This window comes from Bubalus kerabau, chromosome 4 (assembly GCF_029407905.1).
Source record: "Bubalus kerabau isolate K-KA32 ecotype Philippines breed swamp buffalo chromosome 4, PCC_UOA_SB_1v2, whole genome shotgun sequence".
NCBI classification, from domain to species: domain Eukaryota; kingdom Metazoa; phylum Chordata; class Mammalia; order Artiodactyla; family Bovidae; genus Bubalus; species Bubalus kerabau.
The window spans coordinates 164,244,802-164,533,159 of record NC_073627.1 but is presented as its reverse complement, the minus strand read 5'-3'; the positions used below and the strand labels follow the sequence as shown (position 1 = coordinate 164,533,159).

The 288,358-nt window shown below is 41.1% G+C and overlaps 3 protein-coding genes, 1 long non-coding RNA gene and 1 other non-coding gene across 8 annotated transcripts; 2 read left to right on the top strand and 3 right to left on the bottom strand.

The window, feature by feature from the left end:
- The first annotated feature begins 68,667 nt into the window (after positions 1–68,667).
- On the top strand, positions 68,668–225,699 carry ABCA1 (ATP binding cassette subfamily A member 1). Of its 3 annotated transcripts, XM_055579203.1 has the most exons (50): positions 68,668–73,718; positions 84,204–84,366; positions 98,177–98,270; positions 104,495–104,636; positions 106,271–106,389; positions 125,356–125,477; positions 128,083–128,259; positions 138,242–138,334; positions 142,944–143,184; positions 145,064–145,203; positions 145,539–145,655; positions 149,597–149,794; positions 150,557–150,762; positions 151,556–151,732; positions 153,319–153,541; positions 156,016–156,237; positions 157,275–157,479; positions 158,614–158,727; positions 159,424–159,595; positions 160,618–160,749; positions 161,618–161,760; positions 162,002–162,139; positions 163,388–163,608; positions 164,969–165,041; positions 165,893–166,095; positions 167,180–167,228; positions 167,418–167,531; positions 168,608–168,756; positions 170,621–170,745; positions 172,296–172,394; positions 174,770–174,959; positions 175,814–175,908; positions 177,334–177,366; positions 178,537–178,642; positions 179,613–179,687; positions 180,150–180,319; positions 181,598–181,775; positions 183,793–183,908; positions 183,995–184,139; positions 185,742–185,865; positions 187,540–187,669; positions 187,935–188,055; positions 188,840–188,902; positions 189,880–189,986; positions 192,207–192,348; positions 192,703–192,837; positions 194,514–194,617; positions 195,216–195,308; positions 196,011–196,254; positions 196,885–200,028. In XM_055579203.1, the coding sequence occupies exons 2-50, from the start codon at positions 84,301–84,303 to the stop codon at positions 197,023–197,025; spliced, it is 6,786 nt and encodes a 2,261-aa protein (XP_055435178.1). In that variant the 5' UTR covers positions 68,668–73,718; positions 84,204–84,300; the 3' UTR covers positions 197,026–200,028. The 3 variants fall into 3 exon arrangements, 1 of the variants encoding a protein (XP_055435178.1); XR_008713840.1 differs by lacking the exons at positions 68,668–73,718; positions 84,204–84,366; positions 98,177–98,270; ... (5 more) ...; positions 142,944–143,184; positions 145,064–145,203 and adding exons at positions 218,058–218,170; positions 224,402–224,463; positions 224,654–225,699 and having other exon boundaries at positions 145,406–145,655; positions 196,885–197,608; XR_008713839.1 differs by lacking the exons at positions 68,668–73,718; positions 84,204–84,366; positions 98,177–98,270; ... (5 more) ...; positions 142,944–143,184; positions 145,064–145,203 and adding exons at positions 217,993–218,170; positions 224,402–224,463; positions 224,654–225,699 and having other exon boundaries at positions 145,406–145,655; positions 196,885–197,608.
- On the bottom strand, positions 120,979–124,178 carry LOC129650583 (uncharacterized). 2 transcript variants are annotated; one of them, XR_008713842.1, is made up of 3 exons: positions 124,052–124,136; positions 121,977–122,029; positions 120,979–121,113 (listed from the first exon to the last, which is right to left on the bottom strand). It is a non-coding gene; the product is annotated as an uncharacterized LOC129650583 (long non-coding RNA). The 2 variants fall into 2 exon arrangements; XR_008713841.1 differs by lacking the exons at positions 120,979–121,113; positions 121,977–122,029 and adding an exon at positions 123,152–123,395 and having other exon boundaries at positions 124,052–124,178.
- On the top strand, positions 178,840–178,912 carry TRNAG-UCC (transfer RNA glycine (anticodon UCC)). Its single transcript has one exon. It is a non-coding gene; the product is annotated as a tRNA-Gly (tRNA).
- NIPSNAP3A (nipsnap homolog 3A) lies at positions 218,947–231,006 on the bottom strand. The gene is made up of 6 exons (XM_055579205.1): positions 230,868–231,006; positions 228,105–228,315; positions 225,694–225,852; positions 224,062–224,211; positions 219,873–219,959; positions 218,947–219,783 (listed from the first exon to the last, which is right to left on the bottom strand). The coding sequence occupies exons 1-6, from the start codon at positions 230,925–230,927 to the stop codon at positions 219,707–219,709; spliced, it is 744 nt and encodes a 247-aa protein (XP_055435180.1). The 5' UTR covers positions 230,928–231,006; the 3' UTR covers positions 218,947–219,706.
- A 17,766-nt stretch (positions 231,007–248,772) lies between these two features.
- LOC129650581 (olfactory receptor 13D1) lies at positions 248,773–249,710 on the bottom strand. The gene is given in 5 exon segments (XM_055579204.1): positions 248,773–248,807; positions 248,810–248,902; positions 248,905–249,387; positions 249,390–249,596; positions 249,599–249,710. Coding segments are annotated over 5 exon segments (930 nt in total).
- Between the last annotated feature and the right edge of the window lie 38,648 nt (positions 249,711–288,358).

Here is a 288,358-nt window from a genome sequence, read left to right as displayed (position 1 = left end):
AGCTGAAACTCCAATACTTTGGCACCTCATGTGAAGAGTTGACTCATTGGAAAAGACTCTGATGCTGGGAGGGATTGGGGGCAGGAGGAGAAGGGGCCAACAGAGGATGAGATGGCTGGATGGGATCACCGACTCGATGGATGTGAGTTTGAGTGAACTCTGGGAGTTGGTGATGGACAGGGAGGCCTGGCGTGCTGCAATTCACGGGGTCGCAAAGAGTCAGACATGACTGAGCAACTGAACTGAACTGAAATTTTAAATAGCAACATAAATCCTAACACTTAGAAAAAGATCTACTATAATAATCACTTATTTCCTTCAAAATTAGGATTCACTTTTCAGGTTGGAAATTCAAATGTTATGGAAAGAGGTTTTGATAGTTCTGCTGAAACATATCTATATCTAGACAGACTGTGCCATTTTGAATGGTGTGCATAGTGTCCATTGACATTTCATTTGGGTCCTATCAGCATCTTCCCAATAAGTGCACACTCACTTTTCTGCTTGGCTTCAGTAATGCCAAGCTACCTCACAGGAAGGCTTTGCAGAAATAGTAAGGAATATGATTGTCATGCACTTTAAAAATATAAAAGTGCTACCACAATGCACAAAGCAATGATATGGCACCATTTGTCTGAAACATATCGTTCAATGCAGCTCTAGAAAAGGTACTAAAGTCATAAAATAGTCATCTAGCTATGTTCAATGGACAATCAAAGCTAAAACAATCTGGATTGTTTTGGAAAACTTTAATTTTTCATTTTTAATTGTTACTTTTAAAAATGTATCTTTATTTATTTGGTTGCACAGGGTCTTAGTTGCGGCATGTGGGATCTAGTTCCCTGACCAAGGATCAAACCCTAGCCCCCTGCGTTGGGAGTGTGAGTCTTAGTCACTGGACCACCAGGGAAGCCCTAACTTTTCCTTTTAATGATGTTTTGGCATCATCTTACCTCTGATTTAAACAATAATTCATGTGAGAATATAAGGTTCATACTTACAGTAAGTCATTTGAATGAATTATACTCATAAATGAATTAATAGTTTAAAATTGGTAATAGGTTACAGATGAGCTGTTACTTATGCAAATTTAAAAAAACATTGCAATTCATCTTAAAAAACAGAATCTCCCTCCAAATAAGGCATTCTTTGTTTTTCTAGTAACACAGTTCATTCATTAGTTCTACAAAGAGTTAGACGACTACTTTCATCCAGGCTTGGGGACAGGAACTAGGGAGAAGTGTTGTGGGGATAAATGGGGCACAACATCTGTGAAAACACCTGGTACTCTCTTGGTTGCTACTCAAGAGAACCAATAACAAAGGGGCCTCAGGGTAATAGAGGAGGCGTCTAGAATAAGGAGAAGATGGGAAAGATGCCATGGTCTGTTCTGATAAGGGCTTTGAAATGGAAAATGGGAATGTGAGGATTGCTCCTTATAACAGTGGGCAAATCACTGCAGTGCCTGAGGCCAGGGAGGGCTACCACTCAATGGATTGAGGAATTGTTGTAATGAATCAAACATGAACTTCTACCATGTATGGGTTGCAAACATGTTTGCCAGTGAACACCTACCCTGATCAAGAAGGCTTTAAACTGACCCTCGTGGGGGAGGGGGAAATGCCCAGATCAACCTGTTAATGCAGTAATACACAGTCCTGAGAGAAGAAAATAGGTGTGGGAGTTGCCTAATGAGTCACATGAAAAAATAATAGGGGAGGGAGTTGGAAACAATACTTAGAGCTTCAGATGTCCATATACCAATAGAATGTGCATAGGTAATAAATAACATGCAATTGACATGATAACAGGACAGTAAATCAAGTGTCTCAAGGTGCATTGCATTGAGCTGTGGTAGTATGGGAATCAACCCACTTGCTGTCAGTCCCTATTGCATCAGATATAAGAACTTCTCTGATACTAAATGTGAGTCATTTATTAATAGCATGGTGCCTAACACAGAGTTGGTTATATAGAAAAATTAGCTTGATATAGAACCCTTTTAAATTCTTGATCTTCTCTTCACCCCTACTTCCATCTCAGTAAATACATCATAATCCATCCAGTTTTGCAAGCCCAGAAATCCAGCACCCTTCTAACTTTTAAAAGCATACACCACATCTTGTTGACTTTACCTGATACATATGCCATCAGGTCATTTCTGTCTCTCTACTTTAGTACATCACCACCATCTCTGGGTCTATTCCAATAATTTCTCTGCGAGTCTCCCCAGGTATACTCTTAACCCCATTCCCATCTATTCCTTACTATCCAGTCAGGGCCTTTGTTTTAACGCAAAATCCATTCATGCCTTCTCTTATGTTTCCACTGTTTTTCCATCCACAGTTTCCCATCACTCAGGGTAAAAAAGACAAAAGGCTACACTTTAATATAGCTGACAGTGTCTGTGAGTTCTAGCTTCTGCTCGCCTCTTCAGTCACATCTCTCTGTTCTTGCCTACCAACTTTTAGCTCTTAAAATATGCCAGGCTCCTTCTTTTCTTAAGATCTGTGAAGACATTACTTTGCCTAAAATGTTTTCCTCTGTCATCTTTGCCTCATTCACTCTTATATCAGTTTACCTACTGATTTTCTCTTAGAAAGTCTTCCCTTACTACCGGGTAAGGGAGTTTTCCTAGAACACATACTTGTAGCATTTTCATCACAGTTTGGAACTAGTTTTTGTAAAATTATTTCTTTAATGGCTGTTTCTCCAACAAGACTTATAAAAACGTGAAGAACAGGGACTATGTCTGCTTTGCACACTGTTGTAGCCCTGCTGCTGCTGCTGCTGCTAAGTTGCGTCAGTGGTGTCTGACTCTGTGCGACCCCATAGACGGCAGCCCACCAGCCCCTCTGTCCCTGGGATTCTTCAGGCAAGAATATTGGAGTGGGCTGCCATTTCCTTCTCCAGTTGTAGCCCTAAGAGCTAGCAAAATGCCAAGCAAATGGTGAATACTCTGTATTTGATAAATAAACAAAGCATCTATACATCAGTGTCTCTTTTGCTGTCTCGTATACAGGGTTATTGTTACCATCTTTCTAAATTCCATATATATGTGTTAATATACTGTATTGGTGTTTTTCTTTCTGGCTTACTTCACTCTGTATAATAGGCTCCAGTTTCATCCACCTCACTAGAACTGATTCAAATGTATTCTTTTTAATGGCTGAGTAATACTCCATTGTGTATATGTACCGTAGATGCTTGGGGCTGGTGCACTGGGATGACCCAGAGGGATGGTATGGGGAGGGAGGAGGGAGGAGGGTTCAGGATGGGAACACATGTATACCTGTGGCGGATTCATTTCGATATATGGCAAAACCAATACAATATTGTAAAGTTAAAAATAAAATAAAATTAAAAAAAAAAATAAATAAAAGTGATAATACATAAAAAAAGTAAAAAACAAACAAAAAACAAAGCATCTATGATATACCTCAGATTTAAATATTAAATTAAAAGTTATTGTACAGGATGTTGATAGAGTGAATACTATGAGGTGATAAATAAAGCATCTATGATATACATCAGATTTAAATATTAAATTAAAAGTTATTGTACAGGATGTTGATAGAGTGAATACTATGTAGTTGATAAATAAAGCATCTATGATATACATCAGATTTAAATATTAGATTAAAAATTATGGAACAGGACTGTGTGTTTTGGGGCAGGTAAGCAAGGAGTAGATGAGAACTCCCTACTTTGAACTCAATTTTGCTATGAATCTAAAACTACTCTTTAAAAAGTCTATTAAAATTTTTTAGGCTACTATGCAAAATTTCAAATGTATACAAAATTAGAGAGAATGAATGGATCCCCATGGACCAGCCAACTTAAAGGTGACAAGTGAAATAATTTATTTTTAAATTGGCTTCAGTTTTACAACTGACATAAAAATCGAATGATTTACATTTATATATTCTGTGGAAATGATAAATCATAATTTTTAAAAAACATAATATAGGCCTTCACATTCGGGACTTTTCAGTCCTGAGAGGGTCCTAGTGCACTCTCACAGCTCCCTGATTTCACAGGGCACATGGCACTGGCTACTTCACTCTGTCATTTGGACATCAGAACGCACCGGTCCCCACAAGAGCATTTGAAACCAACACGAAAACACTAATTCATTTCAATGACCACTCAACCTCACACTTCAGCAGTTTTAGACAAAAGTAAGACAATTAATAATCACTGTGAGTTACACACACACACACACACACACACAGCTTTGAAAACACAATGACTAAGATGTTTACCCAAAGAAATACTTACAGTTCCTTGAATGTGTTGGGCTGCTTCCCATCCCCAGGTCTTTGTACTTGCTGTACCTCTGCCTAGGTGATGCCCCTTGCTTCATCAGTAGACTTCCACTTATCCTTCAGTTCTCAATTTGTGACTCCTCCCCTGAGGAGCCATTGCTAATCTTCATACTTCCCCTCTGACATCAATGGCCTTCTCTGTGTTCCATGTTGTCTCTTGCTAATCTCTGATCCTGCACTTGATTAAATTTGCTATCTTTCCAGTTGTCTGTAAGCTATGTGAGAACAGAACCAATGAACTGTATAGAGAAGCATTACAATGTAGGAATTAAGCAACAACATGTAAGTTTCAGAGTTTATGAAATATGGCTTCAAGTTATGATCCCAGCAACTATTGGCTTTGAAACCTTAGGCAACTAAGCTGAGCCCCAGCTTCTGTCCCATTTTAAGTGATGATCCTAATAACTATATCACAGAATTGGAACAGGGTTATGAGAGATTATAAATATAAAGCACTTAGAAGAATGAGTACCACAGACATAGTTAATGCTCAGTGAAAATATGTTGAAAGAAAGAAAGAAAAAGAAGAGGAAAAAGAAAAGGAAAGAGAGGAAGGAAGAGAAATGAAAGCCCATGCGAAAAAGCAAATGGATGAAAAATCCCCACAATTGATAATGGTTTCTAATATTGAGGATTGCTCTTCTCTATTTAGTTATGGTGAAATTATAGGGACTTTAATGTTTTGAAGTTGAATTTCTTCCAGTCCCTCTGCCTTTTTGTGAAGAAAAGCATTCCCTTTAATTCTTTTTAAGCCATTGCCCTGAGGGGGAGTGCACGGATCTGCCTTTCCATGTGTTCTTATCGGCTGATATGATTTTCATCCTTCAGCTGTTCTTTTGTGTCCTTTGAAAAGTGAAAGTGAAAGTGAAGTCACTCAGTCGTGTCCGACTCTTTGCAACCCCATGGACACCAGGCTCCTCTGTCCATGGGATTTTCTAGGCAAGAGTACTGGAGTGGGTTGCCATTTCCTTCTTCAGGGAACTGGGAACTGGGATCGAACCCAGGTCTCCCATATTGTAGACAGATGCTTTACCATCTGAGCCACCAGGGAAGTCTTTTTGATGGGCTTCATATGCTTTATTGGGCTTCCCTGATAGCTCGGTTGGTAAAGAATCCACCTGCAATGCAGGAGACACCGGTTTGATTCCTGGGTTGGGAAGATGTGCCAGAGAAGGGATAGGCCACCCACTCCAGTCTTCTTGGGCTTCCTATGTGGCTCAGCTGGTAAAGAATCCGCCTGCAATGCAGGAGACTTGGGTTCTATCCCTGGATTGGGAAGATCCCCTGGAGAAGGGAAAGGCTACCCACTCCAGGATTCTGGCCAGGAGAATTCCTTGGACTGTATATCCATGGGGTTTAAAGAGTCGAACACGACTGCGTGACTTTCACTTTCATTTTCATATACTTTATTAACCTGAAAATTACATTTACTGAGCATCTACTAGTAAAGAGAATTACAGCTAACATAATATTGAAACAACATGTTCTTTTCAACTCTGCTTTCCCATCACCCAGGAGTTGGCAACATTAAGTATGTGTGAGGTGAAGTGGTGAGTTAGGTGACCCAATGTGTGTAGGTCATATACTTAGTCATCTTGTGGCTGGAACAGAGCCTCTGAATGACAGGTACTTTTATCTTTCTCAGAAAAGCTCAATTTTGAGCTCCTGCTATATGTCCAGCATTGCAGTAGATACCGCAGTGGATAATAAGGGAAGTAAGACTCAACTCTTGCCTTCAAGGAGTTGACTCTTGAGTAGACATGGAGATAAGTGCAAGCTAAAGAAAATACCACAGGAGAAAACAAGAAAGTGCTCGAGGTTTCAAAGAAGGAAAAGGGTATATCAGATTGGAGATATTACAAAAAACTTTATTTGCTCACCTATCCACCCATTCAATGGAAAATACTTACTAGGTGCCTATTATAAGCCAGGGACTAAGGTTTTTCCAGTAGTCATGTATGGATGTGAGAGTTGGACTGTGAAGAAAGCTGAGCGCTGAAGAATTGATGCTTTTGAACTGTGGTGTTGGAGAAGACTCTTGAGAGACCCTTGGACAGCAAGGAGATCTAACCAGTCCATTCTGAAAGAGATCAGTCCTGGGTGTTCATTGGAAGGCCTGATGCTGAAGCTGAAGCTCCAATACTTTGGCCACCTCATGCGAAGAGTTGACTCATTGGAAAAGACTCTGATGCTGGGAGGGAATGGGGGCAGGAGGAGAAGGGGACGACAGAGGATGAGATGGCTGGATGGCATCACTGACTCGATGGACGTGAGTTTGAGTGAACTCAGGAGTTGGTGATGGACAGGGAGGCCTGGCGTGCTGTGATTCATGGGGTCACAAAGAGTCAGACACGACTGAGTGACTGAACTGAATTGAACTGAAGGTAGCTATTAAGAATAAATGATAAATGACCCAATATTCCTAACCTCAAAGACCTTATATTAAAGTGGGAGGGATACATATGTAAGTAAACTAAACCATTAGTCCATTCATTCATTTATTCAACATTTATTGAAGTGTCTGTTAAGTTCTAGGCTCAAGGATGAAATAAACATGATTCCTCTGGTAAAAAGAACCCATAATATAGTTCAGGTGATAGGTGTAGTAAAAAAAAATTCAGTAGAGTGTGTTAGGTGCCATGTTAATCATGAAGTCACATAAGGGTGAAGGTACAGTTAATTCTTTCTGGGGTCAGGGAAGTCTGAGGGGAACAGAGTGGAGTGGATATTAGAGGATGAAGGACTTTGCCAGGTAGTTGTAAAGAGAGAGAAGGGCATGTGAGACAGGTTGTACGACACAGCTGGAGTAAGAAGCAAGAGTCGAGATGTGTTGGAGATGGAGACCAGACTGTGGAGGACTTTGCAGTCCTGGAGCTAGAGGAATGGAATGTCAAGGAACTTGTTAGGAGACCAAAAGGATAAAAGTATTCAATTAGGAAGAAACAGCATTACTCAGGAAGAAGTTGCTTCTTCTTGGATTTTGATTGGTGCAAATAATGGAGAGAAGGAATTCCAAGAAGAGAAAACCACTTAAGCCAAAGGTAGAAGGCTCACACGTACATACAACTGAAGAGAGTAGAGAAACCTGTGGAAGCAGCTTTTCCTGTGTGTCTAACCTCAGTTCACGCCATGTGTCTGGTCCTGACTCTGACCATTGTACAAAAGAACACAGCAGGGATATCCCCCATTCACTCCTCTCTCTTCTTCAAGGTTCAGTCTTGTGGATTCAGAGGGGTTTTTTGAAGTTAAGAGACTAAATTTGTTTTCAAGGTAGCCAGATCACATGGCTTGAGAGCCCTGTGACAAAAAGGTCCCTGAGGCTCCAATGCAGAGTGACCACTGGGCCTGACTCCTCCTTCCAGACTGACCTAAACCAAGGCCTCTGCCCTGCGTTGGGGGCTGGGAAGGTTGAAAAGGAACATGCCTGTTTTCTCCTTCTGAGTTTGGAAGTGACTGAGAAATAAGACCAGGAGGCAGACCACTGGATATCAAAATATCATTTTTGTTTATTAATATAGCTGACCTGAACAATGTGGCCTGACCTGCAGCCAGATGGGTTCCTGAAATGCCCCTCCTGATCTGTGCTTACCCTGCAAAGCCGGTTTAGCCACGCTCGCATGGCAGACATGAATGCAGGTGTTCTGTGTACAGGCTAGCTCTAAAAGAACACACAGAGAGGGAAAAGGCAGGGCAGATTCACCAGTTGCTAAGTCATCCCTTCCCTTGGGAGTAGGGAGAAACCAGAGAGTTCCTCCATACTTTTCCATTTTGGGGAAGTGACTTTGAAATTCTCTTCTTTCTGTGGAAAAGCAGAGAATAACTATGGACCCCACCCCCCATCCCACCACACACACACTCACACTAACTTTTTTTACTCTTCATTGCCTCCTAGGATTTTTATTTTTTAGTGCCCAACTAAGCACTTAATTATTTACTTCTAAGTGGGAAAGATGTCTCTCAAATCTGCAAACTCCTTAAAGTCAGAAAGCATCATTTGGTGTTTTTTTGTTTTGTTTTGTTTTGTTTTAATCTCTTCCCTCTCACAGAGACTAGGAAGAAAGAGGGAAGAAAGAGGGAAGTGAGGGAGAAAAGGAGGGAGAGAGGAGAGAGTGAAGGTGGGAGAGAAGAGTAGCCCTAGGCTGTGGTGACTGAAGTGACTGGCTCCTCAGCTTTTCCTAGCTCCAGCTGGCCCCCAGGCTTTCTGCCCCCACAGCTGGAGGCATAGTCTTCTGCTGCAGGCTTTGGGACCAATCCTGAGGATTGTGGCTCCTGACCTAGTCACAGGTCACCTTGTACCTAGAATGGGTCCCCTGCTGCCTTCAATTCAGTCCCTGTCAAATAAATGTCTTGCTTAAATTCTGATTATTCCAATTGGCCCTTCAGGAGGTTGAGTTTTCGAACAGAACTTTCAGTCATATGGCAGAACCTTGTTTCTGGACTCCTGTGCTGCCTCTCTGGTCTGATTCCTGCCCCTGGAAGGGTGATGCCCTAGCACCCCCTTCCCTCTTTCCAAGCTCCCCCTTCTTGATGAGCCCTTCCCTGTCCATTTGTACTAATTTCAGCAAGTCTTGCTAGTTTTTGAGCTCCCACCTTTCCTCTCTGATTTGGCCTCTTTGTTGGCCCTAGAGTCTGATCTCATTGAACAAGCACAGTAGCACTAACACACATCCAAATTAGGGCTATCACTTGAAGGAGTCACCTGGGAAGACTGCATCACATGTCTAGTCCAGGGATGCTGCTATTTGTTCTACTTTGTATGTGGGGACACTGAGGCTCTGGGAGCTTTGAAACCCATCAAGGTCACACATCAGATTAGAGGAGCAGCTGAAACCTGCCCTCTGCTCTCCTTCCACGTGATTTTCCTTCAGAGGAGCTTACAGGTCCCAGAAGAAGTGATCTCATAACTCTACAGCAGTAGTTGTTAATCTTTTTTAAATCATGAAGTCCTTGAGGAATCTGATAGAACCTAAAACATGATCTCTCAGGAAAATACACATCCACTCAAAACATCCACTCTCCAGGATGAGACCCTATAAACAAAAAAACACCTTCTCCCAAATTTCAACAACTATTATGCAGCATGACTCTCTTTCTCATCTTCTAGACTTCCATTCAAAGTGACTTCTGGCTGTTCCCAAATATCAAATCCCTGAAGGAACGAGATGTTCCAGTGCTGAGGAGGTGCAAAAGAATGTGCTGTAAACTCAAAAGGCATTTCCACAAAGAGCATTCCAAAGATGTTTGAAGAAAGCCAGGGTCCCTGGAAAGCATGGTTTCTCCAGATGACCACCTGGAAGAGGGTAGCCTCTGTGTTTCGGTCCTGTTTGGCTCTTAAACATTATCAGCTTTCCCTGTTAGGCAAAGCTCATAGAGAGGCTTTGGTGTGAAAACTTCCTATCTGCTAAGTCAGTGAGGGGCATTTCCAAAGCTTAGCAGATACTGCCTCCTCCATGCAGGCTTCAGGGGCCTCTCCAGGCAGTTTCATGCTGCTTCTTTCCAAATGTTGTATAAATCTGCATCTCTACTCGCATCTGCACTTTTGTTAACAGACTTGGAGCACAGACCTAAAAGGCTTGTGCTTTCACCGGATTCACACATGTCATCACTGGACCTTTTCTAAGAGACCACCACCATGTTAGCACTGCAGACACCATGGTGAACAAAACAGTGTTGCAGACTCTCAAGAAAAGCAGGCAAACAAGACATAGTGTGATTAATACTATCCTAAGGGAAATACAGGGTGCTTTATGGTCCAACCTGTCCCTGGGGAGGGGCACATTTTAAGCTATAATGTGATGCATATCTTTTCAGAGCCCAGCACAAAGTATGTGTTCAATCTTAAACATTTCCCTCAGCAAACTTCCCTCCTCTGTGTTTGCTGGAGGGCTTACTCCTTGAGGGCAACTGCTCACGAATTTAAGAGTGATTTTTGTCAACCAGAGCTTGATCATTCTGAAAGGCAACTTGCATCAAGTTTAGCTGGTTACCTCCTCTAACTGTTTGTAAGACAACTGTGAAGTGGTGGGAAAAGCAGTGGATTTAGAACTCCTGGAGGCTGTACTCCTGAGGCTTTGTCATTAGTTACATTCGTGAGTTCGTGAGTTCCTGGGTCACTCAGTGTCTATCCGTATACAGTACTGATGTCCCTTTCCAGAACAAAGAAAGCTCTGGAAGCCCTTTTCAGACTTAAGCGCTTAATCTATCTATCCATCTATCTAATCTATCACCTAGCTGGTTCCAGCCTTGCAGGAGGATTGGCGTGACGGTAAGTTTCAGAGAACTGCCGAGGGTATTGCTTTGTGGGGCCTGTGGCTCAAGCCTTTTGCTGCCTCACATGACCTGGATTTGGCAAGAAAGGGGCACTTTGAATTCCAGGCGGGCTAAAAGGCCTTGGCTGAGAAGCTCGAACAGATTTCACAACATAGCGGGAAAGGTTTCCCAAGGAGAGAGAGGAGAGGGCGGGGATGTGTGTGCGGTTGCAATTCTACAAACTGTATAAGGGTAGTGGGAGAGTCCTGAAAGGCAGGATGAGGTAAGGGAAGAAAATCGGACAGCTTTCATCATCTCCTGGTTAACAAATGCGGCCCACAAGCCACACCATCTCAAACTGGTCTTGGGCTAGTGTCCTACCAATGTCCCCCACCCTGCAACGCGCCGGGAGAGGTGAAGGGGAGCAAGGCCAGCTTGCGCATGCGCGCCGCTGCCGCCAGCACTCGACAGAACCTATAGCCTCTCCTTTTATCTCCGGTTGTGTCTCAGAGCACAAAATCCACAGCACCTTCAGAGTCTGTAGGCGGCGGGACGCGGTGGAGGTAGGAAAAAGCCTGTCAAGAAGGGCTAGGGCCTGGAACTACAGCTCCCAGCAGACACCGGACCGGCCATGCCTTCTTGTGGGCGGGCCAGAGCCCCGCCCCCCTCTCCTCCCACCCCCCGACTCGGCTTAAAGCGGCAAAACCACGTCGCCGCAACTGCTGCGAGACGGCCCTGCGCTCTTTATCCCAAACTGGGCAGCGTGGGAAGCGGTAGTGTCTTTTCATTTTGCATCTAAACAAACAACGCAAAACAAAATAACTGTAGTTCTAGCATATTTAGAGACTCCTCTCAGATTCAGCATCTTGTTCCTACTTCACAAATCCTGAATTGTCGATTTAGCAAATGAGAATCTAAAAGATAGCTCGTGTGTTAAATTTCTGTAAGATAAATTATTTTCCCAATTATGTGGGAGCAACTTTATTTTCTTTTCTAGTTTGAAAGTGGCAGTGGCTGATGTCTAGTCTCACTTTCTTTTTTTATTTTATTTTATTTTATTTTTTTTGGTAAAGACTCAGCACAATCAGTAATACAGGAATCTGTTAAATCCTGCAGTAAATCATCTTGAAAAAGTGAAAGCTTATTTGTTGATTTGATAAATGTTCTACTTGATTTTCTAAGTTTTAACTTTTGTAATGAAATGTTTTTAAAATGCAGCATACTTGAAATTATGTTTTAAGGTGTAGATTTTAAAATCTATTTTTAATTGTAACCTGATTTTTTAATAGGATGTGGAGTGAGGTTTAAAACTGCTACTCTTTGCTTCCTGCTATAGGGAAGCGAAAAGTGATGACTGTTAGATGGCATGAATAGTTACCAGAATAGTGTTACTGGGGTCCAAGGTCCTCATGGCTATACTGGGTTTCTTGAACAAAAGTTTCTTGTATTGAGAACTGACTTAATTTTACTGTGTTACAGCAATAAAATTTAAGAACTTTCCTTTTGTCTTCCTACCTCAAGTTCTAACCCTGATTTCTCACAGTCACTAATAAGCCACCTCCAAATGCCAACAATGAACTTTTGTTTTTTGCAAACAAAAACTTTTTAAAGGCCTCAAAGGGAATCAATTCAGAACTTGAATGCGGAAGAGTGTTCTGGGGGTTGGGGGGTGTCTCAACTTGAGCCCGCTGAGGTTTATGACTACGTATGCTGCCAGTCTGTGTAGTGTGGCATTTGAGGACAACGTGAAATTGGCCAACTTGGCCAAAAATTAATAATTTGTATAATTTTTGTTTGTTCTTTGTGTGTGGGGGACCTCAGTAATAGGCATACTGAAAACTGGAAATAATAGTTGGTGTATAGTGATTTTTTAAAAGATTAGAGATTAGCTATTGCGCTCTAAACAAACCCTCCATACATTCTGAAACATTAAATAGGGGAGAAAGCAATACTCATGATATTTAGTAATATTTAAAATTTTCCCAAACCTCAAATGTTCTCTTTATAGTCATGAACAGAACATGTTTTATGGCTATCAGCTCTTCAATTAAACATTCAGTTTATCAAGTCTTAGCCAACACAGTAAGACAAAAAAGAATAAGATCTAAAACAATGTTTTTGTGAACAAGAAAATTTCAAGAGAACCTGCAAAGTATTAACACTTTTTAGAAAAAGCAGCTGGAAATAAGGGCAATATACAGTAATCAAATTTATTCCCATCACTGTCAACAAAGGACAAGCTTCAGTTTGACAAAAATGCCACTAACAAGAGCAACAAACCTAGAATAAATCTGAAAAATGATGTGCAGTATTTTAATGAAAGGAAATATAATGTTTTATTGAAAAACATTAAGAAAATATTTAAATAAATGGATGGATACATTGTATTCATGGATGAAAGGACTCTATTTTATAAAGCTATTAATTCTTCACAAATCTATACATTGAATGTAATCCAAATCAAATTCTTATTCCATTTTTAGTGTATGCATCTTTACATACACAAATATTTAGTGAATTTGGAATTATGTGTGTGACTTAACAAGATTATTCTAAAATGTGTGTGGAAGATCAATGGTTCATGAATTAGCAAATTTTTTAAGAATAAGGTGGGGTGCCTTAATACATATTAAGACTATAGTCATTAGATAATGTGGTATTGTTGCTGGAATAGGCAAATAGAGAACAGATCAGGGCCTGGGCATATAGAAGAACTTAAGTGATAGGTCACTGGGAGAAGAAGTTCTATTCAATAAATGAACATATGTCTCTCAACATATTAATTAATAAATAAATACATTCTGATGAATTGAAATCTTAAATGTAAAAAGGAAAACTAAAAATTTAGATGTTCTCCTATATATCTTTATTAACTTGGTCTTCGAAAGGATTCCTTAAACAAGCTACATACAGTTAAAACCATGAAGGAAAACATAGGTAAATCTGACTATATTTAAAATAAGTAAGAGGGAATTCCCTGGAGGTACAGTGGTTAAAACAGGCTTTCACTGCTGTGGATCTGGTTTTGATCCCTGGTCAGGGAACTAAGATCCCATAAGTCACATGGTGCAGCCAAAAATAAAAATAAAAGCAAATAAAGAAACAAATGAAACTTTGTACATTAGAAAACACAAGTGAAAAGGCAAGGTGCACACTTGGAAGGCATTTACAACTCAGAGGTGTAAGATTAGTATTCAGAACATTTAACTACTAGAAATCACTTAAAGACAAATGATACAATGTAATGATACAATATAATAGTGAATGAAGATATGGCAATTTCTAGAAAAGGAAAACAGAATGGCTAATAGTGAGAAGATGCTCAGCTTTCCTGGTAATCAAGGAAATTATAATTAAAACAAGAAGACATCATTTCATGTTTATCTGATTGGAAAAATTAATAAGACCAATAATATCCAATGTTGTCAAAAATGTTGGGCAACAGGTACTCTCGTCTACTGCTGATGTTAGTATAAATTAGTTGAGTTTGACAGTATCATGAAAAGTCAAGGTTACAAAGCAATTCCATGTTGGATATATATTCTAGAGAAACACTTGTACATATGCATAAAATAACATGTTGGAAAATATTCATTCATGATGATGATAGCCCAAAATAGGATACAATGAAAATGTCCCTCAAGAGAGGAATGGATAAGTAAACCAAATTCAATGGACTACTATAAGTCAGTGAAAATGAATGACTTACAACTGCATTGTCAACATGTATGGAAAACATAATTAGTGCAAGAACAAGTTATAGAATGATGTATATGATGTGAATCTGTTACCACTTAACATAAAGTTTGGAACATATGATGCAATACTAGTTATTGATTATGGATACTTTCATATGTAGAGAAAGTATAAAAAGCATACATGGGATTAAGAAACACTAAATTCAAGAAGAAGGAAGTAAAATTGGAAGGAACTTCAAATGTGTCTATAACATATTTCCTTATTTCTTGAAATTTTCCACCAAAGTAAGAAATGGAAAAGATGGACTGGCCTATTTGCTGAACTGAAGTTACGTTTTCAGATAACTTTCTGAGTTTCCTTATAATTCACAGTGAGCCATCAGTCTCTGTAGGACCCCTTGGCACTGAGGACTAAGGCATGTTGGAGTCTTGCTGACAGCCATCTGCCCAGCTTTCTATCTCCACATTTCTACAATGCAATGGAACTAGTGGAGATAACATGCTTAGCTGGCATTGAGGAATTTAAATCTGGCTGCGAATTCTTATTCTAGGAGTAGGACGGGTGCAGGCTGAGAGCATGGCTCTCTACTGCTGATCTCTGGTGGATGCCGATAAAAGCTGCAGTTTTAAGCACTTAAACACCTCATCTCTCTGTAGGCATCTTCCAATCAAAATGGGTAAATTAATCCATTGGAATCCCAGATGCTAGTGGGATTGCAGCTGAGCCAAATTCTTAAATGAGGGTCTCTTCATGCCCCTGCTTTTCTTCCACTGGTTTTAAGTTTTAGAAAAGGTGCTTTTGGGGGTAGGCAAAATGAGTTCAGTTCAGTTGCTCAGTTGTGTCCTACTCTTTGTGACCCCATGGACTGCACCATGCCAGGCTTCTCTGTCCAATACCAACTCCCGGAGCTTGCTCAAACTCATGCCCATGAAGTCTGTGATGCCATCCAACCATCTCATCCTCTGTTGTCCCCTCTCCTGCCTTCAGTCTTTCCCAGCATCAGGGTCTTTTCCAATGAGGCAAAATGAGTGAAGGTGGTCAAAAGGTACAAACTTTCAGTTATAACATGAATAAGTCCTAGGGGTGTAATCTACAGCACAGTGATTATAGCTAATTATATTGTGTTGTTTATTTTAAGGTTGCTAAGAGAGTAGATCTTTAAACTTCTCATCACATAGTTACAGAAAAAATTCTGTAACTATGTATGATGATGAACTTATTTGTGGTGATCATTTTGCCACATATACATATCAAGTCATCATGGTGTACACCTGAATTAGTATAATGTTATATGGCAACTATATCTAATTTAAGAAAAAAAGAAAAGGTGCTTTTAGAATCATTTTAAAAGGTTTGAAATGGTAAGAAATCCATGTTCACAGAGCATAATATACCTTGCTTTACTGAAGATACTTAATTGTGAAAATTTAATTTGGCTGAAAATTCTTAATTCTTGCTTTCTTATTATTTGGGCAGCACAAGTCACAATCATTGGCTACTGAAAAGTGTATCCAGTCTTTTTCTCCCTAAAACAAGAGCATTTGGAATGAACACTTAGTAGGACATATTGGCTCTTTACCACCTTTACCTTTATGCCTTGACTCACAGGTCCTCCTGGATTCTCAAGTGATGTGAATGACCTTGGAATGCTTTTATATTTATCAGCATAGACATCTTATTAATTAGACACCCACATTGGCACCCACACTGATACAATGCTCTATTGAGCACCTGACAGATAAGTTTTTAAAGGACAGCCTTTGCCTCAAAGGCTTAAACTCAAGTAGTGCCAGTTGTATAGGCAGTTGGGTCTTCATCTTTGGCTACACTGTTCACCCCTTTCCTAACCTCCAGATTGTTGGAGCTGTTTGAGTCCAGGACTATAGGGTCTCCACCACCTTCATGAGCCATGCAGTGGGTATTCACTACAGGCTTTGGCTGAAGGTGGTAGCAAAGAGTTTCTCTGTCTTTAGGAAAAGTCTAATAAGCCTTTGCCACGGGCAGTTGGCTTTTTAACTTCTCAGCTGTTTGTTTTTCTTTTAAATTTTTTTGTACTTAATTTTTTCTAATTAATTTTTAAAGATGACAGACAATATTATGTTAGTGATTTGACATTTATACATTACAAATTGACTATCGCAAGTCTAGTAACCATCTGTCACCATACAAAGTTAGTGTTAATACAATATTATTGACTACATCCCTATGCTGTACATGACATCCCCATGACTTATTTATTTCCTAACTGAAAGTTTGTACCTCCTTCACCTGTTTTGCCCTCTCCCACCTTCTCAGCTAGTTTTAATCACATGGTTTTCTATGGGCAAAAAGCTAGCTATAATTTGTTTCAATAGACTTTCACCCCAGAAAGGGGAAGTGTGTATGTATACATATGTGCGTGCTCAGTTGTGTCCCAACTATTTGAGACTCCATGGACTGAGCCTGCCAGGCTCCTCTGTCTATGGGATTTTCCAAGCAAGAATATTGGAGCAGTTTGCCATGTCCTGCTTCATCGTATCTTACTGACCCAGGGATCAAACCTGTGTCTCTTTGGTCTCCTGAATTGGCAGGCGGATTCTTTACCAACTGCGACCACCTGGGAAGCTTGTTTCGTTAGAGTTGCATGTAGGAAAGGGAAAGTAGTTCATTTTAGCCCACAGTATAGAGCTCTACCAATCAAAAATCCCAAAGGCAGTACCGGGAGCTGATAACACCCACTCACATACATACTTGAATTCATTTTTTATGGTTTTTTTTTCCTGTAAGGGCTTCCCTTGTGGCTCAGCTGGTAAACAATCTGCCTGCAATGTGGGAGACCTGGGTTCTATCACTGGGTTGGGAAGATCCCCTGGAGAAGGGGCAAGCTACCTACTCCAGTATTCTGACCTGGAGAATTCCATGGACTGTATAGTCCATGGGGCTGCAAAAAGTTGGACACGACTCTTTTTCCTGTAAGGAGTGAAGCCAAAAGCATTCACCTGTGTAAATATGATAAAGTTCTAGTATCATACAACTGAAATAAATAGCAGCAGTTTAGAGAAAGAAGTTCCTGGTTAATAGAGATGTGATCAACAGAGTTTAATGTGAGGATTCAATTTCCACCAAGACAGGAGAGTGATGGTCTTAAGAGTGGGTTTCTATCTTCTAGCTTATTACATTAGTTAATCAATTTACAGCCCAGGTTGCCTCTTTCCTGATGAGGATAGCTTCACAGTTTCAGACTCTCAGGAGATTTAGGAGAAGGACTTAGCCCTCTCAAAGAGGTGATGTGGGGGGACTTTCTAATTTGAAAGGACAGGAAGTCAGGCAACTGATACTGAGGATCATGGTGACTTGTGCAGCCATGTGTGTGGATAGAGGGGGCCTGTCAGCAAACTGCACCAGATGCCTCATCATCTTCCCAGGGAGATGTCAGAAGGTGGTGGTTTCTCTATTTTCTTTTTTTTTTTGCTGGTGGAATGTAAAGTATTATTAATCATCAGATGTGAACTATTCACATGCATAGTGGAATCCTAGGTGAATGGGGTGGGGAGAACATATGTCTTTGGTTTCATTCTCCCATTTAGAGAGCTAGGAAATTAAATGTGCTTCACAACATGACCATTTCTGGTTTGCAAGCAATCCATCCACATGATATAAGAAAGAACTCTTTCCTTCTTTCTTTCCATTTTTTTCTTTCCCCTACTTCCCTCCCATTTTCCTTCTCATTCACCTAATCATCATCCATCACCCATCTATCCATCCACCCAATATTTACTGAGTACTTTCTATGTGCCAAGCTCCTTAGAGTAGTAGCTCTGATCCGGGAATAGAGAGAGTGGAGGCCTGTTCAAGGGCAGGGCAGTCGGGATAGAGAGTAGAGCAGAAAAGTGAGGGAGTTGACAAGACATGAGACCCAGCAGGAGGTGAAGGAGGATGATGATGGAGAAGTCAAAGACAGCTCCTCATTGGAGGTTCTTTCTCCTCCCATTTTGCAGAGTTCTACAGTCTCTGCCAGGAACCCTGGAACTTGCGTACCACCTGAAACAAACAAAATATGGTAAGTACTGCAGTCTTTCTACGTATAATTTATAGTGCTTAGACTTGCTGCCTCAAGGTTCTGCTGGGCAAGGTTTCACTTGATATGCTACCAAATAGTGACTGTGTATCAGCTTACATTATTAAGACTTATAAGAAGCTTACATGGCTGAAAAGTATAAATTTTAAATAAAATTTTGAATCCCCAAACTCATATAAGAAAAACTAGTGAAATATTACAGAACAATTGGATAGTTCAGGAGACCAACTAAAGACTGAGAACATTGATGGCAGAGAAAAGGTATTGGAAATGAGACGTAAAAATTTGCTGGGACTAGTCAGGTAGAAATCCTGAGGGCAAATCATTAATGATGATGGAAAAGCAATAAATATTCTTGTTACAAAGAGCTCTTTGATGCAGGAGTTAAAAATACACTCTAAAGATGATCGTGGTAGGGAGGATTTCTCTGGCCTCTCTGTTTGAGACATCGATTCTATCACAAGAGCCTTTACAGGAGACACAGGCAGAGCTCAGAGAGCATGCGCAGGAGGACAGCTCTGTACCGACATCTCTGTGTGGCTGGCCCTAATCACAAACAACCATATGTTGCTCTCTCAAGAGCCTGATTACTGAACTCATTAAGTGCATCTAAGAACATAATTGTTAATTTTGCTTATAATGAAATGTATGAGTAAATAAGTGCATTAATACTATAGTAAAATCCATTAAAATATGTTGGCTGTTGGAGGCGCAAAGCACCAGAGGAGGACAGGAAAGGGAGAATATTCACCTGGGAAGGGTTGTGCCCTGGGATGTGGCACAGACATTGATGCTTGCCAAAGAGAGTTGACATTCTCCCCCTGCATGTTCTACTTCCTAAGGCAGACATGTCTTCTAGAGTAGTTTTAGAATGATTTCTAGTAAATAAAAACAAAAATACCTAGAAAGGGGAATGCAGCTAACAGAAGTGGATGGTAAATCACTAGAATTCCAACCCAGCAGTCTTCTTTCTGCTTCATACAGCAACTTAAACTTCTACGTCATCTGTTTTTATACTCATCTAAATTCACTCATTTTAGTGTTCATTTCTATAGGTTCTGAAAAATGGCCTGAGCCATGCAACCTCACCAAAGTTAAGACACAGAACTGTTCTGTTACCCCTCAGAGTAGCCTGTGCTTCCCCCTTGTAGTCAACTGTTCCTCCCATCTTTAACCCTGGAAACCAGTGATCTTGTCTCTGTCTCTTCAGTCTTTTCCAGAATGACATGCAAGTGGAATTATAAAGCAGCATAGCAACTTTTAAATTAAGGGTTTTAAAGCGAAGTGAGTGAGTAAGAACAAAACCAGAGCCTATTCCATGAATATTCTAGTCAAGTAAAATTTACTATGCCAGACTCCCCACACCTTTCTAATATCCCTCAAAATATTTTTCCTGATTAAAGCAACTTTTGTTTTTCTTTCTCTGGGTCCTAACCCTCAGTTGCTTAAGAATTTTGGGGGTAGCTTTGCAAGTGTTTTCTGTTTGGTGATGATCATGAGTCTGACTCTACAGAGGAGACTTGCTTGGCAATAATTTTTCTGGGAGAGATGCATTGTTTTTCTAGAAATTTTATAAAATCTGAACTAAAGAGAAGAACTTATTTTAAGGAGATCAATTAGGATTTCCCTGAAAGAGAACAGACAGCTAGAGTGTGGGAAGTACAGTGAAGCACATAAAAATGAGAAAAACTCTAAGCATCCTCTTTTATAAAGGTCAACCTCATACATAAAGGAACATAAAATTCCTGAAACATAAAACAGGGAGGCATACGAAGGAAAGCAACACCTGTGGGTTTGTTGGGATGCACGCAAATGCCGTGAGGCAGACAAGCCAGCTCTAGGTGCAGCAGGAATTCATTGCCTAACTCTCTATCACCCTTTCTACTCTTGCTCTTCGTGACCCAGAACATATTAACTATAAAAACAGATAGTAGGAGAGCTGGATTTTACCTTTAATTTCCCTTGGCTATCATTGGTTTTTTAACAATGGGTTTGGGGATATGGATTTGTTTTGTTCCATTCCATGAAGTATGGGATTGATAATGCTGCCTGTCAGGGATAAGGATGGGGTGAAATACAGGCTGCTTCCTGCCTCCTTCTCCTTCATTGGTAGTATTTATTGTGCATCCACTCTGGACTAGGATAGTTGCTATTTGGCTGGTGCTATCTTAGTATAGTTAACTTCTTCGTATTATGTCACCTTGCTTTCCCATCCAGTTGTTAAATCATTGTATCAAATCACTGTGTATGCCTGCTGGTTTGGGGTCCGCCACTGTGCTTGTCACCAGTATTAGAGGACTAGTCAAGGGGGGCTGACAGTAACATTATATAAACAGAGGGATGGAGACAGTGGCATGATAAGCTATGGGGACAGCATATGCATGAGATCCTGTATTGTTCTCAACTCTCAATTTGTGATAAAATCAAGGTCCTGGAAAGACATTAATATTTTTGTTTGCAAATACATTATATCCAAAGTCTTACCCAAATATGTTATGATTTGTTAATAAAAATAAAATTCAATTCTGCATGCAATGAATCTAACTTTTATATAGGAAAAAGTAAATTCATGAAAATGATGGGTTTGATATACAATCTCTGGCATCAGATGGTGAAACAGATGGTTTGTAAGCACATAGCAAGGAAAACAGCATGGGTTTACTAAGAGCAAGTCATGCTAAACTAACCTTGTTTCCCATTATGATTGTGATAGGATTGACACTGATAGAAAAAAGAAATTCCTTAAAATCAGTGTATCTTGATTTCAGTAAGGTTAAAATAGTCCTTGAGGATAAGATGGAGAAAACGCACCGAAACGGTAATGCAGTTGATTTGTTGCTATTTAAACAAGTGGTTTATGGACCAGGACAGCCTTGAGGGAGGTATACAGTGGTACGTCAGAGGACTCTAATTGTTCCTTCATTTTATCAATAACCTGAATGAAATCTGCACATTTTTGAGAGATACTGAATACAATGAATATCAAAATCAAGTTTTTTTAAGAAGAAAAAAAGCAGATTGGAACAATACCCCAAACTAATAAAAGGTTTTTAATAAAGACAGATGTAAAGTCCTAAATCTGTGCCTTAAAAAAATGTACACATAAAGCAGGGGGTAATCGACTTCTTGTTAGTTCATGAAGAGAAGACATGGATATTTAAATCAATTTCAAAAGTCAGTCAGTCAGTCAGTTCAGTTGCTCAGTCGTGTCCGACTCTTTGTGACCCCATGAACCGCAGCATGCCAGGCCTCCCTGTCTATCACCAACTCCCAGAATCCACCCAAACCCATGTCCATCGAGTTGGTGATACCATCCAACCATCTCATTCTCTGTCGTCCCCTTCTCCTCCTGCCCTCAATCTTTCCCAGCATCAGGGTCTTTTCAAATGAGTCAGCTCTTCACATCAGATGGCCAAAGGATTGGAGTTTCAGCTTCAACATCAGTCCTTCCAATGAACACCCAAGACTGATCTCCTTTAGGATGGACTGGTGTGCGACGCAAGAGTGGCGGCTGCGTGGCACAGGAGTGGCGGAAAGGAGCTACCCAGCATCCAAGGTCAGGAGCAGCATCCAAGGTCAGGGGTGACTGCCCTGAGGAAATACCCCATGTCCAAGGTAAGAGAAACCCAAGTAAGACGGTAGGTGCTGAGAGAGGGCATCAGAGGGCAGACAGACTGAAACCACAATCACAGACAACTAGCTAATCTAATCACATGGACCACAGCCTTGTCTAACTCAATGAAACTAAGCCATGCCACGTGGGGCCACCCAAGACGGACGGGTCATGGTGGAGAGGTCTGACAGAATGTGGTCCACTGGAGAAGGGAATGGCAAACCACTTCAGTATTCTTGCCTTGAGAACCCCATGAACAGTATGAAAAGGCAAAAACTAGGACACTGAAAGATGAACTCCCCAGGTTGGTAGGTGCCCAATATGCTACTGGAGATCAGTGGAGAAATAACTCCAGAAAGAATTAAAGGATTTCGAAAATAATGTGAGTCAACTGTATAAAATGGGTGCTGAATAATAGAATAGTATCTGTATCAGATGAAAATGGTCATCCCACTGTAGTTTCTATTGATCACATCCATCAGTAGAATTGTTTCTAGAACCACATGTCTGATTTTAGGAAAGACATTAACAAAGTGAAGCCATTTCTGAAGATCTGACTGTGTTGATTTGAGTCTGAAGATCCCATCATGGGACAAATAGGGGGGAAGGAACAGCATGTACTGAATGTCTAGTTAGAGCATAAGAGAGAAGATGAAAAGGTTGGAGGTAAACAGGAGGATGAAATAAGAATAGGTTAGCTTCCTAGGGGTTTAAACAATTAGTAAAAGTATAGGAAATGGCCCCAGAACACAAGTTATCTGTGATAGGGAAAGAGTCAAGTAGGGCATTCTACTCCTTTCTTGTTCTGAATAAGAGTGAGGAGTGTGTGAGTGTGTACTTATGTGTGTGTCTGTGTATGTTCAGATAAGTAGGTAGCTAGGTGGTGATCAAAGAGTATGTCCTGGATCATGGAAAAAGCAAGAGAGTTCCAGAAAAACATCTATTTCTGCTTTATTGACTATGCCAATGCCTTTGACTGTGTGGATCACAATAAACTGTGGAAAATTCTGAAAGAGATGGGAATACCAGACCACCTGATCTGCCTCTTGAGAAATTTGTATGCAGGTCAGGAAGCAACAGTTAGAACTGGACACGGAACAACAGACTGGTTCCAAATAGGAAAAGAAGTACGTCAAGGCTGTATATTGTCACCCTGTTTATTTAACTTCTATGCAGAGTACATCATGAGAAACGCTGGACTGGAAGAAACACAAGCTGGAATCAAGATTGCTGGGAGAAATATCAATAACCTCAGATATGCAGATGACACCACCCTTATGGCAGAAAGTGAAGAGGAACTAAAAAGCCTCTTGATGAAGGTTAAAGTGGAGAGTGAAAAAGTTGGCTTAAAACTCAACATTCAGAAAACGTAGATCATGGCATCCGGTCCCATCACTTCATGGGAAATAGATGGAGAAACAGTGGAAACAGTGTCAGACTTTATTTTTCTGGGCTCCAAATCACTGCAGATGGTGACTGCAGCCAGGAAATTAAAAGACGCTTACTCCTTGGAAGGAAAGTTATGACCAACCTAGATAGTATATTCAAAAGCAGAGACATTACTTTGCTAACAAAGGTCTGTCTAGTCAAGGCTATGGTTTTTCCTGTGGTCATGTATGGATGTGAGAGTTGGACTGTGAAGAAGGCTGAGCGCCAAAGAATTGATGCTTTTGAACTGTGGTGTTGGAGAAGACTCTTGAGAGTCCCTTGGACTGCAAGGAGATCCAACCAGTCCCTTCTAAAGGAGATCAGCCCTGGGATTTCTTTGGAAGGAATGATGCTAAAGCTGAAACTTCAGCACTTTGGCCACCTCATGCGAAGAGTTGACTCATTGGAAAAGACTCTGATGCTGGGAGGGATTGGGGGCAAGAGGAGAAGGGGACAACAGAGGATGAGATGGCTGGATGGCATCACTAACTCGATGGACGTGAGTCTGAGTGAACTCTGGGAGTTGGTGATGGACAGGGAGGCCTGGCGTGCTGTGATTCATGGGGTCGCAAAGAGTTGGACACGACTGAGCGACTGATCTGATCTGATCTGATCTGAACAAAATAACACAGACTGGGTGGCTTATAAACAACAGAAATTTATTTCTCACAGTTTTGGAAGCTAAAAGTTTGCAGTCAGGGTGCCAGCATGGATAGGTTTTGGTGAGGGGCCTCAGCCAAATTGCAGACTGCTGTCTTTTAGTGTATTCTTCCAAGGCAGAGAGAGGATGAGAGAATTCTCTGGAATCCTTTTCATAAGTATGGTATAGAGAAGGCTGCACCGTCATGACTTAATTACCTCCCAGAGGTCCTACCTCCTAACACCACCACTTTTAGGGTTAGGATTTCAACATGTTTTGGGGTGGGGAGACATAGCAGCATGTGCTCCTTCTCCCCCTTACTCCCACCATGCCTTCTCCCAGGGCAATCCAGTTTGTCCTTATCATTCTATGTTCACTGTTGTCGCTAATTTAGTGCCAAGCCTCATTGTAGGAATTGGAGACACAAGGTTGAATAAATCCATTTTCTACATAAATTGAGCTCACAGTCTGGAGGGAACAAATGGGCATTGTGCCTACAAGTCGGCCCGCTGAGAACTGAGAAATGAAGTTAGGAATCTAGAGTCACTCAGTCATCAGTCCAGTGACTAAGTTGCATCTGCACAGACTTTCATAGCCGAAGGGGATTTTGGACATCTGCTTAGTGTATTGTTTTCAGACAGTGCCTTGTGGAATCTTTGGGCTCTTGTGAAGCTTTCTTAGGGGTTGCTATGAACAAGTGTGTGCTAAGTCACTTCAGTTGTGTCCGACTGTTTGCAACCCTATGGAATGTAGCCCACCAGGCTCCTCTGTCCACGGGATTCTCCAGACAAGAATGATAGAGTGGGTTGCCATGCCCTTTCCCCTACTTGTAAGGGGGAGATCAAATCAGAAGATGTCAGAGATCCTCCCTTACTCACATTTTAAGCAGAGCAGTTCTACTTCTGTTTTATTTGTTCATTATACACAGATATTAACTTGAAGAAAGGGTACTGGTACTGCTAAGCATTTAACCATACTCTAAGGCCATGCAGGGGAAGAGAGAACAGTGGCCAAAAGGTATTAGAATTTGTTTGATGCAATTAAAATGTTTTAGTTTTATACCTATTATGTGTTTATAAAGACTATTCATTCAGTGACTATTGAAATACCTGATAGGCTATGATCCCATGTGCTTCTAAAATCATCCTAAGATTTTCCTTTAGAAGTTTAGCTTTTTCATAGGACTTCAGACTCCCTGAGGGCAAGACTTTGCCCTATCCATTTATGTTTCTCAAATGAATAACATTGTGCCTGATACTTATGGGTGTTCCCAATGTTTCCTGAATGTATAAGGAAGGAATTAAATTAATGTATTAATTGGACCCAGAACAGATCTTCTAACTGGTTATGGAAAAATAAAATAAAACTCTGAAACCTCATTCAATTTTAAATAACCTAATAAGCTGAAAAAACATATATACATACACATTATACTGCATTAGTAATAACTATAGCAATCATCGGAGAAGGCAGTGGCACCCCACTCCAGTACTCTTGCCTGGATAATCCCATGGATGGAGAAGCCTGGTGGGCTGCAGTCCATGGGGTCACTAAGAGTCGAACACAACTGAGCGACTTCACTTTTCACTTTCATGCATTGGAGAAGGAAATGACAACCCACTCCAGTGTTCTTGCCTGGAGAATCCCAGGGACAGGGGAGCCTGGTGGGCTGCTGTCTCTGCGGTTGCACAGAGTTGGACACGACTGAAGCGACTTACCAGCAGCATAGCAATCAAACTACATATTGATTGGTGTCGGAGAAGACTGAACATTTGGTTCTGAAGCAGTGTCTTTTCTTTCATCTGTGAGCACCCAGTCTCCCATCTCTTCCTCGTGAATCCTGGAATCTAAGTTATAAATAATGACAGAATTCTGCCAAAGATATTTCTCACAGGAGGGATATGTAACTTCCTTTCCTGTGATGCACTGACTCGCTAAACAGCTACGCGTGTGAATTCCAATTAACAACAGCTTTTGTTCTTTCTGGTCAGACTTTCAGGCAAATATTAAAATCTTGAGGATTCCTGTAGCCATTTCTGAATGTAGGCTGGAAGCATTCAGACCCATTCAGAGGTACTTGGTAACCAGCTGATACATGACTATCTGACTTGGGTTTGGCCAGACCGAAGCCTGGACACTGGTTCGCCTCAGAGAAGGTGTATGCTGGGTGTGCAATGAACAAAACACTACTAGATAGTGTGTGGAGAGGGTGCTTTTCTCAGTTTTACCAAAAGTGTTAACCTGTAAAGCTGGCTAGTAGAGCATACCTGGCTCCCCCCCACACACACTGACGTATTCATTGAAAGAATCTTTAGTAAAGAATGGAAACCAAGGTTTTATGTAGACCAAGAAGGGGAGGATGATATTCTCAGCAGGGAGTTGACAAGCAGTAGCTATGAATTATCCCAGGAAAACCAGGGAAGTCTCCTGAAGATATGGGAGTGATTAAGGGCCCTGCTCTTGATTGACAATTCATAACTCTTAAATTTTCTATGGTCCTTTAAGGCACCCCTCTTATCTAGAGTAAATGAAGTAACTTTAGCAAATTGTTCCTTAGACCTACATTTGGTGACCATGACTTTATAGAGGAATGTAATTTTCCTCATTCTGGATAACTGAGACAAACCTTGTAGTCAAGTGTAGCTGGGGCATATTGCTTCTTCTCTTATGAATGTGAAATGGTGCGGGAAGCAGAAACCCACTTTTAGACATGAGATTTATGTCAGTGGTACTTGTTTTCCTCAAAATAATCCCATCTCAAAGATGGCCTCCATCTTGTCAATGAAGTCCATCCTCTGAAATTGCTTTTCAGAAGGTGGATCCATATCTTATTCTTCCATCCACATTCATTACATAGATAGCACGCATCATATGACAGGTTGTGCAGATACATTAGTTAACTGGCCACTGCCCTTATCTTCAAGAGTTACTGGGAAGAGGCACAAGTGTTTCTAGTATATATTACTGCCCAAGAAACTACCCAAACCTAATGCTGAAAACAAAACCAACGATTTATTTTGCTCACAAATCCCTAATTTTGGCAGAGAGCAGAGCATGAGCTCATCTCTGTTCCACATCTTTTGGGGAAATTTAAAGGGGCAGGGATCACATGAAGGCTTGCTTCACTAACCTGTCTGGAGGTTGATGCTGGCTGTAGGCTGACATCCTAGCTGCGGCTATGGCTATAACACTGCAATATGACCCATCAGTATAGTCCTCCCACTTCTTCACTGTGTGGTGATCAAGGTCCAAGAATGAGGAACCCAAGAGAAACCAGCAGAAATTGCATTTTCTGGCCTTGCTTCAGAAGTCACACAGCTTCACTTCCAGTGCATTCCGTTCCTCCGGGCAAAATCTCACTCTTGTTCAATAAGAGGAGAATTAGACTCCACCTCTGGATAGGACAATTGTCAATATGCCAACATGGTTTAAAACTACAATAAGAAAATAGAAAGTTACCATGAAACGGGAAAGTAGAAAGGGTAAGCACTGGGCTTGGGTAAAACCTAGGGTTAATTCAGTGGTGGGGAGCAGAAAAGACTTCCTAAAATAAATTATATAAACCTCATTCCTGGGGAGTTAGTTGAGATTAGTCAGGAGAATGGGACAGCATGATGGGAAGAGCGGTACATGTAGAGGAAAGTAATAATAATAGTAATAAAAACTGAGCAAGCTGGTATAGTTACAAGTAGTTTGGGAGAACCAGATGTAAAGTATGAGAAAGACTGACATGGTATGAAGCTGAAGAGGTGGTTACAAAAGCCCTTGTAAATAATTTTATGGGTTTGGACTTTATCCTGCAGTCAAAGGAAGGAGTCATTGAAGTGTTTTAAGTAGGGAATGATATGATCAGATTTGTAGTTTATTAAAAAAAACAAACCCACTCAGCTGTAGCATAGAGAGCTTATCATAGAGGAGAGCTTGGGGTAAGCAGGCAGTAGATAACTAGTTCAAAGGCTGCTGGAGTATCCAAATAAGAGATGATCATGGAGTAGGTTAAAGTCATGATGGGGGTGGGAAGAAAACGCAAAGCCAGGAGATCTGAAGAGTTAGAATTGAAGGGACTTGGTGATTAATGGTTAGTTGTTGGGAGAGAGAGAAAGGAGTCAAGGGTAAGAATAAAACTTTTGCCTTGCATAAGCAGGTGATATCATTCACTCTTTTATGGGACATGAGGAACAGTTTTGGGAGATAGGCTTATGGGATGCTGATGAATTTTCTTTTGAATTTGGTGTGATTGTGGGACATTCAAGTGGGACTGTTCATTGGGTTGTTGGATATGTGAATAGAACTTATACAGGAAGACTGGGCTTTGAAAAAAAGATTCAAGAGTCATCAGAATACTGAATTTGTAAATGGCAATTGCAGACTTGGGTGAACAGAATCAAAAGAAAGCAAAAAAGAAACCTGAATTGCACCAGTTTTTTGAAAGAATGGGGAAGAGGAAGAGAACCCCACAAAATGGATGATAAAATAAGTTAAGCAAGTTGCCAGATAGCCAGGAAGTGTGGCATCATGAAAACCAAGGGAAAAATGTTTCAAGAACAGTGAACAATAATAGAGGCTGTAGAGAAGTCAAGTAGCTTGAGAGTTAGAGAGGCCCCTGGGTAACTAAGACAACTGGGCCCCTGACATCCTCTTTTTCTCCTGTACCTTTTATGAGGTTAATCTCAGAGCAATGGGGTGTCCCATGTCACTGTGAAAATCAACTGATAAGTAATATGGAACGTAACTGAAGGTTTTGTGGGCAAGTGGGGATGTAGTTATATACTACCTACTGAAAAGATGAAAATCTTTACCCATCTCTGTTCTTTCTCCAAAATTTCTCTTCCTTTACCTCTTTTCTTTGTGCACAAGCCTCTTTCTCTAGCTTCTTCAGTACCACCATCCTCCAATATTTTATTTCTTTTCTTATCTTGTTCACTCTCCCCTTTGCACTTTGTAGGGCCATTAGTAATAAACAATTTTGGAAGTATAATGGTTATGTTTAGCAACCTGGAGTTTCAAAACTAACTAGGCCAAGAACAATCCTAGTGTAGTGGTGGGGGTGGAAGGCACATTATAGGTGTTAAAAATAAGTTAGACTTCTTGTTAAACATGTTAGACCAACCATATGCTTTTGTCTCCATTCCCTTTTCAAACCTCACTAAAATGACAGTTACGGCTTCCAGGAAAATGGGCTCTTCAGATCCCCTGCTCTTAGGAGCATAACTCACCAGTGGCCTTAGTTGCTACCCCTTAGTTGCTACCACTGCCTTGATGCCAAGGCCACACTTTCTGTGAGCTGTTCCTGATGGTACATGCTAGGATTATTAGGGTAAGTAGGATTGGAGAAGAACCTGATGCTGGGAAGGACTGAAGGCAGAAGGAGAAGAGGACATCAGAGGATGAGATGGCTGGATGGCATCACTGATGCAATGGACATCAACTTGGGCAAACTCCAGGAGATGGTAAGGGACAGGGGTGCCTGCTGTGCTGCAGTCCATGGGTGACTGAACAACAACAAAGGGTTACTAATACAACCTCATACTACAATGCTTTCCTGGTGGCTCAGATGGTAAAGAATCCACCTGCAATGCAGGAGACATGGGTTCGATCCCTGGGTTGGGGAGATCCCCTGGAGGAGGGCCTGGCAACCCACTTCAGTATTCTTGCCTGGAGAATCCATGGACAGAGGAGCCTGGTGGGCTACAATCCATCGGGCCGTAAAGAGTTGGACACAACTGAGTGACTAAGCACAACAGTGCAATCTCATTACTACGAGACTCCTCCAGTGGCAGGATACTGGTTTGACGGCTCCTCCCTGGCCTGATCAGATCTTTCTTAGAACCACAGTGTAGTTCTATATTCTTCCTACACAATCCTCAATTCTTTCCCTCCTTTTTCCTGCAGACATCCAAATTTCATGGCAGTTGGAAGCCTCTGCTGCCCCCCTTTCCTCTAAATAAACCTCTTGTATGTATAAGCCAATCTTTACATCTGCTTCTCAAAGGACCCAAACTAACACAATTGTAAATTTAGAAAGGTGGAAATTCACAAGGAAAAGGAGATAAGATGACAGCAGGAGAGAAAAATTTGCAAAATTCAGCAAAATCAGCAAAAATTTGCAAAAATCTGCAAAATTCTGAAAGATGGAAAGTTGGTAGATGAGAGGTAACAGTCTTACCAAGAAGAAACCTAAGTACCAACAGAGGGGCTGGCCAACCAGACGGGAGCTGACATGAGTGGCAGTCTTCAAAAGGCTGAAGAATTAGAGGCATAAAGCACTGGGGTAAGGCTGAAAATATGAAGAAATAGGTTGAAAAGTCTGCACAAAGAGCAGTTGGCCACCAGATTCCTTCTTTCATGACTAGAATGAACTACCTCTCCTGTAAGGAGACTGAAGATGCCAGTCTTGGGAACACCAGACACAGTGGAAGGGTGATTAATTGCAAGTCTATGAGCTGGTGTGAGCTCCCCCAGTCTCTTAACAACTGGGAGCCTTCTCCTTAAGAAAGGATCTTAGAACGTCTATAGCCATAGTAATTAATATACCTCCCAGATGGGAAATTAAAGAACTTCTCTCTGGTCTACCCCAAAGAAAATAACAAGTGATATCATCTTTTGGAGTACCCCCAACACAATCACCATCGACAGGTACAATCATCATATAGTGAAATCCACCAGTCCATATACTGACTCTCTAAAAGACATAGACAGACAAACAGAAAAGATAAAAGCAAGTCAAAGGAAAAAGAGAAACAAGACAGTGGCTGGAGAAACATTTATGGATAAACCTTTTAGTTACTACGTTCAGAGAAATGAGTTGTTTTGTAACCATGAAACAAAAATAAAACTCTATAACAAAGAAACGGTCAGAAAATACACAAAATATTAAAAATATGAAGGCAAAAAAAATTTAAGTAGACAGTTCAATGAATAAAATTGTGGAAATATCCATTAAAGTAACACAAAATGTCAATGAGATTAAAATGGGAAAAAAAAGGCAAAAATATGGGAAGATCAGTCCAAGAAGTTCAAATTTGAGTAAAAGCAGCTTCCAGAAAAAGAGCAAAAAAGAAAGAAAAGAAATAAGGAGGAGGAGGATATGGGCGTTATCAAATAGGAGATAATGTCCCAGAATTGCAGTCTATGTCTCCAGGATAAAAGGGCCACATGAATGGCCAACACAATGAATTAAAAAAGACCCGTACCAAGGAACATTTTTGTGAAATCTCAGAACATTGTCTCAAAGAGAAGCTCCTAAAATCTTCCAGTGGGAGAAGGAGAGGAGAAAGAAAAAGATACCAATCATACACAAAGCATTAGGAACCAGAATGCCATCTAACATCTCAATGGCAACCCCAGACTTTAGAAAACCATAAAAGCAATCTTTCCACATTTTTAGGAAAAATGTTTTCTAATCTTAAATGCTATACTCAATTAAACTACCAATAAAATTTGTCTGAAATAAAGTTATATAAGATCCTTAAAAATGTACTTTTGATGCAAGTTTTTTCAAGAAGCTCCTGAAGGATATACTCCACCAAAAAGTAAATAAACCAAGAAAGAGGTAACTAAGTGTAACCTAACCCAATACAGGAAAGATGTGAGTCTCTGTATTTAGAGACCTCTAGTTAACTCACACATAAGACACATCAGAAGACTCCCTCTGCTACCAACAACTTAGACTCCCCTTTGTCCAGTTACAGCACTGAAAATTTGAGACCCTACTTCTTACACAATTCTTTTTTTAATGTCTAAATCCCTTACTATCAATCCATTATTATAATGACCTGGTCCAATAATTTCCTTAGTTATCAATAATCTATTAACTCATTCATTTATTGAGTGCCCACTATAGTATAGTTGAATTTGAAGAGAAACAATGTGGAAAAAATAAGTGTGAACAATTATTTTCTTTTCTTTGTGTTTCTTTTTGTTAAGACTTCCTTTCCCTGAGGTCAAGGTCTAGTTTGAAAGAGGAACAAAAAAATGTAGATAAAGGGATTTCTCCCACTCTGAATTTTGTATAAGATAGGTATAAGTACACATATCCTTCGAGATAAATATGGAACCCACTACATGTGCCAAAGTCCTGAAGAATGGGATTTTATAAATGACCTTTCTTCTATGGAAACTATTAAGACCCAAGTGATGCTGCAAGTCGTGTTAATTTTCTAAAGGTCATATATTTGAAATCCTGTACCTCTAAGTGCAGAATATTTTTGCCTTCAACCTGCTTTGGGTTTGAGAGATTATCTGAGTTATAGGTGGCCCAAATATTTAACAATATTGGGGTCTGCACGTGAACTTCATAATTTTGATGTGTTTTTAAGAAGCTGCTGGTACTTGTAAGGCATGTTGCAGATGCAACTGATGCCATGCTTCTATCCCCTCTGTCCATCCATGCTCACCGATTCCTGCTGAAGATAATTTCCACAGCATAGACAGATTCCCACCCAAGCACCTGGTTCTTTTTTCTCTGTGTAGGGGCTTTCTTGGCACCATGAAGAGCTTACAGAGCCTCAAACTGGCTCAGCCCAGAAGTCCACGGGCATCAGTATCCATGGGGCACAGGGCAATTCTCAGGCAATGGGAGATGGAAATCAGTGGATAAAACCAGTCTTACCTTCCACTCATGGAATAATTCTGGGCAGGGCTATCTCTGCTTTCGCATGATAAGAGCAAAATTTGCCACCACAAAATGTGTCTCTTTGGCATGAGATTTATATTAGGTCGGTTGTTTTTAGGAAATACAGATGATATAGGAAATTTTGTTTTGTTTTTTGTTTACCTCCCCCTTAACTGACTAAAAGAATTTAGATAAAAGTCCTGGTTCCAGGAAGAGCACTAGCACCAGAGATATCTACAAAGAATATGGGCCACATTTGGTAGGGCTTTGAGAAACAAAATCCTCTACATTGTCCCATTGTCCCTGAGTGGCATAAAAGCATATGTTTACCAAACATTTGTTTTTCACATCTTCCTTTAAATTGTTTTTCTCCCCTTTGAAGTCCCAGCCTCCTACCCTCTTCTTCTGTCAGATGGCATGTTAATTCAGTTGCCTAACTTGTCCTTCGGAGAAGGCAATGGCACCCCACTCCAGTATTCTTGCCTGGAAAATCCCATGGACGGAGGAGCCTGGTAGGCTGCGGTCCATGGGGTCGCTAAGAGTCAGACATGACTGAGCGACTTCACTTTCTCTTTTCACTTTCATGCATTGGAGAAGGAAATGGCAACCCACTCCAGTGTTCTTGCCTGGAGAATCCCAGGGATGGGGGAGCCTGGTGGGCTGCCGTCTATGGGGTCGCACAGAGTCGGACACGACTGAAGTGACTTAGCATAGCATAGCAACTTGTCCTTGGATCTCAAATTCTCATGGAGTTCCCATATGTACATACATTTGGTTTTTCTCCTATTAATCCGTCTTATGTCAATTTAGTTGTTAGGCCAGCCAGAAGGACCCAGAAAGGTATAAGAAAAGTTTTTCTCCCCAACAGTTGGCATAGTTGGCAGGATTAACTTTGTTTACTGACACTACTTGCTCTGAGGCTATTACTGCTAAGAGATTCAGCCGACATATTGTAAGATTCTTACCACATCAGTCTCCCAAATCTCTGCCTGCAGGGTCTATTGAAAGCCGTAATGGTTAAGAGTCCTTTATTTTCTTTTTCTAAATTTAGATTAGCAGGAGAAAACATTTGTGGAACTAGTTCCTTAAGTCACAGCAACCCTGGTGAAAGTTTGGTTAATGACTACTCTTGATTTTTATTGATACTTTTCATCCCAAAGATGGTCACTGCTTTTCTTTGTGTGTTGTACTGTTTGTCTTGTTCTGTATGTTGAGATCTTAGCTTTAAGACCAGTGAGAGTACTCTGATCTCCATCAGCTGAAAGGTACATGTTCCAGCATGTATTTGGTGGTCATTGTAGTGGACTGAGATTCCAAACAGCTGTAGCCAGTTTGTCAGAAGCATAGTTAACAACCTGGGCTTGCAACTTGTGTCTCTTTGCTCCATGGTGCTAGCTCTCAGTGGGAATTTGTCATAAGTCCAATATGGGACCTTGTCTTGTCAACCTTTGTTGTCTTATTAGTGCTGGAAGAGTCAAATAGCACCTACCTGCTGCCACAGATTAGTGGGTTTGTGACTGGAGATGTCTTATATTCTTCTGGGAAACTAGAGATACCATCTGCACTGCACTGTTCTTAGTTCATGTGACAAGGTCTTTGCTTTCTTAGACTAATTCTGGGAGTGAACTTTCTGGATCTTTTAAGGGCTGCATCTTTTGCACTCTCCTGTGGGATGCCTCTTGCATCTTTGTTTAAACTATAAAAAGATTTATTAGTTTGAGTCACTATTTAAGAGGTCCTATAACTCATCAATAGCTGTTATATAAGATAATTATATAAGACAATTGCTTACAATGAGAGGTCTCTAATTTTTTTTCTTTCAAATATAGCCAAACCATTGGGCCCATCATCTGGCCATTGATGAGTTATGGACTTCCCTGGTGGCTCAGGCAGTAAAATGTCTGCTTACAATGCAGGAGACCCAGGTTCAATCCCTGGGTCAGGAAGATCTGCTGGAGAAGGAAATGGCAACCCACTCCAGTATTCTTGCCTGGAAAATCCCATGGAGGGTGGAACCTGGTAGGCTACACAGTCCATGGGGTCACAAAGAGTGGCCAGATGATGGATCCAATGGTTTGGCTATATTTGAAAGAAAAAAAATTAGAGACCTCTCACTGTGAACAATTGTCTTATATAATCATCTTATATAACAGCTAGCCTAAGGGACATCCTTAATAAGGTGGAAGGACAGAAATTAGAATTAAAGTAAAAGTTTACTTAGACCTGTTCCAATTTGCCTTCAGATATTTGCAGATACTATGAAAAATCAGAACATTGGAATTACAATTGTCCTGCACTTAAGAATAAGAAGGAAAAGGAACAAGAGGAACTATTTGGAAATTGGGCAAATAAAAATAATTTTAAATGTCTAAAAACTATGGTTTAGTTCTACCAAAAAAAAAAAAAAAAAAAGATGGCCAGACAAAAATGTGGGTTCCACCCTGTTTGTAGCTAGATATAGCTGAACTGAAAATGTGAGTTAAACCCCAGCTGCAACTAGGGCCTTACCAAACTGCAGCCAGCCCTCAAGGAAATTACAACCTAGAATTACAATGGCCATTTTGAGGAACATTCCAATTAGATAAGATCATTTAAAGAGTGCACTTAAAAGCAAGGGCTCCCAAATCAAACAAAGAGAAAAGGATACCTATTTTAATTGGTATGCAGGAAACTTCAAAAGGCTTCTAAATGCCAAAATAGCTTTGTTGAAAGATTCGTTATAAAAGGCAGAAAACAAAATAGATGGCCACTGGTCTGACTGAACTCATGACCACAGCTGATATTCAGAGCCTACTAAGAAAATCCTACACCTCATCCCCCTAAGTTCAGTTCAGCTCAGTTCAGTCACTCAGTCATGTCTGACTCCTTGCGACCTTATGGACTGCAGCACACCAGACTTCCCTGTCCATCACCAACTCCTGGAGCTTGCTCACACTCCTGTCCATTGGTTCAGTGATGCCATCCAACCATCTCATCCTCTGTCGTCCCCTTCTCCTCCTGCTTTCAATCTTTCCCCGCATCAGGGTCTTTTCTAATGAGTCAGTTCTTCCCATTAGGTGGCCAAAGTATTGGAGTTTCAGCTTCAGCATCAGTCCTTCCAATGAATATTCAGGACTGATTTCCTTTAGGATAGACTAGTTGGATCCCCTAAGTTAAATGCACCCAAAGAGAAAGAAAAGCATTACAACATAAGTGGATAGATAGTTTTGTCCTTTCGCAAGCAACTGAACTCGCAGCTTTATTGGAAAGTATTCTGGTTTTAGGAAACCAAAGCCTTTCTTGGAGAACCTACATTTCTTCCCTGTGCCTCTGAGATGTAAATGTTCTACAAATTTCAGGGAGGTGAATTCTCTTTTTTTCCTTCTTGGCCATGCTGCACAGTTTGCAGGATCTTAGTTCCCATACCGGAGTCTGAACTCATGCCCTTTGCAGATTCCTAACCACTGGACCACCAGGGAATGCCTAGGGAAGTGATTCTTTTTTAAAATTTATTTATTTTTAATTAGAAGATATTTGCTTTACAATATTGTGTTGGTTTCTACCATACATCAACATGAATCAAATGTTTTTCAAGTTATTGTGATCTAGGATTAATCTTTAGAAAATAAAAGCAAGTTTATTGATTTCATGAAAACAAGCATGTCTTTAGCATTACCAGTGCTTTGTTACTTTTATTCTACTTAGATTTACTAAAAGTCAAATAAATTCATGTTATCTCTATTACAAAATTTGTCAGCCAGAAAAAAAAGCTTGTGTTGATGGTTGACTTTGTTTAATGTCTCAGGAAGTGTTTTTTTCTGTAGGTAATCTAAATATAATCATCTAGAATAAATAAAATTAAATAGCTATAAATAGGATCAATGTTTTAAATAATAATTACATATCATTGCATATATACTTTAAAATAGCTTCCAAAATCTTTTTGGTTACTAGAAACTTTAGTGTTCTGCCAAGTTGAGTTAAATTAAGAAACTTAATGAGTTAAATTCCTTGAATATCTAAATCACTTCCAAATAAGATAAAATACTGAAACATTAATTGCTGAATAAGTCTAAGTTTACCTACTTTTGACCTCTTATTAGAGAGGAACTAAAGACGTTTATTTTCAAATTGGCCCTGTTTTGGGCCAATTTGAAAACATTGCTATGAGGAAACATATGTTTCTAGAAATTTGTAAATGTATTCATACATTTGTCAATAAAAAGAATGCTGGTATATTCGCAATTGCTTACGTCTTAGTTTTTTATTATAAATTAAGTTTTCTAAGGGTTAAGTATTCTAGTACATGATTAAAACGACTAGAAATGATGCGGTAAGCAATTCTGTATACATGGAAAGTAGAATATATTTTGGGGTAAGAAAAAGTATGAGATATGGAGATACTTTCTTTGTTGGGTGATATGAAAGTGATTTTGTCCTAAAACTGATTATTTCTAAATGGAAAAGAAAACAAGCGATGAACTAGACACAGAAAGTTGTAGAAGGTTTGTGGAAAAAGGAGTATTTGGAAAGAAATTGTATGTGTGGTCAGGACTAGATAAAATTGGAATGAATTTATTTAAGTAAATGAATGTTAATATCAGAGGTAATCGAGTGCAAAATTAGAATAGGGTTTTCTCTGTTAAAAGGATAGTGTTATTGAACTATTGGTCTGCTCTCGATAAGAAATGTAAAAGGTTTTTCTTTATTTTTAAAAACAGCCTGCCTAGAAAACAAGGATACTATCTTTTGTCAAAATAATTTCCTGTGTTTTCTGTCTTCATCAAGTCTTTGATTACTTAAGTAAACCAAGTCTTCTTGATATTAAGAGTAAGTTTGCTTACTTGATATTTGCTTGCTTGATATTAAGAGTAAGTTTGCTTATGTAACTTTCTGTATTTGCCTATAAAATCTTAGTATGATCAAGTGGATAACTAAATATTTTTCACAGTCATCTATAATTCCATTTGACCAACTGTTTTAAAACCTTTTAATGTTTTTGACAGACTTCCCAAAACCAAATTCTAAATGAAGTTCATTTTGATCTCAGATTAACTTTGAAATTTTCAAGAATTTTCCTGGAACATTGTGAAATATGTGTTCTCTCTCTTTATAAAAAGGGAGAAGTTAAGCTAATTAATCTTATTTGGTATGTTAAATTACATGGAAACCATTGTCAAATAAGAAGTAATACTAAGCCTTCTATATGTTGTATCTGTATTATAAATGTTTCAAAAATTATGGGAAATTACTAAAAATCCAGTGTGTCCTGGTGTAATGTTGTCATCTTAAGTTCAGTTATCTTAAAATGTTGTACATCACAAAGATAACTACACTTCCTTATCAAATGAACTCTAACAATAGGCATTTAAGGTCTTTAATAATCTATAGACGACTTCTCTGGTGGCTCAGACAGTAAAAGCGTCTGCCTACAATGCAGGAGACCTGGGTTCCATCCCTGGGTTGGGAAGATCCCCTGGAGAAGGAAATGGCAACCCACTCCAGTACTCTTGCCTGGAAAATCCCATGGACGGAGGAGCCGGGTAGGCTACAGTCCTTGGGGTCGGAAAGAGTCAGACACGACTGAGCGACTTCACTTTCATTTTCACAATAACCTATAGACAGGAGTCATTTTACTCTGATGTTTTGCAAATACGCTTCATCTTCAAACAGATTCATGGAGAGGACTTCTCACATATATTCCAGAATACAAGTTTCTGATAAACTTTCAGATTTTTAAAAATTAATTAATTAATTTTATTTTTGGTTTTGTTGCTATGGGGGGGTGCTTTCTCTAGTTGCAGAGAGTGGGGGCTGCTCCCTAGTTGTGGTGCATGGGCTTCTCGTTGTGGCGGCTTCTCGTGTTGCCGAGTATAGGCTCTGATTGAGCACACGGGCTTCGGTAGTTGCAGCATGCAGACTCAGGTGTCGTGGCACACAGGCTTAGTTGCTCCACAAAATGTGGAATCTTCCCTGACCAGGGATCAAATCTGAGTCCTTTGTGGATTCTATACCACCAGGGAAGTCTAAACTTTCAGACTGTACCACTGAACTGGGTAAGAATTCACAGAATCCTAATGGAGAAATTGATAACTTCATAAATCTGATAATAAAAGATCAAGATCAATAATAATTAATTACATGGGACTAAAGGAACTGATAAAGATGATTATAATTTTTTTGCAATTTCTTTTTATTTGAAACATTGCTGATTTTTTAAAATATTTTGTTTTCCAAATATAAAGAAGCCTTTCCTCTTAAGCTAACTATAAAGAAGCTAACTATGACCTAGAGTAATTTGGTAAACTGTATCTTTATAAGTAGAATGGAAACATCTATCTTTTTCTCCCTACCTGATTCCTCCAGAATTCAGGAACTCTCCATGAATATTCTTATTTTCATGGCAATGTAGTTATTTGCATAAGTTCAATAAGAGTCTGTTCTTCTTGAAATAGGACACAATAAGAAACATTGGTTGTATTGCCAGGGCTTTGACTGCAATGTCCTATTTGAGAGAGCATGCTTAGACTCAGATATTGCCAGACAGCCTTAAGGAACTAAAGATGACTTTATGAAGCCAATTAAAAGCCCTTTGGAAAAACAGCCTAGTACCTTGCTTAGGGTTCTCAGCAGTCTCACCAGGTGAGTAAAGAAGGTTACTTCCTGGGAGGTGCAGGAACTGCAAGCTGTTTTGAGCACCTCAAGAAGAGAGAAATTCATCCAAATCTATAGGTAGTGCAGGTAAGTCTAGTGGCAAATTCTTGACTTGGCTTCCTAGCATTGCTGTTGTTCCGTCACCAAGGCATGTGCAATGTGAAATTCCTTTGAAAAATTCCAGCAAAGTAAATGTAAAAGTCTATATGACCAATTACTATTCTTCCTTCACTTTTGTAAATGACTAGGCCATGTGCATTGAAGCTAGACCTGTTTTTGCAAACAAATTAGTCTTAATTTGGCTGTCATTTTAGAGAGAAAAATTATGTTTCAGTGATACATTTGTGGATATTAAATTCTAATATTGTCCATTGTCTTTGAGGTTTGTTTTCTACATGTGAACTGTTCTAGATCCTGAGGATTATTCTAGTTGTCTCATATGTGGCTATAAATTTCCAAGTTAATGTTCCCAATTTCTCCCATCCTTTTGACTTGAAATCACTGAGAACTAAAATTGCCCTTTTCCTGCAGTCCTACAAACTGAAGCTAGTCAAAGCTATAAACTTCAGAGAAATCATCACAATACTTCATGCTTATTGTTATTTTTATTATAATATAGTTGCTTTACAATGTGTTAGTTTCTGCCGTATAGCAAGGTGAATCAATTATATATGTGCATACATCCACTAGTTTTTAGATTTCCTTCCCGTTTAGGTCACCACGGATCATTGAGTAGAGTTTCCTGCGCTACACAGCAAGTTCTCATTACTTATCTATTTTATACATTATAGTGTATATATGTCAATCCCAATCTCGCAATTCATCCCATTACCCACCCCACCCTTGGGAACCATAAGTTAGTTCTCTACATCTGTGATTTTATTTCTGTTTTGTAAATAGGTTCATTTGTATCACTTTTCTATATCTAGATATTTTTCTCTTTCTGACTTCATGTATGACAATCTCTGGGTCCATCCATATCTCTGCAAATGACACTATTTCATTCATTTTTATTGCTGAGTAATATTTGTGTATATACGTACCACATCTTCTTTATCCATTCCTCTATTGATGGACATTTAGGTTGCTTCCCTGCCCTGGTTGTTGTAAATAACTCTTCATGTTTAGACAATTTTCTTTGTGCCTGTTGCTGTGTGAATCAGTCAGCATGTTTACCAGTATGCCTGATAATATCATTAGAGACATTCAATCAATCTACAAACCAGGGAAATCTGATTGTCACTGCCTGCCCTCATTTCATCTAAATGCTTTGAACTGGACATCTAGAAATCTTCTCAACTGGTTGCCTTCAGAAGTTTGAAAATAAGATTATGGTCTGCTCCAAACACTAACCATTGTTTTTCTTTTGTTTCCATAGAAATGCCCCTAATTAAATACCCGATTGCTTCTCCCATAGGCCTATCTTGGGGAACCTCACTGCATCACGGTCTCCTGAAATGAGTTTAACTGAACTAACTTATTTTCAGGACTAAGAGACTGATTCATTAAGATGAAACAGTCTACCAATTCAACTTTTGGACTGTGAAACTTCTTGGGGAACTTGCAGTGGTGGGACTATAGGGGAAGAAAATATCCTTCCCCACTCCTAAGATGTGTCTCTTTGACAGGAGAATTATTTTAGGATGATTGTTTTAAGAAACAGAATACTGGAAAAGTCATTGTTTTTGCCTCCCTCTTAACCACCTGAAAGAATTTAGATAAAGAAACCAATCCAGACAGGGCACTACCAATAGAGATATCTACAAATATGAGCTCAGGATTACAGGGGGAACTTGACAGGGCCTGGAGGACAAAGTCTTCTTTGTGTCCTATTGTCTGCGTGGCAGAGCAAACATTTATTTACCAAACATTTGTTTTCCCCATCTTCCTGTAAATCATCTTCCTTCTTTCTCAAGCCCCAAACCTCTACCCGCTTCTCTTCCTCTCAGATGGCATGTAAGTCTTGATTGCCTAACTTGTTCCTGGGCCTTATATTCTTAAGGAGTTCCTGTACATACATTCATTTGGGTTTTCTCCTGTTAATTTGTCTTATGTCAATTTACTTATAGGTCATCCAGAGGAACCTAGAAGAGTGGAGGGAAAATATTCCTCTTCAACAAGAGTGGTTGCTCTTCTTGAATTTTGCACCTTGACTGCCTCATTCATTCCTCCCAGGTCCTGGTTCTGATTCTGAGGCAAGTTACTCATAGTTTTTGAGAGGATTTTCAGCAGAACTGAGCCCTCATAGCTCACAGTTAACAACCTACTTATTAACATACCTTTTACTGTTTTTTCTCTTTTCTTTGTCATCATACTTTCTCACTGGTGCACTCTGGGATTGCCTTTCACCCATCTTCTCCTCAGCTTCTACTCCTGAGGGAATGTAAGGTAAGACAAGCATCTCTTAAAATGGCGTTTCCTCTCCCCACCCCCAATCCACCAGTGATTTATTTAAGCTTATGATCAGCTCGTGGTATCATTCCATTAGCTGTAGAGGTTTATCTTCCCTGAGACAGATCTGGGGCTCAGATGTTCTGGTGCTCAGGGTTAGGCAATTACATCCTTTCAAAGACCTCATTGTACAAGTTCAGACACATACGTGTGGGCACTTTTGTTTTGGGGTGATTGAGGAAGGAGATGTTGGATGTTGTTGCTCCTGTTTTGTTTCTGGTGGAGAGGTGTGAGGGAAGATAAAGGCCATGGAAGGATAAGAAAGCAAGAATTGGCTGGGTAATTGCTTCAGACTTTCCCTTCGCTTTGGCCTATGGCTGAGGGCCTGGCTGTGAGCCCCTGTGGGACTGATGCCAGAGCAAGTAACAGAGTCCTTGTTCAGACAGACTGGAAGCTTGGGGTACACACAGTTCCGCTTTAGGACAAAGGTGGCCAAAGGCAGCGCGCATTGAGCCACACATGCCCTGTGCCCTCCTTTCCCACTTCAGCCACACCCCAGTCCCCCCAGACCACAGTGTTCATTCTGGATCAGAGGTCAGTCTGCAGAAACAGAACCAGTGGAACATCAGGGAAGATCCAGGGCAGGGCAGCTGGACTAACAGAGAGCCTATATCTCCCATAAGGAGCTGGTGCACTGCAGTCTTTCTATGAGCAGGACAAAGCAAAGGACCTTTTGGGAGGGGGTTAAATTCCTGAATGAGCAGGTAGAGGAATGGGACTGACAAAGTTTAGGAGACTTTGTCCATATGACCTGGTTTGTACTCACAGGCAGGTGAAGCCTGGGCTATTTAGCTAAATGATGTTTGCTATAAGTTTGCTGGCATTCACATGACTTAATCAACCTGTCCAGCAAAAAGCCCTTGAGTCAATTATCCTGGGCTCTAGCCCTGTCACTGATAATAACCTTGGGCAAGTCACTTGACTTCTCTGTGCTTCAGTTTCCTTCATCTTATAATGACCTCATTGGGAAAGATGAATGCTGAGGTTCTTTTAAATATTAAGAAAACCAGAGTTCTTTCTCCAGAAATTACTAGTGATCACACAGAGTCCTAGAGAATGTCGCACCATGTGGCTCCTGTCTTGGAGTTCAGAAGTGGCCCGTGAACCTGGGATCCTCTTTCTCTTACAGTGCTCTTGGATAAAATGTCAGGTTATGGCCAGATATGGTGGAATTGAAAGGGAATGTCAGCTGCAGCTTTTGTGAATGTCTACTTTGGGACTTTATTTTAAATGTTTAAGAGACAACTCTTAAATTGATATTTTATTGTCTTTGGGACATCAAGCCTTTATTAAGTTCATTGTAAATCATATATTTGAGCATGAAATATAGGTTGCCAAGGTGGCAACTAACTGCACCCATTTGTGTTTAGCATCACTACAAACAAAGCTAGTGGAGGGGATGAAATTCCAGCTGAGCTATTTCAAATCCTAAAAGATGGTGCTGTGAAAGTGCTGCACTCAATATGCCAGCAAATTTGGAAAACTCATCAGTGGCCATAGGCCTGGAAAAGGTCAGTTTTCATTCAAATCCCAAAGAAAGGCAATTTCAACGAATGTTCAAACTACTGCACAATTGCACTTATCTCACACTCTAGCAAAGTAATGCTCAAAATTCTCCAAGGCAGGCTTCAATAGTACATGAACTGAGAACTTCCAGATATTCAAGCTGGATTTAAAAAAGGCAGAGGAACCAGAGATCAAATTGCCAACATCCATTGGATCATAGAAAAAGCAAGGAAGTTCCAGAAAAACATCTACTTCTGCTTTATTCACTACGCCAAAGCCTTTGACTGTGTGGATCACAACAAACTGGAAAATTCTTCAAGAGATGGGAACACCAGACCACCTGACCTGCCTCCTGAGAAATCTGTATGCAGGTCCAGATGCAACAGTTAAAACTGGACATGGAACAACAGACTGGTTCCAAATTGGGAAAGGAGTCTTTCAAGGCTGTATATTGTCACCCTGTTTATTTAACTAAATGCAAAGTACATTATGCAAAATGCCAGGCTAGATGAAGCACAAGCTGGAATCAAGATTGCCGGGAGAAATATCAATAACCTCAGATGTGCAGATGACACCACCCTTATGGCAGAAAGTGAAGAGTAACTAAAGAGTTTCTTGATGAAAGTGAAAGAGGAGAGTGAAAAAGCTGTTTTAAAACTCAACATTCAGAAAACTAAGATCATGGCATGCAGTCCCATCGCTTCATGGCAAATAGATGGGGAAACAATGGAAACGGTGACAGATTTTATTTTGGGGGGGCTCCAAAATCACTGCAGATGGTGAGTGCAGCCATGAAATTAAAAGATGCTTGCTCCTTCGAAGAAAAGCTATGACCAACCTAGACAGCATATTAAAAAGCAGAGATATTACTTTGCTGACAAAGGTCTGTCTAGTCAAAGCTTTTTTCCAGTAGTCGTTTATGGATGTGAGAGTTGGACCATAAAGAAAGCTGAGTGCCAAAGAACTGATGCCTTTGAACTGTGGTGTTGGAGAAGACTCTTGAGAGTCACTTGGACTGCAAGGAGATCCAACCAGTCCATCCTAAAGGAGATCAGTCCTGGGTGTTCATTGGAAGGACTTATGTTGAAGCTGAAACTCCAATACTTTGGCCACCTGATGTGAAGAGCTGACTCATATGAAAAGATTCTGGGAAAGATTGAAGGCAGGAGGAGAAGGGGTTGACAGAGGATGAGATGGTTGGATGGCATCACTGACTCAACAGACATGAGTGTGAACAAGCTCTGGGAGTTGGTGATGAACAGGGCAGTCTGGCGTCATTGGGGTCGCAAAGAGTTGGAAACGACTGAGCAACTGAAATGAACTGAACTGAACTGGAACAAACTCAAAAATGCCTCTTACAGCTATCTGCTTATTCCCTGATAGACTGATTTCTATCCCGTGCTTGTAACTGACACCGTTTTTATTATTTTTACTCCCCACAGAGTTGTCCAGCTGTTGTTTCAGAAAGTTAAATGTCTTGCCTCCAGTGTAGTTATTACGGCATGGTGTCACTGCTTTTGAAAGTAGAAAGTCCACCTCCCCCATGCCATAATCTGGGGGCCCTAGGCTGAGACTTCTCCAAGTGAGCAGCCTCTCCTGGCCCAGGTTTTGATCTGGGTGGTACAGCTGAACTGGCTGTGAACTGTCCATTCATTTCTTATTAGCAGCCAGGCTGGACAGTGATCAAACAAGACCAGTCTGATGATACAACAGACTGCTCTGTTTCAGAAGTATTTTTTAAGGAAGGATGTTGTCCTGAGGCTGCCCAGCATGGATGCTGAAAGCAAACAAAAATCACATGTGGTCTAATCAGAGGATCAGTGGGAAGGCACAAGATGAAAAAGAAACTTTTTAAAAGCATATTACTAGTTTCTGGATATGCCAATACAACCTAATAACCCAGTAATATCTAATACTTATTGAATGCTGACTATTTATCAGCTATGTTCCAAGTATCTCAATGTATGTTAACTCATTAATCCTTAGCACAAACCAGGGCAGGTACTATTGTTTTCCTCGCTTCATAAATGACAAAACCCAGACACAGAAATGGAAAATAACTTGACCATCCAGCTGCTGAAGGGTCAAAACTGGGATTTGAAAGCAGACCATTTAGTTTCAATGTTCACACTAATGGCTATACTTCTTTAAGAACAGGAATGTTTTTGTCTGTTTTGCAAATGTAGAAAAGGAATGTTGTTCATTTTAACTATTTCAGGCCAAATTAGAAGTGGAGGAGATATAAGGAAGAAAACCTGTTTTTTCTTTTTTATTTGTATTTATATGGGATGATGGCAGTGAACCAAGTGTGGTAATCACTCCACAGTATGTGTAAGTCAAGTCACTATGTTGTACACCTTGCGGTGTCACGTGTTAGTCACTCAGTTGTGTCCGACTCTTTGTGACCCCACGGACTATAGACTGCCCGGCTCCTCTGTCCATGGAATTTCCCAGGAAAGAATACTGGAGTAGGTTGCTATTCCCTTCTCCAGGGTATCTTCCCTACTCAGGGATCGAACCTGAGTCTCCTGCATTGCAGGCAGATTCTTTACCATCTGAGCCACCAGGGGTACACCTTAAACGTACACAGTGCTGCATGTCAGTTATATTTTAATAAAACCGAAAGAACGAAGGAAAATAGAGGAAGAGAGTTGAACCAAGCGAAGGCTCCAGTGAACCAAGCCTTGTGGCAGAGTGTCTCAGCCCTCCTGAGCTGGTCTTGTCCAGCCTCTGTGCCTTGTGTGCTGCCACCCGAGCTGCGTGACTTTCCTGAGCTCTGGCCATGATAGGAGACTGTCTGTACCCATCTTGATTTGTTCAACTCCCGGTAATTTTATGCCTTTATACACCCTCCCTGGAAAGCTTTTCTTCCATCTATGCTTGGTGAAATTGTCAGCTTTTTAGACTCAGCTCAAATGTTTTAACTCCTTTTTGACACTTTCTCAGACTTTTCATAGTAGCACCAAGTACCCAGGTGATACTAAAGAACCTGCCTGCCAATTCAGGAGACATGAGAGACGTGGGTTCAATCCTTGAGTTTGGAAGATTCCTTGGAAGAGGGCATGGCAAACCACTGTAGTGCACTTGCCTGGAGACGCCCAATGACAGAGGAGCCTGGTGAGCTACAGTCCATAGTGTTGCAAAGGGTTGCACATGATTGTTGACTTTGTATCCTGGGTTGTTGCTTGTTTGTGCTTCCTCATCACCTGGCTTATCCCTTTATCAAAGCTTGTTAAAAAACAAAAGTTCAACTGAGTAATTGTGAAGATCTAATTGATTTTATTGGGCATTTCATGAATGGGGCCGCATCCCATCTAGCAAGTAGATGGGCACTCTGAGGGGGTTATACAGAATAGAAGGCTTTTATAGGAAGAAGGGTGGGGCAAGGGAGCTATTAGCAAAAGGAAAGAAAGATTTATTTTTTTGGATAGGAAATCTTTTTTGTGGGATGTGGAAAGGGAACAGCAAATTTTATCATGCAGACTCACTCTTCTTGTCTTAGGTGTAGAGAGGGTGTAGATTACTTCATTGGTGCTGAATAGAAAACTTCAGATGGGTTGACTGAGTACATTTCTGGTGTAAGTTGAAACTGCAATTAGGTTAGATGTTAAATCTAGGTTTGGTATCATGGGTACAAGTAACACCATTTGGGCCTATGTTTTTTGTTGTTATTTGGTTTTGATTATTTATTAACAGTTTGTTTCAGGTAATGTTGAAATTGTTTTCTCTCTCCTTACTAAACTGCTTCAAAGAGCTTAGTGGGCTCCTTCAAATCATGGTAGCATCTAGCAAAAAGTGTGCTATAAATGTTTCTTGAAAAACAAGTCTAAAGGAAGTATTTCTATAAGCAAATAGGGTAGGGGATCCCCAGAGAAAGAGAATTAGGCATGACTTTCTTTACATAAGATAAGCCAATTTTGGCCTAAGCCATTTTGTGATCTAAACCTGGCCAAAGTGTTTGCCCTTGAGCTAGTCTCAATAAATCTTAAGGGAAGTGAAGGAATACAGGAACAAAGGAAAAACAGTCAAGAAACTAGAATTTAGCAATAAAACAAAACCCTAGATGGCTCAGATGGTAAAGAATCTGCCTGTAGTACAGGAGACCCAGGTTCAATCCCTGGGTCAGGAAGATCCCCTGGAGGAGGAAATGGCTACTCACTCCAGTATTCTTGGCTGGAGAATTCCACGGACGGGCTATAGTCCATGGGGTCGCAAAGCGTCAGACACAACTGAGTGACTAACATTCTCTCTCACTCTAATTCCTCCTCAAAGGACATACATCAGAATCTGATACACATCTTTGAGTTCTGCAGGAACTAAGGTTCCCACCTGAGTGGAGACTGGTAACTACATCTTGAGATCCTAGACTGGTCAGAACCTGAGGAATAATGATGCTGATCTATTCTGACCCTCCTGACTTCAGTCAACTAAAGCTTGTACTCTGTCGACCTTTGCCCCAGTTCTAAGCTGAAGTGTCCTCTGTCCAAACCCCTTCATGAAGGTGCATGTACCATTAGCTTAAAACTTCCCCAGTTCTGCCATGGGAAAGATCCCTGCTGTTCTCTTTATTTGCTGCAAGTAATAAATCCGTCTTCACTTTTATGGCTTGACACCCACTAAGAGGTGAACCCAGTTTTCAGGTAACATTCCCATCATTAGATAACAAAGGGCATTCAGAGATTCTGTCTTCAGGCTTATGTAAAGAACTTAATTTTTGGTTCTGATTATCCTAGTAATTTTGTCAATCCTTTCACTTATTTTGGCTTGTTTGCATAAATTATTGACATTTTATAAATATTTGACTCTTTGATAATGAGATTATACTAACATACAAATTAAGCAGTGGCTCTAATGATGGTGATGTTGATGATAAAGCATATATATATGTATGTATATATATACACACACAAGTAACACCCTTATTTTCAGGATCAGCTGTAACACCCTCCCTTTTCGTTTTACCAGGTAGGCAGGTATTCAGGTAAAACCTGTTGGAAGATATGCTGTTCCTATCCTGGACTTGACAGGAGTTTGGAATTTTTGACATAACTAATGAGCCTTGGAGGTTCTTAGAGTCTTTAAAGAGAGATTTGAGCATAATTTATAAAATGTAGAGAAACCATTGCTTGATTTTACTAAAGAGTGAAAATGACAATTGATTATAATTTCTGCCTTTGCTTGAAGTATAGCTCTACTGTTTTCCTAAACAGTTGCTGATCTCATCAAGGACGCTTGGCTCCTTGTGACTCAGGCCCCTCAACTTCGTTTATCTTTCCTTCTCCTCCATCAGAGAGTTACCATCTCCTGCTGCAATGCTTTCATAGTTGGTCATCTGCTTTGCTGCAGATCCTTATAAGACTCCTTCTTCAATCATAGTTTTTATTTACTATGTTCAGTTTACTCTATTGTATATTAATATTTTTCTCTTCTATAGTTTGTTTCCTTAGTTCTCCCCAACACTGGACCCCCTGCCTTGGAACCATCTTTGTGTTTATCCTTCAGATCACCTTTAAGGCCATCTCTGCTTAGCTCAGTGTTAATCCTATTTAGTCACTAAAACTGTTCTTTGAGGTATGCAGCATCTAAATCAGGACTTCTAGTCATTAACTCTTGATTTAATTTAAAAGGTCATTTTCTTTTTCTTGGGGTTGGGGTTTTTTTTGGGGAAGGAGATGGAATTTTTAGCAAAGTTTCACCAGGAAGAGTCTGTCTCCACTCTCACCTCTGTCCTTCTCCAATCAGAACAATCTCCTTACCCATGAAATGTCTTGGCTGTTTTACTTTAAAGCTCAGCAGAACATTTTACGTAATGTTTTGATGTGGCTGTAGAAAATTGATCCCTGCTGATAGAGAAATATTTTTGAAAAAAAGCTTTCATTTTCAAACAATGAGTGTAAACTGGCTGCCCTGACCTTTACCCCGCTTCTGAGACTCTCCCCACAGAGCTGGGGTGAAGGAGACTGGGTGAAAATAAATCAAATGTTTAGTAATTTATATGAGTGTTTGAAGAAATTTTATTGACTATTTCCATAATCTTGAAATGTAGAAAGAATCTGTAAACATCAGAGCCAAAAACCTTAAAGGAAAAGATTTATAGACTTAACAAAGTTAAAAAAAAGATGACAATCTTGGAAAAGTATTTGTAATACGAGTAGCATTTGAGGAGTTAAAACACTTGGTTTACAAGAGTTTAACAAAGAAGAAAAGGATGAACACTAGGATACAAAAATGTCAATAAATATATGAAAAGATGTTCAATCTTATTAGTAATCAAAGAAAATATAAATCAAAACAATAGTAAATTAGATTGGATTTAATTTTAACACTGATAAAAATGTTGATAAAAGGAGGAAGAACTAGGCATATTCATACCAATATACACCTATTAGAAAGTCTAAAGTAAAAAATTCTGACATTATCTAGTGCTTCCCCTCCTAATACAGTGGCATATATACATTTAAAATGGTATAATCAAAATGTCCATAACATATTACTTAGTGAAAATAATTTCCAAATTATTAGTAATATGCAAATATATCAGTTTAGTCAGTTCAGTCACTTAGTCATGTCTGACTGACTGTGACTCCATGGACTGCAGCACGCCAGGCCTCCCTGTCCATCACCACCCACTCCTGGAGCTTACTCAAACGCATGTCCATTGAGTTGGTGATGCCATCCACCCATCTCATCCTCTGTTGTCCCCTTCTCTTCCCATCTTCAATCTTTCCCAGCACCAGGGTCTTTTCCAATGAATCAGTTCTTCCACATCAGGTGGCCAAAGTATTGGAGTTTCAGCTTCAGCATCAGTCCTTCCAATGAATATTCAGGACTGATTTCCTTTAGGATGGACTGGTTGGATCTCCTTGCAGTCCAAGGGACTCTCAAGAGTCTTCTCCAACACCACAGTTCAAAAGCATCAATTCTTCGGCACTCAGCTTTCTTTATAGTCCAACTCTCACATCCATACATGACTACTGGAAAAACCAAAGCTTTGACTAGACAGACTTTCGTTGGAAGTATTGTCTCTGCTTTTTAATGTGCTGTCTAGGTTGGTCATAACTTTTCTTCCAAGGAGCAAGCATCTTTTAATTTCATGGTTGCAATCACCATCTGCAGTGATTTTGGAACCCCCCAAAATAAAGACTGTCACTGTTTCCACTGTTTCCCCATCTATTTGTCATGAATTGATGGGACCAAATGCCATGACCTTAGTTTTCTGAATGTGAGTTTTAAACCAACTTTTTCACTTTCCTCTTTTACTTTCATCATGAGGCTCTTTGTTCTTCCTGCCATAAGGCTGGTATCAAATATATGTTTGACATATATGTGTGTGTGTGTGTGTGTGTGTGTGTGTGTGCATGTGCGCTCAGTCATGTCTGACTCTTTGCAAACCATGGACTGTAGCCTGTCAGGCTTCTCTGTCCATGGAATTTTCCAGGGAAGTGTACTCGAGTGGGTGGCCATTTGCTACTCCAATGTTTATATAAAGTATGTTTATGTAAAAATCATTTACAAGTAATATATACGGCATGAAACTGTTTTGCAAAATGAGAAATATTGGGTTGGTCAAAAAGGTCGTTTGCATTTTTCTATAATATCTTACAGAAAAACCCAAATGAAGTTTCTGGCCAACCCATTGTATGTCCAAATACACATTTATTCACTGAAAAAATATCTGGAAGAATGTACACCAGGCACATTGACAGAAGTCATCTCTGGGTAGTGGGATTATAGTGATTCTAACTCTCTTCTTTGTACCTTTTTCATAGTCTTTTAATCTTTATACTTTTTATAGCCTGAACATTTGACTATGAGCATGTATTATGTACTTTTAACATTTATTTTGACTTTTACAAAAACCCATGCAAAAGTTTAAGGTTTTAGTTTTAGATCCTGACAAAATTTTCCCAAGTCAAAGCAGACGTATTCAAACATGACATACTCCACAAAAGTATCCTGACCAAATCTACTATAAAAGAGACAGCATTTGGCTGTTTATTGCTTGGGCTGCTGACACTAGCAATATTATTTCCACTGTTGAACTTTTCACCCTCCAGATATGTGTGGGTCACTAACACACTTCCTCATCTTGAGGAGTTGTCTTTGATATCTGAAATGTAATTCTTAGACTCAAGGACCATAACCTCAAGGTGTTTATATGGTTAAAAACCAAAATGCATCTTGTTTAGTATAAAGTATGATTCTATGTATATGGTGATTGGGAAGATTAAATGGAAAGATTATCTGTTACTAAATTTATAAATTATGTCCTGATAGATTGATGGTTGATTTAAATATAGCTTCTTGTCAAGCATCTGTTTTTAGAACTGAATTACTATGACTCTACAGTTTCCTTGAAGTCTCATAGTCTCAAATTTCTGTTTGCCTTTGTATGGTTTTAAGAAAATGAAGAGTGAAAATGCACATTTAATTTTCATTGTATCATATTTTATATGACACACTGTAGTCATTGCATAGAAATATAAGGTGACAAACAACTTGCCCAAGAAATAATTGTCATTACCTCATTGAATCTTAAGTCATTCAGAACCGTGTCCCACATACTGAAGATTCGTTTGGGAATGCTTTTGTTTCCCCAGCTGCCCTCTTCTCCAGCTTTGCCTTATTGACCACCTCCAGTGGAGTGCTGACTATTTTTCATCTTGCTTTCTATGTTTATCTCCAGGGTTTAATTCAATAAACAAAGTGGCTTGGATCAAACTTTGGGCTCTCATGGGTTTGGAATGTGTTCTTTGGTCTCAGTTTTAGTTACCAAAAGGGAGTGTTGTTTCTGACCTCTTTGACTCTTCCCTGCTGATTTTACTAGGGCTTTGATACTAGTAAAGGGTGAGATTTTTGAGGAGGTGGTCTTGCTTTTGTTAGAGATGGTACTGCCTTTTATTGCTTTGTGACTCAAGTTGTGTTCAGTTACAATCCCAAAGGTGTTAAAAAATCAAATTAAAAGTAGCAAAAGTAGAAACCAAGGTTTTGATCTTTAAGGAAACATGTGACTCATTATTGATGCAAAGATAGCAAATAAGAACCCCCATCTAGCTTTCGTTTTGCCAAGATTTAGGTCATTCATTGCCGACTACACTGACAAGCTCCACCACTTGTCCCAACAGGTTCTCAGGGTGTACAGTGGACTAGCCTCTCCCCTCTATCATACTCCCCCAGGAACTTCCAGGTCAAAGGGCCACAAACTCAGAAGACTATAGGAGCTGGGCAGGTAGTGCAGAAGAGTAAATAAGAAAAACAGGAATTAGTGGGGATTTGGCCAAGGTAGAGACGGCATGTTCCACCTAGAGACACTTCTTTTTTTTGGACAGAGAGCCTCTTTTTTTTTTTCTTTGAAGATTTATTTATTTGATTTTTGACTGTGCTGGGTCTTTGTTGCTACACGCAGACTTTCTCCAGTTGCAGCAAGCAGGGGCTACTCTTCATTGCAGTGCTCGGGCTTCTTACTGAAGTGGCTTTTCTTGTTGCGGAGCCCGGGCTCTAGGCATGTGGGCTTCAATAGTTGGGGCACATGGGCTCAGTAGCTGTGGTGCACGGATTTAGTTGCTCCATGGCACGTGGGATCTTCCCAGACCAGGGATATAACATAATAAATGCCTGCATTGGCAGGCAGATCCTTAAGCCCTAGACCATTGGGAAAGTCCTCGAGAAAACCTTTTCTCAGTATCAGCCAGTTATTGCTATGTGGGAATAGGCCTTGGGTGATCAGAGCTTCCACCTTTTTAACAGGAGCAAGAAATACATATTTTTGTGTGACATTTCCAATCTCATCAACCATTTCCAATGAAATACCAGCACACTTTAGCCCAAACCATGTGTCTGAGAGCTGGATGTGACTATGGGCTGCCAGTGTGCAACTTCTGATAAAAACTCAAGTGCATAAACTTTGGGTGTCCAAAAGCAGGGTACTCATGGAGGCTGTTTCGAGGTCAGGACCAGCACAGATACAATCCCAGCAGTGAACAGAGTAACATGGGACTTGGAGGCACAAATCAGTGGTACTTCGGTGGTACTGCTGTGTGCTAGTGGACAGGGCTATTGGATGCTGAAAGTTAGAGCCTAATTGGCTCTTTTTAGATCTCAGTGGAAGCCCCCAGGGCTCTTAGGCAGTTCTGGGGGAGGGAGGAGAAGATGGAAATCTCAAGAAAAAGATACTGGACTTCCTGCTAATAGGCAAGTGGGGATTTGAGTGATTAAATAAAAGATGAAAAAGAGATATGATCGTATTTGAACTGTAAGCTGGCAAAGTAGTTTATACTGGTTAATCTAATTGAAAATATCAATTTAAAAATTCACAGATTGGAATTTTGGAAAGAAGTCATATTTATTACGTTATTATTGGACATTGCAGAAAGTTATATTGTTATTTGAAATAATAATAGTGTAATATAATAAATGGTATTAATAATAACAACAGCTGTGTTTTATTAATTTACTTTCACCTTGGAGCATGTGGGATCTTAGTTCTGACCAGGGATCAAACCTCGTGCCCCCTGCAGTGGAAGCAGGGAGTCCTAACCACTGGACTGCCAAGGAATTCCCAATAATAGTTGTCTTTTTTTGAGCTCTTACCATGTGCCAGGCACAGTACAAGCACTTGACATGTACTAACTCACCTAATACCCATAGAAGCTGTAAGAGGTAGGTTCTACTATTATTATCTACCATTGACAGATAAGTAAACTGAGACACAGAGAAGTGAAGTAACATGCCCAAGGACACACAGACACATTAGACAAATAAGGAATTTTCACTTAGCACTGTACTCCTGCTGCTGCTAAGTCACTTCAGTCATGTCCGACTCTGTGACCCCATAGACGGCAGCCCACCAGGCTCTCCCGTCCCTGGGATTCTTCAGGCAAGAACACTGGAGTGAGTTGCCATTTCCTTCTCCAGTGCATGAAAGTGAAAAGTGAAAGGGAAGTCGCTCAGTCGTGTCCGACCCTTAGTGACCCCATGGACTGCAGCCTACCAGGCTCCTCCATCCATGGGATTTTCCAGGCAAGAGTACTGGAGTGGGGTGCCATTGCCTTCTCCAACTAGGTTTGGTTTAAAATCCTCTCACTTTCACTTTTCATTTTCATGCATTGGAGAAGGCACTGGCAACCCACTCCAGTACTCTTGCCTGGAGAATCCCAGGGACGGGGTAGCTGGTGGGCTGCCATCTATGGGGTTACACAGAGTTGGATACAACTGAAGCGACTTAGCAGCAGCAGCAGCACTTATTTATAAAGATACTCACCAAAAAGTTCTGTCTTAACCATTTTATCTTTCCATATTCTCTTCTGTTCATTACTGAGTGTACATTCTTCTAAAATACATTAGAGTTTACTGTTTCCATACGTAATTTATGGTTTGCCTTTCTGCAGTTGTAAACTATCTCCTCACTGCTAATCTACAGACTCCATCTTTAATGCCATTTTCCTTAGGTAAAAAATAGCATATACTTATCCTAGAAATTTTGTAAAATACAGACACGTATGACAAAATTTCTCCTAATTCCACCATCCACAGGAAATTGCTGTTAACCTTTAGGTGACATTCTTTCCATTCCTTTCTTTTTTTTTTTCCATTCCTTTCTATGCACATATATATTCAATAGAAAAGACTACAAATATACTACTATTTTTACAGACTATAAATCATATTTACACATAACTATTAGCTTTGCTTTTTTCAGTTAACATTTGTCACACGCCATTTCCCATATCTCTATGTTCGAAAACATTATTTTTATTTTTAATGGCTATACAGGATTCTATCATATGAGTTTACCAGAATTTACTTTAGAATCTTTTAACCATTAGATGATTAACTATTTTAAAAATACTCACTCATGGGGATCTTCGCTGGTAGTCCGGGAGCTAAGACTCTGCGCTCCCAATGCAGGGGGCTAGGGTTCAATCTTTGATCAGGGAACTAGATCCCACACGCGCAACTAAGAGTTGGCATGCCACAACTATGATTCTGCATGCTGCAAATACAAAGGTCCAATATGCCACAACAGAGATTGAATATCCCAAGTTCTGCAAGTAAGACCAAGTGCAGCCAAATAAATCAATATTAAAAAAAAAAAAAAGCTCACTTCTGGAGAAAACATAGTGGCAAACATAAGTCTCTAACAGGATATTTGGACATTTCCCTAGGGTAAATTCCTCCAAGTAAAATTAATGGGTCAGTAGTTCTTCACATATGTTGCTACACTGCCTGTCAGAATGTTGGGCCAATTCACATGCCACCCTCAGTTTTTATGATCTTCACTTTTGCAGCACTTTCCTATTTTCTTAACCTCTGAGTTTATTTCCTTATTTGTCAGAACTGGACCCTCCACTGAGCTTTCTTTTCTCATCCTAGCAGTGTGCTGAGGGCCTCCCATCTCCAGCAGTAAGTAGACAGATGTGGGGACTTCCTGCTGCTGAGCTCTGTAGGGCAAAAGAGTCAATCCAGAGGAACCAGCTTTAGGCTCAGCTCTGTGGGAAGCCCTAGGCATCTGGGAATGGAGCTCATCCCCCACTAACTTACATACTGTGGATAATTCTGCAAGGGGAGGTTTTTGGGACAAGTAACTGGGCTAAGAAATTGCTCAGATTTCACTGGACATCAGTCACTGGAGGCATGGCAACAAAGAAGGGAAATGAAGGTCTGCTTCCATGGCCTGGTCACAGCACAACATCTGGACCGTGTTGTCTTTGAAGAGGCACAAACATTCCTTCTGTCTAAACAACCTCAGAAGCTATGAAAGGCACTGGTGCAAGGACAAGTCAAACCAACACAAGACCACCAAGGGGACAATAAAGGGAAGACCTTGCACTCCTAAAAGGACTGTCTTCAAAATGCTGAAGTGGAAAAAGAGGCTTGCCTCTCCAGCAGCGCAAAAGAGAACGGTAATCTGGAACATTTCCTAGGATTTCTTTGTTTTTTAATGACTTATTCTCTTATTAATATGTCAGAGAGAAAAAATCCTCCTGGCTAAGAAATAATGGCCCCTAACCCCAGAAATCACAGCCCGCAAAATGGATTCTTAAGTGTCAAAAAAGCATTCTGGATGAGGAGAGAAGAACACAAATACATCACTTCTGTTATAAAAAATGATTAATTTCTTTTAATCCCCAGAGTCCAATTATTTTCTTTTCAAATTTAAGGGTATTGTCTGCACTATTAATTAAGGGTTCAGTTCAGTTCAGTCCCTCAGTCGTGTCTGACTCTGCAACCCCATGAACCGCAGCCAGGCCTCCCTGTCCATCACCAACTGCTGGAGTCTACCCAAACCCATGTCCATTGAGTTGGTGATGCCATCCACCCATCTCATCCTTTGTCATCTCCTTTTCCTCCTGCCCTCAATCTTTCCCAGCATCAGGGTCTTTTCAAATGAGTCAGCTCTTTGCATCAGGTGGCCAGAGTATTGGAGTTTCAGCTTCAACATCAGTCCTTCCAATGAACACCCAGGACTGATCTCCTTTAGGATGGACTGGTTGGATCTCCTTGCAGTCCAAAGGACTCTCAAGAGTCTTCTCCAACACCACAGTTCAAAAGCATCAATTCTGCGCTCAGCTTTCTTTATAGTCCAACTTTCACATCCATGCCTGACCACAGGAGAAACCATAGCCTTGACTAGATGGACCTTTGTTGTCAAAGTAATGTCTCTGCTTTTTAATATGCTGTCTAGGTTGGTCATAACTTTCCTTCCAAGGAGTAAGCGTCTTTTAATTTCATGGCTGCAGTCACCATCTGCAGTGATTTTGGAGCCCCCCAAAATAAAGTCTGACACTGTTTCCACTGTTTCCCCATCTATTTCCCATGAAGTGATGGGACCAGATGCCATGATCTTAGTTTTCTGAATGTTGAGTTTTGAGCCAACTTTTTCACTCTCCTCTTTCACTTTCATCAGGAGGGTAGTTACCTATTAACTTGAGTACTTAAAAAATATCTATCTATAGTATTTCTTTCTCTCTTTCATCTACTCTCTACCCCATATATTTTTTTATCTAATGAATTCTAATCCTCTCTCTTCTCTGTCCCTTTTGTCTCCTGCTTCTTGAAAAATAGCACAGCAGAGTTAGTTATTTAATCCCATTGCTCTCCTTCAATAATCTTATACAGGAGGCCAGGGATGGAGATGAGAAGAAAAATTTTCAAGTAAGGGAACTATATGAGATACAGTGTTTGTGGAGTGGGAAGTGGGCAGAAGGAAGAAAGGAATGGGGAAATGGAGAAGATCCAAAGGCCTTCTGTGTAATGTTTGCAAAAGTCTTTGTAGGTTTTCTAAAGGAACTTTGAGGGATTGCTTCTTTGTAAGCAATGGAGAACCATAGGAAGTTTTTTGGAGGGGAGATTTGATTAGATACTTTTTGGCTTTGTGTTGATTTGATTAGATTTTTCCCTTCAAGCAAAAATTACTCGATCATGGCAGGAAAGATAAATAGGAAGAAGAAGAAACTAAAGGTAGGGATAACAATTTGGAGGTTACCCAGAACTTTGGCATGATTTTAGACAAGTGAGGATGAAGAGGACAGGGCAGAGTAAAGAGATATTTAGGAGATTCAATTGGCTTGGGTGCTTTTTAGAATGAGAAGAAAAAGATGGGGACACAGAGAGGAAAAGTCAAACAAGTATGACTATAATTTTCCACAGTCAATATGTGGATCCATCATTGAATGAAATTAAAACACAAGATGCATATGGAGGAGGGAGATTTGAAGGGAAGATTAAAAAATTGGTTTGCGATTTAGTTGCAGAATATCTTGTTCAGTGTTGTGCTGGTAAATGTTAAAACTGGCTTTCCAAAAATAAAGAAAAAAGAGAGACTGAAAGACAGGAAGAAAGGAAAGCCCTGATTGTATCAGATTTCAGTGGTGTTAATATTCCCATGATGGGCCGATTGTAAGTTCACTCTATGAAAGTTACTTATTGCAGAGTCGGGAAGAGATGTACATACACAGTAAGCAATTATGAGCTGGAATGAGCGCACCACTGGTCTTGCTGGATGCTCCATGCTGTATGGGGGGGCACCATCCCAGAGCACAGCAAGGAGGTGAGAGCTGGGGATACCCAGTTTACCTGAAGCCAAGGGAGTGGATTGTGTTAAAAAAAAAAGAGAGAGAAAAAACCAGTATTAGGAGACATTATATAAGGACAGAGAAAGTCAGGGAAAGAGTTATGAAAGAGGCAGGAGAGTCAGAAGAGAACCACATTCAGGAAATTCAAGAGAACTAGATTCAGGAAGGAAGATGTCATTAATGTTGAATACCAGAGATCAGGTAGCCCAGGGACTTAAAGGAGGTCATCAGCGTTACCCATTCAGTGGTCTTTCTGTGCTTGAGGTATTTTCTATTTTTCTACATGAAAATACTTTATAATGATAAGAATGAAAGCATATATACCACTCTCTCTCTTTTTGAGAAAGTCATTAATGGATCTGGAAAGTGGTGGGGGCCAAAGTTTGCCTGAAATGGGCTGGAGACTGAATAAAAGAGAGGGATTACTGAAGAAATTTTTTCAGCAGTTTGGCTCTTAAAAGCAGGAGAGCTTGAAGGGAGAAAGGTTAGAAGGATGGCTTTTAAAAAGAATTATAGTTCATTGATCAACCGGTAAATCAGGGGAATATATCTCTCTATAATCCAGACTAACTGGTTCATCTCAATGACAAGCAGAACAAACTCAGGACCAGAAGCAGTAATGGTTTTGAATCTTGCATGTGTCAATAAGAGTCACATTAATAAAGAAGGGGATTGTACTGGTCTGATTATGTTGAACTTGTAATATTGAAAGCTTATGCAATACCTGGTTTACTCCACAAATAATGGTGATTCCTTTTCTTTTTCTTTTTTTACTATCTTTAGCTTGAAAATTTGCTTCTAACCATGTATTGGAATTAAACTGACTCAAATATGAACTGTAGGTCCTTTAATTCCACTTTACATAAAAGAAGAATTGTCTTTTTTTCTTCGTTAATTTTGAGGCACCTGTCATTCTTCAGGAATTCTCAAAAAGCCCAGCTATCAGGTCTTCTTAATTGTAACAAGTTCTGTTAAGGAAATTATTTTTAGAATACTTTCTGTTTTATTCTTCATTGACTTCCGATAATTCTCTTTTTTTCCCCCAGAGTTTCCAGGAATCAAACAGCATGGTATGCATACCAAAAATACATGTGTGATGAAAATAATTTATATTTTAAATAATTTTTACATGCACATTTATATGGGGGCTTCCCTAGTAGCTCAGCTGATAAAGAATCCTCCTGCAATGTGGGAGACCTGGGTTCAATCCCTGGGTTGGGAAGATCTCCTGGAGAAGGGCATGGCAATCCACTCCAGTATTCCTGCCTGGAGAATCCTCATGGACAGAGGAGCCTGGCAGGTTACAGGCTATGGGGTTTGCAAAGAGTTGGACATGACTAAGTGACTAAGTACACTTATGTGAACCAGCTAACGAGTGTTATATATCAAAGCAATTTCCAAGCAAAGCCTTTTGGGTAATTCCTAATTTAAAAGGTCTCAATAGAATGATAATCTATAGAGCCATGACCTCTACCAGGGTCTCTAAGACCACAGCTACCTGAATTCTGTAATTAGAAGATGCCAGAGTCATGTCAGAGTAGAACTTCAAGACACTCAGCCTGCACTGCCAGAATCAGCTTCGCCAGAGATAGCAATGAAGAAGGGCCATTCTGCTTGTTTGGAAAGAGTCACCTAGGGTGGAGACCTGGAGTGTTGGTGTCGGTGTTAGCAGGAACTGAAGGACTTGGGGGGAAGCCTACTGAAGCATACTCAGGAACAAATTGACCTGTGACATTTGAGGGAGAGAAATTCACACTTTTATACTCCCCCAAGGGACACATTCTTTTAACCTCTAGCTTTTGAAATTCAGCATTTTTTTTTCATATGAACCTATCATACTCGCAAAGGGTGTACTTGATGAAGGCAGAATTAGGTGATTGTGTCCCTTGGCCAAATCACTTAGTCTCTTTGGGGATTTAGGCTCTTTTATTGGTAGAAACGAACACAGCTGATAAGCTTATTTCAGACATTACAGTGTGTACTGAGATGAGCAGATTCTTGATACCATAAGGTTATTCTCAGTTAGAAATGATTACATTTGACTTTGGGGCCATCAGTTCAGTTCAGTTCTGTCGCTCAGTTGTGTCCAACTCTTTGTGACCCCATGAATCGCAGCACACCAGGCTTCCCTGTCCATCACCAACTCCCGGACTTCACTCAAACGCACATCCATTGAGTCAGTGATGTCATCCAGCCATCTCATCCTCTGTCGTCCCCTTTTCCTCCTGCCCCCAATCCCTCCCAGCATCAGGGTCTTTTCCAATGAGTCAACTCTTCACGTGAGGTGGCCAAAGTACTGGAGTTTCAGCTTTAGCATCATTCCTTCCAAAGAACACCCAGAGCTAATCTCCTTTAGAATGGACTGGTTGGATCTCCTTGCAGTCTAAGGGACTCTCAAGAGTCTTCTCCAATACCACAGTTCAAAAGCATCAATTCTTCGGTGCTCAGCTTTTTTCACAGTCCGACTCTCACATCCATACATGACCACTGAAAAAACCATAGCCTTGACTAGACAGACCTTTATTGGCAAAGTAATGTCTCTGCTTTTTAATATGCTATCTAGGTTGGTCATAACTTTCCTTCCAAGGAGTAAGTGTCTTTTAATTTCATGGCTGCAGTCACCACTTGCAGTGATTTTGGAGCCCAAAGAAATAAAATCTGACACTGTTTCCACTGTTTCCCCATCTATTTCCCATGAAGTGATGGGACCAGATGCCATGATATTTGTTTTCTGAATGTTGAGCTTTAAGCCATAGACCTATGTATTTAGAATCAATGGCTTTCTTCTCTGGTGCTTTCATCTCCTTCTTGGCCTCATCTCCTTTCTCCAACAGCCTATCCTTGTCTCATGTGTACAGGACTTACTGTCAGTCATTCCCCAGGAAAACAACCTGAGGGGTTACTTTAGTAGGGTGCTCTTGGAAACTATAGCCTTCAATTTCAGAAACTGATTCAGAAATGATTCTGGTGGTGGGATTTTAAGCACTGTGATAGGTGGGTGGTGGGGTGGGGTGGGACAGGGGATGGAGAGTCAGAGAGTCATAATCACTTCCACAAATCACACTTGGAGTCATAACACCTCCTCCAGGAGCTTTCCTTTATATCTAGAGGTCAGAGAGATTATTTTGAACTCTTTGCTAGACTTGGAATTTTAAAATTTTGGCATGGAAAATTCTTTATAGGCCATAGTTGGTACCAGAAAATGACATTAATAGGCAGCTATCAACAGGCTCTTAATTTTACGGAGCCATTCTTCCCAGGAGCTCAAATGAACAAAATTTACTTTCAGAAAACTTCATTGAGTCAGGGAGAGCATTTGTATAGTCTCTTTTGTGGATAAAGAAATGGAGGCAGAAAGTTAGTGGATCATGTGGTTGTCAGATTTGACCCTGGAACCTAGGGACCAGGGTCTCCTCTTGTGGGCCCTGGGCTTCAGAAGGTTTGATTTATTCTGGCCCACCTCAAACTTCATCCCTTCCTAAGGATGAATGGTCCACAGGACCCAGGGTCCAGGTCACTAAGTTATGAGTAGCTGAGACCCCAGAATTGTCCTAAGGTCCTTAAATGCTCTTCCAGGTCCTGCATGGGGCTCCTCACTGGATCCATCCTTAGTGTTGACAGAACCACTGACATGTGGACCTGCATTCAAATCATGGTCTGGAGGGGCTTGTGCAGCTGGGGGTCCAGATGCACATCTGCAGGTTCTTCTGAAATATGATGGAACTGAGGATGGGAAGCAAAGTTGTCCAGGAGCCTGCTCTCCTGCTCTACCACTTTCTTGTCAAAACTCAAGTCAAGGCCTAAAGAGTCTGGTCGTGAATCCACCCTTCCCAGTTGCTCCAAAGGTATCTCTGTTAAGTAGGAGGAACTTATTTTCCAGTTTGTTAGCTTTATTTATGAGTTAAATATTAAGAGTTAAAGTATGTGGGCCTCCATTTGTACACTTGCTTCTGTTCCTCAAATGTTATGGGCCCTCTTGCTCTTGACTGTCAAGGCCAAAGCCAGAGGAAGAATCTGGAGAACTGGAATGGTTATGTAATTTTACAAGACTGCGATTCTCTAGCGGTACTTTGCAAACCTGTACAAACCAAAATACAAGCCCACGTGTATTTATCTATTACTGCTGACTGACATGGTGAAAATAAAAAGGAAATTAGTCCACATTGCTCGGTTTTCTGTGGCCTCCCTCCTTCTCCCAGTTTGCCAAGGGAAGGAGAAAGACAGTTTTCAGGGGTCCTCCTGGGACTTGGGAGGCCCCAAATTGGGAACCCCAAAGGCTCTTGAATTCCAAAGTCAGAGTTTGCAGTGGAAAACAAAACCAGCCAATTGTCCAGAGGACTGTCCATCTTCTCCCCACTCTGGGCATTTAAAGGAAAAAAAAGACTAAAGGGTTGGCATCCTTAGGGGTTTTAGCCTCTCTTTCTCTTCCCCTTTCCTCTCCTCTCTCCGCCCCCAAGTCCCTCCAGCTGAGTAAATTAACAAAGGAAACACAAGTTGCTGAAAGAACTAGTTTAGAGAAAGCGATTTTCACTCGTGCTGTTGGCTGCCCTGAACCTGGATGAGAGTCTCTGGAGGGCACAGTCACAAGACCGGCGTTTGCCCCGTTCCTGCGCTGGCGGGCCGGGCTGGGGCGAGGGGCGCGGACCTACGCCGGGGGTAGGCCGGCTGCACCCCACTGGCGCCCTCCGCCCCCAGCCCCGCGCGCCGCTGGACGTCGCCCGTTTAAGGGGCGGGACGCGGCTCCACGTGCTTTCTGCTGAGTGACTGAACTACATAAACAGAGGCCGGGAAGGGGGCGGGGAAGGAGGGAGAGAACAGGCTTTGACCGATAGTAACCCCAGCGCTCAGCGCCGCCGAATCTATAAAAGGAACTAGTCGCGGCAAAACCCCGGTAATTCCGAGGCAGAGTGAGTGCTGCCGGGGCCGGCAGAGACGCGCCGACACCTCTCTCTCCCCGGGCCCAGGTGGGCAGAACAGGGTGCGCCGTGCAACCAGCGCCGCCACAGCCAATTTCTCGGGGTGCTTTGCTCCCTTTACCCCACTTCTTTCCCGAAGGGTTTTTCAAGGGGTTGGGGAAAGAGCCACAAACACAAAAGTGGAAAACAGGTAAGAGTCTCTTCAGCGACTTGGACGTTATTGTTTCGTTTCGGGCCGAGGGGACTTTGGGAAGCTCTGGGTTTCGGGGACTTTAGTCCTAACCCCCACATCTCCTCCTGCAGCACAAACAGGGGCTCATAAATGTGGAGAGGACGTCCTAGGAGGAGCTCTGGCGACCTAAAGACGGGACATCGCTGCGCTCAGGGTTCGCCCGCGGTGGAGCTCGGGGAGCATCTCTGGGCGCGCGGAGACCCGAGCGCAGTAGCTGGGGCGCAGTGGAATCGGGGGCTTCTGGTGGTGCTGGAGGCGCTGCTGCCGGAGTAGGGAGAGTGGCAGGTCTGGCACTGAGCTATTCCCTTTGTTTGGAAGCGCCTGAGCCGGTTGGAACCCTCTGGCTGCGGGTCGGCTGGCGCCCACCGGGAAAAATGCCAGCCGTCAGAATCCCCTCTGTTCCTAAGGAGCTAGTCCGAGTTGGGCTCTGATCTGGGGATAGGTCCCCCGCGCCCCCGGACTGGAGCAGCGCTTTCTGGCTCACCAAGAATGCGAGTGGGAGGTGTCCCAAACAGAGTCCTTAGCGCTAGTGGTCTTTTGAGGCCTCGGGGGCTTTGTTTAGTCAGGGGTTCCTGTTCCATAGTCTCCATACGCTTCCTGGAGCTACTGTCTCTGACGCTGTGGGAGGCTGGGGATGGGGGTAGGGGAGACGCGCAGGGCGGAGGGACGAGAGTTTTGTTTCTTTAACAAACGTTAGAAGGGGGGTCTGCGGAAACCTGGAGCTGAGGTGACCATTCCCCTGCCCACCCCCGACCCCTCCATCTTCCTGCCCTTTGCTGCGTGTCTCTTGGAGCAGCTTCAGACAGGGCACGGATGGGGAAGCTAGGGCGAGACGGTGCAGCAGAATGACCGAGAGTAACCCCGGCGCGCGGTGCAGAGCTCGCAGCTTCGCGGGCGGGCTGTGCTTCGTGGTGGGGGGAGGGAGGGCTGGGCGCCGGCTGCTGGTAGCCACGGAGTGGGGTGGGAACTGATCTACAGCGCCTCCTGGCCGGGTGGCCTGGGAATCGGCTCCTTGGCCGGAGTGAACCCAGGCTGTAAGAGGCTTTGTCGCCTGCTGTGGTTCCGACCGAGATTCGGTGAAAACGGGTGGTTGTAGACTGGGAGGAAACCTGGGGGATCAGGCGAAAGTGCTTCTGCTTGTGTTTTAGAATGCTTCCCAACTCCCAGAGAGTTGCTAAATGGAAGGTTCTTGGGGCGTGGGCCAGTGCTAGGGTTGTGTGTAGGTGCCTGTTTTTCAGCACTCATCAAAAAGAAGGGAATAAACAAGATAAAAGAAAACAGAGGGAGAGAGAGAGAAGGGAAAAGGGAGAGAAAGAAATGTAGCACTGGAAATAATTGGCCCTTGTCTTTTGCAAAAGCGATACCATCAGCTTTTAAAACCAGGACTTTTCGGTGAAACAAGGAAGTGAGTGCGTGGTATATACATTCATATAATAGATGATAAATTTGATATTAAAAAAATTCCTTGGTGATAAAAATCAGCAAGTCACTTCCTAAGGACCGATTCCCACCTCCCATCAAAGAACACCTCATAAAATTTTGCAAGTTCAAAAGCAGAGTTTTAATGGTCCTTTAAACAGTAGTGTGGGATTTCGATCTTTTCAGACAAAATTTAAAACTCAACTAAAGAAGTATAGTTTTTTATCTCCCCTTTTATTTCAGCCCATTTTCCTCATACTTACTATGAAATTAATGGAAGCTTTCTGTTGTTCATGTCATTCTCTTGAGACACTTATCCTAAATCAAAGAAAGTGTGAGAGCAAAGGGAGAAGGTTCTGGAGTAGAACCTCTTCTGATGGTAAATCATTTTCAAGTACAAAGTTTTCCTTGTCAGCCTGTTCCCCAAGAACTCCTTTTTTTTTTTTTTAAACTTTTAATTTTACTTTTAAGTATAACTGATTAACAATATTTGATAGTTTCAGGTGACAACAAAGGAACTTAGTCACACATACATGTATCCATTCCCAAATGCTCCTTTTATAGGAGCTTTAATGCTTTATGCATTAAGTTAATTCATGATAGAGTTTTGGGAAAACATTAGATACACAGAGCACACTGGTATTTACTTGAGAAAAAGCGATAGAATCAGAGTGACAGGCTTCGATGACCACAGTTCAAGGGGTAAGAATTGCTACTGCAGTCAGAGTAATTCTTGAGCCCCCTTGCAAGGACCAGCCTGGTGTTCCAGAATGATGTATCTGATTGTGAAATGGACGCTTGTGATATGTGTCTCCCCTTCAGATGAGTATTTAAAATCTCAGCTCTCAATTTACATCTAAATAGAGGCCTATAATGAACCCTGGACACCTTTTGACTTAGGGCATATTTACAGTTCATGTGAGACTAGCTTGGACTGGAAAAGGGTGATTAGGGTATGATTGTTTCCAACCTCTGCTCTTAATGCTTACATTAAAAAGTCTTAATGCTTACATTATTAAAAATGAATGAAACCAAATGAAACTCAGTGACACAGTTTTTTATCTTCTGTAGTATTTATCTTATATGGAGAGAAGTTGTAATATTTTTTGTTAAAAATTTTTTTAGGGGATCTTCCTTCCCATAAGCTAAGTTGCTTATGCTATATTCCGCATGCTTGTAAATGTTAATATCTTTGTATTTTTATTTTCAGCTCCTAAAAAATTAAATGGACATTGTCTTAGATTTCTTAATAACCTCTTCCTTAATTCCTAAACCTCTGACAGTCTAGAAAATTCCAATAGACATGTTGTTTTAGCACTTCTAAAATACTCTAAATTCCAAATACATTTTTATTTACCATCTAGATGGTAAAGAAATAATGGAAATTTAATGCTTTTTATGATTAATTACCTCCATATCAAATTTTAAAGATCTTGCTGAAAATTTGTTTTAATTTAACTGTTCTGGAGGAGGGCTTACACTAAAACTGAAACCTTCTTCATATCTGCTTGTAGAAATTATCATAAGTGTGGAAGTTCCTGCAATATTTATTTAATAGACACTGTTAAATAGCACCAGGTGCCAAATACTATTACAAATGCTTTTCAAATACTATTTTAATTTTAACCACAAATCCACCTGTTATCCCTATTTTGCAGACTAAGAAACAGAGAGAGTTTCTGGCCACACACCTTGCAACTGGCAGAACTAAGTCTTGAACCTACCCAGTGAGCCCCAGAGTTCTTTGACTCCCACACTAAGCAGTGAGGTGGTACAGTTCAGTTGCTGTGGTCACAGGACTTTGCGAGGTTGCTCGCTGAGTTCTAGTAGATATATCTGCTCTAGCCCTTCACGGAATCTACAGCCTGTATGTTATTTCCCTTGTTGCTGTGAGTGGGCCAGACAAATTCTCTTGAGCGTGTTGGGACATTGATTGCATAGGGATTGCAACACCATGGAAAGGACAGACAGTAAAATTTGCTCAACTTTAGCTCTTGGTTTAAAATAAAAAATTTACTGTTGTTTCAGTCAAATATTTGTAAGTCTATAATGATCGCCAAATCTTTCCCCGTGTAATACATAAAAAATGGATAGACGGTTTGGTTGTAAAAGGATAAGGAACAAAAGAAAAAGGGAAGGGAACCGTTAGCTTAGCTGTCAATCTTTGGCGAATTTTTTAAATTGCTTATTGTACAATATGATTTCTGTTTGTTTTATCCCTCAGTATGTCAGAGACCTTCTGAAATAACCTGTTTTTCTGTTACTGACGTTACTGTCTAGAAATCAAATTTAGCTCTTTTCTTATGGCATCTTTCTCTGAGCAAATACATTTTCAAAGTCAGCTTAAATAAAGGTGAGACAGAATGGGAAACTTCTTATTAAATTGGTGTAGCACCTTAGACATAAACCCTTAGAAAAGATTTTTCTTGGTAAAAAGTTATGCTTATTATTGATTTACCTTATGCTGGGTGTTTCAAGCATTTTACATGTAATAATTTAGTTCACTCTGTTGAGAACCACATAAGGTGGATTCTGTTATTATTTTCATTTTACAGACAGGGAAACTGAGGTGTAGACAGGGTAAGTAGCCTGACCATGGAGTTTGTAAGTAAGTAGTGAAGCTGAGGTTGCATCCCAGGCAGTCTGGTTTCCATGAATTTACCAATAACAGGATAAGGGCTTTGTTAAAATATTGAATTTTGACAAATGAAATACTTGCTAAAGGCAAAGAATCAGTCTCACTTTTCATTTGGGTATTTACGACTGAAAATAGTTCCCTGGATAGGTAAGCAGCACAGATGTTGTTAGAGAGGCACATTTTAGAAATATCTGAAGTCAGAGTAAGAAAATCTTGTATGTAAAATTGTTTTCAGGTAGAGCCTTTGGTTATTCTGCATTCTGTTGAGACAGTAAGCTGTTTTAAAGCAAAGAGCATTTACTCCGAGGAGCATCAGACTTGGTTCCTAAAACAAAAGAAAACTTGAAAGCCTGTCTTTTTCCATTTTGAAAATTTACTCTAAGACCTGATTTAAATGCCATCCTTCTCATAAGCTCTCCTGGATTCACACCTTCCTGCCAACACTGAGTTAAAATTAATTATCCCTTTCTTTTTTGCTCCCATAGGATTGGATCATAGCACTATTCATGTCATGGGTTTAATTGCATGGTTTTTTTTTTTTTTTGGTTATAGTTAACATTTGTCTTGTTCTTGAGTGTATGCTTCTCTAGGAGGAGGTCTAGGATTCTTCTAGGGTTAAGGTCCTAGAATCCTAGAGAATCCTAATTCTCTAGGATTAAGGTCCCAGTCCTTAATTTACTCTCCTTGATATGGAAGGGGATTCAATAAATGCTATCTTGAATAAGTCAAAGAGAATGGGAAACTAATGTTGGTTTTCTATATTCTGAAAGATGAATTAAAATGATGTGATAATCACAGAAAAGCATTAGAAGTAGAATTATATGAGAAATAACTAATTAAGGTTAGGTTTATGATAGGTTGAGAAATATTAGTGTGTACTTAGACCAGCTTACTTTTTGTAGAACAAACAATTCTGATTCCACTCAGTTTCATTTCTCTTTTTTGAGGCAGCTGTGTTTTGAGAAAGTAATCTAGTCTGTTAACATTTCACATTAAACTAGATTTATTTGCACATTATTTTTTAAAAAATAAGAATGAGATAATTCACTAAGTAATTTAGAATTTAATTACTTAAAAATCAAAATAACCTTTTATGTATAGAATCTTTTCTTTTATACATTCTCTATGTGTGTGTGGGTCTGTATGCATATATGCGTATTTGTTTAGAATTGCAACATTTTCTATGCTAAATCCAACTTCTAAGAAGCATTTGGAAGTCAAAACATTTTATTTGGCTACTCTTGAAGTCAAAATGTTTTATGATAACTGGTGTTTAGCACCAGACACTTTTTGGGAAGAATTTTGTATATATAAAACCAATCAGTGGTTATTATTTATTGGGACAGTATTCTGGACTACATGGAGAATATGCTGAAAGCTATGGATTCCCTTTTCAGAAAAAATATACACAGGCATGTACACTCCAAATTTTACATATAATTACATACAATTTGATGTAATTATATTCTACGTGTAATTCCAGAAACCCACTAAGCAGTCATGTGACCCTGGGCTAGTCATTTTACTTTTCTAAGATTTAGTTTCTTGATGAAAGAGGCTGAGTACATGACTTTTGAAGAGCCATTCAAGCTTTTGTATTCTCTAGACGTGTGTTCTTGCCTGGAGAATCCCAGGGACGGAGCAGCTTGGTGGGCTGCCGTCTATGGGGTCACACAGAGTCGGACACAACTGAGGTGACTTAGCAGCAGCAGATGTGTATTTAGGAAAAAGAGTGATTCTTTGATAGGAGCTTCCCAGAGAAATGTCCTGAGGGACATTCTCAGTATTAGTGTAACAGATTGTGTGGGTTTTGAGAGGTAGAGTGGCAATACCCATGGAATACATAGGAGTGTTTTGATGATCATGATGACGGAAGAAAAGAAGATGGTGGGAGGAGAGGAAGAAGAAGTGAGATGGGGTTGGAATTACCTATTTATCCACATTAGGTGGATGAAGACTTGATTCATAGAACCCAAAAAAGAATTTTATCTTAAATGCAAAGAAAAAAGTGGTTGGTGATCTCAGTAAGTTTCAGTGGAGCAAACGTGATGGAATAAGACATGATGAGACATTTGTCTCATTTCCGACTCACCATCTGGAGATTCTCTCTGAAAGAAAATATTCATTTGGACTCTCCATTCTGGGCATCTCCATTTTGAGTGTAGATTTTGTTTTTTATAGTGCAATCCTATTAAGCCAATATATAATAGAAAGCTAACTGACTTTTGAGATATGTTCATCCTCCAAGAAAGGATGAGAAATAGACTAACCTTATAAGGATATTTCTAAATATCTCAGAAGACTCTCACTGGGTGCAGATGGACAAGACACAAAGTTTTCTAAAGTATTGCTTTGAGTTAGTTGTTTCAAAGATCATAACAAATTAGGACTGGAAGGAACCAGAAGGGAAAAAAAGAAGCAAGAGTTTTCATGATTGAAACAGGCATGGGAAGAGGGAAGGAACTGCTAAGAAGTTGTTTGGGTTTCATATCCCTGTTTACTTTTGCTTTGCAAAATTTCTGTAGGATGCCAGGTTGGGAATAGTTTTTGTCAAGAGTCAAACCAAGCTTGTTTTTTGGAAGAAGCAAGTCCTCAAGGGTATGGCAGCTTGAATTTGATTGGATCTGGTATTTAGATGGTCCAAGTTTGACATAAAGGTAACACTAATGGAAGCAGCAGCTTTCCTTGGAAAGGCAGAGAGGATGTAAAGGCCCAGAATAATGGCTTTTAGACTGATCTGTAGACTCTTCTCCACTCCCCGATGCAAGGCTTTGGGATGGAAGTGGCAGTTTACTCCAGCTGGAGTGAGGTGTGATTTCTGGTATTGGAAGGAAAGAAGAGGAAGATACCATATTTTTAAAATGTATGTGTGTGTATCTGTTTATGGCTAATATACAAAAAATACCATTAAACTGAAATTCATTCCTTTAGCAAATATTTTTTGAACACCATGTAGAGTACTAGGTGTTGAACAAATGTCAAAAGACGTTAAGGATCTGACACCATAATGATCTTGGCATTCAAGGCTCTTCCAAATAAGACTCTGGCCGTTTTGATAGCTTTGTCCTGGACAGTACTAGGCATCCACTGCACCGTGTTTTCTCACTGGTGATGAGCACATAGTCTGGCTCAGTAACTGTTAACTGACTCCCTCTATGGGTTTTCTTCTTTTCTCTGATTTCTACTTTAAGAACCCCTTCATGCTTTCTCTGAGCTTATTGTTCTGGAATCTTACATCCATCCTTCGTGGTTGATGGATCTTGTTTACACTGTACCTTCTCCTCTGATTCCTCACTGACAAAATTTTGCCCCTTGACCGCAGGTAGATGAGCACAGTGTGGGCTGGGCCTTCCCCTCCATTACCTCATTTACTCCTCACTAGAACCTGGAGGCAGGCAGCATGTAAAGCCCTCAGATTCTTTCAATGGACTCACACTTTTATAGTTATCAATACATATATTTTTAAAAAGTTAACCTTATATTGGTTCTCTAAATTGAAAAGTGGTGTCAGTTGTCTGAAATAAAAGGTAATTTTAAAAATAATTAGAATGAAAATGAATTGTTTTTTAAAGCCTGTCTATAAAATAAGCTTTTTTTGGGCTCCAAAATCACTGCAGATGGTGACTGCAGCCATGAAATTAAAAGACGCTTACTCCTTGGAAGGAAAGTTATGACCAACCTAGATAGCATATTGAAAAGCAGAGACATTACTTTGCCAACAAAGGTCCGTCTAGTCAAAGCTATGGTTTTTCCAGTAGTCAGGTATGGATGTGAGAGTTGGACTATAAAGAAAGCTGAGCACTGAAGAATTGATGCTTTTGAACTGTAGTGTTGGAGAAGACTCTTGAGAGTCCTTTGGACTGCAAGGAGATCGGAGATCAGCCCTGGGATTTCTTTGGAAGGGATGATGCTAAAGCTGAAACTCCAGTACTTTGGCCACCTCATGCGAAGAGTTGACTCATTGGAAAAGACTCTGATGCTGGAAGGGATTGGGGGCAAGAGGAGAAGGGGACGACAGAGGATGAGATGGCTGGATGGCATCACTGACTTGATGGACGTGAGTCTCAGTGAACTCTGGGAGTTGGTGATGGACAGGGAGGCCTGGCGTGCTGTGATTCATGGGGTTGCACTGAGCGACTGATCTGATCTGATCTGATCTGATAAAATAAGCTTGCCTTCTAAAGGCACTGACTCTGAAACTTGTTCTTACTTTGTTAAAAAAGGGAAATTAAGCACATGTTATAGAAGCATTGAAAAGATCAAACAGAAACTTTCTCCTTAATACAGTTTTTACAAATCTAAAGTGCTGAAAAGAGCATTTTCTCATTGTGTGATTGAGTGTTTAATACTGTGCCTGACCATCCCCTAAAATCTTCTAAGTGGAATTTAAATATTGCTTAAATTCATCTCATAAACTTTCCTGCAATTGGGGAAATATTGAGGCTGCCGCGTTTTTCTGATGGTACACCTGATACAGAGACTAGTTAAATAATTTGTTCCTGGTTCACGTACTTCAGTAATGGCAGAGCTGGGGGTTCAAACTTGAGTCTGAAACTCAAGCTGCAGGCAGTTTTCTTAGACTCAGATGATCTTTTTTAAAATTTTAAAGTCTTTATTGAATTTGTTACAGTTTGGTTTTGGTTTTCTGGTGGCCAGGCATGTGGGATCTTAACTTCCCAACCAGGGATCGAACCTGCACCCCCTGCATTGGAAGGCGGTCTTAACCACTGGACTACTAAGGAAGTCCCCAGAAGATCTTCTACTCCAGTCTCCTTATATTCTGTGGCTCAGAGTGGTAGAATGGCTCGCCTAAATTCATTCCCTAGCAGTCAGTAACAGGAATTTAAAATCTTAACTTTTTGCTTCTTTAATCCAAGCTTCTTGCTACTGTATCAGAATTTAGGGTGGTATTTACAGTGTCCCTTTAGGAGAAAAAAAATTTAGTCTATAGGTCTGTCCTTTCAGCTTCCAGTGGACACTGAATCTTTAATATTGAACTAGCCTCATTTATTCTGTTGGTCCAATTTGAATCTTAATGGGTTTTTCAACTGGATTTTCTTTTTCTCTCAAATAAACACTGCTCTTTGGCTGTAAGTTCAAATCAAGGAAAGGCCCACAAAAGTCCCAAAGGTTGAGTCTTTCCCTGGGACCATTTTCTTCATGCAAAAGTAGAAAAACCTTGTGCTAATTTTGGCTGTTTAGGATTAATTGTGATTACCGGCAGTTTTTTAAAGCTTTTTAGTTTTCTTTTAACTTTAATGGTTGTGTTAATTATAGGAAGTACCTCGAGTTCAAGATAAGGAAAGCCTTTGGTCAAGTAGTGTTTCTTCAGTTGTCAGTCCTGTTACAGGACTTGCAAATTTAGTGGAATTAGTGCCATTTTCCCATTTCCAACTCTAGTCCCATTTCACATGATCTTAGCATGGCTTTCTCCTTGGCTGTCTGACACTAGGTTCCAATGGCCTCCATTGAGGGGAGTGGATGTCCCCCTGGAGGCTGCAAAGACCAGCAAGGCACACTGTCCTCAGGGGGAACTGCACTGGGGACTCCATGCTTAAGTAATGTAGACACTTAGCATACAGTCGCTTGGGAGATGAGAGTTTGTGCATTTTAAAATGCCACTGTCAACTGCAGTTGATAAAAGAGGCTAGCAGGAGTTCTACTCAATAGTTTAGTTGCATCTTTCCTTGAGCATTTTGTTATCTGGCACATAAAATGTTTGATTTGTGAAGATCTTAATGACAGTAGCATTTTCAAGAAGAAGTACTCAGAATCATGATAACACTGAAATAATTCAGATCAATTTCCACTGGGAACATCCTTCCAGACCTCAAATAATGGAGCTCATGTTGCCAGTATTTTTTCTTTTTAATAGCTAACATGCTTCATTTTTTGTTTTTCAGGTCAACTTGTGATCTTATTTCTCTGTAATTTAGCAAGGCAGTCAACAAAGTGGCTTGTTAGTTCAAGAGAAGGAGTTCAGTTTTGAAGTTGGGAGGGCAGGTTCGACCCTGTGCCTCTGTGCCTGTCCTGGAGCTCCAACTACGTCCTCACCTAGCTGGTCAGCTGGTTCTCACTGGGCTGCATCTTGGACACATGAGGCATCTTGGACAAATGACCTGTGCTAGCACTATCTCAAGAGCTGGCTGGTGAAAGGGGAGGTTCTGGACAAGGTTGCTGGGTTTGGTCACATGTGAGCTAGAACTGGAAAAGAGCCACAGGTGAGATTACTTGTTTTGGCAAAAGTAAAAGGAATAAAGTGTTGAGGTTGAAAAATAGTATACAGTTTTTGATAAGCTTCATTGAGTGAGTTCTTGACTTGAGCCTGTGAGTTTAGAGTTTGAGGCTCCTGACCAATGTTGACAGTTTTGTATTCATGGTTGAACCCCTAGGGGAGGTGTTCTTGTTAGTTGGTGTGTTTACAGGGGTCTGGAGCCTCAGTCTGGGAAAATTACTGATTCTCCTTTGCTCACAAGAAGTCCATGAAAATGAACACCCTTACCAACAAATTCGAGTGACTTTGGGGAAGACCAAATTAGATGCACTCCTGTTTAATCTGAATTTCTTTGAACGCAGCTGGAAAATTTGTCATGGTTTTGGGCTACCTGAGCTTGTCCTTTATGACATTTCTGATTTGCTACCGTGGTGAACCTGCTTTAACTAATTTTTCTCATCCCTGAGGTCTGACTTCAGAAGCCTTCACTCCACAAATGTGTACAAGCACCAAGTGGCTCTGGGCTCAGTGTGTCGTAGGACAGTGAGATGTTGAGATGGTCGCTTGTGGCCTGACTTACTGTGTAGCAGGGACCATCGGAGTACTTAGTACACTGGAGGAGATGGTGGGAAAGCTGAAGAGATGAAGGAATAGATATAAGGCCCAGATCACAAATAGGTAATTGACCTGGAAGCTGGAGGAAGTAGTCTGGAGAACAAAACTGAGTGAGGTGCTGAAGACATGGAGGAAGGCAGCCTATGTGGAAGAGAAGAGCTGACTGCTCCCAGAGCAGAAGAATAGTATACATATGTGGTAGGGGTCCCCAAATGGGGGAGTTATGGTAAGACACTGGTAGAAATGGTACCAGGATACCAGCAAAATCCTTTCACATCTCCCACCGATCTGGGCATGCAGAAAGTTCCAGTGTGTTCTGGAAAGGCCGTTGGGGAAATAGTCCCTTCTGTGGACAGAGAAGGAAGAAGAGAGATTGCTTTAATATTAATAAACTGCCCACTTTGTGCCCCACCTGAGTGCTTTGGGGAAGCCCAGGTAGCTCAGTGGTAAAGAATTCACCTGCCAATACAGGAGACACAGGAGACATGGGTTTGGGAAGATCCCTTGGAGGAGGAAACGACAGCCCACTCTAGTATTCTGGCCTGGAAAATCTCATGGACAGAGGAGCCTGGTGGGCTAGAGTTCATGGAGTCCCAAAGAGTTGGAGATGACTTAACACACATGCTGAGTACTTTACACTGTGAAGTCAGCTGCACTAATCATAGCTGCCATTTACTGGATACTTCTTTTGTCCCAAATAATGTTTTATATACATTATTTTATGGAGAGAATACAGGGACTCAATGCCTAGGGTCCCTGAGCTCTATTTTATGGAGAGAATACAGGGACTCAATGCCTAGGGTCCCTGAGCTGGTGAGTAGCAGAGTCAGTATTCAAACCCCACTTTCTCTGACTCCAAAACCTCCCTTCTGTCTACCAGGCTATTTAATTCATGAAAATAATTAAGGACATCTGGGGAAGCTTGCTGCACGGCGACATAGGTCTACAGGAAGGGGATGGCAGTGAAAGGATTTGGGTTTGTCTGTCCCCAAGTCCTTTGAGCACTTTCATAAAAATAAACTTTTTAGGCTGGGAGAAGGTTGAACATCTGAAGATGTTGACCCTTCCAAGATGTAAAGCAAACAAAATGGTTTTTGCTGATATAGTCACTAAGCCTTTTATCCTAAAATGCTCTTGGAAAGCCCTCCTCCAACAACAGGGAACATTATCCAGTCAAAGTTTTCTGCAAATGAAGGATTGCTCATGGAGACAGACTTGCTTGTGTTTCTGTATCACTCAGGATGTTTGTCACTTTTATAGTTCCTTCCCTGCAGGACCCTCTAACTTTGGCATTATGATTGTGGTTGAGAAAAAAGTGTTTTCTATGTCATGTAATGTTGACAGGTATTTCATTTCTAGGGGAAAGGTTCCTTTTTCCTATATGCTACACACCTGCAACCAGGGAAAAAGCAAATAGTTGTATTGTTTGCTGAAGTATTCCTTTCAGGGTTGCTCTGTGTTTGTTTAGTGGAAATCAGCAGCGTAAGAAGGGCTGTCTCTAACATTTTGTCAGAATTTCTCCATAATTCTACAATGATGAAACAAGAACTTGAGAACAGGATGGATTTGCTTTCAGAAACTCTGGTTATCAGTTTTAGAAGTTCTGAGATTGTTTTAGCTGCTAGCAACTGGACTGTTGAGAGTGATAAATAGGATCTTTGGTTGTCCAAATATCTGCAACATGATAGAAATAAACTTTTTGAATCCCCTTAAAATAGAATTGTTGACAGCATGAGGATTGTGCTTCTCAAAGGCTCGTTATGGATTTGTACAATATTCATGTATTTCTTCTAACTTTTCAGTTTTTGTGTATTCCTATCATAGCCCTCATTTTGAAAATTAGCCATTAGTAAATACTTTCATCCAGGAAATTGAATATATGTTCCAGGGTGAAACAAGAATGTGCAGTTATATATAAACTTACTGTTACTAATACTCAAGTATGATACATTTGGTACTTAAAATTCCCCTTGAGTTACAAATTGTTATAATTAATAAAATTCATTAGATCTATATATTTTTAAGATATTTATTTATTTGGCCGTACTTGGTCTTAGTTGCAATATGTGAGATTGAGTTCTCTGACCACGGATCCTACCTGGGCCCCCTGCATCGGGAATGTAGAATCTTACCCACTGGACCACCAGGAAAGTACTGGATCTGTATTTTTAAAACAGGTCTTGTGATAGCAGAGCCTCTTCTAGAATGACAGGAATCTTCTAGAATGATAGAATCACTTCCTTTTATCTGTGACTTTTATCTTGGAGGATTTCTTACATCATTTTTTCTCTTTAAATTTGAGTATTAAGATGTTATGGTATAAGTAGGAACACAGTTTCAGGGGTCACTAAGTACCAGCCCATGACCTTTCTGCAGGCCTCTAAGGGTTTAGTGGCAACTAAGGACAGTTTCCCTGAGTTGTGAGTCTAAGGTATGTCTGGAGAGTGCGAGGGGATAGAATTTAAGGATTAGCATGAATGGCCTTATGGGTAGAGAGCTCAGTGACAACTGGAGGCCAGAAAAGAAACTAAGGCGGTTAAAATAACTTCAGGCTTAATAAAGTTGATGGCTATCTTGGGAGAAATCATGGGGAGACTTTCCAAGTCGCCTTCTTCCACCACGGCAGGCATGCCCTGTCATCCATCAGCCATGGGTGCAAAGAGCCTGTTCCAGCCTGGTTTTAACCTCACTATCATTTTCCATAAATGTGGCTACTGATCTGGAGATATACACTCAGAGAGGCAATTAAAAAACAGACTTTTCCAAAGAAGCATGCTCTGGTGGTCTTACAGGTTTCTTATCTTCAATTCTACAGAAAGCTCTACATCTCTCTGGAGATGAGATGCAGCAGTACCTGTGATCCTTGTATTTGCATCAGCATCTGAGGAAGAGGTCATTAGTTGAGCTTTAGCGCCAACACATTTACTACAGTTTGTATGTTATATAGTTATATTCTGCCTTAAATCTACCTCTTGCTTTTGTTACTGGCTAGTTATTTATTGGCATAGGACATCCAGAAACAGTTTCATCAGGAGAGATTTCAACTTCTGTCTCACTTCTGGAAACTATAGGGAAATTTGTCTAACAAAGAAGAACACACACATACTTATTTATTAATTTGTTTAGAGAAAGAGCTATCATAAAACCACTGTTTTTGAAAAATGAAAGTCAGTTGCTGGCTGCATATTCTGTGTATATGAGCTATTTGGGTAGAATTGATAGGAAAAGTGTGTTCAGAAGAATAAACAGAGTTGTAGGAGGAATGCAGTAGTGGGAAGCTAGGAGCAGTTGTTGACAGTTATTTCTGGAGAAACCTGGAGGCCAGTTCCAACTCTTGGGGGTGAGTCTGGGCAGGCCCCTTGCTTTTGGTGGGCCTTGGCTTCTCTGTAAGATTGGGGTGTGGTGGGAGTGGGTCTCCAAAGCTGCAATGACCTCTTTCTATCAGATGGGGGTTGGCCTTGTGCAAGCTTGTCCTCTTCTGCTTCGAGGGGCCGACTTCTCAGCTCCAGTGAGAAATGGCAGTTGTGTGGTTCCCAGTGGAGACTGGCCTTTCTTGGAGTGAGCAGGTAGGAGGTTCCCTGCCCCCCTTAGATGGAAGCTCAGCCTATGTGCTTGCAGTGCTCTTGTAGGAAGGAAAAAGACCAACCAACCCTTTGTTACTGCACAAACTGAGTTTTGGATGGTAGTGAAAACATGTGCGTTTTTTTTCCTTACTGCATTTCTGTAGACAGATTTAATGTTTTGGAAGGGTAGAAGGCAGTCATGGGATATAGTTCCTGTTTTCCTTTTGACGTCAGTCAGTGGGAAAAAATCTTCCCACCTTGTCTTTTTAGCTTGTCTGCTTTTTTCTCTTCCTTTCTTCTTCTCTCATCTCTCTTTGAAACTTACGTGTGAATTCAAAAGGGCTGAACATTTTGGCAAGGATGGGGGTTGGAGGAGCAGTGCAGTAGCTGCTGACTGCGGTCATCATTGCCCCCTTGACACCAGGCTTCCTGTGAACCTCTACTCTTTTTCTTTTGCCACAATTGCTGAGTCTGCCTGGCATTTCATATTTTGATTTAGGGAAAAGTTAAAAGAATTCACAATCCCAGCTGTCACTTGGTGACCCCTTTGCCAGTAGCATATGGCACATTCTCATTTCACTGATCTAAAGAAAAGAATTACCCACCTATCATTACTCTCTTTGCTCTGCTTTATTTTTCTTCATTATTCTTATTACCCACTGCCTTAACAACAGTCCTACTGTTATTTGTCAGGTCTTCTTCCACCTTGCTAGAAGTTCCATGAGAACACTTTTGTTCGTTGCTGAATCTCCAATGTCTGGGACAGCCCCTGCACATAATAGGTATTCAATAAATATTTGCTGTGGTTAATGGAAGCTAATGGAGAAGGAAATGGCAACCCACTTCAGTGTTCTTGCCTGGAGAATCCCAGGGACTGGGGAGCCTGGTGGGCTGCTGTCTATGGGGTCGCACAGAGTCGGACACGACTGAAGCAACTTAGTAGTAGTAGTAGTAGTAGTAATGGAAACCTTGCAGAGTGAAGGCTGCAGTTTGTGGAATGAACAGGAGTTGAAGATTTTAGTCATCATTTACTTTCCTAGAGAATCACACAATACTCAAGCTTTACACCATACAGTTCTTATTTCTTCCAAGGCATGATTTGACTTGTGGAATATGTTAATTATTATCATAGAACACATGTTTTTTTTGGGAGGGGAGGAGATCATTGACATATAATTTACATGTGGTTAAATTTAGCCTTTTTTACAGGTATAGTTTGAAGAGTTTTGATACATCTGTGTAGTATATGTATAACCACTGCCACAACCATGGTGTGGAATATATCTATCACTCAGTGCTTCTGACAGTCTGTCCTCTCCCCTACCCACTGGCAACCAGGGATCTGATTTCTGTCCCCATTGCTTCACCTTTCCAGAATGTCATATAAGTAGATTCATATAGTATGTAGTCTTTTGTGTCTGACTTTTTTCTCTTAGCATAAGGCTTTTGAGATTTCTCCCATGCTGTTGAACGTATTAGTAGTGTGGTCCTTTTTTATTGCTGAGTAGTATTCCATTTTCGGAGAAGGCAATGGCACCCCACTCCAGTACTCTTGCCTGGAAAATCCTATGGACAGAGGAGCCTGGTAGGCTGCAGTCCATGGGGTCGCAAAGAGTCGGACACGACTGAGCGACTTCACTTTCACTTTTCACTTTCATGCATTGGAGAAGGAAATGGCAACCCACTACAGTGTTCTTGCCTGGAGAATCCCAGGGATGGGGGAGCCTGGTGGGCTGCCGTCTATGGGGTCGCACAGAGTCGGACACGACTGAAGTGACTTAGCAGCAGTAGCAATATTCCATTTTAATTTATTCACTGATTTATGGATCTTTGGATTGCTTCCAGTTTGGACTATTCTGTGTAAGACTTCTATGGATGTTCACATACAGCTCTTTGTGTGAACGAATGCCATCATTTCTTTCGGGCAAATACCTAGGACAGGATGGTTGGGCTGTATCATAAGTCTGTGTGTAATTTTACAAGAAACCACCAGAGTATTTAACAAAGTGGCTGTTCCATTTTCATTCCTACAAGCAGTATATGATAGTGCCAGTTGCTACTCATACTTTAAAATTTAAAAACTTGTAGTAGTTCCAGTGGGTATGTAGTGGTATCTCATTGTGGTTTTAATTTTCATTTCTCTGCAGCTAGTAATTGCTTATTTGAGAAGGTCATGGTTTAGCAGGCTGTGGTATTCTCTAGGTATTTAATAATTTTAAAATACCAGTGGCATTTGAAGTGAAAATTTCTTTTAAAAAATTGGCCAAAGATCTAATTGGTCACTTCCATGAGGTCATACTGTACAAAAAAGGTGGGGGTGTGGAAACTATGTCAAATTTTGGCAAGGGGTGATTCACCTGGGTGACTGATGTGGAGACCAGAAGAGGACATGCCTAGGACTTGAAATGAAGGTGGGGAAAAGCAGGTTTCTTGGCTCCTCTGGCCTTGGGAGGGCTTGCTCCATCCTTAGCTAAACCGGTGTTTGTGGGAAGCCAACTTAGATTCAGTGCCACTTTCCTGGATACCCCAGGAGTCACCAGCAACCCTCACGGCTGTCCCCAGTGTGTGGTGAACATAGAGCCCCCTCCCTGCGGACAATTTGCCTTAATCAGTTAATCAAGCTTGAGAAATCGGTTACCACAGGCCCAGAGTGCCACCACCCTTCCATCCTGAATCCCTATTTCTCATGTCCATCTCTTAGTTAATTAATTAAGCAAATATTCCCTGAAGGCTTACTCTGTGCCTTATGCTGTTTTGCATGTTGGGGAAAACTGCGATGAAGAAAGAGAAATTATCCCGTGGACTCAGAAAGTGGCAAAAACGATGCAAGGGAAAACAGAGGCTGCCGTGAGTGCATCTCGGAGGGGTTTTTAACCAGATGCCTGTCAGGGGAGGTATCAGGACAGGATCCTACGGTTGAGGAAGATTCGGCCTGGCTGACAGTGCTGGAAGCAGCAGTTCAGGACAGGGAACATGCAGGAGGCCCAGTGGTGGGAGAGAGGGCTGCCCATTTGGAGCCATGAGTAGTTTTCTGGGGCTTGGTTTAGAAAGTGGGGAGTGGTGAGAGAGGAGGCTGGAGTCATTGGGGAGACCAGCTAAACCAAGGTGAGGACTGCACTTTATCCCCAGGGCAGTGGGGTGCTGACAAAGGCAGTTTTAAGTGGGAGAGTGGCTTGTTTGGAGCTTTGGTTTAGTGGCATCACTTTGGTTTCTCTGTGATAAATGGATGGAGGGGGCAAGACTGGAGGCAGGGAGTTCAGGGAAGTGGCTGTTGTGGTCGTCAGGAGCCGGAAGAGGGTGGCCTATTGACTGGCCATGACTGTGAAGTGGGATGCTTTCCAACCAGTAACTGGAAATGTGCACAGGGGCAGAAATGAGTGTGCTACTAGCTTTGAAGCATTGAGAAATCTAGTCAATACATAGTACGGCCTTCTTTTTGGTTTTGGTTTGTTTGTTTGCTTCCTTGGAAAACTGATGTAGAAATGTCCCTTTGGCCCCAGTTACCTGAGCAGAGGATTTGGGCATTGCCAAAACCTCCTCTTTGGATAAAATTGCTCCCAGCAGTGGTCACCATGTTCTGAGGTGGGAGGAGGGAATTATGCAAGAGGCCCAGGGCTATGCCAAGGTGGGTAGGAAAGTGGGGCAAGTACCCAGCGAAGCCGGAGCAATACCTTCTACCGCTGCATAGGCTACTTTTGCTGAAGTCTCTGCGTGTCTCCTGGAGGGTCTTTGAAGCCAGGATCCGTGTCTGGAAATGCAGAAACCCCGCTTTAGGAAAACACTCTCCAGAAAGCTTCCTCCCTGCCGTTCTTGTCTCACGCACATTCTGCAGAGGTGTGTCTTCTTTTCTTCTGAGATTCTCCACTCAGATTTAGGGGATTCTGTGTCCTGGTTTGAGCTTGAGGGTCTTTAACACTAGGCCATTCTGATTTCAGCCTAGATTCAGTGCCACTTTCCTGGATATCCCAGGAGTCACCAGCAACCCTCGCGGCTGTCCCCAGTGTGTGGTGATCATAGAGCCCCCTCCCTGCGGACAACTTGCCTTCATCAGTTAATCAAGCTTGAGAAATCGGTTACCACAGGCCCAGGAGTGCCACCACCCTACTTCGCCCCTCCTACCTTGTCAGAAACCCATGATGGGTTTGCTAAAAAATGCTGCTGTTGCTAAAAATAATGGAGTAGAAAAGAATGTTTGGACAGGAGATAACCATTTCTCTGTAAGAGGTAGGGATGGACCAGAGAAAGAAAAGTGGGGAGGAGGGAGCTCATTTCTTTGCCACTTACAGTGTGCTGTGTACTTTGCTGGAGAACTTATATATTTATTTATATTGTCTCATTGACAATTGAATATCCATTGAATATCCTGCAAGGTAGGTATTGTCACCCCCATTTTACACTGAGGAAATTGATGCTCAGAGGGCATAAATTTTGGCCAAGGGCATGTAGTTGAGAAGCTGGGCCTAATTCCTGTCTAAGCTGTCTTTCTTTTTTAAATTATAGACTTATGTTCCAACCTCCTCATTGTTACCTTGGGGACCTGAAAAGATGCGTGTAGCTTCTAAATCAACTAAGTGATTCCTGGAGAGCACCTTTTGCATCCGGAAAATCTAGCTAATTATTTATTTCAGTGTTTCTGGAATGCAAGCCCTGTCCCAGGCCACTTACAAAATGATTTAGGATTACAAGCACGAAGCTCACAACCAAATTCTGGCTCTCAGCGCTCAGAGAGACCAGTGGCCATCTTTAAATAACAAATTGTGGATGGATACAGTGCTGGTTTAATTATTTTTAGTGAGAATTTTTTGGGGGAGGGGCATCTGTGTCCATCTACAGGTTTGCTGAGCAAGTGATAAAAGAAAGGTCCTAAGGCTTGACTCTTTCAGAGGAATCCCTGATTTGTTGGCTTATCAATGAGTGAATTAAAATATATAATAGTAGAGTCAGTGATTCTTTTCAGACACTGTAGACTGCTTACATTCCCTTTTCTTTTGTAGAAGTTTTTAATCCAAGTCCTTGTGGTGTGGGGGCCAAGAGGGTAAAGTCCTGCTAGAGGTTGACCTTTGCATTGAGGTCCGTTTGGACTCACAGACTTTTAGTCCAGTACTTAATTTTGTATCCACAAACGGACACTACACTCTTAGCCCTTTCTGCTGTTTGTTCCTCCTGCCTAATCTCCCATCCCCACCTCCATTCCTCCAGAGACCACAATGATTAAATGAGCCATTTTAGAGGTAAAGTTGGTTTCTTATTTCTGCTAAGAGTTCCTGGCTGTGAAGTGGTATCAGGGCTTAGCTTTGACCTATGTATCCCTCCCTTCTTCCAGTTTTTATTTTCTGCCTTTTCCCTAGCTTTAATTTTACTGTGACTACTGGGATTACTCCAGCATTAAAGAAGTACTGCTGTTGAGGGGCAGCTGGGACACACAGAAGGTTGTATCCCCTGTATATGAGAGCCTCCCCTTCCCCCAGCATGGCAAAACAGTCCTCCAAGGAGGCATCTGTGACACCTGACGAGGACTAGGTGGGCCCTGTGTGCAGGTACAGGTGGAGCAAGGCCAGGAGTGTGCATATGTCCAGACAGTGGGAACTTGTCAGTTGCACGGGTGATGCTCTCTGCCTGCCTTGGCTGCCTTGTTTTACTCCATGGGATATTGTTTTCTCTCCACACACATAGAACACTAGGGGTTGTCCTCCTCACTTAGGAGCTGGGTGTCTGTGGGATTTCCTTGGTGTGTACTCACAGTCATCTAAGACACGCTGTGATGTTTCAGATTAGGAAGCTCTCTATCAGTGGTGCCATTTATCATTGGAAGGACTCAACTTTGTGGCGAGATGAAAATGTAGTCTGCAGCAAATTTCAGACAATAGTGTTAAGTCACTCCAGGTTCAAGGCAAAATTTATAAATGCTGCTGACATTTTCTGAGAAGGAGAGCATTTTCTTAGAGAAGGGAGGCAGGTCTCTGGGATTCCAGTATGCCGTTTGCAGCTCTGGTGTTTTGGGCACATAAGGTTGATCACTTAGGTCTGCCTTCAATTTTTCATTTTTTTCAAGTTTTCATTCCTAGTGGTCACATCAGTGGAGCTCAAGTGATTTGGATAATAATGACTTACTCACAGGCTAACGCCAGAAAAGCTCCAGCATCCCTGTTTACCAGAGACCCAAGGCTGGAAGCCGGGGACTCATGCTTTATGGAGAGTCAGTCACGAGACAGAACTGGGTGTTGAGGGCTCAGGTGAGGGGGCTGGTGCAACAGCCCTCACTAGCGTATGGCTTTGCAGCAAAAACTAACATCCCCTCTTGCTTTATCTTTCAGTTAATGACCAGCCACAGCGTCCCTGCTGTGAGCTCCAGCCACTTCCTTCCCGGGCCCCGAGCCTCGCGCAGGCTGCTGTGGTGCTGGCTGAGGGAACATGGCTTATTGGCCTCAGCTGAGATTGCTGCTGTGGAAGAACCTCACTTTCAGAAGAAGACAGACAGTAAGCCCGGGTTTCTCTGGGGGTTCTCCCGTGCTTTTCTTCCGGATTTTGAGTTGGGAGTGAAGAAGGGGGCGGAAAAGAGATTCTTCTTGTGTGTGTTTTTTTTTTAATTTATTTATTTTAATTGGACGATAATTCCTTTACAGTATTGTTCTTCTTGGTTTTCTTAAGGTGATGGAATGTGTCTGGCCCTGGTGGACCCAACTGTGTGGGGTCCTGATTTAGCTAGCCCTGTCTCATCATAGGAGGCAGATTTGCAACCAGGTGGCGATCATAGCTTTGGTTTGTGCTAGTGCCCAGGCCTAAGTTCAGACCGCTGGAACCTGGCACACATGCCCCTTGGCCATCTTACTCCTAACTTTTGCTGCAGCCCTGGGGGCTGCTTGGCTCTTCAAGAGCTCCTAATGGTCTGGGTGGTGCAGTTGAAGTGAGTTCATGGCCCAGCTCTTAGAGGTCAGAGACTGAATCTTTTAGTATGGACTTCCCCCTTTCAGCTTGGACTGCGAGCCTGGAGGAATACAAAACGGATTTGTTTTATTTCTGTGGAGGGTACTATGTCATTCACTTCTGGATGAGACAGTGATCCTTTCAAGAACCCTGAGACTTTGCTGCTGCTGCTGCTAAGTCGCTTCAGTCGTGTCCGACCCTGTGCGACCCCTGAGACGGCAGCCCACCAGGCTTCCCCGTCCCTGGGATTCTTCAGGCAAGAACACTGGAGTGGGTTGCCATTTCCTTCTCCAGTGCATGAAAGTGAAAAGTGAAAGTGAAGCCGCTTAGTTGTGTCTGACTCTTCGCGACCCCATGGACTGCAGCCTACCAGGCTCTTCCGTCCATGGGATTTTCCAGGCAAGAGTACTGGAGTGGGGTGCCATTGCCTTCTCCAATACCATCTTTAACACTCGGTAAATGATATTTTTCTGTGAGAAGGTACAAACTATAAGGCCTGGAGATTTCTGTGAAGCTCCAATATCAGCTCTTGGCTTCTCCCTCCCTAAACACCCCTAGAGATCCTGTCTGGTCTCCTGCGTTTAGCTGCACCTCTCTATAGTTGACTTCTAAATGTCTGTTTCCTGCCCTGCATTTTTTCCTGAATTCTAAGCCTACATCCCCTTTTGGCTGTCCTCATGAAGCTGCAACAGAAATGACCATCCTCTTTAGACTCAAAGAGCCATAAGGGATCTTGGAGATAACTTAATTCACTGTTTCTGAAACTAGACTAATGCTGGCCCTTCTTTAAAAGAACAAATATGTCAAAGTCCCCTCATGTTCACTAAACATTTTTTATTATAATGTTACGTGAATATGTATGTATGTGAAACTAGATATAAGCCCTTTATTCTTATAGACTGCCATGCAAACATATGACCTATACAGACTTATAAACTAAGTGCAAACAAAATTGCAGAACCATACAGTTCAAATTAACACTGTTAATGTAGTAAGGCGACTGACACTGTTTGAAGCCATATTTGACACTGTTTAAAGGCAACAGTGTGACTATGGTAGTGAACACTTATTTGTTTGAGTTTGGACAGTATATTACCATGCACTTTTCCAATGACTTTGGAATTTTTCCAAGTCAGTTTTCCAATGACTTTCCAATTTTTCCAGCGACTTTCATTGGATATCATTTGCTTTCATTTGGTCCAGTCTCATCATTCACAAATTGCTTCTGCATCTGTGCCTTTCTCATTGGTCTACTGCAATTATATTGGTGCTAAAGTGAAGTCGCTCAGTCGTGTCCGACTCTTTGCAACCCCATGGACTGTAACCTATGAGGCTCCTCCATCCATGGGATTTTCCAGGCAAGAGTTCTGGAGTGGGTTGCCATTTTCTTCTCCAGGGGATCTTCCCAACCCAGGGATCGAACCCGGGTCTCCCGCATTGTAGGCAGACGTGTTTACCATCTGAGCCACCAGGGAATATTGGTGCTAACACAATGGCAAACACAAATAGAAACTTAGACTCGTGATCTTGTGCCAGAACTTGGTTGTAAAGTAGGCATTCAGAAAATCCAGGTATGTTTATTCATATTTCCTTAGATGACCATTGAAATGAAAACACAAAATGTTTAAAATTCTGACAGAGAACTCATATAATCCCTCATGAAATTATATATATTTTTTGTATATATATACTAGTTTGAGAAACACTGACTTTTCAGTCCCTTATAGTATATGTAGGGAGCTGAATCCCAAGGTCACTTAATGAGACAGTAGGAACTAGAATTTATGCATCCTATCTCTCTTGATAATAATAATAATGATATTAAAATATAACAATATATAATATATATATAGTATAAATATAATAAAAGCAAACACTTAGATTGCACTTCCATGTACTAGCCACTAAAGTGAATTGTTAACTAGATTAATCCTTTTAAGATCCACAAAGTACTGTTGTTTCCTTATAACACAAAATGCTATTGTGTTATAACTGGGGAACTTAAATCACAGAGAGAATATAAGTAATTTGTCTGAGGTTCACACTGCTAATCAGGGGCATATGTAGTGTTCAGTTCTAAATAATCTGACTCTAGAGTTGGTTCTCTAAATCACTATGTCAGATTGCTCTTCAGTGGTATTATTATTTTTTCTACCTTCAGTCTCAACATCTTGAAGTTTCTGACCTCTTCCTTACCTTTGTCCCTGCCTCCCACAGCTGTGCCCAGGCCCTGGTGTATTCATTTCCTAATCTCATTTCTTAGCTACTCTGTGGTCCAGGTCCCCTGTCTCTTCTTATCATGTTGGCAGCAGCCCATGTGATGGTGAACTGTCTTTGCTGTGCTGTGTCTGTTAGCCAGTGAGTAGTGGAAAGAACTGTATCATCTTAGTAAGGCAAGGTCTCAAGCCCAAACCTGTCATTTTACAGATAAAGCAGGGAAGGGATTTCCCCACGGTCAACTAAGGAATCCGGAGCACAGGGTCCCAGAACAGAACTTGGGATTGGGCCATCCAGACTGGGCTAGTGTGTGTTAGTCTTGCTGCTTCTTGCTCAATATTGCTTATCTGTTTAAAAAGAGCCACAATTAGAGAGATAGGCAGGCTTCATAAAAGGCAATTTTTGGCCCTGTGGCAGAGTTCTTATTGAAGGGGAAGTAAGACATAGCATCCTGACACAGAAGGACTTTTTTAGACATGCACCTATGATCTGCTAGCTTGTCTGCCTTACCTCCCTTCCTGATGTCTACAGGAAATGTGTTTTGCCGAACTAGAAAAAAAAAAGGTGGTTTATTTCAGGTTGCAGAAGTTTAGGTTGTCAGGGTTGGAAAGATCTGACCTGACCCTTGTACAGTTGATGGGAATGGGGTTTCAGGTGTGGGGCAGGGGGTCCAGAGTGGATCAGTCATGGAAGTAGCACCAGATTCAATTTCCTGATGGCCCTAGAGGCACAAGTTCTTTTGAGCAGGCTTTGCCTTATCTGCACAGGAGGTTTAATACCCATGGATCTCAAGTGCTGTCCGTAGCTATTTCCCAGTCCAAATAGCTTGGATCTATAGATATATTGATTGTAGACAGTGAAACCTGTTTAGGGTCTTGGTTCCACATTGTTAGCTCAGGACATGTCCTGCCCTGTAGGCAGGGGAAGGAGTTAGTAGCTCCATGACAGTTCTCACCTACAGTGTACAGAATCCTTGCTTAATTTCCCCCTTCAGAGATCCTGGATGTACTCGCTTGGCTCCATAGCCTGGCACTGGGGATATGCTTAACAGGCATTTGCTCAGTGAGGGGTGAATGTGTTAAATGGACCATTAGTTTTTAGATCTTGAGGAGGCGCCCCTGCTAGAGGGGCCGCATGTGCAGGGAGACAGGAAGATGTAGGAGCTGGGTGCTGAACAGTAGACCCCAGAGCCACCTTCTTGAAAGGTGGCCATTTGCTCGTTCACTCTGTGTCCTCATTTGCTAATGAATTTGGGGGACCTCTTTTCTTGTGCCCCCATTGCAGACTCATGGGGACCATCAGCCAGGGGTAGCTTTCTGCTGCTCCTGCTGCTCCTGTTAGGCAAAGAATACATTGAAAATGAGTTGCGTAAGTGGGGTGCAAAGCTCAGTTTGGGTCCAAAGTAACAGTTAACTTGTGTGGGTGGTGGTCAGTGAGCACAAACAGGGCTTGGGACAGGAAAGGCGAGGGGCTTCGGAGTTCTCCAGATCCCCATCTGGTTTTAGGCTGAGCCAAAGACCAAGGTCCCTGTGGAACAGATGGGACAGAATGTGGCTGTATGGCCTTTCTTTTTTGCCTTTGCTATTAATTTTCTCACTTAGATCTGTTTAGCCATGTGGCTGAGGAAATATATAATTTTAATTTCTGCATATTTTAGAGTACCAATATTTGGGCACTGTTCAGTGACAAGGAATAAGCAATCAAATAAATATAAATTCAGTCCTCATTTAAGAGCCACTGGAGAATTTTACAGTGTAGATGCAAACTTTCAGCATTCTCTCCCAGCTTCCAGTTTCACCTGATACATTTCTTCCCTGTCCTTAGTTCTGGCCTGGCAGTGCTGGTTCAAATCCAGCTAATAATTCTAATTACTATCTGATTTTAATTCAATTCTAATTCCAGCTTGGCCACTATCTGCCTTAATGGCTTAGGGAAACTCATTTTCCCTGATTTTTAGTTTCCCCTTCTATGGAATGAGGACAATTAGCACATATAGCCCTTTATTGTTTCCTTTGAATAAATATTTACTAAACATCTATTGCATGTAAGACAGTGTCCTGGGTATACAGTGGTGAAGCAGACAGGCAGGATCCCTGCTCTCATAGAGCTTACAGTTCAGCCAGGAAAGCAGATATGAAGCATGTTGTCACATAAGTAGAAATATCATAGCTGTGGTAAGTGCTATGAAGGAAAAAAAAAACAAAACAAACCATCCTACTATGTCAGTTACCACTAGGCTGTGGGTAGGGACTTAATTTAGAATGAAAGGTCATGACATTTAAGCTGAGAGCCTTGATGTTTAAGCAGCAGTTAGCCAGGGAAAGATCAGGAGCTCAGCCATCCAGGCACTGGCTTCCTGGCAGAGAGACAGGGTGTGAAGGCCACGTGCCTAATGCATGTCCTGGAGCCAAGGGACTGGGGTACCAGTGGCACTGAAGGAAGACTGGCTGCGGGTGAGTTGGGAGTCGGCAGGGTCAGGTCATGGAGCTGGCGAAGGACAGTTGAATTTTATATAATGTGCAAAAGGAGTCCCTGAGGTAGGTGGGTCATGATGAAGAGGGTCAGATTGTGTGGTCCTTGGCATTGAGGGGACTTGAAGGATGACAGCCTAAGCATACACATGTACCATTTTGTGCTCTGTTTTTGGGCTTCCCAGGTGGCCTCACCATAAAAAACCCACATGCCAGTACAGGAGATATAAGAGACTCAGGTTTGATCCTTGGGTTGGGAAGATCTCCTGGAGGAGGGCACATATTCTTGCCTGGAAAATTCCATGGACAGAGGAGTCTGAGTGGCTATGGTCCATGGGGTCGCGAAGAGTCAGACATGACTGAAGCATCTTAGCATGGCATGTATGTTGTGTGTTTCCAAATAATCTTCATATTATAATAATTATGATTCTTGATGTGTAGGTTGTGTTTTATACTTTTGAAAGTACTCTTGTACCTGTTATCTTCTTGATTTTCACAGAAATCCTGAGAGATATTCATTACAATTTCGGTTTCATAGATGAAGGAAGTATTGTAAATTAATTAGTACATCATTAAGAGGAGGGACTGGAAGTTTTGACCCCAAATCTACCATGGGATAATGCCAGTGACATTCCTGGTAGCAATACAGGGATCCATGCAGTTTTCATTTTATAACCTCATGCATTATTGCCAACATTGAGATATTTCTTGTGTTTGCCATTATAAGTAAGTTACTATAAAGATTTTATACATATAGCCTTTTCTTATTTTTATATTATTTCCTTAGGCCAGAATCTCAGGAGTATGATTACTAGGTCAAAGGGAAGTGGCCCTTGACATATATGGTCAGATGTCCTTCCAAAGATCAAACCGGTTGAAAAATCCACTGTCACTGCATGAGGCTTTACAGTTCCGGGAGGGTAGGCCTGGCTTTCATATTTGTTTTTCCCTTTGGCATTCCTCTGATTTGATCTTTCAAGATTTCAGTTTAATTTAATTGAAGTGTATGTTGATAAGTGTTCACTGTGATGCTGACAGAGCCTAGAGTGTGCCATTGCTTTGATGAATTTTCTGTTATCTTGGGAAGTTCACTGTTTCATGTTCTCTTCTTTACCTCTCAGAATAGTCTTCCATATTTTCATCAGTTTCTTTTCCCCATTGAATCTTGTTACCTTATCAAATTCTAAAAGTAGCCTAGTGGTATTTTAATGTCCCAGGGACATTGGATAATGTCTAGAGACATTGTTCGGTTGTTACAGTCCTGGGTAGGGGTGGTTGATGTCCACTGGTAGAGGCCAGGGATGGAGGAAACATTCTACCATTCATAGGAGAGCCCCTCAAAACCATTATCTGGCCCCCCTGTGTCAAGAGTTGAGAAGAACCCTGCTCTAGAAATGCTTGTGCATTGTATCCCCATGTTGTTGCTGAGGAGTAAGGAGAGGGCAAGTCCCCAGAGCAGCTCAGTGTAGCTATTTACTTAATCATCAGAAGTTTAATTTTAATACCAATCTGAAATAGGGTTTCTGAGTTTCTGACTTTGTTAAGAAGCACCTTTACAAAAACAGTGTTCCTCTCCATTTCTTCCACTCTGTGGTGGAGGCAGGCATGGAGGGAGGTGAATTCATAATAGAGTAAGATTCAAAAGTGTGTAACCATAGAGTGTGTGTAACAAAAGTGTGGGTGAATTTAACTCAGGTGACCATTATATCTACTACTGTGGGCAGGAATCCCTTAGAAGAAATGGAGTAGCCATCATAATCAACAAAAGAGTCCTAAATGCAGTACTTGGATGCAGTCTCAAAAATGACAGAATGATCTCTGTTCATTTCCAAGGCAAACCATTCAAAATCACAGTACTCCAAGTCCATGTCTCAATCAGTAATGCTGAAGAAGCTGAAGTTGAATGGTTCTATGAAGACCTATATGACCTTCTAGAACTAACACCCAAAAAAGATGTCCTTTTCATTATAGGGGACTGGAATGCAAAAGAAGAAAGTCAAGACATACTTGGAGTAACAGGCAAATTTGGCCTTGCAGTACAGAATGAAGCAGGGCAAAGGCTAATAGAGTTTTGCCAAGAGAACGCACTGGTCATAGCAAACACTGTCTTCCAACAACACAAGAGAAGACTCTACACATGGACATCACCAGATGGTCAATACCAAAATCAGATTGATTATATTCTTTGCAGCCAAAGATGCAGAAGCTCTATACAGTCAACAAAAAAAAGAGCAGGAGTTGACTGTGGCTCAGATCATGAACTCCTTATTGCCAAATTCAGACTTAAATTGAAGAAAGTGGGGAAAACCACTAGACCATTCAGGTATGACCTAAATCAAATCCCTTACAATTATACAGTGGAAGTGGGAAATAGATTTAAGGGACTAGATCTGATAGACAGAGTGCCTGATGAACTATGGACGGAGGTTCATGACCTTGTACAGGAAACAAGGATCAAGACCATCCCCAAGAAAAAGAAATACAAAAACACAAAATGGCTGTCTGAGGAGGCCTTAAAAATAGCTGTGAAAAGAAAAGAAGCAAAAAACAAAGGAGAAAAGGAAAGATATAAGCATCTGAATGCAGAGTTCCAGAGAATAGCAGGAGAGATAAGAAAGCCTTCCTCAGCGATCAGTGCAAAGAAATAGAGGAAAACAATAGAATGGAAAAGACTAGAGATCTCTTCAAGAAAATTAGAGACAGCAAGGGAACATTTCATGCAAGATTGGCTCAATAAAGGACAGAAATGGTATGGACCTAACAGAAGCAGAAGATATTAAGAAGAGTTGGCAAGAATACACAGAAGAACTATACAAAAAAGATCTTCATGACCCAGATAGTCATGATGGTGTGAACACTCACCTAGAGCCAGACATCCTAGAATGTGAAGTCATGTGGGCCTTAGAAAGCATCACTACGAACAAAGCTAGTGGAGGTGATGGAATTCCAGCTGAGTTATTTCAAATCCTAAAAGATGATGCTATGAAAGAGCTGCACTCAATATTCCAGCAAATTTGGAAAACTCAGCAGTGGCCACAGGACTGGAAAAGGTCAGTTTTCGTTCCAATTCCAAAGAAAGGCAGTGCCAAAGAATGCTCAAACTACTACACAATTGTACTCATTTCATATGCTAGCAAAATAATGCTCAAAAATTCTCCAAGGCAGGCTTCAACAGTACATGAACCATGAACTTCCAGATGTTCAAGCTGGATTTAAGAAAAGGCAGAGGAACCAGAGATCAAATTGCCAACATCTGTTGGATCATTGAAAAAGCAAGAAAGTTCCAGAAAAACATCTGCTTTATTGACTATGCCAAAGCCTTTGACTGTGTGGATCACAACAAACTGTGGAAAATTCTGAAAGAGATGGGAATACCAGACTACCTGATCTGTCTCTTGAGAAATCTGTATGCAGGTCAAGAAGTAATAGTTAGAACTGTACATGGAATAGCAGACTGGCTCCAAATCAAGAAAGGAGTATGTCAAGGCTGTATATTGTTACCCTGCTTATTTAGCTTATATGCAGAGTACATCATGAGAAACGCTGGGCTGGAAGAAGCACAAGCTGGAATCAAGATTGCCGGGAGAAATATCAATAACCTCAGATATGCAGATGACACCACCCTTATGGCAGAAAGTGAAGGAGAAACTGAAAAGCCTCTTGATGAAAGTGCAAGAGGAGAGTGAAAAAGTTGGCTTAAAATTCAACATTCAGAAAACTAAGATCATGGCATCTGGTCCCAACACTTCATGGGAAATAGATGGGGAAACAATGGATACAGTGACAGACTTTATTTTCTTGGGCTCCAAAATCCCTGCAGATGGTGACTGCAGCCATGAAATTAAAAGATGCTTGCTCCTTGGAAGAAAAGCTATGACTAACCTAGAAAACATATTCAAAAGCAGAGACATTACTTTGCCAACAAAGGTCTAGTCAAAGCTATGGTTTTTCCGGTAGTCATGTGTGGATGTGAGAGTTGGACTATAAAGAAAGCTGAATGCTGAAGAATTGATGCTTTTGAACTGTGGCATTGGAGAAGATGCTTGAGTCCATTGGACAGCAAGGAGATTCAACCAGTCAATCCTAGAGGAAATCAGTCTTGAATATTCACTGGATGGACTGATGCTGAAGCTGAAACTCCAATACTTTGGCCACCTGATGCAAAGCACTGACTCATTTGAAAAGACCCTGATGCTGGGAAAGATTGAGGGCAGGAGGAGAAGGGGATGACAGAGGATGAGATGGTTGGATGGTATCACCGACTCAACAGACATGTTTGAGTAAGCTCTGGGAGTTGCAGAAGCCTGGTGTGCTGCAGTCCACGGGGTCGCAAAGAGTCGGACACGACTGAATGATTGAACTGAACTGAACTAAACCATAAAGTATCTGTCTTATTTCCAAGCTATTTATGAAGGCCTACTTGAAGTAAAAATGCTGTTTAGAGATGGGGGATGAAATCTGATTTTGATAATAAGTGCAACCAAAATGGCATTCCATATGTGGAACCAGAAGTCAAATTAAGTTTCAAGAGGGAAGCTATTGGTAAAGAAAAACCTGGAACATCTCCCTGAGTTTAGAAGGCAAATTCTGTGTTCAGTGACAGAAATCATTTTAGAAGTTCAGAGTAAAAGCGCATGGGTAGAACTGTGTCTTTTATTAGTTCTCTGGTTTGAGTGTCTCTTGGAGACAGTCTCTTCATTAATACATGTTACTGTCTCAGCTCAGTAAGGCTTATAAGGATCAAAAATCTAGATACTCTGGTAATGGGGCAGGGGATAAGGAGATTGGGGTGCATAGTGGTTTAAAACACCCTTGAGCTGGACTGGTTTTGAATTCTGGCACTATTTACCGAATTTGTATCCACATTTATTAACTCCTTGAACCTCATCTGTGAAATGGGATTTATGATAGTATTAACAGGGTTGTTTGATGATTAACTGAGTTTATATATGTAAAGCACTGAGAACACTGATGCATGAATTCTAAGTCACTTCAGTTGTCTCTGACTCTTTGTGACCTTATGGACAGTAGCCCGCCAGGCTCCTCTGTCCATGGGATTCTCCAGAGAAGAATACTGGAGTGGGTTGCCATGCCCTGCTCCAGGGGATTTTCCCAACCCAGGTATCGAACCCACCTTTCTTAACATCTCTTGCATTGGCAAGCAGGTTCTTCACCGCTAGCACCACCTGGGAAGCCCTGCACTGATGCATCATTGTTAGACCTATTTAAGTATTAGCTATCATTATTGTCGGTCTCGTTCTTACCTCTTTGCCTAATCTGCTTACACCCAGTTGCTGGGAATGATTTGCAAGATATACTTTGTACTCTTTGCTGTCAGTACCATGGGAAAGATCCACTTTTTTTTTTTTTTTTTTTGTCCCGGTCAATCAACATATTTTGAGCATCGGTTCCCCTGCAGTGTTCTAGATGTGGGACTGCAGAGATGTCCAGGAACCTAAGACTTGATTCAGTGAGTCAGATCAGTGCCTAGGAGGGCTGGTGAACACCGGACTCCTTTTAAGTGGCTGTCTTGAAAGGTATATGTCCCAAACATAGCTCTATGAGAGGCAGCATGAGGGGTGCAAAAGCATGTAGGAGTCAGTAGATCTGGGTTCAAACTCGCGTGTGCTCTCTTACCAGGCTATGGCTCAGAACCTGCCCCAATCTAATGATACCAGCTACCTCACAGAGTTATTGTGAAAATTAAATATTAGAGACGAGGTGTATATAAAATCCCCTGTACAGAGTAGGTGCTCAATATTGACTGTCACTATTATAAATCTGTAGGCCATGAGCTCATTTTACCTTTGTGGAACCTGTTGATATGCTTTGATCATGACTTAGTGGGGTTATTTCTCAGCTGAGCCACTGGTTTCCAAAGTTGGGCAAAACTAGCTGTTCCTCTCAACCCTGCCACTGACTGTCTCTGTGACTTACCCTTCCTTGAGCTTTAGTTTTGTCACATATAAAGTGGAGATGATTATGCTTCTCAGGGTTGTTTGCAGGATTAAATGAAATAATCCATTTATAAGGTGCTTGTTACATACTGGACTCTAAATAAGTGGTAGCTACTATTTATCCCCAAAGTGTGCATGGCAGTTTCAGAGCTTCTAGGTTGATGACTATCTTACTCATACTCTTTATTTAATTTTGGTTTTACTTTTTGGAGTTCTTTTCTGAATTTATTCACAGTTAAACTGCTTTTTAAAACTTGTACTCCCTTTTGTTAATATTTGTAAGTGATTTTATTTAGCTGTAAGCTTGGAATGCATACAATTTTGTGTTCTGCTTCGTTCACTTACTGTTATATGGTTAATAGTATCTGTGTTTCATAAACATTGTTGTAATAACTGTATAAGGTTAAGTAGATGTGCCATAATTTAATCATTTCCCTATTGCTGTGCAATTGTTTCCAATATTTTCCAATTATACTGTCTAAATGAACGAATAACTAAATATATGTAGCTTTTTGACATTTTAAACTTAGTTCTGTGGGATGAATTTCTAGGAATATTCTTTGGTCAAAGGGGATAAACATATCTTTTGAATACCTATGGCTAAGTTGCTTTCCTAAAGGGCTCAACTGACTTACATTTCCAGCCTTATTGTTTTGTAAACTTCAGTTCATTCTCTCACTCAACATACATTTTAAAGCCCTTATCTTGAGGCAGGCTTAGAGAGAAGAAGGTGACACTAGGGGAGAAACTCCTGCTGTGCCAAGTGCTGATAGAGGCTCAGGGTACCTGGGGAGCTGGAGAAGGGACCTGCAGCTCATTGGTAGAATGTCATTTGAAAGCAACACTGAGTGTTGCTTCTTTGGGATTATTTACAGAAATACTTAGCAAGACCAGCCCATCTTTGGTCTTGGAAATCCCATAGATAGCATGCTTTCTTCCAAAGAAGGACCTATGTGTCTGTTTTTTCCTGATGTGCTATCTAGAGCAAATTATTCTTCATAGTTATATGGTAGCTGTGTTTTTTGTTCTACAAAAAAAGTAATACATGCTCATTATGGAAAATTTAGAAAACACAGGAAAGTGTTTTTAAAAAAAATCACCCATGCATGTTCTTACCATCCTAGGACATCCACTGCTCTCATCCATGTATTTCCTTCTATAAAGAAGATTTAAAAAAGAATTTAATGTATAACCATATCAAAGGTCTTTGGAATCTAAAATACCAGAAATCCAACAACAAATAAACAAAAGATGAAACCAAGCTGAAGCAAGGTTAAATTAATTATGATCTATTCATAGTGTGGAGTATCAAGTGACCATTAAAATCTATATTTTAAGAGAATATTTTATGTCATGGGGAACACTCCCAGTATGATATTCAATGAAAAAGCAAAATACAAGATTATATATGCTGTATAATCTTAATTTTATAGAGAAAAAATATTATTTATGTATGAATAGAAAAGAAAGACAGAAATATTAATGGAGAACCATTATTAGCTTAATTTACTAGGGATTATCTCCAGGAAGTAGGATTAACAGTGATTTATATTTATTTTTGTCTACTTTTCTGTATTTTTTTAATTTCAAATTTTCCACAATAAAAATATATGGACTTGGGGATCAAAAAAAAATCTATTTAAATAAAAGGAAAGATTTCATATCTGTGTTCTCTTGGCTTTATGTCTCTGAAGACATAGTTGTAGTTACCCTCACCCACAAGGGCCTGAGACTCTCCTGGGCTTTTGGTGTTCTTCCTAATTAGAACATCGGAGTCTAGAGCTGAAAGGAATGATAGAAGTGAGGCTTCAACAGTGGAACTAGTTGTCTGAACACCACAGGTTCAGTTAGATTATGTCTCATGATTTCTATCCTGTCCCTGTGCTTATTTATCCCTGGTAGCTCACTGAAGCAGATTTCCTTTAGAGAAACCCCACTGCTTTAACCGGTGAATAACACTTACTTACGTTCAGTGGTCATCTAACCCATTGGAGAAGATGGTGACTGGATTTTGACGGATGGGGAAGGACTTTGCACTCTTCCCAGATATTTCCAGCCCTGATGGCACACAGGTCAACATGGAACTGAGTGTGACTTTCCATTGTCCTTTGGAGCCTTCTTCTCAGCCCCACAGGGGGCAACTTCATTTGTTCCTTTAGAGCTGAGCTGGTGTGTATTTAGCACAGCAGTTTGCAAAGTCTTCTTTCACCAAATGGTCATAACATACCTGACACTGTGCTAAGGCTGTGGAGGTGCAAAGATGAGTTGATCCAGTGCTGGCTTTCAGGGTGCTCATATTGTAGTGAGGAAGCCAGTAACAAAAACACGATTTCAGGGGCTCAGGGAAACTGTTATGGGAGGAGGATTCATGGGTTACTCTGGGAGCACAGCAGAAGGGCTTCCCGCTCTGCCTGAGATTTTAGTAAAGGAAATTGTGCCTGGTTGAGTCTTGAAGGGTGAGTGGAAGTGAGCCAGATGAAGCAGGATGGGAGGCATCTTCCCTTTCTTAGGGAAAACACAGAGGTATGGAATAATAGTAAGGTGTATTAGGTGAGAACTATAAACAGTTCAATATCATTAAAGCTTAGAGTGTGGTAAGAGAGGCCGGATAAGTAGGTTCATTGTTTAATTAATCTTTTCATGGATTTCCCAATGCTCAATAGTGTTCGGCATCCATGTTTGTTTAATTCACAGTGCTTTGTCTTGTTTCCTACTCAGTGTCAGCTGTTTCTTGAAGTGGCCTGGCCTCTATTCATCTTCCTGATTCTGATCTCCGTGCGGCTGAGCTATCCACCCTATGAACAACATGAATGTGAGTATCTGAGCATCCCGCCTGAGGCTTACCACTGGCAACTGAAATTCAGGCAAAGGGCAGGGACTAAATGTGACCTTTCCCATAACTCTATCTTTAGGAAACACGGAAAATGGTTTGGAACAGAACAGCTAGGCTTCCGATTATTTGATAAGCCATCAACTCAGGAAACCATTTTCAGCCCTAGTGAATGGTGATAATAGTAGTTATAATAATAGCCGACATCTGTTTCATACATTTTCAATCATGAAAATAAAATAGTCTTACTGATAGCTCAGAGAGGGGTGATTAAAAAAGCTCCCTAAGGCAATACCTTAACATCACTGTCATCTGGTCCCTGCCAGGCTTTTTCACATACATTATGTTTTTATCACACAGTTGTAAATCATGGGACCCATAATTTTAAGCAGCATTTGTGTAGAATATCTCAGATCGACTAATATTATTCCATTTGATTCTCATAACAACCTCATATAATGGACTTTATCATTGTGATCATTTGCTTTAATTTCTTAATAAGTAACTAGGAACTCAGAAAAGTTCAGGGGCTTGCCTGAGGTATATCTATTAAGTGACAGTGATGCAATAAAACTCAGGTCATCTGACTCCCAATTATATGTTTGGATGACGGCCTTTTCAATGAGCATAGAGAATACAATAGTGGCTAAGAACACATGCTCTAGATGTCAGGTTACCTGGTTTGACTCTTGGCTTCAACACAGGTCACCTTGGGCAAGTGACGTAAGTTCTTTTTATAAAAGGGGAATAATGCTTACCCCATATGTTTGTTGTGGGGCTTCCCTGGTGGCTCAGACAGTAAGGAATCTGCCTGCAACACAGGAGACCTGGGTTCATCCCTGGGTCGGGAAGATTCCCAGAAGGGAATGGTTACCCACTCCAGTATTCTTGCCTAGAGAATTCCATGAACAGTGGAGCCTGGTAGGCTACAGTCCATGGGGTTGCAAAGAAGCGACTAACACTTTCATTTTATTTTTTCATGGTGGTTGTGAGTGTTATCCCACAGTCTCAATCTTTCTCTCCTGGTTGAGCTTGCTAGATGGATTAACACTGCAAAAATGCCCCACTCTGAAAGATCAGCATTTGTGGGGGAGTTTAGCTGGGACCTTTATTCCATGGCCCCAGTGACTTTTCCTGTCATTATCCAGCTCCATCCACAGCCCATCAGCCCCATCAGTTCAGTTCAGTTCAGTCTCTCAGTCGTGTCCAACTTTTTGTGACCTCATAGACTGCAGCTCTCCAGGCTTCCCTGTCCATCACCAACTCCCAGAGCTTGCTCAAACTCATGTCCATCGAGTCGGTGATGCCATCCAACAATCTCATCCTCTGTCATCCTCTTCTCCTCCCGCCTTCAATCTTTCCCAGCATCAGGGTCTTTTCCAATGAATCAGTTCTTCACATCAGGTAGCCAAAGTATTGGAGCTTCAGCCTCAGGATCAGTCCTTCCTATGAATATTCAGGACTGATTTTCTTTAGGATAGATTGGTTTGATCTCCTTGAAGTCCAAGGGACTCTCGAGAGTCTTCTCTAATGCCACAGTTCAAAAGCATCAATTCTTTGGTGCTCAGCATTCTTTATGGTCTCACATCCATACATGACTACTGGAAAACCATAGCTTTGAATAGATGGACCTTTGTCAGCAAAGTAATATCTCTGCTTTTTATTATTCTGTCTAGGTTGGTCATAGCTTTTCTTCCAAGGAGCAAGCAGCTTCTCTAGTAGCTTAGCTGGTAAAGAACCAGCCCCATAGGTGTACAGGATACAGTTCTTCAGGGAAGTGGTGGAGCTGGGGTCACATTTGAATTGTGTTCCTAATCTGATCCCATGTCTTTCAGGGCACATACTCACAGTTATTCATCTGCTAATTTGCTAGTACACATTATACATATTCAAGTTAAAAAAAAACAAACACCTGAAAACATTCTACCAGATGTGATTTTCTGATTTTACCAAAAAGGAAAAGCACATACAATGAAATATACACTCTATTTATGGGCCTGGGAGGTAATTCTGCTTTTTTGTTTGGAACCTCAAAGGTTGATGAGCAAATGCATATTTGATTTTATATAAATGTTACCCTAAGCCCTGCTGATGTAACCATTTTAGGGAAAACTCAGCTTTTTCATCTGTTAGTCTAGTCTCTCTCTGGAATTATCACAAGCGAGGAAGGCAGTGTAGTGGAAATCACACAGAGTTTAGAATCAGAAAAGTTGGGATTTGTTTGGATCCCACTTCCTGGCTCTGCCACTTGCTGAAGTTGTGATCTTGGGCAAGTTGTTGAATTTTGACGCAGATCTCTTTGAATCCAGACCATCGATTCTCAGAAATGTTGTGAAATTCCTATACCTAAGATAAGACTTTTCAGTTCAGTTCAGTTCAGTTCAGTTCAGTCGCTCAGTTGTGTCCAACTCTTTGCAACCCCATGAATCGCAGCACGCCAGGCCTCCCTGTGCATCACCATCTCCCAGAGTTCACTCAAACTCACATCCATCGAGTCGGTGATGCCATCCAACCATCTCATCCTCTGTCGTCCCCTTCTCCTCCTGTCCCCAGTCCCTCCCAGCATCAGAGTCTTTTCCAATGAGTCAACTCTTCACATGAGGTGGCCAAAGTACTGGAGTTTCAGCTTCAGCATCATTCCTTCCAAAGAACACCCAGGGCCAATCTCTTTTAGAATGGACTGGTTGGATCTCCTTGCAGTCCAAGGGAGTCTCAAGAGTCTTCTCCAACACCACAGTTCAAAAGCATTAATTCTTCGGTGCTCAACTTTCTTCATAGTCCAACTCTCACATCCATACATGACCACAGGAAAAACCATAGCCTTGACTAGACGGACCTTTGTTGGCAAAGTCATGTCTCTGCTTTTGAATATGCTATCTAGGTTGGTCATAACTTTCCTTCCAAGGAGCAAGCGTCTTTTAATTTCATGGCTGCAGTCACCATCTGCAGTGATTTTGGAGCCCCAAAAAATAAAGTCTGACACTGTTTCCACTGTTTCCCCATGTATTTCCCATGAAGTGATGGGACCAGATGCCATGATCTTCATTTTCTGAATGTTGAGCTTTAAGCCAACTTTCTCACTCTCCTCTTTCACCGTCATCAAGAGGCTTTTTAGTTCCTCTTCACTTTCTGCCATAAGGGTCGTGTCATCTGCATATCTGAGGTTATTGACATTTTGATTCCAGCTTGTGCTTCTTCCAGTCCAGTGTTTCTCATGATGTACTCTGCATAGAAGTTAAATAAGCAGGATGACAATATACAGCCTTGACGTACTCCTTTTCCTATTTGGAACCAGTCTGTTGTTCCATGTCCAGTTCTAACTGTTACTTCCTGACCTGCATATAGGTTTCTCAAGAGGCAGGTCAGGTGGTCTGGTATTCCCATCTCTTTCAGAATTTTCCACAGTTTATTGGGATAAGACTTTTGCCCTCCATCAATGCAGTTCTTGCAGCTTTACTTCCTGTTCTCAGCACTTTCTAGGGACCTGGCTGGAAGGGCAGAGAGCTAAGCTGATACTTGCAGAGGTGTCTTGTCTCTGGGAGCAAGAGGTTGGTATGTAATTCTTCCCCATTAATCTTTCCCAGTTTGACCCAGACCCATGAAGATCCTCATCACTTCCCTGGATCATGAGAGTCCATCATCCTGTGTACCTGATGCCAAATCCTCATCCTGGTTTTGTCTGGAAATCAGATGGGACATGGCACATGGGGAAGGGTGTGCCCACTCACTGGGCTGTGGGCTGAAGCACCTTGTCAGTGTGCTGGACCAGCACCACCCTGGCTTTGGTGCCAGCATTTCCTGGAGGTTAAAAGGGGACAATCCCTTGGTCCTTCGAGTATTTGGTTGGGTTACATAAATCTCCCCTGAATGAGGAGCCGCTGACTTAGGCAAGGGACCTTGTTTGGTTTTCCTTGAACTATTAACAGGGAGATAAGGGGATTAACTGAGTAAATGCTCAAGAGGCCAGAGTCCCTGCAGAGGACCAGATCTTGTTTCATCCTTGTTTTGGATGTTGCTTCTCTGGTTGGTATGTGGACAGAAGAAAAAGACAGATAAAAGGACCCCAGTATTGAAATGCAAAATGTCGAAAGTTCTGGCTATGGGTGAACTTCTGGGGAGACTCTGTTAGCCCATTTGCATGGAAATGTAAACTGAAAAAAATGGGTTTATGCCTTAGAGGGAGGTGGGGGCTGTGAGATGGAAGGAGTGCTCCTAGCTGGGCAGGAGCTGAGGAAGTACTGTTGTAGGCTGGCCACCAAGCGCTGCAGTAACTCTAATGGGCCCATTCGCTGATCCTTACCCTGTGCCAGGGACTCATACTTTGCCTATAAAAACTCATGTAATACTTACTATGGCTCTGTGAAATGGATTCTATTGTTATCATCATTTTATAGATGAAGAAATTGAGGCTTTAAGGGGTCACTGACTTGACCAAAGTCACTATTTAGCAAGTTGCAGAGACTGTTGGTCTAACCCTAAACCCTGTGAAGCTCTATGGCTCTTCACCACCTACAGCCTTGGTTCTTAATGATTGTCAACTCTTTGGGGGTCACAGGTTATCCTGAGAATATGATGAGTGCTGGAGCCTCGGCCTTTCTGTCACAGGAATCCACACATGCTTGGTCTCAAGTTAAGAGACCCAGGTTCCAGAGCACATTTATCTTGATCTGCTTAAGCAGCTCCATGGCTCATGTCCATGAACCAAACTGTATTTTGATGCCTCTCACCAGTCCCTGTACATGCAGTCCTGCTGTTTGTAAGAAGCTCCTCTGTAGTGAAGGGAAAGGAAAGAGAGGAGATGGCCTGCAAGAGGGGGCTTGTTGTTTTGGTGGATAGAGAAGCAGCAACAGCAACTAATGTAGCTTCACAGATGACATTTGATCCTAAGTCAGCACCTTCATCGAGTGCCTTTGAGGAGCTTGGGAACTAGTGGAGAAGGTGAACAGAGGTCCACAGGGGACAGTAATGGGAGTGTTGAGAAGAGCCAACAGATAAGGGAGTTGTTCAGTTGCTAAGTCATGTCCCACTCGTTGTGACTCCATGGATTGCAGCACACCAGGCTCCTCTGTCCTTCACTGTCTCCCGGAGTTTACTCAAATTCATGTCCATTAAGTCGGTGATGCCATCCAACCATCTCATCCTCTGTTGCTCCTTCTCCTCCTGCCCTCAATCTTTCCCAGGATCAGGGTCTTTTGCAATGAGTCAGCTCTTTGCATCAGGTGGTCAGAGTATTAGAGCTTCAACTTCAGCATCAGTCCTTCCAATGAATATTCAGGGTTGATTTCCTTTAGGATTGACTGGTTTGATCTCCTTGCTGTCCAGGGGACTCTTAGGAGTCTTCTCCAGCACCACAGTTTGAAAGCATCAATTCTTTGGCGCTCAGCCTTCTTTATGGTCCAGCTCTCACATCCATGATTATTGGGAAAACCATAGCTCTGACTATATGGACCTTTGTCAGCAAAATGATGTCTCTACTTTCTAATATAATGTCTAGGTTTGTCATAGCTTTTCTTCCAAGGAGCAAGCATCTTTTAATTTCATGGCTGCAGTCACCATCCACAGTGATTTTGGAGCCCAAGAAAATAAAATCTGTCACTGCTTCCATTGTTTCCCCTTCTATTTGCCATAAAGTGATGGGACTGGATGCCATGATCTTAGGTTTTTTGTTTTTTAATATTGAGTTTTAAAGGAGGCCACAGGTGTAAGGGAAGGAACATGACTGAGATCACAGAAGCATGGGTTCTACCCCTGGTCCTGCCCACTGAGTCCCTGAGTGTTCTTCATCAGCCACTTTTTCTCACCATGGTTTCTTCTTTCAAATATGAAGGAAGAGGATTAAGTCATCACCAGGGCCTCTCTGTGTCTCGAAAGGGTGAAGTGGGTGGCAAAAGGTGAAGGGATGAGGATCTCATACTTGTTGCCCTCCAGGCACCTTCTGTGTATGATCTGGTCACTTCCCCAAAGCTGGTGTCATTAATCCAACCCTACAGATGATGTCAGGTAGATTAGGAACTGCTATCTGATGCCACATTTCCAGCTTATGATCAGTCGATGGTGGCAGATTTCTGGGATTCAGAGAATGGGACAAGTTTGGGATGGAACAATGTTTGGGTGGAACCAAAAGAGAAAAAGATTGCTATCAAATCCCAAATCCTTCAAAGCATTAATGTTTCTCCTTGTGTTTTTCTCTTCCTCAATTTCAACAGGCCACTTTCCAAACAAAGCCATGCCCTCTGCAGGAACACTTCCTTGGGTTCAGGGGATTATCTGTAATGCCAATAACCCCTGTTTCCGTTATCCAACTCCTGGTGAGGCTCCGGGAATTGTTGGAAACTTTAACAAGTCCATGTAAGTACCGGATCAGGTTTTCTTTCCCAAACTTGTCAGTTAATACTTCTTCTTTCCTTTCTCAGACTCTGGGGAATTTTAAATGGTTGGGTTTGAGTGAAGCTGCTTTTGTGAAGGTTTGTGTGATAAAGTCCAAAGAATGAGACCAGGGAGAATTGCTGCCAAAATTTAAAACCTTGTAAGCTCATTTTGGTACATTTTTTATATAGCTGACAGTTCTGTGGTTGGGGGCCTTTCCTTAAAAAACTGGCAGGTAGAGAGGTAGGGAGAGGGGAGGAGAGGGTGAGATGTAAGGAAAGAGTAACATGGAAGCTTACATTACCATATGTAAAATAGTTAGCCAATGGGAATTTGCTGTATGGTTCAGGAAACTTGAACAGGAGCTCTGTATCAACCTGGAGGGGTGGGGTGGGGAGGGAGATGGGAGGGAGCTTCAAAAGGGAGGGGATATATGTATACTTATGGTTGATTCATGTTGAGGTTTGACAGAAAACAGCAAAATTCTGTAAAGCAATTATCCTTCAATAAAAAAATAAATTAATTAAAAAAAAAGAAAAAAAAAACCCTGGCAGGTAAGTAGAGAAGGGAGACACGCACGTCAGCCTCAATCATTAGTGAGCAAACACTTATTTAGCAAACGTTTATTGTGTGTGGGAGACAGCTGGTCCAGAAGTTGGGATATAGAGGTGTGCAGAGGATGTGGCCTGTCCTCAGGGAGCTCACAGCCAAGGCTAGGGGAGCTTGGTCCTTTCTGCTCTCGGATCTCCTTTCTTTCTTCATGGGTGCCCTGTCACACTGCAGTGTCCGTCCTTCTGTCTACAGGTCTTTCTTGGCCCTGGGTGTAAGCTCCCTGAAGGGCATCTTTCATCACTTTTGTATTCCTGGCTCATGGTTTCAACAACAGACATAGGTAGGGCTGAATAAGTGTTTGCCAAATGAGCCATTGAAGATTCTTGGAAGACACAGAACCATGGCAGGAGTTAGAAAGGACTAAAGGCCGCAGGAGACGCAGCAGGACAGTTCTGAGGAGACTGCACCAGGCAGGCAGGGCCCCATCACAGCGTGCATAGGCCTTAGGCTTCGTGACTTTCATGAGCCCCTTTTTCCGTGAAACAGCATTAAAAATTTTATTTTTTAACTGTGTTGGGTATATAAAGATGAGTATATTCCGGGCTAAATTAATGATATGCATTCATTCAGAAATTTTTTCCTGATTTTAAAAGAAATTTAAAAATGTTGTGGACCCCTAAGTGTATCCTGGGCCTTAGGCACTGTGTCTGCTGTGTTTCGTGGATAAGTTGGTCCTGGGGGCCTGTGTGTGTGTGTGTGTGTGCACGCCTGTGCATGTGAGGGAGTGCTTGCTGCAGAGGCAGCATGCGGACTGGGCCTTGAAGGCTGGTAAAGTTTGGTTGTGCGGATACATGAGGATGAGTGTTTGGGGCAGGGTGGGTGGGTGGATGGGTGGGTGGGAGCATAGCATCTCAGAGGCTGGGTGAGGGGGCAGCTGGAGTGGGTCAGGGGTGGCCTGCAGGGTCCCTGCAGCCAAGCTGGGTGTTCCTGGCAGGTACTTTGTTCAAACTGAAGAGACAGCTGGTCTAACCAGGATGTTTCTGCTTTTCTTGCTCCCCCTGCAGTGTGTCTCGCCTGTTCTCAGACGCTCGGCGGCTTCTCTTGTACAGCCACAGAGACACCAGCATGAAGGACATACGCAAAGTTTTGAAGACGTTGTACCAGATCGAGCGTTTCAGCTCACGTAAGCAAAAACCGTCTGTGAATCGGATCATAATTGGAAATGAACCTGCACCAGGGAGAGACAGCAGCTGACGTGTCCTGGCACTTGTTCCTTTTAGCTCTTCCCTGTGGGGTTTTCCTCCTCAGTGGCTAGGCTGTAAGGCCTCTCTGCAGGATGTATTTGAGAAGAAAATACAGAGATTATGAGTGCCCTGGCCTCCTCTGGGGACATAAAAGAAACCCCCTAGAGAGGAATGGCACTGGCCTGGCTTACGGACAGTTAGGGGTGCAAGTTGCTGCCAACCTCATTTTATGGAGTTGGCCATATGGTTGCCATGAATGGGTGGATGTGTAGACAGGGGATGCTTCTGTGCATATAAGGGCAGATAAAGTTGCAACTTGATATGGATAAGTGAAAGTTAAGCATTCACTTCTAAAAGAAAAACTCAGTTCATCATCCCCCTAGTCATTTGATTTAGTCAATGAGCATTTGAACCTCTGTTCTCTAAAAAGTGACATCCTTATCTCTGATCTGGTGAGGGCCTGGGCAGTTTATTGCCATCTAGGAAGTGGCTGAGAGCAGGCAGCTTGCCGGCTGAGGTGCTGGCTGCAGAAGTCACCATGGAGCAGCCTCCCAGGCAGCGGCCAACAGGGGGACAGGGTTGGTGGGAGCATGCCCCCAGGTGCAGGTTGTGATGGCCTGCGTGGTCTGTAAAGAATTCAAAAGCGGTAATGGAGCTGACTAAGAGTCAGTCGCTTTTTATCATCTGCATGCACTGGTGGTTCTAAACAGTGTTGAGTGATAAGTTACCCCATCACCAGTCAGCTGCCACCACTGCTCCAGGAAAGTGCTCTTTTCTTAGTTCAGTGTTTGGGAGGAATAGGTGGTCTGGCTTTTGCTGAGAGGCCTCCCAGTTTGCTGTCCACTTGGTGAAAACAGAAATAGTGTAAAGTGCTAGAGTTTAAACCAGGCTTGTATTAGAGCTTTATCTTGGGTGGCTGGACTGTGCTTTACCTGGAGACAAACTGTATGGGAAGTGGTGAGCGGGAGGTGTCATTTCACAAGAAAAACAGGTGTGACCATGCCTGGGCTCCGGGTCAGCTCTGAGGAGCTCGCAGCTGCTCTGCTCCTAGGTGCACAGCCAGGCCATCTGGATGCCATTGCCTTGCCCTGTAGGTCCCCATCCTGCACACCTGTCTGTCCCAGCACAGGACGCAGAGAAACAACCACCACCAGTCAAGGCATTTGTCTTTCCTGATCTGCTGGGGGCCCCGTGCCTGGTGGACCAGAGACAGTCAGGGTTATTTCTTCTCCTGCAGAGGCAGTGTGACCCAGAGGAAAGAGTGCTACAGTGTATTATTTGGTAGCTTGGTGACTTTGTGAATAAGTCCTTTCGGGCTTTTTGGGGCCACACTTCTCAGCTGTAAAATGGAGCCAGTGGGAGAACTTTAGCTCATAGGATTGTTGTGAGGAGTAGAGGAGTTGAAACATTTAACTGCTTAAAAACTGCATCTAGAGCCAAGGAAACACTTGATGAATATGAGCTATGATGATTTTGGAGTGCTATCTTGGCCAGGCTGTTTAACCTCTCCAAGCCCGAATTTCTTCAGCTATGAATAATAGGTAACTTGCAGTGTGAACTGGGAACCTCAGTGTCTGGCGCATAGTAGATGTTCAATAAACTGGAGCCGATTTTACTTCTGTGCATCAGTGATGTATTTCTGAGCACCTGGCCTTGCTCTTCTGCCTTCCACTGCATGGCTGGAGAAAGGGACTGTGAATGGGGGAGAGGGCGGGGAGTAGTTTCATCTTGGTGGGTGCTTCCTAAGACACATATAAACTAGAGACATGAGTCAGGGTTGAGAATGGAAGCCAAACGTGCATTCAAACAACTTTCTCTCCACAGCTCTGAAGAGAGATCTCTGATTATGGTTGTCTCCTGTCACAGCTTATCTCTCCTCACCCTTGTCTGCCCTGCAGCTACTTCTTGGGGCCACTTCTGCCCCGCAGCTTCCACCTTTCTTGGCTCTCTTGTAGCACTGAGCCCAGCCTCAGTCCAGAGGGAGATGTAGAGAAATGTTGCTTCTTCCTAGGTGGAATCAGTAACTTTTTGCTTAATTTGAATAACACTCTAGATTTCAGAGGGGTTTCCCAGGTGGCACTAGTGGTAAAGAACCTACCTGCCAATGCAGGAGTGTAAGAGACATGGGTTTGATCCTTGGGTCAGGAAGATCCACTGGAAGAGGGCATAGCAACCCACTCCAGTATTCTTGCCGGGAAAATCCCTTGGACAGAGGAGCCTGGAGGGGCCTGGAGGGCTATAGTCCATAGGGTCACAAAGAATCAGACACGACTGAAGTGACTTAGCACGCACACATGCATGCACTACATTTCAGTGAGTCCAAGGCTGGGGTATATCAGTGTAGATCCTGACTTGGAGACCTCTGTTTCTCTGCAGTGAAAGCCTACTCAGAGCATGATGGGCTCAGCTCTCTTGTGCTGTCACACTGCAGATGGAAAGGATCTTTGGTTGGAGTCCTGCCCTCATCAACTTTCTCTGCCTACCCCAGGGGTGGCAGGTGGCAAGGACCTGCCTCTCCCACGGCAGCTCATTTTGGGTATTGGCACAATACCCAATATTAGAATATTGGTGTTCTAATTATCAGAATATATTCACTGGTCTTCTGTACCTTCCAGAGAAAGAGGCTAACCTATTTCCCTTGAAGTGTTTATAGACAACTCTTGTGTTTCTTTCCCTCTCTTCCTGAAATCTGTTGTCTTTTTAGGCTAACAGTCCTCCATTCCTCTTCTGGAATGTCTACCACAACCCCCACTTCCTGATTTCTGCCTCTCAGAGGAGGCAGTTGGTTGTGTTTCAGTGTTTCTTTGTCTTTCTTGAAGTTTATCAGAAATTACAACAGTCTTCCAGCACAGAGCAGGAAGGGACTTTCACTCTCTTGCTCTGAGCACCATATTTCTGTAATGTAGCCTTGGATTGCATGAGGCTTTTTGGCATCCACGTCACACAGTTGACTCATTCTCCACGTGCAGTCAACCTGAGCTGCAGAGCCTTTTAAATTCAGAGTATCGCAAGTTACTTGTTCTCCATTTCTGAATTGTGCTGTTAGCTTTTTGAACCTAAAGGGAGAATATCTATCTCTTTTCTGAATTACATTTTTAGATTCCCTATGTCATCTCTTCCTACTCAAACTGCTTCAGATTCTGTTTTTGCCGTGTATTATATTTACTAGTGCTGCTTGTTCCCTGCCATGTAGAAATTTGATAAATAGCTCTCTGTGTTCTCATCCAAGTTGTTGGTGGTTGTGGGACCAGCGTTGGAGGTTTGGATCAGTCTACTGGAGACTATCAGCCCCTTTGGACAGTGCCATTCAGGCTGTTACAGACCTACCAACCCATGTTGTCTTTGTGCTGGCCACCAGGCTCCTGTGATCTGGTTAGAGGACTTGTCTTGTTCTTCCTTTTCACTTCACCTGCTAACTCCATTGATAACATCCACAGATAATTTGTGGATAGGGGGATGTCTGCTCAAATACTTTTTTCTAGTCCCATGGTTTGCTGGGCTAGGGCATTGTTTTATTTCCACTTGTTGGATGAGACCTTAGATGTCCGTTAGTTCATTTATAGACAAATGGGTTGATTGAATCAAATGTTCAGCCAGTATTTATTGAACACTAGTATGTTCCAACCAGTGTTCTAGGTGCTGAGACATAGAGGTGTACAGAACAAATATGGCCCCTGTCCATATGGAACTTCTATTCTAGAAAAAAGACTGTGATCCAGCCAGGGGTGGGGGAGGGACTTTCCCAAATTTGCATAGCTACCGGAGGGATATTCCGGGAATGGAATACAGCTAAACCTCTGCTGCTCCATGCAGTGCTCTTTCTACAGCGCTCTCTCGTTCTGTTCTAGCTGTTCCATTAATCTCCCACCTGGGAAGATCTCCAGTTCAAGAGTTAAGTCATAGTCAAGCTGTCATATCCTTGAAACCATCCTTATAAGCACATGCAGGAAGCTTTACAGACGGGCCTCACTCAGTTTTCTCATCACTGGAACTTTTTGGACATTTTATTTTCTTCCTAAATGTATATCCGTCCCGGTTGGACAGGGATTAAATTACGTTTGGGAGTCTAGGTGAGGAGCATTCACTCTTCTTAAGTCCCCATCATGACTCCAACCCAGTGGAAATGTAAAAGTTGCACAAGTTCTCAAAAGCTCTAGAAAAAGTGACAGGTCTAGATTCTGTCTCTGTGAGATGCAGTCTGGCAAGAAAGAGCGTTTCTTTAAGTGAATCTTGTATGATATCTGAGATGGTTTTGAGCAGTACACAGATGACAACTTTTAATTTTAACTCACCTCAAAATAATTTCACAGTATTATTGCTTAGGAGGCTGTTAAATAGGGAAAATTTACTTAAAGTTAATTTAAAGGCAATACCATTTTATGTGGGTGTGGTGAAACTTGTGTGAGTAGTTTTGTAGAGATGGGAGATTGGAAATTGCTGCTGTAAAAGAAAGCATTTTGGGTTTTGTATTAAGATTTGTTTGGGAGGTGTGATGTCACCAAGATGGTAAAAATAGGTCTTTGCTGACTTTGCTCCCCCCACAAAAAGAATCCTTTGGGGAACAAAATCAGGCTCTGTCCCTCATTAAGTGTGAAACTTGGGCATGCTTTGATTTATTCTGACCCTCAGTTTACCTGAAAAATGGAGATCAGGTATTCTGTGGGTTGTGTTTAGTTGCTCAGTCGTGTCTGATTCTTTGGACTGTAGCCTGCCAGGCTCCTCTGTCCATGGGGATTCTCCAGGCAAGAATACTGGAGTGGGTTGCCATGCCCTCCTCCAGGGGATCCTCCCAAACCAGGGATTGAAACCATTTTTCCCGCCTTGCGGGAGGATTCTTTACTATCTGAGCCACCAGGGAAGCCCTGTGGGTTGTTGAACATTACATCAGATGACATTGTGTGGATGGATGACTGATAGCGAGGTCATAGCACACAGCTGACATGGAATTAATCTGAGTCAGTTTACCTCCCCATCTGTTTCTGGCTACCTGTTTGGCTTTGCCAGTTTGTTAATCTTATTTGGGCCTCAGCTTCCCTTGCCTTGAAATTGGGACTTCGGTGAAATAACCTGAACATATTGCCTCTTGGAAACTTGGTACCTGGGTGAGGGATCACCTGGGACTGAGTAGTGCTGTGGGCTGGCCCCTGCTTGTGGCCCCTGGAGGGCAGGGTTGGGCCTTGTTTGTAACTCTGTCCCAAGCATCAGCAAGATAGCACAGTACAATCAGGCACAAGGCAAGCAGCCAGTGAATCTTTGCGGAATGAAGGTGAGGGATGATACCTGTCCTTTCTCCTTCACAGAGTATTTTGAGGGTCAAATGAAAGCACCTTGAAAAGTATAAAATCCCAGCACATGTCATTTTCAAGTTGATCCATCGTGTGAACCCAGGTCCCCAGGGGTTTCAATTGATAATAATGACAAAAAAGTCTTAAGAACAGTCTTGGCTTGCTTTCTTCTACAAGGTTTACTTTCCAGAAAAAGTGAAGTCGCTCAGTTGTGTCTGACTGGGATCCCATGGACTCCTCTGTCCATGGGATTTTTCCAGGCAAGAATACTGGAGTGAGTTACCATTTCCTGGAAAGCCTGCTATGAGTCTTGAAGTGGATTGAAGTGGATTTACTGAGAAGCTAAAGGAATTTCACTTTCAGAACCCCTTTCCAAGGTCCTGGTAGGGATCTCAGCAATCAAAACTTGCCGAAGTAGGATGTTTAAAAAATACTGTTTTTCTTAAAGAGAGCCCTCTAAACTGTGTCAGCCTCAGGCTTCACACAGCAGCATCTGCCCCTCCAGAGACCTTAGGGGATGGAAAGGACTGTCTTCTTCCTTGGCCTCTTCCTCCACACCGCCCTCCAGGCTTGTGCACCAATCCAGTCCACTGCCTCCTCTTGGGAAGCTGGCATTTTCCAATGGAATGACCAGCAGGCTGGCCAGAACTAAGGCCTTTTTGACGGGGCCAGAGCTGCTCAGATCAGGACTGGGCTGGGGACGGAGGTGTCCCTTTGCTTTCTTCTTCACCTTTTACTGTTTATTTCCTTTGTGCTGTGCTGTGCTTAGTTGCTCAGTTGTGTGCAACTCTTTGTGACCCCATGGAGTATAGCCGGCCAGGCTCCTCTGTCCATGGGGATTCTCTAGGCAAGAATACTGGAGTGGGTTGCCCTCCTCCAGGGGATCTTTCCAACCCAGGGATCAAACCCAGGTCTTTCGCATTGTGGGCAGATTCTTTACCATCTGAGCCACGAGGGAAGTCCTTATTTCCTTTAGGACTATTTAAAATGAGTTGCTCACTGATACCTAATGGACTCATTAGCTTACTTCCTGCTGGATGTTTCTGCTCAAACATTGATTTTGCTCCAGTGCCTTGCTCCTTTCTCGAATCCTGGCATCTGGACTACAACTTTCCTTCATCTCTATGGCAACATGGGCTTGGACCCTCTCGAGTTTATACCATATGTAGTGGTTAATGACTTCCCTGGTGGCTCAGATGGTAAAGCATCTGTCTACAATGTGGGAGACCTGGGTTCGATCCCTGAGTCAGGAAGTTCCCTGGAGAAGGAAATGGCAACCCACTCCAGTACTCTTGCCTAGAAAATCCCATGGATGAAGGAGCCTGGTGTCCATGGGGTCACAAAGAGTCGGACACGACTGAGCGACTTCACTTCACTTCACTTCAGTGGTCAATACTTCCTACTTGGCTGGAAGTTGGGAGGCGCACCTCCTGGGGTGGGCCACCCTCACATCTCCTGCAAGAAGTTCCCCAGCTCGCCACTGTCTCTTATTTTCGTAGGTAGCTGGGCTATTGTCTCCTGGGCTCTTGTCCCTTGTCTCTTAACCCTGGATGCTCCCTCAGCCTCCCCATTTCTTATGCTGGTCCAGGGACAATTCCTTGGTGTGAAGTTGTTCAGTCGCTCAGTCGTGTCCGACTCTTTGTGACCCCATGGACTGCAGCATGCCAGGCTTTCCTATCCTTCACTATTTTCCGGAATTTGCTCAAACTCATGTCTATTGAGTTGGGGACGCCATCCAACCATCTCATCCTCTGTCGACCCTTTCTCCTCATGCCTGTAATCTTTCCCAGCATCAGGGGCTTTTCTAAAGAGTCAGTTCTTTACATCAGGTGGCCAAAGTATTGGAGCTTCAGCTTCAGTGTCAGTCCTTCCAGTGAATATTCAGGGTTGATTTCCTTTAGGATTGACTGGTTTGATCTCCTTGCAGTCCAAGGAACTCTCAAGAGTCTTCTCCTTCTTGGCTTGAGGAGGCACTGTTGTTTCTCTATCATTATCCACTGTGGCCTGGTGCAGTGGACAGGGCTCTGGCTTCTGTCCTGTAGCTGGAGGGCCAGACCCTAGTCTCCCCTGTGCATGAGATTCAGCAGCTTTCATTCTCAGCCAAGATCTTAGGTCTCTATGTGTCTGGCCCTGTCTCACATTATAGCCATAGCAGTCCTTTTAACAGAAGCCCAGTAGGTACTAGGGCTTCCTTTGTGGCTCAGCTGGTGAAGAATCCACCTGCAATGTGGGAGACCTGGGTTCAATCCCTAGGTTGGGAATATCCCCTGGAGAAGGGAAAGGCTACCCTCTCCAGTGTTCTGGCCTAGAGAATTCCATAGACTATATAGTCCATGGGGTAGCAAAGAGTCAGACACGACTGAGCACTTTTGCTCACTCACTCAGTAGGTGCTATGTGGAACTTCAGAAGATCACTTTTCTGGACCTGCTGAATTGGACCAAGTGAGGTAGGTGGGGACAGTTAAGGGAGGTTTTCAGGCTTTACTTAGGCTGCCAGGTCACACGTTTCTGAGGATGCCATGTATACTGCAGTCTGTGTGAATGACACTTCCCATGAGAACAGTGCTCCATGAAGTTGGGCGCCTTAGCTCAGCTTCCCCTGATGAGGACTAGGTTTACAACTGTCTCGCCACAGCTCCTGATTCAAGGGCTTCTGTAATGCCTTCTCTCCAGAACACAGCATCCTCTGAAGCTCATGAGAACTTTGCCAGGAAAGAAGAGCAAGGAAGAACTTTGGGCACTCTGTCGCTGCACTGGCGATGTCCCTTTGGAAGACATCCCATATTGTTGAGGTCAAGGGTCAGAAGAGGGAAGGACTGGAGGGGAAGCCTGGGGCAGCACTGATCCTGACCTGGCTCTTGAGTCTGTCCATCCCTTCAGCAAGACTTTTGAGTGTCAGTGGTCTGGCTGTTATTTGCTATGTATTCATGTTACAAATCTGGCTTGTTTGGCTTTTTTGATGTGGCTCTGACTAAGAGTTTTGTGAAATAAGTCCTGAGGGTTATGCTGGCGTTTACTTAGGGAAATGAATCATAACTTTCTGGCTGTTGGGTTTACAGGTAATACTGAAAACTCACTGCATGGACCTTTAATTCTACTTTAATCTTTGAAAGTCAGAAAGACCTGATCCCCTGAGGGCAGGACAGGCTTTAGTGACATGGCAAGGTAGCTGGCTGTGGCAGGGAGTTGACGGAAGGAGGTTGTAAAATTATCATCTTGTAAACATACACTTGGCAGCCAGACTGCCTTGGTCCAGATCCCGGCTTTGCTTAGTGACTGTGTGACCTTGGATAATTCTGTCTTTGTGTCTCAGTTTTCTCAAATGGAGGTAACAGTCCTCCCTTAGGGCTATCATGGGGAATCCTGAGCTAATAAGCATAAAGCATTTAGCACAATATTTGTCACATCATAAGCACCTTATTTATACTTCAGTTCATTATATGACCATCATGTGAGATAGGGAATTTTGTTCCTCTTTGTGTACACAAAGGAGCTAAAGTTCAGAGAGGCTAAGTTATTTGCCTAAGGAAGCACAGCTGGCAAAGGGCAAGAAGAGGACTAGAACTCCAGACTTTGACTCCCTGCTAGTACGTTATTACAGCCTATAGAGAGCAGCCAAGGGTAGCCAGAAAATTTCTCAGGTCGCAGGATACTGGGCATGGATGGACTGGGATCAGAGCGGAGACAAGAGGGCTTCCGAGAGAAATGCCAGACTTCATGGTAATAGACATGGGTGGAACGTTCCCCAAGGCCCGTGTAGAAAGAACATCCTGTGACTCACAGCCACTTCTCCTTCCCTGCCTAACCCCTTTCCTTCCATATGAGAAGCTGCTGAAGTAGAGGCTGCAGCCTCAAACTTTGTGGGGCCCCTTATGGGTCATCTTGGGAGATCGGATGACCCGTGTGTCAACATTATATCATCAAACTGGAAATCCTTGAAATTTTTGGCTGATTGCAATTCACATCCATATGCACTTATCAGAAGTTCTGACTTGAGACCTTAGAGTTTCACAATGTGGAAGTTCCCTAGACCTGTCAAAGCCAGGCAGCATCTCAAAACCCAGCCTGTTGGTTGCCATCCAGGGCAGGGTCTGGCCCCAGCTTGGGCTGCCATCAGGGGGATGCAGTGCTGTACTGCTGTATGGAAATATTGCTCAAACTAAATTGAATCAAAGGTCAGCTCTGCCCAGACAAGAATAGAAAGCACAATTGTACTCGACTACTGGACGGCATGTACCACACTGTATCAGACTGCCTTTAGAGAGTTTGGATTGTTAACATCAAGAATAGTGTTTCATGTCTCTTGCTTTTACAGTATGAGGTTTATTTACTGTGTGAGTGGCAAAGAGCAATATGGAACTCCAGTTTGTTTCTCCTTGAAACCTTTCCATTTCTGGCACTCTAATCACTGTTGCGTTTAGGTATAGAGGGGCGATCTTAGAGTGACACTTTGTCCAACAGACTAAGTTGTACCAGGTAATGATGCCATTTTACATTTAAATATGTTATTACATTCAAGTCTTACAACGCCTTGGTATTATTATCCCCATTTTATCGATGAGGAAACTGAGACTCACAGGTTACGTCTTTTGCCCAAGGTGACTGAGTAAAGCCGTGAATTGAATCAGTGTCTGTCTGATCTCCAGGTGCAGCATCTTTGCACCATCTCATGTTGCCACATTGCCTTATTCCACGAGTAGCATGGCCAGCTTTTGATGGCAAAATCATTATAAAGCATTTTAAAAGAATAAAATGATTTACTTAATTCCTATATAGTTGAAAGAGCTAAAGGTGTGTAAGCCAGAGCTGATTGGGTTCAAATTTACCACTTGCTTGCTCTGTGGCCTTGAGCAGGATGTTAACATCTCTGGGTCTGTTTCCTTATTTGAAAAATGGGAAAAATAATACCTTTCCCATAAGCTTGTTTTAAGGATTGTAGAAAATAATACATACAATGTGTCTGATGCTCAGTACATGTTGATCCCCTTTTGCTGCCAACATAGCACTACCATGTCCCTTAAGACGTGTTATTAATTTTAAAAATAAGAGAAACTTAAACAATTTATACCTTATATATGAACAATTCTTCCTAATCCAGGCCTGGAAAGAACCCATTCTCAGCCCCTAATTCATAAACTTATCTTCCTTTCCTCTGTTCCCTGGCTTCTCAGGGCCCTGCAGGCTGATTCTGATCCCTCCCTCACTCATGGTGCTAAGAGCCTCTGGCCTCATTTTTAAGCAAAACACCTCAATTCCTCCAACTCTTCTCTTTCTTCCCAGATCATTTTCTGTTGGCCCATTCTGTTTGATTTGGTCTTTCTGTTTCTGGACTATGTTTCCTCCTATTTTGATCTCACCTTCTCTCTGTTCCTTGCCTTTTCCGGGCATCCTCCCCTTCCTTTCTACCTCCCTGGCCTTCAAAGGGTCCTCCATGCGGTGGTCACCCAGCTGTTTTTTTGCTTTGTCTGATGATGGCTTCTTGTCTCTTTTCTTTCTCTTTAGGTCTAGAACTCCCTGGGACTAATGCTACCTCTTCAGTGTTATCTTTCTTTTCCTTCTGGGCCTCCCAAGCCAGCCTGACTATACCTCCCAGGCCCGCTGCATTTACAGAGCTCCTGACCAGTGTGAACAGCTCGCCCACTCTCTCCCTCTGGGGCCACAGTCTCCACTGGCTGTTTGGGGGCCTGCTTACCATTCAGCTTCTTATCAGCTGTCATGAATCCTTGTTCCAGGGGCTCCTGACCACTTCTTCCACCTTGACCCCTTCTCAGTAAGACAGGTATGCCGTTGCCTTAGCAGATGGATCCAGGAAAGAAGTGTCAGGTCTCTTCCCATCCCCTGATTTCAGTGTTGAACGATTCTGTAGTGGCAGAGCGGGCTGGGAGGTTCACAGCTCTGTTCTGACCTTCTGTCCCTGTCTTCTTGGAAGGCAAGGGCAGGGATCCTGTCTTTGTACAGCATCTCTTTTATTACAGATTCCTGCCTTCAAGGAGCACTGAGAAATATTACTACTTGGAACTACAGCTCTAGTGTTTTGACTTCAGTAGCTGTCTAGAAATTTGTTGATTAATTAATTAATCAAATTAATCAAATTCCATTCTATGTAGAGTAAGGACTATGTAGTTCCTGGAGCTGTGATGGTCCCGTGGGTCTCAGAAGACTCTGACTTTCCCAGAACTTGCAGGGATCAGGAAGCACAACCCTAAATATTGTAGTTTCTCTAAGGAACTCTTCACTTGTGTCATCTACGACTTTATCAACATTTGTTTTGTTTTGAACTTGTTTAATTTCTCCACTTGTATTTTCTGTTTGGGCAAATTCCAGGAGATTGTGAAGGACAGGAAAGCCTGGCTTGCTGCAGTCCACGGGGTCACAGAGAGTTGGATATGGCTGAGCAACTGAACAACAACAAATATTCTCTTGCAGTATGTGTGAGTCAGTATTCAGGGCATTCTATACTGTTTACCTAATCCACCCCCTAGTATAGCTGATCTCTATTTACAGAAAAATGTAGGGTTGGAGAGTTTAAGCCTCCAAGGGCACATAACTGGAAAATTCTGGAACTGAGATAGGAATCAGGTTAGCCAGACTCTAGAACTTGGGATCTTTCAAGAGTGTATCAGTATCCTTGGCAAGCCCTCACTGTAGAGAAGGAAACTTCTGGGTTGGGAACCCTGGCCCAGATGAACAGCAGGAGTTCCCGAAGCTGTGTGCACCCTGGCTCCCAGCCTCCTCTCATCTGCTCTAAGGAGTCACCCCAGGGAGCAGCCAGGTCACCCTGTCTTACCCCCTTCTCCAGAACCCTGAACTTCCCAGGGAAGCCCTGGTTTTCCTGGGGAGGGTCCAGCTGTCTCAGTGAAGCAGGCGGGGGCTATCCTTGAAGAAGAAAGTGGAGCCCTAGCATCAGGAAAACAAACTGAAATAACAAAAAATACCCCAGAAGACACCTGAGTATGTTTGTTCCCAGCTCTTTTCTGGCAGAGAGATGTTTCGCAGTCGTGTTTATACAAGGTCCTGCTTAAGACGAATAAAGCCAGGAGTGAGAATCTGGCCGCAGTTTCTCTAGGTCATTGCCCCTGGAATAGGGTCAGGGCTGGGAGACCCTCCTTGGGTCCTTTTAAGAAGAGTATCTGGGCCTTGGAAGCTGACATGATCTTTCTCTACTTGTCTCTCTCTCTCTCTCTCTTTTTTATTTGCCTCTTCCACCCACTTCTCAAGCAGCTGATCGCTGTGGTTTCTTTTCATGTTAAACAAAAGAGACTACAGCGATCTTGAAACTGGAGCCGGGGACGGGAGGGCACTGACCGGGAGTAACCCCGCTGCAGGCTCTGCTGAGGACTGCCCTCCTCCGCCTTCCTGGGCTGCTGCCCTCCCTCCTCCCTGCTTCTCTGCTCTGCTCAGGCAGGCTGGGAAGAAGCAGAAGGAACACTAAGTGGCCATGAAAGCATCCCCCCACGCCCACCCCATGTATCCCCCCCGGTGCAGTGATCCTCCCCGCCACACCCTTCTCCCCTGCCATGAAAGTGTTTCCTTAGCCTGCTCAGAGAGGCCCGGCCCTGAGGACTGGCAAGGACCTGAGGATTCTGTCCTGTTTGTCCTCAGCCCACAAACACACATTTCACTTGTTTTGTTCTTTGGACTCCAAGCTCCTGAATTGGTTTCTTTTTTTTTTTTTTCCCCTCCTTTTCTTTGCCCTACCTCCCTGCATACAAAGCAAAGCTCTCTGGAAAAGGACAGACCACTGCTGGCTTCTCCAGGCAAAACCAAGGAGGCTGATTTCAGCTGATCAAGTATTTTGGTCCACATTGGAGATATGGCAACAGGAGAGCTCTTGGGGCCTTTTGCTGGATGGTGACTTTCAATCTTCTCTTTGGGCAGCAGGGACCCATATTTAATTTAGTGACCGGTCCAGTTCCCTGATGACCATATTCTGTGACAGTATTTATAGCCCCTCAGTTACCCTTGTAAACTCCTGAGGCTCTTTCCCTCCAAAAGACTACTTTCACTTTCTTGATCTTTGTTTTCACAACAACCTATGAATGTTACTAGCCCATCTTACATCTAAGAAAACTGAGACCCAGAGAGATTCAGAAACGGAGAAAAGTGAGGTTCACAATTGCACAGTTAGGAAACAGCTGAGCTGGGACCTGAATTTAGATTTTCTAATGCCAAGTCTAATGCCGATTTAGTTTAATCTCAAGTGTACCTTTTAGTACCAACAATAAGACGATCCCTGAGATCTTCTATAACCCACACATTACAGATAGGAAAATTGAGGTCATGTCAGCTAACGTGGAAAGAGTTAAATGGCCAAGTAAGTAGCTGTCTTTTCCATTAAGTGTTTTCTATCTAGCGTCCAATGACTGGTTTTTCTTACTAGTCATCTTCTATCTATGCCATCCCTGCAGTGATGTTGTAGAGGTGATTATTCCCATTGATTCTCTGTAAAATGCTAGATTTCCTTATTCTTTTCTTAAGTTCTGATTAGGCAAACCAGTCAGCTTCAACCTTTTCTTCACCTTATAACAGTGTCAGCAGAAAGAATTCATAATTCTCTCTGACTCAGGAACTCAGCCAGGCAAATACATAATGCACACATACACACACACACATACCTTGGATCATAAATTCAATATTGACTTGGTTGGCAAAGTCACTTCTGTTCTTATCTATTCTGAAAGCATATACTTTAGGATCAGACTAGCGTTGAAGCTAATGAGGTGTCTTTCCTGAAAGTGATGATGGTATTAGCCATCTTTATTGAGGACTTTCCTTGGTTCTAGGCTTTATGCTGCGACTTCAGGTACATTTCTCTTTTAACCCTCAGCTCAGTGCAGTGAGGTGGATGCTTGTCATCCTCATTTATCCTGTTATGGACACTTCTCATGTCCTGCTTCCAGCTCCCACATGCCTGACTGTCTTCCTGACCCTGGGCTGATGCAGCTGAGGAGGTTCACTGTCTTGACCTGGTTCGTCTCACACGCATGTCTTGTTTCACCCGTCCCTACCCACAGCAGGTCATCTCAATTCATTACGTGATTCACTCTTATGTGTTCATCCACCACTGATGGGATGCCTCCTCAGTGCCAGGCACTGCTGTCCTTTTGAGTAAGTCCTGGCCCTCAAGCACTTCTGTTCTTCTGGAAAAAATGACGTGGTCTCAGACAACTGTAGCTCGGGGGAAGCATGCATAAAAGGCTATTAGGGTATGGAGGAATGGCCACCTGACCCAGCTTGAGGGCATCGGGACAGGCTTCCTGGAGGAGATGACTCATGGCCCAAATCTTAAAGAAGGGTAGGAATCAGCTAGGGCAAGAGGAGAAGGGCCATTTCAGATATTGGGCTTTCTTGATATTATTGGCTTCTCCACTCATTTTCCTGCCAAGAAAAAAAGTGGAGAAAACTTGAGACCACAGGTACAAAATCACCGTACTCTGGCCTCACATTGTACCTCATCCTCTTCCTTTTCCCATCCTACTCCCCACATCTTAGGTTCTGAGGAAGCTCTTCTATGCTTATCTGCTTGTGTGTTTGTTTATTCACTCAGAAACATTGAAAACCATGTGTACATAGCACTATGTCTACAGGGTGTCCTGGTCCCTGCATCATGGGAGGTCTTCCTTACCCTCTCCTCATCAGCCACAACCTCTAGAGATTTCTGGCTCTCTGTTCTTTTCCAGAACCTGGCTTCAGTCTGTTCAGCCTGACTCCCCCCTTGGAACAGATAAGCCTCATCTGGGTCAAATGCTTCCATGAGTTGCCTTCCTTTGGCTCTGTCATCCTTCGCTCTGCTTTTTCTATTGATTTGCCTTTTCATCACCCTTATCATCCTTGGGCGTTCCTTGAGGGAAATGTCTGTGTCCCTGCCTTTTCTCTATACATCATTGTGGTACACTGGTCAAGGTGAGTGAAGTAAACCCTTCTCAATAATCACAAGATTATTATCATTTTTTGAGCAACTACCATGAACCCCTTGCTCACTATTCATGCATTAGCTAGTGTTAGTGAAAGTCTCTCAGTCATGTCCAACTCTTTGTGACCTCATGGACTGTAGCCCCCAGGCTCCTCTGTCTATGGGATTCTCCAGGTAAGCATACTGGAGTGGGTTGCCATGTCCTCCAGGGAATCTTCCCAACCCAAGGATCGAACCCAGGTGTCCTATATTGCGGGCAGATTCTTTACCATCTGAGCCACCAGGGAAGCATTCATGCGTTACATGCAAATATCTCTAATCCTCATACCTTTGAAAAGTGGGTACTGTTACCCTTACCTCCTAGGTCAGAAATCTTGGGCTCTGGAAGGCAAAATGAATTTCTCAAAGCCATGCAATTCATAAACAGCAGAGTCCAGCATCAAAGTTAAGTTATTCTGTCCCCATACCCCTGAACTTTTCATTTCACTAATGTTTCCCAAACTTGGCTGGAATCATCATGGTGGATAAAATTCTGATGCCTGTGTCTTAGCCCCAAAAGTTCTGATCACGCAGAAGTTGTTAGGGGGTGTGGCCTGGGCATTGGGATTTTTGCAAAGCCCCCTCAGGAGTCTCATGGGGACTGAGGTTGAGAAACAGTGCGCACTGCACTGCCTTCCTGCGCCCATGCTGGCTGCAGCTTGGTGTTGGTGGCATGCAAATCTGAATCCACGTGTGTGGTATCCGTGTGACCAGAATGCGGGTTCTTCGTATTCAGGGATCTTTGGCATTCTGCTGCCCCCCCCCCCCCCCCCCCCGTATAGCTACCTCACCACCCTGTGCATGTGCGCTGCTAAAGGTTGTTGACTGTTTAATCGGCCTCTTGGCTTTTCTGCCTCATCCAGAGGATTCACTGAGAGGTGGTTGGGGTTTGATCACATCCAGATGTTCTCATCAGCAGAGCCTGTTGACTTAAATGAAACGTCGCGTAAACGCACTGCGCATGCTCCGTTGACTAAAGCATGTTGCTTGTGACCTAGACCCATCGCATGTGCAGTGGAGTCAGCCTTCCACCCTTCAGCAGCCTTGCTCTGGGGGAAGGAGGTTATTCTGAATTTGTCTAGCACAGTGTCGATTCCTGCTCTGGCTTTTCACTCTCAGGAGTGGCCTGCCTGGTCATAGACCAGGTTAGCTCACGTGCATATTCTGTTCTGCCCGGGTCTCAGGGAAGTTTTTTTTCCCACCCTTGCCTTTACAGATGAGGCAGTGGAGACACAGCTAGGTGAGATGACCTGGCAAGTAAATGGATGCGGAGCCCAAGTTTTCTCACCCTCAGTGTGGTAGTTTTTTCATTGTTCCACAACAGTCAGTGTCAGGCTTTCCAGGTCAGACTGCAGTTGAAGCCACTAAGTATCCTGTCTTCTTCCTGTGTACCTCTACCTTTGGGATACTGGGACACCTAGGGTGTCACTTTGTGTCTCTGGGAATGCAGTTCTAGTGACCAGGGGCCCTGTTTATCTTGGGGTGCAGCCTGGGGGTCGCCCCAATATCTGCAAGCCATTCTTGGACCTGTAAAGCTGAAAGGAAATCTTCTTTGATGCTTCTCAGATACTTCTGAAATCTTCCCAGCCTTGATCCCATCTCCTGGTACTTATTTTCCAGTCATCATTCATTGATCAGTAATTCTTTGCTTGATCTGGGCACTGGGATGCAAGGATAAAAGACATATTCTGTGTCCCAGAGGCATAGTCTAGGGGAGATAATATGCAAATAAAACAACAGTCCTAAAAGGATGGTCCTCAGAACCCTTGCATTAGAAATACAGAAGATGCTTATTAAAATGTAGATTCTTAGGCCCCACTCTGGAGCTACTATTTCAGGATCTCTGGGAATCCAGCCCAAGAAATTACATTTTAGCATGTCCCTAGGTGAATCTTCAATGCTCTGAGGTTTGGCAGCTACAGAAGTGAATGCAATAGTGAGAAGGCAGTATCATATGTTATGGGGAGCACCAGGCAGGTGGCAGCCTGCAGGAGCATCTTTTCTCAGGAGGGACACTCACTTGGCCAGGACCACTTCTTAAAATGTGTCATGGGGAATAACTGGGAGTTAGCCAAATAAGGTGTAGCCAGAGAACTGTTTCTCTAGAGATGTGAGTCATGCTCTGTGTACCCTTCTGTGGTGGTGGTTTAGTAGCTAAATCGTGTCCAGCTCTTGTAACCCCATGGACTGTAGCCCACCAGGCTCCTCTGTCCATGGGATTTCCCAGCCAACAATACTGGAATGAGTTGCCATTTCCTTCTCCAGGGGATCTTCCTGACCCAGGGATTGAACCCTGGTCTCTTGTGTTGCAGGCAGATTCTTTACCAACTGAGATTATTAAAAGTTTACTTTAGCAGACCATACCTGAATCAGACAGCACAGATGAGAGTCTAGCTGGATTTTGAGACCTCCTTCTACTTTATCTCTGCACATCACCCCCTTAGCTCCCAGGATTAACTCCTGTCCTCTTTTTAAGCCTCACCTCACAGCCCTGTTTTCAGATCAGACGTCTGTTTCTCATCAGTGAAGTGATTTGAGTTTGCTAGGTTTGCCCCCTAGAGGTCAGTTCATGCCAGGGCCTGTGCGCTGCAGTCTCTCAGTGATGCCTGGCGAGTCGTGAGGTCCTGATGTTGGGTTATTGTGAGAGAGGGGCAGAAGGAGAAGTGGACACTCAAATGAAATATGGCAGAGAAAATGAGAGCATTTCAGTAAGGGGGACCCACAAAGCATCTGGTCACCTCACTGTTTGGAGATAAAGAAGCTGAAATTTGGAAAGATGATATGAAATATCCAAGTGATACCACTCAGGCACAGCCTCCAACTCTAGGGACTAAAGTTGGATTTCTGGCTAGTGCTTTTTATGCTTCACTACACTGGATTGGAACCTTTTCTAAATATACCTGGAGGGCTTATTATTTAAAGTGATTCTGTAGGAAACCCTGCAGCAATACAATCATTCAGTAGTGTTGATTTTTTTAAATGTATGCGTACATATTTTCTTAAAGCAGGGGCCGGCCTGGGTGTGGGAGCTCTGTATCACGTGTTCCACGTCTGGAACTGAAATGAAATCAGGCCTGTGAAAGCACTTTGATATGCATAATGCTCTGCACCCGTGGTTCTCTAAAGGTGGGCCCCAGACCAGCGGGTGACAGCATCTCCTGGAAGCTTGTTAGAAATGCAAATTATCCAGCCTCACCCCAGGCCGCTGAATCAGAAACTCTGGGGGGTAGGGGACCAGTTTTCACAAGCCCTGCAGGTGATTCTGATGCCTCTTCAAGTTTCAGAACCACTGTTTTGCATCAAGAAGAAACCAGCCCTTTGGGCTTGTAGGAATAAGGTTTTAAATATCTCTGAGTTTAGCTGTCTGAGATGGCATTGGGGAGATAGGAGCTGTGGGGTCAGGGTCACAAATCTCAGATTTGTTTACTTATTCTTGGTAAAGCGAGAAAAGGTTATGTGTATGTGTACAGCAGTGCCGCACTTCACAGCTTCAGAAAGCACTCTTTTCATGTCTCTGATGTTAAGGCAAAACTCCCTGAACCTCATTTCTCTGTGTGCTCAATTGGTTTAAAACGAGGCAATATTAGGATATTTTGCTCCATTGTGCTTTTTTTTTTTTTCTTTTTAGTTACTCATGAAATGAAAATGAAACACTATTTCTCCTGCAGGCTTGAAACTTCAGGACTTCCTGGTAGACAATGAAACCTTCTCTGGATTCCTGCATCACAACCTCTCCCTGCCAAAGCCAACTGTGGACAAGATGCTAGGGGCTGATGTCAGTCTCCGCAAGGTAAGCTGCAATCTTCACCTTCCCTGGTGGGGCTCGTGGCAATGACATTATACAAGAGCACCTGGAAGGAAATGAATAAACTCCTGTCTTTGTAACAGTGCTGAAGGAGGTTGGTGGCTCCAGTGCAGCGTCACCTATTTTTACCTCCCTGCTCGGGCTGGCCCTGCCACACCATCCACAGAGTGGAAGGTGCAGCCTCGCATCATGGGCCAACTGGTTGAAATAAAACTGATTTCCTGCCTGTCTGTCAGTTGGCATGTGTTGATTTTGTTTTTTTATTTTGTTTGTTTGTGGAAGTCGCTCAGTCGTGTCCGACTCTTTGAGACCCCATGGAATACAGTCCATGGAATTCTCTAGGCCAGAATACTGGAGTGGGTAGCCTTTCCCTTCTTCAGGGTATCTTCCCAACCCAGGGATCGAACCCAGGTCTCCTGCAGGTGGATTCTTCACCAGCTGAGCCACAAGGGAAGCCCAGGCATGTGTTGATAATGTCTTCCTAAAGGGAAGATGAATTTAAGATGAATTAAAAAAAAAAACCTCACAGTTCTGAAACAATAACTTGGGTTGAGGATTGTTACCTAAAGTGTCTCTTGTCTATAAAATCTAAAACAGATTTTAAAAATGTAGTGCTTTCTTTTTTAAAATTTAAATTTATTTCCTTTTAATTGGAGATAACTCTTTATAATATTGTGTTGGTTTCTGCCATATATCAACATGAATCTGCCATAGGTATACATATGTCCCCTCCCTCTTGAACCTTCTTCCTACCTCCCACTCCTTCCCACCCATCTATATTGCCACAGAGCACCAGATTTGAGCTCCCTGCATCAGAATAGCAAATCCCCACTGGCTATCTATTTGTAACGTTTCTTTTAAAGATAGATGAGAAAGATATCTAGAAAATATAGAATAGAAATAATAAATAAATAGAAATTAAATAAAAATAAATAAGTAAAAATATTTAAAATTAAATAAATAAAATAGAAAGTATCTATTATTAAGAAGAATATGATTAATTTTTTTATCAATTTATAAAATCAGGAAGTAATATTAGTGTTTATGTAAGATTTTAACCTTAGATTTTAAAGAACCTTCCTCCGGCATTATTAGATAATCATCCGGCTCCTATTCAGTGGGCAGCAGGCCCAGATTGCATAGTTATTGATTTCCAGAGGACCTTCTCAAGCTTATTCTCTGGCAGAAATGGGAACTGCTTCCTTACCCTGTCTCATGTTTACATACTAGCTTGACTTTGCCATAAGCAGAAGTAGTGGAACTGTTTATGTACCAAAATAAAATCTTTGCTTTACATGATATAGAATTTTTTAAATTAGAAAAATGTGCTTACTGCTTGCCCTTATGAAACTAGGAAAATATGCCTGTGTTTACTAATTGTGCGGTTGGGAGATGGGCCAAAGGCAGCAGGCTTATAAAAATCATTAGCATGATTTCCATTGCCCCCTGCCAATTTCTTATCTATCACATCCCACTAGTTTAAAATAAGGGGCATCCTAAATATGGAAGTGGTCCATTCAAGGTAATTAGTCTCTGTAGTCACTGTTATCACTGTCTTAAACACAAATACTAAAGGTCGGCTGGCAGCAAGGGCTAGTCAGAGAAAAGAGGAAAAGCAGTGTGTACTTGAGTATCTGGCAGTAGGTGGAAACCTAATGGAAACCATGACAGACCAAGTGCTCTGCAGTGTTAGAAAGCTGCATGGGTCCTGAGAAGCTTCTGGTCCATCACTCCCAGGAGGTTGTACCACCAGCAGGTCAGGCTGCCTTAATTGAAACAAACAGAGAATGTTGTAACAGGGTAATAGAGTCTGAATCGTTCATTCATTCGTTCCACAAATATTTATTGTCCACATGTTCCAGCACTGAGGACACCAAAGGAACATGAAAAAACAAGGTCTCTCATCTTATTGACTTTTGCCTAACGGACAGTAAGGGCCATATGTGAGGAAGTGTTTATTTAGATCCAGTAAAGCTAGTTACATAAGATATGGCCAAGGAGAAGTTCTTTGCTATAATGTATAGGCCAGTTCTAAGTCATTCTTATCTGTCAATGAGATAAGAGGCTTGACTTTCTAGTACTCTGCTTTGATACAAGTAAAAGGAAGAGTTCCACATTCTGAAATTGTTTGAACATAGTTATTTGCATTAGTTAAATATCTTTATCTACAAATAAATAGTATAAATACTTTTCCCCCCGCAATTTAGCCCAACCCCAGTTTAAAATATCATTTATTTCAAAATAATGAGAACTTTCTATTTTCTCTAATAAGAGTGGTTTGGGGAGTTCAGACTCCAGATTCCTATTTGCTGAGTCATGTGTCGCACTTTTGAGAAAAAGAATTGGACTCAGGATTTCCCTTCCCAAGGAGAAGAGTGTGAAGGTGATGAGTCGAATGCCACATTCTGGTAGCATCATGCCTTGCTTCATCCTGAAGTTTGGTAGAGATCCAGTGCTCTGGACAGGGTATAGTAGTGTCCATTCCTCAAAGCAATATTGATATGAAGTTCCCCCAAGAGGCTTCAAGGACCGTGCTTCCCATCAGTGTAATCCAGTTTTACTTCTCTCTGTTTGCATGAAATGTTTATAGGTGTTTTTGCAAGGCTACCAGTTACATTTGAGCAACCTGTGCAATGGATCAAAATTGGGAGAGGTGATTCGACTTGGTGACCAAGAAGTTTCTAGGTTTTGCAGCCTGCCAAGGGAGAAGCTGAATGCAGCAGAACAGGTGCTTCGTTCCAACCTGGATATCCTGAAGCCAGTCCTGGTGAGTAGGCTTGCTGTGTAGGGAAGCTTTGAGTACTAATGCTTTTAGAATGTGACATTTTTCCCTGGACAGCAGGACTTTGTTTTTGTAGAAACATAGGGCTGGCTGGAAGTGGAGATGTGATTGGCTCTGTGGTATTGGCTCAGATTCTGAGCCATCTCCCCAAGAGTCAGTAAGGGAAGAGTGAGTTGGGTGTGGCTCTGAGTGCAAGTCTGTTTCAGAGAAGACCTACTTTTTTATGGTTTTTAATGCTGTAAGGGTTCATTTGAAGAAGGAGTTCTCTAGATTAAAAAAAAAGTCTCAAAACCATTAATGGGAAGATGGATGTCCATTTAAAAAAGCCTATCAGAAAGGAAACACTGAGATGTCTCAGTGGGAAAACCCTGGGATTGAATGGGAGCACATGTAATAAGTAACTTAAAAAATGACAAAATTGCTTTCAGAGGTTAAAAAATACCAACAAAGTCTGATTATCAGTTGGGAATCACTCGTTCAAAGAAGCAGTCCATGAGAATACACATTCATTTCTAATCCAAGAATAGGACTAAGTCTGAGCATTCTGGTTGTCAGTGCTGTGCCTAGTTCCAGATTAAGTATCTTTCTTTAGGTTTTCTGGGAGCTCTGGTAAAATGTCTTATGAACAACATCCTTTAGCATCCATCCAGCGTTCAGGTTTCCTGCTTACCAGACAGCTCCCTGATTGTCAGTAGGCTGTTTTAAAACCAGGAGAAAAGCCCTGGAAGAAGAACATGCCTGGAAAGAGATGTTCCTTGTTATAATAGAAAGACATTGGAAACTTCTGGGACTTTGCACACCATGATTTCTCTAGAGAAAGATGGGCCCTCCTGGGGGTACTAAGAAGGTTCGGTTTCTAGACCCTGTACCTGGATCATCTTCTAGAATGTTCCTTAGAAACACATCCCAGAGTTTACACTCTTGACTGACCATCGAAGAGTCCTTGTATCCTGTTTGATTCTCTGCCTGAAGTGAAGGTAGTAGTAAAACTGAATTCTGCTGCTTCCATGGCAGGTTTTATTGTGGCCCCCATCAGTGTGAAGGGCTTAGCCGCAATACTTAAGATCTGTTTTTGTTCTCTTCCAGAAATAGTATTTTCTAATTTCAGTGTTTTAAAAAATGTACTGAGTTGTTTTTTTCCAGTGGTCTGTGATTCTGTAGTATAATTTACAGAGATGTTTGCAGCCCCAGATAACTGGCCTAAATAGTCAGATAAGCTCACCTGTGAAGACACTTGCAGCCTGTTGGCACTTTCTGCATCATGAGTCAAAGGTTGTTGTAAATACGAGCCCATTTCCTTGGGCTATTTTGGTTGTTTTGCTTTGCTTCGCTACAAGACAGAAATGTTCACCCTTTCAGCTGGGATGAAAGGTTGTTGTAAATACGAGCCCATTTCCTTGGGCTATTTTGGTTGTTTTGCTTTGCTTCGCTACAAGACAGAAATGTTCACCCTTTCAGCTGGGATGAAAGGTTGTTGTAAATACGAGCCCATTTCCTTGGGCTATTTTGGTTGTTTTGCTTTGCTTCGCTACAAGACAGAAATGTTCACCCTTTCAGCTGGGATGATTTGAACTTTGGAAAGATGGGTGTTTTTAGAAGACAAAATAAATTTATTCTGGTGCCCATTCATTGTTTCATTTCTGTTTACTCATTAAACACCTATTGTGTGCACAGCCCAGTAAAATCCCTCCAATTATGTCATTTCTGAATTACGCTCTGAGTAGAAAGACAGCAAAGCCTTCATAATCTGACAGTCAACAGCTTAGGGTTTGACTTGAAAAATCTCTCCCTAGTTGGGAAAATTAGTGTGACTGGGAGTGTGGAAATGTGCTGTCAGAACTGTCAGCTACCTCACAGCCCACCCTGTCGTGTTGTGGTGGAGCCTTGTGGACCAGTTGGTTCACGGCAGGTGTTGATTAGGGCGGCTGCCATATGCTTCCTGCACGTCTCGGGCGTAGGAGCATTTCAGGTTCTGCTCCTGCCTGTCAGCTGTTATTGTGAGATCTCTCTTCCTAAAATCAGAAAATGGGGCTCTTGAATTAGAACATGGTGAGTGGCCAGGATGTGTAAAAGATGTTTTAGGAGATACCATTGGGATGAAATGACTTCCAAACATTTTGAAATCTGACTCTTATAACAGTGCCTTAATTGGAGCACTGGGATTGATGTTTGATTTATATTAAGCAGCCTTTTGCTTCTGCCATTTGGTTGGAATTTTGGTATTGGTGATGGTTGATGGGTGTGTTGTGAGACCTCCTTGTACACAGACAGTTAAACTGTGCCAAGAAATACAATAGGAGCAGCAACCAACATTAGGGGTGGGAGAGACAGAAACTATTCTGTTAATATGTATTTCTGCACCAAAAGTGGATTTCGAGGAGAGACATGCTTTGAAACATTTCTGTTCTCTCTCTCTGTCTCTGTTTTTTGGTGTGGCTATTTCTCTGTTTTTGAGTCAAGATATTCTGATTCTTTCTCCTGGTTCTCCTTCAGTCCTTTGATGACCACTGGGACTACAGTATTTTGACAACAGTGGGGAAGTGTGGCAGGGGAGAAAGGGTATAGGCTTGGGGTCAGCTGTTTCTGGGTTCAAATACTGCCTCAGCATTTTACCACTTGTGCTACCTTAGATAAATTAAGCCTCAGGTTCCTATTCTTTCACATAGTGATAATGTAGTTTGCCCTTTGCTGTGATTATTGATCACATATATGAAGAGCCTGGCATAGGGCTAGTACACATTAGATGCTCAATAAAAAGAAGTTAATAATTTAATTTATGGGAGTAATATAAATTATGTGCTTGAAAACAGTGGCTGGTAATGTAGACACATTCTTCTATAAATCAGTGCTAGGAATCAGTCATTAATGTTCATTACTTTTTACATTTGGATACCGCCCTTATGGCAGAAAGCAAAGAAGAACTAAAGAGCCTCTTGATAAAAGTGAAAGAGAGAGTGAAAAAGTTGGCTTAAAACTCAACATTCAAAAAATGAAGATCATGGCATCTAGTCTCATCACTTCACGGCAAATAGATGGGGAAACAATGAGAGACTTTATTTTGGAGGGCTCCAAAATCACTGCAGATGGTGACTGCAGCCATGAAATTAAAAGATGCTTGCTCCTTGGAAGAAAAGCTATGACAAACCTAGACAGCATATTAAAAAGCAGAGGCATTACTTTGCTGACAAAGTCTATCTAGTCAAAGCTATGGTTTTTCCAGTAGTCAAGTATGGATGGATGTGAGAGTTGGACTACAAAGAAAGCTGATCACTGAAGAATTGATGCTTTTGAAATGTGATGTTGGAGAAGACTCTTGAGAGTCCCTTGGACTGCAAGGAGATCCAACCAGTCCATCCTAAGGGAAATAAGTCTTGAATATTCATTGGAAGGACTGACGTTGAAGCTGAAACTCCAATACTTTGGCCACCTGATTGATACAAAGAACTGACTCAGTGGAAAAGACCTGATGCTAGGCAAGATTGAAGGTAGGAGGAGAAGGGGATGGCAGGATGAGATGGTTGGATGGCATCACCGACTTGGTGGACATGAGTTTGAGCAAGCTCTGGGAGTTGGTGATGGACAGGGAAGCCTGGAGTTCTGCAGTCCACGGGGTCGCAAAGAGTCGGACATGACTGGATGACTGAACTGAATTGAAAGTACATTTTATCGTATGATATAACTGATAGACATATTCTAGAGATTAGCATGTGGACAGCTTCAGGGAGAGTGTTCATTCTGCCATAACTGCCTTTGGATTGGAACATACATTGGAACAATATTTCATTAAGTCTTTGAAGTGTTTGTTCAGTGTCCTTGGCTTTTTTTATTAGTCCTGTTCCAGCCCTGTGTACTTTCTTGCTTGTATTCTGAGAGTGACTCTAAAGCACAGTAAACACTACTCATTAAAGTTTGTCATGCATAACTGAATAGATCGGTAGAAACAGAGCATCTCTAAGCAAGGTATGAGATATTAAACAACAAAACGAACACATATTTACTGTCTGTCTGCTTTGTACCAGTTACTGGTTGAAGGCATTGACGTTTCAGCCATGAACAAGGCAGACAAGGTCCACATGGTACTTTCATTCCCGTGGACACTGAGAACCGACTTTAAGGCTGAGAATGGGAATTTGAGGAATTCTTCACAGGTTCTGGGTTCTGTAAAGTGAGGGCTGCCCTTCCCAGCAGCTCCCTGACAACAGTCTTGTTCAACATGGAACATCGTGATCCCCAGTGAAAGTCTGTGTGGTTAAGTAGACCTGGGCTCTAGTCCTGTCTCAGTGATGTGAAGATGGTGTCTGGTCCTTGTGGCAAGGGAAACGGTGTCTGATTTGAGTTAGCAAGGACAGGCATACAGACTGACCTTTATTTCAGGAACAACTTAGACATCGCACAACCGTGTGACTAGATTGTCTTGACTTCTGGTGGTACCTTCACCCCAAAACAGAAAAGTTCTGTCTCCATGGAACAAAGTGTTCTGTTTCTGTATCTTCTGATGTGTGTAGTCTGCTTTTGCAAAGGTGGAACTCTGTTCATGGGACAAAGGAGGTAAGGTGAGTGGTGCCCTGAAGTGCCCAGAGGACTAGTGAGCTCACAGCTGGACTGTGCAGGGATAGAAGGAGCAGGCATAAGAGGAGTGAACAGTTATTCTTATCTTGAAGGGTTTTGTTTAGCGTCTTCTAGACCCTTTGATAAGGACTCAGCTTGGCGCATAGGTTTTGGGGATTAGGTATTTCTCAGTTTGTCACATGCAGTGACAATGTTTTGCAGGAGAAAACACTTGGTTTTCCCTCTCCTCCTGCCTGGAACACAGATTCTTGTGGGAAGTATCAGGTTTTGTTTGGTTTTGTATAATTTTACTGCCTACCTGTTTACAACATGTGCTTTTGCCTGACAAGCAATTGCAATTGCTATCATTTGGTAAATTGTAGAATGACATGTCTCAGGGATTTACTGTTTTAGACTCTGTTCACCTAATTCCTGGGAGAACAAGGGAAGCACAGAACTGGGGATAAATTACTGAACTAAGCAGTGTGTTAATATAATGACTCAACTCCAAATAGACAGATGTTTTTGCCTCAAATATACTATTTTTTCCTTGAAATAGTATAATTAGTTTACTTGAAATAGTATAATTTCTTTCTTGCCATGTCTAAGATAAAGGCTTGACTTTTGATCCTGAATTATGTGGTAGTAGATATATTTAACTAGTTTAGAAATAGCAAAAATGAAATATTTTAATGTGTTAATCACATATAATTTAAAATTTATTATTTAAATTGTTGAATTGCTTTTAAAAGATTAGTGCTGTCCTTAGACATGAGTTATAATTCCCTACTTCAATAAAAATTATTAAAATGTTCCTCAAAGGACAATTTTTATTGTCATGTAAATGACTGTAAAGAGACAGTAATTGCTTTGGGTGATAATAGTCTTTGTACCTGGTATGTGGCTTACTTATTTTCAATTTGAAGTAAAACATATACATCCTAGCCCTGAGTTGGCTTTTCTGAATATGGGCAAAATGAAGCAGAGATTGTAGTCTACTTTATGAGAGTATTTCAGGGAAGTTTGAAATGTACAATGAACACATTAAAACATGCATTTGCAGGGAGGAAACAAAATTGTGTCTTATATTGAGAATACTATTCAAATATATGTACAAGCACATCTCATTGTAGTAGTGGAGTCCCTGTAAAATTTTGAGTGTGGATAAGATTTTTTTAAACTTAAAAGGATTTCCAATTACATTTTAATTTCACAGATGCTCTGTCTTGTATTTCTATCTGGCTACCACTTCTAATGCATTAATAGTCATCTCTCCCACTTGTTCCTTTGTACAGCTATCATCTATAAACAAACACTTCATTTTTTCAGGAAATCCCCACACACTGGGTCAGGGAGACAGTGGTAAACAAGGTACAGATCTGTGTTCCCTGCTGTTGGGGAGAGGAGGGACAAAGAAAGGAAGAGATGCTGTTCAAAATGATAGCCTCTGCTGGGTGCTGTGCATCAGGAGACCTCTGATGGGGTGTCCTAACCTAGTCTATGACGATTAGGAAAGAAACATCCTCTAAGCTGGAACCTAAAGAGTAGAGGTTAGCCAGGTAAAGACAGAAGAATCTTCCAGGCAGAGGACATGATGTATGCATGGGGCCCAGAGGAAAGAGGCAAGAGAAGGTGGCATTTAGAGGAACTGTGCATGATTAAGTAGTGAGTAGTTCAGAGTGGATCAGATGTAACTACGGGGAGTTTGATGGGGAGAGGAATGGTAAGACATGACACTATAGAGGTGCTGAGGGAAATGTTCATTTAGCCTTTGTAGGCTATTGGGCCTCATCCTTGGAGCAAGGGGAGCCACCTTAAGGCTGCAGATGTGAGTGACTTGATGAGGTGAATTAGAAACGGTATATTTGTGAATTTGAATGATCTTTGAAGCAAGACTCACACTAGTCCATTTCTCACCCTCCTAATGTGGTCTTTCCTTTGCTTTTTACTTTTCTTCTGCATTTCTTGGGTGCCTAGTTATTATGTGCCAGGGACTGTGCTGGACAGTGAGTTGAAATAAAACACCAACTCAGAAATTAAAATCAAATTGACTTTGATAAGTTATTGCCTTTTAAAAAAAAATTCAGTCTTTTACAATGTAAACTGAATTTTTGGTGGGGCACATGCTGCAGCATACACAGAAATAGAAATATAATGTTGAACACATGAAAGTCATATAATGTTATAAACTGTTGTTACCTCAATTTTAGAAAAGAAAAAGAGAATTCATGTGGAAGGAAAAACTTAGGGAGGATAAAAAGAATATAAAGAAGTCATCTATTAGACCCAGAAAGGATGGCATAATGACTTTTGTCATTATGGAGCCAGTGCTCCAGAATGTCATGGTTTTGGGAAATGTTGCAATGTTGTGATTAACACATATTACAGAAATGGGTTGGGGCTTTGGGTAATATAATACTGTTGTCTGTTCTTCTTATAATGCTATTATAGTATTTAGTTATGATCTAAAAATATTGAATAATACATGAATTCCTGTTAGTGTAACACAGAATGTACAGTCTTCACTAAAGATTTAATTTTTCCCCTTTTCCCTGTTTTCCTTCATACAAGAAAATCTTGCCTCCTGTGCGGGAGATCTCAATGGGGACCTCTATGAATTTATAGCCAAAGGAATGCTTTTGGTTATGAAAAATAGTAGTAGAAATTCCAAACTATGAATGGCTTACTGGAGCTCTTTGGAAGTACTATTGGCAAGCTCTGTCTGCCTTTGTCAAGTAAATATGAGCAAGAGACCACAGTTAATAGTTGGTGCAGGCACTTGGTTCTCAGATTTCATTGTGTGGCCTCGTTTCAAGGCATATTGCCTGGGGTTAATTTTGTTCAAGGAAGTTAGACATCTTTCGAATCTGACATGTATTCAACCTAACCTATATTCCTATCCTTCATTCCTGCCAATCTCCTTCCCTCTTCCTTTTTTCTTATTTTTCCTTGAATTAAAAAGAAAATTATGAAATAGTTCCTTTCAAGAAATAAGACACTACAGATATAGTTGCTGTCATCTGTATATTCCCCTCTTTCCTCAAAGATAGCTGGTATCTTGGAGTTGCATATTTTTATCCAACTGTTATATATTCACATTCAGTTAATAACAATATACTGTATTGGTTTGCATCTGTTCACATTATATATGTGTGCATGCTGATCTGCAGCTTGTCTTTTTCACCCAATGTTATGTTTTTGAGATTTATGTATGTTGTTAAATGTGGCATCTGGTTAATTTTAACTGATGCTTGGTATTACATTTTCAATTCTAAAATTAAAAAAAAAATCCATTCTTCTAGTCTTTGGCTTGTTTTTTCACTTTGTTGATGGTGTCTTTGGTGCGTAGTTTTTACTTTCAGAAGTTTAATTCCCATTTTTGATTTGGACTTCTGTATTTTAAGAAGACCTTCCTTACCCCAAGTTCATAAATACATTTTTTCCCATATATCTTTTAACTTTCATTTTTAGTTTTAGCTGTTCAATCTACCAAGAATTTAATTTCACATAGTGGTGTGAGATGGAAAAATTACTCTCTTAGATGAGTAACTACTTGTCTCAGCAACGCTGGTTGAATAGCCTGCTGCTGCTGCTAAGTCGCTTCGGTCGTGTCCGACTCTGTGCGACCCCATAGACGGCAGCCCACCAGGCTCCCGCATCCCTGGGATTCTCCAGGCAAGAACACTGGAGTGGGTTGCCATTTCCTTCTCCAATGCATGAAAGTGAAAAGTGAAAGTGCAGGTGCTCAGTCATGTCCGACTCTTCGTGACATGGACTGCAGCCTACCAGGCTCCTCCGTCCATGGGATTTTCCAGGCAAGAGTACTGGAGTGGGGTGCCATTGCCTTCTCCGGTTGAATAGCCTATCTTTCCTTATTAATTTGTAATATTAAATCTGATTTACATCAGTCTCCTTTCTGTATTTTATAGCATCCAAGCCCCCAAAAGTGAAAGGAAATAGTTTTTACCTCCTATGTCTCCCAATTAAGACCTCTCAGTTTGTAAGTTTTCCTTACCAAGGTCTCTGTGTAGGTTCAGCTTTTAGTGTGGTAGCCTTTAGATATAATGTGAACTTTAAGAGAGAAAGGCAAAGCAAACAAAAAGCCCCCCACCTGGTTTTGCTCATGATTGCTTCATGGAAGGAATGAACATTAACACAGCCTGTGAGCTGTGTCACAGAGACCTACTGGAGTGTGTCATTTATAGGAAAGGCTGGGCCCATCAGAGGGCTGGGAGTGTGGGAAGGCTGGTCTCTGGTGAGTGAGCTGTTGTAGGAGAGCTCACTAATCGTGCTGGACAAAATTATCCATAGAACTTTTAGACAGATTTTATCAGAAAGGAACATTTGGGGTTATGCTAGGATATTATGATGATCATGATACTTAGTCTTCTGCATCTGCTGTTTCCCAGAGCTAATGATGAACTCCATCTATTCATACTTTCAGCCGTCTTCTGTGTCATCTGCCATAGGATTTCACAGCAATCTCTGAGATAAGAGACAAGTATTAAAATAGTTCAGTTTTCTCTGGATATCCAAGGATCTGGTATTGAGAAAAATGATGCTTATAGAATTGCCAAAAAAGGATGGGCTTTTCCCTGAGATTTTTCTTTTTTTTTCCTATTGGACAAACAAGAGTGATGAAACTGACCCTTTTTTTTCTTTGGAAGCCTGAAAACTTCAAAACCAATTCTGGCCTCAGAGTCTGTGCATCATTTTTCTTTTTCTTCTCTAGCTTAGACTTTCTGTCCTAACCTATCTTACCTTGGGCTTAAATTAATTATTTTCTTATATTGGCTATGCAGCTAAGTGGCATATAATGGCAGTATGTCAATGAGTAAATATAGTGATTTGACTCAAACTAAACATAAAGCAGATATTTGAAAATTATTTTAAATTAATTTTAATATATATGAAAACAATACATTTTAATATATTAAAATGAGTTTTAATATATTTAGAAGTAAGTAAATTTACAGTGTTAGAGACAGTGCTGACGAGTAGAATAAAAGAATTCCTTCTTCCCACGCTTTTGGCAGTTTTAAATGTTATCCTTTCTTCCTTTCTTGTGAACCATCACAAACTTGTTTCTCAAGGCCATTCCCATGTTGTCTTTCTAGCAAAACCATAGACAGAGTTGGGAATTTATGGTCAGCTTTACACTGGACACATACACATCAGACATTTTTATCTATTATGTAATCAACTAGTTTGAAATACAAATTCCTACACCATTTAAAAGCATTCATCAAAAAATTAGTAATTCTTATCTGAGATGAATAACCTACAAACATACAGTTAGAATAATTTTAGTGTCTTATTTTGGTTAAGAGTGGGTTTCTTGTGTTTCAAATTGAAGATTGTGAATAGTTTTAATCAACTTATTTATTTTTAAATAGAGATTATTTATTTCTCGTTGCAGACAAAACTAAACTCTACATCTCTCTTCCCAACCGAGGAGCTGGGTGAAGCCACAAAAGCTTTGTTGGATAGTCTTGGGAATCTGGCCCAAGAGGTAAGTCTTATCTTTTCAGTCTGAGGGGGCAGATCATCCATTATGACTTTTTTACACCCTGAATTTGATTCAGAGAGTCCACTTGATATGAATTTCATAAAAAATGTAAAATCAACTTTAGAAGCATCTATGACCTTAAAATTACTTGGTTTGATCTCCTTACTTTAAAGATGAAGAAACCAAGACTCATGGATGTCTCAGGGTTAATTAGCTAGTAGCTAAAGGCCCGATGTCTAGCCTAGGACTTTCTCCAATTGTTACTCTTGGTCCCGAGTTAATGACTCATTAGTAGAGGAGATGATTCCTCCTCGTCCTCCACATACTGTGTTTGTCTTACAGCAACTTCTCCTTATTTCTTCTTTGGTAATAAAGCTGGACAGTCTTTTTACCAGAATGTTTGTTTACTAACTGAAGGGGAGAAGCTGGTACCCCTAATTTGGATCTTTGCCTTGTGAACGTCTGGCCCCTGAGTTCAACTTTGGGAATAGAGTCTCCTGATAAATGTTGAATTTGCCTTTCAGGTCCACATGTTTACAAGTGTATTAGAATTACCTAACTTCCTACTTAACAGAATCACCTTTGTCATAAGATCAGAGGGCCTGACTTACAAAATTAGCAGTTAAGCACTTCTCTGCCTCCCAGTCAGCATGTGCTTGCCTTTCTGACACCCAGCCTTGTTTCAGAGTAGACTGGAAAAGAGGAACCAATGGTCTGGAGCCCATGGTGTAGAGAGCTGAGCCAGGGAGTGATGGTCAGAAACCACACAGGCCTTATGTATAAAACATTGGGAATAATTTGTGGCAAAATTTTCTCAGATTTGGTCCAGACTTATTATGAACTGCTTCTTTAACTCATTTTTTGGTGTTTTTATGGTTTTTCTCAAATATCAAAGCTCACTTTATGTCTTCTAAGAATAAATACTTAGAATACTTTGGCTACCTAATGTAAAGAGCTGGCTCATTGGAAAAGACCCTGATGCTGGGAAAGATTGAGGGTAGCAGGAGAAGGGGGCAGCAGAGGATGAGATGGTTGGATGGCATCACTGACTCAATGGACATGAGTTTGAACAAACTCAGGGAGATAGTGATGGACAGAAAAGCCTGGCCTGCTGGAGTTCATGGGGTTGCAAAGAGTTGGACATGACTTAGCGACGGAACAACAACAGCAAGAATAAAGTATTGCATGTTCACAAAGGAGAAAGCAGAATGTTTGGGAAGTACAGAAAACACCAAGGTTCAGCTCTGTCAACATGTTACCTAGCGTGTCAGTTTCGATCCTTTTTTTTGCCAATCCTGCTGCTGTGTGTCTGACTGAAGAGGACTGGCTTTCAGGTTCCTTTCAGGAGGAGAAGCCCTCTTCCAGGATGCCATCTGTTACTCTGGTTATGAATGCTGGTAACCTCTCTGTAGGTGGAGAAGTTGGGTCTCCTGGGGTTCTTCCAGGAGGCAGAATGAGAAACAGAAACTGCCCTGCAAGTCCATTGCCATCTCTCTTGAGTCCCGTTAGCTGACAGTGACTTGCCCTGTGCTCTCTGCCAGCCCTAGAAAAGGCAGAGCAGGGATCTAACATTTGAAGCTGCCTCTAAACTCACAGTCTGGTTATAGCTGTTTCCTCTTACATCACTGGCCTGCCTTTTGTCTAGGGTTAAAAAATAATTGAAAGCATGTGATGTTCTGTTGCTCACATGGTAGAAACTCTCCAGCTGAACAATATACATTTCTCTTGGCAGCTGCTTCCTTGTGTCCTGCTTATTCCCTGGCCCTGGGCAGCAAGGGCCACCCACTCCTCTCAGTGGAACACAAAGTCAAGTCACTTTTGCCACCAGTGACTCATTATCTAAGGGTTTCTCTGGGACAAATGAGAGAAGATAAATACATAAGTGCACTTGTTGATCTGCTCAGTGTTTGGAAAGAAAGTTGGTTGTTTTGACTAAACCACAACCCTTGAAAGGAACGGGGGGTAAGCTGCCATGTTTCCTGTAGCTTCCCCCGGTTTCCCGGTGTGATCCACACGACAAATGTGATGAGGCCTCCTATGCCTATTGCACAGGTGACCCCGAGGCTCAGAAAAGCTAGGCTGTTTGCCCACAGTCACCTAGTAGGTTAATTGGCAAGACTGGGATTTGAACCCAGGATGGTTGGCCTCTAAAGCCCACATTCCTGCAGCTTTAGCACTTTTTTGTCTGAACTCCCTCGTGGTAAGTGGAATAGAGTTGGAAGAAGACTATTCAGAGAAAGAAACTGGACTAACAGGGCTGGCAGTTGTGAGGGAAGGGGGACTTTCAGAGCCAGAGGGATGAAAGTGGGCATGAGCTTCACTTCTGGAAGGTGAGCCTGGGGAGGCAGGGCAGGGAGCAGTGTTTGGTTATCTGTCCACACCCACTAGGACCCTGGCACAGCTGGGTGCTAGGGACTCAGCAGTGAGCACACTAACTTCTCTGTTGCTGTGGGACTGCAGTGGGGCAGGAGATAGAAATAAGCCCTTCCGTGTATAATGGGACAGCAGGGATGCCTGCAGTGAAGGAAAACGAAGCTGGGTAAGAGGGGTGGCGGGGTTGAGGTGGTATTTTTAAAGGGGAGGGTGATTCATGAAGTCCTGTCTAGTCAGGTGCCATCTGAACATGGAGGAAATGATACTGCAAGCAGAAGGAACCGTAGATCCAAATATACTGACGTAGGGCATGATCAAGAGATGTAAAGACCAGGGAGGAGGCCGGTGTGGCCAGAACAAAGAGAGCAAGTGAGAGGGGAGTCCGAGATTAGGTTAGAGCAGGAGGTGAGTGCTGTGCAGCCCTGGAAAGGCTGGATTTACACTGAGTAAGATGGGAGGCCATGGAGGGTCTGGATCAGGGGTGTCTGGTGTGACTGAGAGGATGAGAGTTGTTTACTATTCCAATGTTAGGCTGAGAAGAGACTGTGATGGGGCAAGGGCAGGAGAAAGCCATGGCAGTGAATTGAGAAAGCCTCAGTAGTTCATTCACTCCGTAGACGATGATCAGATGCCACCGTCTGTGGGTTGGAGGCTGAGCGGCTGCCTTCCCTGTGGTGGGAGGTGCTTCATGGGGAGGTATGGGGCAGGAGCTGAAGTTAGAACAAGTAGGAGTCTGCCCCTAAGGCAGGTTCTGGGAAGAGCCAAGAATTTGGAAGAACTCAGTTGCTTACAGTGCTTCTATCAAAGATGTGCTGACTTTATGTTGGAAGAGATTTGTCCTTTCGATCGGGGGATGGCAGGATGGTGGTGGCCAGAAAGACAAGTGAGTGGCTTTTGTGCTGTCCTTCAAAAATCTCTAGGGCTGTTGCACCCACCAGCAAAAGGAAAGGTGGCCTGACTGCCTATCCCCCTCCCTGTCTGTATACCTCAGAAGATAAAGTCAGGAAAAGCTGGCCACCTAATTGTGTTTTCTCGGTGTCAAAGCCTACCTCTCTAGAGGGAAGAATCTTTGTGACCTCTGACCACCCCCGGAGCACCTGGTTCCGCTTTGCAGGCTGAAGGCAAAGGCAGGGTCTGTGGCACCCAGGACCTTCTCACTCACAGGGATCAGCGGGCTCTGTGAGACAGAAAACTGGGTCGTGGAGTCAGCCTAGACTGCCTCCAGAGCAAGAGTGGCGTCCCGCAACCCCTCCCCTCTGCTTGCCACACCTCAGCCTGGACACACAGTGACAGGGCAAGGAATGGAAGGGTATATTAATGATTTATTGTGAAATGTGTGGAAATACAAAGTGCTCTGTGAATAGTTAATCATAAGAGCCACTGGGCCAAGAAGTCCACAGGGTGCTGGAGTACATTTGTGTGTGAGACAAAGAGCTGGTCACACGTAAGTCCCAAACTCAGCCCCCGGCTGCCTGGGGCCTCTGCCTCTTCCAGGCAGCGGCTGTTCTGTGCAGGGCCCTCTTGGAGAGTGGATATTGTGTGATGTTCTTGCCACGCTCTGTTTTAGCTTCATCGTCTTGATGAGAGGTGGGTCCCTCAGAAAAGTGACTTTCCGAAGGTTGTGAGGCAGTGAGGACGTGGCTGAGATTCAAAGTCGAGCTCCCATCATGTGTTCCTTCCCAGTGCCTGGCACTTAGCTGAGACGAGGGTGGGGATTTCACACACATTGCCTTTTCTGCCAAGGGGCAGAGGGTACCTCAGTTTCCACACTGGAGTTTGAGGTGTTTTAGAAATGAGGCCATGACCGAGGATGTGAGCGGTTCCTGATGTACACATGTGAACACATAATTCTTCAGGGAAAGCATCCTTTTCTATAAACCTGATGATAATCTGAATGAGATAAAGCCCATCACCAGGGGCTCCACCAACTTCTAGGCTGTACTTCAGTCTTTAATGTGTATGGGAATCACCTGGGCACCTGGTGACAAAGTGGATTTGAACTCTAGATAGACCAGAATCTGCATCTCAAACAGTCTCTCAGATGACAGCAGTACCTCTACCACAGAGGCTAGCATGGCTCTGGCGGTCCCATCACCAGGCTTCTGAGAGGCGACGTCAGACAAGTTATGTTCTGCGATAAGGCTTTATAGAGGTGAAGGAACTAACCTGTTTCTTTGTCTTCTGTGTCTTCAACCTTCCCCCCTCTTTCCTTTCCTCTTCTGCCTGCTCCCTCCCCCAGCTGTTCAGCATGAGGAGCTGGAGTGACATGCGGCAGGAGGTGATGTTTCTGACCAACGTGAACAGCTCCAGCTCCTCCACCCAAATCTACCAGGCCGTGTCCCGCATCATCTGCGGCCATCCCGAGGGCGGGGGCCTGAAGATCAAGTCCCTGAACTGGTACGAGGACAACAACTACAAGGCCCTCTTCGGGGGTAACGGCACGGAGGACGATGCTGGCACCGTCTATGACAACTCTACATGTGAGTGTCTACGCAGCCAGGCCCTGGCACCACCTCCGTCCCAGACTCAGCCCTGTGGGCCCCCTCTCTCCTGCTTACCCTCGTCCTACATAGCAGCAGTGGGTACTTGTTTACATGTCTATTTGCCATCCAGACAGAGCTCCTAGAAGAGGGAATCTTCTCCTAATCAGCGAACTATCCCCACTTGTGTGAAAGGGGACTTGGCACGTCCCAGGCATACAGTGTTTTTATCAAGTGAATGAATGATTGAACGTCACTCTCTCCAGTTTTCTGGGGTATGTCTGAAGGTGGTTCCCAGAGTGCTCAAGGTTCTTCTCATTCTCCCCATCTCCCTTCCCTTTCCCCCCTGCTCTCCTTGAGATATGCTTTATAATAAAAACTTAACAATAACAACAATAATGAAAGATAGCATTTAGGGAACATTTCCTATGTCCTTTGCATTTTTTTTTTTAAGTTAACTCATTTAACCCTTATGGTAACCCTGCAAGGAAGGTTTTTTGTGTGTTTTTTTTTTTTTTTTTTTTCTTTTTTGGCTGTGCGGGATCACAGCTTGTGGGATCTTAGTTCCCTAACCAGGGATGGAACCTTGACCTCTGTCAGGGAATTCCTTGCAAGGAAGGTTTTATAGCCCCACATTTTGTAGGCTTGGAGAGGTTCAGTGAGTTGGTCAAAGTCACACTGTTGTTAATTCACAAGAACCCGGATGAAACCCGGTCTGCCTGGCTCCATGCTTTTTGTCCCTAAACACATGACCTCCAGAATACCTGTTCATGGTGGCGTGTGTGCCATCAGACTCAGGCATTTGATCTGCTGTTTGTTTTCGGTTCTTAGCTACAAGGTGTCATTAGAGAACCTTGTTACACCCTATCTGCTCCCCACGCTTGGGCAGTTTTGTGGTGATGTGTGTCCTGTGCCTGTGGCAGCGAGGAGCCTGTGTTACAGCTGTAGACAATGGCATTGTTTTCCTTGAAAACATGATGCAAGTGAGCCTTTCTCCATTTCTAACCGCAGGTGTGTCTTTCAGACACTGAGTGAGGTGGCTTTTAGTGCATTACTGTAACATAAGAACCTTTTATTCTTCTCTGGAGTGAAGCACTCCAGCCGTGGCAGGTTGCTTTGTGAGCCTGAAGGGAAGGGCGCTGTAGGCAGTTTTCTGAAATGCCATCCCCTCTGCTCCCTCTCTTTGTAAGTCAACCTGAGGGAGCCTTCATTTTCACAACAGCTACAACTGTGAGCAAGTCCTCTTTTTTGTTTTTGTTTTTAAATACTGTCTTTGCAGCATGTAGAGGATACTTGGAATCTAAAAGAACCCACAGTGAAATTTTTTAAAAATTTGGGAATCTTTCTGGATAATCAAACCTTATTATCTATTATGACTTCGTATTTTTCACTTTGGGATATTCATTACATTTATTACAGGTACTTGTTATGAGACTTAGTAATTGAAGGGAGATTTTTTATTTCTGCTTGAAAACTAAAGTCTGAAATTCAACCCTCTGTTTCCAGTGGAAGCAAAGTGTTGCAGGCTGGCGTTAAGTCATCTAGAGTTACAACTGTAGGCTTGTGCATAGTAAAAAGTATTTTTCTATATTGTCTCAGTTGTGACATCATCAGTGTTATAATAAACTTTGATTATTTATCCAGCATTGTTCTAGGTATCATCTCAGTTAATCCTCTCCACGTCTCTCCTAAGTAGATGTCATTAACTTTAATTTTACAGAGGAGTCAACTGAGGCACCAATCTGAAGTTGTGACATAACCATTAAGTGGCAGAGCTGAGATTTAAACCTATGACTGACCAGCTGGTTCTAAAGCTTTTGTTAGTTTCTACAAATATATGACCATACGTACAAATATTTGCCTTTCATCCTTTTCACAGCTCCTTATTGCAATGATTTGATGAAGAATCTGGAGTCCAGTCCTCTTTCTCGCATCATATGGAAAGCTCTCAAGCCCCTGCTTGTTGGAAAGATCCTGTATACACCTGATACTCCAGTCACAAGGCAGCTTATGACTGAGGCAAGCTACCTGGGCCCAAGAAGCCCTCAACAAACTCTTCCTAGAATTAAGAACAAAAATATAAAGGTGGCTTCAGATGGAGTGTATTGAGTATACTTTTCTGGGATTTCCAAGAATGAGGACCTCCAATCTGACCTAGGCCCCAGTTGACTGTTGAGGGCCAGCTCTCCAGTCTTGGGTGTTTGAATCCCTGCTGCAGGCAGGCACTTCTTGGGGATGGGAAGGACAGGAAAAGGGCTTCTATGATGGAGTGTCTTTTCAGGGAGTAGCTGAGTTTCTCATGTGTCTGCCCCTCTTTTATTTTTTGCTGCTCCTGGCTTCCTGGTTGACTCCAGGTGAATAAGACCTTCCAGGAACTGGCTGTGTTTCATGATCTAGAAGGCATGTGGCAAGAGCTCAGCCCCAAGATCTGGACCTTTATGGAGAGCAGCTCAGAAATGGACCTTGTCCGGGTGAGTGTCCCTCTGATTATTGTATGCCTGCTTGATGCTCTTTACTTCCCAAGAAGTGACTGAGAGGAGAGTTATTTATTTACATTGAACCCAGTACAGAGGGAATAAGCACAGCTCAAGCCCCAGGGCTGTCACTTGGCAGAGGTACAGGTGATGGTGCACAGATTACACCGTCTCATGCACATCAGCGTCAAGGCATCTGATAGTCAAAATCAGAGTTCCAGGAAACTTAGGACTGGTGTTTGGAGGAAGAATTTGGTGATTACAAGACCTTAATTATTTTCTGGCTGTAGAGCCACAGCACCTTGCTCAGCCCTACTGTGTCCTGGTAGGTCTTGGACAGAGGTGTGCGAGGAAAAGCCTGTTCTGCAGACTCATCACAGATACTTGCTCCCCAAGGCGCCATGTGAGTGAGGAGCCGCTGTTACTACGTGGAGGGGAATTTCACTTAGTGCTTCAGAACTACTTGAAAAGGGATAAGTGCTCTGAAGACAATTGGATTCAGAAGCAGAGGAGTCTGAGCAAGAATGAAATGTCTCCTTTGCTTGAGCCTGAGTGCCATTTAATCACATCATCCTGCCTTGGGCTGAGTCAGAGAATCATTAGACTATTTCCTGTCTCCATGGTGAGAGAGGCCTCTTCCTTTTGTTCCTGGTGCTATTAAGCACGAATGGATTTTGCCAGGTTTCTTGTCTTGACACGTCATTGATCAGAAAGGCAGCTGGGTGTTACAGGTGGTATATCTACCCAGAGAGGTCCTCTCACAGGCTGAGGACCCTCCCGAGATGCCCTAGGAGGGACCATACCCTGGGGGACCTTCCAGTGATGGGAAAGCTGAGTCATCTTTGTTGCACTGGTCCTGCAATTTAATTCTTAAATTGGGAGCCTTTAAAAACCAAGGGACTTTAGTCAGGGAAGCATGAACAATAATTTGTATGGATCGAGTGAATAATTCCTGTCTAATAATAACAACAACAACTTATACCTATCAAGGATGGTTTCTGTTGAGCTCCAGTCTCTCCTCCAAAAGGGATTCATGTGGTTCAGCCACAAACAGTGTCATAGATCTTGGTGTGGTCTCAGGCGTCTTCTTCTGGTCATCTCCTTGGAATCTACATTCCTACTTGTTGGACTTCTCTCCTTCTGAGTCTCAGAGGGTGATGAGGGGCCATGTTGAAGGAACTCCATGAATTTTAGTTTGTAGGCAGATAGATGCTTCCCCCGCTTTTAAATAGGGAGTTTGACTTGGATGCTCCAGAAGGTCACAGGCTGTCAGTTCTTGTGGGATGAGGCCCTTGTCAACATGGCCGTGGCATTCATTGGAGATCCTGCTGGAGAACCCAGGATGTGCAGTAGGAAATGTAGGAGCTGTGGCTGGGGAGAAAGGTGCGGTGTGTGGTTGAGAGGGCCTTGGGTGTCAAGCCAAGGACTTTACTTTAAGCTCTGACACACCATTACCAAACCCATGGAAGGGTTTTCGGCAATGTATACATTACTCTGGTTTGACAGGTGGGTTGAAGAGAGGAAAGATGGAAGGCAGAGACCAGGGCAGAGGCTACCCTGGTGGGGTAAAGCCTGGTGACTGATTGGTTGTGGAGGGGTGAAAGAGAGGGAAGTTTTGGGGTGATTCTTAATTTCTAGCTGATGGATGGTAGGCATGTCCAACAAGTCAGTGGATACTAGGGCTTGGAGTGTAACTGGTTGGTTAGGCTGGAGACACCAGTTAGGGACTCATCAGCCTGTGGGTGGAAGTTGAAGGAGCTTCCTCCATGGGCTTTCTTTTCTCTACTAAGGAGTGTTTACTTCACTTCACAAGCTTGGGCTTCTCAGTCCTCTGCAACCCCTGCAGCCTCACATCTGGTACATGAGGCAGTGCCTGAGACTTCTGGTTCTGTTGGGGTAGCTCTTTCTTTTTTTCAACTTTATTGAGGTACAATTGACAAATTAAAAGTGTATGTATTTAACGTATACAACTTGGTGTTTTAATATATGTTTGCACTGTGAAATGATCACCACATTGGAGCTAAGTAACATGTCCCTTCCTTCACCTGGTTACCTCTTAACAAGTGTCAAGTATACAGGATGGTATCACTAACTATGGTCACCATGCTATACATTAGATCCTCAGATCTAATAATGGGAATGTCATACCCTTTGACCTCTGTGTTTCCCCAGCCCCCTGGCAACCACCCCTCTACTCTGTGATAGCTCTTATCTTCTGCTGTGTCTGGCTCTGTCTGCACCTGTTCTATCCAGAGGAACCCACAGATCTGGAGGCACTTCTTTGTTGGGTCATGGAACCCACTGATACTCAATTGTTCTTTCTGAGCTGCTATTTGTTTCCTTCACCTTCAGCCTCTGCTTTCTGCATGGACACTGCTCCTGAGGGTGATCTTCATACCCTAGAATCATGTAGTCAGTGATCCCACTGGGCACGTCTCTCAGGCCTTGCTGCTCTCCTTGGCTGTATTGCTCAGAAGCCGCACTGGGCAGGGCAGACCTCACCTCAAATACCGCATGTCTTCACTCAGGTTTTATTTGTTCAGTTCAAGTCTCAAATAAAATCATTTCAGAATCGCTAACCCATCCCCCTGTGCACCTTTGTGAGATACAATTTTGTATCTATTATGTTAATAAAAATACATATCCTAACTGATGACAATATAATTTGTTATTCCCTGTAGGAAAGCAATTTGGAATGAAAATTGTAAAAACCATAAAAAGTGTGTTATCCCATGTACTTCCATTCCACACACCCTCAGGGATGTATCCCATACAGAAATAATTTTAAAGAAAGAAGTCACCCTACGAAACAGAATGTTATTGCTATAATAATTGTTTTTTGTGAAAAATTAGAAATAGACTAAATGTTTCACAGTATGGGAATAGTTAATGAAATTATAGTTTATATACCCTATAAAAACTATTATGCTCCCATTAAGATAATAAATATGAAGCCACATGGGGAAAAGCTTAAAATGTTAGTAGAAATGAGACTGATTTTAAGAATAGCAGAGTTTGGCCTTTAGATATTCCATTTCAGTAGAGTCAAAGTTTCCTCTGCCTTCTTGAAGGTATGACAGGAGTTGTGGCTGATTCTCTTTTCCATCAGCTGAGGTTGAAACAGACACATTTTTCTGGCAGCATATCTTTGCAGGCCTCTGCCCCGGTCCTCTGCACCTGCTGGTTGAGCGCCTGATTGATTTTCCTGCTCTTCCATGTTGACCCATGTGGAGAGCCAGCCAGCTAAGGAAAAAGAAATGGAAGACAGGCCTCCTTTTCATCATGACCCATGCATCCTGTAATTGGGAAAGATCAGGTTTCACTTGGTTTAACAGCAGCATTCTTTCCCTAAGCCAAACAGGTTTGTCTTAATTCAGTCTAGAAATTAAGGTCTTTATGAGGAGTTATCAGCCTGGGTCTCAAAAGAAGAAGATGATATAATGCAGGGGGAAGGTGCAATAGAATCTGAGAGCCCATGTCTCATATCCTGACTTTGTTACATATTAGCTGTGTGACCTTATGGTTAGGGACTTAACTTCTATGAACCTGTTTTCTCATCTGTGAAATGGAAACTATTAGACATACCTTACTTATGATGTTGTATGAGGTGAAGTGTTTAATCCAACAGTAATTGTATAGATTATAAGTATGATTATTGTTGTTACTGTAGTTAATAGCATTTACTGTTAAGCTATACTGGAAACTAGATTCAGACTGGACTGATATTGACTGGTCAACTCCATGCCTATTAGTGTATGATTCATCCTTGGTAAAAAGTTATTTTTTTCAGCCTCAGTGGTCTCACCTATAAAATGGAAACACTGTTACCTACCTCACAGTTTTTATAAAGATATAAAAATGACAATGCATGTGAAAGGGTTTTGTAAATCATATAGTGCTCATCAAGACTTAGTTGTACTTTGTCATTGGAATGGCAGACACTGTTGGACAGCAGAGGCAATGATGACTTTTGGGAACAGCGACTGGAAGGCTCAGACTGGACGGCCAAAGATATCATGGCATTTCTGGCCAAGCACCCAGAGGATGTGCAGTCCACCAACGGCTCCGTGTACACCTGGAGAGAAGCCTTCAATGAGACCAACCAGGCAATCCAGACCATCTCTCGTTTCATGGAGGTGAGGAACTGTTCCATGGACCATTTAGAAAAGGCTTTGGCTTCTTTCTCTGAGATGATGCAATACGATTCAGACTGGAGTAAAGTTTAGAAATTTTGTGTAGTCTTATTTACAGTAGCATCCCTCCAACCTAATACATGTTGTGTATGAAAAGACACTTAAAAATACAGGTGGTATATGAAAAAGCACTCAAAAAAATGTTAGTTGAATGAATGAGACAGACACAGACCTAACTTCTAGCTTTATTCTGTCTGACTCAAGAATATCTCTGTCCATTGTCTTCTATTTTTTCCTATGTTTTGATATCCAACTACCTAATGGCAACAAAGCAGTCCCTTAAAAAATACTTATGAAACTTACATACAATCTAATAGGACTGATTACATTTAAAAAATTTGAGTCCTAAAAATAATGTGACTTAATAGGGACAAATGCAAGTTTTTTTGGTCTGTTTGATTAGTTGTTATGACTCAAAATTACGAAGAAAGCAGAAGAAAATGAGGCCTGATCATTGTTTAAATCCCTTTCCCTCCACAAAAATCAGTGAGTAACTTATCTCTAAAATACATTCAACATTTCTCTTAAATTGCTAAGGTGAAAACCCAAATAATCCATTTTCAATTGAATATTGGAGAATGATGTGAGAGGATGAAGATTAAATAAGACATGCAGTTAGCACTTCTCTCTTAGCGTAGACGCTGCCTTGGCCACGGCTTGTTTTCCTGGCCGTCAGCATTCTCATGATGGCTGTTCTTCCTTCAGTGCGTCAACCTGAACAAGCTCGAACCAGTAGCAACAGAGGTTCTGCTCATCAACAAGTCCATGGAGCTCTTGGATGAGCGCAAGTTCTGGGCTGGGGTCGTGTTCACTGGAATTGCTCCTGGCAGTGTCGAGTTACCGCATCATGTCAAGTACAAGATCCGGATGGACATTGACAATGTGGAGAGGACGAATAAGATCAAAGACGGGTAAGTGGAATCGCATTGTACCAGCCAGTCTTAGAGAAGTCAAGAGCAGCTAATGTGATTGGAGATACTTTAATAATTTTGTAAAAATTTCAAACAAAGATAAATCAGCGGCATGATTTTGGTGTCACTGGCACATTCATGGTGGAGACAGCTGTTTCAAAGGTCGTAAAATATCCTTGTCTTTTCATTTTGCATTTCCATTCAAGGGAATTAGTCCTAAGGAATTAAATCAACTGGAACAAAGAAAGAAGGGAAAAGACATTAGGTTCCCTGTGCTAATGCTATCCATTTCTATAAAAGGGGGCAAATAACCAAGATAAAAAATGATAAAGTGAATTTTGACACATCCACTTGTAGTAATGTTAGGAAGCAATGGAGGAGGGAAAAAAACCAAACCAGCTAGTGGTTTGCTCATTCCGATTATATCTATTTAAAAACATGTACACATCACTGAGGGTTCCCCAGGTGGTGCTAGTGGTAAATAACCCACCTGCCAGTACAGGAGACGTAAGAGACACAGGTTCAATCCCTGGGTTGGGAAGATCCTCTAGAGGAGGGCACGGCAACCCATTCCAGTATTCTTGCCTAGAGAATCCCATGGACAGAGGAGCTACAGTCCATAGCATCCCTAAGAGTCGGACAAGACTGAAGCAATTTAGTGTGCACGCATGCGTCACTGAGACCACAAAGTACGATGCAGAAATAAAAACAGTGGCTCTGTAGGCTTGTGGGTGATTGAATTTTTTGTTGTGTGGTTCTAAGGAATGTTCAATCATCTGTGGCTTGATTTAAGGTACTGGGACCCTGGTCCTCGGGCTGACCCCTTTGAAGATATGCGGTATGTCTGGGGAGGCTTCGCTTACTTGCAGGATGTGGTGGAGCAGGCAATCATCAGGGTGCTGACGGGCACAGAGAAGAAAACTGGCGTGTACATGCAGCAGATGCCTTACCCCTGTTATGTTGATGACATGTAAGTTACCAGTAAGCTGCCACCTTTACTTAACTGGCTAGCACTGTCCCCAGGTGGGGTGTGTACACACACACACACACACATGCACACACACACACACGCCAAGAGAGGAAACAGAATGCTTTGGTTAAATTTATTTTATATGTGTGTTGATACTGGTCAGAAAATTGATGAAAACAAGACTATGGCTACTGCAAAGCAGCTGTTTTTGAAGTTGTGTGGAGATTTCAGGAAATAAGATGCTAGATGTAGGTAGTTGACAGTTTGAGGCACAGGCACACATGAACACACACCACACACCAGTAATCCTCGCTCCTTTCTGGTCTACGGTTACTAGAACTTTTATTTTTCATACCCTATCCTTTTGGTCAAAATTGGCCCAATCTCCAAGTTTAAAATGTGTCAGGACGAGCACATGCCAAATATATTCACACATCCACATGTCCCCCAAATACAGAGGCATGGTGTTATGGACCTTGAAAAGCTAACTTCACATCAGTTTTTCTTCTTCTCTCAGAAAGTGGTAAGCCACATTTTCAAACAATGCAAATAAAACTGAACAAGTCCATTTTATCTTAGACTTTTTAGATAACCTTTGAGTGCTTAGTCACTGTGCTGCCAAGTGGGGACTGTGGTTCTATGGCTCATGATTTCTTGTGAGAGAGCAAGAATGGGGCAGAGATGTAGTTATTGCAGGCATCTGAAGTATGTCATGTCTCTTCCAAATTCTGGAAACTCTTTCATTCTCTGTTGTGTGAGGGTGAGAGTGTGTGTGTGTGTGTGTGTGTAGAGATCAGAGTGCAGAAGTAGCAGGGTTACTCTCCTTGTATCTCTCCTAGCTTCTAATTGAACCACCCTTTTGCTTGCAGGGTTCATTCTAGCTTTTCCAGGTCACCTGGATTTATCTTGTTTTTCACTTTCAGAAAGGTTAGCCAGTATTTTCCAATGACGCCCCTAAGCAAAGCTTTACTCTAGAAAGGACATATTAAGATGGGGACACGCCTGTTGTCACATACCCTGTAAGTGCATAAGTGGTAAAGCTGAGACTTGAACCTTGAGTTTTAGAGTCTAGATTCTGTGTCCCTTTGACTTCGCTGCATTTCGTTTTCTAGTTTGGAATCTGAAATCTGAAATGTTACTGACAGGAGCTGCATAAAGTGTGTTTCTGCACCATCTGTCGTAACAGTTGTGCAAGGCAAGCTGATAGTGAGATGACCTTGAAGATGTTGAACTTTTGTGCAAGGCAAGCTGATAGTGAGATGGCTTTGAAGATGTTGAACTTTCATGAGACAATGAGTTGGGTTTTTGGTTTTGTTGGCTTGGTTTTAGTACTTTAAAATCACATTTAGTTTAATGACCTCTGATAGTTATCTAGCTACTAAAGCAAGCCCTCAAAGAACTTTGGCATCACTTTGTTAATAGTTTGTAATCACTGCATTGCCCCACTCACGAAGCATTCCTGTCAGGGTGCACAGGTCTGCCCATCTTGGGCTTGGTCCTGGTGATTTCTCTTGCATGCCGGCCCAGAGTTGTTGGCCCAGGAGCCTGGCTCACTCTTGGCCTTTAATCCTCCCCTACCCTTCCAGCTTCCTGCGGGTCATGAGCCGGTCCATGCCTCTCTTCATGACGCTGGCCTGGATCTACTCAGTGGCTGTGATCATCAAGGGCATTGTGTACGAGAAGGAGGCCCGGCTGAAGGAGACCATGCGCATCATGGGCCTGGACAACGGTATCCTCTGGTTCAGCTGGTTCATCAGCAGCCTCATCCCTCTGCTCGTGAGCGCCGGCCTACTGGTGGTCATCCTGAAAGTAAGACTGCTTCATTGGCTCCTCCCTGTCCCCCCCGGGCTACCGGATCAGAAGAAAAGCACAGATTGTTTGGGAGGGATAGGGTCAGAGGTGCAGTTCCTGTAATTCCTTCATTTTATAATTGGGAAAAGTGATGAAACTTGAAGAGACCCTGAGAAGGGCAGCAACTTGCCCAGTGTCAACCCAGTTGGTTAGTATAGCTAGGCTGGACTGAACCTAGGAGCCTCATGTCCTAGGTGAGCATGTGCTTAACTACACCGTGCTGTCTGCTTGGCAATGGCTTGTGACAGTATCTGAGAGTTACTCATTTTCCTAGGTGTATGTACTGGTTGATGATTCTGCCAGAATTTCTAAAAACCATAATCAGAAGGATAGATACTGTTGTAGGTTAAGATTTTCTGGAAGCAGAGCCTGAGATAGAGTTTGGTGTATGTTTATTTCTTAGGGATCTATATCTATACAAGGAATAGAGAGAATGCAGGATTGAGCACAGACAGGAGTTTAACTGTGGTGCATGGCTAAGCCCCTGGGCACTCTGGCCATGGAGTTGAAATGTCCAGCCCTTTAGGTTACCCCACGGCCTCCCTCTCTGACAATCCATTGTCCCAGGTCCCTCAGTTAGTAACTGGAAAGATGTGCCCCAGGGCCGGGCAGCATTCTGCAGCTGGGACAAACCCAGAGCAGTTGCTGCCTGAGGCTGTCCACTGACAGCCAGTCAGCAAGCCTTTCCATGAAGGGGACTCTGTACAGTGCGGTTCTGTGTCCACCCCTTACTTTAATAGACGTACGTGCCAATTTTCTCTCAATTGTTTCATTAAAGAATACATCTTTTAAAAATAAATGTTTAAAGCTGTGGTACATATACACAATGGAGTACTACTCAGCCATTAAAAAGAACACATTTGAATCAGTTCTAATGAGGTGGGTGAAACTGGAGCCTATTATACAGAGTGAAGTAAGCCAGAAAGAAAAACACCAATACAGTATACTAACACATATATATGGAATTTAGAAAGATGGTAACAATAACCCTGTGTACGAGACAGCAAAAGAGACACTGATGTATAGAACAGTCTTATGGGCTCTGTTGGAGAGGGAGAGGGTGGGAAGATTTGGGAGAATGGCATTGAAACATGTGTAATATCATGTGTGAAACGAGTTGCCAGTCCAGGTTCAATGCATGATACTGGATGCTTGGGGCTGGTGCACTGGGACGACCTAGAGGGATGGAATGGGGAGGGAGGAGGGAGGAGGGTTCAGGATGGGGAGCGTATGTATACCTGTGGCAGATTCGTTTTGATGTCTGGCAAAACTAATACAGTGTTTCAGGTTTAAAAATAAAATAAAATAAAATAAAATAAAAGCAGAGGGGTACCAAGGAAAAGGAACTAACAATTGAAAACTAGCTACTAATCATTACAAGTGAGCACTTACTGATTGCCAAACACTATTTAAAACACATGCGTATGCTGTCTTAGGAGAAGGCAACGGCAACCCACTCCAGTACTCTTGCCTGGAAAATCCCATGGATGGAGGAGCCTGGTGGGCTGCATGCAGTCCATGGGGTCGCTAAGAGTTGGGCACAACTGAGCGATTTCACTTTCACTTTTCACTTTCATGCATTGGAGAAGGAAATGGCAACCCACTCCAGTGTTCTTGCCTGGAGAATCCCAGGGACAGAGGAGCCTAGTGCGCTGCCGTCTATGGGGTCGCACAGAGTCGGACATGACTGAAGCGACTTAGCAGCAGCAGCAGCAGCAGCATGCTGTCTTATGACGTCCTCACTAAGGAACCCATTTAACATACAAGGAAATGAGGCCAAGGAAGGTTAAGGACTTCATTGAGGTCACCTGGCAGTATGGCAGAGCTGTTCTTGCTGAAATCAAGCCCCCCTCATGCTTTGATATCTGACTGCCAGGCCTGAGCTCTGTGGCCAGGATGGGGGTCTTGTGGCTGGTGGGTGTGAGCTGCTCTTCCAGTTGTGTGCTGGTAGGTCCTTGTGAAACAAAACCAACTACTTGGGAGAAACTTGACAGGTCCACAGAGTTTGGATGGTTATGTGGCTCCAGAACCCATGGCACATTCTCACAGGGGATGTTAAGGTGGCCTGGCCATTTTCCTTGGCTTTCAGAGAGAGAGGTCAAGTAGGATGCTATCTCCTGCAATTCTTTCTTGGTGCTCATAGTCCTTATAAAAGGTGATATTATTTCTTGGAGAAACAATGAACAGAATTGTCTGTTGAGATGAACCTTGGTGAATATCAAGCCTGGACTTTGTTCTGTTTCTGACTCTACTGTTGGTTTGCTGTGTGGTCTTGGGCTGGTCATTTCCCTTCTGTAGACTTCATTTCACTCACCAGAAAAATGAACAGCGCTGTTTCTCTATATTGACTTTTAAGATGACTATAATAAGCCCTGTCTGCTTCCCACGGATCACTGCTTATTGAGAGTCTTACTTGGTCTCTTTCTTCCCAGTTAGGAAACCTGCTTCCCTACAGCGACCCCAGCGTGGTGTTTGTCTTTCTGTCTGTGTTTGCCACGGTGACCATCCTGCAGTGCTTCCTGATCAGCACGCTCTTCTCCAGAGCCAACCTGGCGGCCGCCTGTGGGGGCATCATTTACTTCATGCTATACCTGCCCTACGTCCTGTGCGTGGCGTGGCAAGACTACGTGGGTTTTACCCTCAAGATCTTCATGGTGAGTCCCTCTGGCCCTTCGGCAATACCTGCAGTCGCAGCCACCCCTGGTATTTCACCTCTGCTTTGTAGTCCAAGCTGAGAACAGAAGATTCTCTTTCCACGGGGACTTAAACCTCAATTCTAGATTGTATGCTCCTTGAAGGCAGGGACTGTGTCTTACTCAGTAGTTTATCTTTAATCCTCTGAGTGCACACTGGTTGAATTGAATTGAATGATAATTTTGAGGGAGCCAGACTGCACCATGGGCCAGCTGGGGGTAAATGGCCCTGGGGAATGACTTTAGAGCATTCCCTTTTATCTGCCTTTTATCTCTCAGCTCTGTTGGCCATGTTAAGCTCACCACAAAGTCACAGTCACAGATAGAACTGAAAGTTCTTGAGGTCAGAGCTGGCTCGTTCTGGACCTTTATCTTCCTTGTGTCCAGTATGGAGTTTAACTTGAGTAACATTTTCTAAACTTCAAGACTGAGGAACAGGTGCCCCATCTCCCCACAAATCTCTGCCTTTACTCCCTTCCCTGTACAGAGGAGGAGAGACCTTTGAAAGTATGCAAGTCCCAGTAAGAGCGAGTTGTTTTCTGAGTTTTCTATAAGATGCTCCAAGTGTTTCTGTCTGGACCCATTAGGCATCAGCAGCCCCAGACAGCTTCCTGTGACACTGAGCCCATTGCTGACCGAGCCGGGAGCTTGACAGGACCCTGAAAAATGCCTCTGTGTGTGTGTGTGTGTGTGTGTGTATAAGGTACAGTTGCTGAGCCCTTGAGGCATCTTTAGAAGCATAAAATTCTAAAAGTTTTATATGCCATCATATATGCATTTCTGAACTGTGTGTGCATAATGAGTGCTTATAAATAGAATCACTTTATATGCTGTCAAGGAGCCCACTCCCCTGAAGGGACTCTGTAGATGAATATTTCCATATCTTGTAATTGATCCATTTTGCAAATTCACATTTCTCCAGGTGGCATTTACATTAGCAGTGATAGGAAAATGAGAGACAAGGAGATGGATGAATGAATTTTGCCTCTTTTGTACAGAGCCTGATGTCTCCTGTGGCTTTTGGGTTCGGCTGTGAGTACTTCGCCCTTTTCGAGGAGCAGGGCATTGGGGTACAGTGGGACAACCTCTTTGAGAGCCCCACAAAGGAAGATGGCTTCAACCTCACCACCTCCGTCTCCATGATGCTGTTTGACACCTTTCTCTATGGGGTGATGACGTGGTACATCGAGGCTGTGTTTCCAGGTACACTGGACTTCCACACTGCTTTTGTCTTCATCCAGGAAAAAGAAATTTCTAACCGTGTCATTTTCCTCACTTTGTGCTGGAATTTCTGCAGGGCCCAGGTCTCCTTGGAAAGTGGTTAGGGCTTTAGACCTATGGCAAACAAATTATGTCTAAGAAGAAGCTACTGATGCTAAAAGTACAGCTTTTACTACTGACCTAACTCTTATTTCTTGAGCACTGTGTGCCAGGCACCTGCACAGTGTCTTATAAATGATGCTTTGGTTCAATTTAATACTCATAAGACTGCTGTGAGGGAGTTGCTGTTCTGCCCAGTTTTTGCGAATGAGAGAAGTATGATGCAAAGAAGTTAAATAACTTACCTGTGGCCACATAACTGGTAAAAGTAGGTGCTGGGAGGTGAACCCAAGTGAGTTACACTGAGTCAGCTTGCCCAGGAGAGTCCTCTCAAGCTGAACCAGGTCTCGAATTCTGTTTCCCCCGAGTTACCACCAGCAGAGGTTCTGTTTCCTGAGTACAGCTTGTGAATAACAAGATACATATTGGTGCTAAGCCCTTGCCTGTGTTTTAATCAAAAGTCATAAAAGTTCATTTTTATACTTCCCTAATAAATCTTCTTGACTGAGACCTCCCTTGGGTACATTTTCATAGAAGATCAAATTCTGAGAGAGTGAGGTTTAACCCTTTCTGGTTCACTTTCTGATTTTTCTCCAAAGGAGTGGCCATGGGATATTGACTACCCATGCCTACTTGGACTACTTGAATGTCCCACACTGCATGTGCAATTTTGTATTGTACAGATCTGGATTCAGATTCTGAGTCCTTCACTTCACTGGCTGAGTGATCTTGAGTGGGCCACTGATCCCTCAGTCTCCTCATCTCTAAAGTGGGAATGATAACCCGCCTCATGGGGTTGCTGGAAAGATTCAGAGAAGTGCAGGGTGTTTGTCATACATAGTAGAGCTCAGCAAATGTTAGCCCCTCCTCCCCCACCTCCATTCCATTCTGTCCTGTCTCCCAACAGCTGTGTCAGGGGGAGACATCAAGGAAGCTGTGTCTGGGATACCTGGCTGGGATACCTGGGGGTTGCTGGGGCATTATAGAGTTTGTTTCACATCTGTGCTTGGATTTCAGGCCAGTATGGAATCCCCAGGCCCTGGTATTTCCCTTGCACTAAGTCTTACTGGTTTGGTGAGGAAAGTGATGAGAAGAGCCACCCTGGTTCCAGCCAGAAGGGAGCATCGGAAAGTGAGTTTTGCTGACCTGCATCCCCCTGACTGCCGTGCTACTGCCCCTCCTGGTCCTCCTTGAGGGGGCAAGGAGTGGCTTCCTCCCTGAAAAGTCTAAAGCCACCTTGGGGGCAGAGACATCACATGAGGTGCCCCTTTCCAAATTCTTGACTGTGTTTGTGTCCAGTGCTGTTGACTTCTGGGGGAGTTGTTCTCTGAGTTGCTAAGGAACATTTCTTTTGCTTTCTTGGCTTCATTAAAAAAAAAAAAAGTGACTTTTGATCTCTCCCTTCACCTCCACCTGTCCCTCACACACATATACACATACTTTGTGCCCAGTGTGGCTTCCTAAATCATTCAGAAGTCCCTCCTCTGCTGATCTCTTCTCTGCCCTGCCCCCACTCGCCAGTGGTGATGTGTGACATCCTTGGTATGGCTTACAAGATCCCTTACCACCTGCCCCTGCCTGCTGATCCAGCTGCTCCTCCTGCCATCCCTCCTCTTCTTCCCCAGCCTCTCTGCACCTTTCTTACTGTATTTCCATCACCAACACTAGTGCCCAGTTAGGCCCTAATTAAAGATTTGTTGCCTGCTTGCCTGAGAAACCAGAAATAGCCATGGAGAAAGGACAGTTGTAAAATTACAAGACCCTGCGTCTTGACCTCCCACTTGTTAGTGTCTTCTGTGGGCTCATTTGTGTCCTGTCTTCTCACAGTCTGCATGGAGGAGGAACCCACCCATCTGAAACTGGGTGTGTCCATTCAGAACCTGATGAAGGTTTACCGGGATGGCATGAAGGTGGCGGTTGATGGCCTGGCCTTGAATTTCTACGAGGGGCAGATCACCTCCTTCCTGGGCCACAATGGAGCTGGCAAGACCACCACCATGTAAGAAGAGGGTGTGGCTCTCTGAGAATCAGCTGCAGGAAGGGTCTTTCCTATAGTCAGAAACTCATACCTAAGGACATTGCGTTGCTTACCCAGGCAAGGGCAGAGTGCATGAGGAGTCGATGAGTATAAAAATATCTCCTAATCACGAGAATGCTTTCCAAATGCTGGATTTTCCTATCTTCGGGTTAAAATAGGCTAGGGCCTTTTGATGACCTTTCCCATTTGGTTCTCAAAATTCTGCAGTGTTTTAGAACCTGAGGTTGTGACAGATCTGAGAAAGGGTTTCTTTGGGGCTGGTTTGGTCAGGATTGGGAGGCAAGAATGTGAAAAGGAAGATAGGCTGTGTTGGAGGGAGGAGGCAATTTCTGGAAACTCTGTCTCTAAGCAGATGTGAGGAACAGCTGGGCAGCTGGCTGTAAGACTGCCTTCTCTGGGACCTATAAGAACCTTAATAATGAGCAGTTTCAGAAGGGAACACGGGCCGTAAACACACCAGAGTTACCCTCAGTGGCTTTCAGTGTAGCCCATCAACCATTTCAGAGGATATGTTGGTGGTGGGGGAGGTAACCTCTTTTTCCTGTTACATATTTTTTAAGTGTACAATTAATGTATTGCGAGAATTGTAGAAAATCTTTAAAAATCTTTAAAATCTAAAAAATCCTAACACACAAATTATTTTCATCTTTAAATAATTGGGTCTACTTTGTCCATTTGACTTGAACATGATTTTAGGCATACAAAATGTGTGTTTTAAAGTGTACTTCCCATTGCAAATTGGAATCTTTATTTAAAAAATGTGTGTGCTAAAATTGTCATTTCCAACACATAGGCCCACCCCTATCTGTTCACTGAGGCAAAGAGTCCTTTGCTGTATGGGTGTCCCTTGGGGTCTCTTAGGAAGGAAAGAGGGTGGGGGGTTGCTGCTTCTGCTTTCCGCCCGGGCTCTGCAGCCTAGAATGGATCGTCTCCAGGGCAGGAGGGCTAACACTGACTCTTGTACTTTCACATTTTTTCCTCAGGTCCATCCTGACTGGGTTGTTCCCTCCCACCTCGGGCACTGCCTACATCCTAGGGAAAGATATACGCTCCGAGATGAGCACCATCCGGCAGAACCTGGGGGTCTGTCCCCAGCATAACGTGCTGTTTGACATGTGAGTACCAGCAGCTCCTCTATGGAGGTGTGTCAGGAGTGATGGGCAGAGTTGGACTTAAGCGTTTTTACCACCTTTAGGGGTGGCAGGCCTCACCTTCCTGGACATGTTGAGACCTGGTTGTCCTTCAGTTTTGGAAAAGTGAGCTGTGGGGTGGGAGGTGTTACATTGGTCCAGCCGGTGGATGGGGGCTGGGGAAATGGTGCTGTCTATCACTGTCCTTCTAGAGTAAGGAAGCCTCTCTCCCCACACACCCTCCCTGAGGCTGCCGCAGCTTTCACCTCATGGCACCCCAGGGCCCTCAGTATGTGGGCTCCATGTTTCCTGCTCAGAACTTCACTCCCATTCAGCTTGCCCATCAGCAATCAGGGAGCCCCTGTGGTGAGCAGACAGAGACTTGAGCTCTGTGACCTTGGGCAAGGGCACCCCCTTCTGGGCTCCGGTTTTCTCTTATCTAAGTGAGGAGCTCAGGCTTGTGTCCTCTACAGGGGTCCTTCTTCTGTCAGGGCTGAGGTCCTTTGAGGTTCAAGGGAGTTGCTCCAGGCTAAGGCTGGGGCAGCTCCTTGGTTGGTGGGCCATGGAGAAAGGTTCTCTGAGGACCTGCTGCTGCCTGATGGGTGGCCATCAGGCCCGCGGGGAATAGAGTGGATGTGACCTGTCACAATTTTGGTGTTGTTTCTTGAGCGGCTCATGTGGCTGCTTACTGTGGATTCTGCCTTGAATCCTTCCTGGAGATTATCTTACAAAAATGAATACAGTTAAAAATAAAAAAGTGGGGAAAGAAAAACGTGCCTGTCATGTTCTGGGTGAGGAGGCACTGTGTTCTGTGTGTCCTGGGGCCCAGAGTGACCTGCCCCCCTGTCCCCAGGCTGACTGTCGAGGAGCACATTTGGTTCTATGCCCGCCTGAAAGGGCTCTCCGAGAAGCACGTGAAAGCTGAGATGGAGCAGATGGCCTTGGATGTTGGGTTGCCGCCCAGCAAACTGAAAAGCAAAACAAGTCAGCTGTCAGGTGAGGCCCAGAGCTGCCTTCCTCCTCCACCTCCCCTTCTACACACACACACATGCACACACACACACACACACACACACACACAAAATATGGCTGCCCTAGGGTCCCCTGCTTCGAGGGAGGGGAAGGGTGGGTCAGAAACATATCCCGGACTTGTCCCCAGGGGGGTGCCTCCACTTGTCTGTTCCCTCTCTGCCGTCATTCACTGGGCTGGTCTGGGGGCTGTCTCCTTTCGCCGTAGGTGGAATGCAGAGAAAGCTGTCTGTGGCCTTGGCCTTTGTTGGGGGATCCAAGGTTGTCATTCTGGATGAGCCCACAGCCGGTGTGGACCCTTACTCCCGCAGGGGGATATGGGAGCTGCTGCTGAAGTACCGACAAGGTCACTGATGTGTATTTACTCTGTCTTCTGGGCTGGGAGAGGGGAGGAAGGGGGGAGGGAGGGGCTCTCAAAGACTGGCTGTATCTCAGGGCTGTTCCTGCTAGAGCACCAGAATTGCTTCTCAAGGAGAATATGGAGCTGAACTCTGAGCTCAGCCCTGGTCTGCAAGTAGGAGGCCTGGTTTACAAGACACTTCAAGTTTGCACTTCAATCCCTAGGGGCCTGCATGGAGGAGGGAAATGGGGACAAAGGGTGTCCTCTGTGAGCTCCCTGGGCCCCCTCCAACATAGAACTGTCACTTGCCTAGTATAATCATGGTCCCCTGCAGACAGATTCCTGAGAGCCGAGGCTGTGTCGACCTATATCTCTGTCCCCACGTGGTGCACTATGCTTGCATGTTGACAAAGTAGAGGAACACTTGAGTGGATGGGAGAGTTGCAGTCAGTTTGTGTGACCCCATGGACTGTAGCCTGCCAGGCTCCTCTATCTGTGGGATTCTCCAGGCAAGAATACTGGAGTGGGTTGCCATGCACTCCTCCAGCGGATCTTTCCAACCCAGGGCTTGAATCCGCATCTCCCTGGGGCTCCTGCATTACAGGTGGATTCTTTACCGCTGAGCCACCAGGGTAGAAGATACATAGGACTGTGTGGTACAAGGGGCACAGGTTTGGAGTCAGCTCAAGTTGGCCCAAGACTTTGGAAAAGCCATTAAACTTGCCTCAGTGTCTTTATCTATAATGGTGGTTAATAACCTTATAAAAAGTGGAAGTCGCTCAGTTGTGTCTGACTCTTTGCGACCCCCTGGACTGTAGCCTGCCAGGCTCCTCTGTCCATAGAATTCTCCAGGCAAGGATACAGGAGTGGGTAGCTATTCCCTTCTCCAGGGGATCTTCCCAACCCAGGGATCGAACCCAGGTCTCCTACATTGCAGGTGGAATCTTTACCAACTGAGCCACTGGGGAAGCCCACCTTATGAAGGATTTAGTTAAATGAGGCCTAGCACACTAACACATAGACCACCTAGCACACTGCTGGCCTGAAGCTAGTTCCCAGATAAACATTCCTGCCCTTTGTTCTATGAGGATGCAGAGCTGTCCTCACATTACCAGCCTGGGGGTCACAAGCACACAGCCTTGGGATCTTTTTCCCAGGAGTCCCCCCTGCTCTTATTTCTGTAGCTTCGGCCCCTGTGAGCAGTGAGGATGGCCAGCCTCACCTGTGCTATGTCCCTGTGTTTGTGCCTCGCAGGCCGCACCATTATCCTCTCCACGCACCACATGGATGAGGCAGACATCCTGGGGGACAGGATCGCCATCATTTCCCACGGGAAGCTCTGCTGCGTGGGCTCCTCCCTGTTCCTGAAGAACCAGCTGGGGACAGGCTACTACCTGACCCTCGTCAAGAAGGACGTGGAGTCTTCCCTCAGCTCATGCAGAAATAGCAGTAGCACTGTGTCATACCTGAAGAAGGTGAGTTGCAGTCTCAGTGCGTCCGGGGAATCAGGACTCTTTGGCTATGACTGGCTTGTCCATACCTGCCCCAGTCTGCCACCTTGAGGCCACCGGCTCTCTGCTCTGTGCCCTGTGGAGTCATGTACCTCCTACATGGAAAGCTACAGAGACTTCTGTTCCCATCGTGTTAGCTCTGCTGAATCCCATTTCCTTTTTCTAATGGAGACACAGTGAGTGTAGGAGAAGGTCCTTAGAGGACTTAATGTTGTTGAAGAAGAGAGGTTTGCCAAGAGTTAAGAGCCTTGGCTGCAGAATGCCCTGCTGAGTCTGCTCATTACCTTTAAATCTTCTTGACCTAAACTTTTAAACTACAAAACAGCAAATATTTATCGAGCACTGATTTCATGCCAAACACTCAATCTAGCAGACTCTGGACATAAAAAAAAATCATGATAATATTTGTAGCATTGTTATCGTTTGTAGGCCTATCTTTTTTTTTTTTTTAAAACATCGTCTCAGAGTACAAAGCAACCCTGGGAAGAAGGTACTGCACTTATTATCTTAGATGATGGAAGTGAGGCTTGTAGGGATTTAGTTCATTCAATGTCATCCAACAAGTGCATTACAGAGGAGGGACCAGAACCCAATAACAAGGTACATTCTCCCCTGTACTGCAGTACATGCCTGAGATTTATTTGTGTATTCCAACAGTGGCACTCAAAATACTTATCCCATCCTTGACCTCCTGTCCACTTATTTACCTTTTAACTAGTATCTGGTGAGTCAAAGTCTAGTCTGAGGCCAGTGGCATTGGGATCACTTGGGAACTTGTGAGAAATGCAGAAACATGGGCCAAAATCAGACTTGCTAAATCAGAATCTGCATTTTAACAAGGTCCTATGGTGAAGAGACACAAATTAAAGTTTGAGAAGCTCTGAACAACACAACCAGGCAGGTAAATCCCATGCCCAAGACTGTTGGCGAGGGCCTGGTTACAGCCCTCATAGGTTTGTGGGGGGTTTTTTGGCCATGCTACATGGCTTATGGAATCTAATCCCTTGACCAGGGATTGAACCCATGCCCCCTGCAGTGGAAGCACAGAGTCTTAACCACTGAACCATCAGGGAGGTCCTTACAGTATGCATCAGCAGGCCAGAGTTCTTTTGAGAGCGCTGCTTCCTGTGCACACAACACACACATGTTAGATCAGACAGTGGCTTCAGAAGCCAAGACTGCCTGGCTGCATGCCCCTCAGGAGAAACTTTTTGCTCCAGTTCTCACACACAGAAACCTCTCGGAAGCCCCGCCCTGGTGAAGGTGGTGGTGGCTGTACCTTGCTTGGTCCCTGACCCATTCTCACCTCCTTCTTTGCCATCAGGAGGACAGTGTTTCTCAGAGCAGTTCTGATGCTGGCCTGGGCAGCGACCATGAAAGTGACACGCTGACCATCGGTAAGGACTCTGGGGTTTCTTATTCAGGTGGTGTCTGAGCTTCCCCCAGCTGGGCAGAGTGGAGGCACAGGAGGAGAGGTGCAGAGGCTGGTGGCGCTGACTCAAGGTTTGCTGCTGGGCTGGGGCTGGGTGGCTGCGGGAGCAGGCGCAGCTTAGTGGCGGATTGGCCTAACGCTTGCCTGGGAGCCTGGGGCTTGGTCTGGGAGCCAGCAGGGCAGTGTCCCGGATAGCTGAGATGATTGGGGTAGGGGGTGGCTGTTCCCCACCCGTTCAGCTGAGATGAATGGGTCTGGCTGGACACTGGACACCTCGCTCAGGAGGGATGTCTAGATGTCCAATGTCCCCAGTGACACATATGGAATGGAAGCCTTTACCTTGGCCAAGTCTTCTCTGCCCTAACAACTGGCTCTTCCCAGGAAGACCTCTCTTTCCATAAACTGTTTGATTAACCCTCTATTGAGATAAATAGAGGAGCCTCCTTGAATAGATTAAGAGAAAGATGAAGAACCTCTTAAGGTTCCTTTAGTCAAGTTTTCCAATGAAGAATCCTAGCTTTTTGGCAATAGACACTAGGCTTTCAACCTCAGAAAGTCATTCAGCCAGCCACCTCCCACCTACCCACCATAAACTGAGGGCCTACACGGTGCCCGGCTTTGGTGATGCAAAGGTGAATAAGACCCAGTCCATGTCCCCAGGAACCTTTGGGCCAGAGATGAACCTGTGGAATGATTTCAGTATCTGGGCCAGCTGTGGTGTGCAGGCAGTGGGCTTCTGAGGAGCAGGCAGAGGGTGAAGGAAGGGGGCCTCTGAGCTGGCCAAGCCGTATCATATCTGTGCTGTGGTTCCTACAGATGTCTCTGCGATCTCCAACCTCATCAGGAAGCATGTGGCTGAGGCCCGGCTGGTGGAAGACATTGGGCATGAGCTGACCTACGTGCTGCCCTACGAGGCTGCCAGAGAGGGAGCCTTTGTGGAACTCTTCCACGAAATTGACGACCGGCTCTCAGACCTAGGCATCTCCAGTTACGGCATCTCAGAGACTACTCTGGAAGAAGTAAGTTCAGTGACTAAATGTCAGAATTGAGCAGGGCCCACAATCCTGGGGCCAGACAGGCAGCCTGCATGTCCACTGGGAGTAGGATCACCATGGACCTAGGCACTGAGCCCTTAGGTCGTTGGCATCTGGACAGTGTTGGTCCCAGTTAAACCTTTAAGATTTCAGTGGGAGATGGTAGGAAAGAAATAAGAGGATTGATCCTGGTGTGACCAGGCATGACCATGCCTAGGAAAAGTCCAACATTTATGGAAAACCTACTTATGCCTTGGGCTAACCTGGGTGTGTTTTGTTGTTTTCAGTCATTGTAACTCATTTAATCCTCATAACAAGATGAGAAAATGGACATGAAGGGATTCTGAGCGGATTCAGATCAGGGGTTTTGAGCTCCAAAGCCCATACTCTATTACTGTGTAAGCAGTGCCTCTCTTTAGAGAAACCTTGAGGGTTGGAAGGGATATAAAAGTTGTCTGTCCCAGTAGTCCCCAAGTTAGCCTGTGCAGCAGAATCTTCTGAGAATATTCTAAAAATGTCAAGGCTCAACTCCAGGGTCTTTGAATCAGAATTCCTGGAGGTAAGACCTTAATGTCTGTGCTTTTATTGCATGCTTCCTGGGCAGCATCTGTAGATCAGAGTTTGGGAATCACCTGTCTAGTTCAGGTTGCCTTCTGATGTTGGAAACCCTGCCATAACATTTCTAGTGATAGGGAACGCCTCTTCTCCTGATCATCCTGTCTTGGATAGCCTATTTTGGTGCTTGCCTGCTCAAAGATTTCAGGCCAAAGACTTGAAGCCACTTGGCTCATTCCCTGTAGGTTCAGAACAAATTCCGCCTTATGCAGTGTCCTGATGTCATAACTTTAATTTGAAAATGACTTTCTGAATTGATAGCTCTCACCACTGGGGAAATGTTCTCTGGTATAAATAAATGGCTTCTCTCCCAAGTGACTCTGACAAAGTGTTATCAATAAATGAAGCTTTTACATTATGTCTTTAGGGGCTAGCGTGTTCAGTCATGTAATAACCATGACAGTTGCTCTCATACTGTGGTGCTTATTATAATCCTCTCATTCTCACTTTTCAGATATTTCTCAAAGTGGCTGAAGAGAGTGGAGTGGATGCCGAGACCTCAGGTAACCCTCCAAAGGGACTGTATGCCCTCTGGGCTGTGCCACCTGTAGGCTCTCTTAACTCACCAGGGTTTTGCCTTTCCCTTCAAATTGTTTTATGGCATTCTTACTTTTACTGTATAGACTTTTAAAGATTTAGATAATTTTTTTTTATTACAAATAAAACGTGGGGTTCCTTCCTTTTGTCCCCAGATGGCACCTTACCAGCAAGACGAAACAGACGAGTCTTTGGGGACAAGCAGAGCTGTCTTCGCCCTTTTACTGAAGACGATGCTATGGATCCAAATGATTCTGACATAGATCCAGGTCCGTTTGGGCGAGATCTGTGTTTTGTTGCTTGAAAGTGAATTTCCCTCTTGTGTTCTCTGGTGTTATCTTTCAAGGCCCTTGAACCAGGATGATAGATGCCTACAGGGTCTAAAGAGAAGAGAGAGAATGAGAAAAGCCACTTTCCCCTTCTGGTGCTGTGCATATGATCAGACCTGAAAGAGCCTGTCCTCCCCACTTCCTGCACTGCACTGAGACCTCTCACTCGAGATACACATCAAAAGACAGCCCTTTATTCCTCTGAATCCATTTATTATCTTTTCCATAGAGTCCCAGTTTTCTCACATTCATTAGGTGTTTAATTTTGGAATAAATGTTCTTTGAATGGGTGGATGATTTTGAAAGAGTCAGGTGAACTTGCTACTAGAGTTGATTGTACCCTTCAACTTAGCTGTTTTCGAAGACTGTATCCCTGTGTGTTTGGGATGGAGAAGGAGAGACAAGAAATCAAGCAAATATTGGTGAGACGTCAGGTCACTGCAGTGAGAAATCATTTGTATAAGATGAGGATTTCTATAAAACTGTTCTGAACAGAAACCTTCCTGGCTCTCCCATCCCTGTGCCACGTTGAATGTGCAACTCGTGTTCTCCGTAACTTCATATGTTGTTAGCACTTAGATCACCTGAATGGGTCCACCTTTTAGGCAGAGATATAATAGGCAGGAGATAAGTTGCTGTTATGTGTTCTCAAAGTATGTCAGCCTACAGACATGGCCTGTTTTACAGACTATTCTGTAAGAAATTGAGGATGACTTGATTCATTTGAATGGCTTGATGTAACTATTATGTGTGCACACATCTCTTCAGTTGTCTCAAGGCACCTTCATTTTTCTGTGCTCATCAGACAAGAACCAAAGGCATAGCCTGCTAGTGTGGTACATTTGGGGTCATACCTTTTCCATGGACGTGAATGTGTCATAAAAGCCTTTCATTCCTTTACTTCTACCTCCAAACACAAGCCTCCAAGGTGGTTGCCAACAATGCTGGAGCGAGGAGGTTGGGGATGTCAAAAATGCCTGATATAATCTATGACCTTCAGTGATGGCTTTTTGCAGAATCCAGAGAAACAGACCTGCTCAGTGGGATGGATGGTAAAGGTTCCTACCAGGTGAAGGGCTGGAAGCTCACACAGCAGCAGTTTGTGGCCCTTTTGTGGAAGAGACTGCTGATTGCCAGACGGAGTCGGAAAGGATTCTTTGCTCAGGTGAGAAGTGTGTTCCTGGCCAAGGACTCAGGCTTCCTTGGTGGACTACAGGCTCCCAACTAGTGAAAGCAGGGTAGCATCGTTGTTATAAGATGGACACTGGAGCCAGATTATCTGTATTTCAATCCCAGTTTGCTTCTTGTACTTATATATCTGTTGACAGATTACTTCTCTGAGCCTCAATCTCCTTATCCATAAAATGGGGATGATAATAGTACCTATGATATGTTATGAGTAAGTACTTGGAATGGGTCTCAAATTAGAAATTTCTGTGTGTGTTAATTTTCTCTTAGAGGAGAGTGTAACAAGGACAAAGTTTAGAAAAACTGGATGAGCAAATTAAACTTTTAAAACTTCAGAGATGGTATGCCCAGATACACTCAACATATGAACTTATTGGGGACTTGATTTTTCTCTAAGTTGATGTTTAACTGCAAACTGATAGAAAAGATAACTAGGGGTCAGAAAAAAAATGGTAAACAGAAAAGACTCATTATACTCTGTTTGCATGCTAACCTGTGTTGGGAGGATTAAATTATTCCAGTCTATAAAATCAAGAAGTATAAAGAAGTTACAGAGATTCTTTCCCACAGGTTATGTGGGTAATGCAAAGAATATGAGTTTGGAGCATATAGATTTATGTGTGAATTCTGGTTTTGCTACTTCTTGGCTGTGTGGCCTTGGGCAAGTTGCTTAGTCTTTCTGAACCCAAATTACCTTGTTTTTTGATTGGTGATAATTATATTACTAGTTAGGGTTGTAGTGATATTTAAATGAGATAATGCTCATACAGTATTTTCCCATGGAATTAATCACATAATGATTAATTTTCTCCATTGAAACTTGAGAACAGTAGAACCAGGAGCATTATTTGAATCTTTTTTTTTTTTTTTAAGGGTAAATCTCTCAGGAATAAATGGAAGGAGCTTAGAGTTTGCTTATAAAATATGTACAAGTTGTTTTCAGAAAAGGCACAAAGTTTAAGGTTGTTCAAGTGCTAAGTCACTTCCATCGTGTCCGACTGTTTGTGACCCATAGACTGTAGCCTGCAGCCTGCCAGTCTCCTCTGTCTATGGGATTCTCCACGTAGGAATAGTAGAGTGGGTTGCCATGCCCTCCTCCAGAGGATCTTCCCGATTCAGGGATCAAATCCGCATCTCTTATGTCTCCTGCCTTGGCAGGCGGGTTCTTTACCACTAGCACCACTTGGGAAACCCCCTTAAGGTGGTTTAGTAAGGATTAATTGTGCTTTTTGAGGCCATCAGATAAAGACATGGCAGCTGTTCCCTTTCCATGGAGGCAGTGCTCTATAGTGATTTTCTCAGAGTATGGGAGCTGAATGGGTAACCTAGTGTGTCTGCAGATTACAGACAAGAAGACTGAGGCCATAGGGGTTGTGACTTCACATGGATACACGAGAGAGACAGAAAGAAGGAGAGACAGAATGAAGCTGCAGTTCTTCTGGCTTCTGGTCCATGCTTGGGCTCTCGATTTTCCTTGGAGCTGAGCTGGGCTCATGGCCACTGTGGTCTTCCTCGGGTTTTCAGGGAGAAGAGGGACCCAGTGTTCTGAGTCACCCTGACATGTGACTACTGTTTACTCTGTGAAGTCCTCAGCTTGGTGCCCCTGCCAGGTGGCCACAAGCTCAGGCCTTGTATTGCCAGCTTCCAGAAATTCACCCAAGAGAAGGGGTTTAGATTTTAGCCTCTACTGCTTCCAACCTGCCAAGAATGTCTTGATGGAACTAGGCCCTGCACACACCCCAGTGCTGGTTGGTCTGAGGCTACCTGGACTCGAAGTGGTCTTCTTTCTAACCTTTGTCCTTCCCTGGCAATTCTTCTCCCTCCTTGCCTCCTGGTTATAGATTGTCCTGCCAGCTGTGTTTGTCTGCATCGCCCTGGTGTTCAGCTTGATTGTGCCGCCCTTTGGCAAGTACCCCAGCCTGGAACTTCAGCCCTGGATGTACAATGAACAGTACACATTTGTCAGGTATTCATTTGCCTTCTGCATCCAGGGGGAGAGGAGGGCTCAGGCTGACCAGAGTGTTTACTATGCTGAGGGCCAAGGGGAGGGGGACTCGGTTATACAAGGTCACGAATTGATCAGCTGTGGCTACAGCCCTCACACAAGCTCATGCTAAATGCGAGAACAGCAGTGAACCAAACCTGAAGTAGCAGGGCTTTGAACTCCTTTCCTCTCTATTCGTTGTTGTCAGGAACATACATGCCTTATGTAAATAATCTGCCAATGCAGAAGAATCTTCTTGAACTATAATATACTTGGATTTTTATACTAAGTCTTTATTTTGCAGTTGAACACAGGGTTTCCATACACTCAGACCCTCACACCTCCAAGTTCTTGTTTTCTGCATGGTGCAGTTCACATATTTATTATTTCATCTTTGCTAAGTCACTTCAGTCGTGTCCGACTCTGTGCGACCCCATAGACGGCAGCCCACCAGGCTCCCCTGTCCCTGGAATTCCTCAGGCAGGAACACTGGAGTGGGTTGCCATTTCCTTCTCCAATGCATGAAAGTGAAAAGTGAAAGGGAAGCCGCTCACTCGTGTCTGACTCTTCGTGACCCCATGGACTGCAGCCTACCAGGCTCCTCCATCCATGGGATTTTCCAGGCAAGAGTATTTCATCTTTAGGTTACATATAATAGCTCCTGTTTTTTTTAGACAAAAATACAGCTATTCTGTGACAATCCAGTGCTTCAAACAAAAGAACAAAGGAATTTCTCCATCTCCTTATGCAGGAGTTTTCCTCAGTCCCATAGTATTTGCAAACCTTTCTATGGAGAAGTGTGCCAGTGATGTCCAAGGGAAGCTTCAGGGAAGCTTTAAAAAGAAAAAAGAAACATAAGCATGCAAATCAGCTTCCTGTTCCCTGATTCTGTGCTTTCTTCCTATTTTGTGCGGGTTTACCTCCTTCTTTTCTTTCCCAGCCGCTGACCTTGTGTTGCCCAGGGCCGTGGAGCATGGGCTTGTTTTGTGTTTATAACTTCTGCCCATCATTATTTGTGCTTTCCAGTTGTCCACGCAAATGTTAAGCCCATAAAATCTGCCTTCCTTTTCCTAGAAAACCCCTCTTGTCTATGCCTAATGATTAATTGTGAAAGTACTTTTGAAATACTGATTTTTTTTAATTTTATTTTATTTTTAAACTTTACATAACTGTATTAGTTTTGCCAAATATCAAAATGAATCCGCCACAGGTAATGAATTCATGTACTTCCCACTAAAATAGATATATGTAAATGTATGTGGGTGCACATGTATGCACCCCTCCATATCTATCACTTATTTACACAAGTTCCACTTTGGAGTGCTGTATGTTATTTTGACACCAAATAAACAACCAGAGGCTGAGTTACTTGTGGGTGGGTTCTGTGTTTCTATTTTAAGAGCTTGGCAGATTTGGCACACGGGAAGTACTTAATAAAGTGTTAAATTTGAAAAAAAAAAAGAAGTGCCTTTTCTTCTTCCATTCATGGTTTAAATGAGTTGCTAAGCTGGTTGCCTCTCATGTATCTACAGTAATGATGCACCTGAGGATGTGAGCACCCAGGAACTCTTAAATGCTCTCACCAGAATGCCTGGCTTTGGGACCCGATGTATGGAAGGAAACCCGATCCCGTGAGTGCCACTTGAGCTGTGAGCCGCTCCACAGCTGGCTTCTCGTGCTTGTCACCTGGTTTTATCTCTGCACTGCTTTTGCCACTTGTATGCCACCTGGTGATGACCATCATTTACCCGTTGAAACAGTTTTTATTTTAAAGGAGCTAATGTAGTGATTTAACCCTAGCATCTAGGAACAAACGTAACAGACCAGTAGACTCTTCTAGCATCCTGCCAGGAAAATGACTATAGACCTTGGTTTTCTGCTTTAGACATTAATATTTAATTTAGATAGTACTTCATAATGATCCCTTTCCCCCAGCTCCTATACCTGACTGCAGAGATAGGCTCCTATTACGTATAATTTGCAGTTTTGCTAATCAGTTTCTTCACTCTAAAAGCCTGAAAAGTTGACATAATTTTTATAAAAATGGTCATTTTCTTCTTTCAGAGTTGCATATTTTTGTCATATTCTCCTTCAAAGTCCTTTAAAAAAAAGTAGGTAGCATATAAATAAATTCAGTGAAATACTCATTTGACTGTCATTGTATATGGGGAGAAGGCATGTCCAGATACCTCTGTGAGTAAAAACAGTGAAGAGTGATGAGGAGCTTCTGAGAGCTCAGTGAAGGTAGAAGCGGGTTCAGGTTTCCAGGCTTGGGTAGAATTTGCACTTGAGGTTGTTAACCACAGATTCAAGGATTATGGAGAACGTGGGAAAGTTTAGAAAGACTGCTGCTGCTGCTGCTGCTAAGTCGCTTCAGTCGTGTCTGACTCTATGCGACTCCATAGACGGCAGCCCACCAAGCTCCTCTGTCCCTGGGATTCTCCAGGCAGGAACACTGGAGTGGGTTGCCATTTCCTTCTCCAATGCATGAAAGTGAAAAGTGAAAGTGAAGTCGCTCAGTTGTGTCCGACTCTTAGCGATCCCATGGACTGCGGCCTACCAGGCTCCTCTGTCCATGGGATTTTCCAGGCAAGAGTACTAGAGTGGGTTGCCTGGAGAAGGGCAAACTTGAATTCCAGGTTTTAGAGGGAAGATAGTGAGCCTGCAGGTGACAGACCAGTGAGCATACCACCTGGGTGTGCAAGTTTTAATGTGTGCTCGTTAAACATATAGCTGTTGTATACTTGTTGGCTCTAATTAACTCTGGATACTTACTGAACATTTGCTAGTATTTAGTACTTAATACAGAGAAGGCAATGGCACCCCACTCCAGTACTCTTGCCTGGACTTAATAAGTGTAATCCTGATGGTTAATATCAGTTCCTAAAGAACAAGATGACCAAGGTGGAGAAGGACAAATTTCATAAGACTTGTGATGAGATTCCACTTGGAAGCAGAGAGCAATCCACAAAACTGTTTATTTGATGTAAGAATTATCTAAACGCTGTGGCTTGGCTTCAGATCATAGAGTTTTAGAAGTGTGAGGGATATTAGAAATGCCTTGTTGAAATGTGACCTATTGAAATAAGTCATTTTACAGTTTTGTGGAGAAAATAGGCTCCAAGAGGGCAAGTGACTTGATGGTCTCACGGTAGTTCAGAACTCAGACATAAATGCCTGACTTGTCAGCTGGGATGCTCGCAAACAACCTAGCTCTTTGTGAGCCAACAACTCTCACCTTGGTTCACTCCCCCAAATTCTTTACTTGTTTTAAGACATGTAAAAGTGAATCTTGACATTCTTCCCCAGATTTTCAGCATAAAACATATGTCTTCTGACTCCTGCCTCCCTCTTCTCCTCATCTCCCATCACTCTTCCTCATACATCACATTCCAGCCCCACTGCCTTCCTGTTGTTCCTTATTCGTAGAACACTGGGGACCTTTTCCCCTGCGCTCTGTTGCTTCTGCTTGCAATGTTCTTCCCCCCAATCCCTGCCTGGCTTGTTCTCTGTCATCATTTAGGTTTTGGCTGAAATATATGACCTCTTCAGGTGGTCCTTTCTCACCAGTCATTCTCCCTTTATTTTGCTTCCATTTTGGCCATCAAAGATTATATTATTTGTTAATTAATCTTTCCTGGGAACTCAAACTCCATGATGGCAGAGACTGTGTCTTTTCACCCCAGATTCTCAAATATGTAGGACAGTGTCTGGCACATAGTAGATGCTCAGTGAATGTTTGTTGAGTGAACCTGCGGGTGAGTGATTGAATGCTGGTGATTGGGTTGACTTGAGTTCAGTGTATGAGCACTTAGGCCTTCTTTGTGTTCCATGGTATTTAACTGTAAAATGAGTCTGTAGCTGACAAGTCTGTGGGATGGATCAGTAACCAGGTGGTGAGGGGATATATGTGTATTTGCAGTTGTTATTGATTGGTCCTGTGCTCTGAGGCAATAGGAGAGGCCAGACCCTCTTGGGTGAGCCTATCCTTGGTGTCCCTTTGCAGAGAAAGGCCCTGCTTGGTGGGAGAGGAGAAGTGGACCACTGCCCCAGTCCCCCAGACCATCACGGACCTCTTCCGAAATGGAAACTGGACAATGGAGAACCCCTCCCCCACCTGCCAGTGTAGCAGCGACAAAATCAAGAAGATGCTGCCTGTGTGCCCCCTGGGGGCAGGGGGGCTGCCTCCTCCTCAAGTGAGTCCTTTCAGGGTGTGACTGAGTAAGTGAGGTATAGGGTGGACTGGGAAGAGGGAATGGATGACATATTTTGAAGTCAGCCTAGGTCCTTGTTTGAGATACAGCCAGAGACAACACTCCCGATCAGTGGTCTGTGGAAGTCACGCTGCAGCCTCTCCTGCAGTGGTGGTGTCCCAGGACAGACTGACAGACGCAGCTTCATCTCCACCTCTGCCCTAGCGGAGCTGGTGACCTTGGATGGGTCACTCTGAGTCCCTGGGCCTGTTTCCTCACTGCTGAATTAGGGAGGCTGGCCCGTAAAACTTCTTTGAGGGTTATAACTCTGACAATCCTCTGAGACTATGAATGAGAGAAGCAATTCTGAATCATTTTTTTCTGAGAATTTCAGGAAGAGGCTTGCTTGTGATGCCTCTCTGCCGCTTTATCAGCATCCAGGTTGTAGGATGAGGACAAGGAATTTTAAATAGTGTTGAAAAAGTAGTCCTTAGTGGTTACTGCTCCTTAAAATAGCACTTCATCTCTTCATCAGTGTAACTCCAGTGAAGAAAATTCACTAGGCTTAGTCAATGGTGCTGCTCCCTAGAAATCTGTTGTAACCGTGAAGAATGATACTTCATGGTCTATTGCTTAGCTGTTCAGAGTAATTTGCTGGGAATCACCTTGACTTGGCATAAAGGGCAGAATGGACCAGGCCTTGGTGATGGGCTGATGACAGTGTCCAGGCCCTGTGGGCAGGGTCTGCTCGCACTGTGGCACATGTTTGAGAAACATGTGTCATTTTTGTTCTTGATTTGTTTTCTGTTCCAATTGTGGCCCATAAAGACACACGTGCTTGGTTTTTCTGATGACAGAGAAAACAGAATACTGCCGACATCCTTCAAAACCTCACGGGAAGAAACATTTCGGATTATCTGGTGAAGACATACGTGCAGATCATAGCCAAAAGGTCATCATTTACAATCCTTGGCCCCTGCTTAGCTGTTACTGATCAGAGGAATTAAAGTCCTAAAAAATCGGAGATTGAGTAGTGGTGGGAAACATCACAGTTTGGCTTGATGTTGTCCTTTTGAAGTTTAGGGTATTCTTTCAGATTAGAAAAGGTAATGGGAAGTATTATGAATATTCAGTTTGAAGACTGAGGTTTCCTGGCTCCAGAATGAAAATAAATCTGGATTTAAATTCTAATTCTGCCACTTATTAGCTGTTTGACCATGGCGACCAGTTATCCTTTTAAAGCCTTAGGCTGTATATAATGTGATAATAATGTTGCTCTCAGTAGTTTGTTGTAAGGATTAAATGAAATGATACACATAAAGTAGCTGTCATGGATGGAATGAGTAATAAATACGTGGCATTATCAAGAGAGCCCTGAGTTCTCAGGACTTCTCTGTGGAGCCTTAGAAGAGCCGTGTAGCTTCCTGGGGCATCACTGCATAGTCCTGAGTGCATCAGCTCCCCCATTATTTGCAGTTTTGCTTCCCTCAGTTTCAGTTACCCATCATCAGCTGTGGTCAGAAAATACTAAATGGAAAATTCCAGTAACAAACAATTCATAGGTTTTAAATGGCATGCTTCTCTGAGTGGTGTGATGGGAATCATCCCACTGTGTCCCTCCTGGGATGGGAGTCATCCCACTGTCCAGCATATCCACACACCGTAAATGCTCCTTGCCCTGGCCCTTTTGGTGATCAGATGGACTGTCACAGTATTACAGAACTTATTTCCAAGTAACTTACTTTACATGATAGTGGCCCTATTGACCTTCAAAGAAAATGACAGGTGATAGGAAAAAATAGTATACATAGGGGTTGGTATTATCTGTAGTTTTAGGCATCCATTGGGGGGTGTTGGAGTGTGTCCCCTCCAATTAAGGAGGGGACTGCTGTACTGTACTTAGCTGATGCCCAGAAAAAGTTTGTTCTAGCTTCCTTCCCATCAGCTTGGTTATATTTGGTCCCCTAAGTTGGGAGTTCTAGTGACTTTTAATAACAAGGGTATGCTTGAATGACAGTTACTGTTAGTTTCCAAGAAAGAAGCATAATCTCTCCATATGTTAGCCATAATTGAACTATTATTTTTGAATTTAAAAACTTTGTAGTTTGATCACATCTTTGTTGGTTTTTTAATTGTTTTAATATAAGGCATGACCTTCATAAAAATAATAAGGTTTTAATATGGGGAGAAGAAAAGACATGCTGATTAGGCCTTCTTTCCATTGGCAAAACCCTACCACACCAGCCTGATTGTAGAGTTATTTCTGTCCCTTTGTTGTATCCCCAGGTAGATATTTCTAACTTTTGTATGGTCAGGAAAAGGATCAATGTTTCTTTGGACTGATTTCTGGTTTCCTTGTCTTTGGTCCTCACTACAGCTTAAAGAACAAGATCTGGGTGAATGAGTTTAGGTAAGTTGACTCCTCTGTGCTTTTCGTTTTGTTTCCTTGACTCCTAAAGCTCATGAGGATGATTTTGATGCAGTTTTCTTGGACCCTGGGAGGCTGTTGGTTTAGGGATGGTTTTGCCCTTAGCTCAGTGCCCAGCTGCCATTTCAGAGGCCTTTGGAATTTTCGCATATTGATCTCCTTGAGGAGATTTAGAAGTTCCTTGTGGGTCTCTAGGGATTTGACAGGAAGCACAATGTGAGGGGAAAACTTATGCTAATTAAAATTATCAAATCAGATTCCTAGGAGACCTAGGGGCTCAAGAACTATTTTTCAGGTCTTTGTAATAACCAAGAAGGTCTTAGATGAAATAGGCTTCAAAACCATCTATGTTCATTGCATTTAAACTCATTTATCCTTCTGAGTTTTTTAAAATAACAATGTTTCTGTTAGGAAATAAGACCAGAATTCCATCAGGAGAGTAAGAATCATTTTCTCCTCTTCTGCAGTCAGGCTCTCTCCTCTCCACTCTACACCACCACCCCTGCCTGTATCCCTCTGAGTGTTGAAGAAGCAGATGGGACTGGGGAAAAAAAACAAAGGAAGCATCCTTGAAGCCCATTATTACTCATGACAAATGAGATGCCTTACATGACTGCTTCAGAACTTTGTTTTTTGACCCTATGTCTCACCTTTCTTCTTTGCCTTTTTCCCCAAGAGCCAGGACCTACTGAATAACTGAGTAGAGTGGATGCAGAACCTTCTGTGGTTCTCCTGATATGAAAGGGTCACAGCCCATCTATAAGCCCTCCCTGGCCTCTCTGGCCAGTGTCTTCCCTGCTCATCGTGACTCCCCATCTGCTTGCCTTGAGACCCATGTTCAGGCCTGAGCCACCAGGGGTGGGAGGAGCATCTGTGAGATGAATGAGCATTCTTTCCTCAACATCTCAGATGTCTCATTCTGTGTATAATCAGACCCAGGTCCTTCCAACTTGGGCAGAAGCTGTATAAGAGTTAAGAGATTGCCAGGATCCATTAGAGAAGACCAAGGTGAAACTTTCTCTGAGTCCTATTTTGGTCCTACTTTAAACATACAGTTCCTCTAATTGAACATTACATCCTCAGGCAGTGTCTGCTGCTGAGTGACAGTGGGCCCCACACTGCCTGTGTTTTAATGTCAGGCTATTCTTTTAGGTATGGTGGATTTTCCCTGGGTGCCAGTAATTCTCAGTCACTTCCTCCGAGTGAAGAAGTTAATGATGCCATCAAGCGAATGAAGAAACACTTGAAGGTGGTCAAGGTACAGTGCGCATCCTAAGACATGTCAGACAGAAAATGAGTTGCTGGTACATGGGAGTAGTTGAAAGGTAGATCTGATTACCTGGTAGCTTATTGTTTAAGATTTTCAAGTACAAAGCCATAACCGATCATAGAGATCGCGGGTCAGCCGAGACTGAGTCACTCAGTGTGTACTTACTATTTGAAAGTGCAGGGACTTCCCTGGTGGTCCAGTAGTTAAGACTCTGCACTTCCAATGCAGGGTGCCTGGGTTCAATCCCTGGTCAGGGAAGTAAGACCCAATGCAGCCAAAACAAACAAACAAAAAAAATGCTTGAGAAAAAAAGCAAGTTCAGAGATTTTAGATCTCTCAGAATAACTTAAGTATAGCCAGTGAACAGAGAAACTGGGCATCAAACATACTTTTCTAAAACAGTCATTGGTTAAACAGGAAATGAATCACTTTCTTTAAACTGGCAGCTAGTTTTAGGACTTGATAAACATTCACTTTCTTTATCTGTATCCCAAGTTTCCCATTTCTAAGTTGGAATTGGGGGTCAGATGATATGAATTCCAGGGTCACAGACAGCAGGGATTGTCCTAGAATCTCTCCCCTGAGGCACAGACCCCATATCTGATGCATCTACATGTTAATTGTAGCGGGGGGCTTTTGGATGATGTCAAGGGAACACGGTGAAGAGCCCTTACCACCAGTTACAAACTGACATTTGCCTCTTGGGACTTTGAATCACAGGGTTTCCCTCTGGTTCCTTTAAGACCTATGACTCGTGGCAACATCAGTGCTTTAGATTTCCAGTCACTTATTTTTCAGGAGCCAGTTATTATTTAGAGGGTTCAAGTTGCATTTCAGTGAATGAGGCAGTAGCCGTGTTTCCCTTCACAAGGTTGTCCCATTGTCCACAGACTCCAGACTTCCTGTTGCTCCTCCCCTGTGAACCATCCCAGCTCAGGCAGCTTTTTGTTGTTTACAGGATAGTTCTGCAGACCGATTTCTCAGCAGCTTGGGAAGGTTCATGACAGGACTGGACACAAAAAATAACGTCAAGGTAAAGCTCTTTGTTCCAGTGGCTTGATGAACAATAATTCCTGTGTTGCCCTGAAGTGTCAGCTCATGATAATGTTGATTCATGACAGAAAAGTCTAGTAACTTTATCGGTAAGGCTGTAAAAAGAACTTGCTGCCAGTCACACCAGGGGAACCATTTTGAACATGACTGAGATACTTAACCTGTTTAAGCCTCAGTTTCCTAATCTATAAAATGGAGGCAATAACCATGTCTACCTCAAAGCTTTGGTGAAGATTAAATACATTAAAGAAAGTCAGCATATTGCCTGACCTCACGGTCAGTGCTGGGCACACCCTGCCTCTTTACCATGTTCTCTGATCATGTTTTGTCTTCAGCTGTGACGGAAATTTCTGGAGTTTATGTGCATGTTTTGTGTGTGTGCACCTGCCTTTGGGAACAGGGGTTAGGAGCAGTACTTTGCAGCCGGTATGTTTTATTTCAGGTGTGGTTCAACAACAAGGGCTGGCATGCCATCAGCTCTTTCTTGAATGTCATCAACAATGCCATTCTCCGGGCCAACCTGCAGAAGGGAGCAAACCCCAGCCAGTATGGGATTACTGCTTTCAATCACCCGCTGAACCTCACCAAGCAGCAGCTCTCAGAAGTGGCTCTGTAAGTGTTGCTGTGTCTGATTTGGGAGAGGGGAGGGTGTTGGGGGAATTGTGGTGCAGGGGAAAGAAGTGTGAAGCTGGTTGTAGAGTAACAGCTGGGGAAGTAGGTACGTTATGTATGTCTGGGTTGGTCCAGGCTCTGGACAAAAAATGATCAGTTTATGAGTTGGCTGGGTAGAGATTAAACTACACAAGATAGATGCCTCTGATATATTAAAGCCATTAGTACATTTAGTGAATTCATTTAAAGTAAATTAAATTGTTAATATGATTCTAAAATATTTTAACTCACTCTTAATGTTTAATTAAAAAATCAATTTCATTTGTTTCAAAACAACTATTTTTAAACTTAGTGAAACACACTTTTATCAGCTTGTGTGTTTATTAATTTCTGGAGCGGGAGAGAGACAGACAGCATGTGTGCGTGTGTAAGTGTGTGTATTGTGTGTATGGAGTTAAAGCCAGAATGATCTAGTTCAGAGTGTATAGCTTTTGAAATCATAGACATCTGGGTTTGAATCTGGTTTTTTAAACTTTCTAGATATATGGTATTAAGTGAGGCCTTTCATGTAAATGGACAAGTCCGGCCTTCAGCACAAGGTTGATATTCAATACATGTTAGGTTCCTTTCTTGTTTATGGACTATGGCACAGTTATAGTTTCTGGTTCACTTGTATGGAATATCAATGTATGTCACTAGGATCTTTATACCAAGCTTATATGCAATTTATATAAAGAAATAATTTATATTGTATCCCATTTAATGGGCTTATAAGGCTATTGTTCTTATAATAAGAATCTGATGGAATTTTTGTGTTAGATTGATACGCCATGCTCTTTTGTTGTCAAACTCATTTACAGCCAGAAATTGTTGTTTGAATAGTTTCACACTAATATTTCTGCTTTATTTAGTTTTCAAGCTACACTACTCCCTTATGTGTGAAAATTTACAGCTTGTTCGTCATAAAAGATCAAGAATAGTAGAATAAAGTGAATGATATTAGGCCACTCTTAGACTTCCTTCAATAGTTTTGTTTTGGCTGTGGACTGTCTTTGACCTCAGTAGAAGCAGTTTTGCATTTGAATTATCAATTTTTTTTTTTTGCTTGAAAATAATCATCTTTACCCCTGAATTAAATATATGTAGTGAACAGATCTTTTTCCCTGGGGTATGCTTCAGACATTCGTGTGTGTGTGCGTGTGCGTGCACGTGTGTGCTCGTGCATGTGCGTGTGTGTGTGTGCTTTGATTGTGCCCTCAGCTGCACTGTCTTTTTCAGGATGACCACATCCGTGGACGTCCTTGTGTCCATCTGTGTCATCTTCGCGATGTCCTTCGTCCCGGCCAGCTTTGTCGTGTTCCTGATCCAGGAGCGCGTCAGCAAAGCGAAGCACCTGCAGTTCATCAGCGGAGTGAAGCCTGTCATCTACTGGCTCTCCAATTTTGTCTGGGACATGGTAAGACCACCTGTCTGCTGCTGCTTCAAAAACCTCCATCAGGGCTCTAGATTGGATGGATGGAAGGGCTTCTGGCCTTCACCAGGAAATGTTCTAGCTAATCAAAGATGAATGAAAGAGGATAAGGCAGGCACAGTTGTACACTTTCATGTCACCAAACATGACCTTCAGCACACAGCTGATCTTACACCAGAGAAAATCAGTCCAAAGGGACTGCAACTGATACCACCACCACCTCATTCCCTAAGTGACAACCTTTTAAAGAACTGAGGTGGAACACTCTCAGTCAGAACTCTAAGTCAGTGCCTCTAACTTGTCTGATAGATTTTTAACCTCCAGAGTCAGGATATTCTTTGTCTTACCAGGAATTCAGTCTGTCATTTGAAAACATCTTCTGTTTTACTGGAAGCTGATCCATCCATTGCAAATCTGTTTTCATGTCAGCTGTAATATAATGCTTCTGTTTGAGCCAATATGGAGGATGTCAAAGAATTCTGAAGTTCAAATTATTTTTATAAAGCAGAGTTGAAATGTATCTCCCTATGAGTTCCATTAATTGTAGGCCACACAGAAAATTTAATTCTTCTCCCATTGGATATACCTTCAAATATTTGAAGACACCTATCATTTAACCTAAATCTTCCCCAGATAAGATGATATGAGAACACACTTTGTAATCTCTAAAGCACTGTAGAAGTGTGAGTGATGATGATGATGTCTGTGTTGGTTATAGCAAGCCTCTCAGACTTGTCACTCTTCTGACCTGATTGCCTCTCTGTGGCCCATACTTCATAGTGTTAATGTGCTCTTTGAAGAACAAAGCCTAGAATTAGCCTTATAATCAGTCTGTCATCCAAATGGTTATGGGTCTAGAGGTAATTGATCTTTATCCTGTACTCCTCTTCCTCAGCCCAAGGATATTGCATTTTGGAAGTAGTGTGGTCTTATTGGCAACTTGTAGAGAACTGAAACCTCTGCTTCATAGGTATTGTTAAATGGGGTCTTTTTCACTGTTTACTAATGCAGTTGACTTTTTTCAACCTTTATATATAGCTTTATTTATAAACATAAAGGTTTTTTAAAGCACATATAAAACTTTTTCCCTGTTAAACTGAATTTTACGGGATGTCCATTTGTTTTGTTTTTTTTTGTCTTAATCCAATGATTGTTTTATTGAGTAAGCACATACATACTAACTGTTCACTATATCTAACTCTGCCAGGCATCACAGATTCAGAGATGAAAGATCAAGTCCCTGACTCAGGAACACTATTATCTTCCTGTATATTATCCATCTCTCCCTGCTGTAGAGCCTCTGAAATTTGCTGCAAGCGTGTCTTCATCTAAGTTGTTGAAAAACACAGTTGAGTAGGATGGGACTGAGGCACAGAGCCCTGCAGTCTGAAGCTACAAATTCTCCTAACAGCTGGCAAGCCCAGGGCTACCTCCCTGCCTGTGCTCTGTTCTGCCAGCTGTGAATTCCTGTAATTGTCTTGTGGCCAAGTCTTTATTTCTGCATTTTAATGCTTGAGACACTGTCAGGACAGACTTTAAAATTAGTCTTGGTGTGATGAAACTGTCCTGACATTGATGTTATAAGTGCTTACCTCATAAATAGATTACAAGAGAGCTTGAACTTGGGCAGACTGTAATATAGCATTAATGATGAAACAGACACAATCATCTTCGGGAAGAGTAATGGCAGCTTACTTGCTGCCTGTGAAATTGAAATTACTCTGACTGCAAATCCATCCTTCAGTAAGTTTACTGAGCGTGACACCTTGGCTTATCTGTTGGAAAGACAGAAAGGACATGCAGTTTATAAAATCAGCCGGGGGTAAAAGGCTTGTCAAAATGTGCTGTCCGGTATTTTGATTAATAGTTTTTGTGGCTTCATTAATTCAGAGTTATTCTTCAATATGTTTATCTGCCCTTTCTTGTCCAGTGATGGTGAAGACTTGAGATGTGCTGTGTCTTTGACTTAGGGGTGACCTTGGTTTCCTTGTTTCACCTTTAGTGCAACTATGTGGTTCCTGCCACGCTGGTCATTATCATCTTCATCTGCTTCCAGCAGAAGTCCTATGTGTCCTCCACCAACCTGCCTGTGCTCGCTCTTCTACTTTTGCTGTATGGGTAAGGCACCTCTGGATGGGGCATATGGAATCCTCTGTCAGAAAGAAGGTGGAGGACACCCAACATGTGTCTTTGTGCCTCACCAGGTGGTCCATCACACCTCTCATGTACCCAGCCTCCTTCGTGTTCAAGATCCCCAGCACAGCCTACGTGGTCCTCACCAGCGTGAACCTCTTCATCGGCATCAATGGCAGTGTGGCCACATTTGTGCTGGAGCTCTTCACCAACAATGTGAGTTCGGGGGAAAGAGATGCTGGGATGACCATATCTGGAGCCAGAGGATAGTGTTTATCATGATTGTATTCTTCTTGCCTGTGGCGTTGACCGCATGGACCAGTCTGAACTTTTGCAGTCTGTCTTTCCTGGGTTTGCATAGCATCTCTTGCTTCTCCTTTCCTCATGTGTCTCTGATCAAATCTTTCTGTTTCTTTTGACAAGTTTTTTTATACTCCTTTCTGTTTAAATGTTGCTTTCTCTAATATTCGGTCCTCTGCCACCTTGTTTTCCACTGTAGGTACTGTCTCTGGGTGATGCCGTTCATTCTGGAAGCTTTTACCACCACCTCTCAGTGTCTCACATTGTTCTCTCTCAGATCTGTGCCTTAAGCCCTGACTCTTCCATTGAATTCTCGCCCCACAGTCTCACTTGCCCAGTGGGTGGCTCTGTTTAGATTAACTGAAAGATACTGTAGACTGGTCACATCCCAGTCATCTTCCCCTCAGAACCCAGCCTTTCTCTTGCCATTCCTATCACACTGGATGGCATTACCATCTCCCCAGTCACCCCAGCTGGCAGTATTAGAGCTATTTATATGCTTTGCTTTTGCTTATTTATCCCACATTCAGTTGGTGACCTTGCCAGTTCCTTCAATTACAGATTCTCTCAAACAAGGTTTCCTGTCCACTCCTGTTGTCATTGCTTTTGTCCAGACACCTTAACTTAACCCACAAGGCCTTTCAGAGGTGTATAATCCTTCCTGGACAGTCCCCACCACACCCTTTCCCAACATGGTAGGCTTCGACTGGTTCCTACGAATGGTTCCTTAAACCCTCCGTAGTCCCATAGGCCTGTTTCAGGATCCCCAGCCCAGCCCACATGGTCCTCATCAGTGTGACCTCTTCATCAGTGGCAGTGGCAGTGTGGCCACTCTGTTGTTGGAGCTCTTCACCAACAATGTGAGCTACCACCCAATTCTGTCAAAACTAAGCTTCAACCTGAAGTTTTGCTTACCTGCCGTATAGCAGGTACTCTCTCTTCTCTGTGCTTCCAAAGCTCACACAGTTCATACCTCCAGGACAACACATCCAGTTATGTAGTAATTTCCTGTTTCCATATTTCTTTTCTTCAGAGTAGAGACTGTTTTTTATTCATCTTTATCTCTCCTATACCCTAGCCCAGTGCATCCAGCACTTAGCAGCTTACTTAGTTGTTAGGTATTTGGCCATTGCTGGATTGATGTATTTGAGAAGAATTATTTAAATTCCAACAAAATCCTGAAACTGAAATATATTGACCCAAACATGAGCAGTTTGCTTTTAAAATGCTAAGCAAATGTTTTGTGTTGGATTTGCCTTTGATTAAATGCAATCATATTTCTAAACTTTGCTCATTTTCCTCCCATACTTGTAGCATTATTCCAGATTTTCTAAAGAGCAAAAATTTTGCTACATTATATATCATTAGTTACGGCTGCTGCTGTTTATTGGTATCTGAATCAAAGATTCAGTTTGACCTCAAGGAATCAAACTTTTTCTTCACTCTTATGTTTTAGACCTTGGTCAATTTTTAGCCTGAGTCACAAAAGACATACAGTCTGTCTCTTATTTTTTTTAGAAGCTGAATAACATCAATGATATCCTGAAGTCCGTGTTCTTGATCTTCCCACATTTTTGCCTGGGACGGGGGCTCATTGACATGGTGAAAAACCAGGCAATGGCTGACGCCTTGGAAAGGTTTGGTGAGTGACGGCTGTGGCTACAGGATGCTTTAATAGGGATGGGAGTTTGTGTGGGTCTTGATACTTTGGCCTTTATTTTGGAAAAAGGCTGGTGACTGGGCCTAGGACTTCCCTCTGCTGATAGGGCTCGTGTCGGCACAGTTGGCTGTGGCTTGGGTCTTGTCTGACACAGCCATTTGTCTGAAAGGTGAGAACATGGTTTTGGAGGTAGGGAAAATACTGGTTTTAGCTTGCACCTAGTGCCTGGTACCACTGGTGGGGTTTGTCAAAGTCACTGGAAAAATCAAACCACAGCTCTGAGAATTAGGTACGGGCCAGAGAATCAAAAGGAAAGATGCAAACTTTGGCTCTATTAGGAAAATCATGGACCTGCAGATGGGGTCATATATTACCTTTCATACAGTCTATAAAAAGATAATTTACTGCAGCTCTTTCTACCTTTAGAGTCTTTAAAAATCTCTCTCCTGTGCCCACATTACTATTCTTTATCGACTTGCTCATATAGTTAGGTGGGCCATGTTATTTAATGGGCATAGAAGAGGGACTATTTTTTTAAGCTTGGAGGTACAAAGGAGATATATAAGGAATTTAAGGAATATCTATATAAAACGAGGTGAATTGAGTTACTAGCTTACATTGTGCTGTGCTTAGTCGCTCAGTCCTGTCTGACTCTTTGCGACCCCATGGACAGTAGCCCACCAGGCTCCTCTGTCCATGGGGATTCTCCAGGCAAGAATACTGGAGTAGGTTGCCATGTCCTCCTCCAGGCGATCTTCCCAACCCAGGGGCAAATCCAGGTCTTCTGCATTGCAGGCTATTCTTTACCATCTGAGCCGCCAGGGAAACCCCTAGATTACATTATATGCTACTGAAAGGAGCATCTTTTAATGTGCTTTCTAATCTTTCTTAGTGAAGCTAATAATTTGTTAAAATACTGACCCTAAAAATTACCCTGGATTGCTTGCCTTTTCACAAAGAATTTTTGGCATGTCTCATTCAAAAGGAAGCATTAGATTTCTTGGATGAAGTTATAGATCTAATACATGTTGACTTTGAAATTCTGATTGATACTGCATTGCAGTACGCTTCCCTAAAACCGCACCCTAAGTCAGACTTGGAAACTGGCGACTCCTTTATTTTTTTGTCCTTATCATGGGTGATGTACCAAGTGACTTTAGTCATGTCTGACTCTTTGCATGCCTATGGACTATAGCCCGCAAGGCTCCTCTGTCCATGGGATTCTCCAGGCAAGAATACTGGAGTGGGTTACCATGCCCTTCTCCAGGGGATCTTCCTGACCCAGGGATTGAATCTGTGTTTCTTACATCTCCTGCATTTGCAGGTGGTTTCTTTACCATGTGTGCCATGACCAGATCCCTATCTTGGGTGATAAACATTTGTAGAAACAGGCTTCCCTGGTAGCTCGGTTGGTAAAGAACCTGCCTGCAATACAGAAGACCCTGGTTCAATTCCTGGGTTGGGAAGATCCACTGGACAAGGGATAGGCTATCCACTCCAGTATTCTTGGGCATCCCTTGTGGGTCAGCTCGTAAAGAATCCACTTGCAATGCGGGAGACCTGGATTCAAAACATAGGTAAATTTGAGCCTGAATTTGAGCAAGGGCTTTGGTCTTTGGTGCCTCCATTCTGATTGGATCTCTGCACTGTGTCCAGGGGAGAACCGCTTTGTCTCACCACTGTCTTGGGACTTAGTGGGACGAAATCTCTTCGCCATGGCTGTGGAAGGAGTGGTGTTCTTCCTCATCACTGTGCTGATCCAGTACCGATTCTTCATCAGGCCCAGGTGAGCTTTCTTGCAGAACTCACTGAGCACCTGGTTGAGGGTCACAGCGGACGGAGCACAGGGAAACACTCACTGGTGGTTGGGTTGACTTGAACTCAAAGCAGATAATCAAACTGATTCTCCCAATGTGGGCATCCCCTGACCAACAGTACTGACAATGCTGGAGTGAGGATTTTATAGGACTGATGTAGAAACTGGGTCTTGGACTTAGAAAATAACTTGAAAGGTTGATTTTTTTTTTCTTCTTAATTTTCTTCCCCCTAAGACCTGTAAAGGCAAAGCTTCCTCCTCTGAATGATGAGGATGAAGATGTGAAGAGGGAAAGACAGAGAATTCTTGATGGTGGAGGACAGAATGACATCTTGGAAATCAAGGAGTTGACTAAGGTGAGACAGTGAAGACAGGCTACAACTTGCCTTCAGTTTTTTCAGCTTTATATGTTAGAAACTAGCATTTTGCTGACTCACTTAATAAAAGGATCATGCTTCCTAAAATGTGCATCTATACCAAGTTTCTGTCAATTTAATTTTACTTAAAATACACCATGGAGACTTCTCTAATTAAAGAAATCCTACCGAGAATAATTGTAAAGTGAATTCTCATTCTTGAGTATGTTTGTTTTTCATGCTTACATTTATGTGTTAGTTATTAAAACATCTAATATTGTATATCGAGTCAAAGCTGAAGTTGGGAGAATAAATGATTGATTTTGAATTTCAAAAAATCTGGTAAATCCCCATTGATTAAGAGGAGGATCTATTTCCACTCTTTTTGGTGCCATAACAACAATTTACTTTTTTGTAATATGTTCAATATTTGCAATGTTTTGATAACAAATTTTTATCCCATAGAATTTAATTTTAAAAATATCTGCAATGTCTTTATATTAAATAAAAATTATGTAGATGTTAATGACAAATATATTTTTTAAAGTCTGATATTTGATTAAAAAAATACAAAGAAATTCATTTATATTTTGAGCATCAGGGTTATTCAAAAGCCAGTTGCCACAGAGACAGACCAAGGCTTTGGCACATCAAGTATCTGACTTGGTCTTACCAATGAGTCGAATTTCGTGGTGTGTTTAGGTCACAATTCCCTCCTCCACAGTTGCCTGGGCTAGCCGTGAGTCACTGCAGCCCATGACTCTTTGCATTGTGCTGGTTGCAGGTATACAGGAGAAAGAGGAAACCCGCTGTTGACAGGATCTGCGTTGGCATTCCTCCTGGTGAGGTAAAGGCACTTTATCTACATTGTGTTTGCCCCTATTAATTCAGACTGTCTCTACTCCAGTCAAGCAACAACGTCTGTAAGAAGTCAAAAGTGATTTAAAAAGGCTACTCCATTTAATTCATTGGAAAAGACCCTGATGCTGGGAGGGATTGGGGGCAGGAGAAGGGGACGACAGAGGATGAGATGGCTGGATGGCATCACTGACTTGATGGACGTGAGTCTGAGTGAACTCCGGGAGTTGGTGATGGACAGGGAGGCCTGGCATGCTGCAATTAATGGGGTCGCAAAGAGTCGGACACGACTGAGCGATTGACCTGATCTGATCTGAGCAGTCAGTCATTGAAAGTTTGAGGGCCCCATATATCAAATGGAGAAGGAAATGGTAACCCACTCCAGTATTCTTGCCTGGAGAACCCCATGGACAGAGGAGCCTGGCGGGCCATGGTCCATGGGGTTGCAGAGAGTCGGATGTGACTGAAGTGATTAAGCATGCATGCACGCATACATCAAAACTAGTGGCCTCGTGTATCAACAATTTTGTATAATCTCAGACAATTTAAGAAAAGTATGTTCATCTAGAAAGTGATTTTGTGATCCATTCAAGATGATAATGAAATTCAAATAGATTTAAAAAAAGATTTTCTCTTTATTTATGTTTGTATTCTTGTATGCCCTTTAGCTAGATTTGATGGTGAAATTTGACTTGTTGGCTTTCATTACTCTTTTTTACTCATTAACTTTGGCTTTAACCCAACAACTCAAAGAATATACAAATACATCCACATTTAAAATGGTTCCATTATAAAATATATGATTAAACATCCATATGACTTCTGGAAACCTAGAAAATATTTTACTCTTCATTAAGAGTGACATTTTAGGATCATGTTACATAAAAATGAAGCTGAAGTGACTATGAGTCATTTATATTCAGATTTTTAGTAGTTTGCTAATATTACTGACCCAATCATTTTCAGTGCTTTGGACTTCTGGGTGTTAATGGAGCTGGGAAATCATCAACTTTCAAGATGTTAACAGGAGATACCACTGTTACCAGAGGAGATGCTTTCCTTAACAAAAATAGGTGAGAAAACAAGTCTGTATTTTGCCATAAGACTTTTTTAAACTTTATTTAAATGAATATATTGTGATTTTGTTGATATAACAGCACTGTATAGTTTCTAAAAATGTTAAAATATAGTAAACTATAAAGAAAATAAAAATCCATAATTCCAGTACCTACAGATAATGACTATTTACATTTCCTTTTAGTCTCACTTTATTTTTTTTAACAGATTTATTCAGGTGTAAGTTATGTACCATACAGTTTGCTTGTTTTAAGAGTTCAATTCAGTGACTTTTAGGCAATATGCAGAGTTGTACAACCGTTATCACAATACAACTTTACAACATTCCCATCAACCCAAATCTCTATTTTATATACACATATAAATATATTATAAAATTGAGATTATATTAGATCTAGATTTTTAAATTAGTTTTTTCTTGCTAATGACTGTATGATGACTATTTCCCAATGGGTTACATATTCTAAGATGTAGAATTTTACATCGCTGCATAAAATGCCTCTATGTACATGTACCTGTAGTTTATTTCACTATTTCCTTATTGTTGGACATTTATTTCACCAGTTCCTTAATTGTTGGATATTTGTTTCTGTTTTTCACTAAATATGTCCTTGTATTCATTTTGATTGTTTCATCAAGATAAAAGGTTATATACTTCTGAAACTGCCCGCTAAAGTTTATAGCAACAATGGATATCACCACTGGGCTATTATTTGAGAATGCAGAGATCACTGAGCAGTCTGATCTTAAGGAGTACAGTATGCCTACAGTACAGTCCTGCTAGGCAACTTTGAAAGTGAAACCCTCGAGCATTCTAAATATGTGGAACTTCTCTGGGCTTTTTATATGGAGAAATGGTACAAATCTGTGGCTTTCAAACTTTTTGATCATGTCCCATAATAGCAAATACATTTTACCTCTCAGTCAAGTAAATGCACAAAAACATGTAAACAGGCATACAGCTTAAATAATTTTGTAAAATACTACCTACTCTTACTGCTTGTAGTGCATTCAATATTTCTTACTCCACTCTCTGCCATGCCGTTTTAATAATACTAGTTGTGACCCACTCAATTTATTTTATAATGTACAAATGGGGGATGACTCACAATTTGGACAAAGGGCTACTAGCCAGTAAAATTGAAAACATCAAGGAACTTAATGTACTCATGACTTTTCTCTTCATCTTACATTTGTTTTAGTAACAGTGTAAAGGCGGTTTAAGAGAACAGAATTTCTAGAATAGCAGGCCTGAGGCTACATACATGCTTCCCCAGGTTTGTTTCTAGTACCAGGCTCCTGGGGTATATAGCAATAGTAGCAATAACTGGTCCAAACTAAGGTTCATCACATTGCCTGGTTCTGAAGACTGGTATGAGCAGTGTAGCTGTGAGGCCTAGGTAAAGGGTCTGTGAGCACTTCAATTCTGGAAAACACTGGACCTGGGCCTACTAACTGATGTGCAGAGAGGAATGAATACTGCTGACAGGCTGAACCCATGGCTCCCCAGAGGTGACTGAAGTGCAGCTATCAGACTGGATGTGACACTGAGCTTCCTCCTACATCAGGGATCCTTAACCCTAGATTGGCTTCATGGGGCCTAAAAGCTGCCCCCACCAGTATATGTAAAATTGTGTCTGTAGTTACATTTTTTGTTATCATCAGGTTCTCATCATGAAAACCTTCAAAACCAGGGGAGTTTCTGCATTGAATATTTAGCAGGACTATGGGGTTTGGATCATGCTGTGGCCAAGTCAGTGTATAGGCAGCAAAAAGCAGAGGGAAGTCACCCAAATTGCTGGGCCTCCTCTGGCTTAAGTGACGCAGCAGAGCACATGGTGCATATGACTGGGTCACAGAATCAAATCAGGAATGGACACTTCCTGTTAAAGCCCCTGGATAGCGTGACTAAGATTGTTGATATAGATAGCGCCACAGTTGGGGTGGACTTGGGAATTCTGAAATGGGACCAAGCCTGCAGATTGAGGTGTTGGGGGAACCAGGGGCAAGGACTAGGCAGGATGGAGGCAGGAACCCTGACTTCCAGGAGGGGCTGGCATCCTGAGGGCAGAAAGGCTGTTCCTTGAAGCTGTAAGCAAGTGTGCTCACTGGTCTGTTCGTCACGCACAAGCACACTGTATAGAAAGTTAGGCAAGATGGTCTGACCAGAGTACCAAAATGCTTAAAAGCCTGACCAGTTTTGCTTTTCTTTGCAGTATCTTATCAGACATCCACGAAGTCCATCAGAACATGGGCTATTGCCCTCAGTTTGATGCCATCACAGAGCTGCTGACTGGAAGAGAACACGTGGAGTTCTTTGCCCTTTTGAGAGGAGTCCCGGAGAAAGAAGTAGGCAAGGTACTGTGGGCACCGGAAAGCCAGCCTGCCTCCTTTGGCATCCTGACAGCCTGCCTTTTGGCTGTGACCTTCACACATGGCTGTTGGCTTCAGGCTGGTCTTGCTTATGGATGCAGCGACAGGAAGTGCTGGCTCTTTGCAGCTACTTTCAAAGGGGAGAGTTGCGGCGGTGGGGTAGGGATGGGAGATCAGGCTCACTCTGGAGGGCAGAGAGGGAGTGCTGCTCCCTGTGCTGCAGACACTGTCCAGGTCATGATCGTGTAGAATCTGGTCCTACTCAGTGAAAGAGTTCTCACATGCAAGTGTAAGAAAGCATGATAAAATCCCCAAATGGCGCTTTTTTGTCATTCTTAGGTTGGTGAGTGGGCGATTCGGAAACTGGGCCTTGTGAAGTATGGAGAAAAATATGCTGGGAACTACAGTGGAGGCAATAAGCGCAAGCTCTCAACAGCCATGGCTTTGATTGGTGGGCCTCCAGTGGTGTTTCTGGTGAGTGTGACTGAATGGAAAACCCTGTTCTGGCCTGAATGGAAAGCATCTCTATTCTAAAGTCCTGGATGTCCAGGATGTGCATGACTGGCTCGGCAATGGCAAGCCCCACCTCACCCAATGAGGAATAGCCTCAGAGAACCAGAGGGAAGCTCCCCATCCCTCTTCATAACACACATGGGGTGTATCTGCCTTACCCTCAGATGTTCCAGAGGGGGAGATTCTCCAGGGACCTTGTTTCTCCAGCATGGAGAATCCCAACAACTGTTACTGAGGCTGGGTGTAGGATTTAACTTTCTTTGGACCATTCTGAATGCCATCTATGTGTTCATCCTCTGGAGATGGAGAATGTTGTTACAGCTTCAGGATTCCTAAGTAGCACCTTTGGGTCATAGTTCCTTACATATGGATAAATGGAAAACAGAAGATCAGACCAACAGTGGCCTTTGACCTTTTTCTTCTGTAGAGGAGAAGGGCACTGAAGTTATTACAGGAAGAAGCCTTGGACTGAGGCTTTAAAGTTATCCAGAGTGTTTAGATTTAGAATTTGTTTCTCTAAGAGCAGCAAGTCTAAGATCATGACATCCAATCCCATCACTTCATGGCAAATAGATGGGGAAACAATGGAAATACTGACAGACTTTTGGGGGGGGGGGCTCCAAAATCACTGCAGATGGTGACTGCAGCCATGAAATTAAAAGATTCTTGCTCCTTGGAAGAAAATCTATGACCAACCTAGACAGCATATTAAAAAGCAGAGACATTACTTTGCTGACAAAAGTCCATCTAGTCAAAGCTATGGTTTTTCCAGTAGTCATGTATGAATGTGAGAGTTGGACTATAAACAAAACTGAGTGCCAAAGAATTGATGCTTCTGAACTGTGGTGTTGGAGAAGACTCTTGAGAGTCCCTTGGACTGCAAGGAGATCAAACCAGTCAATCGTAAAGGAAATCAGTCCTGAATATTCATTGGAAGAACTGATGCTGAAGCTGAAACTCCAATACTTTGGCCACCTGATGTGAAGAAGTGACTCTAGAAAATACCCTGATGCTAGGAAAGATTGAAGACAGGAGGAGAAGAGGACGACAGAGGATGAGATCTTTGGATGGCATCACCAACTCAATGGGCATGAGTTTGAGCAAGCTCCGGGCGTTGGTGATGAACAGGGAAGCCTGGCGTGCTGCATTCCATGGGGTTGCAAAGAGTCAGACACAAATAGTGACTGAACTGAATGGAACTGAAGACCAGCAATAGAGTATAACAGGCTAAGCCAGAGTGAACTAGAATAAAGAAAAAAAAATAAATTTATTCAATTTTTGAACTGACTTCAGTAGCATTTCAGACAAAAATAATTTTTAGTATATGCTTGTCAGTCATGAAAAGATGATTGAAACTAAATGACTTTTCCCTTTTCCTTTCTGTTTATTTGGAGAAATTTAATTTCACAAAAATCAAATTTGAGTTTTCTACTTCAGTGACAGTTATAAAAGTGAACTGGTTAAAAACAAGTATGAAATATTCTTTTATGTAAGGTCTGGTTTTTTGATCCATCAGGAAATAAATAGAATGGTAAGTTAAACCTTAGGCTATTTCTAAAATACTTCTGCATTTAAGACCAAACCTATCTTTGATTTTTTTCCAACACATAATAAGACTTATTCTGTTCTGTTCACAGGATGAACCAACCACAGGCATGGACCCTAAAGCCCGGCGCTTCCTGTGGAATTGTGCCCTAAGTATCATCAAGGAAGGGAGATCAGTAGTGCTTACCTCTCACAGGTCTGTAGTGAAGAGTTGGCTTGACTTTGTTGTTGTATAATTTTTAGCTTTTCCAAGTAGTATATATGATCACTGTGTAAGAACAGAAAACACAGAAAGGCAAAGAAAAAAAAAATTATGGTCCCCTGATGTATCACCAGGAGACAACTGTTATTATCACTGGGCAATATATCTTTGCAGAGTTTTCCTCTGCAAATCTATACACAGTGTATATGTTTTTTACAAACAAAAATGCAAGCTTTGGCATATATACCAAGTTCTTTTTCACTTAACAACATTGAGAACAGTGTTCCAAGTCTGAGACGTGTCATCATTTCTTATAGCTACTAGTGAATAGTATTCCATTAGCATATACCCTAATTTACCTAACCGTTCCTCTTTTGTGTAGACACTTGGATCATTCTCAGCTTTTTCACAATTGTAAACGACATGGCAGTGAGCATTATTTCCCATACATCTTCATGAAATTTCTAGCAGGATGCAGTTATATTCTAGGAAGCTAAGAATCTGTTTCTCTGAAACGCCAGATGTCATGGTGATGTTCTGATGGTTACAGGAGCATCTTTCTCAGACTAAACCTCATTCTGTGTCCCCACAGTATGGAAGAATGTGAAGCTCTCTGCACTAGGATGGCAATTATGGTCAATGGGCGGTTCAGATGTCTTGGCAGTGTTCAACATCTGAAAAATAGGTAACAAAGACAATTTCTTTGGGATCCCACATAATGAGAAATTGTGTATTTATTCTTTTGTGAATGTATACATGGTGGTTCTAAAACAAAGGGAAATAAACTGAACAAAATGGTATAGTGCAAAGAATGAGGACTTTGAAGTCCAACAGAGCTGCGGGCAAATTCTCTCTTTACCTTTTACTGGTTGTATGCACTTGGGCAAGTTATTTAACCTCTCTGAGAGTCAGTATTCTAGGAATAGCTACTTTCTGGTTTTGTTATCGAGATGTAATGGGAAGATTTATACATGCCAGTAAGGTTGGAGCATAGACTTTGGAGTCAAACACACCAGTTGGTTTGACTGGTGTTGGGTCCACACCCCAGCCCTACCACTTCTGAGTTTTGTATCATGAGCAAGTGACCAACTCTCTAGGTTTCAGTTTCTCTGTAACATTTCACAGGTCCAAGTGTGGATTAAATGAAGTCATGTCTAAAGCACTCAGCAAGGCAGCTCAAATAGAATAGGTATTCAGTATATGACAACTGGTTCCTTTTCTCTGAAACTGATTTCTGGGTCTGACAGGGACCACTTTCTCTTTCAGGACCTAAGAGTTAAGTATTCTTTTGACAAGTTTCCCCAGAGTCTTCAATTTGATTTTCTTTTGCCTGCTTTCAGGATTATTTTTTTCCCTGTTTTTAGGATTTTCTTTTTCCTGCTTTCAGGTTTGGAGATGGTTATACAATAGTTGTTCGAATAGCAGGGTCGAACCCTGACCTGAAGCCTGTACAGGAGTTCTTTGAACTCGCCTTTCCAGGAAGCGTCCTGAAGGAGAAGCACCGAAACATGCTTCAGTACCAGCTTCCATCTTCACTGTCTTCCCTGGCCAGGATTTTCAGCATCCTTTCCCAGAGCAAAAAGCGACTCCACATAGAAGACTACTCTGTCTCTCAGACAACACTTGACCAAGTAAGCTTTGAGTATCAAAAGTAGATTTGCTTTTCAGGGTGAGGACTCCTCCCCCTTCATTATGGGCCCTAGAACAGTATAGATTATCTGAGCATGAACTCCTGATTGTCTACTGTTAGTTATGCTTTTTACCTAACCTCCCTGAATCTGAAAAGGGAGATGATGCTACTGATTTCATAGGGTTATTATGAGAATTAATTGTCATACTGATCATAAAAACTTCAATTTATTGAGTATCTACCATGGGCAGGTATTAGGCCAAGTACAGCATCCCATTTAAATTAAATGACATCAGGTACAAAAGAGATCCTGGCCCTTAGTAGATATTCAGCAAATGTTAGTTTTCATCCCCCTTCTGTTTAATCAAGTCTGTATGAGTCAAAGTAAATAGATGATTGAGCAGTTGGTTGATTTGGAGGGGCAATATATAAGGGCACTTTTTTACTTTTTTAATGATTAATGCTTTTTCAATCATTCCTTTCTCCCTCCTACACAAAGTTTTCTAGTTAATCTATTTATTCAATCTCAGATTCTTCTATATGACCTAATTTCCACATGGGGAAAAGTGCAACTTGAATAAAGAGAGCGCAAGTTAGAGGTGTTTATAATGGTCTGTCTTTATTTTGACAGGTATTTGTAAACTTCGCCAAGGACCAAAGTGACGATGACCACTTAAAGGACCTGTCATTACACAAAAACCAGACAGTAGTGGACGTTGCAGTCCTCACATCTTTCCTGCAGGATGAGAAAGTGAAAGAAAGTTATGTATGAAGAATCTTGTCCATATAGGCTGGCTGGAAGAAAGGAGGAACTAGACCTTCCTTTGTACCATGTGAAGTGTTCCAGAGGAAAGAGCTAGAAGATTTTGTGGGAAGAAGTAAACTGGATACTGTACTGATACTATTCAATGCAATGCAATTCAATGCAATGAAAACAAAATTCCATTACAAGGGCAGTGCCTTTGTAGCCTATGTCTCATATGGCTCTCGAGTGAAAAAGACTTGAATTTAGTTTATTACCTTATACTCATGTGAAACTCTAGTATGGAACCCAGTGGACATATGAGTTTGACATACTTTTTTTGTTCCTTTATATTCTTACTGGGGTTGCAACAATAATTCATCAAGTAATCATGGCCAGTGATTATTTTTCAAAATCAAAGGCATGCATATGCTCATTCATTACGCCATGCCATGCCAAGAGACTGGCTTCCCGGTGACATAGCCGCTGCTGGCAATGAGTATGCCAGAATTACTAGTGCCAAGTTTCTCAGAAGGCCTGAAGCACCATGGTATGCCTTGCACACTTTTGTGAAAGCTGCGCTACTCAGTCTGTTGACATCATCAAATACCAGGTGATGAAATGGTGCCATGTGTGGGGAAAGTCCTGCTTTGATTCCCTCTTTGAGCTGCTCTGGTGATGGTGGCATGCAAACTGCATGATGGCATGCAAAAGCAAAACTTGGTTTCATTGTTGTCCCTTGCTTGGAACCATGAGTCTCTAAGATTATCTTTCTGGGACTCTAAGTATACTTAGATCCAGGTGAGAAGCAAAGAATCAGCAACCACATTGTTGGGGCTGCAAGCTGGGGAGGCCATGGCATGTGATGAAAGAGATGATGTATTTGGAATCAAGGGAAGTCTGTGTCCATTTGTCTTGCTTGTCTACTAACACGGTACAGTGCATCTCAAGATCTTGTCCTTTGACACAAGCATAGTATTATTTCTGGCTTTTTGAATTAATCTAGAATATGAAAAGATGGAGTTGTATTTTGAGAACAATCTTTGTACTTTTAACCTTATTTGGAATTGTAAGTTCTAATAGTGACTTCTGAAAATTTAGAGTGGCCTCTTTGTAGAACCCTGTGGCACAGAGGAGTATGGCCACACTGCCTCACTAGCTTTAATTTTTCACGTATGTTTGCAGATGGATTATCTGACTAATGCCTAGTGACTTGAAAACAGTATGATGGCCAAGATGTCATGACAACATTATATTTAAGCATCTTTAAGATCATTAAGCATACTTTTAGTATAAGCTCATTAGTCAAGTATTCTTTGAGTGTATGTTATAACTGAGTGAGTATGGATGGATGGCGTGGGGAGAAATTAAGTTTCAGTAGATTTCCTGTGCCATGTTCATCAGATAACTGGTTTACAAATACAGGTTTTGTTGTGGTTATGGGAACCCACTGAAAGAATATTGGGCAGCCCACTTTTTGAAAATAACAACAGTGTAAAAGGCAAGAAAGTTTATGTCATAGGGTCACAATATTAGCTTCAAAACTTGTTGAATAACATAAAACTTGTGCTTATGGCATTTAGTACCTTTGAATATTGGCTTTGAAAATCTCACATACCCCATTCTGACAATCTCAATTTTTTATCTCTTCAGTCACTATCCCGGGGAAAAAAAAAGCAAATGCCCCCCCACATGAAAATTATTTCAGACTTTTCCAAGTCAGTTTAATTGTTTATAGTCAGTAAATACTTGTTAAAAATAATGTTATCTGTCTTGAGACAACAAAATTATGAAAGAAATACTGTTTGAAGTTAAAGTGATCTTTTAATATCATTACTAATGTCTTTTCCTTTTAAAAAATTAGGTATTAATTCTAAAGTACAAGATTTCAGATCTATTCCAAGTATACATTTTTTTCTTTTAAAATTTACTGCATGTTATCATGCGACTTGTTGCTTGGAGAAAAGAAAATGACCGTTAGAGAGTATTGACAATATTTTCTAAAATGATAAACAAGTAATAAAGACATTTTCCCAATAATTATTGGCCTAACCTCATATTTTATGCTCTTTAATGATATAAAATTCATAGAATGATTGTTTCTCCTTGTTTAGTATTTTCCAAAATCAAGCTTCTGCTAGATTCCCCATTTCAGCAGAATCATGTCCTAAATCTGTATTGTATTAAAACCATGAACAGCTCCTTTTTTTCGATAATTCTACTTCAAGGCCATATTAAAAAAAAAAATCAAAAGATACTGTGAACTACTTTGAAAAATGCAACACTTCAATATGGATTTAAAGGCTATCTTAAGCTAGAAACAATCTGCAGCTACTCATCTACTTCATTAGTACTGTTATTAGATATCCAAATTGCAGTCTTTAAAATTTTTCTGGGTAAGCCTAATTATAGTAGAGATTTTTACCAACTCTCTGCTCAGTCAAGTAAAATTTCTATATCATCCCTGTGGAAATGTAACCATGTGAGTTTAACAAAAAAAATTTTTTTGTAAGTGTTCAGAGATTTCTGCTTTTGCTTCTTTTGGACACCTGAAGCCTTATTAACTGTGAATATGAAAAAATACAAAAGAAAACAATAACAAAGCCCTCTATATACAGATACCCAGCATAGGTCATTGTTAAAAAACCAATAACCAAACCTCAAACTACTGTATTTCAGTATCTGTACTGAAGGCATATGCATTGTGACTATTAAATGTTGCACAGCATTCACTGTATAGTAATCATTGACTAAAGGGATTTGTCTGTTTTCTTCTTGTGGTTGTATATATCAGGTAAATTTTTTTTTCCAAAGAGCCATGTGTCATATTATATTGAACCACTTTGACATTGAGATATTAATTTCTACTCTTGTTACCATTTACTAGTAATATAGTATTATAGAAATATTGTTCTAATTCTCTTCAGAATTGTTGCATCCCTTTTTATAGAATGTTTATACTTCCATAAGTTTTAAGAATTCTGTTCTCCCTTCTTATACCCTAGGATTAAACCATGTTTTTGTGCTTTTTCTTTATCATTGACCCTTCATTCCAAGCACTTTATGCTGTCTGTAATGGGATCTATTTTTGCACTGGAATATCTGAGAACTGCAAAACTAGACAAAAGTTTCACAATAGATTTCTAAGTTAAATCATTTTCATTAAAAGAAAAAAAGAAAAAAAATTTTTGTATTGTCAATAACTTTATAGAAAGTATTAAAAAAAAGGCATATTTCTATGTTGTTATAAGTCACGAAATAAACCTGTGATGGTTCTATTGTGGTCTATACTAATTTATTTTCGTGCATTCATAGCACCACCTACTGTTAAAGCTTATAAAGTCATTACAGAAGTAAGAAGTGTCTGCTTGGAGAAGGGAGGATACTTGGATCAAAAGCAGAAATTTAGAAAAGACTAAATGTCCTGTTAATCACAAGAGAATCAAGGGGACTCCTTGAAAATAGAGGGTGTTTGGAACTTTCATGATTCAGTTTAAGAGGCTTTAGGTAAACTTACTCTGCTTAATGATCATGAAGCTGCAGAGATCTCCACAATTACTCTGTAGCTAAGCCATTTAATAAAAATTTCATTGCTTCCTTGATACTGAGGAAGCACAAAGGCAGCAAAACGGAGCTTTTGTTTATTCAACCAAAAGTACAAGGACTGTCGTGGGTGTACCCTCTTTGTATATAAACATTTACAGATTCAAAAAAGCTCTGGAAACTGGAATGCTAATGTGCACATTGAATACGAAAAACCTTGAGATGATTAGCTACCCTTTTCAAGTGTTTTACTGTGTTGTCAGATATTTCATTTAATCCTCAGAACCTGGCCTATGAGGTAAGTAGTACCGTTTGACATAGGAGTAGACTGTGGCTCAGAGAATAAGGAACTTGTCCAGAATGACACCGCTAGTAGTTAGCAGAGGATTCTTTTGGTGAAGTTAGGCATCCAGTTAAAATTGTCCTTGTAAAATCACTTCAGTCTCATTCTGCAATAACATAACGAATATTTACTGAACATTATCATGCACCAGATACTCTTACAGTTCTGGGGATACGGTGTTGAAGAAGACAGAATTCCTGCTCTAATGGACTTGAATTTCATTGAAGAAGTTATAGTCACAATGGATGTGTGGGCAAATAAATGTAATAGCACTAAGTGCTAAGTAGAAAATATCGCGTGGTGACAGGAGTCAGGCTTCTGCGGAGTGACATTTAAGTTCAAATGTAAACAAAACAAACAGGAGCCAACATTGGAAGGTGTGTAGGAAGAATGTAGGATGAGATGGTTGGATGGCATCACTGACTCAATGGACATGAGTTTGAGAAAACTCCAAGAAATGGTGATGGACAGAGAAGCCTGGTGTGCTGCAGTCCATGGGGTCACAGAGAGTCAGACACAACTGAGCAACTGAACTGAACTGAGGAAGAATGTTAACTGAGGAAGAATGCTCCCAGAAGAAAGAACACTCTGTGCAAAAACCACAGGTGGGAAAGAACTTGCTGAGTTGGAGAGAATTCTAGTGTCCCGAGTTATAGGGGATGGAATCAGAGATGGTAGGACCCAGAACTTGTGGGGCCTCATCGTCCAGGTCTTTAAGGTACTTGGATTTTATTATGAGTGCAATGAGGAGCCACTGGCGAGTTTTAAACAAGGTAGTGGTTTGATCCAATCTTTGTTTCAGAAAGAACTTTGTTGGTTATATGGGAAGAAAAGACAGTAGGGGGATGGGGGCAGTGCTCAGTAGGAGATGATGGTGGTTTGGACCAGGATGATAGCGACAGAGGGAGGGATGGTAACACTGAGGATCTATTTAGAGATACAGCCAACAAGACCTGCTGACAGGCTGCATGAAGGAGATCAGGGAAAGAGAGATATCAAAGTGATTTCTAGTTTGTCAAACTAGGCAGTTGGTATTTCAGTCTGGAGCTCAGAGGCAAATATGGGAAAAAAGATAAAAATGTGTCAATCATATATATGATTAAGCCTTGGGAGTGAAGGAGCTTACCTGGAGAGAAGGAAGAGGACATGCTTGAGGTCTGAGATGCTACCCACATTTAGAAGACAAGCCAGCAAAGAGAACAGAGGGACTGGCCAGTGAAGAGGAGGAAAATCTGAGAGAAAGATGTGAAGAAGTGAGAGTTGTTCAGTTGTGTCCAACTCTTTGCGACCCCATGGACTATACAGTCCATGGAATTCTCTAGGCCAGAATACTGGACTGGGTAGCCTTTCCTTTCTCCAGGGGATCTTCCCAACCCAGGGATCGAACCCAGGTCTCCAGCATTGCAGAAGATACCATGTATTGAAGCTCAGAATCAAATACTTTCAAGAAGGCAGAAGTGGTCAACTGTGTCCACTACTGCTGAGAAGATGAGCAAGGTAAGGGCAACTGAATTTGGCAAGAAAGAGGTCTTTGGTGATCTTCAGAAGAATCATTTCAGCAGACTGACAAAGATACAGACCTAATTGGATTTGGTTCAAGAAAGAATACGGGGTAAGGATGGGAAGATGGTGAGTATGAAGTGAAGTGTGGGTTGCTCAGTCATAGCTCTTTGCAACTCTATGGACTGTAGCCTGCCAGATCCCTCTGTCCATGGAATTCTCCAGGCAAGAACACTAGAGTGGGTAGCCATTCCCTTCTCCAGGGGATCTTCCCGATCCAGGGATTGAACCCCAGTCTCCTGTATTGCAGGCAGATTCTTTACCATATGAGTCACCAGGGAAGCCTGATGGTGAGCATACACAACTCTAAAGGAGGTTTTTCTTTGAAGGGAAACAGAAAACATGACAATAGTTGGATTACAAAACTCTTTGGATTCTTTTCTTGTCTGCTTATAGTATAGATAGCACCTGAACACCATCTCACCTTTCCTTTAGACATTTCTTGTTTTAATCCTTTAGACATTTCTTTTTTTAATCCTTTAGACATTTCTTCTATCAGGAGCCTAACACACTGTATCTTGTTTTCCAAATTTCCCTTAGCTAATTCATTATATACTATTTTACATTTACAATCTGTTTTAGAAATTTAAAATAATATAGCTATAAATACAGACTATCAAAAGAGCTTGGATTTACCAAACCAAGTTTTAGCAGACAGAGGTACACAACTAAAATGGAAATTAAAGGTGTTTCAAGGAAAACTAGCATGTCTGTGGCAGTACTAAAGAAACCCTCCTTCTGGGATTACTATCTGCTATTTTCTTGATGTAACTTAACATTTACAATAAAGTTAGTAAATTATCACTGTGTTACCATCCTATGGGTGAATGCATGTAAAGTCACATCTCTTATGTCTCCTGCATTGGCAGGCAGATTCTTTACCACTAGTGCCACCTGGGAAGCCCATCACCATCCTATAGCAATACAATAAAAGCTCCAGAGTTGATAATATCAACATAAAATGCAAATTAAGAAAAAACAAAACAGATATGTAGGCTCTTATTAGAGCAAGCATTTCCATAAACATGAAAGTGAAAGTTGCTCAGTCATGTTCGACTCTTTGCGACCCCATGGACTATACAGTCCATAGAATTCTCCAGGTCAGAATACTGGAATGGGTAGCCTTTCCCTTCTCCACGGGATCTTCCCAACCCAGGGATCAAGCCCAGGTCTCCTGCATTGCAGGCAGATTCTTTACCAACTGAGCTATCAGGGAAGCCCATAAACATAAAGATTTCTTTAAAACAAAGAGATGTCCCACAGATCTTCATTAAACGATGATCCAAAATGAACAAAAATTAATAAAACTGTAAATGAATGCATTTCAGGATATAAAACAAGTCTTCTGAAGTTTTTAAAAAATTATTTTCCAAGTGAAAGTGACAAATAATGTGAAAACCATAATTAAAACAGGTGATATTGTACTTTCCCAAGATAAAGAAGTGTATTTGATGTAATATTCTTCTGGATCCCATTTGATATCATAAAATAAATTTTACTGGGCAAAAATCTTGTTAAAAAGCTCAGATATCACAGATATGATTAAAAAAACCCATAGCCATTGTATATAATTTAAAAACACTGTCAGGCACAGAAATGTAAAATCATCATATGAATATAAGAAAATCCTATAGAACAAAAGGTTATTAAAATAAGAGAGTCTGAAACAAATGAAAATCATGATCAAGAAGTAATGGCAACTACATATTTCTAATATATAATAGATACTGAAATGCTTCGGGGAAAATGAACAGAACTATCCTGAGGTGGTAGTGACAAAGGACAGAGCTGGCTTTAAAAATGTAGAGGCATAGCAAATTAACTTACTACTTTCTTCAGACAAAAGTTAGAATCTCTTTGAAGAATTGAAGCAGATTAGCAGACACATGACAGTTAACGAATGCTTCTTATATCAGTGGAAAACTATTTCAGTGGTGAGTATGACATAGGAATCAGAAGCATATTCTGCTGAGACACTAGGTAATTGACACTTTCTCGAACTGAAAAAGAAATTCATAAGAAGGCATATAAAGTCATTGACTAAATCTGATTTGTTGTAAGAATAACTTGTGCCTAGTGAAACAGCTTACCAGCTGCCACCGCTCTGGGGTCCTCATGAGACTGATGACTCCCAGCTGCATGGCTGTCTGCACTCTTGTTCCACTGGAAACATGAACTGCAGAAATAAACCAGAAATAGATGCTAAAGACTGTGGCATTACTACCACTAAGAAAGACAGAAACATTAACCCAAAACTGAAAGTCCTATTCTTTCAATGAAAATAATGAATATCAAAAAGGTAGCACTAAGTATGCTGGTGATGAGATTTCAGAGGGGTCAGAGATTTGGGTGAGAAATTTGTAAATGAATTAGTCAAACTGGCTTTATAAATGAAGAAACTGAAAGCTTTTACTTTATTTTAAAAAGCGAGATTATAAAAAAAAAATTGTATTTACTGAATATTTGACTGATGCCCAGAAGCAATTAAAAAGTAGCCGAAACTTAACCTCCCAGGGAAAATCTGTATTAATATTTATTGTATTTCTTTGTAAAGATAAGAAGTAGAAAATAAAGGTCTTGCTGTTATATTTAGTAATAGATTCTAAAGAGTCAACAATGAGAATTTTCTATGGCAATGATATTCGTTTTTAGCACTTATTTGAATTTCTTCTCATAATTATAACATCTTTTTATGCCAACCGCATATTGTTTATTATTTGTGCTCTTCAAAATAGTGTGGTATTCTAAAGAAGATTGAAATACATGTTCTTGTACTTAAATTACTTAAAAAGTTAAAAACACTTATAACGCGTTACTTGTATAGATTTTGGAAAATGCAGATAAACAAAAAGAGAAAGCAGGAATAGTTTCTAATCCTACCACCCAGGATTAATCCTACCACTTTTCTATTTTGGGTTTCCCTGGTGGCTCAGATGGTAAAGAATCCACCCGCAATGCAGGAGACCTGGGTTCAATTCCTGGGTTGGGAAGATCTCCTGGAGAAGGGAATGGCTACCCACTCCAGTATTCTTGCCTGGAGGATTCCATTGACAGAGGAGCCTGGCAGGCTACAGTCTGTGGGGTCACAAAGAGGGATACAACTGAGCAACTTTCACTTTCCATATTTATGTATGCTGCTGCTGCTGCTAAGTCACTTCAGTCATGTCCGACTCTCTGCAACTCCATACATGGCAGCCCACTAGGCTCCCCTGTCCCTGGGATTCTCCAGGCAAGAACACTGAAGTGGGTTGCCATTTCCTTCTTCAATGCATGAAAGTGAAAAGTGAAAGTGAAGTCGCTCAGTCGTGTCCGACTCTTAGTGACCCCATGGACTGCAGCCTACCAGGCTCCTCCGTCCATAGCATTTTCCAGGCAAGAGTACTGGAGTGGGGTGCCATTGCCTTCTCCGATATTTATGTATATGTGTATATATTTTATATGTTTATATACTTATCTACACACAGAATATATGTTTATGCTTATATAACATACATGATATGTATGATGTATGAGTATGTCTGAACACTCTTTGTGGACTCTGGGAGTTGGTGATGGACAGGGAAGCCAGGCGTGCTACAGTCCATGGGGTTGCAAAGAGTTGGACACAACTGAGTGACTGAACTGAACTGATACCTTTACTTGGTGAAAATGGCATCTCATTATTATCTTCTTTAAAAAATAATTTTATTTATTTTTGGCTGTGCTGGGTCTTTGTTGCTGTGCTGGCTTTTTCTAGTTGTGGTGAGTGGGGGCTACTCTCTTGTTGCATTGCTCGGGCTTCTCACTGCAGTGGCTTCTCTTGTCGCACAGCACGGGCTCTGGGGCATGTGGGTTTCAGTTGTTGTGGCACGTGGGCTCAGTAGTTGCAGCTCCTGGGCTCTGGAGCACAGGCTCAGTAGTTGTGGCACCTGGGCTTAGTTTGGCATCACTGACTCGATGGACATGAGTCTGGGTGAACTCCGGCAGTTGGTGATGGACAGGGAGGCCTGGCATGCTGAGATTCATGGGGTCGCAAAGAGTCGGACATAACTGAGCGACTGAACTGAACTGAACTGGGCTTAGCTATGAGATCTTCTGGGACTAGGATTCGAATCTATGTCTTCTGCATTGGCAGGCAGGTTGACCTGCCAATGCAGATTTCTCAGGAAGCAGGTAAGGTGGTCTGGTATTCCCATCTCTTTAAGAATTTTCCATGGTTTGTTGTGATCCACAAAGGCTTTACTGTAGTCAATGAAACAGCTGGTTCAGTTCAGTCGCTCAGTCATGTCTGACTCTGCAACCCCATGGATTGCAGCATGCCAGGCTTCCTTGGCCATCACCAACTCCCAGAGCTTACTCAAATTCATGTCCATCAAATCGGTGATGCCATCCAATCATCTCATCCTCTGTCATCCCCTTTTCCTCCTGCCTTCAATCTTTCCCAGTATCAGGATCTTTTTTAAGAAATCAGTTCTTCACATCAGGTGGCCAAAGTATTGGAGCTTCAGCTTCAGCATCAGTCCTTTCAATGAATTTCAGGACTGATTTCCTTTCGGACGGACTGGTTGGATCTCCTTGCAGTGCAAGGGACTCTCAAGAGTTTTCTTCAATACCTTCAATAGTTCAAAAGCATCAATTCTTTGGCTCTCAGTCTTCTTTACGATCCAGCTCTCACATCCATACATGACTACTGGGAAAACCATAGCTTTGACTAGATGGACCTTTGTTGGCAAAGTAATGTCTCTGCTTTTTAATATGTGGTGTAAGTTTGTCATAGCTTTTCTTTCAAGGAGCAAGTGTCTTTTAATTTCATGCCTGCAGTCACTGTCTGCAGTGATTTTGGAGCCCAAGAAAATAAAGTCTGTCACTGTTTCCATTGTTTTCCCATCTATTTGTCATGAAGTGATGGGACTGGATGCCAATGAAGAAGAAGTATTTCTGGAACTCTCTTGCTTTTTCTATGATCCAGTGGATGTTGGCAATTTGCTCTCTGGTTCCTCTGCCTTTTCTAAATACAGCTTGAACATCAGGAAGTTCTCAGTTCACATACTGTTGAAGCCTAGCTTGGAGAATTTTGAGCATTACTTTGCTAGTGAGTAAGATGAGTGCAATTTTGCATTAGTTTGAACAATCTTTGACATTGCCTTTTTTTGGGATTGGAATGAAAACTGACTTTTTCCAGTCCTGTGGCCACTGCTGAATTTTCCAAATTTGCTGGCATATTGAGTGCAGCACTTTCACAGCACCATCTTTTAGGATTTGAAACAGCTCAACTGGAATTCTATCACCTCCACTAGCTTTGTTCGTAGTGATGCTTTCTAAGGCCCACTTGACTTCACATTCCAGGATGTCTGGCTCTAGGTGAGTGATCACACCATTATGGTTATGGGTCACTAAGATCTTTTTTGTATAGTTCTTCTTTGTATTCTTGCCACCTCTTCTTAATATCTTCTGCTTTCTGTTAGGTCCGTATCATTTCTGTCCTTTATTGAGCCCATCTTCACATGAAGTGTTCCCTTGGTATCTCTAATTTTCTTGAAGAGATCTCTAGTCTTTCCCATTCTATTTTTTTTCTCTATTTCTTTACATTTATCCCTTAGGAAGGCTTTATCTCTCCTTGCTAATCATTATTATTATTATGTTTAATTACAGATGTAACATGAAGGACATTTAAACCATCCAATTATACTGCTGCTAAGTTGCTTCAGTCATGTCTGACTCTGTGCGACCCCATAGACAGCAGCCCACCAGGCTCCCCTGTCCCTGGGATTCTCCAGGCAAGAATACTGGAGTGGGTTGCCATTTCCTTCTCCAATGCATGAAGGTGAAAAGTGAAAGTGAAGTCGCTCAGTCCTGTCCGACTCTGAGCGACCCCATGGACTGCAGCCTACCAGGCTCCTCTGTCCATGGGATTTTCCAGGCAAGAGTACCGGAGTGGGGTGCCATCGCCTTAATTAATTCTTTTTGTATTAGATGGATGCTTACTACATAAACTTTGCTCTGTTTAATATCCAGAGACTTAGTGAACTTAACTTTAGGTAGGAAATGCCCTGCCAGAAAGTATCCTCTATGTATGCCTATGTGTGTGTAAATAATGTGTATATATACACACTCATATGGCATTTGTGGTTATAAGTCTGATTGTTTCGGATATCCTGTGCCAATTTCTGAAGCTGATTAATCAGATTTGTCTATTACAAGTATTGGTACAAACAAAGCTATGGATGATTTGGAGCTTATGTTGTCTAGGGATGATATGTCAGATTAAACCAGTAGGCTCCTTTCACGGATATATTTTTGGTTTTGACACACAATTGCCTATGTATGTGATTTAATTATGTATAATGTCCTATTTATAATATGAGTTCATTCTGCTTGTGTCTGCTACAAGTTATGTTCCTAGTGCCCAAGTGCCCAGTTCCTCTGCCCTAGTACCCTAGTGCTACAAGTTAAGTTCCTAGTGTAAGCCTAAGCTTACAATGAAAGGAGGTGTTCCCACCAAAAACAACTGCAGCTACTCCCTGATTTGGTGGACATGTTTGCTGTGTCATTTTATCCAAATAAAAGTAGACAATGTTACACAAATAAACAACTTCTCGGTATAATAGTTTAACAGGTATTATAAATAAAATACATCAGAAAATGAGCTAGTAGGTTATTTGTTACTATTGCTTTTTCAGTTGATTTTCAGGAATTTGTATTTGAAAACAAATATATGGACAAGGCACCCATAATTTTGTTATTTTCAACAGGGGGAGCCCAGGGAAAGCTTAAACAGCTGTGAGGTAAGTCTGTGTGCTTGCCTGGAGGTGATTTTTGTTGCACAGCAGGAACCAGAACTGTCCTGGAGGAAGAATCATGAGTACTTCCAAGTTCCCTTATATTAAGTTGGGGCTCATTTTCAGCAGCAGTAACTTCCAAGTCACCTGTCAGATAGCATGTGATCAACACTTAGTAAAGTCAAATTCAGAATAACATTGTGAGGGATACTTTTTTGCTTTGCCCCAGTAGAGAGACTCAGGGTAAAGACTATATTGCGAATCTTAAGTGAAGGGACCATGATGGCTCTGCTTCAGTTTTTACAGAAGGTTGTCTCTTTGTAAATCCCCTTCCTCCCCTATCCTTTGAGAAAAGACTACACACCTAAACATCAAAAGGAGAAAAATCTGTTAGATTCGCGCATTAGTCAAATTCCCCACAATTAAAGCTGTGTATTTTGTACATTTCTCAAGTTTAAATGAGGTTGTCATCTTATGTCCTGTGAGGTTCCTGGCCCTGCTTGACTTGGGCACTGACCGCAGGAGACAGGGGCAGCTGAGCAGATGCTCCATCTCCTATACCCCTGGCCCCATCTTTAAAGTTCTGTGTCTGCAAAATGCTGGGAGGTTGTGTATTCATTTAAAACGGGGAGGCCAGTTCTGTTGCCAGCGTCTGGCTGACCTTTTTCTCCTTCCTTCAGTCTGGAGGGGCTTGTCAAAAGACAAGTCAAGAGGCTGGATGAAAACGTGTCTCAGGCCACTGAGGCGACAGCCACCTCTAGGGGTGGCAAGAAGGCAGCAGCTACCCTTCAGGGGTGTCCTCAGGGCCGCTGGGCACCGAGGCTAGAAAAGCTTCTTGTCCATGGCAGTTTGCAAGCCGGTCCGAGGCGATCCTGGCAGAGGGTCTTCCTCTAACGCCACCCTTTCCTCCCTCATCCCAGGCGTCCCGGGGTCCCTAACCCCAAGGTTGAGACTTGCACTATACGTTGCACGGCCGAATGGAACTCGCAGACGTCTGGCCTCTGACCCGTAAGCGCATGCGCGGCCCGTGCGCTTACGTCAGAAGACTCTCCCGGCCCCTCCCCTCCCACAGGAATCTCTGTGGGTGTCCCCGCGGCACGTACCTGAGGCGCCGGTGTCTGAGCGACCAGAGCCCTAGTCAGGCTTCTCTAGAGGGCAAGCATGTTGAGGCTTCGAGCTCTGAGGAGGGCAGCGGCTGGTATGCTCCCTCATGTTCCTCCTCCTGTGACCTCCGGCTGGCAAGGTGCTCCCTGCATCAGGGTAGATGAAGCTTCGGGGCGGGTCCGCTTGTCCTGTGGGGACTGGGCGGCAGGTCAGCCTAGTCAGGGAGGCATCTGCCTCTGGCCCAGAGCCAGGAATTTGGTGTCGGTCTTGACCCTTGGTGTCCTTTTGTTCCTTCGACGGATCTTACCCCCAGTGTCAACTGTGTGACTTTAGAGTTAGCTGAATTTCACATCTCCATGCACACCTGTGTACAATTAGTAAAAATTCGTGTAAAATGCAAGTGTGTAAGATGACTGGGAAGGCAGTATGGATTCCTGTGCGTGTCATCAGTTCAGTTCAATCGCTCAGTCGTGTCGGACTCTTTGCGACCCCCTGCACTGGCACACCAGGCCTCCCTGTCCATCGCCAACTCCCGGAGTTTACTCAAACTCATGTCCTTTGAGTCGGTGGTGCCATCCAACCATCTCATCCTCTGCCATCCCCTTCTCCTCCTGCCTTCAATCTTTCCCATCATCAGGATCTTTTCAAATGAATCAGTTCTTTGCATCAGGTGCCCAAAGTATTGGAGTTTCAGCTTCTGCATCAGTCCTTCCAGTGAATATTCAGGACTGATTTCCTTTAGGATGGACTAGTTCAATCTTGCTGTCCAAGGGGCTTTCAAGACTCTTCTCCAACACCACACTTCAAAAGTATCAATTCTTTGTCACTCAGCTTTCTTTATAGACCAACTCACATCCATACATGACTACTGGAAAAACCATAGCCTTAACTAGATGGACCTTTGTTGGCAAAGTCATGTCTCTGCTTTTTAATATGCTATCTAGGTTGGTCATAACTTTCCTTCCAAGGGGCAAATGTCTTTTGATTTCATGGCTGCAGTCACCATCTGCAGTGATTTTGGAGCCCCCCCCCACCCCAAAATAAAGTCTGTCACTGTTTCCACTGTTACCCCATCTATTTCCCATGAAGTGATGGGACCAGATGCCATGATCTTAGTTTTCTGAATAATGAGTTTTAAGCCAGTCTTTTCACTCTCTTCTTTCACTTTCATCAAGAGGCTCTAGTTCTTCTTCACTTTCTGCCAGAAGGGTGGTGTCATCTGCATATCTGAGGTTATTGATATTTCTCCTGGCAATCTTGATTCCAGCTTGTGCTTCTTCCAGTCCAGCATTTCTCATGATGTACTCTGCATATAAGTTAAATAGCAGAGTGACAATATATAGCCTTGATGTACTCTTTCCCGATTTGGAACCAGTCTGTTGTTCCATGTCCAGTTCTAACTGTTGCTTCTTGACCTGTATACAGATTTCTCAGGAGGCAGGTCAGGTGGTCTGGTATTCCCATCTCTTGAATAATTTTCTGTAGTTTGTTGTGATACTCACAGTCAAAGGCTTTGGCATAGGCAATAAAGCAGATGTTTTTCTGGAACTCTCTTGCTTTTTCAAAGATCCAGTGGATGTTGGCAATTTGATCTCTGGTTCCTCTGCCTTTTCTAAGTCCAGCTTGAACATCTGGAAGTTCATGGTTCATGTACTGTTGAAGCCTGGCTTGGAGAATTTTGACCATTACTTTGCTAGTGTGTGAGATGAGTGCAATTGTGAGGTAGTTTGAGCATTCTTTATACTTTGCATTTAAAATATGGGTCGTGTTTGCCAGGGTTAATTTTTTTTTTTTACTTTACAATATTGTATTGGTTTTGCCACACATCAACATGAATCCGCCACAGGTGTACACGTGTTCCCCATCCTGAATCCCCCTCCCACCTCCCTCCCCATACCATCCCTCTGGGTCATCCCAGTGCACCAGCCCCGAGCATCCTGTATCATGCATCGAACCAGGGTTAATTTTTACTCTGGTGATTTATGTGTGGATAAAGATCAATGAGCCTTCACTCTTCATTCAGTGCATTCTCTCTCCATATCACCACCTCCAGTCTAACTTTATTCAGCACTAATTACAGAGAGGATTTCTCAGTTACTCAGAGGAATGGGGGCACCGAACTAGATAATGAAAATTTAAATTTATACATTCATATTTTGAAATCAAGTAGTTTGTAAGCTTTGAAAACAGGAGCCAAAAAAAAAAAAAAAAAAAAAAAAAGGAACAGACCTGTGATGCTGTCCTTATTCCTGTTATTGGTCTGCAGGGTAACCCCTTTCATAATTTTCAGCTGTTTCTTCAATGCTCTTTTCCCTTTTTATGAATTATATACACTTCCTGGTGCTTCTTGATATTTTCAGTTATACATATTTCCTATTGCTGGAAATTGATTTAGGTCTGTTACATACCACTCCACCCAAATATACTTCCTTTCCCTCATCTGATTAATCACATTAAGAATAATTACTTTTATACTGTATTGATGTTTATACTTTTATTATTACATTACCTTGTTTCACACATAACTAGACACATAATACATAACTAAATCCAGTTACACAATAATTACATTTATGCACACACTGAAGTGATATTACTTATACTATTAAGGCTAAGGAATTACTGCAGGGCTATAGTCTGTGGTTGCATTGATTGTACATTTGCAAAGACTTTTGAATCTTGTGTTCAGAAGAAGGGAGGCTTTTAAAATTAGTAATCCCAAAGATGATGGGTCAGTTTTCTAGTTGATAGGCATCCATATCTAATCAAACAAGATAAAAAGTGTCATCTGTACCTGGACTGGATCTTTAATTTCTTAGACTTTTTCCCTCTAGAAGTCTCAATTCTCTCATTCAACCGGTATACTTAAATTCTTTTATTCTTCATGCACTTTTCAAAAAACTGGGGTGCAAAGTTGAACAAAAGACAAAGTTGGTGTCCTCTTGGTTTCCTCAGGTTAGAGGAAACACGTGAACAAATGAAGGAAATATATGTTGAAAGTGAAAGTGGCCCAGTCCTGTCCAACTATTTGCGGCCCCATGGGCTATACAGTCCATAAAAATCTCCAGGCCGGAATACTGGAGTGGGTAGCCGTTCCCTCTCCAGGAGATCTTCCCAACCCAGTGATCAAACACAGGTCTCCCACATTGCAGGTGGATTCTTTACCAGGTGAACCAGGGAAGGTATTAGTAAATATGATGAGGAAAAACAAGTAGGATATGAGAAAAAAACAAGTAGTATATAAAGTGCTGAAAGGAGGTAGCATAGACTGGTACCTATTTTCAATGGCAATTCTTCTTACACCCACCTTTTTTGAAAGTTAGCAACAGAACTTATGCAGCTTAGTGCAGCCATGTGACTAAGTCCTGGCCAGTGGGATATGTTAATGCATTTATGACCTACTGTACTGATCTTAAAGCAGTGTTGGTTGTTGCCCTTTTCATCTCTTTATTTCTGCTTGCTGAAATTGGATGTAATGTCTTGAGTTCTTGGAGTATGAGGGGAAACCATATGCTGAAGATGGCAGAATGATGAAGCAGCCTAGGTTCTGACATCATGGAACACCATACTAGGAGCCCTGTATTGCCTGTCCCTGTACTTGTTTTTTCCATGAGAAATCATTTTCTAGTTGTTTAAACCTATGATCTGATCCACTGTCCTTCACTCAGGGTACCCTCTTAATCTGGGCACTCTACAGGTCCCCAAAATGTTTGTGTTTCTTGGAGTTTTTTCCTTCTCTTGCCAGTCTCTGGAACTTCTGATTGAAACATTCTGCCTCCACTTAATCTTCTCATTTTTCTTTTTCTACTGTATCTCTACTTTTTTAAGTACTGAAATTTTATCTTCTGTCTATTGAATTCTAAATGTCTTTCTTGATATTCCCAAGAATATTTTTCTCTTTTTTAAAATATTTTTTTCATGGCTTAAATATTTCTGTATCTTGGACATTAATTACAGGCATTTATTTTAGTCATTGCTTTAAGGCCTTCTTCCTGCAGTATTTCTTTTTCTTTCAAGTTTTATTATATTTTCTCATTGATTTCTTTTCTCTAGATACTGGGTTTTTCCTGTAATATTTTTATGTTTGTGATCCTTGATTGCCAGTCAGTTCACATTTTGGACAGTGACAAAAAGAAAGCTGAGAGCTCTTTGAGTACCTGGAGGAAAGGGGCTGTCAAACAGTGGTCCTCACTGTAGGGTTTTCTGACTGGATCATTTCAGCGCTTGGGAAATGGCCTCACTGTTACAATGTGTAAGTCATTTCTCTTAGCCTAGCCAATTACCCCCATGAGGAATCTTCCAGAGTCCCATCTGTGAGTTCTAAGCCTTACTGCCAATTTCCTATGGCTGAGGAAGGTAGAATGCCGACTATCTCGGTCTTTGATTGATAATTACTCACATAATTTACTTAAGACTAGTTTTGACACTGTCAAATTATATCTGGTAATCTGGAATGTCGTTCAACCTTTCAAGAATGTATTAAATAGGATATGCTAAACTGCTATAATAAATAGACACCAACATGTATGTCTCAAACATAACAGGATTTAATTTCTTGATCCTTAAGATCTAAAATGGGTTTTCCTAGTTGGCAGGTAGCTCTTCTGTACATGGTGAATTAATGACCCAGTACTCTCTACCCTGTGACTCTTCCATCCTTAGAGCCCCATCATCAACTGCATCTAGTCAGCAGAAGAGAGAATTTCCAAGGAGATAGTACTTACCAGATAGTGAGGAGTAAAATCCATGACTGCAAGTTATAGAAGGAAAACACTGCTAAGTGCTAAGAAAGTTTCCTCTGTTTCTCACAGGTTTTAATTATCCTCAAAACCCTGTGAGTTAAGCTTTATCTCCAAGTGAGAAAGTGAATTTCTGAAAGAGCAGTAATTTTCTCATTTTGACTGCTGCTAAGTAGCACATCCAGGGTTTAAGGCCAGATTTTAAACCCTAGTTGTTTACATTTATTTTAAATCACTTGAGTAATCAGTTAACTTGTTAATGTTTTATCTTTACTTGACCATCATGGATTGTTTTTACAGCATCTTTATAATTTGTTATGCTTTATTATTCTCAACATTTTATGGCGGACCAGAGTATTAATAATGCAAGGGGCCAATAGGATGTATCCAAACCCATGGGACCCGTTGTCTCTTTTGCCCCTTGTTATGTCCTTCAGGATATTGCCGAGGGTTCCTTCTATCTCTTGTGAAGGTTGGCAGAGACATTGTTTATAGCAAAGCAGCACTACTTAGATTAAAATTCCCTCAAAATCAGTGTGCTGTCTTCTGAAGATAACTTAATGGCATTAGTTGAAGTAGTCTTTATATTTGAGATAATTTTATTCTTATATAGACACTGGACATTAAAAAATATAGTTCCCAATTTACCCAAGTTTTTGGAATCATTGGAAGTTCACACTTACCACAAATAAACATGGAAAATAGTTAGGGAAAAGTCATAACTTTACAGGCTGCCTCAATATAAATTCTATCTCATGGTATTTCTCATTGAATAAGGGTCCTGAGCCTGTTGGTGTGGAATGAGGTCTGTTAGTAGGTTCATGTGACTAGTTTCATTTGTGATTACCTCTTCAATGAGAGCTAGGCCCTAATTTGGATGGTTAATTCTTTCATCATTTCTATTTAGCTGCCCTTCTTATTTTAAGAATTTCTAATAAACATTCTTTTTTAAACATTATTTTCAAACCATATATCTTATTCTTCTATTTCAGAGAACATCAGTGATACCTATTTCACAGATAAGAGTACATCAAATTCATGTAGGAGCTGTCATGTGTATTAATGACTTGTACTTAGTTTCTTCTTTCTTGTTCTCTTTCATTTCACTTTGTGAAGCTGATATTTCCATTTTACAGATTAAAACAAAAATAGCGACCAACAAACTCAGAGAGGCTAAGAGCCAAAGGTAACGAAGTCATTTAGAGATGGGTCATTCATTTTAATACTCCCCAGTAATCCAGTGTTGGAGTAGACAGTTGGTATGCATTGGCGTGTTCCACTTTACCAGGTTCTCTACCTGCGGATCAAAAACATTTAAAAATAATTCCAGAAAGTTCAAAAAAGGAAACATGAATATGCTGCCCACAGGCAACTATTTACCTGGCATTTACATTTTATGTACAACTAATTCCATAGCATTTGTATTTTAGTAGGTATTGCCAGTAATCTAGAGATGATGAAATCTAAGGAGGATGTACATAGACTGTATGCAAATAGTATACTCTTTTATAGAGGACTTGATCACTGTAGATTTGGGTATCTTCCAGGGTCCTGAAACCAATCCCTTGAAATATCAAGGGACGTATGTACCATAACTGTTATTTCTCCCCATTAAGTGTTTCCATATGTTTATAAGTATTGTTTCAGTGAGTAAACAGTAATTGTGAGTAGCTGACAGGTAAACAGGATCACCTAACAGTTTATTATTTAAGACTTTAGGTAGAAAGTCATCACTGGCATTTAGTGATCTTATACCAGTTCAGACTGAGCTCTAGTTAATACCTGAAAGTGTAGATCCTATATTGCTTCATGGAGCATGGCAATTATTGCTTCTGCTTATCTTCTACAAAATATCAGTGTAGTCACTAGGAACTTTATATGACCATGCATAATGGGTGTATAACACTGTTCTTATAACAGGCATCTGTTAGAATTTTTGTTTCTGTTCGATTAGAGTTGGGCTATAAAAAAAGCTGAGCGCTGAAGAATTGATGCTTTTGAACTGCGGTGTTGGAGAAGACTCTTGAGAGTCCCTTGGACTGCAAGGAGATCCAACCAGTCCCTCCTAAAGGAGATCACTCCTGGGTGTTCATTGGAGGGACTGATGTTGAAGCTGAAACTCCAATACTTTGGCCACCTGATGTGGAGAGCTGACTCATTTGAAAAGACCCTGATGCTGGGAAAGATTGAGGGCAGGAGGAGAAGGGGACAACAGAGGATGAGATGGTTGGATGGCATCACTGACTCGATGGACGTTTAGTCTGAGTGAACTCCGGGAGTTGGTGATGGACAGGGAGGCCTGGCGTGCTGCGGTTCATGGGTTGCAAAGAGTTGGACATGACTGAGTGACTGAACTGAACTGAATATGCTATACGTTGTTGCTTCCCAGTTTACTTACAGCTAGAAGAATTTAACTTATTTGGGTAATTTCACACTAATATTTCTACATTTAAGTTTTCAAACCAAAGCAGTCCTTTGTGTCTGAGAATTTACAACTTACTGCTCTTAGAAGGTAAAAAATAGTGAACCAAACGGAACCATCACTAGACATTGGTGGTTCAAACCTGTTAGTTTTGAAACTCTTGAACTTTTTAATTTTATTCTATTTATCTATTTATTCACTTTTGGGCTAGGCCATTCCCAGACTAGGGATGGAACCTGGGCCCCACCCCCCCCTCCCCAGGGAATTCCCTCTCAGACCTCTTTCAATAGTTTCACTTTGGTACTGGACTCAGAGAAATCAGTTTTGCATTTGCCAAAGCTGTCAGGTTTTTGACTTGAAAATGATGTTTTAACTCTGAATAAAATAATTTTACTTATTGAGCAGGTGTTTTTAGAATATCCCTGGGATATTCTTCAGATAGACATGTGTGCATGTGTATTTCCGCCTCTAGTGAGTCCTCAATTGCATCAGTGATCCCTCAGATCCTCATTAACTTTCTCTTTGCAGGAAGAGCTCATCAGTGGACATGCTTATGTCCATCTGTGTCACTGTTGTAACGTCCTTCTTCCCAGCCAGCTTTGTTGTGTTCCTGATCCAGAAGCTCATCAGCAAAGTGAAGCACCTGCAGTTCATCACTGAGGTGAAGCCTGTCATTGACTGGCTCTCCAAATTTGTTTGGGACATGGTAAGACCACCTATCTGATGCTACTTCATAAACCCCCATCAGGGCTCTAGATTGGATGAATAAAAGAGCCTCTGGCCTTCAGCAGGAAGTGTTCTAGTTATCCAAAGATGAACGAAAGAAGAAAAGGTAAACAGAGCTGTAAACTTTCATGTCACCAAACACGGCATTAAAAACAGAGCTGATCTCACACCAGAGCAAATATGTCCACATGGATGGCAGTTAATACAACTACCACCTCATTCCCTGAGAACCTTTCAAAGAAGCTGAGATGGAAGACTCTCAGTTAAAACTCAAAGCTAATGCCTCTAATATGTTTGATGGATTTGAAACTTCAGAGTCAGGGTGTTCTTTGATTTACTAGGAAACTCATCTGTCCTCCAAATTCCTGAGGACCAGGTAACTGAGAGGTGATTGAGCTCCCTGTTTTTTCAGTTTCCCCATGGAGAGCTAATTCATAATTTACTATATTCTTTTTGCAATGTGTTAGAAACATTAAATAACATAGCTGTAAGTACAGATTACCAGGAGAGCTTGGTAGTACCAAATCTAGTTTAAGAAGGCTGAGGCATTCAAACACTGAATTTGTTTGCAGGAAGATATTATATTATCTGTGACGGTACTGAAGAAATTCTTTTAAGGTTACTAGCAGGGTATTTACTTGAGGTGACTTAATATTTACAATAAAGATAGTACATTATTATTGTCTCATTACCTTATGGCAATACAACAACAGCTCCAGAAATGAGGATACACATATAAAACACAATAAAAAGAATCAGATTGTATATGTAGACTTTTATTAGGGCAAACATTTCCATAAGCAAAAATATCTCATTAAAACAGATGACCAAATATCTTTATTAAAAGTGATCCAAAATGAAGTAAAAATTAGTGAAACTGACTATAAATGAAGATACTGCAGCATATAAACCAATGATTCATCAATGATGTTTAATACCAGGACCTAAGAACCAAGTAAGTAATTAATGTGATAAACATTATTAATACAGATGATACAGATAACATTGTACTCTTCCATAGTAAAGAAATATGTTTAATATTTTTATGAACCCCATTTGATATTATAAAATAAACCTGACTGGACAAAAACTTTTAAAATTTCAGAAAAACAGACATGATGAAAAAGGTAATAATGTATACAAATAATTTAAAGATATTATCATAGATATGGAAATGTAATAATCATTTGAATGTAAGAAAATGCTACAAAAGCAGAGGGTTATCAAAAGAGAGAATGAGAGATATTCTCAAACAAATGAAAAATCAAGATCTGGTAGTAAAGGCAAGTATTTTTAATATATGACAGACACTAAAATGCCAAGGGGAAAATGAACAGACTGTTTCCTGAAGTGGTAGTGACAATGGACAGATGTAGCTTTTAAATATGCAAAGGACACAGCAAATTAACTTACCACCTCCTTCAAAATAAAGTGAGAGTCTCTTGGGAGAATTTAAGCACCGATAGCAGATACATCTTATGACAGTTCATGAAATGCTCTGTATATCACTGGAAAACTATTTCAATGGTGAAAATGATGTAGGAATCAGAAGCATATTCTGCTGAGACTCAAGGAAGTTAACACTTTCCCGAACTGGAAATAAATTTGTAAGAAGGCATATAAAGTTATTGACTAAATCCGATTTGTTGTCAGAATAACTCATTCCTAGTGAAATAGCTTACCAGCTGCCACTACCCTGGGATCCTCATGAGACTGATGTCTCCCAGCTGCACGGCTGTCTGCACTCTCGTTCCACCAAAGAACATGAACTGCAGAAATAAACCAGAAATAAATGTTAAAGACTGTGGTGTTACTACCAATAAGAGACAGAAACATTAACCAGAAATTGAAAGTCCTATTCTTTCAATCAAAATAGTGATTATCACAGGTAATGCTAAGTATGTTACTGATAAGATGCCAGAGGGGCCAGAGATTTGGGAGAGAAATTTATAATTAGTCAAACTAGTTTTGTAGATGAAGAAAGAAAAAGCTGGAAAAGAGAAGTAAAATAATGCAGCTAAAGACATAATTAGGCCAAGATCCAAATTGTATGACTTTCTAATACATGTTAACTTTATTTTAAAAAAGCAAGATTATAAAAAAGTTGTGCTTACTATTGAATATTTGGGTGATGGAAAGAAAAAAAAGTAGGATATTAAGTGTCTAAGGAAAAATTCTATTAAGTGCATTTGCTTTAAAAAAATGGGAGTAAAATCACATTAGGATCTTGCTGTATATTATACTTAGTCTTAGTAACAGATTTTTAAAAATCAACAATTTGTACTTCCTCTGGAAATAACATTAATTTTTAATGGCTATGGAAATTCCTTCTTGTAACAACATTTCATCCCAACCCCTTATTATTGGCCAATTAAATTATTTTCACTAATTCAATATTCTTTGAAATACTGGGATAATGTTCTTGTGCATAAATTTTTATAATATATACTATCTATATAGGAAAATGCAGAGAAAGAGAAAGTACGAAGCATTTCTATACCACCCAGAACAAACTGTTTTAATACTTGGTGTAACTCTGTCCACAGTTATGCATATATATATTTGTATTTACACACACACATACACACACACACAGGCTTCTGTAGTGGCTCGATGATAACAGGTATGCATACATGTTTATGTTTACACACACACACGCACACGCACACACACACGTGCTTCTCTGGTGGCTTTGTGATAAAGAACCTGCCTGCCAAGGAAGGAGATGCAGGTTCAATCCTTGGGTCGGGAAGATCCCCTGGAGAAGGAAATGGCAACCCACTCCAGTATTCTTGCCTGGGAAATCCCATGGACATAGGGGCATGGTGGGCTACAGTCCATGGAGTTGCAAAAGAGTCAGACATGACTTAGCGACTAAACAATACATATAAACATGTATAAGAATATATCTTTATAGTTATATATGACACATATTTATATATCTATTTATGTATCACATGTGTATTACATAAAGAAGGTCATACAACATTGTTTCCAAAATTTCCTTACTATAAACAATGCTGATATAAACTTGATTAGAGCAGCAGTACATGTACATTTATGATAAGAACATTTACCACTAACATTTGTTGGGTGCTTGCTACGGTGCTGGGCCTGGTTTAAATTTTGCATGTGTTAACTTATTTAGTTTTCATAATAACCTTAGGTACAGGTTATTATCACTTCTGGATGAGGAAAATAAGTAAGGCACAATAAGGTTAAGTAACTCACTCAAGGTCATAGAGTTTTAATTGGTAGAGCTGGGATTCAAACCCAGGCAGTCTGGATCTGATTATTTTCTTAATATAAACTAAAATTTAAACTGAGAGAAGCAAAAAGTATCTAAAATGGAGATCATGGCATCCGGTCCCATCACTTCATGGGAAATAGATGGGGAAACAGTGGAAACAGTGTCAAACTTTATTTTTTTGGGCTCCAAAATCACTGCAGATGGTGATTGCAGCCATGAAATTAAAAGACGCTTACTCCTTGGAAGGAAAGTTATGACCAACCTAGATAGCATATTCAAAAGCAGAGACATTACTTTGCCAACAAAGGTTCATCTAGTCAAGGCTATGGTTTTTCCTGTGGTCATGTATGCATATGAGAGTTGGACTGTGAAGAAGGCTGAGCGCCAAAGAATTGATGCTTTTGAACTGTGGTGTTGGAGGAGACTCTTGAGAGTCCCTTGGACTGCAATGAGATCCAACCAGTCCATTCTGAAGGAGATCAGCCCTGGGATTTCTTTGGAAGGAATGATGCTAAAGCCGAAACTCCAGTACTTTGGGCACCTCATGCGAAGAGTTGACTCGTTGGAAAAGACTCTGATGCTGGGAGGGATTGGGGGCAGGAGGAGAAAGGGACGACAGGATGAGATGGCTGGATGGCATCATTGACTCAATGGACGTGAGTCTGAGTGAACTCCGGGAGTTGGTGATGGACAGGGAGGCCTGGCGTGCTGCGATTCATGGGGTTGCAAAGAGTCGGACACGACTGAGTGACTGAACTGAACTGAAGTGAACCCACTTACAAATATACAGTGTACATATTATACACTATCCTCAAGAAGTGAAGTACTGATTTATACTCAGCATATTATATTTTCATACTCCTAGTACACTGAGCATGAATTTAAGATTAAACGATGTGTGTACACACATTTCAGTAGTTTTTTAAATAAAAAAGTATACACATTCATTATAGTAAATTAGGGATTTAAAAAACCTTTAATCTGATCATTTAAATATGACTATATTTTATGTCCTTTCAAATTTCCTTCTCGTAGAAGTAAAAACATTCATGTTTCCTAGAATGTAGGCAAAAACAATTGAAATAGTAAAGCTTTTTATTTATATTGCCAAATTACTGGAGGGGGACGAGCTTAAGCCTTGCAGTACAACAGTATTTGTTTTTCCCTGGCCCCTCTAATACTGTATCTTTAATACATTTTTATTAGGTAAAAAATGGCATCTTATTATTGTTTTAATCTGCATCTTCTTTAATATGTATTAGTCACCTATGTCATCTTGGCATAAGCTTTTCTTTTGGATTTATATATATATATATATAAACACACACACACACATAAATGCACAAAATTTGAGCCTTTGAATAATAAAATCATCAGTTGATTATTTTTTTCTTCATAGTTTCTTCATTTGTTTTTGGCTTACAAATGTTGTTTTCACATATTAATAAATTTATCTATATTTTGTTTCCATAATTCTATGAATTCAGTTTTTAACTGAGATCTATAATCCACCTTGATTTTATTTTAGTGTATGGTATGAAATGGCCATTTAATAATTATCATAATTTTTCTCTTCTTCTGTATTTCTCATCTGGGACCAACATGTGTTTTTGCACAGTCCAACTTTTTTATTTCTTTTTTACAATATATTAACAGAGTCTGAATTTCTGGGGAATGATTAAGTCAGTTTTTGCATATGTTAGGTTTCAGATGTCCATTAGACATGAGCAACTGGATATTATGGATTTTCAAATATTAAAAGCCTTAATCAGTTATTCTTTCAGATAAACTTTATAAACATTTTCTGAGTTTGCCACAAAAAAAAAACCCACTGAGTTTGAGTATCTTTTTTGGAGTTTGGAGTATCTTTCAACTTTAAAAGTTAAGTATCCCAAATAGATGTTTTTATTAAATAAATCAGTATGATATATATACTATGTGTATCTAAGTAGTGAGAGATTGGTTAATTTATTTCTTTGGGTTTGTCTGTGTTTTTAATATTATAATAACTATATATTACTTTTCACCCCAAAACAATCTCCCTACGTCAAGTAATAGTATTTTCAAAAAAAATCACAAAAGGTACAAGCTTTCATGTATAAAGTAAATAAGTTGTTAAGACAGTAAATTTTATAAGTTTCCATCATAAGAAAAAAAAATTTGTAACCTATGTGAGATGATGGATGTTAACTAAATTTATCGTGGTAATCATTTCACAATATATCCATATGTCAGATCATTATGTTCTACACCTTAAACTTATACAAGATTATATGTCAATTATATTGCAATAAAACTAGAAAAAAACAGTAAAAGTACATTAAGAAAACGATGAACAGGTGATTTCTTGAGATTCCTTCCAGTTTTTAAAAATTTTATCATTTTGATATATCAGAGAAAAGAGCAGGTCAGTATTTAAAAAAGGCTTCATAAGGTATTGATATTCTAAATAAGATTGAAAACAGGTTTACTTAACTCTTAAAATTACAAAAAAACTAGTAGTTTGGCAATAAAAAGTAAAATACACTCAATAATGAGAACAGAAACAAACTGACCCAAGGAGCTTAACAGCAGATCAACAGTATACTTTGTAATTTCATAGAGGAGATGGACAACTGTACCTCTGTTGAGTACTCCGTATTCTGCATGGAACACTCCAACTAATTTTGTGTAGCCTTGATTGACATGAGTATGAACTGCCCTTTTAAATGGGTCACCCCACAGAGCTGGCCCACCAGGTTTCATCTGAAAAGTAGCCAGTTCATAGACTCCTAGAATAGGGAGAAAAATATTTTACAGAACACATTCAAACAGTTTGTAGTCCTGTCTGGTTCTGGTGAAAAGCTAATCTACATATATAGATTTGGAGGATCATACATATATACATGTTTATGTAGACATATTTATTAATAATTTGCCCTGTTTTTCTGTGCTTTTATGTTTAGAAAGTCTTTGTTTCAGTTTCAGGACAAGTTGTTTTAGCTTAATGTACAGAACAAAGAAAAAGGGACTAGAAGATACAGGTAAGTTATTATCTAAAATATTTTTAACCTATAAAATTAATAAAATAGAACTTAGAATAGGACTTTTTAGCTGCCTGCATCTACACTTTCATAATAGAAATGAATAAGAAAGTATTTTCCACTTTCTTACAGTTCTACTCTTCTTTGCAACTTTCACTACTTTTTTGCTTTATATAATTGCCTCCTATAGGTTTGCATTTCTACCAGCAACAGCAGGCAAACAATGGACCTCAGAGTTTTTGAGGGAAAATGAACCCTAAAGGAGATGCTTTTTATTATTCCTAAATATCCAGGTAAATACTTGAAAAGCATTTTACCTTTGGATAGAAGTATAGAGTGGATGGACAAAAAGAAACCACAGGACTGGTAGATTTGAGAAGTAGAGGAAAAACATGCAAGTTACTGAAGAATCATGAGTAACACAGAGGAAGAGAACCAAGACTTGATATTATCTTTGAAGTCCAGCAGTTCATTTAGATGGTGCCAAAAGCTGAGGGGGATCTAGGCAGATAAGGATCTCAATAAGACTTTTCAATCTCTTGTAATCTAAAATGCACTATAGAATTGGGAATAATGGGGGGAATAAAATATCATTTAAATTAGTTTATGCTTTTTCTAATCTGACCTTTGGTTAAAACTGGATTGAGGTAATAATTTCTTTAAGTCAGCAAGAAGGGAAATCAGGAAGAAGACAAATCTTTAGGAATTATTTTCAAACTGAGAAATAAGAAAGAGGAAGACACAAACGTTAGACTACAGTAATATAGCTTGGCAGTTTCAGTTAATTCATTCCCCCCAAACAGTCAACTTTATAAGCAAATTTATACTTAATGATTTGAGATTGATAGTGATTTATAGAAGATACTTTTAAAAGTTTATATTTTTTTTAAATTATGATAAATTATCATACATTATCCCTCATTTATCCACATGTGTTCCTTGTTCCCAAGGCCCAAATTCTCAACCTTTAGTGACCATGACAACTTGTTCTATAATACAGCTAAATTTTAAGCATCAGTACAATACTAATTTGGAAAAAATAGTTCATTATTTAATGCTCATTTTTAAAATTAAGAGCTCCAATTTATTTTTATCTCAACAATCAACATATATTCCTATATTAAGCAAAAGAGTAACTTCATTTTTCCCACCAGAAGTTTAGTTTTTATAGTTAAAATCTTAAGTAGTTTCTCCATCAAAGTTCAAAGTGAGTAAGACAGAAGCACTTACCTTCTTTTGGAGGTTTTACTAATTTGCACCATGGCACCAGGTAAGTGATTTCACTCTCTTGTTTATCAATAAGAGCCAAATTTGGAATGAGAAATTGTTCTTGCCATTCCTTATCTTTGGCCAAGGCTTTCCGAACTTCACTTCGATGAGCAAAATTGTCTGTAGGAAGGAGTAAGAAAAATAAAAATGTTTGATTTAAAACTACCTCTACTTTTTCTGGGTTTCATTCAATTTTATAAACATACATCAAGGCCACATAAGAACTGTGCTATATTACTGGCAATACCAACATTGTTCCCAATTGTTCATGGTCTTAAGCAGGAGCAGCAATGTAATCAATTAATGATAATGTCATACAGTAATGAGCTTTATATGCTCTATCCACTTAATAGGTAGTTGTGAGAGTTAGGTAAGTTATTGAATCTTTCTGTGTCTGTTTAATTCCAGGGCTGACATCAGGATTAAATGAATTAGTACATGAAATGAGCTCAGCACAGCAGAGTGTTTGATGCCTAGTGAGTACTCAATATACGTTAACTATACTTACTAATTTTATTGAGGCATTTAAATTATAGTGCCAGTTTAGAAAAACACTTTTTCTTTGTTAGTGATGATGGTGAAGAGTGGTCAGGTCAATGTACAATTGAATTAAATTTAACATGAAGTTAAATTAACATGAAATGAAGTTAAGATTTGCTTTTCAGCCTCTCTGAACAGCTTCTAAAGAAATAGTGCTCCTTCTCTTACTTGTCACCCATTCTTTTTTACCTGGTACTATTTCTCCTGTTTGTTACCTACATGTTACTAACATATAGGCCTAGAACTACTATATTTAGTAATAGGACTTTTTAAGACTAATGGTAAAAGAGTCTTCTATGGTTTATGCTGTGTAGATAAGGAATAACAGTTATCTTAGAGCTAATGTAAGTTATAACAGGATGTTACTAGTAATTTTCTTAGTGGAACATGATTCAACTGGTGGTGCATAAAGACATAAGTTGTGTTTTAATGGGGTTTGTTCTATTACAACAGGGAGAGCCCCTAAATTATGGCCACGTTAAATACAGAATGAGTAAGAGTGCATGCTCAGTGGTGTCTGACTCTTTGTGACTCCATGGACTGCAGCCCATCTCCTCTGTCCATGGAATTCTCCAGGCAATAATACTGGATTGGGTTGGCATTTCCTACTCCAGGGGATCTTCCTGACCCAGGGATGGAACTCGATTCTCTTGCATCTCCTGCATTGGCAGGCGGATTCTTTACTACTGCACCACCTGGGAAGCCCTTTACATATAAAACTACTTTATGACTATTTGGACACTGATGACCAGACATTAAATGAAATTATTAAGTTGTGTCTGACTTCTATGACCTCATGGACTGTAGCCCATAGGGTTTCCCAGGCAAGAATTCTGGAGTGGGAATTCCTTCTCCATTTCCTTCTCCAAAAATTATTTAGGTTATCATCAAGTCCTTATGTGACTTCATAAAGATCTGATACTGCAGCAATAAATATTCTGGGGATTCTTGTAATCGTTCTCCTTTTTCTAAACCAGTGGTTTGTCAGCTTCAGTATCAGAACTCACTCAGTCCCTTTTCTTTTACCTCCATAGACTAGTATAATGACAGTGAATTCCTTGAAACTCTGGGGGCACAAAAAAATCAAACATGGTCCTGAAAACAACAGAATTATTGAATCTTACAGGTGGATGAATGGTTTGAAGTTAACTATCATCCCCTGAAAGTGAAAGTTGCTCAGTTGTGTCCGACTCGTTGTAACCCCATAGACTATCATAGAGTCCATGGAATTCTCCAGGCCAGAATACTGGAGTGGGTAGCTGTCCCCTTCTCCAAAGAATCTTCCCAATCCAGGGATCAAACCCAGATCTCCTGCATTACGGGTGGATTCTTTACCATCTGAGCTACCAGGGAAGCCAAGAATACTGGAGTGGGTAGCCTATCCCTTCTCCAGTGGATCTCCTGGATCCAGGAATCCCCTATCAACTTCTATTTCCCTAAGGTCCCCTAGATGTGTGAATGATTTTGGCTAAAACATTAATATCCAGATATAGCTTCAATATAAAGAAAAATAATTCTTTTCTTTATGACCCTAACCCACTTGGGTTCTTGCAATCACTGCTTTAAATTTTTCATAAAAAATCTTTACAATAAGTCACTGTAAATGTTTTTTTTTTAGAATTAAAGTTTAGTTCACAATATAAAGGTTCTAGTGATGGCTGTTAGGTGTACTGTTGAGAAGAATAATCACTGAATTTATTTTTGGTATTGCTTTTTAAAAGTTTTACTTAACCTGTATGTTATTTAAAGTAACATAGATCCAAGAACTAAGTCTCATGTAATATCTAACAGAAAGGACATCTGTACTAAATGCTTAAGCTATTGACTCATACCATACTTCCAAATATGAAACACTTTATTCATTCTGCCTCCAAATTCTACACTCCAGTATCCAACCAATTCAGAGTGAACTGTCCGAAGATGAATGTTTTTCTTAACATTTTCCAGGAATTCATTCATCTTTGAGGGCTTAAGATAATAGGTACGAAATTCATAGAATGTTCCATCGTATTGTCTGGGGCCTGTAGCAAAAGATGAACACACCTGAAGAAAGATAAGGAAAATTTAAATATTCTGGGAAATAAGGGTTTATAATATTATGTTACAACCAAATCTGAGTCTGGAAACAAGGGACACACATTAAATTTATAATCTGTTTGGACTTCTGTTGTCTTCTCTCCACAGAATTTTAGAGATATGTCAATAAAGATGCCCGCTTTTAAACATTCTATAGCTTACTGTTTCCTAGGAGGAAGTCCACCATTAGTCACTTTTTCATGAGAAGTTGCTCACAGGAAAGCACTGGGGCACTTTCTTTACCAAAGGACTACAATTAGGATCCTAATAGTCTTTACAAATAGTTTATTACCTTTTATCCAATGTTCCATCTTTATTGAATAGTGTACATGTTAGAGTTGAAACATTTAAAACAATTTCTAAATATACTGGTATTTTGGCTAGCACAATGAAAATGTGTTTACTGGCAAAAATCCATTTTTTTAAGGTTCTTAAAATAATGGAAATTCCTGGTCAGATCAAAGTATTTTTTAAATCCAATGAAGTAGACCACTGGTCAAAAACAGGACAGGAGTTTAACTAATGTAACAGGAAACTATGATCTAGCCAATTGTATTGTAATATGGTGATACCCTGTGTAAACCCTAGGGAAAAAAAAAATCAGTGTCAGAATTGTCTGAATAGTTACTAGGTTTTAATTACAGATGCAATCTGCAGAAGGACATTTAATCCACCCAATTATAGCAGGTTGATGTAAATATCAGTTAAGAACCATTAGTTACTTCTGTAATAAGCATATGCTCACAATGTAAATTTCTAATTTGGTTTTCTGAGTGAACTTAACTTTCAGTAGGAAATGCTTTGTGTATTGTATGTGTTTGTGTGTATACAAAGGTATATACAAATACATACTCTCTCTCTCTCTATATATATATATACACACACACAAATATACACACACACTCATATTCTAGTTTACATATCCATCCTGTTTAAGTTTTGTTAGCATGTGCACATTTCCTGAAGTTGATTATACCAGAATTATCTATTAAAATAGTTTAGGTACTTATAAAGCTATTGATGAATTTTGGCCTTATTTTGACTACCTGATATGTCAAAGAAAGCAGTACGCTTCATGCTGTGACATATATTTTATTTACCAAACACAATAATACATATATTTTACTTAACTGTGTATAAGGCTTAATTATAATCTCTTTTGAGGTCATTCCAAGTCTATGATGAGTCATATTCTTATTGCCCAATTGACTACGCTTGCCATCAAAAACAAGTGCAGCTGGCCCTGTATTTGGCAGATGTTCTTTTGGTGCCATTTTACCAAACTTCACTAACCCAATGTTAAGCAAATAAAAGCTGCCTACTACTTATAGTTTAAAAATATTATAAATAAAATATATCAGATATCAGAAAATGGGTCAATGGAGTAAATGTAACAACTTTTCAGGGAATTCATATTTGGAGATCAAAATATGTGATCAACGGCACACATTTTATTATCACTGGCAGAAGAAATATACAATAGGGAAAGCTCAGGGAAAGGTTAACAGTATGTGATTTGTGAGAGGTCATGAAGTGACTTTTGTTGTAAGGCCACTAGAACTGCAGGGAGAGGAATCATGAGTGCTTCCTTTTCTCTAAATTAGGGCTCATTCTCCTTAGTAGTGACTTTCAATTCATTTATAAGAGAACATCTGGTTGACATTTAATAACGTCAAAGTACAGAATAAAATTCTAAGGAATAATTCTTGATCCTGCCCCAGTAGAGAGAATCAGGATAAAGGCTGTAATGATAATCTCGGGTGAAGGAGCCATCAGTGGTTTCTCTTTAGTCTCTACCAGAAAGTCAGTTTGAGAAGGAAGTAAAAGCCTGAACATCAAAAGGAAAAAAATCTCTAGGTTAGATTCACAGAATAGGCCAATCCCTGACAGTTAAAGCTGAATCACAATAATCTATTTTGTACATTTCTCATCCAGATTAAATGAAGTTGTCATCATCATATTTGCTACGAGCTTCCTGACAGTGGCTGACTCGGGCACCAATCCCTGGAGACAGTGACAGCTGGGCAAATGCTCCACCACCCGAACCCTGGGCCCTCTCTTTAAGGTTCTCTGCCTGCAAAATGCTGGGAGGTTGTGTATTTCATTTAAAAGGGGGAGAATTGTTCTGTTGCTCCTTCAGTCTGGAGGGGCTTGTCAAAGCATAGTAAGAGAGGCCTCTGGACCAGTGCCTAGTACAGGCCCCAATGCGGCAACTGCAACCTCGCGGGTCCGCCAAGACGCAGCAGCTGGCGCTTCAGGCGAGTCCTCACAACCAACGGGCACCTAGGCTAGGCGACCCTGGCAGTGGGTCTTCTCCTAAGGGCTCCCTTCGTCCTTCCGCGCGTCCCAGGGACCCCGCCTCCGGATTCCGAGACTTGCTAGAACTTCTCGTGCAGCACCACGCGGGCTGGTCTGGGACCACTGACGCATGCGCGGCCCGCGCCCTACCGCCGCAGACGCCCACGCCCTCTGCTCCCCTCCCCCAGGAAACGTTTTGGGCGAGTCCCGGCGGCCAGTACCTGAGGCGCCATCGTTGGAGCGGCCAGGGCCCTAGTCAAGCTCCTTCGGAGGGCAAACATGATGCGGCTTCGAGCGCTGAGAAGGGCAACGGCCGGCACTCTTCCTTAAATTCCTCCTCTTGTGTCTTCCTGACTGGCAGGGAACAGCGCCTGCACAACTGCGGGAGGCCGGCTCTGGGCGGGTCGGCTCCTCCTCCAGAGGGGGGAGGGGGTAGGGGGTGGGGCTGAGCGCCCCGTTAGCCCACGTCCTCCACCAGCCGAGCGTCGGAAGCGTTTTTTGTCAGCTCTGACCCTCTCCGTTTATTCTCTAAAACCTTCTTATCCTCAGCGTCAGAAGTGATATTAGAATTAGCAGAATGTTGACGTCCTCGTTCCTATACCACTTGTCTGGGCCCATCACCTCGTCTCCTTGCGCGCCTGCGTACAATTAATTCGTAAAAGCGCGCGTGTGGAACGTGAGTGTGTGACCAGGGAGCCATCACTTTTCTCAGTGCATTTTCATTCCCCGTCAGTACCCACAGCCTGAAGTTGTAAGGCTCCAGATAATTTACATTGTAATTTTCAGGAGCTCAGAGGAATGGGGGTACCGAGCTAGTTATGAACAGTTCAAAGATAAACATACATTGTTAAAATTCTGTAACCCTTAAAAGTAAAACCTCTGGTCTAGTCTTCCCTATCCCTGATTATTGCTCACCAGAATAACTACCTTCTAACATTTCGAGCTTTGTCTTCTAACGCCTGTTTCTGTCTTTTAAAATAATAGGCATACTCTGCTGTTTTTTTTTTTTTTCCTTTTCTGTTTAGATAGCATCTCTTGACGCTCTATGGAAGAAGAGAATTTACGTCTCTAGTATATAGCACTCCCTCCCTCCAACTAATTTCCCTTCCTGCACCTAATAATGTTCACGCTGAAAAAATCAATTAACTGATTACATCATTAATTTACATCATTTACATCATATTAAGACTTACCTGGTGGCTCAGACGGTATAGCATCTGCCTACAATGCGGGAGACCCAGGTTCGATCCCTCTTTGGGAAGATTCTCTGGAGACGGAAATGGCAACCCACTCCAGTACTCTTGCCTGGAAAATCCCATGGACGGAGGAGCGTTGTAGGCTATAGTCCATGGGGTCGCAAAGAGTCGGAGACGGCTGAGCGACTTCACTTTCACTTTTCAATGTTGATGTTATTCTTGCTAATAGTTACATTATTGCAAACATTAGTGTAATATTTCTTATATTATCAGGACTAGTGGGGTTAGTTGTGCCTTGTGCAATGACTTGAATCATTCCTTCAGAGGAAAGGATGCTTTTACAAAACAAAGCATTATCTGTGCCCAGACTGGATCTTTATGTTTAAATTAATTTTCTTAGACCTCCCTCCTCTACGCTGGAATTAACAATTCATTCCCTCATTCAACCTGTATTAATTAAATTTCCTCTATGCTGACTGAATCACTTTTCCAGAAACGAGTTCACAGGTGAACAAAACACAAAGTCTGTGTGTCCTTGGAACTTCCAGGTTAGGGGAGGCAGACAAATGAAGGAAAAATCAGGGATTAAAACAAGGATTAAAAATCAGGGATTAAAACAAGGAAAAACAGTAGATTAGGGAGACTAGAGAGTGCTGGAGGGAGGTAGCAGAGGCTGCTGGCTATTTCCCAATAGTCATTCTTTTCCCAAATCCCCTTAAAAAAATACCAATAGAACCCAGGCATCTTGGTGCAGCCATGTGACTAAGTCCTAGCCAGTGGGATATTTGAGCACATTTATGACCTTCTGTAAGCTATCTTAAAACAATGTAGGAGGGGTTGTTTCACTCTTTTTCTTATTTCTGCTTGCTGGAGTTTGGAAATAATGAGTTCTTGGACTTTAAGGTAGAAGCCAGGTGCTGGAGATGGCAGAACAACAAAAGAAGCAGCCTAAGTTCTGACACCATGGAATACTAGGAGCCCTGGCCTGCCTGTCTCTGGACTTATTTTAGGAGAGAATTCATCTTCTAGTTTAAGCCACTGCGGTGTGGCATATACCTATGATCTTAATCACAGAAAGGTGATTGTTTCTTTTATTTCTTTTTCATTTGTTTCTCTTCTTTACCTTTTAATTATTAATCACCAAATTCTTTGCCTAAACTCAAAATGGTTGAAACTGTTAATCAGCTTTTAAGCTTTCTCTTCTAGAGTTATCTTTAAGGAGTCTTTTGGTCTCTTGGTCCAGTGTGGACTAAATGTTCTCTAAAGTGGCCCTGTAGTAATTCTTGGATCTCCTTTCACTCATCTCCTGGGAAATCTCATTGGCCTTCAAGAGGATATCCTTTTTCCAGGATCTTATATCTTTTTTTTTTCCTCTTAATTTTAGGAGAGGGTATATGGGGATTAAACTTTAGAGGCTTTCAGCTCTAAAAATTTGTCAACTTCCTTAATTTATAGTTTGGGTGGATGTAAATTTCTACACTGGAAATAATTTTTCCTTGTTTTTTTTTTTTAAGGTACTGCTCCATTGCCTTATAGCTTCTGGTGAGACGTTCTTCCCATTTTAATTCTTGGTCCTTTCTGTGTGACTTGTCTGGAAGCTTTTATGTTCTCACTCCTAAATTTCTGAAATTTCACAGTGATATTCCTTGGGATAGATCTTTTTTCATCCATTGTGTCTCATTCAATTGATCAGCTGTCTTGCTGACCCTGTTTGTGATGCCGATTGTCTTACTGTATTTCCCTGTGCACACTGCTTGATGAACCCATGATAGGCAAAGCATGAGCTAGGAGGCTGGCAGAAAATGTGAGGAACTGTAGGAACTGCAGATGGGTTTATCCTCTCCTGACTGGCATAGCAGCCTTAGCAGCAGACATAACATAACACAACATAACCACACACAACCTTTAGGGCTTCTCCAGGTGAAGCTTATACAGCTGTGCTGCACAAAGTAGCTCATGATCAAGTGAATGATGTGCATGTGCAGTGCCATAAATGATCTCAGCTGTTATATAAAGCTCATGACTGCATGTGTAGTGCTATAAATGATCTCAACTGTTTCATAGTCATTATTTACAAAACATGGGGTGAGAGAGCCTAACCACAACGTCTTGGCTAATTTGCTTTCTCCCAACACTACCACCCCCAAATCTGGAAACTCTTAAATTATGAGAAATTTGTTATGTTTCTTGGATTTTTTTCTTCCTCCTCTATCTATGGAATTTTTATTATTCAAGCATCATGCCTCCACCTGATCCTCTGCTGCTGCTGCTGCTGCTGCTGCTGCTGTCGCTTCAGTTGTGTCCGACTCTGTGCGACCCCAAAGATGGCAGCCCACCAGGCTCCCTCGTCCCTGGGATTCTCCAGGCAAGAACACTGGAGTGGGTTGCCATTTCCTTCTCCAATGCATGAAAGTAAAAAGTGAAAGTGAAGTCATTCAGTTGTGTCCGACTCTTCGAGACCCCATGGACTGCAGCCTACCAGGCTCCTCCATCCATGGGATTTTCCAGGCAAGAGTACTGGAGTGGGTTGCCATTGCCTTCTCCAACTTGATCCTCTAATTTTCTTTGTTCCTACTAAGTTTTTAATCTTTTTTTTTTTTTTTGCTTTTTTTGGGGGGGAGGGGGGTCGTGAAACGTTCCACATTTATTTTGTAACTCACCTAATAAACTTTTAAATGTCTAATTTAAATGTCCAGTTTATTTCCAAAAGCTCTTTTTAACCTCTTTTTTCCCAGAATGCTTTTTTCCCCTACTGTCTTCAGAAGTATTATCATCTTTTTGCTTCATTGGTTTAATATTTCTATTTCTCTGGGGGCTTAAAAATGGTTTCAAGTCTTCATTTGAGTTTTATTTTGTTTTCTATATATTTTATTCTTTTTCCTCTCTCTGGTACTGAAGTTTTTCCTGAAATGTTTTTATATTTGTCTATCACCTCATTTTTAAAAGTGGGACTATAAAGAATTTGAAAGCTCTGTGAATGTGGTGGGTCTTGCCAAGTCATGAGCTTTACTGTAGAGTGATCTGACTGGGTAGTTTCCTTCATTAGATATCCATCACCCCAGCTGTTATTAGCTATAAGTTGTTTCTTGTCAACTTTCTCTACAAGGAAACTTCTTGTGTCCGACCTGTGAGGTCTAATCTTTGTTGTCAAGTTCTTGAGGCTAAAAAGAGAAGAAGGCCAGAGATCTTGATATTTGGCAGTATCTTTAGAGAAAGAAATGGCAATCCACTCCAGTATTCTTTGCCTGGAAAATTCCATGGACAGAAGAGGTACAGTCCATGGGGTCACAAATAGACACGATGGAGCGACTATCACTCATTCACACTTCAAGAACATATACTATATATACACATATATATATAATGCTAATGTATACTGTATAGGCTAATATATGTGCCATATATATATATATATATATATATATATATATATATATATGCTATGCTAAGTCTTTTCAGTCATGTCCGACTCTGTGTGACCCCAGAGATGGTAGCCCACCAGGCTTCCCCATCCCTGGGATTCTCCAGGCAGGAACACTGGAGTGGGTTGCCATTTCCTTCTCTAATGCATGAAAGTGAAAAGAGAAAGTGAAGTCGCTCAGTTGTGTCTGACTCTTAGCGACCCCATGGACTGCAGTCTACCAGGCTCCTTAGTCCATGGGATTTTCCAGGCAAGAGTACTGGAGTGGGGTGCCATTGCCTTCTCTGATATATATATATATATATATATATATATATGTATATATATATGTATATATATATATACATATACAGATAAATAGTTTAGGCTGTAATACATATTACATATATATTATAATGTATATAATGTAGGCTAATTTGCTGTTAGAAATTGACACCAAAAGTGTAATGTGACTCAAACACTAATGAATTTTGTTTTTTCAAATGAGCAAACAGTGCATTTACTTAGATGGCAGGCAGTTCTTCTATACATAAGGACCTAGACATCTTCAATGCTGTGGCTTGACCATCCCCTAGAGTGTCTTTTGCCAACAAAGGTCCATCTAGTCAAGGCTGTGGTGTTGGAGAAGACTCTTGAGAGTCCCTTGGACTGCAAGGAGATCCAACCAGTACATTCTAAAGGAGATCAGCCCTGGGTGTTCTTTGGAAGGAATGATGCTAAAGCTGAAACTCCAATACTTTGGCCACCTCATGCGAAGAGTTGACTCATTGGAAAAGACTCTGATGCTGGGAGGGATTGGGGGCAAGAGGAAAAGGGGACTACAGAGGATGAGATGGCTGGATGGCATCACCGACTCAATGGACATGAGTTTGAGTGAACTCTGGGAGTTGGTGATGGACAGGGAGGCCTGGTGTTCTGCGATTCATGGGGTCTCAAAGAGTCGGACACGACTGAGTGACTGAACTGAACTGAACTGAGAGTGTCATCATTAACTGCATCTAACTGAGAGCAAGATAGAGGAAATCTCCAATATTTCCAAGTGGAAAATGCTTACAAGATAGGAGTGAAATTTATGGCTACAACTTAGAATTAGATAAACATTGTTAAATACTGTTAGGGGCCTAAGACAGTCTCCTGTTCAGTTTCTCACAGATTTTAATTATCCTCAAAGTGTTGTAGTTAAACTTTTATCTAAATGGTAAGATTTTGAGAGATAAATAATTTCCTCAGGGTCATTGCTGCTAAGTGCTAAGTGGCCCAGCCAGTACCACTTTTAATTATTGCTCATCTGGATCAGTGAGTGTGAAAGTGCATTATTTACCCTGTACATAACAAATAGTTATCGGTTAAAGGGTGGAGAAAATTATATGAGGTGGGTAAAGGCAACAGTCCACTTGATGATGTCTGTACTTGGTTTTGTCCAAAGGTCAGGCTCATCACATCTGCAAAAGGAAGTGGGAGAGGTGGATTCAACACTAGCCCAGCTGCATAGGTGGGCAGTAGCTTTACATGTAAACTCCAGTTACTTAACTCTGGTGATGTCCCTGGTAAGTACTTTCTTTGTGCTGCATTCTGTGGTCACTAGGTGGTGGTATAAACTGGTTTCTTTCTTTAGGCCTTGCATAGTGTGAGCTACTTTTGTTACTTTTGAGTTCCTGTAACTTAACTTATGGGTATTTAGAGTGGAGTTCTCTCAGTTCTTTTTTTGTCATATGATATTATGCACTGAAGAGAACACCTTCAGTAAAGATGAATTACTTTAAAAACTTTTATGAGTTGCTTTATTATAAATATAAATAAATGGTAGTAAAGTAACAAATTTTCATTTAGTGTTTGTTAGCAAATATGCTGTTCATATCGGTGAATATGTATTAAGCACTTGTGTGTTGAGTTTTAAATTAAGTGCTATGGAGAAGGAAGAAGACTGGATGCCTTTTCTTGAGCTTGTCAATTTCTTGATGTTTCTGTATCAGTCTCTCTGCTGTTAGCATTCTTAGACTAAGCAGCAGGAAAGACTTGTGAAAAGCTCAAAATTACATATAATGTGAATTTATTTAACATTATTTCTATTAATAAAGTAAATTGTTTTTATTACTAAAACATGTAAACATGAGTTTAATGTATTATATACATCCCTTTTTAGAAATCCTTAATTGACTTTAAGTTTTGCATTTGAAAGTGAATTCTAGTGCCAATGACCTTTAAAAGCGTTCAATAAAAAAGCAATTATTTCCTAAGATAGGTTTTGCAAGTCTATTGCTTTGAATAATCCTTGGGCCTCACAACTGCAGTTGGGGGAAAAACTGCAGTTGGTAAAGCGGAGGTATTTCTGGACCTTTTGCTACTTGTTTCGGATTTTTATTACAAAATATGGGTGACTTCTTTCCTGTGTATGTGTTAGTTGCTCAGTCGTGTCTGACTTTTTTGTGACCCTATGTACTGTAGCCCACCTGGCTCCTCTGTCCATGGAATTCTCTAGGCAACAATACTGGAGTAGGTTGTCATTTCTTTCTCCAGGGGATCTTTTTGATGCAAGGATCAAACCCGGGTTCCTGCATTGCAACCTTCTGAGCTGTTATCTTTAGGCACTAGTGTGCTTAGTTTGTGACACATATTTTTCCCCAAGAAATTCCTCTTTGAAATGAATATACATTATCTGACACTCTCCAGTGAAATTCTGTTCACCTTTGCAAATTGTCATGGACACCTACTAGTTGAGTAATCAACACACTTTTTAATCTGTTTTAGCTTTACTTGACTATCTTTAATTGCTTTTGCAGCATTTTTATAATTTTTTATTTTTAAAAGTTATTCTCAACATTGTATTGAGGGCTAAAGCATTAATGTAAGAGACTTGTAGGGTATATCCAAACCCAGGGGACCTGTTTTTTATTTTGCACCTTTTCAAGTCCTTCAGGATACAGTCTAAGATTTTCCCAAGCACACTTTATAATTGAAGCTCAAATGTCCCTCTATCTCTTACGAAAGTTGACAGACTCATAGCTTATGGGAAATCAGCACTACTTGGATTAAAATTTTTCCTGAAAAAAATGTAATTTGACTTCTCAAGATAGCTTAATAATATTACTGAAGTTGGCTTCATATTCAAGATGACTTTCATCTTATATAGATGCGGAATATTAAAAAATAGTGTTCCCAGTTTCTCCACTGCCTTGGTGTCTCAGAAACTTCCATTCAGCACACACACACATACACACACAAAACTAAAAATAGTGAAAAGTCATAACTTTACAGGCTGCTTCAGTATAATTCCTGTTTCATAGTGTTTTCCTTTGAATAGTAATCCTGAGCCTGTAAGTGATTTGGAATGGGGTCTGTTGGTAGATTCATATGACTAGAGTCTCATTTGTGATTAGCTTGTCAGTGAGAGCTAGGCCCTCATTTGGTTGGCCCTCTTTCCTATCTAGCTCCCTTTCTTGTTTTTAAGGAGATTTTAATGAACATTGATTATTCTCAAATCTTATGTTGTATACCTGTCACTCTTTCTTTCAAAGAATGTTGGTGATACCTATTTCACAGACAAGAGAACATTAGATTCTAATGTACCTTATATTACATGCTGCTGCTGCTGCTAAGTCACTTCAGTCGTGTCCGACTCTGTGCGACCCCATAGATGACAGCCCACCAGGCTCCCCCATCCCTGGGATTCTCCAGGCAAGAACACTGGAGTGGGTTGCCATTTCCTTCTCCAATGATGAAAGTGAAAAGTGAGTGAAGTCTCTCAGTCATGTCCAACTCTTAGCAACCCCATGGACTGCAGCCTACCAGACTCCTCCGTCCATGGGATTTTCCAGGCAAGAGTACTGGAGTGGGGTGCCATTGCCTTCTCCGACCTTATATTACATAGGAGCTGTTATATTACATCTTTTACTTATTTTTTTCTTAATTATTCTTTTTCATTTCACCTAGTGAGGTTGATTTTCCATTTTTAGAGTAAAACAAAAATAGCAAACAAGAAGCTCAAAGAAGCCAAGTGACTGCCAAGGGGTAACAGAATGAGTAGTTTAGAGATGGCTCACCCATTTTAATTGCTCTCTCATAATCCCATGTTATAGAATATGTAACTTATTCTTTCCCATATTGGCATGCTTATTTTATAAAGAATGCTTCAATAAATAACTGTATGAGTCCCCTTGGTCATATACCTGTAAGTGGAATTAGTGAGTCAATTTCATATTTTTTTGTTGATTTTTAAATTGATTTATACTCTCACTGGCAGTGAATAGGATTTCCTCTTTCTCCATATTCTTGACAGTTCTTGTTAAGTGTTTAATATTTTTGTATCTTTTGGCTGAGAAATATCTCATTAATTTAATTTACATTTTTTTCTGATTTCATGTGAATTAAGCATCTTCTCATAATTTTGTATGTCATGCCATTTTCTTTTCTTTTGGGTCCCTGTTTATATCCTCTACCCTATTTTCTGTTATGTTGTTTATCTTAGTAATTTGATAACAAAGAAAAAAAAAGTCTGCATACTAATCCTCTCTTGGTGTATTTGTTACTGACACAATCTTCCATTTGTGCTAGTATTTAAACCTTCTTGATGATGCATTTTTGCCATATAGATGTTTCTTAATTAGTCATTTCTTATGTTTTAGTGCTTTTTTGGACTCATTTGAGATATACTTTTCCTATCCCTGTGTATGAAGACATTTTCCTATAATACTTTACAGTTTTGCTTTGGTGTTTAGGTATTTGATCTGTCTCAAATGTATTTTGCTCACAGTGTGAGATGGAGGTTTAATTTGATTTTTATTTTTCCCTTTGATATTAGTAGTCCATTACCAAAGCATAATTTATTAAATACTTCATTCATTCCCTACAGAAATACCATGTTTTTAGGGTATAAACTTCCACATTGTCAAGGCCATTTTTGAGTACCCTGTTTCTTTGATGTATTTTTCTTTACTTATACTAAAGCTAAGCTATCTGAATTATTGTAGCTTTATCATCCATCTTGACATTCGAATACAGTAAATTTATATTTTTTATTCTTACATTGTCTTGGCTATTCTTGATCTTTACTATTCAAGTTGAATTTAGGGGTAAACTTCAGAAAATAAAAAAATTTTAAATTTCATTTTGATTGAAATTTTACTAACTTTATAGAGAAATTTGGGATAAATTGACATAGTTATTCTTAAATTTCTTAACAGGAACAAAATAAAGCTCCCAATTTGTGTGAGGTGTTCTTTTGTGTGCTTTAATGAAGAGTAATGCTTTTTCTCAAAAATTTATTATATAGCTTTCATAAATTTATTTGTGAGAACTTTACTTTTGTTGGTATTGTAAGATGCTTTTCAAAGTGTATTTTCTAACCAGTTGTAACTGCTGCACAGAACACTATTGAACTTTGTATATTGATCATGTATTTAGCAGCCTTGCTAGATTTTCTTATTAATTTAAATTTTAAGATTTTCCTTTCATAGATTTTTTCTAGTGAGAAAACTTTGTTTTCATAAAATAATGAAAAATTTATTTCTTGTTTTCCAATATTCATACCCTTTTTCCTTCCCTTCTTCCTCCCCTCTCTCCTGCCCTTGCTTCCCGCTTCCTTCCAGTTTTTCTTTCTTTCCTTCTTTGCTTCCTCCCTTTCTCCTTTCCTTCTCTCTCTCTCTCTAACTGGGTAGGATTTCTATGCAATGTTGAGTTTTTTTGGAACTTCATGGGAACTTGATAGTTATAAATTTTTTAATAAATATTCTTTATTAAGTTAAAGAAATTTTCTTGTTTTTAGTTTGCTCAGTTTTTAATTTTTAAAAATTTGTGAATGCCCATTAAATTTTATCAAGACTTTTCCTGAGTTTGTTGAAATCATTTGTTTTTATTCTTTAATTGATATTATGGTGAATTGCAGTAACACTTTTATAATGTTAAGACTTCCTTGGTAGTCTTACCTTCCAGGTATAACTCCTACCTGGATGTTAGATATTATTTTGAATGTTGTTAGATTCTGTTTGCTAGTATTTTGTATAGAGTTTTTCTGTCTATGTTTGTAAGTGAGATTGGCTCTTAAGTTTTCCTTTCTCATATTGTCCCTGTTCAGTTTCCATTTCAATGTTATTTTAGGCTTATAGAAATGGCTTAGGGAAATGGGTTGGGCCTGGTTAAAGTTTTAAACTACTGATTTGGCTTTACCTGTCTTTAGATTTTTTCATTTCTTCTTTTAATAAATCTTTGAGTTGGATTCTTAGTGTATTAATTTTTAATATTTCTTATTTTTCAATATATTTATTTAAAATTATAAAATGTTTTTATCCCATCAATTTTGATAGTCCTATTAAGTAGTAAATATGTTGAAATTTTCATCATTTTTTAAACATATAAAATGTGTTTTAAAATTTCCACGTTTAAAAAACATTTGGGGGGTTTCTCTTTTCAATATTGATTCCTAATATTACTTTATGGCTATAGATTGTGGTTTGAATGATATTACTTGTTAGATATTTATTGAGACTTTCTTTCCTAATGCATATGTTTTATAACATTTTTTTGGATTTGAAAACATTCTTTACAGTTTAAGTACAAAGTTACACACACAAACATATACATGTATGATTGTCATAATTTTTTAAGATGCTTGACTTAACACAATTTCTAATACCTCAGCAATCCTCCTAAATAGTACCAAGGACCTTAACATGTTTATCTCTTATTTCTAATCCCTCTCATTATATCTCAGGTTTCATTTTTTATCTTGTTTTTATGTTCCCCATTTGTGAGCATTCTCTCTCTCTCTTACTATTTAATATAGTGACAGTTTGGATCCACTCACATATTTACTAATTTCTTTGTTTACTATTACTTTTTCATTCTGTTCCTTTTGTCCAGAAACAGTTTCTTTCCCTCTAGAGTTGTCTTTATGGAAAAATCTTTTGTTTATTTATTTATTTTTTAAATAAAAATGCCTTTATTTTGTCTTTTCTCTTGAAAGATGGTTAAATTTAGTATAGAATTCTAGGTTTTTGGTTTTGCTTGAACAATTTGAACATACTATTTCATTGACTTTGGGCCTCTATTTTCACTGATGTCATTAAAAATTTCCCACTATGGTTTATTATATGATATTGAATATAATTCCATGTGCTGTACTGTAGGACCTTGTTATTTACCTATTTTATATATAATAGCTTATATCTGCTAATCCCAAACTCATAATTTCTCCCTCCCCCACTCCCTTTGCCCTTTGGTAACCATAAGTTTATTTTCTATGTGTGTGAATCTGTTTCTGTTTTAAAGTAAGTTCATTCATATAATATTTTATATTCCATATAATATTTTATAATCCATATCGTCTGGTGTTTGTCTTTCTTTGTCTGATTTACTTCACCTAGTGTGATAATCTCTGGGTCCATCCATGTTGCTGTAAATGGCATTATTTCATTCTTTTTTATGGCTGAGTAGTATTCCAGTGTGTGTGTGTGGGGTGGGGGGCACATGCCACATCTTCTTTATCTGCTTATCTCTCCATGAACATTGAGGTTGCTTCTATGTCTTGGCTATTGTAAATAGTGCTGCTATAAACATTGGGGTGCATCTACACTCATTTCATTTTACTCTCAATTTTGAAGCATTTGAGAAAAATAAATGCTCTATGATATTGCATGATATTAAAATATAATGAGATCATTCATTATTAAGAATAGACTATTTCATTTTTTAAAAAACTGCTATAAATATTCTATGTGGAAAGCATCATGACATTCTTAGATAAACTTTTGTGGACCCTTTTAGACCCTCATTTTGCTATTACATTATGTTTAATTATAAACATGCTTATGCATTTATTATGGGCTTCCCTGGTGGCTCAGCTGGTAAAGAATCCACCTGCAATACAGGAGACCTGGGTTCAATACCTGGGTTGGGAAGATCCCCTGGTGAAGGGAATGGCTACTCACTCTTGTATTCTGGTCTGGAGAATTCCATGGACTGTATGATCCATGGGGTTGCAAAAAATCAGACACTACTGAGTGATATCACTTTGCTTTTATGCATTTATTATATGTTATTCTGTAATCACCTTTCCTTTATTATAAACATTATTACATATTCTACAAACATTGATCAAAACTACTTTTTACAAATTTTAGATTTTGAAATTTAAATGTGCCAGCGAAATCATACTGTAAAAACTTAAACTGTATTTTATGTACAAAAAAACAAAGAGGAAAGTATCTTCTGTAGCATCTATACCTGTCGGGAGCCGGCATATTGTATATTGAGTGCATATTGCATATTGCATATTGAGTGCAGCACTTTCCACAGCATCATCTTTCAGGATCTGAAATAGCTCAACAGGAAATCTGTCACTGCCAGGAGCCAGTATGAGGAACTCCGCCCGTGGCAAAGGTCATGAGGAAGGAGGCTTGGCATACGCAAAGGCGGGACTGAGCCTCAGGAGTCCCCCTGGAAATTCTCGAACATCTACCCCCAAAACCAGAGTCTGCCTACTTTCTGCTTTGTGCTCTTACCTACACCTCTGACTTTACGGGGGGGGAGGGGGGCTGTCCCCCACTACCTCTCTCTGAAAAAAGAGTTAACTTACAGCTCCAATTAATAATTCCTGGGTGTGATAGTGTTTCAATCTACAAACTCCTTTGGAAGTCCTCTAGCCTGCCTGAATAGGTTTTTCTGGCCACATGTGATTGCTCAGAGCCTCCCAACTGTGAGAGGCATGAGATGTTCTAAACTGTCTAAATACAGAGTCCTTTGAGCAGTTAAAAGATTGATTAGAAATTGTATTGGTGAAGGGTTTTTCACTTGTTGGGCCAATGTTTGCTGCTAAGTCTCCATATCCCTTACCTGCTGTGTCCCTGGCAGTGTATTGATTAATATAATTGGTGTAAGTAGTAGCTTTAATGTTTGTAACCTTGGACCCTTGAGTTAATTCTTTTTCTTGTTATAGCCCACCACACCTTTGCCCTATAGTAATGCAACTTTAATGCTTTTGGAGGGTGGCGCCTGACTAAATCACCTTTAGAGAAAAAAAAAATTTCTGAAGAAAGGGTCTTAAAATGTTAACAGGCCTCCAGGCCAGAAGATGATGCAAATCACCTAAACTTTTGCATATGATAAGTTTGCAGGAAGAAAGCCTGGCTTACTGCATGACTCTACCCCTTCCCCCATTATCCTCTATGCATAACTTAAGGTATAAAAACTACTTTGGAAAATAAAGTGCGGGCCTTGTTCACCAAAACTTGGTCTCCCCATGTCGTTCTTTCTCTCACCTTCTGGCTGAATTATTCAGCCTCTTTTCTCCACTGACCTCACTGAGCTATCCTTATTTCAGCCTCTTTTCTCCACTGAATTTCTTCACTGAGATATCCTCATTCTATTACTCTTTATATCCTTAATTAACATTTAATTAAGCAGTTGTTTCCTGATCCTCGCCTATGCTGTCTCTCCTTCGAATACCCTGGATCAGCCGGGGCTGGACCCTGGCAATACCAAGAACTTATTCAAGGGATTATCTATTCTCTTCTTCACAGTATCTTTTTATACTGTAAAGAAAGTAAGTTTGTATTTCATAATTTTATATCTTTGAGAAGAGATTTAAGCAAATGCTAATGCTGTGCATACATATCGAAACAATGCAGTTTTGCACACACTTTAAACTTCTGCAAATCATTCTCTTGACTTCAGATGATTTCATGATTAGAGTAAGACAACTAGTTTTAAAATGTGATAAATTATCCTAGCCTAGCCCAAAGCTAAGAAATGTAGAGCACAAGGATTCTTAAAGTCTGTTTTGCCTTGTGCCTTTATGTAATTATTTTGATATTTGTCTCTTTTCCTATGCCAGAAAGTTGGGAGGGGTGGGGGAGGGTGGCTTATGTTCTTGAACTTTACACTACTGTATGAAAAAAAATCTAAGACATTAAACACATAGATATCCAAGTCTGTGTGCATTTATTTCTTATGAAGACACTATTTCCATCTGAAACAGGATCAGTGTGATGCATAGACTTTGTCATGTAATTGTTGATTGATTTACTTCAATAGTTTGTTTCATTTGTTCTTCAGTTTTGAGTAGTACATTTATTTTTCAGAATGCTTTGAAATTCAAACCTTTTGATCACAGGCATAAGATTTATTTTTAATAGTCCTTTATCACGAATACCAATAGTGTTCATTGTATCAAGTAATGTTTCATTCTCCATTTTTATATAATATTGTGTATATTGCATGCGTGTTTAGTCACTCAGTTGTATCTGACTCTTTGCGACCCCAAGGACTGCAGCCCACCAGGCTCCTCTGTCCATGGGGATTCTTCAGGTAAGAATACTGGAGTGGGTTGCCATGCCCTCCTTCAGAGGATCTTCCCAACCAAGGGATCCAACCCAGGTCTCCCCCACTGCAGGCAGATTTTTTGCCATCCTGAGCCACAATCTTTTGGCATACATATTAAAACTTATATTCTCTAATCACCTGAATCATTATTATAATACAGCCACTATTAATGTATGTTGTCTTTAACCTATAGTGCCTTCACATTTATAATCATTGTTTGTGTCACATCTGTTATAGGAAAATTAATAGCATAGGAAAGAAATCATTTACTCAATTTACAGTGTTTGAATGAACATAAACTTCTTAAGTTTTTAGTCAAGTTCTAGACCAAAACGTTTCTGGGAAAAATGAAAGTGAAAGTGAAGTTGCTCAGTTGTGTCTGACTGTTTGCAACCCCATGGACTGTAGCCTACCAGGCTCCTTCGTCCATTGGATTTTCCAGGCAAGAGTACTAGAGTGGGTTGCCATTTCCTTCTCCAGAGGATATTCCTGACCCAGGGATTGAACCCAGGTCTCCCGCACTGTAGGCAGACGCTTTACCATCTGAGCCACCAGGGAAGTCCTGAATGATTATGTAAATTGATTGTTTTAAGAATAGCAGTGTTACTAAGTGATTATCATGTGAATATATAGTAGTGGCATCTAAAATTTTGTGGAATTGCAGAATAAATGTTGTAGAAAGAATGAGCTTTCTCTTGTTAAGATCTGTACAATCTGATATTCTCGGGGAATCAAAATTACTGAAGAGCACATGAAGGAGTATGGCAAACAACACATCATGCCAAAAAAGTTTGCTATTTTCTTTTTCCTTATTACCTTTAACCTAATTCTGGTAAATCTTCTGATATATTTCTTTTCTTTCTCCTCCCCGTACACCATCCCCCAGGGATAGCAACTGAACTCTAACAAGAGCTCACTATAGTAAATTAAGTTTCACTGGGACCATTAACATTTATTTTTAATTTCCCTCTTGTAAGCGTTGTAAATAACCTGTTAAAAAGTTCTCCTTTTTAGAATAGTGGAACTTTTTCCTAAATTGATTAAGAGAGTTTACAATGACAGTATATTTGATCCAATTTCTGCCTTTGCTTTATTCATTGATACATTTAGTCAAGAGCTATATTCCTGACAGTGTTTGTATAATTTTTTCCCAACACCATACATATTATGGACAATTTCAAACATGAAGTAAAATTGAAATATTTTACACTGAGGATCAAATACTCACCAACTAAATTGTGCCACAAATATTGACTAGATTTGCTTATCTCATGCTGTGTGTCTATTCCTCTCTCTGTCCCTCCATTCAATCCATGTGATTTTTGATGCATTTCAAAATAATCTGTGGGAATCATTACCCTTTCCCCTAAATACTTCAGCATATATATTATTAACTAGAGTTTAAAGTTATATTTGTTCACAATTTTTTCTTTTAATTTAAAATTTGCATACATTAAATTCACAAATCTTAACATAATATTAATAGTTTTAACAGATGCACACCTGTGTCACTCAAATTCCTATTAAAATACAGAACATAAACATAGCCTCAGAAAAGTTCCTTCATGTTCTGACCCAGTTAATTCTTGCTTTATCCACTCACCCACATTGGCAACCACTATTCTGATTTTTAAAATACCATAGGTTAATTTTGTGTGTTCTAACCTGGAGAATCCCAGGGACTGGGGAGCCTGGTGGGCTGCCATCTATGGGGTCACACAGAGTCGGACACGACTGAAGCGACTTAGCAGCAGCAGCAGCAGAACTTCAGTATATACTTTTCTAGAAACAACACTCTAATTACTGTGCAGAGAATAAATTATAGGAGAACAAAGTAGGATCATGTTTGATGTATTTTCACAAATGTTACATATCACTCAAGGTGCTTGTGGATTAGACTTCAGTATTTCTAAATCATTGCTTGTGAAGAAATGCTGGTCTTTAAAAACTTCCTGAATTTCTTTCCTGTGGTTGTAAGAGTAGAAGCTGTAGTTAGTTTTGAGGGGGAGCTCACTCACTTACCATTTTGGGAAGAATCCTATATAGGAGTACACTTTGAGTTAGGTGTCCATCCATTTTTATTGAGAGAAGTGTGTATTCTCATGCAAGAAGGAAGTAAATAAACACTATCAATCTTATAGCAGGGCAGTAACTAAATAGGAAAATGGACTTATGAGGACCCATGTGAAGTTAATGGCTAATAGATACCAAGAGCAATAATATTTAATATTGGTTTATTTTTCTTAGTGATCATAGTCCCTTTACATTATTTGTAAGCCTAAGCAAAGGTATTAAACATAGTGGTCTTTTGAATATGGATATTTATGAGATTTTATGTCTGTTCTTTTATTGAAGTCAATATTATATTAGATAAGAATGACTTCAATAGGATATTCCTGGTGATAAGAGTAGCAACAACCATTAAGAGGTATAAAGTACAAGTTATAAAATAAACAAGTCATAGGGAAGTATACAGTATAAGGAATATAGTCAATAGTTTATAATAGCTTTGGGTGGTTTATGTCTATTATTTGTGGGCAAAGTGTGCTATTGACAGCTTAAGCAATACAGAAGCATGAAAGATTATCAGAGAGGAATGATGGAAAATTTTAGAAAAGTTGTTGTTGTTTAGTTGCTAAGTTGTGTCCAACTCTTTTGTGACCCCATGGACTGTAGCTCGTCAGGCTTCTCTGTCCATGGGACTTCCCAGGCAAGAATCCTGGAGTGGGCAGCTATTTCCTTCTCCAGGGGATCTTTTTGACCCAGGGATAAAACCTGTGTCTCCTGCTTTGGCCGGTGGATTCTTTACCACTGAGCCACCAAATGAAAACCAGAAAGTAGGGAAGTGTAAACATTCCTGGAGGAAAGGGAGAGGAAGAAAGTAGATGGAGGAGGGGAAAGGATAAGAAGTAGGAGGAAATAGGGAAAAGAGAGCAGAGAAAGGAAGAGAGAGAAGAGAAAAGCCATGTGCTTTATATGGGCCCAATTGCCTGAGCTGAAAACAATTAAAAACTCTGCCAACAAGACAGTGTTCAGAAGGTTTACATGAACATTCTGTGTTTAAAAGAATGGGAATCTCATCTTTGGACTTATAAGCTGGTAAGTTTTCTTGACACCAGGTTCTATGACTTCATCTCAGAATACAGAAGACCTGATCTGGTCCCATACTGAGGATATAATATGCCTCGTGTCCTTTCACATTTTCCATAGATGCAAGTGTTGACTCAGACTTTCTTCACAGCTTCTTTCACCTCCTTATTTCTCAAGATGTAGATGATGGGGTTCAACATTGGGGTTACCACTCCATGAGACAGTCCAATTATCTATCAGAAGTGTTTGTGTCCTTTGACTTGGGCTTCATGTACATAAAAAGGGCTGAACCATAGAATAAGATGACCACAGTCAGGTGGGCTGAACCGTATAGAAAAGACTTTTTTTTTCTCCCTTCAGCAGAATTACTTCTCAGGATGGAAGAGAGGATGAAAACATAGGAGATGAAAATTAATAGTACAGGAATCACCAGTATAACAATATTTGTCACTGTTACGATAATCACATTGATGGTAATAGCCAAACAGATGAATTTAAGAAGGGCCAAGATCTCACAGGTCATATGATCAATGATATTATTACCACAGAAAGGCAATATCATTGTTATAATTGTCTGTAATAGAGAAGTCAGACAACCTATGATCCAAGACCATGTAGCCATGTGCACATACAGCACCATGTTCATGATGATGGGGTACCTTAGGGGGTTGCAGATGGCCACATATCGATCATATGCCATCACAGCCAGGAGGACACAGTGGAGCCTAACCCAAGAGAGACAACCATCTGCAGAGCACAGCCAATGAAAAAGATGGATTTTCTCTCAGACCCAATGCTTTTAATGAGCATTGAGGTGATGGATGATGACGTGTAACAGATGTCTAAGAATGAGAGGTTCCCAAGGGAGAAATACATGGGAGTGTGGAGGCAAGAATCCAGTATGCTGATGAAAATGAGGAGGCTATTTCTAGGAAGATGATCATGTACATGATGAGGCAGAGCATGAACAGACAAAACTGGAGTGCTGGGTATTGGGAAAGCCCCACCAGGAAGAATTCAGTCACAGCTGAGTAATTTCCCATTTCTTTGTGTCCATGTCACTCACCTTCATGGTTTATAAAAGGACATGACTCAGGAAAATTTACATTTATAATGTAGATTTTCAGCACATCTTCACTTCCAGTATTTTGCCTGACTCTTGGTTTTTTTGTTTGTTTGTTTAAAAGTCTCAAGAGCATGTTTGACAGGGACCACACCACCCTCTGCTGCTGCTGCTGCTAAGTCACTTCAGTCATGTCCGACTCTGTGTGACCCCATGGACGGAAGCCCACCAGGCTCCCCCGTCCTTGGGATTCTCCAGGCAAGAACACTGGAGTGGGTTGCCATTTCCTTCTCCAGTGCATGAAAGTAAAAAGTGAAAGTGAAGTCGCTCAGTCGTGTCCGACTCTTTGCGACCCCATGGACTGCAGCCTACCAGGCTCCTTCGTCCATGGGATTTTCCAGGCAAGAGTACTGGAGTGGGTTGCCATTGCCTTCTCCATTAGAGGGATTAGGGGAACACAAAAAAATCCCATGTTTCATATAGAAGCACAGACATACTGTATCAGTTTCCTAGTGCTGCCAAACCAAATTACCACCAACTTGGTAGCTTAAAAGAAATGGATTCTCTCACAGTCTGGAGGCCAGAAGTCTGAGATAAAGGTGTTGGCAGGCTCGTGCTCCCTACCATGGCTAGAGAGGAAGATCCTTCCAGCTTCTGGGGGTGCCTGGTGTTCCTTAGCTTGTGGCCACATCTCTCCTGTCTCTGTTTCTGTATTTTTTTTTTTTAATATTTATTTAATTTTTTGGCTGCACCAGGTCTTAGTTGTAGTGCAGGATCTGTAGTTGCAGTACGAAAACTCGGTTGCAGCATGTGGGATCTAGATCCCTGACCAGGGATCGAACCTGGGCCCCTTATGCTGGGAGCACAGAGTCTTAGCCGCTGGACCACCAGGGAAGTCCCTTTGCTTCTGTCTTTACGCAGCTTCACCTCTGTGTGTCTCTTTTATGAGGGCCTCAGTCATTGGATTTAGGGCTCAGTCTAAATCCAGGATGATTTCATCTCAAGATCCTGAAGCAATGTGCTTGACTCTTGGAACACTTACAGGAATAAGAAAGAGCAGAGATATTATATTAATATTACTTGTATTGGTGATAGATATAAGGCTTTAAGAAATCCAAAACATCTTAGATCTACACAGCAGCACGGTCAAGGCTACTAATGTTCCAAGAGTTCTTATGGAAAGTGCCAGATAAGATTTTGGAGGAACTACTTTTAAATGTAGGAGTATAAATATATCACCATATCATTTAACCCAGATATAAGTTTGGTAATTTGTTCAATTTTTAAGTCTCAAATGGAAAAGTAGGATAAAGCAATACTTATTTGTCAAGTTGTCATTAGAATTAAAGTTGATAAAAATCTGTTAAGTACCTAAAAGTAATGGTTCCAACATGGCATATATATGTGATATATAATTATGTTTACTTTTTGTAATATAGTAATATTAAATGTGTATTTCCATATACATATAAAGGTGAAGGAAGAACATCTCCTTTTCTTTCTGTTCAAAAAAGGTTCCAGGTGAAGGACACCATTTTTTAGAATTTAGGTCAAAATCAGAGAAAATGGAAATAGTAACATCACCAATAATACTGAATCAATCCATCACGTAGGCTTATCCAGACCTCTTCAGTTACCTTTTTTCTCACATACACCATTTTTCCTCTTGTGATACTGTTAAGGAAAAAAAATTTTTTTCCCCATAATCTTCATCAGCAATCCCACAAAATATTCTAACAGAGAAATATCTATGTAAAAACTGTGCTGGCCATATAATACAACTTCAACCAAAGATCTAGCTCCTCATCCAGTCACATTGTTACTCCTAGATTCCTCTAACGTGCAAATTATGGAGGCGCTGCTGTCACCCTCAGTGTTCTGCAGTGACCACGCTGAGTTTCTTATCAGTCTCCTCCTACTACTACCCTCTTTCTTCTTTATGCTTTGTTCAAAGTGTTTTCTTGTTAGAAGGGTCCCTCTTATCTTGGATATTAGCTTTTCAAGGAAAGCTTTCCCACTTCCTGTTGTGAGGAGGATGCCCCTTGTATGCACTGTCTCAACACTCCATACTTTATATCATTTATTCATTTCAAACTGTGCCATATAGACTGTAGTAGGTAATAGGGATCCCATTGTGAGGTCTTGTTTTTCAAAATGGGTACTGAATGCAGAATGTTGTGAGAGTTATTTTGTTCCTTTAAGAAACAATTTCTGTGCTACATAGCATGTTTCAATATGAAAAAATTATGGAATATTTTACAAAAACATTTTCTCAAACTAGTCTGTTATTCTAAATTGTCAGGGGTAGACTAAAACTATGGAATCATCATTACTTATGCATATATATGCAAGAATCATAAGTATATCCAAGCTATATACCAAAGTGATATAATTTATTTCATGAATTCATGAAATTTCAAATTAATATTTGAAAATCTGTTAATATAATGTACTAAACAGCTAGGTAAAAACCAAAGCAAAACACATGATTTTGTTAACTAACAAAACATAACAAGATGCCAAAAAGCATTTTATAAAATACAGTACTCATTCTTGATAAAATGAAAATCTCTTACTAATATAGTTATAGGAGGATGCATAATTTAGATAATAAAGATTGTCTTTTAAAAAAATTGTTTGGTCACATAGTTTAAAATTATGAAACTCTGCAGTATATGCATAAAAATAGTCAAAAGATTGTTATTAGACTATTATTATTACTTAACAGTTTTTCCCCTTAGTGATCCATCCAATAGACTAGAATAAGAAAAAATAATGATGTTGCATGTTCTTTCATGTTTCAAGTTCAATCATGATTTAAATAGTTAAAACAGTTTTGTTTTTTTTTTTTTCCCTCTAGGCCGCTGGAATTCTGGTTTGTGTTGGTTGTAGGTCATGCAACACATGTGAGAAGACACATCCTTACATGTCATACAAACAAAATTGTAATCTTAGAGAAGAGTAAAGAGAAAGGAAAATGGCCATGGTATAGTATTAAAATGGAAGTTTCATACCTATAAAACGATCACAATTTATGTACATGTGGCTGAAAAAAGTCACAGCAAAATGTTAACTTGTTTTTTCTAGCATGTGGGACTTGGATAATAATAACAATTATTATTAACTTTTTCTCATTCTCCAAATTCCCTTTAAGGAATGGATATTTTATGACTGTAAACATAAGAAATATGAAAAAGTTTTTCTTTGAAGGAAATAGTGGCAAGGATTTGCCAAATCTTGTCCCTAGTTTTCATTAACACTCAAGAAAGGATAAAAACAGTTAATGGAAAGGAAATTGGAGAATTTTTTTGTTGATTTATTATATAGACTGACTTAATGTCATTTAATGTTTTGATTTCAGGTAATCACTTCACAGAATTATCTCCTGAGCAGACACACTGACATAGTCTTAATTCTTGGAACACAATTCTCAGTTCAGCTCAGTTCAGTTGCTCAGTCATGTCCGACTCTTTGCGACCCCATTTGCAGCACGCCAGGCCTCCCTGTCCATCACCAACTCCCGAAGTTCACTCAGACTCACGTCCATCGAGTCAGTGATGCCATCCAGCCATGTCATCCTCTGTCGTCCCCTTCTCCTCCTGCCCCCAATCCCTCCCAGCATCAGAGTCTTTTCCAATGAGTCAACTCTTCGCATGAGGTGGCCAAAGTACTGGAGTTTCAGCTTTAGCATCATTCCTTCCAAAGAAATCCCAGGGCTGATCTCCTTCAGAATGGACTGGTTGGATCTTCTTGCAGTCCAAGGGACTCTCAAGAGTCTTCTCCAACACCACAGTTCAAAAGCATCAATTCTTCGGCGCTCAGCCTTCTTCACAGTCCAACTCTCACATCCATACATGACCACTGGAAAAGCCTTAGCCTTGACTAGACGGACCTTTGTTGGCAAAGTAATGTCTCTGCTTTTGAATATTCTGTCTAGGTTGGTCATAACTTTCCTTCCAAGGAGTAAGTGTCTTTTAATTTCATGGCTGCAGTCACCATCTGCAGTGATTTTGGAGCCCCCCAAAATAGTCTGCTATTTAGAATGGCCTGGGTTGGCAGTATGGGGTGCATTTTGTGAGGCATCCAATTGTATTACACAGTAAAAAGATAAGGCAGAGGAGATATCCATGGTGAGAGTGTGAGGGATATTCATGAGAGCTATTACCTTGGCTTCTTTATCTCTGGCAAAAGGAGGTAAAATTTCAGCTTTCTGACTCTCTGGTTTTGTGCATCTCTCTCCGAAGGATCATACTTTAGGTTGATGTTCATCTTTGGACATTGCCTACAGCAGGGAAGCAAACTTTGCTTGAGGACTTGGATCATGAAGTATTTACCCTTCTTGCTATGTTTACTGATAGAAGAAAGTAGTAGTTGTTTGTAAAACACATGTACATACCTGACTTTCTGATTTTAATGCGTGGAACCTCTTGAAACAAGCTGTGCCACTCTCTTCAGAAAGAAATCCAATGTACTAAGTATTGCTTGCTTACGTTTTCCTTTCAGCTACGTTTTCCTTCTACTTATAAAATAATGTGTTCTTTGTGATATCACACAGTACTAGTGCTAGATCTTGAGTGCATGTCCAAATTTCTGAGCCCCGAAGTTGCTAATAATAGGCAATAGTGCTCTATTCAGAACAAAGTATCTTCTCATTTTCCTACATGGTTTTGAGAATTTTGTTGGGTTTTCTCATTCACATTTCTGTGTGGAAACCAAGAACACTTCTTTGTTGCTGGAAAATTCAGTGAGCTGGACTCACTACTGCGATTGTGTTCTTCATTCTCTGACCATCTCTAGGGCTGTGCTAGAGTATAGTGGTCTGTGTCTCAGAAAGCCTGTTGTGTCTCCATCCTCTTACTCCATTTTCCCCTTAGCTATGTATTATGAAAGCACTTGGCTTGAAGGACCTAAACTTCAGTCTTGGCTCCTTGGCGTATTGGCTGTATAAACTTGGGCAAAACACAATCTCTCATCATGATGTGTCATTTAAAATGGGGGTAATGGTACTTATTTCTAGAGGGTTTGTATTTTTCTTTTTTTTTTTTTTTAGGATTGATGTAACATACCTGAAAGTTCTTGACATAGATTGTGTGCACAATAGATGTTAGTTTTATCTGTATCCCTAGGCTGCTATCCTTTCATTTTCCATGATAAAAGTGACTTATTTAAATTATGTTCATATATATATCCATGATATTTTCTTCACCCAGGATTACCTTAGTTTTTTTCATTGCTGTATTCAGCACTTTAAAAATAAAATAAGTTATTCATAATTCCTAGTTTCCATTCATCTTTTCCTTTCTGGAAATATCTCTTCTTAAATTTGTTCTAATGTTTTGTATTAAATCTTCAGTATAGGATCCTCATCTTCTTCAGTTATAAAAGATAGCATGGCTATTTGGGGTTTCAGTTTTCAAAACAGGGAAAACATTCTTTTCCATCAGGGTTTCACTAACTTCTTGTGACAGTTGCTGCTCCTCCTCAATGAATGACGTCTTAGTGTTCCTTCTAGAGCTACAGGCATGCTCTGGGACTCACATCCAAGTATACCACAGTAACAGACAACTATACGCAGTGGTAAAGGAAAGGAAAAAGTAAAGCTTTCTGCCAAAACAGAGTGCCATGTTATAAATTTGCAGTAGTAAACTAATGTGTCACATGAATACTTTCCTACCTCTGAGCCTTAAATATTTCCAGAGGCCCCACAGTGGTTCTGGTAGCCAATTTAAATCCTTTGTTTTCTGCTAAGAGACTCTCTAATCCCAGAAGTGATTTAAAGTTGAATTTTTAAATAATACAGAAAGTTGTAACTTTCGGATGCATTAAGATTGCTATCTCGGAGAACTAATTGTACCAAAATTACTAATACTAATTTTCCTTCTCTGAATTTTTGCTTCCCTGATTATACAAACAATACATATTCAGTATAGAAAATTTGATAAGTTCAGGAAAACCCAAAGGGAGGAATGGAAGTCATACATAATTATAGGATAAATATTAATATTTCCATATATATTTACATACCTGAGAGCACACTGTATTTCTTGATTTACTACCTGCTTTTTTATAATTAACAATGTAGTGCATGTATTTTCCCACTATCATATTACTAAGTAATTTTAATCAATTTCATAATATCTTTAAATTATAAATAGCAAAAACATAAAAGAATGGAGACTAAACAGTTTTTTGCTGGATTCTCAGCAACTTTTCACTTTTTTTTTTTCTTTTTGAAAGTTGGAAGACTGAGGTCAGAGATTCCCTTCATTTTATTTCATGTGAGTAAAAGCTGGTTTTCATTGTCAGAATGTATCACAAAGCCAGTTTTATGGAATGGAATATCAGTGTGAGGCAATTTTTCTTTTTTGGGGTGAAGCAGATATAAGGGTGTGATAACCAACATTGTGGATACACAGCCTCAAGGATGTTCAACACCCTCCTGCCATTGCTTCCCAACTGTCCTTGCTCACTCCACTTATCTTCTGTTGATTTTCTGCCCCCTAATCCTGCCATACACTTCTGAAAGGTTGTTGCTGAACCACGAAAGATGCCAGGATTCTTGGCCTCCAGAGGAGAATTCAATCCGGGGCCAGAGATGAGGCTTGATCACTCAGAGCTTTTGTGTAATAGAGTTTTATTAAAGTATAAAAGGGATAGAGAAAGGTTCTGACATAGACATCAGGAGGGGGCAGAAAGAGTGCTCCCTCACCAGTGTTAGCAATGAAGTTATATACTTTTAAATTACTATTACAGTGACTCAAAAGAATGGAGGTTGTAAAGACCTTACTAGACCCACTCCCATAATTTACGTTTTAAGATAACTGGATTAGCCAGAAGGTTTTTTCCAGAGACTGTCCTCAAGCAGGATACATTATTGTTATATAATGCTAAGGAATGTAGAGGAAAAAAAATGTTTGTCTTTCCTTCCTCCTTAAGAATTCTAGACCCCTCTCTCTTTGGGGACCCCTGGACTTCTTAGCAACCTGCCTAGGAATTGACTCACTCCCCCCTTTTCTTTTAGGAGAATTATGTTGCCAAGGGAAAAGTGTGTCGTTTTCATTCCATAACTACTTCCTGCTGTTGAGGGGCATGGTCCCTAAATTGTTGAGGCAACATGTTGTCCTAGCCCTCATATTGAGAGTCTCTGATCCAGGGACCCCAAATAATAGTTGGAGGAGGCTATGGTACTCATATGAGCCTGAACAACCATTTGTAACTTAAAAGCCTTCATGCGACTAGATACAAACTCTGTTTTACAGTTACAGATGTAAGGCAAAATAGTCATTAAACCAAGTTAAAATCAAAATTAAAAGTCACATTATGTCCATAGTTATGTCAGTCCATCTTATGATTGTTAGATATCATCACAGAGTTGAAGAAAGTCCTTTCCTCAAAGTGGAGAAACCCACCATGGGAAGTCTTCAATTGATGAAGATGGGAGTGCTCCGCAGACCCTGCAATTAGACTGATTGTGGAATGTGGCATAGGGATGAGCCCAGGACAGGAAGGCATTGTCTTGAGGGTCAAGACTCCAGGACTTTTAGAGTCAGCAGAAGTAGGCTTACATAGATTATCAGGCTCATCTGAAAAGTATAAAGTCAAAGCACAGAAAGTAAAGACATAAAATGATGTCACTTAGTTCGGTCAGGGTGCCATCTCTTAACTCGAGTGTGATGTACCCACAAATCAATTCCTGGCACTTTGACAGCTGTGGAAGAAGAAAGAATAACCTGGTAAGGGCCTTCCCAGAGAGGCTTGAGGGATTGGCCCCCAGATCCCAATGTTTTTATTAGGACCTTGGTTCCTGGCTCAAATAGAAGCTTGCTTGACTCAGAGGCTGGGTCAGGAGTCACCTCCCAGAATTCCGTTAATGCCTGTTGAAAAGCTGAGAGCTGAGTAACATAATTAGTTAATTCCAAGGCTTTAGGAAAACTTTTCCATTGAGGATTTTCAGGAATTAATAATCATTCATCCGCAGACTGTAAACATCCTTTATCAGTAATCTTTGCTCCTCTTTTCTCATATCTTTCTAATTCTTCCTCAGTATATTGTGGTTTTTCCTGTTCCATAGGACCTGTCCAGATCAAAGGCATCTGCAGTGAAGGGGTTTCATAAAGTGCTGCTTTTCTGGCTTGACAGTCAGCCAGCTGATTACCTTCCGCTACTTTATTCCCATCCCTGCTCCTTTCAATTCTCAATGATAGGTTTTAACCCATCCTTAACCTCAGGTTTCAGTGGCTACTGCTTCTTATGTGGGATTAAGTGCGGGTCTTTGAGCTTGACAACTACAGGAATAGCATTTTGTGCTTGACCCACAGATTTTCCATCAACCCACACTCTGGGGTTTACATTTTGTTCAATTAAAGGGAGAGAAAGGGAGGGCTCCATATTCATGAAAACAGAGGCATGGACCTTCCTCAGTATATCCCTCCCCAAAAGGGGTAAGGGGGACTCTGGCATGATCAGAAACTCATGTGAAAAGAGCACAGAGTCCCAGTTACAGCTTAAAGAACAACTGAAGTAATACCTTTTGGCTTGTCCAGACAGTCCCACTATGGAAGCGGATCAGGAAGAAAGTGGGCCAGGGGCTTCAGTAAGCACAGAGTAAGTTGCCCCAGTATCTAAAAAGAAATAGATGGATTGGCCCCTCACAGTTATTAATACCCAGGGTTCCTCAGGTGTAATTAGTATGGGAACCTGTGTGGGGACCTCGGGGCACCTTCAGTCCTGATTGTCTTGAGAGTCTGACTCCTGAAACCTATGCCTCTGGGGGCAGTCTCTCCTCCATTGTGGTCCCTTACAGACCAGACAGGGAGCCGGGGGTGGCTTAGATGCCTGAGGGCAATCCTGCTTGAGGTGTCCTTCCTTTCCACAGTAATCACAGCCCCATCCCTTTTCACCTCTGGGCATTTTTCTCAGGCTGTTTAAGAACGGTTCTTACAGCCATTGCAAGGGCTTCCGCCTGTTCCCTTGTCTTTTTCTGCCTTTCTTTCTTTTCCTCATATTCCCTACCATAATAGACTGTTTGAGCCAGTTGGAACAGATTATCTAAAGACTGATTTGGTCCATATGCCTGTTTTAATAGCTTACAGTGGATATCTGGAGCTGACTGAATAAGAAATCTATCTTTTAAGATCATTCTTCACTCTTCACTTTCAGGATCAATCTCAGTGAATCTGCTAAGGGCTTCTCTCAGTCTGTCTAGGAATTTAGCAGGAGCTTCCTTCTCCTCCTGTTCTATGTTTGCCAGTTTGGCATAGTTTAAAGTCTTAGCACGTGCTTGCCTGAGTCCTTCAAGAATACCTCTGACAAAATGACTGATCCCTTCTTCCTTTAGCCGTATTATGCTCCCAGTCTAGTTCTACAGTTGGGACTGCCTGATTCCCAGTGGGGAGGGTGGCTATTCATCCTCTCTCTTCCCTACTGATTCATTACCAAGCCATTCATCTCCATAAGCAACAGGTTTCCCCCAAACTTGACTTTTTGAGTTGGGAGTCAGTTTTTGTCCCAAGATATACAACACATCCTTCCAAGTAAGGTCATAAAGCAGAGTAACACCTTTAAAAGCTCTGATATATTTTTCTGCATCCTCTAAATAGTCTCCCAGATCCTCCTTGATTCTTTGTATTTCTTGAAAAGAAAAGGTTTTATTAACTCTCATAGACTGATTATTTCTCCTGGTGGATGCTTCATGAAGAGGCAACAGCTTGTGTGGCTATTCCTCAGCCTCTCTGGCTGCTCTGCACATACAATCCCAGGGATAGATTGGAGAAACCTGCTTTTCTTTATCTCTTTGTTGCCTGTCCTCCATCTCATCCTATATTTCACCCTTAGTTTTTGCTGTCTGAGCTTTTCTTACTTCGATTGTCTGAGGTCATACTGATTCAGGAGTTGTTTGGACCTCTACTTGGGCAGTTTGAATCTCAGTTTGGGTTTTTACTGAGACCAAGGCAACCCCTCTTGGGGGTGTTCTCTGACTTTCAGTTTGCTCAGTTTGGAGCCCCGAGTACAGGGGCAAAGTAGGAGGACAGGAGGGAGCTGAAGGTTTCACATCCAAATCTATACCCTTAGGACATAAGTCTGGCATACCTCCAAGAGAGAAAAAAGGCAACACATATGCTACTTCTACCCATTTCCCTTGTTTTCTACAGAACTGGCCTAATTGAAAAACAGTAATAATTGAGATCCTTTAACAGGTCAGCATTCCCTGTCTTCTAAAGGATACTGTGGCCATTCAGTATCACTGAAGATCAGGAGTGCCTTCTTTAAGCTTTGAGGATCAAATCTATCCTAGTTTTTCAGGATACAGTTCAAAGGTGTGAGGCTGGAATCGTTCGCCGACATCTGTAAGAAAGGAAAAAAAAAGCGACAAGCACTATCTTTCTATCAGAGGTGTCCCTCCCTGCTCTAGATGGGGGTGTAGACAGACTTTACACCAAAGCTTTCCTTCCCTGGTCAGACTTGTCTGTCCCTTACTGATGCAGGCACCATACTCATCCCTCCCAGTTCTACCACTGAGATGGGGTGGAGATGCACCAGGGGTAGACCTGATGGCATCACAGAATGATGTCCGGTTTCTCACCATTAAAACCTTGGTTGCCTCTGATGCCACCCAGGGTGCAATCAGAGTAGCCTTCCGAATGTCTCCCAAGCTAAGACCGCTGGGGGAAACTTTCGTCACCTGAGTGCCTGTGCATGGCCCTGAGTATATTCCTGACCACAATAAGACCGGTACAAACATAAAATTGAAATGTTCCTTCCAAGCATCACCACACCAGTATAAGTGATAGCAAAAGAGATGGTGAAGGGCTGGCCAGTGAGGAAAAAGTGATTTTTGTCCCCGAGTTATTAGGGCCAGTCCTTCCAGTTTATTCCCACAGATTCCACAGAAAGAATATCTAAGGAATTGGGACAAAAGCCACTGGAAAGCCTCCTCTTGTCCACTAAGAGCTAGTGTTATGAAAGGAAGAAACTCATTGCACTTCCAATCTGAGTAACCTTTAACCTAATGCTCTTGGAGCTAGAGCTCCCTCTAGCTTCTGAACTTTCAACTCCTAGTGAGGCTAGGTGCTTCCTGACTACCAATCCAAGTTTGGGACCTAAGTAACAAACAGTACACAGTAACAGCATAGACCACAAGTCCCTTGAAAGTCTATGATCTGACAGATAGGTTAGTAGTTCTAATTCCCAAGAAGTTAGGAAATGGTCAAAGAGACTGGGAAGTTTGACCAAGAAAGGAGAGTTCGGTCCACACGCTTTGCCCATTTCTGGTCGGTCCCCAAGGGAGAGACATTGGGTGCCTCTTGGCATTGGTACGTCAGAATAAACCCCTGACAGGTTTCTGCCATAAGCTGTATGAGGTCACTGTGGAACCGCAGAGCTGGGCTCCTCACTTGCTTTGTGCAGGGCATGGCATTCATTCACACAAGCACACTGTAAGGTTAGTAAAGTACAGCAGAAAATGTGTTCGCTAAGAGAACAAAGAACTAGAGCTCCAAGCATCCTTACCTTGTGCTGAAGAATCCTGGATGAGCCCCCAAGATGAAAGGTTGTTGCTGAACCATGAAAGATGCCAGGATTCTTGGCCTCCGGAGGAGAAGAATTCAATCCGGGGCCAGAGATAAGGCTTGATCACTCAGAGCTTTTGTGTAATAGAGTTTTATTAAAGTATAAAAGGGATAGAGAAATCTTCTGACATGAACATCAGAAGGAGGCAGAAAGAGTGCCCCCTCATTAGTGTTAGCAATGGAGTTATATACTTTTAAATTACTTATTACAGTGAATCTAAAGAATGCCTGGGAGGTTGTAAAGACCTTACTAGACCCACTCCCATAATTTACATTTTAAGATAACAAGATTAGCCAGAAGGTTTTTTTTCCAGAAAAGGTCCTCAAGCAGGATACATTATTGTTATATAATGCTAAGGAATGTAGAGGAAAAAAATGTTTGTCCTTTCTTCCTCCTTGAGAATTCCAGACCCCTCTCTCCTTAGGGACCCCTGGACTTCTTATCAACCTGCATAGAAATTGACTCTCACTCTGTTTGTTTGGGTCAGTAAGACTGAAGTTTTCTCTCTGAATTTTAGGCACTTTGTGGTGGTGACTGTGCTTCCCTTATCTTAAAAATCATGGAAACTCACACAGTGCCATTCCTTCTTATAAAAGTTGACTGCCCTTGTTCATTTTCTGGATGTTTTTGGCCGCTTCAGGAAGGTCTTGTTTTGTTTTTTATTGTGATTAAAAACTAACATGAAATATAAACCCCACATAAAAAACTTTAAGCGTACAGCGTAGTATTGTTAACTATAGCACAATTTGTTCAGCAGATCTGGAGAGCTTACCCATCTTAGATATCTGACATTTTATAGTAAAAAACAAACTTCCTCTTTACTCTTCTCAACCTGTAGCAACCACCATTCTATTCTCTGCTTCTGTGAGTTTGACAGTTTTAAATTCTTAGATGTCCTTTGGAATTAAGAACTATGACTAGAGAATCTACCCAGGAGAGAAATTTCTGAGTCATGGTTTATATACATATTCACCTTTATTTGTAATTTTTTGGTATATTTTAATAATTAAAATTGTTTCTTTTATTTTCATTTGCTTTTGGGATATATATTCATCTTTACTAAATTTCCAAATTTGTACCCTAAGAGAAGTGTATAAGGGCTCCTTTTGCACAATATTCTTTTCAATACAATCTAGTCTTGTTATTTTGGAGAAGCATTCTTTCAGCCTCACAGAACAAGAGATATCATTTGAAGGGTGCTGGAAATATATAAGGTAGACATAAGGATAGGAATACCCATCTGAATGCAGAGTTCCAGAGAATAGCCAGGAGAGATAATAAAGCCTTCCTCAGTGAACAATACAAAGAAATAGAGGAAAACAATAGAATGTGAAAGACTAGAGATCTCTTCAAGAAAATTAGAGATACCAAGGGAACATTTCATGCAAAGATGGGCACAATAAAGGACAGAAATGGTATGGACCTAACAGAAGCAGACGATATTAAGAAGAGGTGGCAATAATACACAGAAGAACTATACAAAAAATATTTTATTTTTGTATAACAGTGATGGTGTGATCACTCACCTAGAGCCAGACATCTTGGAGTGTGAAATCAAGTGGGTCATCACTACGAACAAAGCTAGTGGAGGTGATGGAATTCCAGCTGAGCTATTTCAAATCCTAAAAGATGATGCTGTGAAAGTGCTGCACTCAATATGCCAGCAAATTTGAAAAATTCAGCAGTAGCCACAGGAAAACTAGAAAAGGTCAGTTTATATTCCAATTCCAAAGAAGGGTAATGCCAAAGAATGTTCAAACTACTGCACAATTGCACTCTTTTCATGTGCTAGCAAAGTAATGCTCAAAATTCTTTAAGCTAGATTTCAACAGCATGTGAACCGAGAACTTCCAGATGTACAGGCTGCATTTAGAAAAGGCAGAGGAGCCAGAGATCTAATTGCCAAAACCTGTTGGATCATAGAAAAAGCAAGAGAATTCCAGAAAAACATCTACTTCTGCTTCATTGACTACTTTGGCTTTGTAGATCACAACAAACTGTGGGAAATTCTTAAAGAGATGGGAATACCAGACTACCTTACCTCCCTCCTGCAAAACCTGTATGCAGGTCTTAAGAAGCAGCAGTTAGAATTGGACATGGAACAATGGACTTGTTCCAAATTAGGAAAGGAGTATGTCAAGGCTGTATATTGTCACCCTGCTTATTTAACTTATATGCAAAGTACATCATGTGAAATGCCAGGTTGGATGAAGCACAAGCTGGAATCAAGATTTGGGGGAGAAATATCAATAGCCTCAGATATGCAGATAACACCACCCTTATGGCAGAAAGCAAAAAGGAACTAAAGATCCTCTTGTTGAAGGTGAAAGAGGAGAGTAAAAAAGTTGGCTTAAAACTCAACATTCAAAAAACTAAGACCATGGCATTGGGTCCTATCACTTCATGGCAAATAGATGGGGAGACAATGGAAACAATGAGAGACTTTATTTTCTTGAGCTCCAAAATCACTGCAGATGGTGACTGCAGGCATGAAATTAAAAGACACTTGCTCCTTGGAAGAAAAGCAATGACAAATCCAGACAGCGTATTAAAGAAGCAGAGACATCACTTTGCCAAGAAAGGTCCATATAGTCAAAGCTATGGTTTTTCCAGTAGTCATGTGCATTGTGAGAGCTGGACAATAAAAAATGCTGAGTGCTGAAGAATTGATGCCTTTGAACTGTGATGCTGAAGACTCTTGAGAGTCCCTTGGACTGCAAGGAGATAAAACCAGTCAATCCTAAAGGAAATCAACCCTGAATAGTCATTGGAAGGACTAATGCTGAAGCTGAATATCCAATACTTTGGCCACCTGTGTGAAAAGCTGACTTATTGGAAAAGACTCTGATGCTGGGAAGGATTGAAGGCAGGAGGAGAAGGGCACGACAGAGGATGAGATGGTTGCATGGCATCACTGACTCGATGGGCATGAATTTGAGCAAACTCTGGGGGATTGTGAAGGGCAGGAAAGCCTGACATGTTGCAGTCCATGGAGTCTAAATGAGTTGGATATGACTGAGTGACAACAACAACAGACATTAAGAAACATATTTCTACTTGGTTTTGTTAGAGGGTTGGTGATGGTTTAGTTGCTAAGCCATAGACTGTAGCCTGTGATTTTCCTCTGTCCATGGGATTCTCTAGGCATGAATACTGAAGTTGGGTGCCATTTCCTTCTCCAGGGGATCTGCATGACCCAGGAATTGAATCCAGGTCTCCTGCATTGAAGGCAGATTCTTTACTGACTGAGCTACGAGGGAGGCCCTGTCACAAGGTTAGGTTCATGCAGATCTGGAGAGGGAAGCAGGATAGGTGGAGTCCAATGCTGGCCCAATAGGTCAGTAAGGGAAGTTACTGCATATATGAGCTCTACATGTTTATAAGTTGTTGGTGCATCCCTGTGCAGGTACTTTCAGAATTCCTTTGCAAACATTGCTGAAACAATGGTATTTTTTATTATATTCTGAGACCACTAGATGGTGGCATAGACTAGCTTTTTTCTTCATTCTTTCTTTGCATACATATCTGGATGTGGGATTACGGGATTAATTTTGCCTGATCTTGCTTATTTGCTCTTCAGAATGTCAATTCATTTTCCTCATGGCAATAAATTAGATTTTTTGTTTCTCCATCTATCTCCATATTATTATTATAATTTACTATTTAACTATTTTGGGGGTATGCAGTGTCTTTTAATTTTTTTTTTTTTGTTTCTTTGGTAACTTGTGATATTACTTTTATATTTTTGTTGGTATTGGGGTTCCTTTACAGTTGTTATTGGATAGCTTGTACTTTTAGAAACATTCTGTACTAGCCACCTTTGTGTGTGTGTGTGTGTGTGTGTGTGTGTGTTTACTACAGATAAATTCTGCCATTTATGTCTAATGTTTAAACTTTATTAATGGTGTCTTTTCTTATATGGAACTTTTAATTTTAAGGAGGCTAATTTTGTCATTCTTTTCGCTTTTCTATTTTTTTTTTTTTTTAAACTGAGGATAGGTGATTTTTTTTTTTTTTTTTAATTTGGCTGTGCTGGTCTTAGTTGTGGCATGCAGGATCTACTTCCCTAATGAGGGATCAAACCCTGGCCACTGCATTGGGAGCCTGGAATCTTAACCACTGGACCACCAGGGAAGTCCCCTTACTTTTTGTTTTGTGTCTTATTTAATAAATACTATTCCTACCCATATACTATAGTAATATTTTCTATAATTTTCTATAGAAGTTCTAGAATTCAACTTTTTAGAACTTGGCTATTGAGTCTTTCTAAATTTACATGTGGTATAGTATGAGGTAGACATCTATTGCTATCTATTTTTGTCAATACAAGTAATCAATGTGTGTGCTGTATGCTTAGTTGCTTGGTTGTGTCTGACGCTTTGTGACCCCACGGACTGTAGCCCGCCAGGCTCCTTTGTCCATGAGGATTCTCCAGGCAAGAATACTGGAGTGGGTTGCCATGACCTCCTCCAGGGGATCTTCCCAACCCAGGGATTGAATCCAGGTCTCCAGCATTGTAGTGGATTCTTTACTGTCTGAGCCACCAGGGAATCCCATGAATAAACGTGATACAATTTATCAGATAGTTCCTTTAATATGTACTGATTTACAATGCCATATCAGTCATCAAACCCTCTGAGAATACATGTTATCAAACTCTTATAGATGTCTAGAATGTTCTTAGACTTTCTATCCTATTCTGTTGATCCTTTTGTTTTCTGTCTTCACTGATACTATATTATTTAAATATCTACAACTTTGTATCCAGTCATTAGATCTGGTATAGTGATTACTGTTCTTATTTTGCAATATTTTCATCCTACAGTTTTTTTTTTATGGTAATTCTTAGTCTTTTATTCTTTATGTAAATTTTAGGATTAGCTTAATATCCAGAGAGGGGAAAGAAAACCTCACTCTGTTAACTTTTAAAAGAAATTGCATTAATAGAGAGATTGTTGGGGATAAATATTTTTTAATTTCCTGACTATACAGAAAATATAGCTTCCTGTTTACTCAGGTTTTCTTGTCTGTTTTTTTTTTAAGTAAAGATTTACAATTTTTTCTCATAAAGTACTTGTACTCTTTTGATTAGATTTATTCATAGGCATTTTTACATATATGTTGTTACTGTGAATGAGATTATATTTAAGATAATTTTTTGACCTTTTTGACTGATACCAGGAACACAATTATTGAATATCTATATTTGATTTGCAACCATTATTAAGCTAGAAAATAATGGTCAGGATTTACCCAGATAATAATGAGTTATTAACCCAGAAAATAATGAGTTATTGCTCAGTTGTGTCTGACTCTTCCAACCCCATGGACTACACAGTCTACAGAATTTTCCAGGCCAGAATACTGGAGTGGGTAGCCTTTCCTTTCTCCAGGGGATCTTCCCAATCCAGGAATTGAACCCAGGTCTCAAACCCAGGTCTCTTGCATTACAGGCAGATTCTTTACCAACTGAGCTATCAGAGAAGCCCATTTATCTTTTATTTGCAACCATTACTAACCCAGATGATTTGTTTATATTTTTTCTTCATTTTCTATGTATATAATTATATTGTCTGGGATAATGATAATTTCATTTCTGCCTTTGTAATACTTAATCTTATTTCTTCTTCTTTTTAAAATATGATTCTAGTCCAGTGTTATAGAAGAAGCAAACCCAGTTATTTAAAATCTCATGTTGAACATTAAAATGAATATATTTAATATTTCATCATTAACTATGATGTTTGCTGTGGATTTTGACTGGACATCTTATCAGGTTGAAAAAGATTGTTTCTGTTCTAATTTGCCAAGATTAAAAAAATTATAATTGCATGTTGAATTTATCAAATGGTTTTCCTGCATTTATTAAAACGGTTATTTTTTTCTTCTTAAATTGATACTGTGAATTATTAATATTGTGTGAAAATGAACACATTTTCTAATGTTAAAACTTTCTTGATTCCCTGGAATAACTCCTACTTAGACACCGGGTGTTATTACTCAGTATATTGCAGGATTATGTTTGATAATATTTAGTATTTTTATATTTATGTTTAGAGTAGAGTGACATATTTTTCTTTTTATTATTCTTATACAGTTTTTGTTTCACTTTATACTAGGCTCAAAATATTAGTTTGAGATGCTCTTCTGATTTTTATATTTTCTGAAATAAGTGCATATAATAGAGTTTTTCTATTCTTTAAATTTTATTAGACTTTTCAAGGGGAATTGTTTTGGCCTGGCAATTTTTCAAGCAATTTATTCAGTAATTCCTTGTCTTTGTTTTTTTCTTAGTGTTTGAATTGAATGCTTAGAGTATCAATATTCAATTTTTCTTATTTTCATATTATGTATATGTGTGACATGTGTGAGCTGTGCTTAGTTGCTCAGTCATGTCCGACTCTTTTTGACCCCATGGACTATTGCCTGCCAGGCTTCTCTGTCCATGGGGATTCTCCAGGCAAGAATATTGGAGTGAGTTGTCATGCTCGCCTCCAGGGGATCTTCCCAACCCAGGGATCAAACCCAGGTCTTCCTCATTGCAGGCAGATACTTTACTGTCTGAGCCACCAGGGAAGCCCATGACATGTATATATGTTGTAAATAAAGACTGAAATATCTATTTATTTATACTTATAAATTTCCTTTCAGACTTAACCTGTATCAACTGATTTTATTGGAATTCTGTTGTTTTAGTTAGAAATTGTGCTTAAGTAATTTTAATTGTTTAATATTTAGTGAGACTTTCCTTGTATTTTAAACATGTATTCTTTAGTGTTTGAATATAAAATTTTATAGATTTTACATATTATGTACTTTATGTATTATTGTCTATATCTTTTTGTATTTTTATATTTTAATTAATCTTATTTACTGTAGACATCAAATCTTCTATTTTCACATTTCTATACTGATTAGTTTGAGAGAGGTGTGTATTAAAATCACCTGTTTTTATTTAGTGTCTTCACAAAGATTGAGTCTTTTTATAATTAAGATTTTTTTCTTTATTTTTGTCTAAAAGCAATTTTATATATTTCTTCACATATTTATTTATTTATTTTTGTTAATGTTTATTATTTTTGAACTGTGGTGTTGGAGAAGACTCTTGAGAGTTCCTTGGACTGCAAGGAGATCCAACCAGTATATTCTGAAGGAGATCAGCCCTGGGATTTCTTTGGAAGGAATGATGCTAAACCTGAAACTCCAGTACTTTGGGCACCTCATGCGAAGAGTTGACTCATTGGAAAAGACTCTGATGCTGGGAGGGATTGAGGGCAGGAGGAGAAGGGGACGACAGAGGATGAGATGGCTGGATGGCATCACTGACTCGATGGACATGAGTCTGAGTGCACTCCGGGAGTTGGTGATGGACAGGGAGGCCTGGCATGCTGCGATTCATGGGGTCGCAAAGAGTCGGACACGACTGAGTGACTGATCTGATCTGATTATTTGCTATCTTTCTTTTTTCATTCTACTCTTTCCATTAGGTTAAATTTACTTCCTCCTTAGGTACATTGTTTAATAGTTCGTTCAGTATGTTCTTTGAATGATAAACAGCTCTCATTTTTTGTCCAAAAAGTAATTTATGTTCAGTCTTGAAAGATAATTTAGTTACTTCAGTTTACAGTTAGTTTGCTCCAGTAATTTGAAGATTTGATTCCATTATCATTTGAATTCTATTTTGCTGATGACATTTATATTTTATTCTTTATGCATATAATAAGTACTCATAAAATAGAATTATTTGTTATTAAAAACAGATTGTGCTTCCTTTTTAAAAATCTAAATAAATGCTGTGTAGAAAACATTATGACTTCTTTTTAGACCAACTTCCATGTTTATTATTGTCCTAGCTCTGCTAACATATTTTACATTATTATTATAAATATTAGCACTCATTTATTTAGTATCAGTTGATTCCTGGGTTGGGAAGATACCCTCAAGATGGAAATGGCAACCCACACCAGTATTCTTGCTTAGAGAATCTCATCAAGAGGAGCCTTGCAGGCTACAATCCATAAGGTCGCAAAGAGTAGGACATGACTGAAGCAACTTAGCATGCATGTACAAAATCTCTTATGGGGCTTCTCAGGTGGCACTAGTGGTAAAGAATCCACCTGCCAGTGCAGGAAAAGAGACTGATTTGATCCTGGGTTGGATAGGTTTCACCTGGAAACTTCCATGGGCAGAGGAGCCTTGCCTACAGTCCTTGGGGTTGCAAACAGTCCTGCAAGTTCAGCTCAGTTCAGTTCAGTCGCTCAGTCGTGTCTGACTCTTTGCAACCCCATGAATCACAGCATGCCAGGCCTCCCTGTCCATCACCAACTCCCGGAGTGCACTCAGACTCATGTCCATCGAGTCAGTGATGCCATCTAGCCATCTCATCCTCTGTCGTCCCCTTCTCCTCCTGCCCTCAATCCCTCCCAGCATCAGAGTCTTTTCCAATGAGTCAACTCTTCGCATGAGGTGCCCAAAGTACTGGAGTTTCAGGTTTAGCATCATTCCTTCCAAAGAAATCCCAGGGCTGATCTCCTTCAGAATGGACTGGTTGGATCTCCTTGCAGTCCAAGGGACTCTCAAGAGTCTTCTCCAACACCACAGTTCAAAAGCATCGATTCTTCAACGTTCAGCCTTCTTCACAGTCCAACTCTCACATCCATACATGACCACAGGAAAAACCATAGCCTTGACTAGATGGACCTTTGTTGACAAAGTAATGTCTCTGCTTTTGAATATGCTATCTAGGTTGGTCATAACTTTCCTTCCAAGGAGTAAGCATCTTTTAATTTCATGGCTGCAGTCACCATCTGCAGTGATTTTGGAGCCCCCCAAAATAAAGTCTGACACTGTTTCCACTGTTTCCCCATCTATTTCCCATGAAGTGATGGGACCAGATGCCATGATCTTCGTTTTCTGAATGTTGAGCTTTAAGCCAACTCCATAAAGAGTGGACATGACTGAGCACATGCACAAAAACTCTTTATTTGTTTTAAAAATGTGAAGTGTAAGTGTTCCTGCCAAACCATAAAGTGTTGACTGAATGATGCACACAAAAGAAAATGCAGAAAGGCATCTTTGTTGCAACTATATGGAACATAGTCTAGGATTTGTTACTTTGCTATCTTGTAAAAAGCACATCAAAAATATTCTGTGTTTTGTTTTGAAAACTGAAGATAGATGTCAAGGGAAAATACTGACAGGTTATATTAGTATTATTCTTATTGAAAGATAATGTTAATTCTGCACAAACTCTACTGTTACATCAATATGTGGTGGTGGGTGGTTTAGTTGCTAAGTCGTTTACAACTCTTGAAACCCAATGGACTGTAGCCTGCCAGGCTCCTCTGTTTGTGGGATTTTCCAGGCAAGAATGCTGGAGTGGGTTGTTTTTATAGTTTTTATATATCTTAAACACCTATAAAAACACCTACAGTTTTTATAGATCTTCACCAGAAGTAGATTCCATGTCAAGAAACTACTTTTTTTGTTCATGCTTGAAAAGCAATTCCTTATCCTTTAGAGTTTTATTATGAAAATGCAGCAATTCAGTCACATCTTCCAGCTCACTTCTAATTCTAGTTCTCTTGCTGTTTCTACCACATCTGCAGTTACTTATTCTTCTGAATTCTTGAACCCCTTAAAGTCATCCATGAAGGTTGGAATTAGCTTTTCCAAACTCCTGTTAATTTTTAGATTTTGAACTCTTCCCAAGAATCAGGAATATTCTTAATGGCATCTAGAATAGCAAATCAGTTCCAGAAGATTTTCAGTTGACTTTCCCCAGATACACCAGAGGAATCACTATCCATAGCAGATATAGCCTTATGAAATGTGTTTCTTAAATAATACAACTCGAAAGTTAAAGTGATTCCTTGATCCATGGACTGCAGACTGGATGTTGTGTTGCTAAGTTGCTTCAGTCATGTCCGACTCTGCGCGACCCCACAGACGGCAGCCCACCAGGCTCCTCTGTCCCTGGGATTCTCCAGGCAAGAATACTGAAGTGGGTTGCCATTTCCTTCTCCAGGATATTGTGTTAGCAGGCATGAAAACACCATTCAATTCATTGTATATCTTTAATATTTTGAAAGGAACCTCTTTTTCTGAACAGTAGGTCTCAACAGTGGTCTTAGATATTCATAAATATGTTGTACACAGATATGCTATCATCCAGGCTTTGTTACATTTATAGGACACAAGCAGAATAGATTTAGCATAAATCTTAAGGGCTCTAGGATTGTTGAAACTGTAAATAAGTATTGGCTCAGCCACCATTTGCATAGGGCTTCAAGCATCATTGTAGAGGGCTTTTCTCATAGCTCAGTTGGTAAAGAATCTGCCTGCAATGCAGGAGACCAGGGTTCGATTCCTGGGTTGGAAAGATCCCCTGGAAAAGGAAATGGCAACCCACTCCAGTATTCTTGCCTGGAGAATCCCAGGGACAGAGGAGCCTGGTGGGCTGCTGTCTGTGGGGTCGCACAGAGGCGGACATGACTGAAGCGACTTAGCAGCAGCAGCAGCAGCTAATAAGAGAATCAACTTGTCTTTTGAAACTTTGAAGACAGGCATTGACCTCTCTTTACCTATGAATACTGCAAATGGTATCTTCCATTATAAGAGTGTTTTGTCTGTGTTGAAAATCGGTTTTTTATGCAGCCACCTTCATTCATTAGCTTAGCTAGGTCTTCTGGGTAACTTGCAGTATTTACATCAGCACTTGCAGTTTCACTTTGAGCTTTTTAAAAAATTAGTATTATGGAGATGGATTCCTTTCTTAAACCTCATGAAACAGCCTCTGCTAGTTTCAAACTTTTCTTCTGCATCTTCCTCACCTCTCCTAGCCTTCATAGAATCAAGGAGAGTTAGGGCCTTTCTCTGGATTAGGCTTTGGCTGAAAGGAATGTTGTGGGCTTGATCTGTTCAGGCCACAGGAAACTTTCCTCATGTCACCAGTGTGTTATCATTCGTATGCTCACTGGAGTAGCTTGTTTAATTGCCTTAAAGAATTTTTTCTTTGCATCCCCAGCTTGGTTAACTAGTGCAAGGGGCCTAGCTTTTGTCCTTTGTCAGCTTTTGACGTGCCTTCTTCACTAAAATTAATTTTTTCTAGCTATTGATTTAAGCTAGTTTTCTAATTTTCACTTCAAAACTAAAGGCAGTGTAAAGTTATTCGTTGGCCTAATTTCGATATCATTGTGTCTCAGATAATAGGGATGCCAAAGGAGAGGTAAAGAGACAGGGAAACAACCTGTCAATAGAGCAGTTAGAGTATACACATATATCAATTAAGTTTGCTGCCTTACATGAGTATGTTTTGTGATGCCCCCAAACAGTTCCAATTGTAGCATCAAGGATTGCTGATCACTATAATGAATAATAATAATGAAAAAGTTCAAAATATTGCAATAATTACCAAAATGTGACACAGAAACATGGTGTGAACAAATGATGCTGGAAAATGGCACCAATAGTCTTGCTTAGCACAGGGTTGCCACAAAACTTCAATTTGTAAAAAGAAATGTAATATCTACAAAGTGAATTAAAGCAAAGCACAATAAAGCAAAATATGTCTGTATAGATGATTATCATGTGAATGTAGAAGGATGGCATTATCAATAGTGGCTTTATGGGTATTGAATATGAAATTGTAGAAAAATGATGTAAGAATAATGAAGATTTTATTGTTATGGTCTGTACAATCTTCCAGGGCTTCCCTGGTAACTCAGCTGGTAAAGAGTCCACCGGCAATGCAAGAGACCCCAGTTCAATTGGGCTTCCCTAGTGGCTCAGATGGTAAAGAATCTGCTACAATGTGGGAGACCTGGGTTTGATCCCTGGGTTGGGAAGATCCCCTGAAGGAGGGCATGGCAACCCACTCTAGTGTTCTTGCCTGGAGAATCCCCATGGACAGAGGAGCCTGGCAGGCTACAGTCCATGGGATCACAGAGTCAGACATGACTGAGTGACTAAGTACAGCACAGCACAGGGAATCAGTAGTTCCTGCTTAACTAGCTTAAAGCAGATGCAAGATGTTAGCAGAAAACATCTTGTGAAAGAAGTTTATTGATTACTTTCTTCTCATTACTTAGAGTTTAATTTTGATAAGTCTTATGATACTTTTCCTTTCTTCCCTCTCTCTTTCTTCCTATCCCCCAGAAATAACAATGAAATCAAGATAACCTTTCAGTGTAGGAAGCTAAATTCAAAAGGGACCATAAAATTGTATTTTTCATTACTCCCTTGTTAGTTATAAACAATTTATTAAAAGTTTTCCTTTTCAAATAGAATAACTTCTTTCCTAAAAGAAGTTTAAGGAACTTCATAATGATATTTTAAAAATTCATCTGCTCTTGCTTCAATGAGAGTGTTGTCTTGTTTAACTTGGCAGATTTCCTGGATTTAAAAAATATTTTTTAATATTGGAAAAAATCTATTTCAGGAAATTTTGTGAAGACTGCTTTAATAAAGAGTAGTTTCTTGGTGTTGTGATGAAAAATCTTTCAATTCTTTGTCTTTTTGTTTAATTTATAAATTTTGATATTTGAAATTTTTAATTAGTAAGTCACACAAAATATTGTCTTGTTTCCTCAAAAGAAGAAAATGAACTAGCTTTTTCCTCAATGTTACATTTATCTATTTTCATTTAAATGCCTCAAAGAGTTACCAAGTTTTATCTAATCATGTTGATATTTCAAAGCCTGCGTCTTTGTCACCATATATTATCATTTATTTTTATAATTATGAGACATTTAGATTTTTCTTATATAGGGTACAAACTTGATAGCATTTTTCTTGGTCAGAAAATTTATATGATTTATATAATCACAAGTCAAGATTCTTATCACTATGTCACTTTTTAAATTTCTTAAATCTTTTGGAATTGTCTTGCCACTGGACAGCATGGTAAAATGATTCTAACTTTTAGTTTTGCAAACATAGTGTATCTTTTGTTTTATTTTACTATTACATTGTAAATAGATGTGATCTCTTTTATCAGTGAGGGTGTCAGTGGTATAACACAAAGTAGAATGTTAGTGTGAAATTGGAAACTGATTTTCAGCTCGGACTCCAATCAAGGTAAAACTCTTTCTAGCAGTAGAATTGTATCAATTATTAATCACCCAAAGCCAAAAAAAATCCAATCAAACAAAAATGGATCATGAAAGAATACACTTCCTAGAGTCCTAGCACTTAGATTTTGATATAAAAAGAGCTTCATCATGAGGGAAAGAGGAACGGAGAGAGGGTGGGAGTAAGAGGGAGGGGGAGAGAGAGACAGAATGTTCTATCACTTAAAAGAAGTTTAATTTAAAAATGAAAAGAAGTGTAGCTTTGCTAGAACACATGATGCAGAATAGTGGGGAGAGGTAAAAATTGGCTGAAAGATGAAGCTGAAGAGTTGTATAGGGTCTAGATCTTGGATAACTTTGAAGGTGATTTTAAGAATTAAAAACTTTTTTTTTTAAACTGCTTTAGTGAAGTATGATTGACACATAAAAAGCTGTAAATATTTAGTTTGTACATCTTAATGTGTTTGGAAATCAGTATATACTCATAAAACTAACATCACTATCAATACCATAAACTTATTCATCACCTGCGGTTTTCTTCTGCCCCTTTTGGCTTTTTTTCCTTTTTCCTTTTATGGTAAGAGCACTTAACACAAATTTTAACCCATTCAGCAAAACTTTTAGTATTCAACAGGCTTCCCAGGTGGCTCAGTGGTAAAGAATCTGCCTGCCAAACAGGAGAAAAGGGTTTGATCTCTATGTCTAGAAGATCCCCTGGAGAAGAAAATGACAGCCCATTCCATTATTCTTGCCTGGGAAATCCCATGGACAGAGGAACCTGGCAGACTACATACAGTTCATGGGGTTGAAAAGAGTCAGACATGACTGAATGACTAAGCAGCAACAAGATAATATTTTTACTTGTAGGCCCTATTTTGTATAGTGGATCTCCATTACTTGTTAATTCTGTGTAACTGAAACTGTATGCCATTTGATTGATACATTCTCATTTCCTCCTTCCTGCAGTTCCTGGTAGCAATCATTTTACTCTTTGCTTTTATGTATTTGTCTTTCTGTGTCTGGCTTATTTCACTTAACATAGTATCCTCCAGATCCATTTGTGTTGTTACAAAAGGCAGGATTTCTTTCTTCTTTTAAAAGGTTCTGTAATACTCCATTGTATGTATACATCACATTTTCTTTATCATTTCATCTGTTGATGGACATTTAGGTTGTTTCCATATTTTGGCTATTATGAATGATTCCTCAGTTCAGTTCAGTTGTTCAGTCGTGTCCAACTCTTTGCAACCCCATGAACTGCAGCATACAAGGCCTCCCTGTCCATCACCAATTCCTAGAGTCTACCCAAACCCATGTCCATCAAGTCGGTGATGCCATCCAACCATCTAATCCTCTGTTGTCCCCTTCTCCTCCTGCCCTCAATCTTTCCCAGCATCAGGGTCTTTTCCAATGAGTCAGCTCTTCGCATGAGGTGGCCAAAGTATTGGACTTTCAGCTTTAGCATCAGTCCTTCCAATGAACACCCAGTACTGGTCTCCTTCAGAATGGACTGGTTGGATCTCCTTGCAGTCCAAGGGACTCTCAAGAGTCTCCTCCAACACCACAGTTCAAAAGCATCAATTCTTCAGCACTCAGCTTTCTTTATAGTCCAACTCTCACATCCATACATGACCACTGGAAAAAGCCATGGCCTTGACTAGACAGACCTTTGTTGTCAAAGTAATGTCTCTACTTTTTAATATGCTGTCTAGGTTGGTCATAACTTTCCTTCCAAGGAGTAAGCGTCTTTTAATTTCATGGCTGCAGTCACCATCTGCGGTGATTTTGGAGCCCAGAAAAATAAAGTCAGCCACTGTTTCCACTGTTTCCCCATGTATTTCCCATGAAGTGATGGGACCAGATGCCATGATCTTCGTTTTCTGAATGTTGAGCTTTAAGCTAACTTTTTCACTCTCCTCTTTCACTTTCATCAAGAGGCTCTTTAGTTCTTCACTTTCTGCCATAAGAGTGGTGTCATCTGCATATCTGAGGTTATTGATATTTCTCCCAGCAATCTTGATTCCAGCTTGTGCTTCCTCCATATGATACTTCAATGAACATAGAAATGCAGATATCGTTATGAGATGCAGGTTTCAATTCCTTTGGATATATACCCAGAAATAGGATCGCTGGATTACTGTTTTTTAATTTTGGGGGAAATCTCTGTATCATTTTTTATAGATGCTACACCAATTTACACTTCCATCAAGTGTGTATAAGGGTCCCCTGTTTATCACGACCATGCCAAACCTTGTTATCCTTTATTTGATTAATAACTATTTCAGCAGTTGTGAGGTGATATCTCATTGTGTTTTTAATTTGCATTTCTCTGTTGATTAGTGATGGTGAGCACTTTTTCATATACCTGTTAGCCATTTGTATGTCTTCTTTGGAGGAAATGATTATCCATTATTTTTACTAATTTTAAAATTGAATTGTTTGTGTTTTTTTCTTATTATTGTGTTGTAGAGGTTTCTTATATATTTTTGCTGAGGGTGTCAAAGGCACAGGTATGAACCCATATTTTCTGTAGCACTTTGGAACATCTGTAAACAGACATGAAAATATGCTACAAAAAAAAAGAGCAGTGTGTAGAGGCTTTCACAACACAATACAAAGTGCAGTTACAAATATACACCCTAGGGTTTGGAAGCTGATATTTCTCTCAATGGAGGAAAGAATTTTAGAGAAAAATAAAAAGTGCAGTGCTGAACAAGGACATAAAATAAGAAAAGAGGGTATAAAATGCTATGAATGAAAGACTTGGAAGACAGATGCTTAGGTACAACTTACAAAATAAAATATGTTATTTCCACAGTATTGGCATGACTATACACACATTTTTTGACCTGCCTCTTGAGAAACCTATATGCAGGTAAGGAAGCAACAGTTAGAACTGGACATGGAACAACACACTGGTTCTAAAGAGGAAAAGGAGTACGTCAAGGCTGTATATTGTCACCCTGCTTATTTAATTTATGTGCAGAGTACATCATGAGAAATGCTGGGCTGGAAAAAGCACAAGCTGGAATCAAGATTGCCAGGAGAAATATCAATAACCTCAGATATGCAGATGACACCACCCTTATGGCAGAAAGTGAAGAGGAACTCAAAAGCCTCTTGATGAAAGTGAAAGTGGAGAGTGAAAAAGTTGGCTTAAAGCTCAACATTCAGAAAACGAAGATCATGGCATCTGGTCCCATCACTTCATGGGAAATAGATGGGGAAACAGTGGAAACAGTGTCAGACTTTATTTCTTTGGGCCTCAAAATCACTGCAGATGGTGACTGCAGCCACGAAATTAAAAGACGCTTACTCCTTGGAAGGAAAGTTATGACCAACCTAGATAGCATATTGAAAAGCAGAGACATTACTTTGACAACAAAGGTCCATCTAGTCAAGGCTATGGTTTTTCCAGTGGTCATGTATAGATGTGAGAGTTGGACTGTGAAGAAAGCTGAGTGCCAAAGAATTGGTGCTTTTGAACTGTGGTGTTGGAGGAGACTCTTGAGAGTCCCTTGGACTGCAAGGAGATCCAATCGGTCCATTGTGAAGGAGATCAGCCCTGGGATTTCTTTGGAAGGAATGATGCTGAAGCTGAAACTCCAGTACTTTGGCCACCTCATGCGAAGAGTTGACTCATTGGAAAAGACTCTGATGCTGGGAGGGATTGGGGGCAGGAGGAGAAGGGGACGACAGAGGATGAGATGGCATTACCGACTCAATGGATATGAGTTTGAGTGAACTCTGGGAGTTGGTGATGGACAGGGAGGCCTGTCGTGCTGCAATTCATGGCTGTTGCAGAGTCGGACATGACTGAGTGACTGAACTGAAGCATACTTTATTAAAAAACTGTAATTAATAATTACAAAGTTAATCAGGAAGAACAAACAAGAATATTTTAAAGGGCCTGAAAAATAAGAGCTCCTGAGAGGAGCCACTAGACTCATCTGATAATAAATATACTATAAAGCCTCTATAAATAAAATAGAATGATAAGACAGACCAATAACAGAAAATAAAATCCAGAAAGAGACCCAATTTCATACGCAAATTTGGTTTAAAATAAAAGTGGCAAATCTTCAAATCAGAGAGGAAAACATGGACTTTGTTGTTCAGTTGCCAAGTTATGTCTGACTCTTTGTGACCTTATGGACACTCTTTGTGTCCATGCAGCATGCCAGACTCCTCTGTCCTCCACTATCTCCCAGAATTTACTCAAATTCATGTCCACTGAGCCAGGGATGCCATTCAACCATTTCATCCTTTGTCACCCCCTTCTCGTTTTACCTTCAATCTTTCCCAGCATCAGGATCTTTTCCAATGAGTCTGCTCTTCACATCAGCTGACCAAAGTACTGGAGCTTCAGCTTCAGCATCAGTCCTTCCAATGAATATTTAGTGTTGATATCCTTTAGGATTGATTAGTTTAATCTCCGTGCAGTCCAAGGGACTCTCAAGAGTCTTCTCCAGCACCACAATTTGAAAGCATCATTTCTTCGGCGCTCAGCCTTCTGTATAGTCTAACTCTCACATCTGTACATGACTACTTGGCTTACTAAAAAATAATATTGGGATAACTAGAGAGCCATAAGGAAAAAAGATAAAATTGGATCTATTCTTCATGCCATAAACAAGATAAATTCCAACTGAATCAGAAATTTAAATGAAGCAAGCACGCAAACATTTATCAGTACAGAAAATATGGGCAATTTCCTCTTTAACCCAAGAATGAGGAAATCTCTCCTATGACTCAAAATCCAAAAGCAAAAAGGGAAGATAAATTTAATGACATAGAAACCTTTAAAACTTGCATGTCAAAAAAAACATAAGCAAAGTAAAAAGATATAAGATAGAAGATATTAACATCCTGTCTAGAAGCTTGAGAATGGCACGACTTGTCCTACTAGACACTAAGGCATCTATCTAAGACTACTAGGATCATTGAAAAGCAGCTACACTCCAATTAAAAAAAAAAACAAGGACAAAAATAGATTACTGGGATCTTGTCAGATTGAATGGTCTCAACCTACAAAGATGGGGTAAATACAGTCAGTGAAAATATTAGCTGCAGTAGACTGAAATCCATCAAATATATTTAAATCCAGGGGTTCATGATTAGGTTAAAGGAAAAACAATTGGTCATTGTTGAAAGATGCTAGTAAACCAATTCATTATTTTGAAAAATGGTAAACAAAGGGAGGAATTCATGTATTTTATCCAGCTTTTCCCATAAACACTGGGCCTCAGCATAACCAAAGAGTAGATAGAAGGGGCTCTATCTCTATAAAAATATTCTAGCTAATAAATGAAGAATGAATGTTAGGACATCATTTTGCAACCCTTAGTGAGTTAATATATCTAGGTATTGATCATAAGTGGTGGGTGGCTAATACTCTAAAAGAGAGAACCAGACCCTAGGTGCTTTCTGATTAAAACAAACAAACAAACAAAATCACACAGTGGGAAACCCTTCAGATCAAAGGATTCAGTTTCTTCAACAAATAAGTAACAATAAATTAAAAAATAAAGAGGAAACCTACAAATTAAGTCAATGAAGACACCTAGGAAATAATTGCACTGTATGGTCCTCTTTTAAATGCTGAGGCAAAGAAGCAATGCAAGGAAAGGGTAGTTATGAGACAACTGGATATATGAACATTAACCTGATATTTGATTATATTAAGAAACTATAACACCATAGGTACAATAACAGTATTATGATTTTAAGTGTTATCTTTTAGAGACATATAATGAGATGCCATTGATGAACTTTCTTTAGTCAAATTTAACTCATCAAAATATTATTTGCCTTGAAATTATATAAGTGGACAGAAATGGATGATCATAGAAATGAAACAATATTGGCCATGAGTTGATAATTGCTGAAGCAGTTAATGAGTAATGACAGCTTATTACACTGGTAGTGGTGTGCTGAAAGTGGCTAAGACCTACTCAGGAGAGCCTATTTTTTAATTTTCAGGAATTCTGACACCACACTCGTTATCTTGAAATTGGCCATGGTGGAAGTATTTCCATCATGAAAATCAGCACATGCCAAAAATCAGTTCCTTCCGCCAAGAGTTGGATGTTAAAATGCTTATGAGCACACCACTGCTATTCTACTTTTGTATGTGCTTTTTATTATTTTTTCTTTTTTAAATATAAATTTATTTATTTTAATTGGAGGCTAATTACTTTACAATATTGTAGTGATTTTGCCATACATTGACATGAATCTGCCACAGGTATACATGTGTTCCCCATCCTGAATCCCCCTCCCACCTCCCTCCCTATCCCATCCCTCTGGTCATCTCAGTGCACCAGCCCCGAGCACCCTGTATCATGCATCAAACCTGGACTGGTGATTCTTTTCACATATGATAATATACATGTTTCAATGCCATTCTCCCAAATCATCCCACCCACGCCCTGTCCCACAGAGTCTAAAAGACTGTTCTATACATCTGCTCTTTTGCTGTCTCACATACAGGGTTATCATTACCATCTTTCTAAATTCTATATATATGCATTAGTATACTGTATTGGTGTTTTTCTTTCTGGCTTACTTCACTCTGTATAAAAGGCTCCAGTTTCATCCACCTCATTAGAACTGATTCAAATGTATTCTTTTTAATGGCTGAGTAATACTCCATTGTGTGTATGTACCACAGCTTTCTTATCCATTCATCTGCTGATGGACACCTAGGTTGCTTCCATGTCCTGGCTCTTATAAACAGTGCAGCGATGAAGATTGGGCTACACGTGTCTCTTTCAATTCTGGTTTCCTCAGTGTGTATACCCAGCAGTGGGATTGCTAGGTTGTACCACTGTTCTATTTTCAGTTTTTTTAAGGAATCTCCATACTGTTCTCCATAGTGGCTGTAGTTGTTTGCATTCCCACCAACAGTGTAAGAGGGTTCCCTTTTCTCCACACCCTCTTCAGCATTTATTGCTTGTAGACCTTTGGATAACAGCCATTCTGACTGGCATGAAATGGTACCTCATTGTGGTTTTGATTTGCATTTCTCTGATTATGAGTGATGTTGAGCATCTTTTCATGTGTTTGTTAGCCATCTCTATGTCTTCTTTGGAGAAATGTCTGTTTATTTCTTTGGCCCATTTTTGATTGGGTCATTTATTTTTCTGGAATTGAGCTACAGGAGTTGCTTGTATAATTTTGAGATTAATTCTTTGTCAGTTGCTCCATTTGCTATTATTTTCTCCCATTCTGAAGCTGTCTTTTCACCTTGCTTATAGTTTCCTTTGTTGTGCATAAGCTTTTAATTTTAATTAGGTCCCATTTGTTTATTTTTGCTTTTATTTCCAATATTCTGGGAGGTATACACACATTTTAAATGTGTTCAAATATGTTATATTTTGCAATGCAATTTTTAAAATTTTGATATTCAATCTCATGTTTTGTGTTTATGTATGTTATGTTTATATTCTTCTTATTTTTTGTTATTTCATTTTCTATGGCAGAATTGCCTTATAGCCAATTGATTATGCAGCAGAAATGTTTTAGCAAAAATATCTATGATGAAGATGCATATGGCAAAAATACCTAGAACCATCTAGCAGGTATGGGGAACAGTTATATTCTATACTAAACTCTTTTTTAAAAAACTGCATCACTTAAGTTTGTTCCCAAGCAAAGAGATCTGTTAAACATGACAGCCTCTTGAATGTGTGTGTGTTTATAATGGTACTTGTATACACTCTTTGGGGGACAAAATGAATCATAGAGAGCTTAAATACAAAGGAAAAATAGTTATAAGATTGTCAGACAAAAATGATGGAGAAGTACAATAGAACAGTCTGGAGAAAAAAATTTCAAGAGCTATAATATGTGTGCTTTCTTGCAAAAAAGAGATTATATTATTGTAATTTAGTTACTAAAGGAAAAGGTGACTCCTGAATGCTAGAGAATTTTGGACTATCTGTGATTACTAAAAATGAGAAGTTTCTGTGACAAAGAAAGAATGACCAAGCAATAGTGAGAAAGTGATGGAAAGAGAGAATCCCTAAATGACCGAGAGATAGATCATATTAGAAAACATTAGGAAAAAGGAATATACAAAAGAAAATTAGAGCTGGGAGCTAGTGATGGAGAGGGAGTGGGTGACATAAGGTAAGAGAATGTATTAATCAGAGTAGAGATAGTTTTAAGCAATGAAAATCTATTCAGACTGTTATTTAAAAGAACTTTATTGGCTCCATAACTTAAAAGTCTATTTATGGTAGTTTTTAGACCCAGCTTTCCAGGATTAATATTGACATCAAGCACACTCTAGTTCCTTCCTTCAGCCTACTTTCCAATTGGGTGATTTCATTCTTAATCTGGCTCTCCTCACATACTAATAAAGATAAGCAGGAGAAAACCCAGCTTATTCTTGAAAAAAAGAGTGATTCTTTTTTGATACTCAGACAACATTCCAGCAATGAAGACTGATGAGCATGGCTTAGGTCACATGCTGTCCTGAATAAATAACTGTGGCAAGGGAGGATGTTTATTTTTTCATCGACCCAATTTATGTTTCTTGATTATCCTTCAATCAAGATGGTGTAGTGTGATCAGGCCTACCCAGCAAAATATGGACTGAGACTGGGAGACAGTTGATTCCTTAACATGAAAAGATGTATTCTTTGATAAGATGGGATGCTGGATAGAACAAAACAGTAAATATTTCAAGGAGACAAAGAAAGAAGATAAAGATGATAGAGAAGAGAGAAAGGTTTAAGAAGGAGGGAGGAGAGAAGAAAGGGAAAGAGAGAGAGAGTGTGTTATAGACAGTGAGATACAGAGTGAGAGATGGGGGCTTCCCAGGTGGCACTAGTGGTAAAGAACCTGCCTGCTGATGCAGGTTAGATGTAAGAGATGTGATTTTTATCCCTGAGTTGGGAAGATCCCCTGGAGGAAGGCATAGAAACCCACTCCAGAATTCTTGCCAGGAGAATCCCATGGACAGAGGATCCTGGCGGGCTGCAGTCCATAGGGTTGTAGACAGTCAGACACAACTGAAAAGATTTAGCACATGATGAGGCAGAACATGACAAAGAAAGCTGGAAAGCCCTATGAGATAGAATTCCGATGTAGTAGAGTAATTCTCCATAACTATGCCAAAGTCTTTGACTGTGTGGATCAGAATAAACTGGAAAATTCTGAAGGAGATGGGAGTACCAGACCACCTTACCTGCCTTTTGAGAAACCTATACGCAGGTCAGGAGGCAACAGTTATAACTGGACATGGAACAACAGACTGTTTCCAAATCAGAAAAGGAGTACGTCAAGGCTGTATATTGTCACCCTGCTTATTTAACTTATATGCAGAGTACATCATGAGAAGCGCTGGGCTGGAAGAAGCACAAGCTAGAATCAAGATTGCTGTGAGAAATATCAATAACCTCAGATATGCAGATGACATCACCCTTATGGCAGAAAGTGAAGAGGAACTAAAAAGCCTCTTGATGAAAGTGAAAGAGGAGAGTGAAAACGTTGGCTTAAAGCTCAACATTCAGAAAACAAAGATCATGGCATCTGGTCCCACAACTTCATGGGAAATAGATGGGGAAACAGTGGAAACAGTGTCAGACTTTATTTTTTGGGGCTCCAAAATCACTGCAGATGGTGATTGCAGCCATGAAATTAAAAGACGCTTACTCCTTGGAAGGAAAGTTATGACCAGCCTAGATAGCATATTGAAAAGCAGAGACATTACTTTGCCAACAAAGGTCCATCTAGTCAAGGCTATGGTTTTTCCTGTGGTCATGTATGGATGTAAGCGTTGGACTGTGAAGAAAGCTGAGCACTGAAGAATTGATGCTTTTGAACTGTGGTGTTGTAGAAGACTCTTGAGAGTCCCTTGGACTGCAAGGAGATCCAACCAGTCCATTGTGAAGGAGATCAGCCCTGGGATTTCTTTGGAAGGAATGATGCTAAAGCTGAAACTCCCAATAGTTTGGCCACCTCATGCGAAGAGTTGACTCATTGGAAAAGACTCTGATGCTGAGAGGGATTAAGGGCTGGAGGAGAAGGAGACGACAGAGGATGAGATGGCTGGATGGCATCACCGACTTGATGGACATGAGTTTGAGTGAACTCCGGGAGTTGGTGATGGACAGGGAGGCCTGGCATGCTGTGATTCATGGGGTCGCAGAGTTGGGCACGATTGAGCAATTGAACTGAACTGAACTGATGCATCCATGTTACCTGCAGAGTTCAGATAAAGACATGACTCAGGGAAATTTAAATTTATAATGAAAAAATCACTTTAACTTGCATTATACCAGATGACCTTACCTGCTTATTGAGAAACCTCTATTCAGGTCAAGAAGCAACAGTTAGACCTGGACATGGAACAACAGACTGGTTCCAAATTGGGAAAGGAGTACGTCAAGGCTGTATATTGTCACCCTGCTTATTTAACTTATATGCAGAGTACATCATGTGAAATGCCAGGCTGGAAGAAGCACAAGCTGGAATCAAGATTTCTGGGAGAAATATCAATAGCCTCACATATACAGATGACACCACCCTTCTGACATAAAGTGAAGAAGAACTAAAGAGCCTCTTGATGAAAGTGAAAGAGGAGAGTGAGAACCTGGCTTAAAATTCAGTATTGAAAAAATGAAAATCATGGCATCTGGTCCCATCACTTCATGGCAAATAGATGGGGAAATGATGGAAACAGTGAGAGACTTTATATTTTTGGACTCCAAAATCACTGCAGATGTTAACTTCAGCCTTGAAATGGAAAGACTCTTGTTTCTTGGAGAAAAACTATGACCAACCTAGACAGCATATTAAAAATCAGAGACATTACTTTGTCAACAATGGTCCATCTAGTCAAATCTATGGTTTTTCCAGTAGTCAGGTATGGATGTGAGAGCTGGACCATAAAGAAGGCTGAGAGCTGAAGAATTGATGCTTTTGAACTGTGGTGTTGAAGAAGACTCTTGAGAGTCCTTTGGACTGCCAGGAGATCCAACCAGTCCATCCTAAAGGAAATCAGTCCTGAATATTCATTGGAAGGACTGATGCAGAAGCTGAAGCTCCAATACTCAGCCTGATGCAAAGAGCCGACCCATTAGAAAAGACCCTAATGCAGAGAAGAGCAAACACCTATCCTACTCAAACTCTTCTATAAAATTTCAGAGGAAGGTAAATGGCCAAACTCATTCTATGAGGCCATCATCACCCTAAGACCAAAACCAGACAAAGATGCCACCAAAACAACAACAACAACAACAAAACTACAGGCCTCTATCACTGATGAACATAGATGCAAAAATCCTCAACAAAATTCTAGCAAACAGAATCCAACAACATATTAAAAATATCATACACCATGACTGAGTGGGCCTTATCCCAGAGATGCAAGGATTCTTCAATATTCACAAATCAATCAATGTGATACCCCATATTAACAAATAGAAAGATAGAAACTGTATGATTATCTCAATAGATGCAGAGATACCCTTTGACAAAATTCAACATCCAGGGGGTTATGATAAAGAGAAGATTATGATAAAAACCCTCCAGAAAGCAGGCATAGAAGGAATATGCCTCAACATAATAAAAGCCATATGTGATAAGCCCACAGCAAACATTATCCTCAGTGGGGAAAAATTGAAAGCATTTCCCCTAAAGTCAGGAACAAGACAAGGGTGCCCACTCTCATCACTACTATTCAACATAGTTTTGGAAGTTTTAGCCACAACAATCAGAGAAGAAAGGGAAATAAAAGGAATCCAGATTGGAAAAGAAAAGTAAAACTCTCACTGTTTGCAGATGACATGATCCTCTACATAGAAAACCCTAAAGACACCACCAGAAAATTACTAGAGCTAATCAATGGATATAGTCAAGTTGCAGGATATAAAATCAACACACAGAAATTCCTTGCATTCCTATACACTAACAATGAGAAAACAGAAAGAGAAATTAAGGAAACAATCCCATTCACCATTGTGATGAAAAGAATACTTAGGAATCAATCTACCTAAATAAACAAAAGACCTATATATAGAAAACTATAAAACACTGATGAAAGAAAGCAAAGATGACACAAAGAGATGGTGAAATATACCATGTTTATGGATCGGAAGAATCAATATAGTGAAAATGAGTATACTACTCAAAGCAATCTATAGATTCAATGCAATCCCTATCAAGCTACCAATGATATTCTTCACAGAAATAGAACAAATAATTTTACAATTTGTGTAGAAATACAAAAAACCTTGAACAGCCAAAGCAATCTTGAGAAAGAAGAATGGAACTGGAGAAATCAACCTGCCTGACTAGACTATACTACAAAGCTACAGTCATCAAGACAGTATGGTACTGGTACAAAGACAAAAATATAGATCAATGGAACAAAATAGCCTAGAGATAAATCCACACACCTATGGATAACTTATCTTTGACAAAGAAGGCAAGACTATACAATGGAGCAAAGACAATCTCTTTGACAAGTGGTGCTGGGAAAACTGGCCAACCACCTGTAAAAGAATGAAACTAGAACACTTTCTAACACCATACACAAAATAAACTCAAAATGGATCTATGAGCCACCTCCCAGAGTAATGGAAATAAAAGTAAACAAATGAGACCTAATTAAACTTAAAAGCTTTTGCACAATGAAGTAAACTATAAGCAAGGTGAAAAGACAGCCTTCAGAATGGAAGAAAATAATGCCAAATGAAGTAACTGACAAAGAATTAATCTCAAAAATATACAAGCAGCTTCTGCAGTTCAATACCGGAAAAATAAACAACCCAATCAACAAAGGTCCGTCTAGTCAAGGCTATGGTTTTTCCAGTGGTCATGTATGGATGTGAGAGCTGGACTATAAAGAAAGCTGAGTGCCAAAGAATCGATGCTTTTGAACTGTGGTGTTGGAGAAGACTCTTGAGAGTCCCCTGGACTTCAAGGAGATCCAACCAGTCCATCCTGAAGGAGATCAGTCCTGGGTGTTCATTGGAAGGACTGATGCTAAAGCTGAAACTCCAATACTTTGGCCACCTAATGTGAAGAGTTGACTCATGGGAAAAGACCCTGATGCTGGGAGGGATTGGGGGCAGGAGGAGAAGGGGACGACAGAGGATGAGATGGTTGGATGGCATCACTGACTCGATGGACATGGGTTTGGGTGCACTCCAGGAGTTGGTGATGGACATGGAGGCCTGGTGTGCTGCGGTTCATGGGGTTGCAAAGAGTTGGACCCGATTGAGTGACTGAACCTAACTGAATCGAAAACTGGGCCAAAGAACTAAACAGACATTTCTCCAAAGAAGACATACAGATGGCTAAAAAACATGTTGAAAAGATGTTCAACATCACTCATTATCAGAGAAATGCAAATTAAAACCACAATTAGGTACCATCTCACACCGATCAGAGTGGCTGCTATCAAAAAAGCTACAAACAATAAATTCTGGAGAGGGTGTGGAGAAAAGAGAACCCTCTTACACTGTAGGTGGGAGTGCAAACTACTACAGCCACTATGGAGAACAGTGTGGAGATTCCTTAAAAAACTGGAAATAGAACTGCCATATGACCCAGGAATCTCACTTCTGGGCATACACACTAAGGAAACCAGAACTGAAAGAGACATGTGTACCCCACTCTTCATTGCAGTACTTTTTTTACAATAGCGAGGACATGGAAGCAACCTAGATTTGCATCGGCAGATGAATGGATAAGAAAGCTGTGATACATATACACAATGGAATATTACTCAGCTAGTAGAAACAGTGCTTTTGAATCAGTTCTAATGAGGTGGATGAACCTGGAGCCTATTATACAGAGTGAAGTAAGTCAGAAAGAAAAACACCAATACAGTATATTAATGCATTTATATAGAATTTAGAAAGATGGTAACGATGACCTTATATGCATGACAGCAAAAGAGTCACAGATGTAAAGAACAGACTTTTGGACTCTGTGGGAGAAGGCAAGGGGGCGGGGGTTGATTTGAGAGAAT

Excerpts from the sequence above, each read along its gene's own strand:
- ABCA1 (XM_055579203.1), top strand. The coding sequence starts at position 84,301 with ATGGCTTATTGGCCTCAGCTGAGATTGCTGCTGTGGAAGAACCTCACT. Across the intron at positions 150,763-151,555 it reads ACGAATAAGATCAAAGACGG|GTACTGGGACCCTGGTCCTC; the intron begins GTAAGTGGAATC and ends GCTTGATTTAAG. Across the intron at positions 162,140-163,387 it reads GCTGCTGAAGTACCGACAAG|GCCGCACCATTATCCTCTCC; the intron begins GTCACTGATGTG and ends TGTGCCTCGCAG.
- NIPSNAP3A (XM_055579205.1), bottom strand. The coding sequence starts at position 230,927 with ATGTTTGCCCTCCGAAGGAGCTTGACTAGGGCCCTGGCCGCTCCAACG. Across the intron at positions 225,853-228,104 it reads GTTTCATATTTGGAAGTATG|ACAATTTTGCTCATCGAAGT; the intron begins GTATGAGTCAAT and ends TCCTTCCTACAG. Across the intron at positions 219,784-219,872 it reads TCCCAGGGTAGTGGCAGCTG|TTCGGGAAAGTGTTAACTTC; the intron begins GTAAGCTATTTC and ends ATTTATTTCCAG.